Raw genomic sequence first — 204966 nt, 5'->3', positions numbered from 1 at the left:
TAGCCATCTGTTCGAAGATGGGTCCTTGAATTTTGTCAGGAATCAAACTTTTAAGCTCAATGGCCTACAGTTTGCAGAATCTGATTTATTCCATTTGTTAAAGTTCAGTTCATTCACCCTTCTCAATTAGAATTCATCTTTGCAATTTTCCATGATATTTCAAATGTCACTGATTATAATTTAGCAATTATATTTGCCAAATCTTTTAGTACTGCAGGTTGTATGTAATTCATCTGGACCTGGTGATTTGAACTTAATAAAAGAAGCTTACTTAACTCTATCAATTCCTTACTAGCTATTTTTGTTTTGTCCTAGGGTCATTTATTGGGGCAGGCAAATCGAAGCAAAATAAATATTGAACAATTCATGCCTCTATAATATGGATCATCTAATCCATTCCAAACACAGATTGTATTCTTTGATTCTTTTCTTTCTTCCAGTATAACTGAAACTCAAACAAAAACCCATATAGGCAACTGGTGGGTCTGTGAATAAGACCAAAGTCGGGATGACATGAATTCAAATCCAGTCTCAGACATTCTGCCTATCAAAATGAATCCATTGGATTCACTGGAGAAGAGGCAAACTATTCCAATGATTTTTGCCAAGAAAACTCCAAATGGTGAAGGATCAGACATGACTGAATAAAAACAAAAAACCAATCTTTTATTATATTTGATTTTGTTATCCTTACTGCCAATATTCTACAGGATTGTTCAATTTAAATTTTTTTAAGTTTATTTAGCATTTTATTTCCCCCAGATACACATAAAGCCAATTTTTAACATTCACTTTTAAAACTTTGAGTTCCAAATTCTCTCTTTCCTTCCTCTCCCACTTTATAACTGCCCCATAGAGAAAGCAAGACATTCAGTAATAGTCTATACATATATAATCTTGCAAAACATTTCTGTAACAGTCATGCTATGAAAGAAAATACAGACCCCCCCAAAAAAACCCTCAAGAAAAATAAAGTTTAAAAAAAAGTGTATTTCAATTTGTATTCAGAAACCATCTGTTCCAGGGATGGGAAGCATTTTTCATAAGTTTTTTGTACTGTCTTGGATCATTGTATTGTTGGGAATTGCTAAATCAGTTGATCAACTTACAATATTGTTACTTTGTACACAGTAGATTTCACTTTTCATAAGTTCAAGTAGGTTCAGATTTTTTTGAGAGTATCCTGATCAATATTTATTATAGCACAATATTATTCCAACATAATCACTTTGTTCAGTCATCCCCCGATTGATGGACATCCCCTCAATTTACAATTCTTTGTCACTAGAAAAGAGCTGTTATATTTTTGTACATATAGATCTTTTTCCTTTTTTTAAATCTCTTTTTGGCAACAGATCTGGTATCAGAATTGCTAGGTCAAAGGATATGCAAGCCAATTTTTTGGTAATTCAGTCTCCATACCGCTCCTTGTTTGTTCAAATTCATTAAATGCTTGTTAATTTGTTAGTGAATTCCTTGTATAACCATCAGTCTCTTTAAACAACATTCCTTTTTTTCCTCCTCTTCATAGGGCTTCTCCCTATGTTTTCAGAATTTTATTCCAAGGAACTTCTCATTCCCTCCTGGACTTAAGTCCCTTCATAAACTTTGAGGTCCTGGGATCTCCTCTACTTTTGAGTGAATTCTTTAATATTGGCCTTCCAAAATCTGAAGAGGGAGTCAATCTCTTCCACAGATGATTAACATTATTTTCATTCAAGCAACTAGTTCCTCACTTTTGATGAGAATCAGGTTGAGAATAGGATTCCGTCTCTCCCCAAGTTGGTTTCCCCATTTTTGGAGGATGAGATAATCAACACATTAAGTAAAAAATGGTCTGATGCTCTATTATTTGCAATCCCTGCTATAGCTAGTACCATATTTATAATCTCCTTCCTCTTTCTATTTGGTTGATGTAGCATACTCTGAAGACAAGGTCACTTCTTGTTACTTAGGGGGTGGGTGGGAACAGTAGAATGCAATAGTGGCCAGACCACAGGTCTTGAAGTTAGGAAGTCATGTGTTTTACTCTTGCCTCTGACACACATAGGCTTCAGGAATAGCCATACTTTCTAAGAATGAAAGTGATACAGAACAGTGACAGAGGCCAAGGGTGTGTTCTACAGTAATGAAATCCAGTCAAGACATCACCTTCTGACATCATTGACTTTCAAAAAAGAAGGATGAACAACAATGTGCAGGTCTAGAACTCCCTACCTCATTCTCCTTCAGAAAGGATATTCTTTTAGTATTCCAGTTATGTATCTCAACTCACCAAATTTCAGCAATACCTGTGAGATCAAATCTGCCTACTGGCATTCGACTCTTTAGTTTATCATGTCTAGGCAGGAAGCAAATTTTAATTACTACTGTTTGCTAAGCACTGCAGATACAAAGAAAAGCAAAGATGGCAGCAGTTAGTTGGTGCAAAGAATAGAATGCTAGATCTGAGATTAGGAAGACTGAGACTGAGACCCTGGACAATAACATCACCTCATTTTCCTCATTTTCCCCATTTTCCTCATCTATAAAATGAGTTGGAGAAGGAAATGGCAAACCATTTCAAAATCTTTGCCAAGAAAACCCAAAGGACTAAACAACATAAAAAGGTTCCATCTTCAACAAGAAGCTTGTTTTCTGGTTTCCCTCAATGCTAGAGCCTTCCCTCTGAAATTACTTACAAGGGGTAACATGATCAGGCCACTATTTGATAAAGATGTGATGCTTTAAGAATTTGCATGTCATTCAAGCAGAATGGAGGATGAACTGGAATGGGAAGGTTGCTATTCCAGGGTATATATTACCTTCTGCTCATCTAGAAAGACCTGAGAAATTTTAACTTGGTGGGACTAATTCTTGGAATTAAATTAAATTTTGAGATTTATCTACCTTTTTTCTTCAGATGCTGAAGTGGTTTCACTTTCCCTGGTTTAGGAAAGGGGAATTACTAGGTCCTGGGAGGAAGGGTTTTTTTTGTTTGTTTATGCTATGCCTTTCAAGTATAATATTCCTTTGTAAAAGCTAATCTGAATTTTTGGTTTTTTGTTGTTTGTTTTTCTGGGTTTTTTTTTTTCAAGGCAATAGGGTTAAGTGATTTTCCCAAGGGCACACAGCTAGGTAATTATTAAGTGTCTGAGCTCAGATTTGAACTCAGGTCCTCTGACTCCAGGGCCAGTGCTCTATCCACTATGCCACCTAGCTGCCCCAGTGTATCATTTTTTAAGGGAAGGGTAGAAGTAGTGAACTATAACTTCGTTCTTTTCCTAGTCTTGAAACAAGATCTAATCAGGGGTTAAGACCAGTTTTCTATTAAAGAGAAATTCCTTCCAGTAAGTTTACCCATTCAAGGATGAAGTGTTTTCTCCTTTACAGTGTTTTACTGGTACTTCTTGCAGTCCAATGTTTATTATGAAAGAGGTTTTTATTTGTCTTGAAATAAAATTTTATTTCTTTTATGAACAATGTATTTTTTGTTACCTTTGACCTCTATTCTCTCTAAAGTTTAGCAAATATATATATATATATATATATATATATATATATATATATATATATATATATTTCCCTTGATGCACTCTGTTCTCACTCCTCTTCGGCTTTTTTATACTTTTGTGCTATTATTTTCTTTTTTAGGTTTTTTTCAAGGCAATGTGGTTAAGTGACTTGCCCAAGGCCACACAGCTAGGCAATTATAAAGTGTCTGAGGCAGGATTTGAGTTCAGGTACTCCTGACTCCAGGGCCAGTGCTCTATCCACTGTGTCACCTAGCCACCCTTATTTTCTATTTTCTTAATTATTTCTAGCTATACCTTCTGGGAATTTCTGAACAGTGATTGTGTCTTTCACTAAATTGTAGTTAAATAATACTAATTTGTGTTGAAGACAGAAGAAAATTGAATAGAAAAACAGTAGAAAAGCTTTGTAATTAAACTACAGGCTCCTATTAGTTAATTTTCATTTTCCTTTCAATATCAGAATTTTATTAACAGATACAGGTGGTAAAATGTTTCTCACTTTTTGAAAAAAAAGTGTCTTTTTCCGCCATCTAATGTGAGAAAGTAGGCATTTCTCTGTTTTCGTCAGGCTTATCTAATTCAAGTGCTTTAGGCCCCAATAAGCCAATCAATAGAGCCCCATTTGGTGCTGTAATCAAGATTGCCAGAAATGCCATGGTCATCACGTTTTTTGCGTATCCTTCCGCTTCAGGTAAGTTCTTTGCTATTGATGTTTCTAAAGCAAGAGGTCCTAATACAGCCTATGTTGGGGGGGGGGAGGAGAAATTTGAAGCAATAAGAAAAAAAAGTTAAATAAATGATTTATATTTAAGAAAAAGCATAAGTAAATAATTTATATTTAGGAAAATTCATGAAACCTTTCCTGATTATCAAAATAACCAGAATTTAGCAAGATACCCTGTCCATAGTTGGGACATGATAAAGTTTTCATATGCATGACTGTTTTCAGTGTGTAAACATACCAGTTCATAAAATACTGGTTCATTATTCAAAGGGGATAAATAAATTAAAAAGTACTGAAATACTTAAGAAATAAGCATTCCATTCTGGACCCCCCTTTTATAAAGAATAGGAAGCATGATGTAAAAGAAAGAACCTTGAATTTTGAATTCAAACATCTGGATTCAAATCTTGACTTTACTTCTAAGTGAGAAGTATGTAACATAGTAGCCTTTCAGAGAAAAAGAAACCTAGGAACTTTCAGCATTTTTCTTTGGGGCATTTGGTGGAAGAATGAATGAGCAATGTACAGAGCTTTTGAGGTTATTTTTGTAGGGAAAAAAAGGGGGTATAGGGGCAGAATAATAGCATAACATCAGATCTTCAATATAGCCATAATTAACGTGTGCCTGGACCCTGATCTGCTAGGGGGATGCGGCCTTCCCTTTTTTAGACCAGATCTGTGACTGGTGTAAGGTATCAATGAAGATTGGCACCTGCTTTGCATCTGAGAGTCTAAGAGAATAGTTTAAGGGTTCTAAGTAACAAAGTGACTGGTTGTACCTTCCTAAAAGGGAATTGCTAAGGTATCAAAGAATCAGCTTGACAAAATTTCAGGTGGTAGGTAGAAGGACCTTTTCTGGGTAATGTGACACTATCATAGAGTATCACTTCCTGAAGGACAAGAGACTATTTCATTTTTTTTGTGTTTTTATCCCCTCCTGGAAGGGAACATGCCTTGTATGAGGGAGGTACTTAATATATGCTCAAATGTTCATTTCTGCCTCTTTACCTTTGCTATGCTATTCTCCCTCTTCATCCTTCTTCATCTAGCTAGGTTTTGACTATTCTTCAATTCCCATGACAAATTCTAGCTCCTTTATAAAAATTTCACTTATATTTCTAGTTCCTCCCCACCCATATATATGGTATTAATTGTAATTTTTGGTACTTGATTATATTCCACTTAGTATTTTATAAGGTATTATTTTAGATCTGTCTAACTCTCCATTCTTCCTGTTCTGCCTGGTCTTTCCTAAAAAACAATCTTTGAAGGGTAGGATCTTTATCATACTAATTTTATTTACCCAAGGGCACAGTTCAATAAATACTTAACATGAAGCATCTGAAATTTGTTTTCTGTTCCCTCTAGGCAATATTCCATTTCTTTGCATGGACAGAATTCTTTATCTAGAAGAACTTCCCCCTTCTGACCTTTACTTCTTGGAATCCCTAACTCAGATCGTACCAACTCCTAAACGGACTAGGTAGTGGTGCCACAAATTCGAACTCTTTGTATCTAACTTTGTATTTTGTATTGAATTGTACACTTCCTCCTCTCTCTCTCTCTAATCTTAACAAACTGAAAGGTCCCTGAGGATAAGAGTTATTTTATTTAATTTTTCTTTGTATCTTCAGTGCCTATCAACATCACCTAGGATGTGACAGTTTCTTAATGATGAATGAATGAATGAACCTTGACATTTCTGAAATTGATTTTTAAAATAGGTAAAAATTTAATTTTTTAACCTTTATAATACCACTGAAGTATAAAACCAAAAGAAACCAGAATGTAAATGCAAAGGTCTCAACCACTACAGACAGAAAACTAAAAGAAAACATCAAAGATTCTTGAAAGAATTAAATTCCTCTGGCATTTACACCCTGGTTAGATTATTAATGGATTCTGAGGCTTTAGAGATTTTATCAAATTGAGACTTTTTTTTCAGTCCTCTGTCTAAATTCCTAATAATATTAGTCTCCTGATAAATCACTGTCTTATTCAAAAGTTTTTTTAGCTTCATAAAACACTTTGCACATTCGAATTGAAACAGAGAACTGTGGGAAACAAGGATCAACAAATCTATTAAGTGAAACCAACCACTAAATATTCATTTGGTTAAGTTCTCTAGGTAATTTAAGTCTAGGGACTGGGTCAGTGATTTCAAGGTGAATAGGGAGCTCTCTCTAACCAACACAAGCTGGAAGATTCTCTTCAAGTTAGCCTCTTAGACCATGGAGAGCTTTAAGTGACTTTCCCTATGTCATAGGGCCATCATGTGTCAGAAGTTACACTTGAACCCAGATCTTTTCTGATTCCAAGGATGAATATCCCCTACACCAGGCTTCCTCAGTACACAAATACACACACACATATTTATATTTATATATATATACATATATATGTATATATATATATATCTGCACTGTACTGAGAATTCAAGACCTTCAATTAATCAACAGCCATTTATTAAGGTCCTACTATGTGCTAGACATTGGAGATACAAAGAAAGAAAACCATCTCTGTTCTTAAGGAATTTGAGGGTTTTTTCAAATTTGCTCCATTCTCTTCTTTCCCTTAAAAACAGCTCATTCTTAAAGAAACCTTTAAATTATGCCATAACAAACATATATTATATTATAAACAGTATAAGTATTATTGTTCTCATTTTACAGAAAAAAAAGGAGACTGGGTTCACACAGCTATTAAGTGTGTTTTTCTGAATTCAAGAAATATTGCTTCCCATTATATCACATGACTTTCAGACACCTGGAATAGCTTGAGATTTCCCTGGATAAACTACAGTTGTCAGATTATCAAGGAAGACTGAGAATGGCATTTTTATTTTCTGAATTCAATAGAATGAAAATCTTATTTATTTAGATTGATTTTGGGGTTGAAGCAGAGGTATTAATTATATCCAAGATACTCAATATTTTGGTTTTCAAGGAATCCAATAATTATCAATATTATTCATTATAATAATTTTAAAACTTTTTTCTCCATAACCCCATCTATTTGTATTTTTTGATTCAGCTATAAAACAATCTTAAATAATCTTAAAATAATCTTTTTAAGGGATCAATCAATGATATACTTTCTCTATGTAATTACAAAATGATCATCATTTACCTCAGTTAGTATAGAAATGACCACCCCCAAAATATGGTCACAGCAATCAAAAGCTGTAGCTGTTTCGATAGCTTTTTATTTGGTTTTAACAACTTTCTATTTACTGAACCCAAATTCCTGAAGACTATTCTCTCCTTTCACTGGTTAAATTCTAACAGTTTAAAAAAAAAAGAGAATAAACTATTTTTCATATCCTGCTTTCTGACTATAAGCTGTCTATACCAATTCTCTTTCTAATCTTCACTGCCATTTTCAATATATCTCTTCCACAGTGATGCAAGACTCATCTATTTAACTGCTTTTTCATGAGAGCTGGGATGAAAGGGGAAAGTTTATTCTTGGATATATTTGAAGATTCCATTTGTCTACATTATTCATTTCATCCATATTGAGGATAAAGATTTTACTAGACTTTACTAATAACTGGATTAAATCCCCCTAAACAATGAACCCATTTTAAGTTTAGTTGGTGCCATGCACACTGGCAAATTTTCTACCCTTTCTACCCTCTTCCTTTTTTTTGCACTTCTTTGCTTGACGCTAGGGCAGAATTATACAATTACTAGGTGTATGATCCTGGGTAAGTCACTTAACCCTTTTTGCCTTAGTTTTCTCATCTGTAAAATCAACTGGAGAAGGAAATGGGAAAGCACTCCAGTATCTTTGCCAAGAGAGCTCCAAATCAGGTTACAAAGAGTTGAACAAGACTAATGGACAAAACAACAAACTTAAAAAGCCTGAATTAATAATTCAAATGGACAACATATTAGCCAAGAAGAACTATTTGAGGATAATCACCAAGAACAGCAATTAACAACCTCAGTTTTGCATTGTTTCTTTTTCTGATCAGAACAGCTGTCTCTCAGACTTCTAGTAGAAATGCAAAATGACAAGCAATTAGTATCATTAATTGATCTTTCTCATCCTTACCTGAACGGTGGCTTTGGGCAACCATGCCACAGAAATGAAAACTTTTTCCTTAATTGTAAAACCAGCATAAGACAGCAAAAGGAATGTGACAAGAAGTCGAACTATCACTGACAACATCACTATACAAACACAGTAGCCTAGAACAAATTTTAAAAACTTGAGTTAATTCAAATTCAATATTGTGTAAATAATTCAAATTCAAATGTCAAATTGACATACTTGAGGATACCTAATTACCAAGAACAGCAATTTGCAAACTTAGTTTTGCATTTTTTAAAGTTTCAAAGCATTTTTCAAATGTATTATCACTTTGTCCTTTATTCTTTAATTTAAAAATAAATTCAAATATTACTGAATGTAAAACAAAACTTATTGTTGCTACCTCTGTTAAAAATGATGCAGTTGATGGGGTACAAAGTAACATCTAGCTATGGTGATAACACAAAAACTAGTAGAGGCAACATTTCTGTCATTCTATGTCAACAGACACTTATGCTTTCATATAAAGAAAGGTGTTAGTCTTGTCAATTGGAATTTTTAAATGAAATATGATCTGATTTTATGTTCCTAGATCAGTGAGACTGACTACTTCAGATGGTTTTGTTTACAACACATAAAAAGAAATGCGTGTGCTGAATAGAAGTGAATAAAGACAAGGGGGACAATGTTAAAAAAACTCAAAAGTATTATACTAGTCAATATTTTTAAAAACTTCTCCTCTATTATCTTACCAATAGTATTTGATTCCAGATTTCCAACAGATACCTCTGCTCCAACAAGGCCAAAAAGAAGAGGTTGAAAAATTTTCCATGTGCCTGCAACTATACTTTGCACTCTTACCTGTAAGAAAAGGAAAATAAATGGAATTCTAAGCCGCATTAATCATATTTTTTCTTCTTTTTTAATTTAAGGCAATGGGGTTAAGTGATTTGCCCAAGGTCACACAGCTAGGAAATTATTAAGTGTCTCAAGTCACATTTGAACTCAGCTCCTTATAAATATTTGACATCTCAATCTTGAAATAGTTCAGTTTGGGGAGAGCAAATCTTTTCTAAATCATTTGAATCAGAGTGATGATTTAGTAGACTTGTTTGTGTACTGCTCCACCTTTAGAAGAGAGGCAAGTGTAGTGGAGAATAAGAGCTAGTCTCAGAACCTAAAAGACTTAGGTTCAAGTCTTGTCCATGATACACCCTGGCTGAATGTTCCTAGCCATGTCTCTTAGCTTCATAACTGGCACAGTAGCTCTCTCAGATGAAGACACACAGAAAGGGCTAATCTGTTTTGGTAAAGAAGTTTCTTACTGGGACCTCCCCACATCAGCAAAATTAGGGGATTAGTCCCCATTCTAGTCTCCATCCCTCTACATTTGGAAACCAAAAAAGATGATTGAGAAAGCAAAAAAAAGACAAAAACCAATTACAAAGTGGTCATTCTTTTATGTAGTTCATCCTTGTGAACATGTCTATCAACATTGTTTTCTCTTCTCTTCTTGGGTCTCTGCTTCCACATCTTCAAAATGAGGAGGTTGGACTGATTGCTGAGATCTCTCATCCTCAAATTTCCTAACTGTCCGGTTGCTCAGTCTACTTACTTGCCATGATTTAATTCTTCCTTTCTACCTCAGCTACACATGCCATGCCCTTGATTTTGCCACTACCCACAAGTTGCATTTCCATGTTCAAGAGCTCTGAATTTCCTCCAACTGATCAAATTGCTTATCTTTCCTCCTCTCCCTATACTTCATTCCTCCTAAACTTAGTCTTCTTCCTCACTATGACTTCCAATTCTTTTTCCCTTCAATTCTATCCCAGACCATCATCTCTGCTTTGGTCACACTCTTCTCTTCTTCCAATACAAATTCTCTAGTGAACCAGTTCAACTCTACAGTATTTGCTGTTCTTGGTTCCTTTGTTCTCTTGTTGCTCATACTTGCCCAACTTCATCCCTATTATTCCCATTATCTGCCTCTTTCAATTCAACTTGTGAGCTGTTCAACTGAGCATGAAATCATGCTGGCTGGATCCACTACAATCTCAACTAGACTTCATCAAGGAAATCCTCCTCCTCCTCCTCCTCCTCCCTAAATGATCACTAATACCATTAATCATAGTAGTTGTCCCAAATCTTTTCTTAAGTCTTCCACATCACCTCTCAAATCAGGCTGCATAAAAAATAAAATTGAGAACACTTTCCTTTTTCCTGTCTCATCATCTCATATTCATCTATCATTTCCTATTATCTCCTTCTTGCTACAATTTGATGATGAGGCTGCCTTTCAGCTTTCCAAGGCAAATATATATATATATATATATATATATATATACACATATATATATATGTATGTATATATATACATATATGTGTATACATATATATGTGTGTGTGTGTACATATATATGTACCTTTAATCCTATATAATATAGCAGAATGCCTCTACCTGATTTGAAACTGAAAGGAACCTTTGAAACCATTAATTCTCATCTAAACTCCTTGAAAAAGTCAATACCTTTTCATTTCTGACTCTTTTTAAAACTCTGCAATTTGTCTTTTTAACTTTTAACATTCAACTGAAATTTAAATCTCCATAGCTAAATGATTTTTTTTAGGTTTTTTGCTAGGCAAATGGGGTTAAGTGGCTTGCCCAAGGCCACACAACTAATTATTAAGTGTCTGAGACCGGATTTGAACCCAGGTACTCCTGACTCCAGGGCCGGTGCTTTATCCACTGCGCCACCTAGCCGCCCCGAAATAATTTTTTTTTCAATCTATAAATCTAATGATCTCTTCTCTGTTCTTTCTTCCTGACTCCTGTACCATCTGATATTGTTGATCCCTTTTCTCCTCCTGTATTCTCCTCCTGGACTTTTCTTGACTGACCATTCCTTGGCAATTAATTTTTTGGATCTTTGTGTTACATACACTAACTAACAAAGACTACCCTCCCAAGACTCTGTCCTGGACCATATTCTCTTTTCTCTTTATACTCTGCTCATTTGGTTAGCTCATTAGCTCTCCTGAATCTCTACAGAAATGGTTCCCAGAACTAATTAGTCACCCCTAGTCCCTCTCCTAAATGCCATCCCACATCACCAACAGCCTATTGGATATTGTGAGCTGGAAGTCCTATGGAGTGCTCAAATTCAACATTTCCAAAATAGAACAATGAACCTCTTTGGTGTTCTTAACCTTTTTTGTGCCGCAAATCCTGTTGGCATTCTGATAAAGTCTATAAACTACTCAGAATAAAATTTTTAAATGTATAAATTATAAAAGAAAATAACTATATTGAAATCTGTCTATATCTGTCTATCTAGCTGTCTAAAGAAGGTCGTGTGTTCTTAAGAAATCCTGCTCTAAGATCAAATATGAAATCCTTTGACAATTTAAAGCATTTTTGCTACCTGGGTCTATCTTCCCTTTCTAATTTCAGTTCTATCATCTTCTACACAATATGATCCAATTAAACTAACTTACTAGTTATTCCTTGTGGGTTGACACTCCATGGAATCCCTGACTTTTTTAAGACTCAGATCAAACACCTAGGGATGATCTTTTCTGGTACCTCTAGCTGCCAATGCTATATCCTCTTGTTTTCTTCTCTAAAATGTGACACCCAGAAATGAACATAGCATTTATTTCAGGTATGGTCTGATCAGGGTAGGACATCCCTTACCTTATTGTAGGTACTATAATTGTAATGTTAGATTGGGCAGCTGGTTAGAGCAGTGGATAGTGTGTCAAGCCTGGAGACAGGAAGACTTATCTTCCTTAGTTCAAATCCCTCATGAACTGTGTGACCACGGAGGTGGGGAGGAAAGTCATTTAACCCTGTTTGCATCAATTTCCTCATCTGTAAGATAAGCTAGAGAAGAAAATAGCAAACCACTACCATAATAAATTTTGGACTGTAACATCATATTGGTATCTCATATTTAGGTTGCAATCCAATGAAGTCCCCATTTTTTTAAAATCCAAATTAAAACTTGTCTCCCTAAAACACAGGTCTAATAATGTCAATCGTTTACTCAATAAACTCCAATGATTCCTTATCACTTCTAGAAATATAAAACTTTCTTTCATTGTTTCCACCATTAGAATATGAGCTCTGAGTATAGGGACTGTTTTTGTCTTTCTAATTTTTGGTGATTAGCATATTGTAAATGCTTAAGAAATTTTTTTTCCTTTCTTTTCTTTTTTTTTTTTTGCAGAGCAGTGGGGTTAAGTGATTTGCCCAAGGTCATACAACTTGTCTAATAATTAAGTGTCTGAGTCCAAATTTGAATTCAGGTCCTCCTGACTCCAGGGTTGGTGCTCTATCCAGAGTCACCTAGCTGCCCTCCACTGCACACCAAGCTGCTCCTAAATGTTTCTTAACTTGAAATTTCACCTTACTGGATAACTGGCCTGTAATTTGAAGTTGCTGATATCTTCAAGAATCATGTTCTTTTCATATAGAGCAGGAGTGGGGAACCAAGGGTCATTTGGATTTTTATATCATTTGGGCCATGCAAAATTATCAACTTAAAAATTAGCCTGTTATATTTGGTTAAACATTTAATGAATTCCCCTAAAAAACTCCTAGATTTATTGAATTTCAAGTACCACTTGTAGTTGCCTTGGTAGCACCAGATCAATATAGAGGATGGATAAGCACACCTGTTCTTCATCTCAATCTCTACTTTTGAATCATTGTTTGCAAATTTTAAAAGCACACCATTTAGGATATTAAAGCTTAAAACTGCCTTATTTTAGGACATACCGCAAAGATATTAATAGAAAAGTCTGCCAGAATATATCCAGGTCAAAGCTTTTAAGCATTCTTAAGAAAGACAACTGAGACCTATCATTCAATGGGTTCATATTCAAATGTATTATCATCCAAGTCACAAGGAGCCCATGAGAGATTCAGTCAAATGCTTTGCTGAAATCCGACCATGTCACCAATGGAACTTCCTTGATCGATGATTTGAGTGACCATACCAAAAAAAAAAAAGTGTAGTGTAGAGTGAGAGCTGGTCCTTGGAACTAAGATTTGGAAACAAAAAAACTGAGAAAAAAAAAGCAAAATGAAACAAAAATAAGAATAGTCATCATTTTAGGTGTATTTTATCTTTGTGAAAAGTCTATCAACATTGTTTTTTCTTCACCTTATGAGTCTCTGCATCCACAAACTTAAAAATGACTTGGTTTTAAGTGAAGGTCTGTTGTTTTGTAGTGTTTATTTCATTTCTTCCAAAAGAAAAATCATCCCTTTATAGTGATATTCAAGATGAATATTTGATGAAAATTAACAAGATCATTAACCTATATAGATCTTCCTTTCTTAGTCTACCCTTTTTGATTTGAAAATTAGGATATTTGACTCCCAATTCTGCCTTTTCTTTTTTTGTACCTCTAATGACTCAGGGAACATCACTGATAGAAACTAGTACAATAATCACATCCATAATTTCTATCAGTAAAATTCACTAGGAACAACAAACCTTAACAGTCACTCTTGCCTTCCTGTCACAGAGAAGAACTGTCCTTTCCTCCCCAAATGTCTTTTAAGTCCAACACTATGCCCCACTCTGAGTCTTTCATTTACCAATATCTTGAGGAAGATGAGCTCAAAGGGGCTACTCAGCATGTCAGACCTAAAAAAGCCACAAGACCGAGATGTATGCTTGAGCTCTCCAAGTGCATTTTCACTGACTGTACATGCATATGAGAGACTGAGCTGCTGTTTTCAAACTTGACCACCTTCTCAGTTCCTCTACACCCATGCAGACAGGATTGGTTTGATTATTGTACATAAAATAAAATAATAAAAGACTGGGAGCAATCTTTATATAAGTTTCTTTTTGGGATACAAAGATTCCCCTAATAATTAATTCATAGTTCATTTGCAGTCTGTTGGTTCACCCTTTCATTGACATTCTAATAATATAAATGAACTATTTATTTATTTTTTGATGCTGATTAATTGATGGGGAAGCTAGGTGGTACAGTGGATAAGAGCATCACATCAGGAGGACCTGAATTCAAATTCAACCTCAGACACTTACTGTGTGACCTTGGGCAAGTCACTTAACCTTTCCTCACATCCAATGACATCTCCTGTCATCCTGATACATGTCTGATCCTTGGACGCAGATGATTCTGGAGGAGAAAGTGAAGTTGTTGACTTAGCACAGTATCCCCTCATTCAAATCCAATTCACTTGTCAGGGTATCACCTCCCTGATGCTATGATCTTCTTTGAGAAGGAAGAACAAATAATCTCGATCAATCCAGAAAAGCAGAAAAATCCACTATTCTGAGTTGAAGTCTGAAACCTCAATTCCTGTGGGGGGTGAGGTTCCCCCCCCCGAATTTTGGTCTTACAAGTAGAAGCTAGAATCTGTCATCTGACTGTACCTGTAAATGACCACTACTTCTTGCATTCATAAGCTTTCAGTGTCCTCCTAGCATTCAGAAAAATGAGCTGCTGTGAGATAAATCACAGTCTGGTCACCGGATGTCCCACAGTTAGACGCTAACTAGACATATTCAACTGCAGGTCTCCTGTAGGTCTCTTCTGGTATATTTGTTCAATAGCTTTGCTTTACCTCTACTATTTCATATACATTTTGGCAGTTTTAGACTCTTTCGATTATCTCCATAAATCTGATTCATGAGAAGTGTAGTGACCTGAGTTCTAACTCTAATAAACTTTTCATTTTTCTTTCTCTCTCCAGAATGACTATGATATGGCTAATTACTTAGGATCTAGGCTTCTGGAACACTCAGGTTTGAGGGCCTTCTCATTCATTCAACAAGCATTATTTAAGATAACTAATATATGCAAGGCATAATGAGAGACAAAAACGAAAAATTGAAATTTAAGAAGCTCGGATGCTATTGAAGGAAAAATAAATGCAAAATATATGCAATATAATTTGGGAGGAGGAGGCACTTGCAAAGGAGGAAAAGATCCTGAAGAATTTAGAAGTTGAGCTGTGCCTTGGATGGAGATGGGGATTACCTGAGGTGGAGGCAATGAAGAATAGAGTATATTCCAGGCACAGGGAGCAACCTCTACAAAATCACTAATTTGGTAGATAGTACATTGAATATGGGAAGCTAGAATCAAGAGACAGCTTCACTATAATATAAAATTCACAAAGGGGAATAATGTACAATAAATCTTGGGAAAACATATTGTGGAAGGTTTAAATGTCAAGAGGAGTTTGTATTTTATCCAAGAGTCAATAGGGAACCCCTGGAATCTCTTGAGCAGAAGAAGGAAATAGATCTAAGCTTTAGAAAAATCGAATTCATTAACTGTGTAGATGAGAGATTGATGGAGGCAGGGAAATAAGTTAGGAGGCTAGAGGTGAAAGTGATGACTGCTAGGGTAAGAGGGAAGAAAAATATAAGATATACTGTAGATAGGTAGAATCAAGAAGACCCGACAACTGATTTACAGACCATTTACAGGTTCAGTCATATGACAGAGACCAAAATTCTGGGGGAAACCTTACCCCTACCCCAGGAATTGAGGTTTCAGACTGCAACTCAGAATAGTTGATTTTTCTGCTATTCAGGACTGATCTTCTCAAAGAAGATCATGGTATCAGGGAGGTGATACCCTGACAAATAAGTGAATTGGATTTCAGTGAGGGAATACTGTGCTAAATCACCAACTTCACTTTCTCCTCCAGAGTCATCTGGGTCCAAGGATCAGAAATATTATCAGGATGATGGGAGATGGCATTGGATGTGAGACAATCAGGGTTAATTGACTTGTCCAAGGTCACACAGTAAGTGCCTGAGGTTTGATTTGAACTCAGGTCCTCCTGATGTGATGCTCTTATCCACTGTACCACCTAGCTTCCCCATCAATCAGTCACTGAAAGATAAATGATTGACACTGACACTAACTTGGGAACCAAGGTGATAGCAAGCATGATGCTATCCTCAACAGAATAGGGCAGTCTGGAAGAGGCGAGGGTTTTGGAACAAGGGTAATGCATCCTGTTTTGAACATGTTAAGTTTTAATGCCTATGGAACACAAATGACAAATTAAAGATGACCAGTGATTTATACAGAATAGTACTTTAGGAACAAAATTAGTTATGAATATGGACTTCTTTTCTTATAGACTTTCCTACTATTCCAACTTCTGTCCTAGATTAATAAGAACTACCTTTGAGTGAATCACCAGTCTATGGTGATTCTATTATTAAGAGCCCTTAGGAGAAATCAAACTTAAACCACATAAGTATTTGCCCTTCTTGCCAGCTCAATGATTTTCTTCTCAAAGAAAAAAAAAACTAAAAACCATTCTCAATGCCTTTACTTCCTCTCCCTATCTTCTAGGTAAACCCTTCAATTGGGTCTCCCTTAGATTTACCAGGTTATCAGAAAAGGGATATCTCACCAATTAGTCTCCTTTAGATACTTCCTTTAATACTTCTGTCAGTATCACTTTTCCCCTAAGTCAATCCATGATGGTTCTTAGCTGTCAAAATGTATCAATGTAAATAATAAATATCTAAAGAATTGGTTCTTGTGCAACTAGGTGGTACAGTGGGTACAGCACTGGCCCTGGAGTCAAGGCCTCAGACACTTAATAATTACCTAGCTGTGTGACCTTGGGCAAGTAACTTAACTCCATTGCCTCAAATAAGTAAACTTTAAATGAAATGAAATGAATGAATGAATAAATATAGATTTGGTTCTTGTCCCTTTTTGAAGAAGCAAAAGAGACAAGATACAGTGTATTCAACTGTGGCTGATCAGACCATTATGAGCTCAGAATGCTCTACTACAGGTTAGGAATAGTCCATGTGGACACCTGCGTGATTACTCTAAACTTACATTATCTCCTGTTTCCTTTGAGCTGCTTCAATTCTGCCTTGTTTATAGAATGTAGCATACTCCCTGATGATAACATGCCATGCTGGGCAATCCTGTACCAGTGTTTCCCATACTTCATAATTAATTCCAAAGTTCTTAAGAGACACCTTTATTGTCCTTGTATCACCTCTTCTGATCCCACTGTGAGCTCTTGCCCTGCATGAATTCTTCATAAAATGGTCTTTTTTGGCAAGCATTACATTTACTATTCAAACAATATGGCTTGCCCATCGTAATTTTATTTTCTGTAATAACATTTGAATGCCTGGCAGTTTAGCTCGAGAAAGGACTTCAGCAATTGATTTCTTATCCTGCCAGATGATCTTCAGAATCTTCCTAAGATAACTTAAATGGAAGTGATTCAATTTCCTTGTATGGCATTGGCAGACTATCCAGGTTTCTTAGGCATATAGCAATGAGCTCAGCACAACGGCTCTGTAGACCTTCTGTCTGGAAGTCAGTTTAATACCTCTTCTCTCCCACACTTTCTTTTAGGGCCTCCCAAACACTGAGCTAGCTCCAGCAATGCAAGTGTCAACCTCATTATCAATATGTACTTCCCTGGAAAGGACACTGCCAAAATAAATGAATTTGTCCATAGAACTCAAAACCTCTCCATTTGCTGTAATCAGTGGTTCCACTTATGGATGGTATGGTGCTGGCTGATGGAGCACCTGGGTTTTCTTGGTGTTGTTAGGCCAAAATTAGCACAAGCAGCAGAGAATTGATCCATACTTTGTAGAATCTCAGCTTCAGAGGCTGCATTAAGTCCACAATCATGTGCAAATAGAAGATCCTGCACCAACACTCCCTCCACTTTGGTCTTGTCTTGTAGCCTTTTCAAATTGTAGAATTTACCATAGCTGACCTTGATGCTGTGTTCATCCTCAGTGAAGGTATTTGATAATGTGGCTCAAACTATCTTGCTAAAAAGTAAGGACACAGTCTTGTTTCACTTCATTAGTAATCAGAAAAATCTCAAGAGCAATGTTCACTATCAGAACCTGGGCAAGCATGCCATCATGAGACTGACTGATGGACAATACTGATGAATTTCTCTGAGCAACCAAATTGTGATGTAATTTTCCATAAACTTTCATGACTGATGATACTAAAGGCCTTGGTCAGATCTACAAATTTTGTATTCAGTTCTGTTCCTGGCGTTTTTCTTGTAGTTGTCAGGCAGTAAACACCATGTCAACTATTTCTCAACATTTTATGAAGCCACACTGGCTCTCAGGGAGGTAACCATCTTCTCTGTGAAGGATCAGCCAATTAAGGAATACTTTGGCAATAATCTTACCAGTAATGAAGAGAGAAACACCCTTGTGATTGTCATAGCACAATCTATTCCCTTTATCTTTATTGAGATGGACAATGGAGGCATCCTTGAATTCCTGTGATAGCCAAGAGGTTGGCATGGAATATAACCTGGCAATTTTCAGTTAGTTTTTGAATGAACAAGGGAGGTGGGGGGCTAGTAAATCTGATGAAATAGAATCAGCACCAGGTGCTTTGCCACATCAAAGAGTCTAATGACATTTAAAACCTCTTATTCAGTTGGAACTTCAGCTTGGAACAAATTGATTTCAACTTGTAATTGTCAGTGGCTTCAACACTGATTGATAATCTGAACTCTACAGAAAGTGTTTAGCTCTTCTCTCTAGCATCATGTCACTATTTTTAATCACTGTGGCTCTCTCAGCACTGATTTTGAGATGTACAATATATGTCTTTGGCCCATAAATAAACCTTTAAGGAATCATAAAAGAATTTTGGATTGTTGCTATCTGCATAATACTGAACTTCATCTCTCTAAGCTTCACATGTTCTTTTCTATTGATGACATTAAATGGCCTTCCTCAAAGGCATGAACAATCCTGCTGGTAAATCCTGTGGAGTTCCCATTTTTCATTTAGCAACTTCTACATTTCCACATCATTTTCATCAAACCAGTCTTGATGTTTGCAAGTGTTCTGACCCAGATGAGCAAATGCAGAATTGTACATCAAATCTCTGAAAGCTGCCCATTCCTTTTCTGCTTTTCTGATTGACAACTGTGTGTTGGCTCAACTTTCCTTCAAGTTAGCAACAAAGTTCCCCCTCAGAAAACCACTCTAATTTCTCGACATTAATTCTTCTGGTAGTCATTTTCTTTGGGTCACCATTTTGGGTCACCTGGGTTGAATGTGAATATTTAGCTTGGAGATAGTCTGCAACCAGTCTTTGCACCACACATTGCTTTCATCACTCTCTTACATCCTGCCTGTCTCTTCTCCTTACAATAACAGATTATTAGACACAAATATTTGCTGCAAGGGTGCATCCAGGAAGTTTTATTGCATTTAGGTAAAGATGGAGTTTGTGATGAGGTCACGAGATGCACAAATCTTCAGTAGAAAATGGCCATTGTTGCTGCTGTTTCCAACTCCCAATGACCCCCTGATGTCTGGTAGTCTGAGCCTACTCTAGCATTAAAGTCACTCAGAATTATAAGCTTGTCCTCTAAGGGTCTCCAGGGCTTCATAAAATTTTTCTTTGGTTTTATTAGGGTTTGCCATGGTGGGAGCATAAGCACTGATGATGGTGGTATGGCATTTTATTGCAAGGGCAATCAAATTATCATGAAACTGTCGATCACTCCTTTTGATCAGCATACAAATTTTTTGACTATGTTAATCTACCCCAGCATCACAACACTCCCCTTCACAAAAGCCATTGCAGAAAAATGTGTATCCAGCTCCAGTTTCAGTAAGCTGACCTTCATTTACCAGCCTTGTTTCACTCAGGGCTGCTATTTGGATATGATACCTGCTTAGTTCTTTTGCAAGAAGAGCTGTTCATCTTTCAGGACTATTGATCTTGTGTTATCTATGAGTGTATACACATTCCATGAATTGATGATGAGTGGAATCTTCTTTGAAAAAATTTTTGTAAATTTTTTTTCTTTCGAACACAGGGTGGGATTCTTGCCTGACATGTTAATCAGGTCAGGGTGGGGTAAGTAGGCAAGTTTTAGGGCATTTTCCCAGTTCTTCCTCATATTGGTGAGCAGTGCAATTCTTAGAAGGGCTGCTTAAACACCCAAGGGCTGCTGAATCCCACTGTCATTGGCTTTATTCTCTCTTCCAAAGTCATCACAATCCAGTGGGCAAGATACAGTCAAGACAAGAGGTGATGGCTCTAGATGGCAGTGGATGACTTGGTGTCTTCAGTGTCTAATCAAGCTCTAAGTACTCCACATCACCTGCTTCAGCTGCTTTAATGGCCATTGGAACAAAGTGTTCCCATCCCCCCACTCCATCAGTGAAAGACTTCACATGCTTGGTGTAGACATCCCTCCAAACGCAAAATTTGAGACCTTTTTGAGGGTGTTTGAGAAGAAAGCTATGACAAATCTGGACAGCATACTAAAAAGCAGGACAAAGGTCTGTATTATAAAATCAATGGTCTTTCCAATGTATGACTGTGAGAGCTAGGTTATAAGGAAAGCTGAGTGCTGCAAAATTGATGCTTTTGATTTGTGAGAAGATAATTAAGAGATCCTTAAAACAAAAATCAGAAGGTAAAAAATACAAAGATGATAATATAAATCTTCAGTCTATGAAGAGAGAAGACTGTAAAATCCAACATCTTTCTAGGTAAACAACAAAGGAGAATTCCAGCAAGGATATAAAGGAAATATTTGTGTAAAAATATTTGTATTTTGTTTCAAATTGTTTTGCTTATCTTTTCCTTCTGAGATGCTTAGTGTCTAGGGGTTAAATTTTCTTCATTGAGAAGCTTTTGAAGGGAAAGCTTGTAGGTAGAAGAAAAGAAATGTAGTGATGATGGGGGGGAGATGTATGATCAAGGTGCCTAGGAGGAGTTTTGGAAACTTTGAGACTTCTCCCCACCACTGCCAAGACTGAATGTTGGGTATTTATACTACTTCTATACTTAGGTAGATGTTACTATTCCTTCTGATGTTTTACTTTCAGATTCAGAGTGACTTTCATTTTTCCAGACCCTGAAAAGAATACATTTTCCCAGGAGAGCAGAGTTCTTGAATCAAACCAAATCAAGTGGACATGATTTTCAGATCCTAAAGATTCATTTTTATTTCCTGACAAATTGCCCTCTTAATATAGAGGGACAGATTCCCCAGAATAAAAGGGACTGATGATGGAATGACAGGTAAAAGAATTTTTCTTTTCTTTGAATGTACCAGTATTCTTTATGGACTCCAGTGCAATAAAGACATATGAGGGAATCCCAATACCTAGAGCATCACCTGGATTCCTTCCTCCTAGAGCCCTGGATCAGATTTTTATATTAGATTGTCTGAGCATTACAAATATAAAATCAACAACACAAAATATTTAATAAATTTTTCACAACTGGTTTGTGTTTGTTTTCTTTTCCCAACTTCACATGATCTTAAAAGAAAACACTTGCACCATACTTTAGAATACCTGCATAAAAGCAGAAATAGAAATAATATTAGTCTTCTGAGTGGTGCCTTGACTTTCTTTGGGAAATATGAACTCCCTACTCAGTTTAAGCTTTTCATTCCCAGGAAAAAAGGAAGATAATTCAGTTTTAATGAATGGCAAATGACCTTACCTCAACACCAACAGATACAGAGTTATTGTAGACAATAGATACTCTAGAAAATGACTTTTGCTAAGTGTCAGTTCTCTGGTGTTGTGCTGCCACTATTATTCAGGGCCTCACAAATTTATACTACCAGTTTACATGTTCTCAGGCAGTTTTTCTTCCATTCAAAGTCCTCCCTGCCAGCAATTCAGATGCTAAATCCCTCATTTCAGGTGTCCCAGCAAAATTACCTCACATACTTAAGGGGGTACTACCCTGACCTATCTCTCCTTCACAGTGAAAGTAAAGAAAAAGCGGTCCACATCCTTGAGTCTAAATGCCCTCCTTAGTAGAGACATCAGTGCACTTTTGGTAGCTACTGGTATGTTCATAGTTCTATACAATTCTTTTAAATTTCCTGCACTTCTGTCCTGCACCTGATATGACCTGGGTAGAAACTATGAATGAACAAAAATGAAAACAATCATTCCTAAGTAAGTGTGACATTCCTCCTCTCAGTGAAATACTCTGTTGTCCCTGAAAATTTATACCAGTACACTTGAACACCTGCAGATATAAATCTTATGTGCCATAAGCATAAAAATTTGCTATTATCCTGAGCAAACATTCCAACATTCCAGGTGAAATTCAGGACAATTTTAAAATGAGATCCTGTAGCTTATGAACCCTTTTAATTCATTGCTATACTAGGTAAAACACATTCCAAGAAATCTTCTAAAATACAATCCTATTTATATTTCTGGGATTTCTGTCTAAAAGGATATCATTTATTTATGAGAAAATGTATTTTACATTAAGTCAGTCTTGAACTATTTAATATTTTGTGGGACAAAAGCTGATATGAGAACATTTCAAAAGGGCAGTCATTTAATCTTCTGCTTGCTTCTATGAACACTGTGAATTTTTAAAATTATTTTAAGATAAATAAAAGACATTGTTATGGTACACAATTGTACTGGAAGAATTAATATAGTACCTTAGTAATGTCCCTAAGTTAAATGATTGAAAGTTCTAGGGGTAAATAGAAACCAATATAACTTTATATGACATTTTAAAATGAATTAAATGTATTTCATTATATAGCCCATCACATCTACAATAATATTATCTGCAGTAAGCATGGTATAGTATGAAGTAGCATTTGACATTTTGGCTGCACTGGCTATCTAAGTCACATGCAGAAAATTTCACATGCAGACAAAGCAATATATATGCTTAATGAATATGAAAATACACATAAATCAGCAAACCCTTCCCCCCGACAAACTCAATCTGTAATGCATAGTTTATAAGAACATGCTGTACCAGTCTATACCTGCAATTACTGCATAAACAAATGCAAGGAAATAGCATTAAAAATGTACAAAACATGTGTAAAAGTTGACATGTGACTCAATATGTAGCAACTTATACATTTATATTCAAAGTAGAAATGATATACACAATAGTTGGTATCATCTGGCAGTTTGTGTGATCACATTAACTTCTGTAACATTAGTGTTAGTTTGTTCATTGGGTGGATGGTCTTAGACATTTTGTATTGTATTGCTAACTCTAAAATCATTAATCTGAATTTGTGGATGGTCTAAGCCAGTAGTTTATAACTTGGGATCCATGAACTTGGATAGAAGGAGACACTGACATATTTATTTTCACTAATCTCTGAATGACATTTAGTGTTTCTTCAAATTATTTAAAAATATTATACTGAGAAGCCCTATAGATTTGACCAAACTACCTGACCTAAACTAAGTCTAAGAACCTTTGCTCCAGATTGATCATCAGAATCTTCAAATCTCTAAATCAATATGCCCAAACTTGAGGTAGAAGATAACTCAAGCCAACTATGAACAATTTTGAATCTTTTTGTACCTGAGGAGGTCTATATAACTGAAGACCTATGCAAGAATGTAGCTGGTTTTTTGGTCTGATTCTACTGAGTCAAAGTTTTCTTTTCCAAAGCAGAGCTGATAGGTTATAGTGAAACAAACAAAACAAAAAACTCCAGCATGTTCCTTATCTGAATTATTTATTATCTAGCTCAAAAAGTCTCTCCTTCAACTGATAAGTGATCTCTTCCCTGTTTGGCAGAAAGTCCTTCATTTTTCCTCCCTCTGTCTCATAGGGAGTTTAGTTCAGAACATCACACCATCATTTATTTTTATTACATCTTTTTGAGTGGAAATCATAGCTATTTGATAAGCTTCTTTTAATTGACTGCTCTGCCAAGGGATGCATTGGTCATGAATCTTTACAACCTCTCTAATCTCTGAGATGACCAAAAAAAGTCAATAGATATGTGAAATTGTTAGCCAAGTATCATTGGAAATGGTATAAAGCTTGAGGCATCATTCTTGGAAGCATTATCTGCATGTACTGGAAATTTCATGTGTTGATTCTTTTAAAGATTTCTGCCTCAGGATTCCTGGTACATTCATCAATGTGTAATTGAAACATGTAGACTGTGAATCTCTTTAGAGATGGCAAACTGTATTTTTAGACTTCTAGATTCTGCCAAAGTCAAAATGTCCTTGAGTCATTAGCTCTTGCTGTTTCTGCTCAGGTATATATTATCTATCAAGCAATCCATACACAGAGTCTCCCACAACTCTACATGATTTCCAGATGGTGCTGTGTATATTGATATAGTCATTGTGCCAATATAATTTGGCTTTGGTTATTGCTATCTCCTTTGGGAGAGAAGAAGCTTTAAAAAAGAAATTTAAACTCAATTTAAAATAGGTAGGTAGGTAGTACATATAAATTGCATTGCCCCAAAAGGAAAGGGATCAGCTTTGAAAAGAAGCAAAGAGTGGCTAGAGACAAGGGTGCATCACACAAAAGAAGAGAGGTTTTTAAAATGACATATGTCAAATAGAACAGAGAAGCCCTTGCCATTCTCCAGTGACAGTATTAAAGAAGGCTACAGATATTTTGCATCTAGATGAAAGACTGGAGCCAAACCACTTCATGGGATTGAAATAAGACTTTAAGAAAAACACTGGGTAGTATGATGGAGAAGTGGAGAGCCATGACCCCAGTTGGTGCTTTCCATCAAGGACCTTTTTCACCCTGTACTACAGAGAGCATTTTAAAAAGAAAAAGAAAAAGTGTTATAGTGATTAATTTTCTAGGGTCCCCTCACTAAAATCTCACAAGAAATGTAACAAATCAGACATACTCTATGTTCCGTTAATACTCTGTGAGACTATTAGCACATAACAGGCCATTTCAAAGAGAAATCTTTATTTTCATAGTAAAAAAAACACACATGTGGCTCACTCATGCAATCATTGCAAAGAACAGGAAAAGAAACAAAACCCCCATGGGTGGTATCATAGTATAAACATATAACAGGATAAATAAAACCCTGTTTTCATAGATACTTTCTATTACTTTTATTGAATTCACAATGAAAAATAGCAGAAAAACAGAGAAATTATTTTCCATTTGACAAAATTATAAAGTTGTCACTGTTGTACTAGATTTTATGTATTAACTAGAGGTTTTTCACCACAAACAATAGACAAGCAGTCAAAAGATAGGAAGTTCTAAATAGAAGTACAAACAATAAGTAACTTGCAATTATTCAAATTCTCTAATAATCAGAAAAAACTAAATTAGGTATTTTAAGCTTACACTCACTAAATTGGTAAAAATAGATAAAAATAACCCCCCAAGTCAAAATGGATTAGAATATGGGGAAAAGGGAATATTACAATGGGAGGAGGGGAATGCTACAGATGGAAGGAATCTTTTTGGAAAGGAACATTATAGTAATTAGAATGACCATGTTATTTTTATAATCATCTCTGACCTACCCATTCTCCTTCTAGGACTACATTGGCAAAAATGGCAAAAACACCACTAACTGAAAAACAATCCAAGGGCACAGCAGCTACACAACAAATGTAAAGAAGCTTGAAATGATGGATGTAAAGTGATTCAGAATAAATAAAACATAATCAGATATATTGACAATAATAATGATGAAATCTGGAAAAAATACATGGAAAACAGATTTTCAAAGGAACAAGGGAGGAAACAGAAAATTTTAATTCTCTTTTAAAAAGCTATTTTGCATTTAAAAAAGGTCTCAATTAATGGAACTGAATTTAAATCTCTCCACTCTCATATATTTTTTATTTTTGTGTATTTTAACAATTGTTTTTGCTGATTACTAAGTTTAGAATATGTTTTAATGAGCAGAAAACAGTATTATTTGCAAATGACAATTGTGTGATATCATGGGATTAAATTGACTTTTCTCAATTAGCTGAGGACCCTAACCTTCCATTTGTAAAATTATTTCTATTTGAACCTTAATTCTAAGCAGCTGAATAACTAATATAGGGAAAACAGTCCATTTTTAAATTGAGAACTGTCTGACAATTCATTATATAAATAAAAAATAAAGTTGTTTATCATTTTTTTAGGTTTTTTTTTTTTGCAAGGCAAACAGGGTTAACTTGCTTGCCCAAGGCCACACAGCTAGGTAATTATTAAGTGTCTGAGACTGGATTTGAACCCAGGTACTCCTGACTCCAGGGTCGGTGCTTTATCCACTACACCACCTAGCTGCCCCATATTTATCATTTTTAAAGCAAAAATAGAGTTCACCTTGTCGTTGCTCCACCCCATGGCTGAAATAAAAGTCATCACTATTGTAGTCAGTCCTCCAGCTCCATGTAAACCAATTCGCCCGCTGCCTATGACAGCCACAATAGCTATGCCCAGAATGAGGAATGCTCTCTTCCAGTGACACGTAGACTAGGGTTAGAGACAAAGATATTCAAAGATTAATTTACATTAGACATTTAAGAAATTTTTGCATTATCTATGAAGTTTCACTATTCATAACACCCCCATCTCCAGTGACCATGTTAACATCTGAAAATTCTATCTTTTTTTTTTCACAAACATCTTTAAACCAGAGCTGCCACCTAGTAGCATAATTAACAGATTTCTAATATCTAACTCATTTCACCACCTTCGTACTAGATGAAATTTTTAGTGGGGGAGAGGAGAAGTAGCAGCACTTCCTATTCCAAAAAGCAGCCTCTTAAAATAATTAAGAATTAACTTCTTAGGCCAATATTTTAGAATATGCCTTTTCTCAAGAGAATGAGAGAATTTGGCTAGGCTAAACCAAGGAAGGAAAGTTTTAAATATAATTGTGCAGTCTATTCAAGCATTAAGCCAACCATTGCCAACAAAATAGGAAGGAAGAGGAGAAGGAACCGAGAATACCACTAGAATAAATGTCTCTCCCCAAGGAGGTTAATGGGGAGGACCTAAAGAGAAAAGGATTAGCATCCGCCATAATTCATTTCTTTACTTCTAGAAGTCAGAAGGAAGTAATGATTGTGAGCTAAATAGCCCATTCTTTTGTTTCTTATTCACAAAGCAAGAAGACAGAAACTTCAATTAAAATCAGTGATGAGTAAGGAAAACTTTATGTCTTCCCAAATTATAGATTTTATTAAATGCTTTAATACCACATTCATCATACACCTATTTACCTGATCAGAACTTGGAAAGAATCGAACAAAAATTCCCATAATAATTCCTGTCACCACACCAATTCCTGCTTCAAGTATACCCCAGAGGACACTCTTATATACAGGACCTGTAACAAACAGCAAAATATCAGGAGATATTTTGATAATATTTTATTTTTCCCTCAGTTACATATAAAAACAATTTTTAATATTCTTTTTTTAAGTTTGAGTTCTAAATTTTATCCCTCCCTCCTTGAGAGGGTAAGTAATCTGACATGGGTTTTATAGATAGATAGATAGATAGATAGATAGATAGACATATATCAAATTATATAAAAGATTTTCATATTAGTGATTTTATGTAAGAAGATATGGCAAAAAATTGAAAGGGAAAGAAAGGAAAAGGGAGGAGAAAAAATCATATACTTTAATTTGCATTCAGATGTTCTCTGGATGCAGCATTTTTCATCATGTGTTTTTGGGGACTATCTTGGATCATTGTATTGCAGAGACAGTTAAGCCATTCACAGTGTATGATCAATTCATTTAAGTATTTTCAGGTTTTTCTTCAATCATTTCTAGATTAATGGGTATCCTCTTAATTTCCAATTCTTAACCATAATGAAAAGAGTTACTATAAATCTTTTTGTACATGTGGGTCCTTTTCCCTTTTTGTTTTTATGACCTTTGAATAATAAAATTTGAATTTCAATTTTAACAAGATGAAGCATACTAATTATGTATTGCATTGTTGGACAGTTCTTGGAAGACACTTTCCTAGACAAACAATGATAGAGGAGGTGCTCCAGATTAACCACTTTATCACCTTATCTATAGCCATAAGACTTTCTTGTGGGGTTAAGTCAAATTTGTCATGTATACATCAAAACATCTAACATTATAAAATCATTGGGCATCTGATGAAAGTTTTTACAAAGTTTGAAAATAGACTGATTAATGTATAGCAAAAGATGATAGGTTAAATTTAAAATAACTGACCTTTCAAATGTTGTTTTTTATCAGTTATGAAATTTTTAAAGCTCAAATAATATCTTTAATAAAAAAAGCTCAAAACTGCAGTAAGACTTTTGGGACATATCTATTAAATATATCACTCCATTTGGTCTACTGAGTAATTACATATTTTTATTGTTGCTTCTGTCATTTTAATCATATCTGACTCTTTGTAACCCCATTTGAGGTTTTCTTGACAAAATACTGCCATTTTTTTCTCCAGATAATTTTACAGATGAGGAAACTGAGGCAGAGAGCATTTAAGTGACTTGCCTAGCATCAATCAGCTAGATTTGAGGCCAGATTTGAACTCAGGAAGATGAGTTCACTTTATCCACTGTTCCACACTAGCTGTATACTACATGTATACATTTGTAATTATCATTAAGTGCCTATTTCACAAAAAACTCCCTAGTTCTGATATCCTGGTCAGATTCATATACAGGTCTCAGAATTTGAAGTCCTGTGGTAGAAAAAAATAAGGGATTCTGGTCCTCTGGTGGAAGAAGACCCAGGAATACCAGACTTCCTTTAGTTAATGGGAAGACTGTTTTAGATGTCACATCTAGGGGCGGCTAGGTGGCACAGTGGATAAAGCACAAGCCCTGGAGTCAGGAGTACCTGGGTTCAAATCTGGTCTCAGACACTTAATGACCTAGCTGTGTGGCCTTGGGCAAGCCACTTTAACCCCATTTACCTTGCAAAAAAACTAAAAAAAATATAAAGTAGATATCACATCTATAGCACCTGAATCATGGGACTATATTGAAATCCAATGAGATTATGTGTGAAACTTTGCAAATTTTACAATACTTAATATTTAAATGCTAGTTATTATGATAAAAGCTGAGAAGCATAAATCCCCAGAACAGTCTGCCTCAGTCAGGTTCAGTGTAACAGGAAAAGGGATGGCTTGACCTAAAGACAGCCCATCTAGTCTCCCTTTCCCCCCCTCCCTTTAAACCTTTTGACCTCCCTTTTGGCCACCATGGTCAAAAACTTAGCCATACTAAACCCACTCAATCTCCAATGTGGTTAGGGAAATGGGAGGAGGGTAGGGTGGCTGGAGATAGAAAGAAGTAATGGCACAGGGGAAAAAAGACCAAAGAAAATAAAGATAATACATTCCATAAATGCTGATAATTTAGCATTTTATTTAGAAGTTCCTTCATCCCTCCTTCTGAAGTCAAGAAACAGGTACTGAAATAGCTCTACAAATAACGGATAGGTGGCACAGTGGATAGATCACCGGCCCTGGAGTTAGGAGAACCTGAGTTCAAATCCGGCCTCAGACACTTAATATGTGTGGCCTTGGGCAAGCCACTTAACCCCATTGCCTTGCAAAAACCTAAAAAACAAACAAACAAAAAAAACCACTAGAGATTTTAATCATTCCTTCTGATATCTGTCTCTCTGTAGTCGTTCATGCTTCTCTGAATCCTGGCATACCTTCATTCTCATAAAACAACGTATCTGTGTCAAATTCAAAGGAAATGTGACAGTTTCCTGGAATCATGGGCAAATTGTTATCTCAACATTCCCGGATCTCAAGGCAAAGCTGGGTTCAAGGGCGAAGAACAGGCTAGACCTTCCACCCTAGGGAGGCAAATCAGTTTGCTTGGGGCCTTGGGCATCAGAGCTCTTGCTCATGGGATTTCTCCTTTATATTATCAGTTTGATAAGTAAATTGTTCTTTTTCTTTCATTGTTTGAGAACTTCATCAAGATCCAAAAGGATGAGAGTTAGCTTGATCAAGGATAGTACCATGAAGCTAAACTTTGTGTAAAGTTCCTATAAAGTAGAAACAAAGGTGAGGTTGCCCATAAACCCTGTTTTTATTTTTTTTAAAAAACTCTATTACATCTCTTGGCCCTCATTTAGGATCTATTATTATTATTATTATTATTATTATTATCATTGTTTGTTTTGCAAGGCAATGGGGTTAAGTGGCTTGCCCAAGGCCACACAGCTAGGCAATTATTAAGTGTCTGAGGCCGGATTTGAACTCAGGTACTCCTGACTTCAGGGCTGGTGCTCTATCCACCCCACCACCTAGCCACCCCAGGATCTATTTTAAATTTACTTTTGTGATATTTAATTATTGGTTCTGGCTAAGGTAATTATGTTGCAGGGCTCACTGAAGCTCTTTGTGGTTTTGCTTTTCCTTTTATCTTTCTAAGCTGTACCTGACGGTATGGAAAGTTGAAGAGTCCAGTTATTGTTTCACTTAGATTCTAATCCTGTGGTGTTCAACATGCCAATTGGGTATGCACATACTTAAATGTGGTTAAAGGGCTGTTATTTTGATCATTGTTGAATTTGTGATTGAGATTTAACTAAAATTCATCATGGGTATGTAATTCTTTTTTTTAAATGGTGCATATTAGCATAGATCTCACAAAGTACTATTATTTGGGGGAGAATCTTTGGACTACTTTGATAAAGGTATTGAGGAGATTCTCATGTGGTATGTATGGAGGGAACAGTTTGGGTAATTGTTAGATATCATCTAAAGATGACCAAAAATATTGTATTCTGCTATTGGTCAATGCAGTGATACAGATCAGAATCCTTGATAAGACTGGATCCAGAGGGATGTTTGATAAATAAAGAATTATGAGGATAAGACGCTGGTTTTAAACCTTTCCTGAAGGGAAATAATGAAAATGAAAATAACATAATTGACAAGAAACCTATGAAAAAAATCTTGACTGAAAACAGAGATCGTCTTAATTTGAGGGAATGATGGCTCAGTGGTGCAGATTTAAGATTAAAAGGCACATTTATTTAAAATAGTTAATAAAACTGTTGTGAAAGCCTATTGTTAAAGACAGGGTTCATCAATGAGGCAAATCAGATCCATTTTGATGGGCAACCAATCAAATGGACACACCTGAACATCGGGAAAATGGAGGATGAAGATATAATTCATGAGATCCAGCAGCTAATAGGAAGCATTAACTAAAAAAAAGGAAGCTCAACTTTTCCCTAAATCATGATGAATTCATGAACCATGAAAAACCAATACATTCACAGTTAGAAAACTGTGATTTGGTTCATTTATATCCTGTCTATTGGATACAAATATTTTCTCTTCTTCCATTACCTTCCCTCAACTCTTTATTGTGCAAAAAGAAACTGGTGATTGGGCAAGGCATAGTGCATTTAAAAAATTATCTACCTGGCAGATGGTATTAATTTGATCAACATCAAATGGATATGGGGAAAGGAAAAAAGAATACTGATACTATATCTCTTTTCTCCATTACTATGATGGCTCATTCAACTTTTCTTCATATTCCAGTAAATTATTTTGTTCTCATTTTAAAAAACAATAAGAAAACCTCACATTTTGCTTGAGTGCAAAATGTTAATGGTTTTTTATTATTATAAAACCAAGGATGATTTTATAGTTTTTTTATGTAGGTGTTACACATAGGGAGAGATTCGCTGTGTTAGTAGAGATAAACTATAGTACTATAAAGAAATTAATGCTAGATGATTTTCCCTTCAAGTCAAACATTTTCAAAATAAATTTTTGTTTAAAGTAAAATTTAAAAAAGAATGGTGGAGTCTAGCTGAAAAAGCAGAATTGTTTTTTTTTTTTACTTCAAATATGTACAAAACAGTTATGTAACGCATCGAGTATCTCCTCCCAGGGCAGAGAATATGAAAACAAAGTTATCAAAATCATGTGCTTAGTTTTAAAAAAATGAAAATTGACTCAGATTTTATTCCCCCAGAGGGCACCCTTCTCTTGGGACAATAGTAGAAGATGAAGTGCTGTAGGGTATGAAAATTGATCTAATGAGATGGATAAGAAAGTAGCTGGTGCATTTCATTTTATGCTCATGAAGATACTTCACAATAATATTGCATGCTTCATTCAAGATGACTCTAATCAATACAAGGACAATTCTAAAGGATTCAAGATGAAAAATGTTATCCATGACTGAGGATAGAACTAAAGAACTTTGAATACAGATGGAAACATATTCTTTTATTTTTGTTTTTTATTTTGTTTGGGGTTTTTTTTGCTCAAATGTTCTACATCTTCACATGTGTAACTTATATAATAGTGTTTGTTTTCTTAATAGGTGGTGAAGGAGTTGGAGGGAAGGAAAGAATTAAGAACTCAATTTTTAAAAAAAATTTTTTTTAAATGAATGTTAAAATAAAGTATTTTTTTTTAAAAAAGAAGGAAATCTCAAAACTGGTAGAAAACATATGCTAGAAATCTAAGATGGTTTTGGCCACCAAACTCTTACTACATGCTTACACCTTCAAGCCTTTGGATCTTTATCAATCTCATCTATGAAAGGAAATAGAAAGCAGAGTAATATGGACTTAGTGGTGACAGACCATTACATCTTATCTTGTGAATATATCCAATGTGAAAATATTTATATATGATCCCCCTCTTTGGCAGAAGTTACAAATGAACATCCATCCATAAGGAGACCTTTATTCTGAGTGTTTTAATGACAAACTATCAAATATACTTGGGACAGAGAACCCTGAGAAGTCCCAAGTATATTTGATAGTTTGTAACCTCCACATGACTTTCTTGATACATGTATATATATACATATATATATATACATATATATATATACATATATATATGTATATATATGTATATATATACTACAACCAAGAATCACACCTCAGATTTTATATTATATCTTCTTATGATTCATATTTATCTTCTGATTTGTGCTTCAGTTTCAGAAGATACAGTGAATATGGTGACTCATAGCCATTATATCTAGTGGATAAAACTCGGGCTAATACAGTATATCTTTGTCCACAATTCTAAAGAGCTCACATAGAAACAAGTGATGTTAAAATTCACAAGTTCTCTATCAATAATTTCAACAAAGGAATAGCTATCTGCTAAGAAGTCCCAATGTTCAGGAAACACACAAGATACCAATCTGGTGGAAAACTATCCCATATCAAATGGTTGACAGACTAAATATCTACTAGTCTATAAACAGTCTTAAAAACTCTTGGTATTTCACAGATAATGCATTCACAAACATCTCTTGCTCACTGAAAGAACAATGGAGATTCAAATCATGTGTGATCAAGAAGTGTCCACCAAGACTGGCTTATTTTTAAAGAAATGAAGCATAGCAAAAGTGAAGAGTGACTCAGATTTCATTTCCACAGAGAGGACCTTTCTCCTGAAACAATGATGGAAGTTGCTACATCAGAAAGAGAAAATTTAGATAAGAGATTGTGTTGTGGTATTTGGCAAGAGAGTCAGGGAAATCAACTTGATTTATTTCAGCTTGAGAGGGTCTTCTACTGTGGTAGAGAGAATTTTTTGACGGTTGGGTTTGTTTTATTTCCCCTAACTCTATCAAGAGTAATTCCTAAGGGGAATAGAAGCTACCTCTGGTGCCAGAGAGCCCATAAGCTCAGGGATACAATTACACTGAAGGTGCAAAATTGAGAGCAGGTCAGCAGTGTCACAACTTTTTGGTCACTACCCGAATTAAACTTTAGAAGCTTAAGATCTAAGATCTAAACAGGGGAAGAACCATACACATAGTCACTATTGGAATTCATGAGTCAGTGATTCTCTGACCCATGTATTCCTTGATGTGTCATAAATCTTCTAAACATTTTGTATACATCAAATTTCTTTACTCCATGTGCCAATGCTATATGTAAATGTGTTAGGTTTCTGCATGTGACCTATAGGTATGCTTCTCTAAGTGATCTTGTGGCTTTTTTGTCTTATATGTTGGGGGGAGGGGGACTGAAATGTACTAAGATTTTACAAATATTATTTGATTCTAATAATCCTACAAGATAGATCTGTTGCCTCTATTTTATTGTTGAAGAAACTGAGGCAAACAGAGGAATAATTTGCCCAGAATCAATAGCTACTATCTGAGGTATAACTTGAACTTAGCTCTTTCCAACTCTCAGGCAAGCATTCTACCTACTGTGCTACCTAGCTGCCTTGCATGAGATTAGTGTATTTGGTTTATTGCATGCAATGTTATTAAATGTTACATGTGCTATTAATTTTATGGATCCAAAGAAAGGCATAAGACAGTCCCTGTTCTCCAGGAGCTCATGGTCTAATGGGGAAAACATAATGCAAATATGTGCAAACAAGATACAGTTAGTAAAAACTGGAGCTGGAGAGGGACTAAGATTAAGGAGGTTTCAGAAAGGCTTTTTGCAGAAGATAAATCTTTAGCTGAAACTCTTAACAGATACCAAACAAAGCTAAGAAGCAAAAAATCCATGAAGTAAAACTGAAAAAAAATCCCCATTTATTCTAGAATGTGTCCTGTGTTCAATATGGATTAAACTCAATATAGCTATACTCATAGCTCAGTGATGATGATGATGATGATGATGATGATGATGATGGTAGCTGATATTTACATAAGATGGATATTTAGAGAATTAATAACTAAATAGACCACTTTGTCAGGTGATTCTGATCCACACTGCTTAGGATGCTAGGTAAGACTCTGAGGCTGGCACTAAGACCAGAATAATTACAGAATAATTGTAGTTATTCACTGGTTGGGGAAATTTTCTCCATGGGAATCATAGGCCTGCACCAAATATATGTCTAATGTAACCCCTGCTAATTCCAGTAAAAGCTTACTCTAGATCAAGTAATAGTTTCACAATGCACTAAATTGCTTCTGTCTGTGAAAAAATGGAAAAGAATGAAAGCCTTTTTAAACTCTACATTGTAAGAAGGGGAGTCAGGGATATTATTAAGAAAAATAGGGGGCAGCTAGGTGGCATAGTGGATAAAGCCCCGGCCCTGGAATCAGGAGTACCTGGGTTCAAATCCGGTCTCAGACACTTAATAATTACCTAGCTGTGTGGCCTTGGGCAAGCCACTTTACCCTGTTTGCCTTGCAAAAAAAAAAAAAAACTTAAAAAAAAAGAAAAATAACAGAAAACTGAAGTTCAAAGTTATGGATTGCTTAGTTTACCTGAGGAGAATGTTATGCCTAAGAATGTATTGAAGCCAGTGATAGCTAGAATATCATCAAAACTGCTGGCAGCGATCATCAAAGTGGGAACCCCCTTTTTGACACCATATCCTTGTTCTTGCAGCATCAACACTGAGGGAACCACAACAGCCGGAGAAACAGCACCTAGGACAAAGCTGAAGTAGACACCTTCAACTCCAACAGAAGAATATTACATTTAAGGAAATCAATTGCTTTATAATTTTTAAAAAAATGTTACTAATTCACATTTTAAAATAATGCTTTTATGCTAAAATTAATGATGCCTTTATATTCCATTATACTGTGTCATCTATTTCTAGAAAAAAATATTTTGGTGGCTCAGAATTTATGATTTAAAAAAAGAATTTCAGACATAAGTTGATAATATTCTTCCTTCAAAATAATAAAAAAGTCAGAAATAGCATAATCCAGGAGATAGAAGGGCAACTTGGGGGTCAGAAAATACTGGGTTTTTAAGACACAACACTGACTAGCTGTCACTAACAACATGGTCCCATGGTTAGTCTTAATTAACAATACCATAGGCATGAAGTTGAGGGGCAAAGAAAACTTTGAAAGCCATAATTACATAGTTTAGTCAGATGGATGCAATTTACTCATCAGTAATTATATATGATGTTGCTGTTGTTTATTGTCTTTTGTTCTTGATGAAGACCATAACTCCAGGGAGTGTTGCCATGACTTGCAAGTGCAATGGATTTAAGTGAGGGGGGTCACTGTGCAAAGACACTAGCCTCACTTTCTACACCAGAGTTATCTGGGTCCAGTGGCCAGAAATAGTTAGGAGATGGCCCTGGATACAGTGGGAAACCTTGTCTTTTTAAAGCTAGGACTATCCAAGGCCACAGTTTGACCAAATGATATGCAATTTTTTGATGAATGGTCTAGGAATTACTTGGTAGTTAATAATTTTTTTTTAAAAATGTGACAAAATATAAAAACATGACAAGGAACTATATTTTAAAAGACTTTTGTGTATTATACATGGAATAACTTCATTTAATATAAATTTCTGACAGCTATATTATGGCTTAACTCAGAATAAAAGGAAATCACACCCATTGTAGCTAACATTACTTCTAAGAAAAAATGCACTTCAATGAATTATAAATGAATTTTGGGGAAGATTAAAGTTGTAAATGAGAGACTAATTAAATAGTTAATAACCACACCCCACCAAATACTTTGTATTTATTTCATCACTCTCTTTCACCCATTAAAATTTTATTCATATTTGAGGCCCAACTCAAATCTTATTTCTTTCATTCCAGAACTACTCCAGGGCACAGCTATACCACTATTAACTACTTTAACACCCAATTATTATAATATATGATTTAATAGGATTCTTTTTAGTCTTGGGGATTCCAGGTGGTACTCTGGTAAAGTTACAAATTCTTTGAGGTTCATTTACAAGACCATTCTGTAATAATAATAATTAATTATAATAGATTCTAGTTAGGTGATTGAGAAGTATCTAGAGACAAATGGAATTCCATTGGACAAACAGCATGGCATTTTTCATGATTCCTAGGTCCATTCAATACCTCCTCTGCATCCTTCAACCTAGGAAATCTAAAATTTATTTTGAGTTGATGGGAGAGATGCCGCAGAACATGAATCATTCAATACTTAGGCACCTGACTAGTCCCTTATGATCTAGAGGAGGTGTAGGTAATGGATTTTAGGTATAAAAAAACTATGTGATGAATCTGGTTTTAGACTGTCCTCCATTCATTTGGTTTTGGTTTGTATATGTCTAAACCTAGCACAATGTCTTGTCTATAATAGATGCTAACTGCAAGTTGTTTGAATGAATTGAATTTCTAAGATCTTCTGTGGTAAAAAAAAAAAAAGACAATAACAGGTAAAGGACATTACTGTAGTATAGTGCCTTATATATTTTTCAAACATATTTATAGGCAGCTTAACTATTCAGCATAATCGATATAACCACCATTTTAAACCCATGAGACTGGCCTTGCTTATTTTCCACAGAAAAAAATGAGAATAAATTACCCTAATAGAAATCCCCATTGCCAAGGAAATTTCAAAATTAAGTGAGAAAAAACAGCAGCTGCAGAAGCCTCGAAACAACATGGACCCATGGATAGTCTTAAACAAACTCCCTTTAATTTCTTCAGTGCCTGAAACATAAAACCATATACAGATGAGCTTTAAGTGACACAAAGAAAAACAATCAAAAACATCTCAATCTCATAATTTTTTTTAAATGTAGCCTTATAAAGGATTGGGAGGAAGAGTATTTTAACTATTCTTCTTTGGCTTATTCCCCTCAAAGATTTGACTATATACAGTTTTATATTTTAAAGAAATATTTATTTTATTCTTACTACCCAAGACAAGCAAAAGTGGTTAAAGAGTTATGCCAGTGTTCTAAATTTGCTGATGCATACACACACACACACACACACACATACACACACACACACACACACACACACACACACACCTCTCCATCTTTACACATAAATCTATAATTCTTTCACACTATCTTCATTTTTCTTTACCAGCCAATTTCCTTATAAAAATCTCTCTTTCTGCCTTACTTGTAGATTTATTTTTCTCACTGGCTTCTCACTCCTTTTGAATTTGACTTTAAATCTATGCTCTGATGCTAATTTTTTGTGTGACTATGCTCCTCACTTCACCTACTTGGGCTTCAAATTTCCTCATAGATAGAATTAAATCGTTGAATTAGATGACCTCTGAGGTTCTTTCCAGCTGTAAATCAATTATCCAATGTGCCCAGCACTCAATTAAAACAGCTCTAAAGCCAACGTGAGCTTTCTCTAGCCAAAGCCCAGTGATCTTATCTCAGTCCTCACCATCTAGACCTTTCTGCAGTATATGACAGGGTTGATTGATTACTCCTCTGCCCCTTCCTCTATGATTTTTAGTATGCTGCTCTTGGTTCTTATCTTTTCTGTAGGGATACTTCCTTTAACGTACAGTTGAATTGTTACCCTCTAAGGATCCCTGACTTGGTCCCCCCCTTCCCCACTTCAACTACTAATGACTTTTCCTCAAGATTACTTTGTATTCATTAAAAACAACATTGTTAAGTTGATCAACCATGACGTTTAAACTCCCCCCAGCAGTTCAGAGATCTAGGACAACTCTGGGACACCTGTTATGAACAAAGCCATTCACATCCAGAGGGGGTAAAAACTCCCACAGAATCTGAAAGAATACTATATTCACTTTTTAGAAACTTCTCTTATGTTTTTCCTTCCTATCCTATGATTTTTCCCCTTAGTTCTTTTCCAGTTGTCATACATAAAATAACTAATTTGTGAATGTGTTAAACACAAATGTACATGCACAACTTTTATCAGACTGTCACTGAGGGGAGGGAGGTAGGAAGAGAGGGTGATAGAAAAATATGTAACATAAATAAACAAGTGGATGAATGTTGAAAAATCGGAATTGGAAAAATAAAATAAAAATCAATTTAAAAATATTACTTTGTATTTTGGGTTTATATTTTCATGTGCAGGTTATTTTTCCCATTAAGATGTTGTTAGCTCACTGTTTTTCATCCTAATATTCCCAGGGCCTTCCAGAGTATCTGTTACATAAGCCCATGCTTACTGGGTTGGTTATTTGTTGACTGATAGACAAGCTCTGTTATTAGAGAGAGTGTTATTAGTTAGAAACTACATTGTAGCCTTCATTGTTGGTCCAACTTTATTATTTTAGTTGGAATATATTAGAAGGCGGAAGAAAAGTGATAGTTAAAAAATTTAGGCAATTTGAATGCTCATATGTTGATAGAATTATAGGCAAGAGAAACTTAAAGGTCATTGAGTCCTGGTTCTTTATTTTACATGAGTTACAAAGATACTAAATGACTTGTCCTGGGTTCAAAGCTAATTAAGATCAGAGGCAGGATTTGAATCTTTGCTGTTTTCAAATCCAAAGTCCTATTCAGTATACTGGGCTGTCTCTTATTCACTGAATGAATTACTTGTTATAGTTCACACATTTTTTACCTCTTCTACTTGATGCATTTTAGTACCTAGAGTAATACAGAACTAATAGAGTAAGTTTCACCTCCCAATCTTCCTAATAGAGCTCTCTATCTCCTCATATGATTATGGTTATTAAACAGAAAGCAAGATATAACAAGTCATATGAATTTAAATTCTGGACATCTTATAGACCATTTTCAAAATATGAGTTTTCTCATCCTCTGTGAACTGCAAAATATCAGCTACTCAGGGAAGAGAGACTCCTTGCTTTCATTGATATCACCTACTATAGAAAGGCTATTTGAGCTTCATTTCTATGGAAATAATAGAAAACAATCCCTAGGATATATAATCGTTATCATCATGAAGAAACAGTGATACCTGAGACTATCAAAAGCAATTCCTCTTCTCTTCATGCTATTAATGAGCTATAGTAAAAATAGAGGTTCCTGGTGTTTCACACTGGCTCTGTAATAACTATAATGTTAGAATTTCCTCTTTTTTTAAAAGGGAAACAGGACAATGGAGATACACAAGAACCATTAGAAGGATTTCTGATTGGAAGGAACCATAAGCAGCTCAGAGCTGCTAGATATACCAGTGATCCTTTGCAAGTGAATTCTAGTCGAATTTGGAGATACCTGTAGCTGCCCCAAATCACAGTCAACACAAGGGTAACCTTGGGCAGAAGTTGCAGGCCTTGCTTGGGACTTTATGGACATTTTGCTGTTTGACTTATTGTGTGAGATGTCTTCTTCCTTAAGGCTCTTTTGCCCCTCTGCTTTGAGTAGCTAAGATTCTCAGTTCCCTTGCAAATTATTTCTTGCAAGTTCTTCTCAGACAATAAACATTATTGTAATCTGGAAATTCTGTTTCATTTAGGGTCCCTCTTTTGGGCATGGGATCTTCTTTTAATACAGGTAAAGGAGGTGACAGTTCCATTGTATTCCTCAGTCAGGTTATATTGAGAGTATTGCAGCCAGTGTAGAGGGTCACCACTGCAAGAGAGATACTAACAACAAACTTCAACACAACCATGGGAGGCTGACTAGGATGTGGAGAAAACTCAAAACCAAGTCCTATTAAAACTGGTTGAAGACACTGAGATATAAGGGGCAGCTAGGTGGCACAGTGGATAGGACACCAGCCTGGGAGACAGGAGGACTTGAGTTCAAATGTGACCTAAATTACCCAGCTATGTGAGTTTAGCCCTATTGCCTTGCAAAAGCAAACCAAAAAAAGCATAGTTTATGTATATATCTTTCTCTCTCCCTCTAAATATATATCTTTAAATATGTCTATATATATTTCTCTCATATATATTTTTTCTTTCTATTATTTCTCTCTCCCCATGCTATGTATATCTAACAATAGATATACATTTATCAAGACATTTCTCTTTATATACAATTTTATGTATTTTATAGGCATATATGTGTATAGATACATAATATATATTTTTAAAATTAATGCTGTTAAAAAATAGAAGGGACTGATCAGTTCTCTAGAACTCATTATGTTCAAGAAAATATTAGTAAACCAGCCTCTAAATATTCACTAAATGTGCTTATCAGCTCTAAGGGAATATGGTTTTTTTTTAACAAAATTCTTTGATTTAGCTTTGATTCCAGATTCCTCTATATATAATTATGAAGCAATTTCTGTCTCTTTTACTTTTCTGTAATTCTCAAACTCAAATTCCAAGTTATGATATACCTGTGGATCAAGCCCAAGCCCAGCTCGTACTAAGATAATGGTAAGGGCTGTACTTCTTAAATAGGAAGACCAGGCACGATTGACATGAATATAATCACGGAGGCCTGGAGTGTTTCTGAGGACAAAACCAGCAAGCAACATTCCTGGGAACGACAAAAATAAAGTTTGTCTTTAAAATTTTTTCTAATAGAGTGTATAGGGATGTTTAATCTAAACAGAAGTTATATCTCATTATTTCATAAAGAGCCAGGTTGCCCTTTCAGGAACTAAAATTTTTAAATGAAGCTCTTTGCAAACCATGGACATTGATTATAATCATTATTACTTTTTCTAAGCAGCAATAAGGCATAGGGAATAGTGGATCCACCTAGGAGTTAGGAAGACCTGGGTTCACTCTTGTTTCTGATAAAGGAAGATGATAAGTAACAAAAAACTTGATAATGTGCAACAAGTTAGGGAGCTTCTTCACTTATAAATCTACAGGCTAAGACAAAAAGTTAAAATAGTTTATTGTTCCTAACAATGCATAGCTTTAGTAATGGGTTAAAATGAGGAATGAGAGGAGCAAGTCACAAATAATTGTTTTGGGAAAAGGAGCAGTGAAAGGCTAATAGGTGAATATGGTATGAAACTGGAGGAAAGATTCCTGCCAGTGGACACACATTTAATATAGTAGTAATATTATAGATTAGTGCTAGAAGGGAACTTGACAGGTCCATGAGACTTATGAAGTCAATGAGAAGTTAAATGAGTTGCTCAGGGTCCCAGAAAGTGTCTGAAATGTTTGACCTTAGGACCGCCCTGCTCCAAGTCTAGATTCCTATCTACAACAATAGGGGTAGAGATCAGCAAAGGGGTTGGTGTTCAGTTGCTCTTTGGTTAGGGTTGACCTAATGCTTCATGTGACTTTTTTATACCTGCATGTATAGTACTTAAAACAGAAGAAAAATTACCATAAATTCTATTGATTAAACATTTGAAATATTACAATAATATTAATAAGTAGAAATATATGAAGGGATTCCAAACAGCAATGAGAAAAAGGTTGTCCTAGAAATATATTAGCTGTGGGGGAGGAAGAGTGTGATTCTTCAGTTTTTGGCCATGCCACTAATAAATCCTGGTTCCTATCCCAAGTCAGCTTGACCATTCTTAATCTATAGGGAGAAAGAGAGTACAAATATTAGGAGAAATGCTTTCTAATTCCTGAAAGCACAAAGTCTTTATGACAAGTGACTTTATGAGTAGACATATAAATATGTATGAGAAATATATGTCATACCCTATTATTTTATGACACAAATGGCAGATCATTGTCATCTTGGTTTAGGAGTGGATGTAGGAGATGAAAAGAGACATCTATTCAGATGACCTTTACTAAAGGACCCTGACAAATTCTTCCAGGCAATGGGATTACTCTCCAAAGATGTGCATGGTTGTGCATGGTCTGTTCACAGAATAGAAACGCGTTTTTTGTAAGGTAAATAACCATACAGTTAGAAGGCTAAGAAGTTAAGTAGAGAAGGAGACAGGTCAGAAATGAAATGGTGAGCAGAGACAAAGTACAGAGATAAGGACACGGAGGATGAAAAAGTGTTCTGTAAAGTCATGGAGGAGAAAATGGACCTAGATTGTGTAGAAACTGGGCTGAGATTATGATTAAAACTACCAAGATGTAAAAAGACAAAGAGGTGAAGAACTTAAACAAGAACACAGGAAACAAGAATAGCAGAGAAATATCTCTGAAAGGACAGTCATAAAGAGGTGGAAGAAAGGTCTACAAAGAGACACAGAAAAGGCATACAAACAAATTCCTCAAATATACACATAATTAAATATATACATATATACACACAGAGAGAGATAGAGAAAAAGGATGGATAGATAGATAGATAGATAGATAGATAGATAGATAGATAGATAGATAGATAGATAGATAGGTATGGGTATCCTCTGGATATCATGTAGGCATCTCAAACTTAATATGCATAAAATAAAACTCATTATCTTTCTGAAACTTATACCTCTTCTAAACTTTGTTATGACTGTTAGGGGCACCCATATCCACTTGTCCCATATATACAATCATTAGAAAAATTTTTCTTTCTCTGTAATTTTTCTTTAACATTCCCTTCTATTTCACACCAACACCACTCTCATTCAGACCTTCATTACCTTTTAACTGGGATGCTACAATACCTTCTTTATTAATCTCCCTGATTTGGGCTTCTTTCTGCTCTAATCATTCTCCACTCACCTGTAGCAGTGATTTTTCCAAAGTATAAATCTGATCATGTTATGACCCCTACTCAATAACTCAGTAGCTGCCTAAGAGCAAATATTATTTCTCTTGTTTTGCCCTTTAAATATTTTCACCACCTAATTTTTTCATACTTTTCATATCTTTTTAAACATTACTCCCATTCACACAATATAGACATGCACAGTTAGACTGGCTTACTTGCTGTTCCTCACACATGAAGGGGCAGTTAGGTGATGACATGGGGCATAGAATGCCAGGTCTGAAGTCAGACTCACCTTCCTGAGTTCACATTTGGTCTCAGATACTTACTAGCAGTCTGATATTGGGCAAGTCACTTGGCACTGTTTGCACTAGAGAAGGAGATGGAAAATCATTCCAGTATGTGTGCCAAGAAAATTCCAAATGGAGTCAAATAAGGACACAACAAAACAAGAACAGCACGTGACATTCCATTTTCCATCTTAATACCTTCGCCTGAAATGCTCTCCTTCCTCAGCTTCACCTCTTAAGAATTCCTTTAAGATGTCTCAAATATCACTTTCTGCAGAAGCCATTTCCCACTCCTCCACCAGGCCCAACCTCTAATTACTAGTGCCTTCCCCACTAAAGTCAGTTAGTATAGTGCTTAGTATAAAGTAAGCTCTTAATAATTTTTTTATTGAAAGTATTATTGAAATAAATGTTATATCTCATTACCACCTATAAATAAGTGGTTGTTTAATTGCATTGAGTATGTCTATTAACACTGTTGAAGGATATAAAAAGAAGAAACAGGCTTTGGCAATGGTAAAATAACTCAACATCTGTTGAGTAATCAAATCTTCATTTGATTAAGAGTCTATGCATTTAGAATGAATTAGAAAGCATAATATGTATTACTTCTGATTATCTAACTTGCTCTAGAATTTGTATGGTCATCAGGTGGGAAACCATTGGTGGAGAATAAATTCTCAATGTGAGAATTCCTTTTTTTCAAGGTATAGGGCTAAAATCCCTGACTTAGTTGATAAGTTCTAGGAAATCTTCCTGAAGCATCAGAGTTTAAGTGAGTTGTTCAAGCGACACATAGATACTAGGTTTTCCTGAATTCAGGCCAGGATCTCATGGTCTCTGAATGGCAGGAATTCCTATGCAATCCTTAAATGTTTTCTTAATTAATGTGAGATTTAAATGAAACTAGATTATCTTGATTTCAATATATTTAGGAAAATACTTAAATATTGTGAACATTATCAAAAAGTGCTAAATTATTAAAACCATCTTTATGAAGCAGTACATAAAGGACAGACACTGTTATCCAGGAGTTAGATATAGAAACTACCTGTTCTTCAAGGCAAGGATAACTGAGAAATGGTATTTTTTTTTTTTTAGGTTTTTGCAACGCAAACGGGGTTAAGTGGCTTGCCCAAGGCCACATAGCCAGGCAATTATTAAGTGTCTGAGACCGGATTTGAACTCAGGTACTCCTGACTCCAGGGCCAGTGCTTTATCCACTACGCCACCTAGCTGCCGGAGAAATGGCATTTTACCAATTGTTTAACCTTTGTGTAAATTTTTGTGCTACTGGGAAGGAACTGAGAATGTGTGACTCTTGTCCTCAAATGTCAATAAGTCTGTTTTAGAAAGATCTGTGGTTGTACCACTCACTGGTCATTTTCTCTGTGTCTTATTCTGGGTTTCTTTCTTTTTTTTTTTTTTTAGCTTTTTGCAAGGCAATGGAGTTAAGTGGCTGGCCCAAGGCCACACAGCTAGGTAATTATTAAGTGTCTGAGACTGGATTTGAACTCAGGTACTCCTAACTCCAGGGCTGGTGCTCTATCCACTGCGCCACCTAACCACCCCACTGTGTCTTATTCCAATGTGTTTTGTCATTAGTAAAGACAATTGTCATTTTTCTTTCCTGCATTACTGGATTATACCACATCTGTAATATTTACTCCTAGGTTTTCCATTTTTTAAATGTTTTATTGATTTTTTTCTCTATTATAGCCAATCTTCTGTCTCTTAATCCTCTTTGTAACAAAGAAAAACAGTTAAGCATAGAAATACTACTATCTTCTCCCCATAGTAACCTGTTAATTTATGTTTTTTACTAGTAGTTTCCTTTTTTGTTAAAAGGAGATATAATTAATTAATTATATGGTTGAATTTTTTTCAGAGTCCAGATTCCTCTAAATGATTCATTTATATTTATAGTTTCATTTATATTATTGTAGTCACTTTTTTTTGTTCTTCTGGATTGACATTTCAATCTGTTCTTAGTTTATACAAGCATTCCTATGTTTTCATTCCCCCATCCACTGAGTAGTCAAGCAATATGATTGATACACAAACATTTTATCTTTCTTAAATTATAGTTTTGTTACATTGAAAAAAGATTCACTCAGAGGACAGAATTGAAACCAAGACCCAGGAGTTACAGGAAGGCATATTTCAACTTAATATCAGAATTAATTTTTTTTAGTGAAGGTCTCTTCTCCAAGATAATTTCTAAATTTCCTTACAATTATGAATCTGAAAATGTTCACATTTTAATAAACTTATTGGCTATAATAGGTCATTTCTGCCCACAAAGATAGTTGTGGAAATTCATAGTGTTGATCAATCAATCAATTGACAAGTAAGTATTCATTAAGCACTGACAATGTTCCAGGAACTGTGTTAAGGACTGAAAAAAAAAGAAAAAGCAAAAACAATGCCTCCTTTCAGAGAACTTGTAGGAAATTAAATTTCTAGGGGTAGCTAGGTAGCGCAGTGGATAAAGCACAGACCCCGGAGTCAGGAGCACCTGGGTTCAAATCCGATCTCAGACACTTAATAATTACCTTGCTGTGTGGCCTTGGGCAAGCCACTTCACTCCATTGCCTAGCAAAAAAAAAAAAAACCTAAAAAAAAGAAATTAAATTTCTAACAATAAAAATTATCAGAATGAAATGAGAGACTTTGGCAATGGCAAAATACTTCACTATGGGAAAAATGAGCAGCCACCAGAAGTTTTCAAGATTAGAATCTCTGACCTGATGTCACCCAGGGCTGGGTTATTATATAAAGGATTAAATCTTTAGGTAGATACTCTCTAAAGCTTCTTCTATTTCTAACAGTCTGTGATTACCATTAGTAAAAATCAAGAGGCTTTGATAAGTATAACAACTAGAGAGTCAGGAAGACTTGGGTTCAAGTTCTATTTCTGACACATACTGGTTATGTGACAATGAGTGAGGCAATTAAAACTCTCAGGCATCTAGGACCATCTCCAGTCTTCCTGCTCTATTTCTAGCCACTGGACCCAGATGACTCTAGAGAAAAAAAGGAGACTACCCAGCACCTCTCTTACTGAAATCTAATTCACTTGCATGTCATAACATTGCCTCCCTGATGTCATGATCCTTTTCGAGAATGAAAGAACAACAACAGACAAATAAGTTTCAGAGAAAGCTCAGATCTACCACTGGCAGAGGGTGTTTCTTCACTTTGGAGTTCTCTATAGCCATGATATCACAAGACTATTTCTTATTTCTATCCTTTGGTAAAAATCACTGGGGAATAATGGGAGGAAAGCATTTCAGAATGTTTATTAATTCTTTTTTGCCATTAATTCAAGATTGATTAATCCAACTTGTCTATATTATATCTATATATCTATGTCTATATCTATATCTATATCTATGTCTATATCTATATCTATATCTATATCTATATCTATATCTATATCTATATCTATATCTATATCTATATCTATATCTATATCTTTTGGGATTTTTTTCAAGGCAAATGGGGTTAAGTGGCTTGCCCAAGGCCACACAGCTAGGTAATTATTAAGTGTCTGAGACCGGATTTGAACCCAGGTACTCCTGATTCCAGGGCCGGTACTTTATCCATTACGCCACCTAGCCGCCCCTGTATATATCTTGAATCAGTTTTTTAATTTAAAAATATGGAAAAAATATTAACTTTTTTTCTGAAATAGGAAAAAATCTTCAGACTATATAAGGATTATCAGAAATTTTTAATTAAATTCAATCTTTTACAATTTGTTTCTGCAGTTTGGCATTAAAATCCCATGTTGTTTGAGATGAACAAAAGCTGTTAGCAAATTTTACCAAAAGAAGTCATTTTAATAGAATCTTAAGACATCAGAGGGAGCTTAGAGGTTATAGAGTTCAATCTCCTTCATGATGAACGAACTCCTTCTATAACAGCATTAAGCACTTAACAGACACTTAGGAAAGGATCAAATACTTAACAGAGAAGAAACCCTCAATGAGAAGGAACTTGCTTCCATTATTAGTAGACTTTGCTGCTACTAAAAGGTTTGTACTTATAATTAATTGAAATTTACCTTCTTGTAACCTCCCTCCATTTATCATAATTCCATCTCTGAAGTAACACAAAATAAATCTACTCTCTCTTAAACTTGACAACCATTTAAACACATGATATATATGTATCCAGATACATATCCTTAGGATAATTCCTAGGAGTTCTCTAAAACCTAGCCAATTTGGATGCTTTCCTAAAGACTCTTTTGCCAATAGTCTTCTTAAATGTTTGTTTACAGAGCTGAACATAGTAAATCAGAAGTGATTGAAAATCACTTTCCTTGATCTGCACAACTTTATTAATGAAATTTAAGATTTTGGAAATTTTTTTTTAGGTTTTTGCAAGGCAGTGGGGTTAAGTAGCTTGCCCAAAGCCACACAGCTAGGTAATTATTAAGTGTCTGAGGCTGATTTGAACTCAGGTACTTCCGACTCCAGGATCGGTGCTCTATCCACTACACCACCTAGCTGCCCCAGAAATTTTTTTTTTAGGATTTATTGTGAACTTTATGGTCAACTTAAAACCAAAGTCTTTTTCACATGAATTGTAGCTTAGATAAATCTACTTTAAACATGAACTTGAATAATAATTTTTTCCTTAAATTTCACCTGGTTTTGAACAGTTGGTTAACTATTCTGTCCCTCTTTGTTATCTAAAAATCACATATCTAAATGCCTTTATCCAAATCAACAATAAAAATGTTGAGCATGTCAAAAGGAGATTCCAGGGCTCACCATAAGTGACCTAACTCCAGATTGACATGATACATTAATAAACATTTTGGGGGATAGAATTGATCAGCCAGCTATCAGTCCATTTGACTCATACTTCATCATCTCCACAAGGCCATAATGAAGGACTTTTGTCAAATGTCTTCCTGAAATTGATACACTATGTCGACATCATTCTCATCTACCAGTCTAGACATTAAAAAAGTTAATGAGGTTAGTTTGACAAGCATTGTATTGTCTCTATGTAATTACCACTTTCTAATCTGAAGTGCCCACAAACCATTTAAATAATTCACACTAGACTTTTTTTCCTTCTCTCAGGGATCAACGTTAAAGCTTACTCATTTATATAGTGTCTGGGATCTATCTTTCCCCTTTTTTGAAAATCAGAACATTTGCCTGTCTCTAGGTTTTTGTCTTCTAGTATATTCTTCACGAATTATTCTTTGTGATTCAAAAATGATTTCCTAAACAAGATTTTGTGATCACATCTTTTTCTTTGCCAAAGGATATGATTTTATCCACACTTGAGACCTAGAACTAATTAAAAGCAGTTAGCTGGTGCTTTCTACTTACTATCTTCTCATCTCTTTAAAGACAATGTTTTCTATTCCAGATTAAACATTGCCCTTCAAGACAAAAACAAAAATTGGAATCAGATCATTGTACCCTTTTTGTTCTAATTACATTTCCCACATGATTTAAATTATCCTGACTTTTAGCCTGATACTATGAAAATTCTATGCCACTTTGTCCTGAGTTTTGAACCCTTCACACAATTTTCTGTAAGTTTATTTTCATAATTTCAGTTAAATGGAGAGCTTCCTATATGGCAACAGGGTTTCTTCTCAGTCTTTTAAAGATGATTTATGATTTGTTTCTATTTAGAATATCATATTTCAGAGACTAGTTTGGCCTTATATCTTTTTTTTTAGGTTTTTTGCAAGGCAAATGGGGTTAAGTGGCTTGTTCAAGGCCACACAGTTAGGTAATTATTAAGTGTCTGAGGTCAGATTTGAACTCAGGTATTCCTGACACCAGGGCCGGTGCTCTATCCACTGCACCACCTAGCCACCCCATGGCCTTATATCTTTTTTTTTAGGTTTTTTTTGCAAGGCAAATGGGGTTAAATGGCTTGCCCAAGGCCACACAGCTAGGTAATTATTAAGTGTCTGTCTGTATTTGAACCCAGGTACTCCTGACTCCAAGGCTGGTGCTTTATCCACTACGCCACCTAGCTGCCCCTGGCCTTATATCTTTTTAAAAAAAATTAACATCTGTTTTTCCCAAGTCTTTAGGAATGCAAATTTTGTGTAGCAACTAGTTAGTTGAGTTTATTGTTACCACAATACAAAACTCAGGTCAATTATCCTGTGGAAATGGGGTGTTAGTAGCTACTATGGACAACCTTGTAAAGCTCCCCACCTTGTTGGAGATGTCAGTATTTGACTTACAAAAGCAGAGAGAAGCAAAGTTCCCTTCTTGGTGTTTTTTGAAAGGCTACTGCAGAACCTTTTCTCCTCTAAGGGGGGCAAAGAAAGGATGAGCTTTATGATGTGAGACTTGATTTTGGAAGCAATGGGGCATTGCTTCTATCATAATGATAAAACAGTATTCTAGTATTCCTAGATGATTTTCCCTTTTGTATTTGTTCTGACCTTCTCTTGTGTCACAAGTCTACTCAGCGATAGGGTGTATTACTAAATGGTCCTTAAAATATGTGTTTCAGTAATATTTTTGGAAACATTCTCTCCTTCTCCTAAAGATATATCAAAATCAAAGATCATTCAAGTGTCACATTTATGAAGAATTACCTTTTGAATGAGACCTGTGATTTCACTGGCATAGAGAACTCTGAGGAAACTCCCTTCACCAACACATATCAAAATCTACAATGCATCTTATAATCTCAGGGGAGTTGCCAAGGTCACAGCACTTAAGTGTGACTTGCCAAAAGTCGGTGTAGTTACTCTGAGGCTTAGATCTCAATCAAATCCAACATACTTGCCTGTCTATGAATAATTAATTATAATAAATTCAATTATAATAACACTTCAAGATACGATTTTCTATGGATATTTATTATTGTGACATTGTACTTGCTAATTTGCATTGACTTTGTGATTATGCTTAATGCTTGGTGATCTGACCATTGCAGGGACTCAGTTTTTGTCATTCCCAATGCTTCAGTCAAATAATAGTATAAAACAGGGCATTATACTCTTGATTATGTTAGAAGACAGTTGTTATACATTAGGATTTCAGTACCCAACTGCTCTGATAAATTTTAGTTTCTGATATTGAAAACTTACTTGCTTTTCAGAAAAAATATTAGTTATCTCCCAGATCTTATCTGTTTTTATGAAGCTTATTTAAACAATTAAAGGCATAATTATTATAATAAGGAATAAGATACAAGAATAAAATAGAATAGTCTAGAAAAATGTTTAAGCAGAAGATATATGTAATATATGACATATAAATTGTTATTTACAAAGAGTCTTTGAAAAAGATGCATATATTTAAACTCACATTTTATACCATATATCTTACTGGATTCCAGTTAGGTGAACAATTTAAGAATAAAGAAACTTTTAAAAATAATAAGAAAATGGAATGTATTCATCTCAATTATGGAAAAATTATTTTTAACAAAAAAGATTCAACATACAAGGATTCTTAGGGGCAAAATGCATGTTCTTTAATTTAAAAAATGAATCTAACAAATATATGACTATATGTGATTAAAATACTTAGAAAGTTATCAGATTTGGAAAAGATATTTACACTAATACAATAAAAATTTCATGCAACCCTTCTTCCAAAGCCTATTGGCATAGGACTCTTTCCTCACTGGTGGAAATGAATGCCCTACCATATTTGAGTGGTGAGGTGGAGCTGACAAGATAGATCATCATCTTCATTCTTCTTTGGTCTTGTTAAAGCTTCAAGTCAGTGTAGATGATAAAAGAGAGGGAAGATCCTGGGAGAGAGTAGTCAGATGAAACTTTTGAGGAGGGACAGAGTGAAAGGGGAGAGAAAGAATAGAATAAATGGAGGGGGAGCAATAGGATGAAGGGAAATACCTTCATGGCAATGGCAACTGTGAGAAAAAATATTGAGGGGGGCAGAGCCATGATGGCAACAAGAGAGGAACATCTCTTAGGTGCTCTCTCTTAAAACTTATAAACTAAGGACTCTAACTAAATTTTTGAGAGACAGAACCCACAGAGGAACCCAGTGAGGCAGTTCTCCTACTCAAGGTAACCTGGAAAAGAGTAGAAAGGCTTTGCTCCCTGAGATTGGAGGGGCGGCCTGCCAGAGGGGTAGCCCACCAGAGCAAAAGAACTTCAGCCTCCTGGAGGCAGCCCCAGGGTGCTGGGAGCTATGGCTTACAGCAGTGAGTGCAGTTTACTGATTCACAGCCTGGGGAGCACCAAGTACAACTTGGGGGAACAGCAGGGGAACCTCTGCCAGAGCGAGCATGTGAAGCCCAGCCCTCAGGGCACAAAGCGAGCAGCATGGCCACAGCAACCCAGATCCAGGAACAGGAAGCAGAAGCCGGTGAGCAGGAGCCCCCAGGGCATGAGCCCATTGAACCTAGGGAGGGGAGTGAAGAGAGAGACTGCAGAGCTCTGTCCTCTGCCCCTGGAACAGGACTCTGGGGCTCTGAACACATTCAGATCCTGATCACAGTCTAGGTCCCCCCCAAAAGAACAGCAGGGATCCCCCAACTCAGCCCCATGGCAGAGGGGTGATCTTGTGGTCATTCACAGACCAGGAGGAAAGACAGAGCCTCACACACTGAGATCCTTGTGGGAGTGTTCCAAAAGCTCAGGAAGCACTCCAAAACCAGACTCAGGCTGGGAAAATGAGTAAGCAGAGAAAAGAGAGGAACACAATTGAGAAATACTTTGCCTGTGATCCCAAGAAGGATCAAAACACTCAGTCTGAAGATGAGGAAGCACAAGGTCCTGCATCTAAAGACTCCAGGAAAAACTGAAATTGGGCTCAGGCTATGACAGAGCTAAAAAAAGACTTTGAAAATCAAGTGAGGGAGATAGAAGAAAAACTGGGAAAAGAAATAAGAGAGATGCAGGAAAAACATGAAAATGAAGTCAGCAGCTTATTCAAGGAGATCCAAAAAAATGCTGAAGAAAATAGCATGCTAAAAACCAGCTTAGGTCAAATGGATAAAACAGTTCAAAAAGTTATTGAAGAGAAGAATGCTTTAAAAAGCAGAATAGGCCAGATGGAAAAAGAGATAAGAAGGCTTTCTGAGGAGAACAAATCCTTCAGACAAAGAACAAAACTCAGGGAGCTTGTTGATTTTATGAGAAATCAGGATTCAGTACTTCAAAACCAAAAGAATGAAAAAGTGGAAGAAAATGTGAAACATCTCATTGAAAAAAACAACTGATATGGAAAACAGATTTAGAAAAGATAATTTAAAAATTATTGGACTACCTGAAAGTCATGATCAGGAAAAGAGCCTTGACATCATTTTCAAAGAATTCCTACAGGAAAATTGCCCTGATATCCTAGAAGCAGAGGGCAAAATAGAAATGGAGAGAATCTACTGATTTCCCCAGAAAGAGATCCAAAAAAAAAAAAAAACAACCCCCAGGAATATTATAGCCAAGTTCCAGAACTCCCAAGTCAAAGAGAAAATATTACAAACAGCCAGAAGGACACAATTCAAATATCGTGGAGTTGCAGTCAGGATCACACAGGACTTAGCAGCAACTACATTAAAAGTTCGTAGGGCTTGGAATATAATATACTGGAAGGCAAAAGAGCTTAGAATGCAGCAAAGAATCAACTACCCATCCAAACTGAATGTCCTAGGGGTGGCTAGGTGGCACAGTGGATATAGCACTGCCCTTGGAGTCAGGAGTACCTGGGTTCAAATACAGTCTCAGACACTTAACAATTACTTAGCTGTGTGGCCTTGGGCAAGCCACTTAACCCCATTTGCCTTGCAAAAAAACCCCCCTAAAAACATAAACAAAAACAAAAAACTGAATGCCCTCTTCCAGGGAAAAAGATGGACTTTCAATGAACCAGGGGAGTTTCAAATGTTCCTGTTGGAATGGCCAGAGCTGAACACAAAGTTTGATCTTCAAATACAGGACTCAAGTGAAGCATAGAGACTGGAGGAGAAGGGTAAAATATGAGGGACTTAATGATGATGAACTGCATATATTACTGTATAGGAAAATGAGAGATAGTAGTCATACGAACCTTCTTAATTAACAGAGCAGGTAGAAGGAGCTTTTATAGATGAAGCACAGGAAAAAGCTGAATTTGAAGATAAAATGTGGTGTAAAATGGAGTCAATAGAAAAAAGGGAAATGTAAGGGGAGAAAGAAAAAGGAGGGGGAAGGGTGGGGGGAGGGATGCAAGACTGGGGGGAAAATAATATTTTTAATAAAAATAAATTAAAACTCTAAAAAGAAAAGAAAAAGGAGAGGGGGGGATAGGCCAAGATATTTCATATAATAAGATTTTTCTTTATTACAATGAGCTATTGCAATGATATGGAAGGGGGGAAGGCAAGGAGGAATGAGGGAATCTTCACTCTAATCAGAGGAGTCTAGGAGAGGAAAACAGCATATATACTCAATGGGGTATAGACATCTGGAGTAAGAAGGAGAGAGGGGGACATGGGGAAGGGGTGAGGATGTGAATGATAGAGGAAAAGTTGGACCATGGGGGGAGAGTGGTCAGATATAACACATTTTCTTTTCATACTTCTTGCAAGAGGCTAGGATTGGATGGCCTGTCTGGGACCATAAGGCTGGGTGGATGCTGGGCCTAAGGGGTGGTGTCGGGGCTCAGGGCCTCTTGGCCCCAGGGCCTGGGAGCTGTCTGCTGTGCCACTCAGCTACCCTACAGCAGAGTCAGAGTGAAAGGAGAGAGAAAATAGTACATGGTAGTGGAGAAGTATGAAAGAAGGGAGTTGTGATCAGCAATGGCAATGGTGGAAAAATATGGAAATAACTTTTGTGATGGACTTATAAAGAATGCGATCCACCTGCGACAGAGTTGGTGGTGTTGGAACACAGACTGAAGCAAATTTTTATTATTATTATTATTATTATTATTTGGGGGGGCAGGGCAAATGGGGTCGGGTGGCCTGCCTGGGGCTGCATAGCAGGGTGATCATTGGGTGTCTGAGGCTGGATTTGGACACGGGTTCTCCTGGCTCAGGGGCCATTGCTCTGTCCGCCACCTGGCTGCCCCTACTATTATTACTATTTTATTTTATTTTGGGTCTTTTTGTTTTGTTTTGTTTTTGCAGAGCAATGGGGTTGGGGTGGCTTGCATGGGGTCACACAGCAGGGTGATTGTTGGGTGTATGGGGCCGGATTTGGACTTGGATGTTCCTGGCTCCAGGGCTGGTGCTCCGTCCACTGTGCCACCTGGCCATAACTACAATTATTACTATTTTAATTTTTTTCTCTCCCCTTTACTTTATCACTCAATCGAGTCTATATTTTATTGTGGGAGGGGGGATTTTGTTTACTCTTAAACAAGAATATTTTATTATGTATAAAATATTATTTGTACAAAATGAGAATAAATAAATAAATGTATTTAAAAAAAAGAAAAAATATTGAAGAAATTTCTCTGATGGACTTATGATAAAGAATGCTATCCATCCCAAAGACAGAGCTGATGATGTATGAATACAGACTGAAGTATACTTTTTTCCTTCACTTTATTTTTCTTGAGGTTTCTCTTTCTATGTGGAGGAAGGTTATGTTTACTTTTACAAGATGAATATTCTATTAATGTTTTTCATGGATACATATTTTTAAACTACACCAAGTAACTTGCTTTCTCAGTAGGGGAAATGGGATGGGAGGAAGGGAGAGAAATGGAAGTAAATGTTGAAACTTGCTTTTGCATGTAGTTTTTCCATTTCATTTTAATAATAAAAAAACTTTAAGTAATTTTTGAGCTTGAGTTATTTCAAGCACTTCTGGCTTCCAGTTTCCAGAGAGAAGATGGATGAGATTAATCACACATCAGGTTGTTGACACTCTGGGAAAACATGAGAGGAGTAGGCAGTCTCCTTTTTATCTCTGTCAACTAGCCACAGAAAAGACTTTGGGGAGTTTCTTATTGGCTGAAACCCAGGATCCTCTTTCTTGGTGGAGTGGAATTACCTCATTCCTAGTGAAAGAGCTCCTTTGCTATGCATTATCTGGTATATAGTATATTCTCTTATGTAAATTTGCTCTGATTTCTGATTTGTTATGATTTGTATAAATGGGTTTCTTTACTACTAATTCTCCGAGATGTGTGTTCATTATGTAAATGGTATTAGGTGGGAAAGAGGTCAAGAGTTTGGGATCCTCTTCCCCCAATAATGACAAAGGAATCAAGAATTAGATTGAATTCAATCATATTCCTTAAACTAATAGGCTACTTCTAGCCTAATATCCCCTCTGTCTGAGAACAGCTGATTGCCCTTTGGTCCCAACCTCCTACTTTTTATCTTAGCAGGAAGAAAAGTCTCACTTGGAGGAGAGTGAGAGGAAAAGATTCAAGAGATGTCTACTCTGCCTCCCTCAGAGCCACACACCAGAATCCCTCTCTTTCACATAGGGCCATACTGTTTTTAAATTACATTTACAACTAAACTACATTTATTTATTTATTTGTTTGTTTAGGCTTTTTGCAAGGCAAATGGGGTTAAGTGGCTTGCCCAAGGCCACACAGCTAGGTAATTATTAAGTGTCTGAGACTGGATTTGAACCCAGGTACTCCTGACTCCAGGGTCGGTGCTTTATCCACTGTGCCACCTAGCCGCCCCCAACTAAACTACATTTAAAGGAGTTTAGGGGCAGCTAGGTAGTGAGGTAGATAGAGCACCAGCCCTGGAGTCAGGAGGACTTGAGTTCAAATTCAGCTTCAGACACTTAATACTTACTTAAGCTACGTTAGCTTTTGCAAGTCCCTTAACCCCCTTGCCTTGAAAAAGCCAAAAACAAAAATAGTTTTTAAAAATAGCAATGGTGATTCACTGAAATGGATAAATGGATAAATGATTAAATGGTCAAAGGATATAAACAGATAAATTTCAATAGAGGAAAACACAAATTGTTAATAATCACTTGAAGCAATGCCCTACTCGCAATAATTTTCAAAAAAAGACATAAACTAAAACAACTTTGAGTTATTATTCCATTCCATCAATTGGCAAAAACAATTAAGAGTAGCTGAACTATTTAACAGTAGGAATTAAAATTTGTACCATCTAACTGTGCATAGTAAAAACTTTAAAAATTATACCTTTTTAATACAATAATTTCATTGTTGTGGACAGCTAGGTCAGTAGATAGAGCACTGGCCCTGGAGTCAATTGAACTTGACTTCAAATCTGACCTTAGACACTTAATAATTACCTAGCTGTGTGACCTTGGGCAAATCAGTTAACCCCATTGCCTTGCAAAAAGCCAAAAAAAAAACAAAACCCCAAAACAAAATAAAATAATTTCATTGTTGGAAAAGTGTTATCAAAACCAATCTATTCAAATATTTTCATAATTGAATAAAATTGGAAGTAATTTAGATATTCTACATATGAGGGGAAGGATTAAATTGTGGCACAAGAATATAACAGAATTCTAGGATGTCAAAAAATTCAGAAATATGAAGAAACAAAGAAATCTGGAAAAAAATTGTGAAAAAATTAAAAGTAGAAAAAAACATACCAAAGAAAACTATATGTGGGTAAAAGACAAATGTTTTATATGTATATATATAAATATATATTACTTTAATATAAACATGTTAGCATATAAATATAAATTGATATATTAATATAGTATATATTTCTATGTGAACACTGAATACATGGCAGCTCCTCCTATAGCTCCTCCTTGAGGGCAAGGCCTATTCCATTTTTATTTCCTGAATATGGTGCCTGGCACAATAGATAGTTAATAAAAATACTTGTTGATCGATTGTTAAGTCAAATTGTTATAAAAATAAAGAATACTGATGGGGACTTAAAAGAATGACTGAAAAGTTATTATCTTTTAGGTATGGAAAGGAATTCATTTTTTCTAAATTTTATTTATTTAAGGCAATGTGGTTAAAAATGACTTGCCCAAGGTCACACAGCTAGGTAATTATTAAGTATCTGAGGTTGGATTTGGACTCAGGTCCCCTTGCCTCCAAGGCCAGTGTGCTTATCCACTGTGCCACCTAGCTGCCCCTATGGAAATGAATTTAAATGCAAATAGTTACTGTAACATATAAAAAAGTCTGGTGACATCATTTCTGGGTAATTAATGATTTTATTAATAATGCTTAACATATTAATAATAAAAGGATAATCATTTGGCTTTCTCTCTTAGATGAAAAGACCCTGCATGAAATCAATTCAATGCCTAGATGCTGTAAGAAGAATGGGTGTTCCTTTCTAGAACACATGACTGATCAATCAGTTTTGCTCAAAGAGAATTATCTATATTTATCTCATCCATCTGACAAAAGGGAGAAACCTTTTTTTTAAGACCTGCCTGAGTATTGATTCATTTAACTTAACCTTTTAAATAGATCTGAGTTCTCTCTCTCATTATCAGCCCTGCAATTCAAAAGGTTGCCTGTGTAATCTACAGGGACTGATTTGTGAATAAGGAAGTAGGAAAAGGGAAAAAAAATCTTGATCCTAATTCAATTATTGGTTATTAAACAGGAGAGGAATAATCCTTTCTCTCATTTCTATGCAAATTTATTTGGCTATATAAATATTAAATATTAAGTTCTTAGTAAAACTTTAAAATTTGTTATATTTAATATTTATTCTCATTTTGTACAAATGTTTTTATACATTAATAAAGTATTCTTGTTTAAGAGTAAACTAAATACCCCCCCCAAAAAATATTGACTTGCTTGAGCGATAAAGTAAAGGGGAGAGAAAAAAATTGAAATTAAAAAGAAAATAAATAATAGTAATAATTGTAGGTATGGCCAGGTGGCACAATGGATGGAGCACCAGCCCTGGAGCCAGGAGCACCTGAGCCCATATCTGGCCCTGTACACCCAACAATCACCCAGCTGTATGACATGCAAGCCACCCCAACCCCACTGCCCTGCAAAAACAAAAAAAAAGGAAAAAAAGACCCAAAATATAGTAAAATAGTAATAATAGTAGAGGTGGCTGGGTGGAGGACAGAGCATTGGCCCTTGAGCCAGGAGCACCCGGGTCCGAATCTGGCCTCAGACACTCAATGATCACCCTGCTATGTGGCACCAGGCAGGCCACCCAGTCCCATTTGCTTTGCACCCCCCCCCAAAATAATAATAGTAATGATAATAATAATAATAATAATAATAATAATAATAATGAAAAATGTGCTTCAGTCTTTGTTCTAACACCAACAACTCTGTCACGGGTGGATCACATTCTTTATGATAAGTCCATTGCAAAAGTTAAAAACTTTAAATTTTTTAGAAGAAAAAGATGTACATATTGACTTTGTATACAAAGGATTTAAGACAGTTAACATTACACTGAAATTTTCAAAAAATATTCAATTTTTTTTGCAGTGTGAATTAAAAAGAATACCTAAATACTGTTATACTTACCAAGAAGAGGAGGTAGTGGAGGCACAAAAGGGATTTTAATAAGTCTCAAAATTTGACCACCAAAAAGGGCAACATGGAAAATAACTAACATTCCAAATAGACTTCCATTAGGATAAACTTCTTTGCCTGTATAGGACCAGATTACAAGCCAAAACACCAACAGGATGACAGCTGAAATAAGGTAGGAAAATAGGTTTCAGAGATATATAATTCATACAAACAATTATCCTTATTCCCATAACTATATTCATGACTTATTCTGTGTCTAGTTATATATAACCCATAATGACCCTGCTTTACTTCTATGGAGGCAGCTATTTCCGCTTAAATGAGTACATGCTTTAATAAGTGTCCAAGGCTTTAACAAAAATGCTCATCCTTTTGCATTTTTTAAAATTTTTATATTTTTTCCAATTACACAGGAAAATAATTTTTAATGTTCATTTGTTAAAGTTTGGAGTTCCAAATTCTCTCTCCCTCTCCTTGAGAAGTCAAAGCAATTTGATTAAATTACAATCTGTGGTCATACAAAATATATTTCCATATTAGCCATGTTGTAAAAGGAAGAAAGGAAGGGAGGGAGAGAGGGAAGGAAGGAGGAAGGAAGGAAGGAAGGAAGGAAGGAAGGAAGGAAGGAAGGAAGGAAGGAAGGAAGGAAGGAAGGAAAGAAGGAAGGGAGGAAGGGAGGGAGGGAGGAAGGAAGGAAGGAAGGAAGAAGGAAGGAAGGAAGGAAGGAAGGAAGGAAGGAAGGAAGGAAGGAAGGAAGGAAGGAAGGAAGGAAGGAAGGAAGGAAAGATGGAAGGAAGGAAGGAAGGAAAGAAAGAAGGGGGAGGGAGGAAAAATGTATACTTTAATCTGCATTCAGATTCTGTCAGTTCTTTCTCTGGAGGTGTAAAGAATTGTTCATCACAAGTCCTTTGGGTTTGTCTTAGATCATTGTATTGTTGAGGATAAGTCATCCACAGTTGATCATTGTTACAATATTATTGTATTCTATACAATATTCTGACTCTACCCACTTCACTTTGCATTTGTTCATGTAAATCTCTCCAGGTTTTTCTGAAAGTGTCCTACTCATCATTTCTTATAGTATAATAGTATTCAATAACATTCATATATCACACTTTGTTCAGCTATTTCCCAGTTGATGGGTATCCCCTCTCAATTTCCAACTCTTTGCTACACCAAAAGAAGCTGCTATAAATATTTTTGTACATATGGGTCCTTTTCCTTTATGTTATTTTAATCTCTTTGGGATATAGACTTAATAGTGAATATTGCTGAGTTAAAGGATATGGTCCTTTGGGCATAGTTCTAAATTATTCTCCATAATGTTTGGATCAATTCACACCTCCAACAACAGTAATTAACTTTTTCACTTCCCCTCCATTATTTGTCATTTTTCTTTTTCTGTCATATTAGCTAATCTGAAAGATATGAAGTAGTACCTCAGAGTTGTTTTAATTTGCATTTCTCTAATCAGTAGTGAATTTGAGTATTTTTATATGACTATATATCACTTTGATTTCTTTGTCTGAAACTGTCTGTTCATATCCTCTGACCACTTATCAATTGGGCCATGACTTGCTTTCTTATAAATTTGACTCATATAATTGAAAAATGAGGCCTTAATCAGAAAAATCTTGTAAATCTCCCTTGCTCCTCCCCAATTTTTCTGTTTTCCTTCCAATCTTGGCTGACTTAGTTTTGTTTGTGCAAAAACTTTTAAATTTAATTTAATCAAAATTACTCATTTTACGTCCTGGATTGCTCTCTATTTCTTGTTTGGTTATAAATTATTTCCTTATTCATAAATTTGATAGTAAACTATTCCATGATTTTCTAATTTGCTTTTGGTATTATTGGGCAGATAGGATACACAGTGGATAGTATGCGGAAGTCTGGAAGACATCTTCCTGTATTCAAATCTGGCCTCAGACATTAGCTTCATGACCCTGAGCAAGTCACTTAACTCTGTTTGCCTTGGTTCCTCATCTGTAAAATAGCACTGCTAGATAAGAAAGTAGCAAATTACTTCAGTGTCTCTGTCAAGAAAAACTCAAATGGGGTCACAAATAGACATGACTGAACACAGCAAATCATACTTTATGTCCAAATCATATACCCATCTGATTTTATCTTGGTACAGTGTGAAATGTTGGTCTACATCTAATTTCTGCCAAACTGCTTTCCAGTTGCCCAGCAATTTTTGTCTAATAACAAATGTTTGTCCCAAACTTAGAACTGTATTTATCAAACATTAGATTACTATGATCATTTACCATAGTATATTATTATCTGCCTAAACTATTCCACTGATTCACTACTTTACTTTTTGACTAGTACATGATTTTCTTTGGCATTTAAAAAAACAAACATTTGGATATTGAATGCTCTTAAAAAGATGTTTTTCAAAAACTTTTGATGATATTATAATTGCTTAATAAATTTGGTGTTTTAACCAACCTCTCTGTCTGTAACAATTAGAGGACTATTATTTATGAGAGAATTCCCACCATTCTCAAATAGCTGTCCTAAATTGTCACAATACTATCTTTCTTCTGTATTTTTACTATAACTATCATTACTAAAAACCATGAGGGAGAAGAAAGCTTAAAAAGTTTCTTGGGCATATTCAACATCATTTTTTTCTGCCAAGTATTCACTTTATACTAAGATTGCATCAGAATTCAAAATAGCTTTAATGCTCCTTGAGTCTCTCATTGATGGGTTCATTTCTACGTTGAGTTCAAAAAAATTATAATAGATGATGAATTTTCACCTCTCTAAAATATCCCTCACATTTTTTCCAAGCCTAAGTCACTATTGAGTTTGGAAACTCTTAGAATCTAATTAAACCAAATCTATTTAATAGTTTGCAAAGGGTTCACATTAAAAATGCTTGTACAGCACCTAAAACTGTAAATAACTGCCTAGCTACATGACAAATACATGTGCATATTTGAAGCATTTTAAGTTTCAGCTATCCAGTTAAAAAGTAAACATCTTATATTGTAACTAGTTATTAATTTTCTTCAATTACTTAAGAAATTTAATATAAAAATTCCATTTCTGTAAGAGTTTGTAAAATTCTACTATTTTGTACTATATATTTGTGTGTGACTATTTTCACTTTATTCTTATTTTAAATAAACAACAGGAATAAGCTCAATGTAAGCCAAGTTTTGACTATATTTTTCTGTTCAAATAAGACAGTTCAATATCGAAATTATTTTTAAATATTATTATTAGATTATTTTAAGCATCTTCAAAACTAACTTCATTTAAAATTATTAATTAGATTTGAAAAGTAAAAAGATTTAATATGAAGTTTTCTGGATAATAGTAAAACTATATGGTCTTGATGGATTACTTATTTTGATTCTTATAGAGTATCAATCCATATCAAATATTTCTAATTATTTCATAATTAGAAGTTTACACTATTATATCTAGAATTTAATAGCTAGAATAAATTTTTATTTCATAATTATATAATATAAATCTTAATTGTAGCTTTTAAGGCAAAAATTGTCATTGTAGTTGTGGTAAGCACTTAATGAATCTATGTGAATAGAGAACAGGACCTACAGTCAAGAAGACTCATCTTCCTGAACTCAATTCTGACCTCAGATACTTAAAAACTGTGTAGTCATTTAACCCTATCTGCTTCCATTTTTTCATCCGTAAAATGAACCATAGAAGACAATGGCAATATAGAAGACAATGACAGATACTCCAATATCTGTCAAGAAAACCCCCACAAGGAGAGTCAGATGTCATTAGAATGATCAACAACAAAGGAATAAATCTAAAATGATGTTATTAGTAGTATTTTAAATTAGTCTGGGTGTTTACAATTTTTTTCTTGTTTTTAAAAGGTGTTCTTGGGAAAAAACCCCACTGGGAATCAATGACCTATAACCACAGATACAGAAGGATTCCATATCAGTCTATACTTCAGAGTATTCAGTATGTAAAGGTTTCTTGGGAAAACAATTTATATTGGATAAGTTTCTATAAGGATAAGAAAAAAATGTATCTAGAAAGGGAGATCAGAAAAGAATGAAGGAAGATAGAAGGAAAATAGTTCTTCTAAAGAAGGTATATTATAAAAGAAAAGGAAATATTTGGTTTAAACTATAAGTAAAACTCTGTTTTTCACTTCATGGAGAAAAAATAAGTGGTGGAACCTAAAGTTAATTTTACAAAAAATAGCTACTTTTGTTTTATCTTTTTTTAATTTTTAATTTTTTTTCATTAAAAGTTTTGTTACTGGGGCGGCTAAGTGGCACAGTGGATAGAGCACTGGCCCTGGAGTCAGGAGTATCTGAGTTCAAATCTGGCCTCAGACACTTAATAATTACCTAGCTGTATGGCCTTGGGCAAGCCACTTAACTCCATTGCCTTGCAAAAATTAAAAAAAAAGTTTTGTTACTCCTCATTGCAAATAAGAAAAAAAAAGCAAAATCCTCATAATTATACAAAAGCAAAATTAATTCCTGCTTTGGCCAGGTTCAAAAAATAGGTGTTTCGACTGTATCTTATGTCCAACACTCCTTTGTTAGGTGGCTTACATGTTTCACCATAGATCCTTTGGAATCATGGATTCATCAAATTGCATTTATCAGAGTTCTTAAGTCTTTCAGAGTTTATAATACTGTGGAATAAGTTGCTTTTTCCTTGACTGCACCAATCCTACAAGTCTTCTCAAATTTCTCTTAAATCATCCTTTTCATCAAACTCATAATTTATTCTCTATTACCCAACTAGTGGGCACACTCTTAGTTTCCAGTTCCTTGTCACCACAAAAAGAGATAATATAGTTTGTAAATTTTTTTCTTTGATCTCTTTGGGACTACAGTTCTTTGAGGAATGTAGGTGTTTGGTTTTCCCAAATGTAAGAGGACATTGTTGGTTTAAAATATATATATATATTCCATATCCAGCAAAACTGAACATCCTTTTTCAGGGGAAAAGATGGATTTTCAGTGAAATGTGACTTTCAAACTTTCCTATTGAAACAACCAGAGCTGAACAGAAAGTTTGATCTTCAAGTAGAGGACTCTGGTGAACCATAGAGGGGGTGGATGAAAAGGACTAACTATGAGGAACTTAATGGTGTTGAACTGCTTATATTCCTGCATGGGAAGAAGATACTGATAATTCATGTGAACTTTCTCATTTATAAGAGCTGTTATAAGGAGCATATATAGACAGGACATAGGAAGGAATGGAATATAATGGTATAATATAGTAAAAATATGGAGTCAATGTGTGATAAAGGGAAGTACTGGGGAGGAAGACAAAGGAGAGGAAGAAGGAGCTAAGATAACATAAGAATCAAGAAAAAGCTTTTTCAGTGGAGTGGAATGGAGGAAGGTGAGGGGGAATGAGTGAACCTTCATTCTCATTGGAAATGCCTCAGAGAGGAAATAACATGCACACTTAATAGGGTATAGAAATCTATCTTACCCTAGAGAAAAATGAGAAGAGAGGGATGGGATAAGGGGGAATGGGGGGAGGGAAGGGGGAATAGGTGATAGAAGAGAGGGAAGATCATGGGAGAGGGTACTCACACTTTTAGACAGGGCCAGTATGAAAGGAGAGAGAGAGAATAGAATAAATAGGAGTGGGAGGAATAGAGTGGAGAGAAATACAGCTATACTAGCTGTACATACTATATACTATAGCAACTGTGGGAAAAATATTAAAGCAACTTCTCTGGTGGACTTATGATAAAGAAGGCAACTCATCCTAGAGACAGAGCCATTGGAATCTGAACATATGCTGAAATATATTTTTTTCTCTCCCTCTTACTATTCTTGAGGTTTCTCATCTTCTTGGGGGGGGGGAGGGTGGTTTATGTTTACTCTTATAAAAAACTATTGTAATAATATAAAATAAATAAACCAAAGAAAATTGAATATATACATATATATATATATATATATATATATATACAAAATCTGAGGTCTGCCTAGGGCAGGTGTGCCTATGTACAGGTATGTGTGTGTAAGACAAAAGGGGAGACAAAGGAATTGACCCCAACCAATCACAGAACTGGGGGAGCTCTCCCTAATCAGACCTGCGATTAGATCAAGGCTACTCCAACTAGTCCTGGGTTGACTTAAGGTTCCTGACCTTAACAAATATGCTTGCCTAATGAGGTCCATACATATTACTATATACTCCCCCATGATGACTTAGGCTAATCATATCCATTAGATTGTAACCCTGACAATTCAGACCAATGGCTGGCTCAGAGGAGAAAGTCTTTCAAACTGTGTACAAGAGGTAGCTAGGTGGCACAGTGGATAGAGCACCAGCCCTGGAGTCAGGAGTACCTGAGTTCAAATCTGGCCTCAGACACTTAATAATTACCTAGCTGTGTGGCCTTGGGCAAGCCACTTAACCGCATTGCCTTCCAAAAATCTAAAAAAAAACCAAACAAAAAAACCATGTACAAAACAGGACCTTGTCACAATTCAAGGATTTTTTTCAGCTAGAAAAGTTACTTTTCTGTAGAAAAAATACTTTTCTGTAGAAAAGTAATAAAAGCCATTTTTCTCACTTCCAGACTAAGTTTTTATAATTATGAGTCATTTATAACAATCACTACAATAAGATGATTATATCATGGCAAATTCAAAGCCAATTCTTTTGTAACAAAAATTGCAGCTTTCATTCCAAAACATTAGCTTAAAAAAACTCATCATGTAATAATATAACTTCCTTTATATATGTCAGTCATAATCTGAATACAAGAAAATTAAAAATCCATTTACTTCAACAAAAACAGTGCCTGCTCTGAGCAAGGCCATATACTAGTTGCTGGTACAAAGTAATCCCTTTTCTCAAGGCACTGATAGTTCTATTATGTAGAGAGACAGCAATATAAAGTAGAGTGGACCAGGGAAGTTCCAGTACCACCTGACACAAAATTCTAGGATATGAGTCATTGCTAAAAAAAAATTTGAAGCATTCTCCAAAGCTGTTAAAATGTAAGGCCATTTTTGGAGGAAAATAATGAGATACAGGGAACTCCTAATGACTAGATGACTGGATCAATCATGTTACCTAGTAACTCTAGAGAAGTAAATTTTTCTCATTCTGGGGTTTACAACTTTCAGGAGGTCATACTTTGCCTTTTCTCTACAACAAAGGGTCAAGAGAGAAAATTCCTACACTCTTTTTCTCAACCTTTAGAGAAAGCATTGGAAACATCATTCATAGCTTGTGAGATATGTGCTCAAATATGACCTGGAGAGAAGGCTCAAGAACATTATTCCTGAACATTATTCCTGATAGGTCTATGTAGAAGAGAGAGAATTTTGGATTCTCTAGGTGGTAGAATCTAAAAATCTTGCTTTTTAGAAGAGAAAGTATATTTCCTAGCTGGCATCAGCTTTGAAAATTGCTCTATGGGTGACCCCAAATTCAAGAATTTTGTAGTTCAAAGATCTGGGCACAGAGATTTTGTGAGAGATTCCTAATTTCTCCTTGGAGAAAAGGAAAGAGAGGGTAGTTAGGTGGAGCAAGTCTGGCCCTGGAGTCTAGAGGTCCTGAGTTCAAATCTGCCCCCCCACATACACACACATGTCCCTGACCCTACCCAGATGCTTACCTGACCTACCCTGAGCAAGTCACTTAACTCTGATTGCCTTGGGAATAAAAGAAAAAAGAAAGTGAAGGATAGTCCTAGAGAGTCTGATGAGAAGGGGTGAATTTCAGCAAATACCAAAGCATATTTAACTGTAGGAGATGTCTACATCACTAGGAGGCATTGTAGGTCTTGAGGAGATGGTGTAGTACTCTGAGAAAGGAACTCATTGATATAATAGAGGCTTGCTCTGATAGCAGCCCAGTGAGATAGATTCCTTTTGTGGAGGTTGAATAAGAAATGCTGATGGTGGATTTGAGATTATTTTTTCATTGGCTTTTGAGAATCTTTAGCAATTTAAGTATCCTCTATGGGATGAAATATGAAATACAGGCTATTCTATACATACACACACACACACACACACACACACACACACACACACACATGCCAGTTACATTTGGGACACTCTAGACATGAGACAACTTTATTGTAGACATTCTTCTAGATCAATCTCTCTGAGGACAATGAACCAAAGAAAGATAAATTAAACTTCTCTGGTTCTGTTTTAAGTCTCAACTAAAATTCTACCTTCTACAGAAAGTCTCCCCAAACCTCTTTTCCTTGTGTTAATTATTTCCTATTTATCACACATATAGTTTGCCTTGATCTATTTGTTTTTATCTTGTCTTTTGACCTTTTTATCCCCAGAGTTTAACCTTGTAGGTTCTTACTGTTTCTAGAAGGAATTGAGATGAAGTCCCAAATGACATCCAGTGTGTGTGCAAGCTCAGAGTCCTTGGGGATAAGAGATCAGGGATAATCAAAACTAGAGTATTTTAAGAGAATGAGGGGACTTTCTATTCTTATTGAGACATACTGATTCTTTGTGATCCCATTTGATTTTTTCTTGGAAAAGATACTAGAGCAGTTTGCCATTTCCTTCTCCAGCTCATTTTACAGATGAGGAAACTAAGAGAAACAGGGTGAAATTACTTGTCCAGATTCCCCTAGTAAGTATCTGGGGCCAGATTTAAACTCAGGAAGATGAATCCAGACCCAGCATTCTATCCACTATGATGACACCTAGCTATTCCTATCATTGCACTAACATTTGGAAGGATCACAAAAGTTTCTGTATAGGTGTTATCTAACTTGTTTGGAATAGTCTGTTTAAAGTAAGAGAAGGCAGGACTTCCAGTTAAGATGGTAGTCCTGGTCTTGCCCAAATATTCCAGCAAAGATCTAAAGAAAGGGCCAGATCAAATCATGCTCAAGAAATTCAAAGAGAAACAACATTTTCCTCTAACCCAGGACTTGTATGCAAACAAATCAGAAATCTGTAGACATTGGGGGAGGGGTGTTTTTGGGAAACCAGGAGAACAAGAGAACAGGTGAAAAGCCTTCCAGAGGTCCACTTAGGAACACTCCATTAATCTCTGGAGCCTGCAATACTCTGATGTTCTTGGCTGGTCCAACTCCACAGGTCTTTCATCCTAATGAAAGCAGATTACCACTCCAGCTGACAATAGGGAGAGTGATGACCTCACCCCAGGGTATAGCCCACCATTGATTGAAGACAAAAGTATTTAACAGCTTCCATCATTCCCTCCAGGCCAAGGGAGAGGGCCACAATCAAGGTCACAGACACTCCAGAGAAGGCAACCAGCACCCCCTACTGGCCAGCTGGAGATATAGCACTCAGTGAATAAAGCCTCTAGGGATCCCAACACTAAACCTCTGTGAACCACTCTCCCTAACACAAGGTCTTAGTAAAATGAAGAAAGGACAGAAGAGAAAGGGGGGTCCACAGAAAAATTCCTAGAAGGAAAAGACCCTAACTCAGAGAGACCTAGAACCTCTGAGGGGGAAATGATCTGGTCTCCAGCACAGAAACACTTCCTTGAAGAAATCAGGAAAGAGTGTAAAAATCAATTGGAAAATTTGGGAGAGACAATTAAACACCTTGCAACAAGAAAACAAATTACTGGAAAATACAATTGGATAAATGCAAAAAAGAAAATAATTCTCTCAAAATCTCAATTGGTCAAATGGAAAGCTCTTTCAAAAATAGAATTGACCAATTGGAAAAGCAGTTGCAAAAGGTAGAAGAAAAAAATTCTTTTCTAAAAAGAAGAATGGAGTCTGTGGAAACTAATGACTTCATGAGACAGCAAGAGCCAGTTAAACAAAATCAAAAAATAGAAAAATTAGAAGAAAATGTAAAATACCTCATCAGCAAAACCATTGGCCTTGAGAATAGATCAAGAAGGGACAACCTGAGGATTATAGGTCTTCCTGAGAACACTGAAGAAAAAAAAAGCCTGGACTTAATATTACAGGATCTAGTCATGGAAAATTGCCCTGATATTATGGAACTAGAGGGCAAAATAGTTATTGAAAGAATACATTGACCCCTCCAGAAAGAGATCCTAAAATGAAAACACCAAGGAATGTTGTGGCCAAATTCCAGAACTATCAGATAAAAGAGAAAAGCAGCCAGAAAGAAACAATTTAAATACCAAGGAGTCATAGTAAAGATTACACAGCATGTGGCTGCATCAACATTAAGGGATCAAAGGGCCTGGAACAAGATATTCTGAAAACCAAGGGAGCTTGGAATGCAGCCAAGAATCCACTATCTGGCAAAGCTGAGCCCTCTCTTTCAGGGGAAAAAATAGGCATTTAATGAAATGGAAGATTCCAACAATTACTGATGAAAAAACCAGAGCTAAATAGAAAATTTGGACATCAAACAGAAGGTTCAAGAGACACATAAAAAAGGTTTTAAAAAAAGGGGAATAAGGGAAAAAACTGCCATCCAATAAGATGGAACTGGCTATATCCCAACATAAGAAAAAGATTCTCATAACTCTTGAGAACTGTAACTCTATCAAAGAGAATATACTTAGCCAGAAGTGATGGACACTCATGGCTTAGCCATGAAACTGCTACCCAATGGGATGAAACTGGCTATAACCCTACTTGGGAGAAAGACTCTAATAACTCTCAAGAATTGTAACTCTATTAGAGAGAATATACTTAGCTAGAAGTGATGGCTATTCAGGATTTCCTATAATTCAGATAGAATGATGTAAAAACACTTCTTCCTTAAAAAGGGGGACAGGAAGGAGACGGGAGGATGGAGGAAGTTGAATGGGGTAAATCTCACTACATTAAGAGGTACAAAAGACTCATTTTAATAGAGGGGAAGAAGGGGGGGAGATGAGAAACACCTGAATATTCCTCTAATCAGACTTGGCTTAAAGTTAACTTACACACACACACACACACAAACAAACACACTCAGTTGACTTAAAAAACATCTTACCTTTCAAATATTAAAAGGGGAAAGGGGAGGGGGATGGAGAGAGGGAGGGGGAGAAAAGGGGAACTAACAAAAGGAAGGGAAGGAAAAAGGTGAAAAAAGGGAAAGGGGAAAGAAAGAGGAGGGGCTGGATATAGGAGGGCAAACACACTGAAGGTGGAGCTATTCAGAAACAAAATACTGGGGAATATGGATAAAAGCAAAAAGGGAGAAATACAAAACAGAGGAAAGGTAGCATGGAGGGCAATAAAGAGTTAGTAATTATCACTTTGAATGTGAATGGGATGAATTATCCCTTAAAACATAAGCAAATAGCAGAATGCATTAAAAACCAGAATCCTACAATATGCTGCTTACAAGAAACTCATTTGAAGCAGAGAGATACATATAAAGGTAAAAGGTTGGAACAAAATATATTTTGCTTCAGCTGAAGTGAAAAAAAGTGGGGGGGAACAATCCTTATCTCAGACAAAACAGCTGCAAAAATACACAGCATTAAAACAGATAAGGAAGGAAACTATATCTTCCTAAAATGTACCATAGCCAATAAAGTAAGTTCAATACTAAATATGTATGTACCCAAAGGGATAGCATCCATATACTTAGAGGAGAAGCTGAAAGAACTACAGGAAGACATAGACAGCAAAACTCTACTAGTGGGAGATTTCAACCTCCCGCTCTTAGATTTAGATAAATTGAATCATAAAATAAACAAGAAGGAAGTTAAGGAGGTAAATAGATTGTTAGAAAACCTAGATATGATAGACTTATGGAGGAAAATGGATGGGGATAGAAAGGAATATACCTTTTTTTTTCCTTCAGTGCATGGCACTTACACAAAAACTGACCATGTACTAGGGCATAAAAACCTAATAATCAATTGCAGAAAGGCAGAAATAGTGAATACATCTTTCTCATATCATAATGCAATAAAAATCATATGCAATATTGGGCCAGGGAGATATAGAACCAAAACTAATTGGAAACTGAATAACCTCATTTTAAAGAATGAGTGGATCAAACAACAAATTATAGAAAGAATTAATTATTTTACCCTAGGTAAACTCAAAGCAGCTGTCAGGGAATGTATTCTACCTTTAAATGTTTGCATGAATAAATTAGAGAAAGAGGAAATCAATAAACTAAATATGCAACTAAAAAAATTAGAGAAAGAACAAATTAAAAACTCTCAATTAAATACCAAATTAGAAATTCTAAAAATTAAAGGAGAAATTAATGAAATTGAAAGCAAAAAAAATCTGTTGAATTAAAAAAATAAAACCAATTGGTTTTATGAAAAAACCAATAAAACAATAAAACTGATAAAACTGATAAACCTCTGGTCAATTTGATTTAAAAAAAGAAAGAAGAAAACCAAATTGCTAGTATCATAAATGAAAAAAGGTGAACTAACCACCAATGAGGAAGAAATTAAAATAATAATTTTGTAATTATTTGTAATTGTAATTGTAATAATTAAATTGTAACAATTAAAGTAATAATAATTATTTTGCCCAACTCTATGCCACTAAATTTAACAATCTAAGCAAAATTGACAAATAATTACAAAAATATAATTTGCCCAGGTTAAATGAAGAGGAGATTAAATACCTAAACAACCCTATCTCAGAAAAAGAAATTCAACAAACCATTATTGAACTCCCTAAGAAAAAACTCTCCAGGGCCTGAGGGATTCACAAGTGAATTCTACCAAACATTTAAGGAATAATTGGTTCCAATTATTTATAAGCTCTTTGGAAAAACAGGAGAAGAGAGAACTCTGCCTAACTCTTTCTATGGCACCAATATGGTGCTGTTACCTAAACCAGGAAGAGTTAAAACAGAGAAAGAAAATTATAGACCTATTTCCCTGATGAATATAGATGCAAATATCTTAAATAAAATCTTAGCAAAATGATTACAAGTTATCACTGGGATAATATATTATGCCCAAGTAAGATTTACTCCAGGAATGCAGGGTTGGTTCAATATTAGGAAAACTGTTAGTATAATTAATTATATTAAAACAAACCTATCAGAAATCACATGATTATATCAATAGATGCTGAAAAATCTTTTGACAAAATACAGCACCCATTCCTACTTAAAAACACTAGAGTGTTTAGGAGTAAATGGACTGCTCCTTAGAATAATAAGCAGTATCTATCTGAAGCCATCAACAAGCATTATATTCAATAGGGAGAGGCTAGAGGGCATTCCCAATAAGATCAGGGGTGACACAAGGATGTCCATTATCACCACTACTATTCAATATCGTATTAGAAATGTTGACTCCAGAAATAAGAGAAGAAAAAGGAATTTAAGGAATTAGAATTGGGAAGGAAGAGACAAAACTCTCACTCTTTGCAGATGACAAGATGGTATACCTAGAGAATCCCAAGAAATCATCCAAAAAGCTACTGGAAACAATTAGCAACTTTAGCAAACTTGCAGGATATAAAATAAACCCTCATAAGTCCTCAACTTTTCTATATATGACTAGGAAGATACAGCAGTAAGAACTAGAAAGAGAAATCCCATTCAAAGTAACTTCAGATAATATAAAATACCTGGGGGCCTATTTGCCAAGGCAGGCTCAGAAACTTTTTGAAAACAATTGAAAACAATTACAAAACAGTTATCACACAAATAAAATCAGATTTAAATAAATGGACAAAAATCAACTGTTTGTGGGTAGCTAATATAGCAAAAATGACAATTCTACCAAAACTAAACTACCTGTTTAGTGCCCTACCAATCAAAATTCCTTTACTTAAATAAATTCATATGGAGAAATAAAAAGTAAAGAATTTCCAGGAATTCAATGAAAAAAAAGTGCAAAAGAAGGTGGCTTAGCTCTACCAGATCAAAAATTATATTATAAAGCATCAGTCATCAAAACTGTCTGATATTAGTTAAGAAATAGAGTGGTGGACCAGTGGAGTAGACTAGTTGCAATAGCAGGAAATGATTATAGTAATCTGTTTGATAAAACCAAAGAGTAAAGCTATTGGGATAAAACCCTCTCTCTTCAATAAAAACTGCTGGAAACATTGGAACTTTGTATGGAAGAAACTTAGATTAGACCCACACCTTACACCCTATACCAGAATAAGATTCAAATGGATACAGGATTTAGACATAAAAAACGATATTATAAGCAAATTAGAAGATCAAGGAGTAGTTTACCTGTCAGATCTATGGAAGGGGGAGCAGTTTATGACTGAGGAAGAGATGGAGAACATCACCAAAAACAAACTGGATGATTTCTATTGTATTAAATTAAAAAGCTTTTTGCACAGATAAAACCACTGTAACCAAAATCAAAAGAAATGTAGTAAATTGGGAAACAATCTTTACAACTAATGATTCTGACAAAGGACTCATCTCTAAAAATATACAGAGAACTGAGTCATTTTAAAAAAAAAAGCCATTCCCCAATTGACAAATGGTCAAAGGATATGCAAAGGCAATTTACAGATGAGGAGATCAAAGCAAGCCATAGCTATATGAAAAATTGCTCTAAATCATTAATTATTAGAGAAATGCAAATCAAAGCTTCTCTGAGGTACCACCTCACACCTCTCAGACTGACTAATATGACCACAAAGGATAATGATCATTGTTGGAAGGGTTGTGGGAAATCTGGGACACTATTAAGTTGTTGGTGGAGCTGTGAACTCATCCAACCTTTCTAGAGAGGAATTTGGAATTATGCTCAAAAGGCAACAAAAATGTGCATATCCTTTTATCCAGCAATACCACTACTGGGTCTATACCCTGAAGAGATGATGAAAAAGAGTAAAAACATCACTTGTACAAAAATGTTCATAGCAGCCCTGTTTGTGGTGGCAAAGAATTGGAAATCAAGTAAATGTCATTCAATTGGGGAATGGTTTAATAAACTGGTATATGTATGACATGGAACACTATTGTTCTATTAGAGACCAGGAGGGATAGGAATTCAGCAAAGCCTGAAGGGATTTGCATGAACTGATGCTGAGTGAGATGAGAAAAACCAGAAAAACTTTGTACACCCTAACACCAACATGGGGGTGATGATCAACCTTGATGGATTTGCTCATTTCATCAGTGTAACAATCAGGGACAATTTGGGGCTGTCTATGATGGAGAATATCATCTGTATCCAGAGAAAGAACTGTGGAGTTTGAACAAAGACCAAGGACTATTACCTTTAATTTAGAAAAAAAAACTGATATCTTACTGTCTGATCTTGCTATCTCTTATACTTTACATTTCTTCCTTAAGGATATGATTTCTCTCTCATCACAATTTGGATCAATGTATACCATGGAAACAATGTAAAGACTATCAAATTGCCTTCTGTGGGGGGTGGGGGGAAGTAAGATTAGGGGGAAAACTCAAAATAAATAAAATCTTTTTAAAATATATTGTCTTATGTACTACATAATTTTGCTATCTCTAATATTTTATTTTCTCCTCAAGGATATGATTTTTCTCCCAACCAATTCAATTTAGATCAATGTATAGCATGGAAACAATGTGAAGATTACAAGATTACCAGATTACCAATGTGAAGATTACCAAACTGCCTTCTGTGGGGGATAGGGGAGGAAAGATTGTAAAATTCAAAATCTTACAGAAAAATGATGGGTAGAAACTACTGTTGTATGTAGTTCAAAAACAAATAAAATATTAATTTTTAAAAAGGAGTGAATTGGTCAGAGCTGTGTCACTGAAATATTAATTCAGTGAAGTACGTTTCAGAGAGGGGAGAGACTGACAGCAAGATTCTAAATGAGGGAGCTAATTCAGTAGTCCTGATAGGAGACCCTAAACATCTGAACTTGAATAGTGGTAGTGTATTAGAGATTGGGTGAGAAGAGAAGGAGTCAATAGATATTGTAGAAGTAATGAGATATTCTAATTCTATGATGATTTTAGATATAGTTGTTATTTTATGAACTGACACATACACACATGATTTGGTTTGCTGAACTGTGCAAACCAATAGTTGGAGATGGTGGAGGGGATGGTAAGAGGGAGAATGTTATTGGAAAGTAAGAGTGCAAGTGTAGCAAAGGGTATTGTTTATGGATTACAGGGAGATAAGAAAAGGCATCTCTAGCATTTCCTCTCCATCCTTCTCTTGGGGAAATTTTTGTTTCCTTGCAATGAGAAATAGGAGGTTAGGGCCAAAAGCTGGCCACCTACTCTCCTTAGAGAGAGGGGATACCAGGTCAAAATTATATCTCTCTGCTTCCTTAAATATTATTAATCTGGGGGGGGGGCGTTTTTATATTCAAGTTTAGCTTTTGATTGTTATTGGGGAAGAAGGACTTGAAACTATATTCAAGGCTTGACCTTCTTCCCATCAAATACCAGTTCTACAGTGCAATACAATATAGCAAATAAATCTATTTACCCAAGTTGATTTAAAAGAGATCAGAAATCAGAGAAAGTATATAGAGAAGAACATATTCCAAGCAATTAAAAAAATGAAAGAGCTCTCTTATTGGGGGTGAAGTAATATAGCTCAGCCAAGATAGAGAAACCCAGATCTGTAGCCTAACAAGCTAGGGAGAAGGACATGATGGAGAATACCAGTTTCTCTCATTTTGGCTTCTCACCAGTCTCTTTCCCTTCAGTGAACTGAGGATGACATCATGTATCTTTCTTCTCCAAGTTGGAGGCCAGAAGAGCCAGGATCTCTCTTCTCTCCTGCTCTCACCAATTCTTCTAGCCTCTTACATAAGCTTAGGATATTGAGTAATCCATCTTCTCCAATGAAGGAAGTCCTATACATTTGGCCCTTGAAGCCAAGGGCTACACAAGCAAAATAAATTTCCTCACCTGAATGGGGAAATTAAAATGGAAGAAAGAAAGAAAGTAAAAAGGAAGGGAGGGAGGAATGAAAAGAACAAAGAAATGAAGGAAAGAACTAGAATATAGGGTATGCTTATCAATTGGGAAATAGTTGAACAATTTGTGATATATGAATGAAACAGGGTATTACTGAACTGTAAGAAATAATGCAAGAAGAGATTTCAAAGAAACCTGGTTAGTGTGAACTGATGTAGCACAGGGAGAACTATAAAAAAAAACCCAACTCAGTAGAGGAAAACAGTTTTGAAACACTTAAAAACTGTATCCAATGCAAGGATCAGCCACATCTGTAGAGGACTTCTGAAGAAGCTTGTCACCCATCTCTTGACAGAAAGCTAAAGTGCAGAAAGATATACATTTTGGGGGCATGGCTATAGCTTTTATAAATTTATTTTGCTTGACTATGCCTATTTTATGTTTTTTTCTTTCTATTGTTTCTTTTTAATTTTTATTTATTTAAGACTATGGGGTTAAGAGTGACTCTCCCAGGATCACACAGCTAGGCAATTAATGTGTCTAAAACTGAATTTGAACTCGGGTCCTCCTGACTCCAGGGCTAGTACTCTATCCACTGCCCCAACTAGCTACCCCTACTATTGGTTTTTAAATTAGGGGTAGCAGTCAGTCAGCAATAGTGATTCTAAGAAAAAGAAAAAAAAAGGTCATAGAAATACACACACACACACACACAGAACACAGCACAGAATAGCAAGGAATGACAGAAGTTGACAGTGAGAAGTGAGGCAGAAGGAAACACAGAGAAGCAAGACAGTTCTAAGTTATATATAAATTAGATACTTATTAAAAAGTTGTACAAAATAGAGATTCATGGTTTTGTATACAGTGAATACTCTTTCTGTGTCCTGGTATAATATAAACAGATGCTGCTCTCTTTTTTGGTGTTTAAGTTTTTTTTTTTTATTTGGTGTTTAAGTTTTTTTAAAATTTAATATAGATGTCAAGAGTACATTCAAAAAGAAAATATTTCATAGAATCATAAAACTTAAAAGAGTTGGAAAAGACAGTAGTGGTTATCTAGTCTATACAATTTCTAAGAAAAATTAACATGAAAATGTCTAGGGAATATTAAAATATAAATCTATAACAGTTAAATGCTTCATTTCAATATTTTTTTCAAATAGCTAAAAAAATACTACTATCTCTACAGGTTGGGGAAATGTTCACAATAATGCCTTCATCAAGTGCCAATCATAATATAGGATCTGAATAATAATGAAGCAATGGCTTTGTGATGACTTTGTAAACTAAGCTATTTATGCTTTGGGTTCCTAATTTGTAGGACTATTGTGAGCAAAATTCTTTGTAACCTATAAAACACCATACAAAAGCGAGTTGTTAGTATTTTACTTAAAATTTCCCCATTTCCTTCTAATTTGATCTTACATACCATATGTTATTACTCTGTTGATGACCCCTGTGGGTGGGCACATTTGAAAAGACTTCGCTTTCTTTGATTCTTCCAAAAGAATGATTTCTTCCACTGTTTCATCAGCAAAGCCCTAAAGAAAATAACAAAATCTTATCTAAAGTATACTTTTGATAAATGTTTTCTGATCTGAGTCAATTACCAGATATTCTAAAAACATAAAAACTTTATTATTATCATTAAGAATGGGAATGAGGGGCAGTTAAGCAGTACAGTGGATAGAGGAGTGGGTTTGGAGTCAGGAGAACCTGGGTTCAAATCCAGCCTCAGACATTTAGCTAGGTAATTTGGGCAAAATCACTTAAATGCAATTGCTTCTCCCACAAAATAGGGACCATATAGAGACTAACATCCTATAGAGTTTTCATTGATAAAATTATAATATTAATATTTATGTTCATGTAGTGTATCAGTTTGCAAACAATGAATAAAGTGTCAGAGGAGTTACCACAGTGTTTTAGAGTTCAACTTGACTCACAAAATTATATAAACATAAATTGTATGACATTTGAATGTGTATTTAGATAAATATCATTATATATATATATATATATATATGTCTTTATAACATATATATGGTTGAAAATCCCCTCAAAAATTCATAACTAGACAAGGGTTAAAAGATTATGAAACTCATCACATTCAAATTAGATCAATGCATACCAGGGAAACAACATAAAGACTAACAGACTGCCTTCTGGGGGGGGGGGAAGGGAAGCAAGATTAGGAGGAGAAAATGTAAAATTCAAAATAAATAAAATCTTTCTAAAAAATATTATGAAAGATAAATCAGATAATTTCTACAATATAAAATCATTGCTTTGCACATAGTCAACCAATTTAAGTAAAATAAAGTTATAAATTAGGAAGAAAATCTTTTCATCAAACATCCAATAAAAATCTGATGTACAAATGTTATGGGAAATTAACACAAATTTATGACTAAACTTATCTTCAATAATAATGATAATAATGATAAAAATGATAAAAGTCAAAGAATATGAACATCTTTCAAATAGTAGAAAAAAATGATCAACCACCATTTTAAAAAATATGTTCCAAATCAATTAGAGAAATGTAACTAAAACACTGAGATCATCCCACACATACATACATACACAGACAGATCATATTGAAATAATGGTCAACAGTGGGGGAAATAATCGTTGGAAGGGTGGTGGAAAAGACAGACATGCTAATGAGAAAGTTGATTTAATAAGTGAGGACCTCTACTCAAATTCAATTAGTAACAATCAATCTGATATGATTCTGAACTCTGAATATTGGTGCCATAGATGTAAAATTCAGATGGTAAAGATCACTTGCTCAATCATAAGCTAGCTAGAGACTCTACCCTTGTTTTTCTTTCTCTTGACAACCAGGTCCCATATAGCAGAGGTTACTCAATTGCATGAAAGTCTCAATTTAGTTTTGTATCTGTGGACCAAGCAAGTGATTATCTTATGACCACCTAATCAGGATATATATGTGTATATAATATATTATATATATGTATATATATATATATATATATATATATATATATATATATATATATATATATATATATATATATATATAGCTTGTGCCATCTCCCCCTGGCTAATCTAACAGTATCCTGTCTTATGACTATCATAGAACCACTTAAGTCAGTGGAGATGCTCCAAGTTTCATCCTATCTATGATCCTTTCCTAACATATCATTTTTGACCCTCAAGAACAAGGTCTATCAATGAATGAGATTCTGTTTTTCCACCATGGTTCTTTTGTATATCTGGCTTATTGTTTTTAATACATTATAAAATTTAAAAAAAGCTCTGGAAATTATCTATCCAACAACTTCACTTTATGGATGAAGAAATGGATACTTTGAGAGGTAAAGTTATTTGCACAGGGTCATATAGTAGACAGCAGAGCAGGGATTTCACTCCAATTCGATAAAAATTTATCAAGTACCTCCATTATGCCAGGCATTGTCCAAGGTGTTACAGAGAGATAAAAATGAAACCAAACCTATTCTGAAGTTTTCATTTCACTTGTAAGAACTTAAATTCTAAAGGTCATTTTTAGGGGGCCTTGGAATCTCATTGTATGGCAGGTATGATTCTAGAAGACCTCAACAAATGGCAAACTATTTGAGTACAAACAAATATAGTTTCAGTTTCATTACCACGATAAGGTTGGGGGGGGGGGGTCATTATAGGGTTAGCCAACAAGTAATGAGGTTTTTGGACTTGTTTTACTTCCACCACAATGCTCATTCAACTCTAAGCCAATGGGGCTAGCCCTCTTTCACTTTTAGCTTAATCTATTTTTCACTTGTAATCATTTTGTTTTGCCCCCCCCCCTTTAGCAACTCTATATGCCCATAGTCAACCTCTGCTCATTCTCCCAAAACATTTCTCACACTTGAAGAAGCAAACACTGAGAAATCTGATTAGTGTCTAGGTTTTATATGGAATTTTCTTTAAAAAAATTATAAATGAACCTTCCGCCTAATTACTGAAATATTTTTGTAAAATATGATCAACTTTACCTCATTAACTTCTGTGTTGCTTTCCATTTTGGATTCCATGATGTCTTTGCTAGGAGGACTTAAAAGGAAAAGAAAAGGAAACTATTTTAAAAAATGGAACAAGAGCATATACTGAAGATCAAATCAAATGGGATGGCTTTGTCTTCAGACATTTTCTTTTTAATTACCAGAATAATGTTGGGTTTGGGGTCATAGGTCTAGGTTCAAATTCTGGATTTGTCCCCTTCTCCTTTTGTGATTTTAAACAAGTCATTTACCCTTTCCTGGATTTATTTTCCTCATCTAGGGAATGAAGAGGTTGAACTAGAGAAAATAAAAGGCCTCCTACTCTAAATTTTATAACTTTTAAGGTTTCTTCCTTTACATTGCAATAATGAGCAAACTGTTTTCATTTGTTTTTGCCTATCTGACCACTCCTCAGTTTCTTTTGCCAATTCTTTTTTATTTCTTTAAGATTTTATTTATTTGGGGGGCAGAGCCAAGATGGCGACAAAAGAGGATCGTCTCTTAGGTGCTCTCTTACAAAACTTCTAAACTAAGGACTCTAACTAAATTTTTGAGAGACAGAACCCATAGAGGGACCCAGTGAGGCAGTTCTCCTACTCAAGGTAACCTGGAAAAGGGCAGAAAAGCTCTGCTCCCTGGGGTCAGAGGGGCAGCCCACCAGAGGGGTGGCCTGCCAGAGCTAAAGAACTTCAGCCTCCCAGAGTCAGCCCCAGGGCACTGGGAGCTGGGGCTCACAGCAGCGGGGGAGTTTACTGATCTACAGCCCAGGGAGCACTGGGCAAAACTTGGGGGAACAGCGGGGGTCCTCTGCCAGAGTAAGCACATGAAGCCCAGCCCTCAGGGCACACAGAGAGCAGACTGGCCACTTCAGCCCAGATCCAGGAACAGAAGCAGGTGGAGCCAGTAAGCAGGAGCCCCCAGGGCATGAGACCATTGAACCTAGGGAGGGGAGTGAAGAACGAGACTGGGGCTCTGAACACATTCGGATCCTGATCGATGTCTAGGCCCCGCCCCACTGAACAGCAGGGCCCCCCCCACCTCAGCCCCCTGTCAGAGGGAGGCGCTTATGGTCATTCACAGACCAGGAGGGAGGACAGAGCCTCTCACACTGAGATACTTGTGGGAGTGTCCCAAAAGCTCCAGAAGCACCCCAAAAACAGGCTTAGGCTGGGAAAATGAGCAAGCAGAGAAACAAGAGGAACACCACTGAGAAATATTTTGCTTGTGATCCCAAGAAGGATCAAAATACTCAGTCTGAAGATGAGGAAGCACAAGCTCCTGCATCTAAAGACTCCAAGAAAAACTGAAATCGGGCTCAGGCTATGACAGAGCTCAAAAAAGACTTTGAAAATCAAATGTGGGAGTTAGAATAAAAACTGGGAAAAGAAAGGAGCAAGACATGCAGAAAAAACATGAAAATGAAGTCAGCAGCCTAGTCAAGGAAATCCAAAAAAATGCTGAAGAAAATAGCATGCTAAAAACCAGCTTAGGTCAAATGGATAAAACAGTTCAAAGAGTTATGGAGGAGAAGAATGCTTTAAAAAGCAAAATTGACCAGATGGAAAAAAAGATAAGAAAACTCTCTGAGGAGAACAAATCTTTCAGGCAAAGAATAGAATTCAGGGAGATTGATGAATTTACGAGAAACCAGGACTCAATACTTCAAAACCAAAAAAATGAAAAATTAGAAGAAAATGTGAAATATCTCATTGAAAAAACAATTGATATGGAAAAAAGATTTAGAAAAGATAATTTAAAAATTATTGGACTACCTGAAAGTCACGATCAGGAAAAAAAGCCTTGACATCATTTTCAAAGAATTACTACAGGAAAATTGCCCTGATATTCTAGAAGCAGAGGGCAAAATAGAAATGGAGAGAATCCACTGATCCCCCCAAGAAAGATATCCCAAAAAGCCAACCCCTGGGGGCAGCTAGGTGGCGTAGTGGATAAAGCACCGACCCTGGAGTCAGTAGTACCTGGGTTCAAATCCGGTCTCAGACACTTAATAATTACCTAGCTGTGTGGCCTTGGGCAAGCCACTAAACCCCATTTGCCTTGCCAAAAAACTTAAAAAAAAAACCCCAAGCCCTAGGAATATTATAGCCAAATTCCAGAACTCCCAAGTCAAAGAGAAAATATTACAAGCAGCCAGAAGGACACAGTTCAAATATCGTGGAGCTGCAATCAGGATCACACAGGACTTAGGAGCAACTACATTGGAAGCTCGTAGGGCTTGGAATATAATATACAGGAAGGAAAAAGAGCTTAGAATGCAACTGAGAATCAACTACCCAGCAAAAATGAATGTCCTCTTCCAGGGGAAAAAGATGGACTTTCAATGAACCAGGGGAATTTCAAATGTTCCTGTTGGAATGGCTGGAGCTGAACAAAAGGTTTGATCTTCAGGTGAAGCATAGAGAGTGGAGGAGAAGGGGAAAATATTAGGGACTTAATGATGATGAACTGCATAGAAAAATGACACTGATAATACTCATATGAACCTCTCAGTTAATAGAGCACATAGGAGGAGATTTTATAGATGAAGCACAGGAGAAAGCTGAATTTGAAGATAAAATATGGTGTAAAAATGGAGTCAATAGAAAAAAGAGAAATGTAAGAAGAGAAACAAAAAGGAGAGGGGGAAATAAGCCAAGATATTTCATATAATAAGATTTTTCTTTATTACAATGAGCTATTGCAATGATATGGAAGGGGGGAAGGCAAGGGGGAATGAGGGAATCTTCACTCTCATCAGAGGTGGCTAGGAGAGGAAACAGCATATATACTCAATGGGGTATAGACATCTGGAGTAAGAAGGAGAGGGAGGGACAGGAGGAAAGGGTGGGAGGTGAATGAAAGAGGAGAGGATGGACTATGGGGGGGAGAGTGGTCAGATGTAATACATTTTCTTTTTTACTTCTTGCAAGGGGCTGGGATGGGATGGCCTGTCCGGGACCGTAGGGCTGGGTGGATGCTGGGCCTAAGGGGTGGTATGGGGGCTCGGGGCCTCTTGGCCCCAGGACCAGGGATCTGTCTGCTGCACCACTCAGCTACCCTACAGCAGAGTCACAGTGAAAGGAGAGAGAAAATATAGTAGATGGTAGTGGAGAAATATGAAAGGAGGGAGTTGTGATCAGCAATGGCAACAGTGGAAAAATATGGAAGTAACTTTTGTGATGGACTTATAGAACGTGATCCACCCATGACAGAGTTGATGGTGTTGAAACACAGACTGAAGCACATTTTTATTATTATTATTTTTGGGGTGGGTGCAGGGCAAATGGGGCTGGGTGGCCTGCATGGGGCCACATAGTGGGGTGATCATTGGGAGTCTGAGGCTGGTTTTGGACCTGGGTGCTCCTGGCTCAAGGGCCAGTGCTCTGTCTGACACCCAGCCACCCCTACTATTATTACTATTTTATTTTATTTTGGATCTTTTTTCTTTTTTTGGTTTTTGCATGGCAGTGGGGTTGGGGTGGCTTGCATGTCACACAGCTGGGTGATTCTTGGGTGTATGGGGCCAAATGTGGGCTTGGGTGCTCCTGGCTCCAGGGCTGATGCTCCATCCACTGGCCATACCTACAATCATTACTATTATTTTTTTTTAATTTAAATTTAAATTTTTTCTCACCCCTTTACTTTATCGCTCAAGCAAGTCTATATTTTTTGGGGGAGGGGCTATTTTGTTTACTCTTAAACAAGAATATTTTATTAATGTATAAAAAACATTTGTACAAAGTGAGAAAAAATAAATATTAAACAAAGAAACAAAAAATAAAAAAATAAAAAAATAAAAAAATAATTTTATTTATTTTGAGCTTCTCTGAGGTACTACCTCACACCTCTCAGACTGGCCAATATGACCAGAAAGGATAATGATCATTGTTGGAAGGGTTGTGGGAAATCTGGGATACTATTACACTGTTGGTGAAGCTGTGAACTCATCCAACCTTTCTGGAGAGAAATTTGGAACTATGCCCAATGGGCAACAAAAATGTGCATACCCTTTTATCCAGCAATACACTACTGGATCTATACCCTGAAGAGATGATGAAAAAAAGTAAAAACATCACTTGTACAAAAATGTTCATAGCAGCCCTGTTTGTGGTGGCAAAGAATTGGAAATCAAGTAAATGTCCTTCAATTAGGGAATGGCTTAGCAAACTGTGGTATATGTATGTCATGGAATACTATTGTTCTATTAGAAACCAGGAGGGATGGGAATTCAGGGAAGCCTGGAGGGATTTGCATGAACTGATGCTGAGTGAGATGAGCAGAACCAGAAAAACACTGTAGACCCTAACAGCAACATGGGAGTGATGTTCGACCTTGATGGACTTGCTCATTCCATCAATGCAACAATCGGGAACAATTTTGGGCTGTCTGCAAAGGAGAGTGCTATCTGTATCCAGATAAAGAGCCATGGAGTTTGAACAAAGTTCAAGGACTATTCCCTTTAATTTAGGAAAAAACCAAAATCTTATTGTCTGATCTTGTTACTTCTTGTCTCTTCCTTAAGGATATGATTTCTCTCTCATCACACTCAATTTGGATCAATGTACAACATAGAAACAAAGTAAAGACTGATAAATTGCTTTCTGTGGGGAGGTGCGGGGAGGGAAGTAAGATTGGGGGAAAAATTGTAAAAACTCAAAATAAGTAAAATCTTTTTTAAAAAATGTCAATATTGGGGTGGCTAGGTGGCACAGTGGATAAAGCACCAGCCCTGGAGTCAGGAGTACCTGGGTTCAGATCTAGTCTCAGACACTTAATAATTACCTAGCTGTGTGGCCTTGGGCAAGTCACTTAACCCCACTTGCCTTGCAAAAAAAAATCAAAATCAAAATATTTTATTTATTTTGAGTTTTACAATTTTCCCCCTAATCTTCCTTCCCTCCCCCACAGAATAGTGTTCATAAAAGAGCAGATGCTTCTCAAATCTATATATTCAGCTCTTTTTTCCTAATATATTTCTATTTCATTAAATACTTCCCAATTAAATATAAAACTTTTGCCACTCAGTTTTTAAAATTTTGAGTTCAAAATTTTCTCCTTCCCACTTTTCCACACCTCTCAAGAAGGTAAGCAATATATCAATTATACATGCAGAGTCATGCAAAATATATTTACATATTGTCCATGTTTCAAAAGAAAATGCACATAAAAAATAAAAAAGTGTACTTCAATTTCTACTCAAAATTTGCACATCAGCTCTCTCTCTCTCTCTCTCTCTCTCTCTCTGGAAGTAGTCACCTCTAGTCTTAATGTTTGTTGATTGAAAGTAGTCACCTCTAATCTTAATGTTTGTTGATTGACTGAATCTCTCACCTGAATTCTCTCATTTCTATCTGTCTGTTAGACATTTTCTACCTGCTTATCCTAATAGTACACCACAAATTTAACATGTCCAAAAAATTTGGTTATTCACCATATATCCCAAAACTGAATTTGTTCTCTTTCCCCAATAAATTCAGTTTACAGCAAACCTGCTTCTCCCCCAATCTTTCTGACTTTTATTCCAGGTCATCCAAGGTCAAAACTAGAGATTCATCTTACTTTGATTTTTCTTTCTCTATCATTGAATCACCATATCTGGTTACTAAGTCCTGTTGATTCCATCTCTATCATATTTCTCACGCCTGTCCCTTTCTTTCCCCTGTATGGCCACCACCCCAGTTCAGAATGTCATCATCTTTTGATAAGACTGCTGTTATAGATTCCTATTTTGGTCTTATTACCTCTAGTCCCTTACCTCTCCAAACTGCATTTCCTTGTACAGCTATAAAAATAATGTTGCTAAGTTATGATACTAGTTTGAGATCACTCCTTAGTTCATGAATTTTTAATGGGAGATTCCATTTCTCTATTAACTCTTAAAAATATTGAAATGTTTATTTATTTTATATATTATATATATATATATATTAATAACCAATTGTTGAATTAAGATTAAAGGATTTTACACTTCCTCATCCTGAAATCAGCCATCATAGCAAAACTTAGGAAAAACTTAACCAACCAGACCAAGATAACTGTGTTTGGCTAGACAAGTTTGGGGTAGAAATGGATTCCCTCTTTGATATGTATATTGATGTTTCTTTGACCAAGATTTTGACCTAGTCAGTACCTCAAGACCCTTATTAGAATGAGTCCCTATCTCATTATACTATTTTCTCTTTAATTATTAACCAGTCAAAAGTTGATTACCACCCTCAGGAACATCCACTCTTCAAAAGAGATGGATCCACTGCCATGAGCAATCTTTGACACTGGAGAGTGCCACTGACTTGTTTTATTCAGCCAAACCATGCCCCATGATTCAATGAACTTTCTCAAATCTGTCTTCCAGAATCTTTATTTCCAAGGCTTGCTTTAGTGGCCCTCTTTTGTGTAGCCCTTCTGCTAAAATTATTCTCTCCATTATCAAATATTCTGAGATTTAGGGGTCTCTTCCTCCTCCCCCCATTAATCTGTACTTTGTGTTATTCTGATCTATGTGTAACATAATTCTTGGAAGGATGGGGTCATTTGTTTTTCTGTTGTTTTGTATCCCCAGCTTCTAGTACAAAGACTTGTACAGAGTAGTTAATAACCATTAGTTGAATTTTACTTTGAAGCTTTTTTGAACAAAACAAAAATTCAGTTATTGTATAGCATCTCACCTATTATATTACAGTTGACTGAATGCATCCGTTGTAGTAGAAAGAATTTCATAGGAGGAACTAAGATCCATCTGCATATATATAGAACCCATTGACAAGAGTTTCATTTCAGTGAACTGGGTAGGACATCAAAATTGTTACTCATTGTTATGCCAAGGCTTATGTTGTGTCATAGAAAGCTGTGTGGATAAAGAGGTGTAACCCTGTCTGGGGAAGCTATGGTAAGGTCAGTGCCAATAGTCAGCTTGCTTCAAGGTCAAGAAGAGGCACAAGTGAGAATTTAGTTTGGGTTCCCAATATGATGAACTGCCCAAGTACAAGGAAGCACAACACCCCCATGTCAAACAAGCAGAAACTAGGGATCACATTTAGAACTGGCAGGGACTTCTAAATCCAACACCCTCACTTAACATATAAGGAAAAAGAAGTTCACAGATACTGGTAGAAATTTAGGAACCAGGTAATCTGCAAGTATTACAGGGACAAGGGAGGATCAAAATAGACAACAGGGATCAGTAAAAATCCAGTGAAGGAAAAGGGACTACCAGGACTGTGATGAATAGACATTAACAGCAAATAAGGAGCTTAAGAAAAGAGTCAAAAGCTAACACCCCATTAGGAAGCAACTGTCAGTAATCCTGAAATTCTTCTTGTTCTGTCCCTTTTCCTTTTTGATGTTCAGGTTCCTGGCTAGCTTTTTGGCATTTGGGGCTCTCCTAAGCCTCTGATATTCTGTTAGCTCATTCATTTACCTGCCTGGCTTTGTTCCACCATTGGCCCTGACACTGTAGTTCATAGCTGGTTCCCCCTCCATATTTTACTGATAAAGTAGCAACAGGAAGGTCTGTCCTAGGACACTAGACCTTTCATCAGTTTGTATTGATGACTTTTTCCCTATTGAACAAACATCCCTTAGACTCAGAAAAGCACAGAATCTCTGATCTTTTAAAATCTCTGAAATAAAATATTGCTCCTGAAACATGGGGCCAAGAAGATAGGTCTTCTCAAAATTCTTCTGAATCACACAAGTGAAGAGTGCTTCAGAATGCTGTAGGCCTATAGGCCATTGGGCAGTTCTGCAAATGTTTCTCTAGAGTAGTGTTCACTAAACACTCTTGATCACAAACCTTACCAATAAAAAAATACCAGCATGCATTCTAACATGTAGCTTTTGTTGTTGCCCAGTCATATCAGTTATATCAGTCATATCTGTCTCTATGTGACCCCATTTGTGATTTTCTTGGCAAAGATACTAATGGTTTGCCATTTCCTTCTCCAATACATTTTACAGATGAGGAAACTGTGGCAATAGGGTTACTTGTTCAGGGTCACACTGCTAGCAAGTGTCCATGGCTATATTTATACTGAGGATTTTCTTCCAGATGTTAGGCCCAGTGCTCTATCCACTGTACCACTTGGCTGCCCTATAGATATATTTGAAAAAAATCTATTTATAAATATATAATAATATAATATTATAAATAATATATCTATAAATTTTGTGCATGTACTACTGTAACTGATAATTATGTTATAAAATATATCATATATAACATATAAAATATAATATATAAACTTAATTATAAAACTATAAATAAAATTTTTTAAAGATAATTAAAAAGCAAAGAAAGTAAAAGATGAAATATTGGATCCCAAAGTCATTCGGGTACCATTGGAGTTTGCTGCTGCTCATTTGATGAGTGATCTAGACTGATTTGAAGAATTGAGAAATGGGACAGAGGTTACTCACACATTCTATGTACTAATGACACCTAAAAAAAGCAGTGGAGGGAAATTTTTAAAAATGAAGAGGTTGGGACCAGATGTTGGGGAAGAAGGGCATTTTTTTTCACCAGGTCTGAAATTTTATTGTTAGACAGAATTCTTGGTGAGGAAACTCTCTGCTACTGCAGAATGGCAACTGCTTTGCATCTTGTAGTCTTAGGGAGCTGACTCATAAAGATTAAATGAGAGTGGTACATGGCTAGTCAAGGCTGCTTTTATTATTCACATCCCTAAAATGAGATCATAGGATTTAGCCTAGAAGGGACCATGAAAGTCATTTAGTGAAACTCTCTCATTTTATAGATGAAGACACTGAAGCCTAGAAAGGGGAAGTGGTTTGCCCAAAGCTACCAGATCCTCTTGGGCAGTTAGATGGCTCAGTGGATGGTGGAGTCTGGCATCAGAAAGACTCCTTTTCTTCCTCAGTTCAAATCTGGCCTCAAATACTTACTAGCTTTGAGACCATAGGCAAGTCACTTAACCCTGTTTTGTTTGTCTCATTTTCCTCAACTGTCAAATAAGTTGGAGGAAATGTCAAGTCACTCCAGTATTTTTGCCAAGAAAATCCCAAACAATGTCACAAAGAGTTGGTCACACCTGAAATAAATAGCAATCAGATTATCTGATTTTAAAATACAGTATTCTCTCAGCTACCCGATCTCATTATATATATATATATATACATATATATATGTATATATATATATATATGAAAAAGCATTCAATAAAATTACCATTTGAAAATGCTATAAAAGTTTTTTCTTTCAGTTCAGATGTTTCATTCATTTTTATCCTCAGGGTTCTTTTAACTAAATTGCTTTTGTCCTTTTCTTCATGATCTTCCTATGCTACCATATCATTTTTATGCTATCCACAATATTTAAATAGCAAAAATTTGTAGAGTTGAGATAAAGATAAAATGTGGAAGATATTTTTTTCATGAAACTAAAAATCAATTGAACATTAGGTAATTTACACTATCTTCATTTTGCTTTCTAATGAAGAAGTGGATTCTCCTGACAAAGGCCAACTTAAAAGGTCATACCATTGTTTGTATTTAAAGGCTATCTAATAAATGCAGTTTGACAATCTATTTTGTCTCAATCCCTAACCAACATTACTTTTAGATTACCGTGGTTACACAAATCTTCAATAATCCAATGAACTTCTGACTCCATATATTGACATTCCCTTCATCCAGTATAGCTTGCCTGTCCTATACAACACTTGTCCATGTCCAGAAAGTGTCCATAGGTAGACTATTAAGTGTGGTGGGCCTCATTTTCTCCTAAATGTGAGAATGTCCTTGGAGCATGTGCTAGAAGAATTAAACTCCATTTTACCAGCCCATCTTTTATTTCTATCATGTATTTTGTTAGTAACTTCCTTTACTCCTCCTCTCCTTCAGAATTGCTAACTTATCACATATTACAACATGATCACATTCATCTTGAAACTTCCTTTGCTTTTTCACCAGTTCTCAAATTTGTTTCTCTGGAGATTTTAATGTCCTATCAATCAGTCAAACAACAACATGCCTAAAAATATATGCATTTATTTTAGGGAGAAGCTTGGGGTTCATTATAAAACTTTTTAAGTTCTCCAAAACAATCCATTCCATTCTCTTTCTCCTGTTCAATTCTAGGTCTTATCTTTTTTGTACAATCTGCCCAAGATATGAATAGATAAACCTTGCAGATTGTCCATTCATCTTCATGCTATCATCTGACCATAGGCTTTCTTTATCTACTTGGCTTTTCCTAAATGGATATTAAAAGGCCAAACTCTGGAGAGCAGGGGTTCTTAATGTGAGATTCAGACTCTAGGTGGTCTGAGAAAATTATATCTTTATTTAACTGATTCATAATTGAAATTTAGTATTTTCTTCAATTATTTAAAAACATTATTCTTAAAAATGTTCATAGACTTCACCTGACCACCAATGTAGTCCATAACACACAAAGGAGTAAGGAGTCATGCTTCAAAATGTTTGTCAATTCATTTGTGTGGTTAAATAGTTACAGGGCTTCTTGCAATCAATCCAAAGTAGCAGCATTTTGAAGATTTTATCATCTTCAAAAAATCTGTCTTTCTATTATGCTAAATGTACAAGGTTATGTTATATCTTTCAAAGAAACTTCTAGAGTTTGACACATTTCATGGAAGTCATCTTACTGAAGGGGAGAGAGTCTCCAAAGGCAATATCTCTTTCACCCAATCAGATGCTTTTATCAGCTTGGCAGTATTCTGTATTTCTACATTTTTTGAAGCAATGGCAAAAATGTAATGTACAATGAAATATTGCTTATAAAACCCTCTTCCCTACTAATACCCTCAACATGAAGCCTTTGATGCTTATATAGTTTATTCTCACAAAAGCCTTTATAGATAGGAAAATAAAAGGTTTATATAAATGAGCTGGTATTTATTAGATCTCTCAGTTGACTTTTCTTAGAATAAGATGTGCAGCATTTTACACTTTCATAGCTTCCCTTCTTAAGATATATTGATAATCAAACAGTACCCACAAACTGCAGTAATTTCAGAATGGCTTTTCTGTCTACCCTTGGTTTCAACCAGTTTCCTTTCACATTTTTTTTTTCTTCAGGGCTATTTATACTTCCTCTATAAGCACATCCAAGCTACCAACTGTGGTAGCTCTACTGTTCTCCATGATGAAAAGAGTTTGTTATAAAAAAATCTTTACAGATCTTTTTCATCTTTCATCTTTTACTGACCTCGTTTCAATTTTAGCCTTAATGCCCTCAGGTGACTTTGCTTAGTTATAACTCTTGCCTAACTTTCAAATTTTTTATCCCCTTCATTGCAACTCACTAGTTTACAAGGTGGTAATAACTTCATTGGAAGATTATATTGGCCCTGTTAAATTTTACAAATTAATTGTTATTATATTCTAAACCCATTGGTGCTACTGCTGGCTGCCATCCTTTCTGCATGAGGTCAAGTATCTATTGACTATGATTTTTATATTTCTTTTAGTCTCTTAATAGTAACAGTGATAATTTGGTTAAAATTCTGTAAGAAATTATTATTATAAGCTTTGATGTCTTTCTTCTATCCATTTCCCGTTTTTTAACATTGCCCTTGGGGGTGGCTAGGTGGGTGCAGTGGATAGAGCATTGGCCCCAGAGTCAGGAATACCTGAGTTCAAATCCGGCCTCAGACACTTAATAATTACCTAGCTGGTGTGGCCTTGGGCAAGCCACTTAACCACATTTGCCCTGCAAAAACCTAAAAAAACCCCAAAACATTGCCCTCAATTTTTTCAGTCTGAAAAATACTTTCTACTTCTTGACATCTCTTAAGAATAACTCACCTTTTAAAGCAATCCATAGTCATATGAAAACTTGCTCTAAATCATTACTTATTAGAGAAATTCAAATTAAAGCATCTCTGAGGTACCACCTCACACCTTTCTTTTTTTTAAATTTATTTTTATTAAAGATATTATTTGAGTTTTACAATTTTCCCCCCCAATCTTGCTTCCCTCCCCCCCACCCCACCCCCACGGAAAGCACTCTGTCAGTCTTTACTTTGTTTCCATGTTGTACCTTGATCCAAATTGGGTGTGATGAGAGAGAAATCACATCCTTAAAGAGGCGAAGTCTAAGAGGTAACAAGATCAGACAATAAGGTATGGTTTTTTTTTTTCTAAATTAAAAGGAATAGTCCTTGAACTTTGTTCAAACTCTACAGCTCCTTATCTGGATACAGATGGCACTCTCCTTTGCAGATAACTCAAAATTGTTCCCGATTGTTGCACTGATGGAACGAGCAAGTTCTTCAAGGTTGAACATCACTCTCATGTTGCTGTTAGGGTGTACAGTGTTTTTCTGGTTCTGCTCATCTCACTCAGCATCAGTCCATGCAAATCCCTCCAGGCTACACCTCACACCTTTCAAATTGGCCAATATGACCAGAAAGGACAATGATCAATGTTGGAGGGGGATGTGGGAAATCTGGGACACTAATTGTTGGTGAAGCTGTGAACTAATCTAGCCTTTCTAGAGAGCAATTTGGAATTATGCCCAAAGGGCAATAAAAATGTGCATACCCTTTGATACAGCAATACTATTACTGACTAGGTCTATACCCTGAAGAGAACATGAAAAAGGGTTAAAACAGCACTTATACACAAATATTCATAGCAGCTCTGTTTGTGGTGGCAAAGAATTGGAAATCAAGGGAATGCCCTTCAATTAGGGAATGACTGAATAAATTGTGATACACACACCCTATTGTTCCATTAGAAACCAGAAGGGATGGGAATTCAGAGAAGCCTGGTAGGATTTACATGAATTGATGCTGAGTAAGATGAGGAGAACCAGAAGAACATGTACACTCTAACAGCAACACGGTGGTGATGATCAATCTTAATGGACTTGCTCATTTCATCAGTACAACAATCAGGGAAAATTTTAGGGTATCTGTGATGGAGAATACCATCTGTATCCAAAGAGGGAATTGTGGAATTTAAACAAAGACCAAAGAATATTACCTTTAATTTATCTTATTATGTAATTTTTCTTTCTCTTAGATTTTATTTTTTCCTCTGATTTTTCTCTCAACACATTCAATTTGGATCAATGTATAGCATGGAAACACTCTAAAGACTATCAGACTGCCTTCTGTGGGGGGAGGGAAGTGAGATTAGGGGGGAAAATGTAAAATTCAATAAAAATAACAATTAATAAAAAAGATTAACTTACCTTGAGAAGGACAGATGATTCTTTTATGAAAGCATCTAGATTGTAGGTCTCAAGGTCTCCTCTTAAGTCATGACTTCCCTTTATATGGCACTGGGGGGGGGGGTGATTCTCAAGACTTATACAAATCAGACTGGGAAAAATCACAGCCAATTTTCAGACCATCATGGTAATAGTAAGAACGATGGCAAACATGTATAGTGGAATAGTCTTTTCAGAGCACTCTGACAAACATCTTATTCATGGAATATAGAACATAGAATATAGAATATAGAATGCTCACTATGAACATTTATGTAGAGAATAAATGCCACCTGAAAATAATAGTAAGTGCTTTTAATTTTCTCTTCCTGTCCCACTCCCCCAAACAATACCTACCATTATGGGCCACAGCAACTTCATTTATCTGGTAGTGTCAATTGATCACAATCAGTGCAATAGATTATAGCAAATTCACCATCTAGTCAGAATAATTTTATAATGGTATCCTCTTTTATGGTGAGTAGACTTGATCAGAAGAATCTTTATTTGACTTTCAATGTCTTAGAAAACCAATAAATCCTTAAACCTCTTGAGGTGTATTTATAGAAATACCTTATGACTGAATACATTTTACACCTCACTTCTGCTCTCAAATCCTATCATCTCCCACATAGTCTCACCAACAAACCACTGCCTTGCCCAACCTGGGCAGGGCATTTCTCTCTTTTCTTTGAGCCTTTTCTATCTTGAACAATGGTCAGATCAACTCTGCCAATTGCTCCTGGATGGGGGGTATCAATCCACTCCCCTATGCCTCTTAATCAACCTTAAAAATTTCAGGATCAAAGTGTGCTAGTTGTCATTTCTATTTGTGTCTGATCTCCCTTATTAGAATATAAGCTCTTTGCATCTTGAAACTATTTCCAATGGGCTATAAAAGTGTTCATAACCTTTAATCTGGCAATACTAGTGGCCTATATCCCAAAGAAGTCATTCAAAAAAAAGAAAAGAACTCACATCTACAAAAATATTTATAGCAGCTTTTTTGTAGTGACAAAGAATTAGAAATTGTGGGAATACCCATCAATTAGGGAATGACTGAACAATATGATGGAATGTGATGGAATACTATTGTTCTGTAAGAAATTGTGAATGGGTGTATTTCAGAAAAACCTGAAAAGACTTATAAGAACATTGTACACACTACCAACAACATTGTGTGATGATCAACTATGCTAGACTTAGCTTCCCTCAGAAATTCAATACCAATTCTAAAAGCTTTCTTTGGTGCCATCCAAATTAAAAAATGCATTTGAATGCAGACAAAAGCATACCATTTTCACTTTTTAAAATTTGTTTTATATTTTTCTTTTTTCCTTTTGGTTATGATTCTTTTTTCATAGCATGACTAATATGGACATACGTTTGACAAGATTGTATATGGCAAAAAATATGGAATTCAAAATATTGCAAAAATGAATGTTGAGGGGTGGCTAGATGGCACAGTGGATAAAGCACCGGCCCTGGAGTTCAAATCTGGTCTCAGACACTTAATAATTACCTAGCTGTGTGGCCTTAGGCAGGCCACTTAACCCTGTTTGCCTTGCAAAAAAGAAAATGAATGTTGAAGGCTATCTTTACAAAATTGGAAAAAAGAAAGAAAGAAAGGGTGTAAGGTCTTTGAAATTAGGACCATTTTGTTTTATGAATTTTTATCTCCAAATATAGCATCTTGGTTGACATATTAAAATGCTTAAGAAATTCTTTTTCATTCATTTTTAAAACATGGTGTCATAAAAGTTTAAAGAGTAATAATACCTGATCATTTAAAATTATATCTGTGACATAAATAAAAGCTATTGTGCTGACTAAAATGTCTTCTATATCTGCCCAAGGTCCTGATTTAACATTTTCAACTGTCTACTGAATATTTCCATCCAAAATCTCAAATTCATCATTCAACTTGTCTTTAAAACTTCTTTTTTTCTGACTTATTAATTGCTCACATTAATAGAAATATAAAGATTTATAGAACTCTAACTAGGATAGAACCATGAGGGTAATGTCAGAAAAGTATCAAGATTGAGATTGATTGCCCCCATAGCACCAGATATGAATCAGGACCTTGGATGTAATGGGAAACTTTGACTTTTCAAAGCTAGGTCTTTCCCAGATCACAGTTCAATCACAGATCAATGCCCATTCATCTTCAAAGGTGACACTTTTTTAACTGACCCTCTCAAAAGAGATTGGATAATTGACGTGGCTTTCACCCCTCCCTCTCTTGGAATTATCCTCTGTGTAGATAACTTCTTTTCCTCCTCCAATCATCCTTTGAATCAACAATGTGCTCACCCACTTCCATCAGTAAGCCCAATCACAGGTGAAACAAATTCCCTGTTATGATTATAAAGGTTTGTAAAAGATTTTTCTCTGAGATAATGAAGCTCAAATAGGTAACTGGTGTCATTCCAAGTTCAGTGTTGTTTCCACTATTACTACACCTATTTCTTAGTCTTGTATTAACCAAAAAAATCAAGACTTCATGGGAAGTAATAATTTATTATAAGAAAAAAACACATGGTTGTAGGAATGCCTTATACCAAGAACAAAGGAAAATGCAATATAAGCATAGAGAAGTTGCAAGAGGTGAAAGGTGGGGGAAAGGGAGAAATTTCTTAGAATCATTTCTTAGTCATGAGAAAAGTGAAGCATGGCTGGGGCCCTTCCTGGGAACAAGTACTATGGTTTTGCTTATCTGGAAAGTCTCAGATACACAATTGGTTTATCAATCTGAGTTAGGCCAGCTAGAACAGACTTGCAGCTGACTCAGCTCCAAAGACACTGACAGTTCAGTAGAGTTAAGTTGCAAAAGATCACTATGTTAATCCAGGGATCTTTACATCTGGCAAAAGAGCAACTCAAAAAAAATAAGTTTAGGAGGCCCCTTCATATCTGCCAGTTGACCATTATTCACACAAATGCACATGTTTGAAATGATAAAAAAGAGAAGAACCCCAGGTTAACATCACCAATTGCCAAATCTCAGTGATTCTACATGGGAAATATCTGAAATATTATTCCTGTTCTCCATCTCTGCTACCACAACCCTAGTCTAACCCCTTGTTACTGTCCTTCTGACTTACTACAATAGCCTAATTCTTAGCACATATACTTTATGCTGCCATTGAGCCATGCCTTCACACTCAAGTCAAATGGCATTTATTAATCACATATTGTATTTCATATTCATACTGGATATATAAAGAGACATATAAGAGATATATAAAGAGGTTGCAAAAGGCAGTCTCTGCTCTCAATGAGCTCATGTCTAAAGGAGAAGAAAATATGCAAACAGCCATGTAAAAACATAAACACATAACAAATTGGAGATAATCCACAGGGGGAAGATACTGGTATTAAAAGAGATCAGGTAAAGTCACTTAAGGATATTTTAGCTGAGACCTGAAGTGTCAAGTTTGCCAAGAGATGAAGATAAGGAATAAGGAATTCCAGGCATGGGGGGACATCCAATATAAGTGTAAAGAGTGGGGAGATGGAGCATCTTGTATGAGTAATAATAAGGAGGGCAGTGTCATTGGACTGAAGTGTATATAGGAGATGGGGATGGGGCAGGGGTAGTGTGAGTTTAAGAAGATTGGAAATGTGGGACAGATTACAGAGGAAAGTAAAAGCAAAATACTGAATTTTGTCTTTATTCTAGTGGTAATAGGAAGTCAGTGGAATTTGTTGAATCTTTCCACATTATTACAAAATTTTCATTGAACAACAACAACCATCATTTCCTATTGCTTGCCATATCAAGTACAAAGATCTTAGTCTGGCATTCAAGGCTCTACACAATATGGTACCACCATTCTTTTCCAGACTTATTTCACATGGATCTCCCTCTATCCTATTCTATTCTTTAATTCTTTGGTTAGTGCTTTTGTTCTAGATGTTGACCTACTCTCCTTCTTTCTATTGGCCTGACTACCTATAGAAATTCTTCACTTTCTTCATTTCAGCTTTTGCCTCCTCTAAGAAGTCTGTTCCCTAGAGTCAGAAATGATCTTTCCAGGGGGCAGCTAGGTGGCGCAGTGGATAGAGCACTGGCCTTGGAGTCAGGAGTACCTGGGTTCAAATCTGGTCCCAAACACTTAATAATTACCTAGCTGTGTGGCCTTGAGCAAGCCATTTAACCCCATTGCCTTGCCAAAAAAAAAAATCTTAAAAAAAAAGAAATGATCTTTTCCTCCTTATACTTAAATATTTTTTCTATTAACTCTTTTCATTAGTAGTTTCTTTTTTCTTTTTTTACATGTGTTATTTTCCCTTATTATCCCCCCCAACTCCCTGAGGGCAATAGAAGTTATGCCTTATTTTTCTCCATATATTCCTTAGTATAGTGCTTTAGACACAATACACACTTAATAAATGCCTAAGTTAAATTGAAATGGATAGGATTCTAAATAAAGAGTTGAAAGGTAGTTTGGAGAACATCTAGTCTACCCTCTTCATTTTACAGATGAGGAACTGAGGTCTTAGGAGGTTAAATCCCTTGTCTAAGGATCTAAAGTAATAAATGACAATGTCAGTATTTGAACAGAGATCTGATTCCACATCAAGTGTCCTTTTCAGGGCTTGAAACCAAAGCATTGCTTCTCAAAGTTTAAGTTTACATCAAGCTTTCTTTAGCCCTTATCTATTATGGACTCAGTTTCTTCATATATAAAAATGAGATCTTTGTACTAGAAAACATCTAAAGTTCCTTCTAGCTCTGAATTCTATGGTTATATGTCTCTGTGACTCTAAAGCACCTGTTTTTTTTTATGAGAAATACTTGGAATGGATCATAATTTTAGAAAACTGGCATTTTTTTAAGTTGGTAACAAATTCTAGTAGATTTTGGTTGCAGGGAATAGGTAACAAAACATTTCTTCTCTCTCAGCAAAGAAGTGGAGAACTATAAGTATTAAAATATTATATCTACTTTCATCTTCAGTCACAACTGAGAGGCTAGTGAATCCAGCTCCCTCATTTTACAGATAAAGAAACTGAGGCACAAAGACTAAGTAACTTGCCCAAAGTTATATGGCTAGGAAGTATCTGAAGCAAAATTTAAACTGACTCCAAATCCAACACTCTAGCTACATACAAATATAAAGTGTCTTAGTCCCTTTTATGGCTTGTTTTTGCTGAACATTTTTTTTTAACCAAAGGGAAGGCTACATGGGAAGTATTAAAAAAAAACGACCACAGAGTCTGGGGCAGCTAGGTAGTGTAGTGGATAAAGCACAGGCCCTGAAGTCAGGAGAATCTGAGTTCAAATCCTGTCTCAGACATATAATAATTACCTAGCTGAGTGACCCACTGCCTTTCAAAAAAGCAAAAACAAAACCAACCACAGTATAAAAAAAAAAGGCATTGATAGAATAAAAAAATGTTGCTCAGATTGGATGCATGACAACAGGTAATGAGAAAGATGAAAAACTATTCAACTTTCATTTTGCTTCTGTCCTATGCAGAAAAGTAAATCATCTTTGAATTGGGAAAATTTTTTAAAAATGGTTCATAGATATGAAATTCAAGTTAAAAAAATGGTAAAAACTATCCTCAAAAGCCATTTTCAAGTTCAAGACATTCAGCCTAGACTAACCCACACCAAGGTACTTAAACTGTCATTCATCTCAGCTGAGCCACTGTCAGAGATATTTGACAAATCTTGGAAACAGAAGATTGGAGTTAGGCAAATGGCTTTCTGAAAAGGGAAGAAAGATACACCTTTAAACTAGAAGACAGTATATTTAGAGGGAAAAATTCTTGGGCATAATATTAAGGAGAGGGATTATGAACCTTTAAAAAGAGAGGCATCAATCACAAAGAACCACCATGGCATCATCAAGAAAAGGTTAGGCCAAGAGGTCAAGGTAACCACATTCTTTCTTGTTAACTATTCCACAAAGACCTAGATAACATAACAAACCAAATCCTGATCAAGAAATTCAAGAAAAAATTATAGTGATTTATTATTTCATTCCAGGTCTGCATAGAAAAACACACTGAGGTCTTCATGTCTTCAGACACTGGAAACAGGAGGATAGACAGAATTTTCCAACACAAGTTCTGAACTGAAACATGAGCCTGCACTAGGTCAAGTAGAAATCCATTCAGCACAAATGGACTTGAAACAGTGAAGGGAGCAGGGACGAGTGCTACCTAGGAGCTCTGTCCCCCTGACCTAGGGTTGGATGACAGACAGGAGGACACTTGGAAATTTTTAATTTGTTCTTTGTCTAGTTTTTCTAGTTGCAGTCCCAATTCATTAATCTGCTTTTTTCTCTGTTTTATGGATATCAAGCAAATTGAAATATAAATTTTTCCTGCACTTTGGCTGTATGTCATTCATTCTAGGAAATGGTGATAGATCTGAGGCTGGTACTAGATAAGCAGTAGGAACAAGATTAGTTTAGCTCTTACCCCTGGAGCAGAAAGGGGTCTCAGACCTGATTTCCAGTCCGAGTTCAAGCTCTTTAGAGGAATAACATAAACAGGAAGCTTGGATCAGGAAAGAGACCTACATTCTGTTGCTCTCATCCTGCGGAACTTTCCAGTTAATTAATGGCTTCTGGAGCCAGCAACAGAGCTCCAAATAATGGCAAACCCACAGCAGTATTGCCCAGACCCAAAATCAAGTCAGAAATTTGCAAAACTCAGATAAGGAGAGCAGGAATCAGACACAGAACTAGATCAGACCATCATGAATACTGAATACTTCCAGGTCCTGAGTCTAAGTGACCTCTTAGATCCTGAAAGAATAAAGCACTCAATACGCCAAAGAGCAAGACCCCAAAAGATACACAGTAGTATCTAACAAGGTTCAAATGTACAAGAGCCCAAATTTAGGAATTAAGAGTGAAAGTATGAGCAAAAAAAAAAAGTATCCCCTCACAAAGAGTTATCTTGATGACAAGGATGCCTATGACACAAATTGAGAAGAGATTGACTCTAGAGCATCTAAAGCAAATCTTCAAAGAAAAACTCAGCCTAGACATAAATTCAAATAGAATTCCTAGAAGTGAAGCCAGAGTTTAAGCCAGAGATAAGAGTGATGGAAGAAAGAACTGGAAAAGAAATAAAAGTAAAGAAGGAAAAACTTGAAAAGAGAAATATAATAATAATTGTCCATAGATTTTGAAGACAACCACACCAATCAAATTAATGTGGCACATTGTTTAATATAGTGGGAGGTATGTTAAGGAAAGACATCCTTCTAACATGCCTTTTCCTGAACCATTTTATCTCATGGTCTGACTTGATTTATTCTATGGTCAGAATGCTGCCTATATCTCCTGCCTTTTTATGGTTTTGTCTCCTATTATCAGTGAGACAGCTCAGCACTTATCAGCATAGCAAAAGAGGTATAAAATCTCATCCAAGCAGCAGGCTCCTTGAAAATTAGAATGAATGAGATACAGCCAAAGTGGTACTCAGGGGAAAATTTATATTTCAATTTGCTTGTAAAATAGAGAAAAAGCAGATTAATGAATTGGGACTGCAACTAGGAGAACTAGCATAAGAGCAACTTTAAAATTTCTAATTAAACAGCAAACTGGAAATCCTGAAAATCAAATGATAGATTAATAAAACTGAAAGGAAGAAAACTAGCAAACTAATAAATAAAACTAGAAATCGTTTTTTTGAAAAAAGCAATATATTCTCATGCATAGGCTGAGCTTATATAATAAAAGTGACAATATTACCTAAATTAATCTTATTCAGTGCCATACAAATCAAAATATCAAAAATTATTTTATAGAGCTAGAAAAAAATAAAATAAAAAATTCATCTGGAAGAACAAAAAGTCAAGAATATTAAGGGAACCAATCATGAAAACTATTTGATATTGGCTAAGAAACAGAGTGATAAATCAGTGCAATGTTAGGGACACAAAACACAGAGGAAAATGACTACAATAACCTACTTTTCCAATTTTTCCCCCAGCAGTTTTTGTTCTTATTTCAGAAGCTAGAGTCTTTGGATTTCTCAAACAGCAGGTTATTGTCATTTTCCTCTGTGTTTTGTGTCCCTAACCTAGTCCACTGATTTATCACTCTGTTTCTTAAACAATATCAAATAGTTTTTATGATTGCCACTTTATAATTTAGTTTTAGATCTCATTTGAGTAAACCACCTTCTTCTTCATTACTTTTTATTGGTCCCAAGCAAGAGATAGAGAACATTTTGAAATGCAAAATGGATAATTTTGATTGCATTAAATTAAGAAGGTTTTGTACGAATAAAAGCAAATAGAAGGAAAGCAGAAAACTGGGAAACAACTTTTACAGTGTTTCTGATAAAGATCTCATTTCTTAAATAGAGAACTGAACCAAATTTATAAGAATACAAATCATTCCCCAATTGATAAATGTGGTCAAAGGATATGAACAGTTAGTTTTTAGATGAAGAAACTAAAGCCAGCTATAGTCATATGAAAAAACGTTCTAAATCACTATTCATTAGAGAGATGCAAATCCAAACAACTCTAAGTTATCATTTCACACCTATCAGATTGGTTAATATGACAGAAAAGAAAAATTATCAATGTTGGAGGGAATATAGGGAAACTGCAACACTAATTCAGTGTTGGTGGAGTTGTGAACTGATTCAACCATTCTAGAGAACAATTTAGAACTTTGCCCAAAGGGCTATAAAACCGTACATACCCTTTAATACAGCAATACACCCTAGGTTTGTATCCAAAGAGTTCATTAAAAAGGGGGAAAAATTTATAAAAATATTTATATTTTTTGGTGGCAAAGAATTGGAAATTGAGAAGATGCTCATCAATTGGAGAACAGCAGAACAAATTGTGGCATATGAATGTAATGGAATATCATTGTTCTAGAAGAAATGATGAACAGACAGATTTCAGAAAAACCTGGGCTTATATTAAATGATATTGAATGAAGTGAGCAGAGCCAGGAGAATATCACATATAATTAACAGAAACACTGTGTAATGATCAACTATGACAGACTTACCTCTTCTCAGCAATGTAGTGACTAATATTCTAAAATATTAGTAATGGAAAATACCATTCACATCCAAAGAAAGAATTATGGAATCTGAATGCATATCAAAGCACACTAATTTGTTTTTTTTTTTTTACTTTTTCTTTTTCTTTGTTCTGATTCTTTTCTCACAACATGACTAATGTGGAAATATGTTTAACATGATTGTGCATTTATAACATATATTATATTCAGATTGCTTGCTGTTTTGGAGAAGAAAGAAGGGAGAGAGAGAAAAATCTGGAACTCAAAATTTTACAAAAATGAATGTTGGGGGGTGGCTAGGTGGCATAGTGGATAAAGCACTGGCCTTGGAGTCAGGAGTACCTGGGTTCAAATCTGGTCTCAGACACTTAATAATTACCTAGCTGTGTGGCCTTGGGCAAGCCACTTAACCCCATTTGCCTTGCAAAAAAACCCCTAAAAAAATGAATGTTGAAAACTTATCTTTATATGTAACTAGAAAAAAAATACTATTAAGATAAAAAAGAAAAAAACAATAAATTGATAAATCATTGGTTCCCTTAAAAAGGCAAACAAAACAGCAGTATCAAAATGAAAGGAATGAATTCACCACCAATGAAGAGGAAATTTAAAAAATTATTAGAAGCTCTTTTCTGAATTATATACCAAGAAATCTGACAATCTAAATGAATTGATGTGTGTGTGTGTATAAATTACCCAGATTAACAGAATAAAATGCTTAATCCAATCTTAAATAAGCCATCAAAGAATTTACTAAGGAAAAAAAAATCCCCAAGACCAGATGGATTCATAAGTGAATTCTACTAAACATTTAAAGAACAATTAATCTCAAAACTATAATATAAACTATTTAGAAAAATCAGTGAGGAAGAAGTCCTATCAAATTCCTTTTATGATACAATATGGCACTGATATTTAAATCAGGAAGAACCAAAACAGAGACAGAAAATTATAATTTCCCATATAACTATTGATGCAAAAATTTTAAATAAAATACTAGCAAAGAAGATTACAGCAATTCTAAGACTCAGTTAGGATTTATTCCAGGAAAGCAGGACTGGTTCAATAATAAGATTATATCATAATAGTATAAATAACAAAACCAACAAAAATCATGTTTACCTCAATACATACAGAAAAAGCCTTTGACAAAATGCAACATCCATTTCTGTTCAAAATAGTAGAGAGCATAGGAATAAATGGAGCTTACCTTAAAATAATAAATAATGTTTATCTAAAACATCAGCAAGCATTATCTATAATGGGGATAAACTAGAAGCCTTCCCAATATAATGAGAGGTGAAGCAAGGATTCACATTACCACCTCTATTATTCAATATTGTACTTGAAATGGGGCGGCTAGGTGGCATAGTGGATAAAGCACCGGCCTTGGAGTCAGGAGTACCTGAGTTCAAATCTGGTCTCAGACACTTAATAATTATCTAGCTGTGTGGCCTTGGGCAAGCCACTTAACCCCATTTGCCTCGCAAAAATCTAAAAAAATATATATTGTACTTGAAATATTAGCCCTAGCAATTACAGAAGAAAAAGAAATTGAAATAATTAGGATTAGGCATGTGTAAGCAAAGCTCTCACTCTTTACAGATGATATGATGTTTATACTTAGAGAATCGACTAAAAAACTACAAAGCAAAGTTGCTGCATGATACAAACCAAATCCACATATATCAGCAATATTCCTATTACGAACAAAGACCAACAGCAAAAGATAGACAAATTTCACTTAAAATAACTATAGACTATAAAAATACTTGGGAGTATTCCTGCCAAAGACACATTACAGGAATTACAATGAACACAACGAAAAAATACTTTTCACACTAATAAAGTCATCTAAACAATCAGAAAAATATCAATTGCTCATGGGCAAACTCATGACAAATGACAATAAGAATGACAATTCTACCTCTATTAATCTATTTATTTGGTGCCATACCAATCAAACTATCAAAAATTATTTTATAGAAAAATAACAAAATATATCTGGAGGAGCAAAAGTTCAGGATATCAATGAAGTCAAAGAAAAAAATACATAAAGGAAAAATGGTCTAGCCACACCAGATCTCAGACTGTATTATAAAGCAGTAATTATCAAAACAATCTGGTACTGGCTAAAAAATAGAGGGGTGGATAAGTAGGACAGATAAGGTACATATTATATTATAGTAAATGACCAAAGTATATGATAAACTCAAAAGTTCAAGCTTTTGGAACAAAAACTCATTATTTGACAAAAATAGCCAGGAAAACTTGGAAAAAGTATGACAGAAACTAAATATAAACCAATATCTCACACCATATACCAAGATAGGTCAAAATAGGTATATGATTTACACGTAATGGATGCTTCTATAAGCAAATTAGGGAATCATGAATAGTTTATTTGTCAGATAGATGAATAAAGGAAGAGCTTAGGGCCAAAGAAAACAGAGAGCATTGCAAGATGTAGAATATATAATTTTGATTTCTTAAAATTAAAAAGATTTTGCATACACAAAACCAATGCTACAAAAATTAAAAAGAAAACAGGAAATTGTAGATGAATTTTTATGCATTAAATATCTCTGATAAAGGCCTCATTTCTCAAATATATAGAGAACTGAGTCAAATTTGTAAAAATACAATGATTCTGGGGCAGCTAGGTGGCGCAGTGGATAGAACACCAGCCCTGGAGTCAAGTGCAGCCTGAGATATCTATTTCTGTACATAGCCAATATAGGATTTAATTTTGCTTGAATGTGCTATAAGGATTTTATTCCAGGGGCAGCTAGGTAGTGCAGTGGACAGAGCACCAGCCCTGGAGTAAGGAGTTCAAATGTGACCTCAAACACTTAATAATTGCCTGGCTGTGTGGCCTTGGGCAAGCCACTTAACCCCATTGCCTTCCAAAAACCTTAAAAAAAAAAGGATTTTATTTCCCTTTTTTTCTCATGAATCTAGGATGGGGGAGGTTGGAGGAAAGAGATTAAATTTTTATTCATTTAAAAATAATAAAATAGGGGCAGCTAGGTGGCATAGTGGATAAGGCACTGGCCCTGGAGTCAGGAGTACCTGGGTTCAAATCCCGTCTCAGACACTTAACAATTACCTAGCTGTGTGGTCTCGGGCAAGCCACTTAACCCCATTTGCCTTGTTCTTTTTAAAATTTTATTTTTTTTTTAAAAAGAACTAGTTACACCAGAATAAATTCACTTCCTTTTTAGATAGTTTTATACTAGTATATCAGAAGACTGATGCTTAAACTTTAGTATATTTGAAAAAACCCTCATGCTATTCTATCCTTGTGAATGAGAAGTAGAGATGTAGGTTACATAGTTAAGCAGATTGTGAATACATTAAAAGACCAGACCTAGAATAGTCATTCAATTTGGTAGGAGGATTTTGGTAAAATGCCCCAAGGTTCTTTCCTTGGCCAAGTTCTGTTCAACATTTTAATTGGTAATTTAGATAGAACATAGATGGAATTTTTACTAAAACATCAGTCACTGCAAATATGGGAGCAATAGCTAACAAATCGCATGATCAAGTTAAAATGGAATACAGATAATAGTTAACAAGTATAAATGAAAAGTGTTACCCTTAAGATTTTTTTAATCATTGGTACAAATACTCAGTGTGAGGCAAGGCTAGACAAACGTTTTTATGAAAAGGACTTAGGGACTTTTGTGTACTGTAGCTTCAATATAAATCAATAATGTGATTTGGCAGCCAACAAAGCTGTCATGATCACAGTGGGTGTTAAGAGAGATACCCTGGTCATACAACATCTGCAACATTATGTTCAGTTCTGAAGTCTACACTTTAGGAAGAACAATGACAAAATATATATAGTGTCCAAAGAAGGTGACCAGAATCATGAGGGGATGGGAATCTAGCTGGTTACTAAAAAAAAAGCTAGAGCTGCTCAACCCTAACGGGAGAAGACCCGGGGGGAAACTTGTTTTGGTTGACCCCAGTGAAAGTTACAGAGATGTCATTTTAAGTTCAATGTGAGGAAAAACTCTTTAAGGATCAGAGTTGTCTAAAATTCAAATGATCTGCCTCAGGAGATGAAGGATCTCCCTCCCTCACTACAGCATGCCAGCACACTGTCAGCAGAGCTATAAACTGATCCAACCATTCTAGAAAGCAATTTGAAATGTTTCTTTAAAAAAGTGACTAAGAGGCAGTATAGAGCACCGGTCCTGGAGTCAGGAGGGCCTGAGTTCAAATCTAATCTCAGACACTTAATAATTACCTAGCTGTGTGACTTGGGCAAGTCACTTAACCCCATTGCCTTAAATAAATAAAATTTAAAAATTTTTTTAAAGTGACTAAATGTCATACTCCTTGATGTAGAGATTCTACTTCTAGATAGACTTTAATGATAAGAAAGACCAAAAGAAAGATCCCAAGTACACCAAAATATTCATAGCAGCATTTGTGGTGGTAGCAAAAAAAAATCTGGAAAAAAGTAGATCCCTATTAGCTAAGGTATCATTAAACAAATTATAATGTACTAATCAAATGGAATATTATTATGCTGTAAGAAAAGAATACCAAAATGATACAGTGAATAGAACACTGGACTTTGAATCAGGAAGATTCATCTTAGAGAGTTCAAATCTATATTCAAAAACTTGCTGTGTGAGCTTTGGCATTTAACCCTATGTGCCTCAGTTTTCTTAACTGTACAATAAGTAAAACACACCAGGATCTTTCCCAAGAAAACCCCAAATAGTCTCATTTTGAGTCTGAAAAACACAATGCTGTAAGAAAGGATTGTCAAAATATTTTGGAGATACCTGTTTCTCAAACCTAAGACTTAGCAAGCAGACTATGCCTTAAGCTTGGCAAAAGAATAATTTTTTGCTCTCTAATGATCATACTCCCTGGAAAATTGCATTACTTTGATGACTACCAGGTGTTCGATAGGTATTTACAGCCCCTATTTTGGGGGGAACTGAGAGCCAATGTGCTGCAATAAAGCCCTTCTCCCACAATACTGCACTCCTATTCCTGTCATAGAACTTTGGTTCTATACCCCAAAGAGTAATCAAGACCCTCCAAGCATTGAGCCCATCAACTTAAGGACTGTTCCCACAGGACCCAGGAATACCATGAGGCATAAACCAGCCAACTGCAAATCATGACCTAAAAAAATGATAATGCCATGGTCCAGTCTACTTTTGATTTATGTATTTAAACTCTATCTTTCCTCGCTCCTTAGGAAGGGGATTTATAAAAGTCATTACCCTCACTCTTACATTAAAGCTCTGTTTGTAGTCTGATTCTCCTGTCTCTAGCTTGCTCTGTGAGGCTCTAGTCACCTATAGTTAAGAGGCTGGTTCTGGTTCAGGCATGACAATTATCATGACTTCTGAGAAGCATGGAAATATGTATGAACAGCTATCTAGTGGTAAAAGAAGAATCAGAAAAAGTATGTGCACAGTGACTCAAACAATGTAAATGGAAAGAAGATAGGAGAAAATGTAACATCCCTTGGCTCCTTATAAAGGTGGAAGACAAGAGTTGGGAAATGGGTCAATATGTTCTTCAAATTGCTTCTTTTCTCTTTTATTTTCTATATATTTATACTTATTAATCTTTATTAAAGAAATATATTTTTTATTTATTTTTACCAAAGAAAATGGATCTTTCAATAAGAGAAGGTGGAGGAATATTTTGGAAGTGAGGTTGATATTAAAAAAACAAAAATATCAATAAAAGTAGGATAAAATAAAGTAGTTGGATACTTAGATAATCTGTTGTCTCTTTTAGCTGTTTCAGTATTTATGACTACATAATTTCATCTTCCCACTAAACAGAAAATAAATAAAACCTGGGAAATTGTCATCTTAAAAACATCTCATGAATGGTAAATTTATCATGTTACATTAAAAAAACCCCAACAGCTCCATATCCTTCAGTTGTTGTGGGCAAGATGCTTTAATACTAAGCCTAGTACAGTTATCCCTTCCACATTGACCTATGAAATCTATATTAAATTTTTTGGCCCTCCCTTTGTACTAAGATGTCATCTAAATTTTTTATTTTTCTTTAAGTTTATAGTACCTTATTTTAAAATTTGGGCTAAATATTTGGCCATACACTGTCACCTGCCCCCAAAATCCCATTTAATTCCTTGTGCCAATATACTCCTCAATATATGGAAAGCACAATGAGGAAAATCAAAATGTGGAAGGGATGATCTTTTTTGCAGCGATAGTTACATTTTAACATGGTGGGATGGTGACATCTGTGACTTCTAAAAAGAAGTTTGATAAACTGCCATGGTTTTGTCACATATAAAGTCAACATGCTATTATCTATGCAGAATCTCAGCACTTAGATCGGAATTTTAATTAACTCCCTCATTTCCAAGTGAAAAAAATGAATCTTTTATGGGGTTAAGAGCATAGAAAGCAGAAGTAAAAGATGTGGTCCAGATGAAAGGAAAAGGTCCTAATCAATGCATGAGAATTAAGAGATAGTAAGCAAGGAGACAGATAGCTTCAGGATCTAAAGATAAAAAGAATGAATGTATAATAGAAATACCAGGTTTACCTGGAAAGATAAGCTCAATTTGAAAGATTGGCTTTGTTGATTAGGAGGTCATATTTGACTTCCAGAGAGCAGTTTCAGTCAAGTCACTGGGGATAAGACTTTGCCAGGTTTTGTCTGTTCTGGTTCCTTCACATATTTTCTACCTATCCTCTTCTCTTTACTCCCACCATTTGCCCAAAGTCTCAGCACTTCTTAATTGCAGTTTTTCAATAGCTTTCAAAATAGGCTTCTTATTCCAATCTAAGTCTTATTTCCCTCTAAAATTAATCCTCCATAGGGAAGCTAGGTGGCGCAGTGGATAGAGCACTGGCCCTGGAGTCAGGAGTACCTGAGTTCAAATCCAGCCTCAGGCACCTAGCTGTGTGGCCTTGGGCAAGCCACTTAACCCCATCGCCTTGCAAAAACCTAAAAAAAAAATTAATCTTCTACATAGCCATCAAATATTACTCCTCTGCTTAAGGTTCTTTAGTGATCCCCTAACATAAACTGTCCTGTTGGCATTTAAAGCCCCTTGCAATCTTGCTTCAGAGAATCTTTTCTGGATGATTACAAATCAGTCTCCATACACTCTCAGCCAAAATCTTTCATACCTCTACCTTTTCATACCTTGTCTCCAACATCTTCTGGCTCAAAGTCTTTGAAGGCTTGAATATGAAGGTACATAATAAATGGTTATCGATAGATTAAACTTAATTCTTGGACACCCAGTGTCCAGAGTGATCTGTTTGGGGTCTAAGGGTGACTAATACAGGACCTAAAAGAAACTGAAGCCAGGGACTGAAGCCTATCCATCATCTATCTATCTATCTATCTATCTATCTATCTATCTATCTATCTATCTATCTATCTAATCTATCATTTCTATGAGTTTTTTTAAAAATAACAAAATATAATAAGTATGTGTTGTTATAAATGGCTCAAGAATACTTAGTCCAGACTGATTAAAAAAAATTTTTTAGTTTTTGCAAGGCGATGGGGTTAAGTGGCTTGCCCAAGGCCACACGGCTAGGTAATTATTAAGTGTCTGAGGCCGGATTTGAATTCAGGTACTCCCACTCCAAGACCGGTGCTCTATCCACTTCACCACCTACCCACCCCTTATTAAGATATCTTAACAAAATGGCACCTCTCTCATGGTGGGAGAGGGGGACAGGGAAATCCCAACATACAAGCTCTTTTATACACTTTGAAAGACTTTGTTCCTGCCACTTCATGCCATCTATAGGCTGGGGTCACAAATCTAATTGATACATTGCTTCCTATATATTTCCCCACCGTGCTCATTATACTAACGTGCAACAGATAGATCTCTTTGAGCATGTGCAAAGGAGAAAGTCAAGACTAGGTTACTCTTGACCCTTGAGAACCGGTTTTGGGTTTGCCCTCTCTGGAATGGAATTAGGAGAACTATCTCAGTTTTGTGATTGACTGGGACCATTTCCCCTTTGTAATGGATTTCAAAGGGCTTCCCTCCATACCCTGTGAAGACCAACACCCTACATTCCTCACATGTGTTAACCTTCAGAATTTGTCTTAATAAAAGACAAGCATTAAATTCCAGAATTTTGGCCTTAAGAAGAAAATAAAACAGAATTAAGTTAAGGTAAACATTTATTAATATTTCTCTATGTTGATTACTCAGTTGAGCATGGGGGGAGAGGCATTGCTAGAGCACCAAACTTCCCAAATAGAATTTTGAACTAGGCTTTTAACATCATTTGGCTCTCAGAAGGCAGGATATGAAAAGCTGCTTTTCTATCAAAATAAGGGAGCAACTCCCAAATTGGGATGGGGTAGGAGCAACTCAGAATGGGGTCAAGGAACTGGATAGTGGACACTCCATTAAAAAGAATGTCTTATTTGGTTATTCTAAAGTCTGCTACAAAAGCAATGTGAATTGTCTCCCTTCAGGATATAGGCAAGTCAGCATCTTGTGATCCCTGATACACTGAGATTTGTTATTAGGGATCAACACTCTATGATGAAAAAATGAATTTTGACCTTTTTACATTCATATATGCATATGTTTGTATGTATATATACTTATTTTTCTGTACCTCTAAGAATAGAAGTGGTTAAAAAACCACCTTTCACACAGAAAACCCCCTGGTAATCACATCAAATTTACAATTGTAAAGGATCTTTAAGAAAGCTAGCCTTCCTGTCTTCCTAGAGCCCATCAAGATAAGACCCACCCCATGCTCACTGAGAGTCTTTTTGAATAATTGATAAACCCTCAAGGTCCCTGAGTAAGGAAGAATCTTTCCTGAAACTTAATGAAATTACTGCTAATGATCCTTCCACCCTTAAAAAACACAACTGGAGGGGTGGCTAGGTGGCACAATGGACAGAGCACCAGCCCTAGAGTTGGGAGTACCTGAGTTCAAATCCGGCCTCAGACACTTAATAATTACCTAGCTGTGTGGCCTTGGGCAAGTCATTTAACCCCATTACCTTGCAAAAAAAAAAGCACAACTGGAAACACATCACAGAACTCCTTTGATGGTCAACACAGAAAATCCCAGCTACTGAAAACCTGGTCTTCTGACTGTACCAATATATAAATATGGTCCTCTAAAAGCCTCTCTGAGACCATTTCTACTGAGTTCCCTTTCAGGCAGGTTTAAGTGAACAATAAACACAAGAACGTTACTCTGTTTTTTGTTAAAGCCAATATCTAGGTAATCTTTTCCCCTACCTTCCTAGGAGAAAAAAGCATCTGTCTCACCTACCTTTAGTCAAACAGAAACGTAGCCAGTGTTACTCCTAATCTTAGAGGCCGGTTTCCTTCCTTCTGATCCACAACTAGCCAGGGTTACTCTACTCTCTTCAAACCGCCCTTTGGAAAATTTGCTTGGTCCTTAAGTTATCTGTTTCATCCAGTACTTGTGTCTGTCAGAACGGTTGGGACTAGATTCAGGAAGACTCGGTTCAAATTCTTAAAAGCTGTCTTGTGTGACAGCTGGGTGAGTCATTGCTTCCTGCCTTAGTTTCCCCAACAGTAAAATGAGGATAACAATAATAATAATAATAAAAAATTGTATGCTCCTTCAGAGTAGGAACTGTCTTTTGACTCTTTTAATATTATTAATATTAATCTTTAATTCATTTAATTATTAATTAATAATTAATGTTTTAATAATTCCCTCCATCCCTCCCTTAGGACAGTGCTTAAAAATGTGGATGGCCCCCATTCCCAGGGTTTTTGTGAATGAGATAATATTTTTGGCGCTCCATAAATGCTTGTTTTCTACCTCCCTTCCCTATTTCTATGTGAAGGTCGGAGTAAGGGAGTGAGAAGGGGCAGATGGGGAAAGTAAGAAGGTGGAAGGGGGGCGGGAAGGTGAGGGTGAGCCTCCCAAAGAAGAGACCCAAGACTAGGGAAGAGGGAGGGGAAGAGGGAGAGGAGGGAGGCAGAGACAAGGAAACGGGGCCCCGGACCCAAGGAAAGAGGGGGCTCCCCATCTCTAGCTCTCTTAGACCTCCGGCCCCCTCAGCCGCAAAAACCGCCTTACTGCTGCACGCGCCGCTTTGCCTCTGGCTCACTGCGGGGGACCACCCCCTGCTTTCCCTGCCCCCCGCGCCCCATCCTCCTCCCACCATCCCTCCACCCCCCTATGCCCCCCATCCCATCCCTCTGGACCCCTCCACACTCTTGCCCCCACCCCTCCCCTTCCCCACCATCCTTCCATCATCAACCCTGCCTGCCTTGAGAAGATGGGGATGAGGGTTTCTACTCTCTACAAGAGAGCCTCATGGATTAAGGATCATCGTCGTGCTCGAAGTCATTTAGCAAAACCCCCTCATTATAGCGAGACTCAGTGTCCCCTCGAGTCCTTGAACACAGTGGTTGTTCATTTTCAGTTAGCCTTTGCTGTGTCTTCCTTTCTGTCCGTTAAAAAGATTCTACTTGAACTTCTGAGACAAGTATCCCTGCAGTCTCTAATTATAAAAAAGATCTTTAATCTTTAATTGGCACAATACTTGACAAACATATCTTATTCTTCCTGAAGGGGAGTAAGTACTATAATTAGTGTCATTTTACCGATGTGGAAATGAAGGCAGACGGCAAGTTAGGTGATTTGCTCAAAATCTCGCAGCCAAACTCTAGTTTTTCATTCCCCCCAAAGAAACATTTCTCTCCTCTCCTTTACATTAATTTTTTCCCAGTTAACGAGCAATTATTCTCTCCCTAGTTCCCTCTTCCTCCGTTGAAAACAAAATAAAAAAGAATTGAGTTACAATTTATTTATTTATTTCCCCATTGTTTTGGAATGGAAATGATAGAAAGACAGATTGGAAAGGAAATCTGTTTGAGGTTTCCATTCTGACAGAGAAAGACAACACATGGAAGAGAACCACATAGCTGGTGGGGAAAGAGGGAAGATACCTTTTGAGGGTATAAACAAAGTAAGAATGAAATTTGGCCAGTATTGTGGAAGTACAACCTAAGGAGAGAAGGCAACTAGTTCTGATGCTAAAGAGGATGTGAGGGAAAAAGCTTAGAGAGAGAGGTCTGTGGCCTGAACAAATTGACCCCTTGATTCTTGGCCCTACATTTCTTGAGGTTATGAGTTCCAAGGGTTGTTGAGAAGAGTTTTGCACATAAACTTGAGGGTTTTTTTTTTTCTGAGAATGAGGAATGGGAGGAGTAGCTTGGGCTGGGCAATATTTCTGATTCCTATCCCCAACTTGTATACTCGACACTCTGGGAAACTTACCCTTGAGTGGGATCTAGATCTCTCCTTTATTGAGCCATGTTGTCCCATTTTCAATGGAAAAGTTCCTCTTCTCTATATTATCTGATATATAATATATTTTTCTATTTATCCTTTCTCTGGTTTCTGTTATGCTATTAATTTTAATAAATGGATTGTTTTGCAAAAAAAATAAAGTGTGTAGGCTTTTCAGTAAAGAGAAGAATAGGGTGAAACTGATTGAAATTCTTTACTAATTTGGAGGATAGAAGTATGGGAGATTAGGCCAGGAATTTCACAGATTTTGATCATCTGGAGAAGGGTGGGGAATGTCATCCATTTTACTCAACCAGGTGTTATAATCCAGGAAACTCCTATCTGGAGTCAATCTGTGGATTCAAGGTAGGCCTCCTTTGCCTTAACTTAATCCTTCATTTAGAGGTAAAAAGAAAGTCTCAGAAAATTATATAGCCTCTATCAACTAAGGAGATGAGGTTGGGGAGGGGAGGGGAAGAAGCAATACCAATAAGTCAGTGCAGACTCAAAGATTCCAAGGCAGAATGATTCTATCTCAGCAGATATATTATTCACTTCCTTCCAAGGGTTTCTGCCCCGTTGTTCTTCCCTCCTTCCTTCCTTCCTTCCTTCCTTCCTTCCTTCCTTCCTTCCTTCCTTCCTTCCTTCCTTCCTTCCTTCTTCTTCTTCTTCTTCTTCTTCTTCTTCTTCTTCTTCTTCTTCTTCTCCTTCCTTCCTTCCTTCCTTCCTTCCTTCCTTCCTTCCTTCCTATCCTTCTTTATTTTTGTTTTGTTTTGTTTTGGTGAGAAGGGGAGAGATCCAGGGGCAGTATTTTTGAATATGTGAGGCAAAGCTAACTCCTTTGGCTTCTCTCTCCAGGTATTCTTAATCTTTTTTGTTTCATGAATCCCCTTTGGCAAATAGGAATTCATTTTCATGGATTCATTTTCATAATGATATTTTTAAATAATGGAAGGAAATGCTAGATTTCATTTAGAAGTTAGTGAATTTAAAGATGTCTTTTTTTCTCATCCAAATTCGTAGACCACCTTGAAATCTGTCCATCAACCCAGATTAAGAATTTTTTCTCTACTCTGTTATCTTCCAAGAAGTCTTCTATATACATCTTTAAAGATCAGAGAGTTACTTTTCTGAATCTATTTTAAATTGAACCCTTTGGGGCAAGAACATAGACTAAATCAATTCTAGGGCCCACAACACTTGGAAATCCTAGAATTTCTAACCAGATATACTTTTTGATCTTCATTCTGACCATATTCGTAGCATTTTCTGTCAGGTAGAACCTGCTAAGGCTTGTATTGGGGTCTGACAAAGCTTTTGAAGATGCTTTTTACATGACCACAAAGCTCCAGGATCAAGACTTATTTTTGTTACTTGAGTTTCAGTCTAGCTAAATTTGGAACGACTAATTATCAGTTCTTGTAGGCTGAAGAGAGGTATGTTTACACTCAGTGTAGGGAATACCCTCATTCACAAAATGACAGATGTTTGAAGTATTGAAGTAAATACTAAAGCCATCAGCATTTTCTGTTTATTATTCATTGATATCATTTCTATACCTATCTCCCGCAGTCTGAGTGATAAACACAATTTTAAGCATATTGAAATAAGACAAAAGAAAGAAAAATAAAGAGCAAAGAACATTCTGAACAATTCTAAAGCCAAAGGAAAATTCATCCTTATCCTCCCCTTAAAGACAATATTGCTAATGATGATCCATGAAAATTGGCTCACTCTTCATTCTGTCATTCAAAGGTCACTCCTTTGTCGACTTCAATAGGGGCTCATACTCTTTCATACTCTTTCATACTCTTCACAGTACTGTAAGAAATAGCTCTTTGTCTTTATAATAGTTGATATTTTGTCCATTTTCACTTACCAATGAAATTTTTTTTAACTATTATGATTAGGTCTCTGTTCCTCATTACAGTTCCATTGAGATCAAAGAGATCCTACTAGATCAAATGCACTATCAGGAAACTGAAAAGATAACAGCTTTAGAGTGACCAAATGAGGGGATAACAAGGTACAAAAATGACACAGGGATGAGGTCTATGTTAGATACTTTATAGATATTATCTTACTGGATCTCAACCTTGTGAGGGAGGTACTACTGTTATACCCATTTACAGATAAAGAAATTGAGACTGAGAAAAAAATAAGTGACTTGCCTAGGGTCACATATTGTAAAGAATTCATGTTCTCCTGACTCCAAGTCCCAAATTTTATGTGCAGCAACATCTAGCTGCTGGAGGTCCTTTCTAGTGACTCATAGAATTGTACTATACCTTTCCCACCTATGCTGTCCTCTAGAACTGCAATCAGACTTTGGGCACCAAAGTATGACATATTAAACTCACATTTTTATGGTGTTTTATGGTTTTCAAAGCACTTTCCTTCCAACAACCCTCTAAGCTAGGTAGTAAAAGTTATTATATACATTTTATTATTAGTAGTAGTAGTAATAATAATAATAATAATGTCAACTACCCTTTATATATATATATCACTTTTAAGGTTTGAAAAACACTTCATAAGTGGTATGTGATTTTATCCTCACAATAATCCCCGTTTTACTAGTGAATAAAAGTTGACACTTGTGTGAGTTGATGCTTGAGTGAGTTGACTTTTCCAAGTGACATCTATTCCATACAGGGTTTATTTATACATTAAATGTACTTTCCATGTTCTGGCCCTGATTTCAGGCATTCTATATTGATATCTATTGTGTTCAACTTCAAAACATTATAATTTGTTAGCTTTCCCCCCATATTCTAGGCTTCAGCCCTACCTGAAGTGTGACCTGACAACTCTGTTATGTCATGGCAAACAGAAGTTGTGAGGAGCTATTTTGGTAATGAGAGTGAGGAGGACTAGACAAGTTAGGTCTCACATATTGAAGGACATCTGAGTACAAATGTCCAAAAATTAGCTAAAGACACCAGGATGAAATAAGGGTGAGAGGCCATAAACATATGTGTAATTGGTAAGAAGCATGGAAAGAATGATATGAACTCAAATTGGCAAAAATTAAAAATTTATTTTAAAAGAAAACAAAAGAACTGACCCAAGTTATCGGTTCTATTGTACCTGTAACTTATGTCATTACATAATATAATGGGTGGGAGTTTTGTGAAAGGCAGATTTCAACTTGATGTAAGAAAGAAAAACTTTTTTTAACCAGTAGAGGGATAGAGAAAAGACATGTGCTACCCCCTTCTTTGGAGGGTCTCAAGAGAAGTCTTCATGACCATGGATGGGACATGGTAGTGGACATTCCTACACAGACTGAACTAGATGGGTCTGTCATCCCTTTCCAGCTCTTAAGATTCTGCTATTCAGCACCCATCCTGATAGAAAAATTCTGATGAACAATAAGTGATAGTTTTAAAAACAATTACTCCCAGTGTTCTCTCCTTTCACCTCTACATTTGTATACGTGATTCTCTTCCCTCTCCAACTTTGATTTGACTCTGTTCAGCTTTCTGCAGCAGTCTGGGACCAAGAAGACCAATGAGCAGACTTCCAACTGGAGCTGTGATCAGAATCGCCAAGAAAGCAACAGTTAGCACATCCATCCCATACATTTCCAGCTGTTCATCTCCATGTTTTCTTGCGGTGTCCAAAGCCACAGATCCTATGGCAGCCTGAGAGGTCAAGAGGATGGTATATAACATAATGAATGTGGGGAAAAAGAAAAAGGAAATCATCAGTACTAGTTTTCTTTCTGGAACCAAGTGGTCTCTTGGTATCATGATACTTTATTAGCATCTTTTGTTTGAGTTTTGGGGGCTTAATATGAGAGGGAAAGTATAACATAGGGGATAGGGCTAGAATTAGAATTAGAACATTAAATTCAAATCCTCTCTTTGGTATAATCTGTGTAAATTTGAATAAGTTCCCATATCTTTAGACCTCAGTTTCTTTATATGTAAAATGAAGAAGTTAAACTAGAGGACCTCAGAGTCCCTTCCAACTCTAGACTCTCCAAGCTTCACCTTCTTCTTCTGTAAAATATATATGACCTTTTGTACCTACCATTAAATTGTGAGCTCAAGGACAGAGACTGTCTTCTGCCATTCTGTATATCCCCAGGTTTTATCCTGGTACTTAATAGGCACCTAATAATAGGCACCTAATGTCTGCCTGGGGGCAGACAGCATTTAACCTATAAAGTTGTTGTGAAACTCAAATGAAAATGCAAGTAACCTGTCCAGTTAGGTGGGATATTTAAGTGCAAATGTCCAGAAGGCAGCTTTAAATTCATAGCATAACAGGACTGTTATTCATATAATTAGCAATAACAGAAAGGCAAATCCAATCACATAGAACCCAAGGAACACAAAAGCAAAATATTTATTTTTTCAAAAGAATATTTAGTGTAATTATATATAACTTTTGTTCCATCAATAGACAAGACAGCAATGCAAAACAAGAATAGTAAATTATTTCTTTCCCTTTTATAGTTTGTAATAAATGATAGCTTATGATTTTATAATTCTAAACTGCAGACAATCTTTACCAAATGTATAAACATGATTTGTTTTTAGCATTTGACCATCTGAATCATAAATTTTGATGATTCTTATCAGGATGATTTTATAATTTAATATTAATGTAATATCCTTGAATGCAGAAGTATATTTTCTTCTCACATTTTCTGCTATAATTCTTATATAATTCAGTTGTATATAAACTCTTGTCAGACTTCATGATTCAATTATTTAATCAACAAGCATTTATTAAGTATACTATATGCCAGATTCTCTCTCTATATATATATATAGAAGGTGAAAGAGATACAAAGATCAAAATGAGACAGTCTCTGCCTTCATTGAGCTTATATTCTACTGGGAATTTCAACTCATTCTAACCTAAGGACTGAGCTGAAAGACTTTGAATAGTACTTCTTTTCTTTTATTCTTGATTTTGGATCTTTCTAAAGGAAAGAGTCTTTACTATTCTGGGTGATTTAAAGGAAGTAGAAGTGTCATTTTTATTATTAATAGTTCAGCCTATTCATGAGCAACTGACATTTTATCAATTGCTTAAATCTGTTTTTTTTTTCATGTGAAAAGTGTCTTGTAATTGTATTCAAATAGTTTCTGGTTTGTCTTGGCACATAGACTCCCAAGTGTTTTATATTATCTAAAGTTACTTGAAATGGAATTTCTCTTTCCATCTCTTGCTGCTGAGTTTTGTTGGCAATATAAAGAAATGTCATTGATTTATGTGGGTTTATTTTACATTCTGAAACTGTGCTAAAATTGTTCATTGCTTCAAGCAGTTTTTAAGTTGATTTTCAAGGATTCTCTAAATATATTGTCATTTCATCCGCAAAGAATGATTTTTGTTTCCTCTTTGCCTAATCTATTTCCTTCAATTTCCCCTTCTTCTCCTCTTGCTAAAGCTAACATTTCTAATACAATATTGAATAATAATGGTGATAATGGGCATCCTTCGTTCACCCCTATCTTACTGGGAATAGCTTATTCCCTTTGCATATAATGCTTGTTGATGATATTAGGTAAATACTGCTTATTATTTTAAGGAACATTCCATTTAATCCTATGCTTTCTAATGTTTTTTAATAGGAATGGATACTATATTTTGTCAAAAGTCTTTTCTGCATCTATTAAAATAATCATTTTATATTTCCACTTATATTGAGTGTTTTCCTAATACTGAACCAACCCTGCTTATCTTATTATAGTATATTATCCTAGTGATAACATTGTAATCTCTTTGCTAATGTTTTATTTAAAATTTTTGTATCAATATTCATTAGAGAAATTGGTCTATAATTTTCTTTCTCTGTTTTAACTCTTCCTGGTTTAGGTATTGGTATCATTGATATCATTAAAAAGAATTGGCAGAACTCCTATTTTTTCAAATAGTTTATATAGAAAGGAGGTCCTTCCTTAAAAGAGGGAGAGATTTGTTCCGCTATTTCAGATTCTGTGACCCCATTGGCAAAGATACTAGAGTGGTGTGCCATTGCCATGCTCATTTTTGAGGCAAACAGAATTAAGTGACTTGTCAGATTCGCATAGCTAATAATTGTCCAAAGCCAGATTTGAACTCAGAAACATAGTCCAGGTCAGACACTCTATACACTGTACTACCTAGTTGCCCTAGAGAAAGATACCCTAGGTGATAAGTGAAGGAAACTTCTACTCTTAGAAATTTAGCCCTTAATATATGCCTTCTTTCTTATTCTATATTGTTTATCCCTTAATATATTCCTTCTTTCTTATTCTATATTCTTAAACTTGTTTGGTTCGTGGATGCTTTGACAATCTATGAGGCCTATGGATCTCTTCTCAGAATAATGTTTTTAAATACCCAAAACTAAATACATAAAGTTAATATGATAATCAAAAATCTTTTTTGTAAAGTTCATAGTGACAATGTGGGAATGAATGTTATTTCTAGTGAAGTGATGGAAATCTTTGTCAAAAAAAATTAAAACAAACAATTAACTTTCATGTTAAAAATGAAATTTTAAGCAGCTCTACTTGAAATAAAAATTTTCATTAATTGAATGTTTTTAAATGTTTTATAATATGCTTCTTGTAGTAATAAGCAAAATATTGTTTATTTTTTCTAAATTTTAATATGGACTCATTCAATATTTCAAAGGCTACATCACAAATTACAAAGTATTTGTTCATCCTAGGCATCCTTACCTGTACTGTGGCTTTAGGAAGCCAGGCAAAAGAAATAAAAATTTTTTCCTTAATGTTAAAACCAGCGAAAGATACCATCAAGAATGTGGTAACAATCCTTATCAATAGAGCAATGCCCAAGGTGACCACACATAGCCCTATAATATGAACAAAGTAATTAATTAGCAATTGTAAGTCAGAGAGAACTTGGAAAGAACTTAACTTTCATGGTAACTGATGGAATTAAAGAAAAAATATTTAGAGATGAAATGAAACAGTTTAAAAACAAAATTAATTTGTAAGAAATAGTTTAAAATAATTTCTCCCCATATAAAAAACCTTTAGTTGTTATTAATTAATATAAATGTTTGAATTTTTACTTTCCTTACATTTTGCATCAAAGACTACATTTTCATGTATTGATAATCATAATTAAAGAACTGGATATTAAAATAAAAAAGATGAACTTTTTTCAGAAAAGTGTAGTCAGAATCCTAATTTGTATTTGTGTGACCATTAATTATTCTTCTATTCTTGGTAACAGATAAAGCATTAAAATCTAGGATAAGAATAATGTTTCCATCTTTTTGATCTTATGGATTCCTAGGCAATATGAGAACAAAAACATGAATAGAAATAAATATTAATAAAAATATATTGCCCTTCATCTTTGAAGATGACCATCTTGGTCCATTGTTAATACACTATGTACAATGAATCATTTTTCCAGTAGTGGTGATAAACTGCATTGAGTCAGCTATAAATATAGTCTTCCTGTTTCCTTTGTTGCCAAAAACTACATTTTCAGTTAGACAGATAGGCAGAGGGTACAATTCATACCATAGAACAGATCTATTTAGAGTTGTTCTTAGGATATGACAAACTGAGATGACTGAACCAGGCCCAAACTATTTTGAAGACAAAGTCAGTGAAATAGTAAGAGTAAGGAAAAAATGGGACCCATAGCAATTATCACTAAAAATGATCCTAAGGCCACCATAGACAATTACTACTAGTCTACTTTATGATGATCATTATAAGCACATAAATCCTCTCCTACTTCTTCCAAATATAATCAGTTATGTTTGTTCAGGTCCTACTTTTTCCATTGTTTTCATAATAACAAGAAAGAAGTTCCCTCCCTAAACTTGTCCCAATGATTGTATCATTGACTCTGATACCTAGCACTCCTCAGAGATGGCACTGCTTCTTTCTCTGTGCCAGAGATCTAGACCATGTGACCAATTAGTTTTAAATCTTAACTAAAGCAAGGTTATCCTTATCTCTAAAATAAGAGAGTAGGACTAGACCTATTGATGTCTAAATTCTTTTTCATCCTATAATTTCTTGATTCTACATTGATAAGGCTAGCTACCTTTAAAATTCATGTCCTTGGTAACAAGGAGGATAGGGCCAACAATTGTTGATGACCAATATAAATAAATGGCCACCAATGGAAAAACCAATCAAACTTGTGTGGTCTATTATTTGGTAGTGTCAGATAGATCGATCGATACATAGATAGATAGATAGATAGATATAGATATGTTGGCCTCATTATCACCATGTTCAGATTGTATGAATAAAACAAGCTTGCTATATTTGTTCCTTTATTGTACCACAAAGCTGACTTGTTTGCTCCAAGGCTATGTAATTTAAGTTCATATTCCAGCAGTTTTACCAAGCTGGCAAGACTACAAGTAATTTTTTTTTTTTAGGTTTTTGCAAGGCAAACTGGGTTAAGTGGCTTGCCTAAGGCCACACAGCTAGGTAATTATTAAGTGTCTGAGACAGAATTTGAACCCAGGTACTCCTGACTCCAGGGCCAGTGCTTTATCCACTACACCACCTAGCCACCCCTTAAGACTACAAGCATTGATCCAGGTACAGGTTCTATGTTTGCAACAAGAGAGTCAAACTAATGAATGTCGGTCCTTTTCTTCAGATTGAGCCTTTTCTTCAGACTGATTGATTTGAAGGGTTATGAATTTTTTAGCCACAGAAACACTTGAAGACCATAATCAAAGAGGGGCTAATACCCAAATTAAAGGAATCATATATCTTAAACAATGAAGTGAAACGATCTTTGTTACAAAATTTTATCAATATATACTACGGTAAGAGGGAGTTGACCCATCTTGTCATTTCATTGGAGCCTAATTAGTGTAAATAACAAACCCCCTATAGTGATCACATGGATTCAAATCTGCACTATTTGAAGTTATGATTATGTAAGATAGAGTCATTAGTTCTAGACCATTGAAAATATGCAAGGACTCCCAGGTGAGGAAACTCCCTCTGCTAATTCAGAGCTACCTAGAACACTGAGAGTTTATCTGGCTATAGACATCTATCTAAGTATATATCAAAAGCAGACCTTAACTTGGGTCTTCTTGCTGTTGAAGCTGACTCTACGTATTATGCTGCCTTGTCTCTCCCATTATCTCTCCCATTATCTACAAAGCAAAATATTTACACAAACTACTAGTATTCTAGATACTTACCAACAGTTTCTGGTCTAAGGGATGTAATAGATACTTCTGCTCCAATTAATCCAAAAAGAAGAGGTTGAAAAATATCCCATGAAATTGCGATGATCTTTTCAACATGTGTCTACATAGAAAATAAAATTTATGGAAGTATAGAAAAATTAATTTGAACTCTTACTAGTTTGAAATATGAATTAATGTGAAAGAAATGCAGCATAGCATATTGTACATAGACTGCTGGCCTTAGAGTCAGGGAAAAACTGGATTCAAAGCCTACCTTTTACATATACTAGCTGAATAAATCTGGACAAGTCACTTAACTTTTCCTATGTTCACATAAGTGTTTAAAAACTGTGAGTCTTAGATGAGTTGTGTTTATCATAGTCAGAGGACATACCCACCCCGATGAAATCATATTGATTGTAAAATACTGATGTAACAAAGAAGAAAAGCTTTTCTAGACAAATGATCAGTAGAGGTAAAACTGCATGAGAATAATTTAACCTACTTAGTGGTAAATTATTTTAAGAACTTTAACATATTGATTTTCAAATAAAGGTTTACAAAAAAAGGTTAGTATCTCCATATGAAAGTAGGCTGGTAATATTCAACAAATAAACATTTATTGAAGCTTGATAAAAGACAAAGACTAGAGTCACATTGATTGGAAAGTCTTTAGTAAGATTTTACCTTGGTTCAGTTCTGTTCAACATTTTTTTCAATGAATTGGCATGTCAAATTTGGGGGATAATAGATATCACATGATCGTAGATTTAGAGCTGGCATGGACCTCAGAGGTGATTCCCTCATTTTACAGAAGAGGAAACTAAGACCTAGAAAGAATTTTTGGTTTCTAGTCCTAGCTTTTCTAATAATAAATAGAATCTTAGATTTGGCTATCCTAAGCCTAACAATAGCAGACCAAGAAACTTTGGTGAAGTTTCTGGGTCTAAGCAACTAGAGTAAAACATTTATTAACAGAGACCGAAATTGCTAATATCTGATTGAAACTGTAAATGAAGCACAAAACAAAACATGGCCAAAAATCGTCAAGAAAATCCATTGTCCAACAAAAATCTAGGAGCAAGCATACTGCATCCAATAAATGAAGTTTTTTCTTTTAAATTAAGCAAAAAATTCCTGGGTGTCTCTTAAAAAACAGAATTATTGTTAAAGCACATCAACATTTAATCCTGGCTAATAAATACAAAGGATTTACTCCTTCATAAAGCATTTCACTAGTCTCTCCCTCTACTCCCCATAAAATCATAATTAATAAAATAAATCACATTGGTAAGTTTTATGTCTCGGTATATATTGTTATTTGTCTTGGATATCTGGAAAGCTATTTTTATGGTTTTTTGTTGTTTTTAAAAGGCTAAGATCTTTTTGCCTTTCATTACTGTGGAAAACATATATCCCAATCTCCAAGAGAGCATAGTATTTGGAGCTGGAAGGGGTCTGGGAGAGCATCTTGTCTAATAGTGACTTCCCCATGTCTACGTAATAACAAGCAGTAGAGCCAGAATTAAAACCCCACTCCATTAACTCCAAATGCAGTGTTCTTTCCATCACATCAGGTTATCTCCTTTTTTTGCCTCATCAAAATAGCCTGTAATTCTGCATCTGATCAAGGAGGGAAAAAAAGTTCTGAAGAAATACAGATAAAAGACTAGCCAAAAAACTTGAGTCATTTTTAGAGATAGTCAGGTGTTTTAAAATGTTAATGGAGCACAAAAATTTGTAGTTTAAAACAAAATTCCAGTTGAACTCTGATCTCACAAAATCAACAATCAGGTGAAAAAGTATTGCTATATAGCTAGGTCATGGCATAATACCACAACCTCTGAAGACTTAAAATTTGCAACATTATAAAGAAAAAGAATTTTAGAAGACTTTAGAACTTTGATCATTGTAGTAATAAACCACAATTCAGCAAGCACACTCACCTCCTGCCAGATTTAAACCCAACTCCTGCCCCGAAAGGTGATGGGCTTAAAATAAAAGATGGAATATATCTTTTTTGTTCAAGTTCAATATGGGAATTTGTTTGCTTGACTATATTATGAGTTTTCATTTTCATTTTCTTTTTAATTGTTCAATGGTGAGGAGGGGGGTGAGTTGGAGGAAGAGAAAACAATATGCTTTTTAATTAAAAAACAAATTTAAATGAAACAAAAAATTAAGGTTGTAAGTCACTCAACAGGTCACAGGTGGGTTAGAGGAGGCTGCACCCTACTTTGAATGAAAAATTTGTACAGCAGAATAGCTAAAAGAGAGAAATGTATGATGAGAAGGTGAGTGGCCACTATGGTAAGAGTAAGAATGAAAGATAAACCAAGAGAGAGAATGTATACTCCACTGATTTTTATGCAGTATCAAGAGATATAGGAGGTTGGGTAGAGGATTTATGGAAGAATATAGACTAGAGTCATGGAAGATATAAAAATAGAGATGAATGAGGATTTGCCCTGATAGTGAAAGGACCCACATCAGTGAAGCCACAGGTCCACAGGAACATCCAAGTAAGTAGTCAAATGACTATTCAAAGATCATCTTAAAATTTTAACACTAATACCTACTGTATTTTTCTCTGTGTGCTCCTTTGAGAACAGAAAGCAATGCGATTCTTTTAGACAAGTTAACAAATATTTATGAGAGCAACAACACATCTAGTAAGACAATGTGGCAGAAAAGAGAATGATGGACTCATAGACAATGGAACTTCTGGGTTCATCTCTTGTAGCCAACCCTTAGGAACAGTCCCTCTCAGACCTGTCTTAGAAGAGACAGGTCGGTATCCTGACCTCAGAAATAGCACTACCCCTCAACCCACTGGCCATCATCATCAAGGGAAATAACCTTTATGGAAATTCAAGTTAGCAACTGCTTCTGCAAGTTATCTTCTGCATAAGCTATAGCCCCAGACCTCTCAGCAGCCATGGCTGTCAGAAAAGAAAGGTTTCCTTCCAAGGACCTTTGGCCCAAGGACTTTGAACATTGGTTCAATGTCAAAAACAGATATGGTTTTATCAATAATATTAAAGAGGTATTACATCTGCTTGTTTCTGCACCCTGAGGACTCAAGAGTCTTTCCATCTAACTTGTAGCTGAAATTTCTTATATGTGTTGTCTCATCCATTAGAATGGGAACTCTAGGGGTAGCTAGATAGCTAGATAGAGTACTAGCCCTGGAGTCATGAGGACCTGAGTTCAAATATGACCTCAGACATTTGACACTTAATGGCTGTGTGACCTTGGGCAAATCACTAACCCCAATTGCCTCACAAGATGAATGGGAGTTCCTCAAGAGTAGAGACTGTCCAGTTTTTCTATTTATATGATGCAGTGTTTAGCCTAGTGCTTTGCACATTCCAAAGTGCTTAATATATACTCTCCCCTTTATATATTGTCTCATTTAACCTTTACAACAACTCTGTGAAGAAGGCACTAATAATTTTCCCAGTTTACAGAAGGGAAAATTGACGCTCAGAGAGGTTGACTTGTCCAGGATCACATTGCTTAAAAAAAATATATGAAGCTGACTGATCCTGGCTAAGTTCCCGAGTGGTAGAACTCTGGACCCAGAGTCAAGAATAAATGATCTCAAATTCATACTTAGAGACTGACCAGTTGTATGACCCTGGACAAGTCACTTAACCTCTATCTGCTTCAGTTTTTTCATGTGCAAAATGAGGCTAATTATGTGACATAATTCCTAGGATTGATGAGACTCAAACTTGTTAAATGTTTTGCAAACCTTAGTATTATATACATATTATTGCTGTCATTATTGTTATCCCACATTATTCTCACTAAGTTTAGTGTTCCACTGCTTTTGGGGTGCCTCTTTCTACTACTGCTATCAATGAGTCAGCCAATAAACTAAATTAAATATCTATTCTGTCAGGAATTATACTAAATACTAAAGAGATAAAGAAAGGCAAAAAACAGCCTTTATTTTCAAGGAGTTCACACTCAAAGGAGGAAACAACATGAAAGCAACTATATAAAAACAAGATACCTTCAGGATAAATTGGATACTGTTGACACAAGGAAGGCACTAGCATAGGGAAAATCAAGAAAGACTTCTTGTAAAAAGCATGATTTAAAAAAACAACAACAATAAAAAGCGAGATTTTAGTTGGAACTTGGAACCAGGGAAGCCAGAAGGCAAAGATGAGAAGGGAGAACATTCTAAATTTAGGAGCTGGCCAATGAAAATGCTGTCACAGGATTGTTGTGAGGATAAAATTTAATTATATAAGCACAGTACTTTACAAACTTTAGTGAGTCACTAAATAAATATCAATTATTGATCCTAGGTCTTCCTATCTCACCCAGGCTAGAACTATGGCAACCACTCATGGGGTTGACACTACAAAGATCATCAAGAGAACTTTGTCCTACTGGTTTGCTCCTTCTGAGGTAGACTGGTGGCCCCAATCTGGTAGGATTCTGGAAACTTCCAACCATAATGAGCAGGCACCAATTGACTTAGCTCACTGTAGCAAAGAATTTCTCAAGTAAAGCAATAACCTCAGCCTTCCAGATTGCAAGAATTGCAGGCTTAGATCAACATACCCATACTACATTATTATTTATAAGATGTTACAAAATTCTAATAGTTTCCTTACTGAGTACCATCTCTTTATTAAACTAGACAGAATCTGGTCCTGTCAAACACAATCTGCAAAAAGAAATGTACTAAATGAAAAAAATGCAATCAGGAGATATTTCTTTTGTAACATAGAAAGCTTGAAAATAAAATTCACCTTTTCACTAGACCATCCAATGCCAGCAAAAAAAGCCATAACCAGAGTACACAATCCTCCTGATCCTGGAAAACCAAAAAACATGCTGCCGAAGATAGCAAATACAGCCAGACCCAAAAGGAGATAAGCTCTCTTCCACTTCAGTTTTCTCTGAAAGCAAAAACATAGAAATAGGAGAAAACTTGATTCAGTTTTTCCTCAAGATAAATTTTCTATATTGATTGCTTATGCTAAAGTAATAGGATTTCTGACTTAACTCTCTTACTACCATTTACTTAAGAAGAGTACAACACATAGTTGCTAGAATCTGCAAAATCAAGTTTGTCAATGCCATCTTGAATTAATCAGCTAGTTTCCTGTTTTAACTGAAATATATTTTCCCCTTCTGTTACTTATCCTTTGTTCTACAAATCAATATTTTTTATTTGCTCTTTAAAATTCCATTGTACCCATCTTGCATTTTGTAATAAAACCAAAATATAGTTTAAAACTGATGATCAAGGATGACTGTTTTTCTGTTTATTTTGGGTTTGGTTCAGTAATGGCTGTACTCTATGAGTAATAAACTATGGTTTTCACCTATCTCCACATCATTGATTAAGAAACTGGTCACAGTACCTAATCAACAAATTTTCACACAGTTTTTGTCACAGTAGCTTTCAAATTTTTTTTCCTACATATGCCAAACAGATTATCTGATATTTTCTTCTTCTTCCTTCCCAAAGAGACAACTCTCTATGGAGAAATTCTCTGTCCTTGCTCCTATTATTATTTTTTATTAATTTGTCGATGCAACATTTTATATGAAAGTAAAATCTTCTTTTCCTTGAAACCCCCCTTTCCTTCTTTTGGTTCTTTCCCAGTTTGTGAGTTTCTATAGAGTTTATTTTCTTTTTAATACATTTTGTGGATCTCACTGCATCTTCTTAGACTTAATGGGCTTACATTTTCTCAGTGGACAGAAGTCAAATTAATTTAATTTTTCCCTATTTTAAAAATGACAGATTTCTTTAAAAGGAAACAGAATTATACCATTTCTTAGTTTTATAACATCAGATAAATTTGGTAAGTTAAGGAATTGCCTTGAATCTATTCTAAACTCACCAGATAGCAAAATATTGTAAACCTCTTAGAATAATGTTTGTTCTCATAGATGTCAACTTTGAGTCAGGGGATCAATTCTATATAATTGCATCTATCTTTACAAAGTAAAGACTTAAAAGAAGTTAGCCTATGAAATTTTGACTACATGAATCATTTGGTTATTCTTTTAAAAAAAACTAGTCATAGATCTTTTGGAATTAAAAATGCAGGATCACAAAGAACACATTATATAACCCATTCCCTCCCTCTCTAATTTTGTAAGAAATATTTCATGGATATTTCTAAAAATGAACTTTGTTCATGTCTGAATGCAATTTCCCAACAAATACAAAACTTCCTTGGTACCTGATCTCTACTTGGGAAGTATTGAAGAAAAAATCCAAGAAGAGATCCAGCTGCCATGCCAGCTATCATTTCTAGCAATCCACTGAGAACATTATAAATTGTAGAACCTGTGAAAGTAAAGAAAGGAGATAACATTTCAAACAAAATCTTGATTCATATTTTTTTCTTCTATAATCATTATTCTTTATTTTAAAAGTCATTTAAAAAACTAGAAGAAAAATATAATAGATAGTAATAACATAATAAATCCTCATCTTTGGAGAGGAAAGACATTTTTATCAAATAAGAAATTAATGGAGAAAAACATCAGTGAATTTGATTATACAAAGGTAAAATAATTTTGCTCCAATCACCCTCAAATAAATCTAAAATGAAAAAATAAATTGGGAAAATATATACAGTAATCATTTCCAAGTGTTAATATCTGTAGTACAGAAGGAAATGAATTATATCTGTGAAACTGAAATTCACATACTCCAATGGAGTGACTGATGAAAAGACAAATATAATGAAGATTTGGTCACAACTGAACAACAATAACACCAACAGAAAGATGCTCAAATTCCCTGATAATATAAGAAATATAAATCAAATTTAAATCAAAACAACATTAAGATTTTACAAAATACTCAAGGCAAAAACAAAACTAAGGACAAAAACCCCCAAATAGTTCTAAATTTGATAGTGTCAAAGCTGTGGGGGAAAAAAGGCTCTCCCAGTTCCTAGTGTAGTGCTCCACTTAATAATGGAAATACTTACTAATTTTTTAACTAAATTTAACTCAGTTGGTTCAATACATATTTGGTTGGATTGTAGGCAAACATTTTGGAAAGCAATATGACATTTTGAAATAAAGATCAAAAAACCATCTCTTTTGAAAAAATGTAATTTTTTATTCATATAATTAAAAAGAAAAATAATCATATCCAAAAAAATCATAGCTGCTTTTTTTTCAATAGGAAAAATAGAGATTATGTAACTGACAACTGGAGTATATTATTGAAATGGCATTATGAAAAAATCTGAGGAAGTAGGAAAAGATTTATACAAAGTGATGCAGAATGAAATCATACCATTTTTGCCATATACTTTAACTACAGTTGTGTGTTGGGGGGGTAGTATGGCGGGGGGGGGGAAGGTGAAAAAACAAGAAAAAAAGACAAAACCAACCATGGGAGTGAAACTTTAGAAAGACCTAGAAGAGAACAAAGAATTAAAAAATGTATTTGAATTGCTTTAGTTGTTCATTGTTCATTAATTTAATTTGTATCTTATTAAAACTTTTTTGCAATTATAAATGCTACAAGTTTTGTGTGCATATTTATATATAATGTGTGTATAAGAATATATATATATATATATTTATATTTACTCATTTTTGTTGATGGTTAAGTTTGTAATTGAAAAATAAAATAGAACAAGGTTCAAATTAAACTTCTAATGCTACTGCCTGAGTGACCTTGGGCAAATCATTTTCCTTTCTTGGGTCTCAGTTTCTTCATCTGTAAAATGAGGGGTTTGGATAAAATGACCTTTGAGGTTCTTTCCATATCTATGAGATATGTATTAAATAGCTAATAACTATGCATAACCTGTTTGCATAATCTTTTCATTAAAATTTTAAATGTCTAGCAAGGTGATATATTTCATAAAGGAAATACACTTAAAAGAGAATTCAAAAATCATAAATAGGCCAACCATAAAATATATAACTTGGATCATTTTTTTTCACTGTATAAACTTATATATGGATTGAATAAGCAAACTAAGTGTCCACTTGAGTTTTCAAATGCCTATTTAAAGGTTGGATTTTAAATATTTGACCTAAAAAGCTATACTAGGAATTTAGCAAAAGAAAGAACATATGCTCTACCTTGGAAAACAATAGATTTTGTTAAACTAAGGCAGTACAGGATAACAGAAAGAGAAATGAAAAGGAAGTCAGAAGAACTGAGTTCTAAGACTTTAGCAAAAGAAACAACACAGGTTTTACAAATAATAATTTTAGTAAACAATACATTTTGCTAACATTTGTTTAAAAAAATTAAGCAGTACAGTTTAGCCCAAAGAAACATAAACAGGAAGTCAAGAGGCCTGTGTTCTGGTCTTCTGTAGGTGTTGGGAGAAGGCTACATGACTCTGAGGGCATTACCGAACTTCTCTAAGATCTCATATTCCTTCTTTATGAGATGATTGATTTTGATTATCACTAAGTTCCTTTTCTAAATCTATTATTATATAACTAGGTTTAGAGAAGACTGAATTCTTTCAAGAAATGTGGAGAGTCCAGAGACTAGCTGCATTGACTTTTGTGAATCATAGTCTCATAAGACAACACAGTTTGCCTAGCTTGGATGGGAAGAACTGCATGGGGAAGGAGAAACTGAGGAAAATTTGATTTCAGATTCACTAGGAAGAAAGGCAGTTGTATCAGGGAAAGGCAAGTTATTAGGTGGTAGTTAGAAGGACAGAAAGAGAAGAGAGAGGAGGAGAAAGACATAGGTGACCTGCATTCTCTCCCATTCAAACTCTTAGAGAATTGAATATAACTGGCATAGAGTGGGAAGAAATCTTTAAAATGTATTTGACAGATCAAGAAAATGAAGCAAACAAGGTTAAGTGACTTGCCCAGCATCACGACTAGGAATGAACTTTCCTTATCCCTTACTGTCTGCTGTCAGTGTCTTTTAAATTGCTCATAGTTTCTGGTTTTCACAGTAACTTAAAAGAGGAATTGTCCTTGATATAAAAACATAACCACTCCAAATTTGTTTATGAATAAAATTTTCTTAATTATGAACAGGGGAATTGTAAGAGAAAGAGCCAATAAATGATTAAAAACAGACAGAGAATAGATGTTTTCTTGGATTGCTGGGACAGTAAGGAAAGGATTCATCTTTCACTCAACTGAGGGCTGGAGTTATTTGAAAGATATCCTAAGCAGTGGGAGGGGGTTGATTTCTTGTAAGTAATTCACATAAATTCCTAAATAGCAGTATTTAAACCACTGTAACCCCTTAGTTACTGAATAAACAAACAAGTGGTGTAAGCTGATTGATGCTTTTCTCCCAAAATAGTAGCCTCAGGAAAATGCATTCCCCTGTGTCCATTTCTTTAGAAGAATCTATTAATAGGGAGGGAAAGAATGGAAGCTTTGACTACTGGAACTCACTGCCCCAAAACTAAGGTAAAACTTAGGCAAGGGTATAAATGAATATATTCCAAAGGTGGGGAGAGAGAAGAAATAGAGAACGGTTCTAGTCAACCTTACCAGACAGCACCACCTGCTGGTTACATTTATATACTTTTTCTAAGCTTTACTATGACTTTTTTAAAATTCAATTTTATTTTTTATTTGTCCATTTCAAATTCTCTATCTTTCTCCACTCTCTCTTCCACCCAGTCTAACATGATTTTACTTTATATTAGTTTCAAAATTTGGTCATCTTTATCAAGATCATGTCCTTCGAATAAAATCCCAAGATTTTTACTTATTTATTTACTTTATTCTTTTAGGAGAGAATATCTATAACACAGATATACCTGTTTCTTGGTATGAAATAAAATCATAAAAATATTACTTCTCATTCATGAAATTATGAAAATTTAGTAATATATTTAGCTTAAAGTACAAAAAAAACTTATTCTGATTCCTTATTGTGATGAGGTGACCCTGTGTTAAGACTATGCCAGTGAATGTGTGTTAAGTCCTTCTAAGTTGGAAAGACTTTGATCATGAGCCAGGGATTGACTATATAATTTCTTCTCTAAAGATAGAGAAACTCCTCAGTTGGTCAGTCAATCAATAAACATTTATTTATTAGGTACCAACTATGTGCAAGCTATTGTACTAACTGAAAGTAACACAAAGAAAAGCAAAAAAAGAAACAGACCAATCAATTCCAAGATTGCTCTTAGTTCACAGCCTAATAGGAGATAGATCATGCAAGTAAATATGAATAAATGGGATACAGAAATAATTAAATAGGAGAAGGCACTGGTATTATTATATCATTATTATATCAGGAAAGGCTTCTTGTGGAAGGTGAATTTTAACTGGAACTTGACAGAAGCTAAGGAAGTCAGGGGACAGAGATGAGGAAGGAGTTTGAGGCACAGGGACAACTAATGAAAATGCCCAGAACTGGGAGATAAGTGTTTTACACAAGGAATGGTAAATTAACTACAGTATGATGAATGTTTTGATCACAGTAATTCTCAAAGACTGATTTCATAATTTCATCAATATAGGAAGCTTGTAAAGAGAAATTTCCTCTATGAATGCTAATTGGCACCTTCTCTGCAATTTATAATCTTAGATAGCTGCCTAATGCTCAAGGTCACACAGCCAATATGTAGTAGTGAAGAAAATTATACTTATGGCTCTTTTTTGTTATTGTTCTTTTTTCTTCTTTTCTATCTATTAAGAAAAAAAAATGAATTGATTTTATTTAACTAAAAAAGAAAACAATTCACTGGTCTATTTTAAAATAGATATTACTAACTTATGGTGATCATAATATGAATTAATATGTATGACTTGTTTTATATATATGTATATATCTATTTAATATTTATATATATATATGTATATACATAAATAATAGACAACCTGTCATAATAAACAGAGTCAACCTTAAAGCTTCAAGTTCTGCCCTGACTCCTACTGGTTGTGTGATCCTGGGCAAGTCACAGTCTCTCAATCTCTAGATAACTCTATAAGACTAAATGGTAGAGAAGATGCCAACCTAAGGTTTAGAATTTGGTAAGGTTTAGAATTCTCACCAATGAAGTCATAGGCTCAGTAATTCCTATGCCAAACTTAGAATAAAATAAATATAAATAAGAAAGAGGCATGGAATAATGGATAGAGGGTTTGTTCTTAGATTCCAGAAAAACCTGTGTTCCTGCCCTGCCCCTGATATATACTAGCTGTGTGACCACGGGCAGATCATGGGATTTCTCAGTTCCACAGGCACTCAGAAGAGACGCTGATCTTGCTCAATAATGGGAATTTCCACAAAAGAAACCCCTCCACATGATGAAATCAAAGGCCACAGGGATAAGGAAGTAAGGCTTGTCCATTAGTCATTTATAAAGCTATAAACAAAGTCCAAAACAGGTCAATAATGCAAAATATAAGATCAAAGACTGAGAATTATTGAACTCTGAAAGCTCAGATAATATGATTCACTTATCTCATTGGAATGTAAAACCACTTCTGAGGTAGAGGGCATAGCAGTAACTACACCTTCTAATCACATTCAGTGAGTCAAAGGGCTAAACTGATTCCTAATTATTAAATTATTTTTAAAAACCCCTATGAAATGGTGTAATTTGATAGGTTTTCTAAACATTTGAGTAGTCTGGTATTTTACTTTTATAACCAAGTAGTAATTCTAACAAAAGTTAAATCAATCAGTAATTGTTTTTCTTGATAATATTTTCCCCTTTACAATGCCTCAAACAAGGCCTCAAACTCATTTTAGTTCTTTGTTTTAAGACTGTCTTACAAATAATACAATCGAAGGGCTCTCAATAATTTTTTAGTGATATGGTCTAGCCCAGTTAATGTAGGCCAAACCAGCATTCCTCACTGCTCATTTTATATGAGCTGTTACTTACTAAGGAAGTAACTACTATCACAATTAATTTGAGGGAAGTCTTTCAATTTCAGAGAGAAAAATGGGCAGGATGATTTATGGTCCATTCAGCAACATAATTTGGAAGCTGATGATTAAGTCAAATCAAAGATAAAAGAAACAATGAACAATTGAATCATTCTTGTAACAATTTTTCTATCTTTCAAGAGCCAAAGAATACAATGAGTTATTACGCATTTACCTGTGGAGAAAGCCATGCCTAAACATGTATTGAAGCCAGTGATAGCTAGAATATCATCAAAACTACCAGCAGCCATAAGTAGAGTTGGGACACCTTTTTCAATACCATATCCACCTCCTTGCAAAATGAGCATCGAGGGCACCACAACAGCTGGGGAGACAGCACCTAGAACAAAACTAAACAGGTGGAATTGCAAGTGTTCATTAATTTTTTTTTATGGGCTTGAATGGAAAAGACAAAATTACCTTGTCTCTAAGAATCAAAATAATGACCATTTCAGTAATCTAAAGAAAAAATCCCTCATGTGAATTAAAAAAAAACTATCATAAGACCACATATTTTATTACTGTTAACGGTAATAAGAAAGAAAATAAGAATAGCTATCATTTACACAATACTTTGCCAGGTTTGCAAAACTCATTCCATATGTTAACACATTTGATCCTCAAAACAACCCTGGGAGGTAAGTCCTAGTATATTCCTGTTATAAGGAGGAAACTTAAATAGATCTTAAATGACTTTTGCTCAGGGTCACACATCTTAATACCTGGTTGACATTTAATAATAACTGAGGTGAGATTTGAACTCAGGTCTTCATAGGAAAGCTTTAACACTATTCCCAGTCCCTCATCCAGAAGAAAGCATATAAAATGAGGCAGTAATGAAAATTAATAGCTTAAGTAAGAAGAAAAGAAATGATAAAATCATAAAATCACAGTAGTCAGAGACAAAGACTACATTATTCTTTTGGTTTTATTTTTGTGGTGAGATTTGGCTTATCTTTCCCCACGTCTATAGATTACATTAATGTGAGAATTTATCCATGCAATCCTTCTCATCTTGTCTGATTCATATACAAATCCTTCCATAAATCTTTCAAAGAAGATTCATCTAGGTTGGAATGTAAGGTGAGATTAAAACAGAAGTTCTTAAGGGATCTCTGATTTTTTAAAAAATCAATTTTGACAATCAGCTGTCAATATAATTGGTTCTCTTTGCATTTTATTTTATTTTGTGAATTTAAAAGCATCACTTAGGAGGTTCAAAAGCTTTATCAAACTGTTGAAGGAGTCCATGCCATAAGAAAAGTTAAACATCCCTGGACTAAAACATCAATTGACTCCAATGCCCCAAACAGTTTGAATTAATAACTTCTACAATTTAGGCAAGGGGTACTGTAGATTTTACATTATAAATCAGAAATTGACTCACTTTAAATTCTCCATATTTAGGCAGGTCTTACCTCTCCAGACTATAATTTTCACTGTTTTAGAGGCAGTTAAATGGCACAGTGGAAGGGCACTGGGCCTGTTATCAGGAAAATTTGTTTTTAAATCTAGTTTCAGATTGTTTGACTCTGGGCAAGTCACTTAACCTCTGTTTGTCTCTGTTTCCTCATCTGTAAAACATGGATAATAGTAACTTTGTAGTATCATACAAAATATTTTTAAAGTTCATGGTAGATAGTAAGCAATATAAAAGTTAGATTAATAATAATAATAATAATATAAAAGTCTAGGCAATGTACATTTGATTCAAAGGGAACAAACACTACAAAATCTTAAATAGCTACAGATTTAAATACCAGTTATTATTAAGTTGTAAATATCCCATTTTCACAGGACAAAGAAAAATAAATTACCCTAAGATAAATCCCCATTGCCAAGGTAAATTCATTAAGAAGTGGGCAAGAACAGCAGATGAACATGCCTCCACGAGGCAGGGGCCCATAGATAATCGTAGGCACACAGCCTTCAGCTTTCTCAGTGCCTGAAATAGAAAAAGATACATTTAAATACAACTCTTTAATGATGTACAGGCAAAGTTAGCTTAAGGGTTGTTTTGTTTTGGGGTTGGGGGGAGGGGAATTTACTATCACATTTTTATATCAAATTTTTATTTGAGAATTTGAGAAGGTCTGGCGGTGTGGAGGGAACTCTGACTAAGTAATTTGGATTAACTTTATTTTTTAAATGAGTGATGTTTAAAAAATTTGAAAGTTTCTGGGTAGTTTAATCATTTTATTAATAATGCTAGCATATTAGCAATAAAAGGAATTGCTATTTGACTATCTCTCTTGGACCAAAACCAACTCATGTCAGTGGGTTCACAGTTTAAGTATTCTTTGAAGAGTGGGTATTCCTCTTATTGGTTAACATTTAAAGAGAGAATGAATATTATAATGAGAGGTGAGCTTATTGCATTGAAGGTCTTGAGGCAGATGATAATGAACAACTAATTCTTGGTAAAAGAGACTTATTAGTTTCCATACCACCTATTTGACAAATGGGAGAATACACATTTTCCCAGATCTGTTTGAGTAAATACAATGAACAGAAATCCACCCATTCACCTAAACTTGGAATTTCTTTACTATTTTTAATTAGATCTTTAGCCTCCCTGGCTGGGTAATTCTTTGCCCAAGATTTCCCACACAGTTGATTTCTTTTGGTTATGTTTTTGTAAGGCAGTGGCATTAAGAGACTTGCCCAAGGTCAAACAGTTGATAATTATCAAGTGTCTGAGTTCATATTTGAATCCAGATCCTCCCGACTCCAGGGCTGGTGCTTTAGCCACTATGCCACCTAGTTGCCCTACTGTTGATTTTTTTATGGGAAGTTGAAAAAGGGAAAAACCCTGATCCCAATTTAATAATTAATCATTCATTTCTCTCAAGTGTAGGGATACAGATAGATCTTGGGGTATTTTCTTTATCTCCATAGGGAACAGGAATTTTCTAGGAGCATCACAGTTGACTGAACTCAACAATTAATTGATGTGGCCAAGAGAACATGACAGAACTGCCCTCTGACAATATTAAAACATCATGGGGGGGGGGGGGACAAAGGAAGCACTCCCTAGTTATCATTAATAGGGAAAACTTTGCTAAAATAGGGTCCCGAAATATTCCCTTTCAAAGAGAAGTCCCATCTACCTCACAAGATACTGTTATTTCATTCTTACTTAGGGAACAAAAATCATATTCAATTATTAGGCATTGTGTTTCTCAACCCTACCTTTGAATCAAGTCCAAGCCCAGCACGAACCAAAATAATAGAAAGGGCTATGCTTCTCAGAGATGCAGACCACGTGTGTTTAATCTGGATTTTGTCACTGATGACAGGAATATTCCTAAGGAGAAATCCAGCAAGTAGCATCCCTTGAAAAAAAATAAAAGTATTTTTAGATGAACTAGTTTTCTAATAAAATTGAGGATGCTTTTAATTATTAAAAGCATTTGAAGATTTAAATCATGCCCAACAATCATTTTTTCATGTTTGATTCATCACCTAACACATGTTGAGCTTTTAACAAATATTAAATACTTTTTAATAAAAAGTATTACAATCCAGTTTGTGGCATTAATATGAGAAAAAAAAACTTGCTGAATTTCCATTTATGAAATCATTGAATTTCAGAATTGGAAATAACCTCATTTGTGATCATTCCAGTTCATTCCATTTTTGCATAGCTTCAATTATTACAAAGTGTTTCCTTATAGGATTAAAGCTCTAGAGAGCTTTAAGGGACCATAGATACTATCTTGTCATAGGACCATGGATTCTAGCCTGTAAAGGACCTTTGAGATATTTCCCATGTGAAATATTTTTCCTTTAATGCAGATCAGCAACTCTATAACTTATTTATAGTCTTAGAGAGTTGTCTGAGCAATGAGAGGCAAATGACTTATTCATGATTATACAACTAGAATTTGTCAGAGAATAAATTTGAGCCCAAGTCTTTCTGATTCCAAGTTCAGAACTCTAATCAACTACTTTGCAGTACATCAATAGTCGTAATGCCTTGAATTCGCCCAGTCTGTTTTTTTCTCCAGACTTGAATTGCATACTCTCTTAGTCTGAATCACTTCCAAGAGGTCCTGACCGTAATGGCACTTTGGGATGTCCAATTTCCTTTCCTTTTTCATCAAGCTATTAAACATAATGCCTAATCTTGGTCTATGAAGAAGAAATAGTGTTATCCCCATTACATATAATGCTCACTCTGGGTTTTAGATAGATGCCATTGACCATTGCAAGGAATGGTAAATTATTCCTTTGGGTTTTTTCCCAACAGAAATGGAGCTGAATACTGTCAAAAGCTTTTTCTGCAACTGTTGATATGATCATGTAGTTTTAATTATTCTAGTTTTAAACAGATCCTTACAGTTCAAGTGTTGACTTAGAAAACCACAAATTACCATTATCTTTGTTGTACAGTCTCTTTATTTTATTAAATATTTCCCAATTTGAGGGCAGCTAGGTGGCGCTAGATGGCTAGAGCACACCATCCCTGGAGTCAGGAGACTGAATTCAAGTACAGCCTCCAAGTACAGCCTCAGACACTTAATACTTACTAGCTGTGTGACCTTGGGGAAGTCACTTAACCCCATTGCCGCACAAAATCCATAAATAAATAAATATTTCCCAATTACATTTTAATCTGGCTCAGACCTCATTTAGGAGTGTTGTCGAATATGTGTCAAACCCTTCTGATTTAAAAATACAAGATTAAGTAAACTGTAACATATTGACTTTAATGGCATGCACAGAAGAGGTAGGAAAAGGAGCATTGTCCATAACTTGGCCAGATAAGGAATTTTTGTTGGCCCCATCTACTCAATGACATCCTCTAATAAGTTTTTTCTTACCTGAGAATCATTATTAAAATAGTACATAACTTGTTATATATAACAACAGTAAGGACCCAATATATGAGAGGCATTCTTTAGTCTAAACTATCAAATCTTTAAAATTATATATATATAATATAAATATAAATATAAATATATATATATATATATTTATTAAAATAAAGGAAAATGTTGCACTTACCAAGAAGAGGAGGTAGTGGAGGCAATGTAGGTAGCTTGACAAATCCCAGAAGTTTACCCCCAATCATAGCACAAAAAAACAGGGTTAATATACCAAATATGTTTCCACCAGGAAGACATTCATTGCCAGTAACTGACCAAACTACTGCCCATACAAGAATCAGCATGGTAACTGTAATAAATCAGGAAAATAAATATGTGTGACATCCTATCAAAGCAATCTCACCATAAAATATGGATTTCTTCCATGATATAGCTTGGAAGATAACTTTTTAAAACCCATCAGAAAATTTGGCCCAGATTTTCCAGATTTATAAAGGTTGAGTATGTACAAAAAAGTTTGTTTCTTTTATGAACCATTCTGGTATTTTTTCATAAATATTGATGGTAAAGAAGGATTTTAACAATAGAGGATAAGGAGGGTAAATGTTTCAAGAATGTGGAAACATTTATGGAAATACCTGCAGATGGAAGAGGACAGGATAAACTTGAGGAATGACTAGCAACATATCACTTTTTTTTAATAACTGGCTTTTTTCCCAAGTGGAATTCAATTTCTTTTAGAAATTGAACAAATCAGGGCCTGAAAATTGTGACTCCACCATTGTCTTTAGTGGACTTTATGCTTTCATTATAACACATGACTGTATTGATCACAAATAAATTCTTACATAGCTCAGAAAAAAGAATTTTTGACAGGAGACATGTGTACAATTATAAAAAGAAACATTAAAAAGTATTTCTTGGGCAGCTAGGTAGTGCAGTGGATAGAGCACCAGACCTGGAATCAGGAGGACCTGAGTTCAAATCCTGCCTCAGACACTTAATAATTACCTAGTTATGTGACCTTGGGCAGGTCATTTAAGCCCATTGCTCTGTGAAAAAAAAAGTATTCCTTATCATGCCAACTCTCTTTAACACTAATTGTGGCTTCTGATCGAAAATCTACAAGTCTATGTAAATGTACATGTAAGATGTAGTATATTTTTAAATGATCTAAAGAATATTTGCTTTTAATTTTAAGGTTACATCTACTGATCCCTTGTACTCTTATTTTTTTCAAGTGTATATGAAACAGAAAAAATTTAAATGGCCCTTAGTACTGGGGTTGCTAAGTGGCAGAGTGAATGAGAACTGGGCTTGGAGTCAGAAAGACTTCCTGAGTTCAAATCCAACCTCAGACACTTATAAACTGTGTGACCCTAGGCAAAGTATTTAACCCTCAGTTTCTATATATGCAAAATGGAGTAGAAAAAGTATTGGCAAACCACTCCAATATCTTTGCCAAGAAAATCCCAAATGGGATCACAAAGAGTTTGACACATCCCAAAAACTAGTGAACCATCACAATTATGTAGTCCCCTTCCACTTAAGAAAAAACAGTAACAGAAAGAACACATAAATGGAAGCTAGCAGAGGGCACAAAAACAAGAGGAAACAAAGCCATGTGGGTTTTAAACTGTCTATAAACAATAACAGTTACTGTTACTATAAATTTTACTATTATTAGACACATTGAATCAAATCTATCTTGATAATCCCCTATAAATGAAACTAAAACAGAAGTAGATGAAGCTGAAGGGAAGGATGGAATATAAGATTTCCCTTGAAGAGTCAAACAAAAGAGTTGCTAGAGTTGGTTTTACTATGTGTCTAAAGACAACAATAAATGTTGCTTCATGGGATGCAGTCATCTCACATTTTGCTGCTCATGAAATATAATTCAAACAGGAGGAAAGGAACAATCTTTTTTCTCTGAGAAATCTAAAAATTTTTTTAATAATCTCAAGTATTTGTAAAAAGATTCCCAGTTCAAATAATTGCAGCTTATATGCCAGCTGTTACTGCAGAAGAGGATAAGGTGAGGAAATTCTATCATTTGGTAAGCTACTCCAATTTAAATAACATATATTTTGATACTTAGTATTCAAAAGCGGTCATAGAAAATGAAAGTGAAAAATACATTGAAAAATACTATTCAGGAATAAGAAAAAGAGAAGCTAAAGGCTTGCAAACTAAATAGAAACCCTCATACTTATATACAATTAATGTTTTCTTTAAGAAAATATTTGGAAGGGGCAGCTAGGTGGCACAGTGAATAGAGCACCATAGAGCACCAGCCCAGGAGACATGAAGACCTGAGTTCAAATGTGACCTCAACTCTGGCCTTAATAATTGCCTTGCTGTGTGACATTCCTCAAGTCACTTAACTCCATTGCCTTGCAAAAAGTCAATAAAAATAAATTTTTTAAAAAAGGAAAATATTAGGAAGATACCAGATATGATTAAACATTCAGCATGAGAAATAAAACATTCCATTTTTAACAAATAGAAAACTACTGGTTATGAATGTAAGTCATTCCTGAATCAGTTACCTATGTGGAGTTGTTAGAGAAAAGAAAATTTAATACAAAACTGGAAGAATGAATAAAAATAACAATAAACATAGGACATATGATCCAAACCACCCCCGATATGCATGACCAATTGTTAAAAAGCTGTTGAGACTGAAAAATGACAAAGGGATAAAATGGATATTGTCAGAGATTATAGCTTTCCAAACTTTAAGAATCAATAACTATAAAAAGGAAGCCAAAAGAACCTAGAAACCACTTTAGCCAGCAAACACAGAGTCTCTTTGCCAAACACAGATATGGCAGCCCAGGGCATCATTGGTTTAGAATACAAACTCAATTATAAAACTTCACGGAGAAAGATGGTTAAAGATTCTGTGTAGTATCACCTCCTAAAACAGAAAAAAAAAGCATAGCTAGGATGCATACATGTTATCCTTGCTATTAGAGAAAAGGATTGAGCTTGGGAACTCTGAGCTTGAGTAAACTAAAATGATATGGCAAGCACAATAAGCCTAGCACCAATATGGTGAACTCCCAGAATTGAGGGCCACCAGAGCAAACTGGCCCTTCAGGTTCAAAGTTCCCATGCCAATTATCCCCCAGGTGGAAGGAATGGAAGGAGGAGGAAGAGGGAGTTTGTTGACAGACCCACCTAGGCAAAGTCATCTCCTATGCATATGTGCTCATTAAATACATTTTTATTATTATTAAATATATTTTGCATTTTCTTTCTTTTGCATCTCTACATACCATTTGTTATTATTCGATCAAGTATGCCTCTTGGAGGACAGGCAAATATTTGCCTCAGTTTCTCCCTTCTCAAGGATTCTGGTGTTGGTTCTGGTGATGGCTCACTACTTTTCAGTAGGGCACTTTCTTCTATTGTCTCATTTCCATCTATACCTTTGAGATCCATGGCAGTGCTCTCCTAAGGGCAAAACAATTACAAGTATGTGAAAATGTATGCACACAATTCTTTTTTTAAAAAAATTATTTTATTTTTTCCAATTACATGTAAAGATAATTTGCAACATTCATTTTTTACAAGATTTTGTGTTCCACATTTTTCTTCCTCCCTCCTTTTGCTCTGCTCTCCCCAAGGAGGGGAAGCAAAGTGATCTGATATAGGTTATATATGGACAACACATTATTCTCTTTGATACAGGATAAAAGTTATTGGATCAGAAAATAAAATTTACTAGACTTGGAATCAATGAAAACTCTGTGTTGCAAGGGGGAAATGGCTAGCAGAATCAGGAAACTTTATGAAGAGTTAATACTCTGGTATCTGGAAAAGGTGCAATGTTGGAAGTATTACACATCATGCCAAAATTTCTATAGAAAAGAAAGAATTCTGAGCCATGATGAGGTTATAGATATTAACAAGTTTCACAGATCTAAATGATGGAGGAAACAAAAGAAAACAACAAAAGTTTATTTTTAAAAATTCAAGTCACTTTTGAGATCCTACAAAAATTATAAAAGGTCTATGAAAAATGCCACAGCATTGATTGCTTTCATTGCTAAATCAGCTATAAAAATGCCACAGCAATGATTGCTTTCATTGATAAATCAGCTATAAAAATGTATCCACTAAAGAAGGACTGTACTGAAATAATTAGGACCAACATTATCTTTCATCTGGCTTTGCCTCTGTGTGGGACAAATGCCACTTAAATAAATTTCAGAGATGTCTCAAGGTATGAAGAGAAAGCTTTATTTGTTTCTCAAGGAACGGGCCACAGTCAATTACAGAGATTGAGGCAAAAGCAAAAGGCCCAAGAATCACATTTATCCTAACTCGATTCCAGACCCCCACTGTTAATGAGGAATGTGGTTTTACAATCTAGACCAGCAAGCTAATCTAGGGAAAAGAGCATAAAATTCAAACTGAAACCAGATTATCTCTTCAACCCCAGGGATTGAATGGTCATCCGGACTTCAACAAATAAATTGGGGTCAGTTGACTCTTCACCAATATCCCAGAGGAGGGGCACATAGTTAACTATTCTCCAATCTATAATATTCTACTGAAGAAATCTCAGACTTTATCCCACTCACCTCTATCATCCCACACTCAAATTAAGAGTCAGGAATGGTTAAATTGAAGGAGTTTACATGACTGCTCAGAACTAGATTTAGAGGTTGGAAGAAAGTTAGTATTGTTATCATGGAGGCAAAAAAAAAACCTATTCCTGAAAGAACCAAAAAATTGCTCATTTTATTTTAGATTTGTGTATTTTATTTTTTAAAATAAATTTTCTTTGCTTGTTTTTGTTTTTTAATTCACCTTCATTTCTCATAGATCTCTCTTCCTTTCCCAAACCAGATTCTTATAAACAAAAATGAAAAGGAGGAAGAAAGAGGCACAGCAGGGCGTCTAAGTGGCACAGTGGATAAAGTGCCCGGCCTTGTAGTCAGGAGTACCTGGGTTCAAATCCGGTCTCAGACACTTAATAATTATCTAGCTGTGTGGCCTTGGGCAAGCCACTTAACCCCATTTGCCTTACAAAAACCTAAAAAAAAATTACCTAGCTGTGTGACCTTGGGCAAGCCACTTAATCCCATTGCCTTGCAAAAAAAAAAAAGAAAGAGATACAGCAATACTAAGCAACACAATGAAAAAAAAATCTGACATACATGCATTGTTTCCACATTCATGATCCCTCTACAAAGAAAGGAGGTGTTTTCTCATATCACTTCTTTGGGGTCAATTTTGATAATTATAATTTCATAGTATTCAGTTTTGATTGGTTATTGTTTTTTCCCCATTTACCCTGTTGTTAATTTCTTTGGTCTGCTTACTTCACTTTGCATCCATTCCTATGCTTTTCTGTACCCATCATATTACTTCTCTTGATATAGCAATATTCTATTAATTAAACTTATTAACAATTAAATTATTCTATTAATTTACTACGGTTTGTTTAGCTACTCCAGAATGGATGAATATCAGAGCTCTGTCTATTCCTTTGTTCCTATGCTGCTATGGGGGTGGCCAGGTGGTGCAGTGGATAGAGTACCAGCCCTGGAGTCAGGAGTACCTGAGTTCAAATTTGACCTCAGACACTTAATAATTAGCTAGCTGTGTGGCCTTGGGCAAGCCACTAAACCCCATTTCTTTGCAAAAAAAAATGCTGCTATAAATATTATGATATACATGGGAACTTTTTTCTCCACACCAAACTCTTTTTTTTTTAAGATTTTATTTATTTTGAGTTTTACAATTTTTCCCCTAATCTTACTCCCTCCTCCCACCCCCCACAGAAGGCAATTGTTTCTGTGGTATACATTGATCCAAATTGAATGTGATGAGAGAGAAATCATATCCTTAAGGAAGAAACATAAGTATAAGAGATAGTAAGATCAGACAATAAGATATCAGTTTTTTTTCCCCTAAATTAAAGTTAATAGTCCTTGGTCTTTGTTCACACTCCACAGTTCTTTATCTGGATACAGATGGTATTCTCCTTTGCAGACAGCCCCAAATTGTCCCTGACTGTTGCACGTTGAAACGAGGGAGTCCATCAAGGTTGATCATCACCCCCATGTTGCTGTTAGGGTGTACTGTCCACACTAAGCTCTTGGAGCACATATCCTAGCCATGTGGTGATTGTTCAGTCACTGCCTTGGCATAATTGTAAATAGTACTGAACAAATTCACAACTCTACCAACAGCACTTCTATATCTCTCTCTTTCCAGGACCCCTTTGTCACTGACCAGAATATGACTTTATAAAACACACAGAAAATTTACCTCTTTAATTAAAAAAAAAATTTACCTCTGTTTTATTGGCTGTGGAAGGAGTAGAATTTACTTCTGGTTCATTACTCTGAATTGCATTATCTTCATTTCCCATGGTTTGCAAACTAAGAAAAAATAGAATGAGGGAGGGAGAAAACAATTTTAAATAGAGATAAGATAACATTTAAAAATGAAAATCCTATTCCTTTCTTTATTTTTTTAGATTTTTCAAGGCAATGGGGTTAAGTGGCTTGCCCAAGGCCACACGGCTAGGTGTCTGAGGTGGTATTTGAACCCAGGTACTCCTGACTCCAAGGCTGGTGCTCTATCCACTGCACCACCTAGCCGCCCCTTATTCTTTTCTTTATTAAAAAAAATTCTTTTTTCTTCCTAGTATTTCTCATTTAACAACTTGTAGTCAACATTAGTTATCTATCACATCTATAAATCACTTTCAGTTAAAGTTTGTTTTTTGTTTTTTCCTTTGTTCTGTTCTGGGGGATACTTGATGTAATAGTCTCAGTTTTTAGTTATATTGATACATATTGTTTTGGTACAAGACGTATCCCAATACCCAAACAACCCCTCTACAAAGTAGGCAATTCCACCCAAATAGTTAAGTAGAAGCCCTCAAAAGGAGGATTGTAACTAGTACATTCCACTTTCTACTTTTATAGGTAATTACTTGTCAGTAGAAAAGACATCTGCTTGAATTTTGATGATGTATTTGTCTATTACCTTTGACCAGATTTATTGTCTCTTATTCACTTTATTCACAATATTATAATCATTGTATATGGGCAGCCAGAGGGCAAAGTGGACAGAGCACCAGGCCTGGAATCAGGAAGACTTCCTGCATTTAAATCTAGACTCAGACATTTAGCTGTGTAACCCTGGGCAAACCACTTCAACCCTGTTTGCCTCAGTTTCCTCAACTGAGAAAGAAATGGCAAACCTCTCCAGTATTTTTGCCAAAAATGCCCTCGATGGGGTCATGAAGAATTGGACATGACTAAATCAACTGAACAACAATCATTGTGCAATACTATTCTTTTACCTCTGCTTTCTTCATTCTACCTTATCCCATTCTATTCATCCCAGGTTGAATTATATTTGCCATCTCTCCCAATATAGCAATATTCAATTGCATTCATATATCCCAGTTTATTCCCTGATCTTTAGACATTTATTTTATTTACTTAAAGCTTTTTAAAAATCAAACATAACACAGCAATGTATATTTCTGTATACATAGACATTTTCTTGACAATCCCTTACTTGAGTTATACTTTCTTAACAAAATATTGTGAGTAATTTAGTATTTTTTTGCATAATTCCAAATTCTTCCTAGAATCAACTTCATTATTTTACAGATGAGAAAATAGATTTTCAGAGAGATTAACATCCGAGGTCATTTAGGTAAATGACTCAATACCCTGGATTCAAAGTCAGGCTATCTAAAGCCAAATAAATCTATTGCTCTTTTCATATCATACTGCCTTCTTTCTAAAACTAAAACCATTAATCCTTTTTTGTGATTGATCTTCTTCATTATTTTCTGTACCACCAAGATTTTGTCCAACCTTTTATTTTTTTTCTTGACAAAGCCCCTGTTGCCTGAATTCAAATCTTGACATTTTACTTTTACTGAAGCTGCCTGAAGGATTTAGATCAAATGTGCTATCTTCTTTAAATTGCCAACCTAAGCTTGCAACTTTCTAACATAGCCTAGTTTAGACCTTCTCAATGAGTAATCTGAAGTGTAAGTTACTAGAGAAATGACTGTGGTCTTCATCAAATTTGGAAGAAACAATAATAATAGTTCACTGGACACTGTTGGACAACTAAGCAATATACCACCAGATCTGAAGTCAGGAAGTTCAAATCTGGCCTCAAACACTTCCTACTTGTGTGACCCCGGGAAAGTCACTTAATCTAGTTTACCTCAGTTTCCTCATCTATAGAATGAACTAGAAAAGGAAATGGCAAACCACTTCAGTATTTTTACCAAGAAAATCCCCAAGTGGGGCACAAAGAGTTTAACACAACCAAAATGACAACGAAGATATCAACAAGGACACTGTACAGTTTACAAAATGTTTTTTTCACAACAACCTTGTTAGGATTGCGTGGAGGCTAAGAAAGGATTAATTTGTTGTTTCTGACCAGTACCACATTTCTAACCTTCACAACAGCAGGATATTTCAAGGATATACAGATATCCTTGAGTGTGTGAATGAATTGGATCTGATTCCAAGAGTTTGAGTTCTGGTCCAAGGTAGGTGGACGGATGTCAGAAATCCCAGCTATTACTGGTAGATGTCCCTACTAAAAGAGACTTGAATCTCAAAGGGTCTCTCTTCTCTTCTTTGGGTTTCCTTCCTTGAATATTTGCAAACCATATTAGTAATCTTTCCCTGCAATGAGTCCGTCTTCAGATCTTTGATGAGTTCTTGAGGTAAAGATCTCAATCAGAACAAGCTGCTAAAATTTTTCAAATCAAAGGATGATATTCTGATAGTATAAATTAACCTAGGGAGAGGAGAAATTAGAGGTCCTGGCTTAGCTGAGAAGAATATCAAAAGGAAGTTTTAGGTAAGATGTAGGGACTGTAGGACATCGGGGTAACTAACTGAAATGCTTCACCCCACAGACACCCTTTAGCTGTGTGATTATTGGCAAATCACAATGTAAGGTTTCCTCACTATAAAATTGATTCAATACAAGGAAAATACTTTACATGCCTTTAAAAAAAATGAGTTATTTTCAGTATAAATTGTCAATCAACCTCAATGAGAAGTTGAAATATTCAAACACTAACCCCGCCATGCATGAGTCTTCTCACTTTCTTTCTCTTACTACAATAGTAGTAGGAGTGACTTGCCAAAAATCACACAGGTTGTAAAAAGGCAGATTCGAACTCCCATCTTCTTCTCCCATTTGAGTTTTTCCATCTATTTTTCATTCTCTTCCCTTACTATTGTAGTATCAGGGGAACCACTCTATTGACATTGTCATATCCCCAAATCGGTGATTAATTAAACATCTTTCTTTTTTGGTCTCCAGAAATGAAAAGAAAGACTTGCCTCTTTCTGTAAACTCTGGTTTCATTCCCATCTCAAGAAAGGAACCCTCCCTAGGCTGAAACATATACTCAATTCAAAGAAACTTCACAATCTTTTAAGGTGAATTCTATCAATGACTAAATTCCCTAATTGACCATTACCTTATCTGAAAGTGTTTGACAGTACCAAATTCAAACAATGCCTATTCTGCTTTGTAAAGGAAAAAGGGCCATCCTATTGAAACTTGGTTGGATATAAATCTATCTTACCCAATAAAGGAAGTAGGAAAGGAAGGAGATAAAGAGATGTGGCAGGGTGAGGAAAGATAAAAGGGAGGGCAGATTAAGTGAGACCAGCACTTCAGAAGCAAAACAGACTTTTGAGGAAGGCCAGGATTTTTTGAAAATGGAGAAGGATAAGCAGAAGAAAATAGGATGGAGTGAAATACACTGTAATCATAACTGTGAATGTGAAAGGAGATGAGCTCACCTATAAAATGCAAGTAGATACAATTGATTAGAAATCAGAAGCCATCAATATGGTATTTACCAGAGACAGATTTAAAAAGATACATACAGTTAAAATAAAGGACTGGAGCAGATTCTATCTTGCTTCAGCTGAAGTAAAAAAAAAGTCAAGGATGGCAATATGATCTCAGAAAAAAGCAAAAGCAAAAATTGGCCTAAATAAAAGAGATAATTAGGGAAACTACATTTTGCTAAAGGGTATCTAATCCATAAGGAAATAATATTAGAAAAATTTACAGCAAGTTTCTTTGATAAAAACCTCATTTTTCAAATATATAGGGAACTAAGTCTAATTTATAAAAATATGAGGAAGAGATAGTTTTCAGGAGAAATCAAAACTATGTGCAGTCATATAAAACTGCTCTAAGTCACTATTAATTAGAGAAATGAAAATTAAAACAAACCTGAAGTACAGTACCATTTCACATATATCTGAAATGGCAAACAGAAGAGGATGAGGAAAAATGAAGTTGTGACCTGATCCAACCATCCTGGAGAACACTTTGGAAATTGGACCCAAAGAGCTATAAAACTGTGCATACCCTTTGTCCTAACAATACTACTGCTAGGTCTGTACCCCAAAGAGATCAAAGGAAAAGGGAAAGGATTTATATGCACAAAAAATATTTGTAGTAGCTCTTTTTGTGGTGGCAAAGAATTGGAGACAGTGAATATTTATCAACTGGGGAATAGCTGAACAAGTAGTGGCATATGACTATGATGGTGCACTACTGTCCTATAAACAATGATGATGAGGGTGGTTTGAGAAAAAAACAAAACAAAACATGAAAAGACCTATATGAAATGATGCAAAGTGAAATGAGAAGAATTGGGAGATCATTGTATACAGGAACAGTAATGATGCAATGGTAATCAACTGAAAGACTTGGCTACTCTGATCAATTCAATGACCTAAGAAAATTCCAAGGGACTCAAGATGAAAAAAATGCTATCCCCGCTCCAGAAAGAGAATTGATGAACTCTGAGTGCCACTCCCCTTAGTATGGCTAATATGGAAATATCTTTTGTATGATTTCACATGTATAATTAATTGATAGTAAGTTTGTCTTTTCAGTGGGTGAGTGAAGAGTAGAAAGGAAGGAATTTAGAATTCAAAATTTTAAAATGTTTAAAATATTTTTTTAAGAAAGAAGATATCAAAACTCCTCCCTTTTCTAGCTTCCCTATTACTGTTGAAGATTCCACCATTCTTTCATTCATTCAGTCTCTGAAACTTAAGTGTTATATGACTCCAAATTATCTCTATCACAATATATCCAATCTATTGCCAAGGTCTGATGATTTCACTTTTGCAAAATTTCTCTCCTCTAAAACCTTGGTGCAGGCCCTCATGAGCACCACTTGGACCATTGCAGTAACCTCATTGGTCTTTCTGCCTCTAGTCTCTCCCCATTCCAGTCACACATGAGCTGCCAAGTTGGTCTTCCTAAAACACCGGTTAGTCCACGTGACTGTCCTATTTGATAAAATCCAGTGGTTCCCTATTAAATATTTAGTATAAATATAAAATCCTCTATCATTTAAAGTACTAGATAACCTGTCCTCCTCCTTTTTCCAGTTTTCTTATATCTTAATCCTCTGTAAGAACTTTGGGATCTTCAAACAGTGACCTTTTTGCTATTCTTTGGACAAGATTCTCTCCCAATGCTAAATGTTTGGGGGCGGGGGGGGGGGGGGGGGGGGGTTGTTTGTTCATTTTTTGCAGTCAATGGGATTAAGTGATTTGCCCAAGGTCAAACAACTAGCTGGTAATTAAGTGTCTGAGGCTGGATTTGAACTCAGGTTCTCTAGCTGTCCCCAATGTTACTTATTTTCATGGTTGTTTCTTATTCCTGAAAAAAATCCCTCTGCATGGCTTCCTTCAAATCCCAGCTAAAAGTCCTGCCTTCTTCAAGAAGTCTTTTCTGATTCCCCTCAATTCTAGCAAGATTATTCCCAAGTTACCTTACATATATATAGCTTACCTGTACATACTTGTTAACATTTTGTTCCCTCAAATAGAATGTAAGCTCCTCAAGGGCCAGAATTCCCTTAGACCTTTATTTGTGTCCCCCAGGCTTAGCACAGTGCCAGATGCCTAGGAGGCTTTGATAAACTTTTGCAGACTTGACTGCATACACTGCTTGGGCCTACCCTTGTTGTTGTTGTTGTTGTTGTTGTTTGCCCTTTGTTCTCAAAGAAGACCATAATGTCAGAAAGGTGACACCATGCCATGTAGGTGAATTGGATTTGAGTGAGGAGGGCACTGTGCTAAGGCACCAGTCTCACATTCCTCACTAGAAATAGCCTTGGATGTGATGCAATCAGGGTTAAGTGACTTGCCCAAGGTCATATTAGTCTGGACTCTACTGCATAGCACAATGCACTGTCATTTCTTCATTCACTTACTAAATATTTGACGTTGATGAGTGAAATGAGCAGAACCAGGAGAACACTGTACACATTACAGCAACATTGTGAGATGATCAACGTGAGAGGCAATCCTCCGTCATACAGTGATCAAGGAAAATCTAAAAGACTTGTGAAGGAAATTGCCATCCACATCCATAGAAAACACTATGGAGTTTGAATATAGACCAAAGCAAAGTATTTTCACTTTTTAAAACTTATTTATTGTTTTTTCTTTCTTTCTCATGAGTTATTCCCCTTTAGTTCTTTTCTCCCCCCCTCCCCTTTAATTCTGATACTCCTTTCATATCATGGATAAAATGGAAATAAGAGGGCAGCTAGGTGGTATAGTGGATAGAGCAGTGGCCTTGGATTCAGGAAGATGGGAGCTCGAATCTGCCTTCTTACTAGCTGTGTGATTTTTGGCAGGTCACTTAGCCCTGATTGGCCTGCATCCAGGGCTGAATCGAGTTACCCTGATTCATATCTAGCCACTGGATCCAGATGACTCTGGAGGAGAAAGTGAGGCTGGTGACTTAGCATAGCATCCCCCTCCCTCAAAATCCAATTCACATGCTTGTCATGACATCACCTTCCTGATGACATGATCATCTTCAAAAATGAAAGCCAACCATTATTATTATTATTATTATATGAAAATATGTTAAACATGATTGTACATGCACAACCTATTACTACGTCTGTCATGGGGAGGGGGAAGGGAAAGGAACAGAGTGACAGAAAATGTGGAACTCAAAGGCTAACAAAAAGATGAATGTTGAAGACTATCTTTGCATGTAATTGGAAAAAACTAAAATACAATAACATTCAAAAATAAATAAATACTTGTTGATTAATTATTGATCGCAGAGTCTGAAGCTCTCCGGGATTCCTACCCCTCTCCCCAAGGCCTCCTCCCAGCATCCTACCCCCACCAGGCCTGTGGGGACCAAATCTTCCTTCAAGACATCCTCTCTGCAACCCTTCAGAATAATTAAAAACAAAACAATGTGCACACCACCCACTGGGTTGCGTCCAAGGAGAACAGCCCTGTTTCCCATTTCCTCTCTCAGTTGCTTTCCTCCAAGCCTAAAACATCAGTGGCAGAGTCCAAACCACAGGTTGCTTTCCAGAGCACAGCCTAGTGCCTTAGATGTTTAAGAAAACAAAAAGAATAATACTCACATTGTTGTCTCCCAGACACGCATCATTAAACCCATCCTTAAATGGTCACTTTGGAAACAAGGAGAAAAGAAGACTTTTCTTTTAAACGGCAGAGAAGGGCAGAGACTGGCTAGCACCAGCGCTCCTTCTCCTTGCCCAGACAATGGCTGGCATCCACGCGGCTGCTTCCATCCTGGCCAGTCATCGCCCTTTTTTTCTCGGGCAGCTAAAAGGGGGCAGTCGCTAGGCGACCACGACGGGAATCCCCGGGAAGGGCCGCCTCACCAGTCCTCCCTGCCCGCTGATCTGGGTGGCCCGAGGGGAGGTGTTATTAGTTCCTCCAGACTGCTGGGTCACCAACCTTGCCCACCTGCATGAAGACAGGATCGGGCCCCGAGGCAGTGACTGGCAGGAGCGCCTGGGCGGGTAGTAACCCTAATACCCCCGCCTGATCGGCTGCTGGGGTCCCAACGGGGGGGGGTGTGGCTTGAAGGGGGGATGACCCCGCCCCCAACCTCAGTATCCCTAACACCGGGGGTGGTACCCTGGCGGTGAAGAGCAGGCTAGAGGGAGGAGGAGCCTGGGGGTGCTGGGGAGGAGGCTGGGGGAGTCCCCCACTCTGCCCGGGGACTGCTCCTCCCGCCTCGGAAAGAATGACTCTGGATGACCCTGGAGGGCAAGCTTCCTTTCCCTGGGACCCCACTCTGGGGGAGGGGGTGGCTAGCTCCTAGGAGCATCCCTCTGTGCCGCCCCCCACCCCGCGTCCTGGTCTACAAGCAGGATGATGCTTTTTGGAAAAGAAGCTTTTAGGGGAGCCCCAGACAGCGTGGAGGAGTGCGCAGAGGCAGGGGAAGATAGTTCCCATCACCCTCCTGCTGCAAGCCATGGGCCTCAGTTTCCTCATCTGTAAAATGGATCCTATCCATGATCCAGAGCCTCACAAACCAGGTTTCTCTAATTGGGGTGGTGGTATGAGTGGGGCCCAGAACTCAGAATGCTTTACTTGCAGTGGTAGGATTTTTCAGTGAGGACCCCCAAATTCACTCCTGGTTGAAGAATACCAAATCTTCTGGCCCTTTGGAGGCATCCAGTTCTCTTCACCACTTCTCACACTGATTTTAATCGGCTAACTTGAACTGTCCATCTTGTCAAGAGTCTGAGGCTTCACAATCTTTTTGTCTTCATTCAATCTCCCATTTCCTTGGTCCCTTCAAAAATATATGAGCTCAGGGGCAGTTTGATGGAGCAGTGGATAGAGTATTTGCCCTGGAGTCAGAAGGACCTGAGTTCAGATTCGACTCAGACTCTTAATACTTGTTATGTGACCTTGGGCAAGTCACTTAACCCTACTGCCTTGCAACCCCCCCAAAAAAAATACATGAGCCCTTCCATCTCCTCCAAGTCCATCCAAGTATTTATTTTGAGCATGTACCTTGCATTTTCTTAATTGTTTATAGGTTGCTCCTTCTAGGCAAAGACTTATTTTTGTCTGGACAGCCCTAAAAGTATGGATAGCTAGATGGTGTAGTGGATAGAGCAGGAGCCTTGGAGTCAGGAGGACAGGAGTTTGAATCCTACTTCAGACTTGCCACTTACTAACTGTGTCACCTTGGGCAAGTCACTTAATCTTTATTGCCTCTCCTCCAAGTCATCGGGAGTTATCCTGATTCACATCTGCCCACTGGACCCAGATGATTCTGGAGGAGAAAGTGATACTGCTGACTTAGCACAGCTCCCCCTCACTCAAATCTAAGTCATGTTCTTGACATGGCATCACCTCCCTGATGTCATAGTCTTCTCTGAGAACCAAGAAGAGACAGTATTATCATCAAGGCACACTATGCATAGGTTCTTAATCAATCAACAAACTGATCAAGTGACCCTAGATGAGTAATTTTACCTCCCAATGCCTAGTCAGCTCTTGGAAAATATAATGGTTAGATAGATCCTCTCTCCTTTGGGCAGAGAATTTCTTATTTAGTGCTCCCTCCACAGATCACAGGTGTGGTTACAATCAACACCAACACAAAAATCTTTGAAGATTAAAAAAAAAAATCCAAATCTACATGTGAAGTTAGACTGAAGGATCAGAGTCTTCTTAATGATTCTGGTTGTTTTGTTTTGAAATACAGTAGATTAGACCTAATGAAATTTTGGTCATTTTGCCGGCCCGCACCAAATAGTGGTTAGAGAGCTAGCTGGCTTTAGTCTGAAGCCAGAAAAAAAGCAGATTCAAGTTCTACTTCTGACATGACATCTTAACAATAATTACATAACTTTTTTAATGTCTTCTTTTTTATTTAAAAAAAATTTTGAGCAATAGGGGTTAAGTGACTTGCCTAGGATTAAATAGCTAGTGTCAAATGTCGGAGGCAAATTTGAACTCAAGTCCTCCTTATTCCCGGATCCATGTTCTATTCACCGTGTCAACTAGAGGCCCCTCTTTTTCTGTTTTTTAAAAATATAATCATCTAAGATCTACCCTCCCCATTAAAGGAGAACACAAGTAAAAGAAAACACATCCCACAGATCAAACCAAATTTCCACATTGACCATGTCCAAAAATCTACATTCTGAGTTCTTTCAATATCTCTTTCAGGAAGTAAATAGCATATTTCATCTTTAGTTCTTTGGAATCCTAGTCAGTCATTATGAGTATTTTTAGATTTTTAATATAACTCCTCTACCAGATGTTTATGGCAGATGGTGTTATAATGGCCTTATTTTAAAATCTTTTTAATAGAACCCCAAAAGTAGGGAGAGGAAGTCTAAGAAATATGAAAAGAAAAAGCCTAAAGTTTCCAATTATTTTCATTTTGATACCCACGTCCATATCCCTGGCACCTCTACACTACTATAGGTAGTAGTGTACTACAGGTGGTATTGAACATTTGACTATAGACTGAGAATTTCTGAAATGAAAATAAATATTACAGCTTAATCTCTTCACAATTCTTTCTGATATAATAGGAACATGACTAGGGAAATGGGCTTGGTTTTCACAAAGACTAGTTCTAATTGCTTTTCTTCCCAAATTAAACATTCTTACCTGTTTTCCTCACTCTCTTAGTGGAATCTGTGTGTGGTCTGGCCTTAAGAGTATCTTTTTTTTTCCTTCAGTAGTTTTCCATAAAAGTTTTACACCTCCCAAATCCTCATATAAAAAAAAAAAGAAAGGAACCTGAAACACTTGCTCCTCCGTTGCCTTTGCTGCATCTAAGTAGAGTGGAGCTATTTCCCCTCCCAAGTTCTTTTTATCATAAATCCTACAAAAGTTTCTTGATGCCAACTTCCTCCTGCCCCTCCCTATGCTGTGGTATATTTTTCTTTTTTTTCCCCCCAGTCACAAGTTTTTTGTTGTAATATCCCTAGGATTGTTCCGTGTGACTGGAAAGACATTATAATTTTGCTGGATTATGCTGCATGGGGGGATATGTAATGGGAACTTTTAGTAGTAGAGATGGTGTTTATTGCGCATTTCAGAAGTTGCCTTCATCCAAATTTTTTTTAAAAAAAATACTATGCATGGAATACAAAGGGTTCATATGTTTGTTACTTGGAGCCTTTTATGTATTTGTGACAAACCAGCAGCATTTTAACCCATATTTTATCTTTACACCTCTTTACTAATACTTACTAGTTGTGTGACCCCTGGACAAATTATTTGTCCTCTCTGAAGAGTCACATTTTGCCTCTCTGAGAAAAATTACAGTTCCAGGGGTGGCTAGGTGGCGTAGTGGATAAAGCACCGGCCTTGGAGTCAGGAGTACCTGGGTTCAAATCTGATCTAAGACGCTTAATAATTACCTAGCTGTGTGGCCTTGGGCAAGCCACTTAACCCCATCTGCCTTGCAAAAAAAAAAACCGAAAAAAGAAAAATTACAGTTCCTATTTAGAACTATAGGATCTCAAGGTCATTGAGGTTATTAATCTGAGTCAAACCACAGGATTTAAGAATTGGAAGGCATCTGAGATATCCAGCCCTTTCATTTTAAAGATGCAGAAAGTGAGGTTAATAAGTGCAAAGGCAAAACATAAGATCACACATCTAGGACTGGAAGAAGCATCTGGTTCAACCCTCTCATTTGGCAGATGGGGAAACTGAGGCCAGGGCAGTTAAGTGATTTGCTCAGAAACACACAGGTAGAATGTGTCAGAGGCAAATTTTGATCCCAGGTCCACTGAGTAAAGAACCAGTAATCTTTCCTAATTTATTACTTTTTCTACTACATAATAGTAATAGCACAATGTCTCTGATTATCTCATTTGATCCCTACCTTGTAAGGTAGATAATTTTATCTGTCTCCTCTTCTCCACTTTACAAGAAGCTTAGGTTCAGGGGGATTAATTGCCTTGACCAGGGTTACCCAGCTAATTAAGTGGACATCCATTATTTTTTACTACTGGTGGTTCAGTGGATGGAGTATTGGAGTCAGTCAATCAATCAATCAATCAACATTAAATGCTTACCGTGTTTATTATATTTAATATATAATATACATTTGCTATAATTTACCATTATTAGTAGGAACTGTGCTAAGCACTAGGGATACAAAAAGAGGCAAAAATCAGTCTCTATCTTCAAGGGACTTAGAATCTAATGGGAGAAGACCTGAAGTTATATCCTACCCCATATACTTACTAGCTAAGTGACCTTGAACAAGTCATAACCTCAGCCTGCCTCAGTTTCCTCATCTGTAAAATGGGAATGCTATTAATAGCACTTTCCAGAATTTCTATGAGGATAAAATTGGATGATTGCAAACCTTAAAGGGACATATAGCTATCATCATTATTATCCCACTCTGCCAAAGGTTTACCTAGAACATAACTGAATATTTAGTTCAACTCCCTTGTTTTGTAAATGAAAAACTGAGGTGCAGAGTGCTTTATGTAAATTGTTATAACTAATAAGTAGCATGGCAAGATTAACTATTTGAACTTTAAAGCCAGTATACTTTCCCAGGATTCCATCTTTTTTCTAAAATACCTTCAGAGACATTGTGGTACCATACCTGCCCTGCCCTTGCTCTGGGGGTTGGACAGAGTCGTGAAGGGTGATAGGTAGAAATGTGTGGTAGTGATATAATGATATTTAATGTATGACTTGAGTTTAAAGTATGACTTGGAATCTAGAGAGAGAACCAACCCTAAGGGAGGGCATGAGCCAAGATTCAATTTGTCATTAAACATTTATTGAGCACCCATTAAGTACAACCCACAGTGAGCAACTAAGGGACCAGAAAGTAGAGATGAAAGCTAGCCCTGAGAAGATGAATTTAGAGGAAAATTCAAGAAAAGATTTCCTTTGCTTCTATATAAAGGCTGCTCTCACCCATGGTCTACTGAAGAGCTGGAAATTAGAAGATGCTTGAAAATGCACTTGGAGGTGATTTGAAAAGAAAAGGAATAGGACAGGAAAGGAAGATCAACGTAGGTGGAGACCTGGGCAGAGATTAGCATGGAGATTCCAGGAGAATTACCTGATAGCCTAGATAGGGCTATCCCAGGGTTGTATGGCCTCTACAAAGGAGAAGACCCAGATGGCAGGCTTGGGCCCATAGGCTGGGAGTAACAACTCCAGTCTGAAAGCCTTTATTAAGTATTTACTATGACAGATACTTTGGAATCGTGCCAAGGAAAGGTAAAAAATACAGTCCTAGTCCTTAACAACTATAATGGAGGTGACAACATGCATACTTTGTACATGTAAGATACATATATAATACATATATAATAAAATGGGAGATGACCCTTTTATTTTTAATGTTATTTTATTTTTTCCAATTACGTGTCAAAATAGTTTTCAACATTTATATTTTTTTGTAAGATTTTGAGTTGCACATTTTTCTACCACCTTCCTCATAACATCAAGCAATCTGATATAGGTTATATAAGCACAATCATGTTCAACATATTTCTATATTAATCATGTTAAAAAAAGAAGAATCAGAACTACAGGGGGAAAAAACCCACAAGAAGTAAAAAAAAAAACATGGAACAAGTTTTTAAAAGTGAAAATATCATGCTTTGGCCTGCATTTGACCTTCACAGTTTTATCTGGATGTGGATGGCATTTTCCATCACAAATTTTTTTAGAATTATCCTTGTTCACCGAAGCTGAGAAAAGCTAAGTCTATCATAATGGATCTTCACACATTGTTTCTGTTCGTGTGTACATTGTTTTCCTGGTTCTGTTCACTTCACTCAGCATCAAGTCTTTCTAGGCTTTTCTGAAGTCCAAAATGGGAGATGATCTTAAGGGAAAGTCACTTGAGTAAGGACTGGGGGCAGGGAGACTGGAAAGGATCTCCCATTAAAGGGAGTGCAAGTTGCTAGTGAATGTACTTCAGGCAAACCTAAACAAACATATGTGTGTTTGTGTGTGTGTGTGTGTGTGTGTGTGTGTGTGTTCATAAGTGTTTGTATATGTGCTATCTAGGTATATAGAAGAAGCTCATAGTTCTTCAAGAGGAGTATTAGCCACCCCATAGAATTCAAAAGGATATTAGATGTATCTGTCACCCCTTCAAATATCTTTACTCTAGACTCTAAAAGTTCAATTTTAGAAGTCCATAAAGAAAGGCATTTTCCTGATTGTTCTTGGGAGAGAATATACTTTAGCTTATACTCACTATCTTAGTCCCCTCCAACCAAATGTTGGCTACACAAAAGTCCATCACAAATACTGAATATTGAGTAAACCCATTTAGTAAAAAAAAAAAACCCAAACACAATTAGAAATCAGATATTCTTATTGCTTTCATTGTTATTTGTTTTTATGGTATTATTTTTATTGTATAAATTGTTCACATTTTAATTTGTTTTGACTTATTTCATTCTTTATCAGTTTAAAGTCTAAAATTGTTCATTTTTATTACATGGATGTAATAGTATAAATTATCCTCCTGTTTCTGCTCACTTCACTGTGTATCAATTCTTACAAGTCTGAAATCATATATAATATAGAGCTGTCTTTCAGGATATTGCCCAAGAGTGTTACATTATTGAGAGGGCAAGAATTGAACTTTCCCAAGTCACTGATCTGAAAGATTCTGCTGTAATTTGGTTATGGGAAAGGAACTCTACCAAACTGAATCTTTAACAGTTGGAATTTCACCACTTGATCAGACAGCTAACTTAAAATAGGAATGGGCTAGTTGACCCATTATTAGAGGAGAGAAAAGTGAGATACTGGCAAAAGACAACCAAAGACCTAATTCCTGCTATAGGGCCAGTTAAAACTAAGGACATCACTATTAAATTTGTAACTTCTCCCACTATTGTTTTAATCCCACCTATTTGTTGGTTTGGGGTTTTTGGTAGTAAAGTTTTCTCTAAAAGTTTTTGGTATAAGGCCCTTCACTTAAAAGAAGAATGTTATATTGTTTTCATAGAGAAAGCAAAGGAGAAGGGAAATGAATCTAGGTTTAGGTAGAAGATGATTAATCCTACCTCCATGACATCCCTTTTATTAGTCCCTTTCACTTCCCTCACAAAGCCTTACCTTCATTCAGGCACTCACCTAGACTTTATAAGAACCTTCTAATTAGTTGTTTTTTAGACCTGTCTTTAGTCTTCCTTCAAGCTAATCCATCCTCCGTGAAAGTGCACTGATATTACTAAAATGCAGTACTAATCAATCATATACTGTGCTATACCATTCAGCTAAATAAAAATCCTCAGTGATTCCTTGATATCTCTAAGATAAAATTCAAATTTCTCAAACACTGTGCAATCTGGCTTTCACCTGCCTTTCCAGTTGTGTTTTTTTTTTTCATATTACTACCTTGCTGTACTTTCTGATCTAGTTAAACTGTCTTGCAAGCTCTTCCTGGTGCATGACTATCCAATCTCATCTTTGTGTCTTTGCCCTATTGGCTCCCTATGTCTTGACAGACATTCTGTCCTTACCTCCATCTCTCAGAATCTCTAGACTCCTTCAATCTTGGTGTGCTTGAGTGCTACTTGTATGAAGTCTTTTCTTAACCCCTCCATATTTACCATAAAGCATCCTCTCTTCCTTGAAATTTATATTATTTTCACATGTATTTTGTGTCTATATCTGTTAAATAAAGTAATGATATAGCCTTCTTCTACTCTTTTTCTAATCTTAATTAAATCAGTTGTTTTATGTTCAGTCCTAACTTGCTTCTTGGCCTGCACAGAACTTTCTCAGGAGGCAAGTACAATCATCTAGTACTTTCATCTCTTTGAAAACTTGCCATATTTTGCCATGGTCCGCACCTTCAAGTGCTATAGTGTAGACAATGAAGGAAAAGTAGATGTTTTTCTGAAACTCCCTTGCTTTCTCCATGATCCAGAGAAAGTTGGCCATTTGGTCTCTAGTTCCTCTGCCTCTTCAAAAACTAGTCTGCTCTTCTGTCTATTCTTGGTTCACATATTGCTGAAACTGATCCTGCAGAATCTTAATCATAACCTAGCTGAAATGTGAAATGAGCTCTATTGTACTGATATTTTGAACATTGCTTGGCATTGTCATTCCTTAAGATTGGGACATAAATTGATCTTTTCCAATCCACTGGCCACTGCTGAGTTTTCCAAATCTGGTGGCAAATAGAGTACAGCATTTTAAAACATCATCTTTTTGGGGTTTTAAATAACTGAGTTGAAATTCCCTCATCTACAATAGCCTCATTGTTAGCAATGCTTCAGAGATTCACTTGATTTTATTCTCCAAGATGTCTGGCTCTAGATTAGTAGCCATTGTGTCTATCCGTGATGTTTAGATCTTTCTTGTATAGTTCTTTTGTTTAGTTTTGCCACCACTTCTTAATCTCTTCTTCATCTATAAATTCTTACTTTTTTTTGTCCTTTGTCAAGACCACTTTTACATGAAAATTTCCTTTGATAACTCTCATTTTTCTTGAAAAGATCTTTCCCATTTTTTTCTTTGCATTGTTCATTTAAAAAAAACCTTATCTCTCCTTTCTATTCTATGAAATTGTGTGTTCATTTGCATATATCTTTTTTCTTTCTCTTTTACAATTAGCTTTCCTTATTTTCTCAGTTATTTATAAAGCCTCCTCATCAAGACAAATTAAAAACTCAAGAGACAGAGTTTTGGTGGTAATTAAAGTAATCAATTTATTAATTAGGCTAGTTAATAATAAATTGATGATCATTGATTTTTCTTGAGAACCAGAGACACCTAATGGAGATATTGAATGACTCTGGAAAAGGAGGTACCCTGACAGGTGAAAATCAGCACTAACTGATGAATAATTAATGAGGGTGTGGACATATTAATGAGGAGATGGGCTAAAATTCTTCAGTTTCTCCTACTGAGAATGTAGCTTGATCATGAGACTCAGCCACCCCCAGTGCTCTGGACAGAGAAATCCATTGTTTATCCAGACTACTCTGGTTGGTTTTTTTTCTCCTTCGTAAACTGGGTTACCCTAAACTCCAGTAGAGGGGTACAATGATATGGGCTTATTTCCTAAGGGCTAGAATTCACCTTGATTAGATTCTGTTTACATTCTAAACAAAAGTGAAGTCTCCTAGTTGGTGGGATTCCCCCCAACCCAATATGGAGAAGCATGTACCCAGAGGATTTGTGCAATCTCACCTATCAGTCATGGTCTTCAGACATAGATTGACCTAGTGAAGCTGTTCCCTGAATGAGGAAATAAAGAAAAAAAACCCTTAATTAATTATTAATATAAAAGAAATTGAGGGGATGCTCATTAATTGGCAAATGACTAAACAAGTTGTGGGATTTTTTTTTGCAAGGTAATGTGGTTAAGTGGCTTGCCCAAAGCCACACAGCTAGGTAATTATTAAGTGTCTGAGGCAGGATTTGAACTCAGGTATTCCTGACTCCAGGGCCAGTGCTTTATCCACTGCACCACCTAGCTGCCCCAAATTGTGGGATATTAATGTAATGGAATACTATTGTGCTTATTAGTAGTTGGATTTCAGAAAATCTGGAAAGACTTACATGAACTGATGCAAAATGAACCAGGAGAATATTTTACATAGTAACAGTAACATTGTTCAAGGGGAAATTATGATTGACTTAACTCTTCTCAGAAATTCAATGATCCATGACAGTTCCAAAAGATTTATGATGAAAAATGCTATCCACATCCTGAGAAATAACTGATGGTGTCTGAATGCAGATTGAAGTATATTTTCACTTTGTTTTTTTCTTAGTTTTTCCTTTTGCTCTCTTTCTTCTTCTATAACATGATTAATATGGAAATGTTTTACATGACTGTACATATATAACCTATATCAAATTGCTTATCTTTTTAGAGAGGAGAAAATTTGGAGTTCAAAATTTTCTTTAAAAAATGTTAAAAATCATCTTTATATGTAATTGGAAAGAGCTAAAATACCATTTTAAAGGATCTCAATAAAAAATCTCTCTTCCATAAAAATTGTTGGGAAAATTGGAAGTTAGTATTAGTTAGATTAGACCAACACCTCACATGCAATACCAAGATAAGATCCAAATGGATACAGGATTTAAACATAAAAAAACAATTTTATAAGCAACTAGAAGGAGTAGTTTACCTGTCAGATCTATGGAAAGGGAAACAGCTTATGACCAAGGAAGAGATAGAGAACATCATTCAGATAATTTTGACTACATTAAATTAAAAAGCTTTTTCACAGACAAAACCACTGTAACCAAGATCAGAAGAAATGTAGTAAATTGGGAAATAATTTTTGCAACTAGTATTTCTGACAAAGGACTCATTGCTAAAATATACAGAGAACTGAGTCAAATTTTCAAAAAAAACAAGCCATTACCCAATTGACAGATGGTCAAAGGATATGCAAATGCAATTTACAGCTGAGGAAATCAAAGCAATCCATAGTCACATGAGAAATTGCTCCAAATCATTATTTATTAGAGAAATGCAAATTAAAGGTGCCACTTCACACCTCTCAGACTGCCCAATATGACCAAAAAGGACAATGATCAATGTTGGAGGGGTTTGTGGGAAATCTGGGACACTAATGCATTGTTGGTGGAGCTGTGAACTCATCTAACCTTTCTGGAGAACAATTTGGGATTATGCCAAAGGGCAACAAAAATGTGCATACCCTTTGACCCAGCAATACCATGACTGGGTCTATACCCTGAAGAGATGATGAAAAAAGGTAAAAACATCACTTATACAAAAATATTTATAGCAGCCCTGTTTGTGGTGGCAAAAAATTGGAAATTATGTTAATGTCCTTTAATTGGGGAATGGCTTAATAAACTGTGGTATATGTATGTGATGGAACACTATTGTTCTATTAGAAACCAGGAAGGATGGGAATTCAGGGAAGCCTGGAGGGATTTGCATGAACTGATGCTAAGTGAGATCAGCAGAACCAGAAAATCATTGTACACCCTAATAGCAACATGGGAGCGATGATCAACCCTGATGGACTTGCTCATCCCTTCAGTGCAACAACCAGGGACAATTTTGGCTTATCTGTAATGGAAAATACTATCTGTATCCAGAGAAAGAATTGTGGAGTTTGAACAAAGACCAGACTATTATCATCAAATTAGAAAAAAAAAAGCATTATATTATTATGTAATTTTACCATCACATACTTTATTTTTCTTCCTCAAGGATATATATATGTGTGTGTGTGTGTGTGTGTGTGTGTGTGTGTGTGTGTGTGTGTGTGTGTATGAGTGTTAATTGATTGAAAAAGATTGGAAAATGATTTTAACAATTATGGCATATAAATGAGGGGAAAACATATTTTATATTTTTTCTTTTTTTTAAATTTCTTTGGGATCCAGACCTGGTAGCACTATTGCTGCTTAAAGGGTATCCTCAATTTTCTGCATAGTTCCAAATTGTTCTTCAGAATGATTGGATCAGCTCACAACTCCCCCAACAGTGCATCAAATGTCCCAATTCTTCCACATCTCTTCCAACATTTGTCATTTTCATTTTCTGTCATATTAGCTAATCTGATGGATGTGAAGTGGTACCTCAAAATTGTTTTAACTTGTTTTCCTCCAATCAATAATTATTTAGGACATTTTTTTCACCTAACTATAGATAGCTCTGATTTCTTCATCTAAAAACTGCCTTTGACAATTGGGAAATTTCCCCCCATAACTAGTGTTATTTTTTGAAATAGTGTTTTTATAAATATTACATCATTTGATTCTCACAACAACTCTGGGAGGTAGGAGCTAGTATTATCCCCATTTTACAATTGAGAAAACTGAGGCAAACAATCTGAGCTCACATTTGAGCTCCAGACTTCCTGACTCCAGACCCAACTATCTATTTGAGCATTTTACATTTCTCTTTGTGTTCAAGCATTCCCTTGCATCTTACAGATTTTTTTTGTTGTTTAAGTTTAAAAGTTTGAAGTTTAAAAAAATAACATCTTTATCCTCAGTGCCAATTAAGCTCAGACCACTGCTTAATTTAAAGTGCACGTGCACTTTGACTGTGTTGTCTAGTAGAAAAATTGAATTTGATCAGAAGATCTGAGTAATCTAAGACAGTCACTAAACTCTGTGGGCTTCAGTTATTGTGTATTCAGAGGGTTAGACAAGGACCTGTCTAATTCCTAGGTCTATGATTCTCTAAGGGAAATTGTTATTCTAGAGATGTGGCTTCATACTCCCATTTCTTATAAGAGAAAAAGGAAAGGGAAATGAAGGGAAAAATATTTATATAGAAACTTCTTTGCACTAGTTACTATATCAAGCTTGTTTTACAAATATTATGTTATTTGATACAACCCTGCGATGTTTGTATTATTATTAGCCCCATTTTACAGTTGGAGGAGCTGAGACATACAGAGGTTAAATGGCTTGCTCAGGGTCAAACAGCTAATAAGTGTCAGGTCTTCCTGACTCCAGGTCTAACACTATCTACTCTGCCATCATTTACAAAAGTTTACAAAAGTTTGCTGGTATTTAGTATCAAAGACAAGTATCAGAGTTAGGAATAGAATGGAAATGCCTTTCTAGTATATAGATTCATAACCACTCCCATTTTGGTCTAGCAATTTTGGGCTGCTTTTAAGTGAATTTTTAAAAAAAAATGACACATAAAATTGAACAGAGCATAATTTTATTCTGAGTATCTAAAAGGTTCAAAAGGACATTTCAGATGAACCTTTCAGAACAGTATAATAGATTAAATATCTTCTAACTGAATCAATACTAATTATCACATTGATTATATTCATATTAGGAACAAAAAATTACTAATTAAAATCAACATTCAGCAACAAAATTTAAATGTCTGCTTTTTTAAAGTACAAAGAACTACATAAATTTGTTAGGTGTTTACAATTCACAACAAAGTTCAATGTAACTTGGAAGGGGCTTCTTTTTCCACTGTTACAATTCAGAAATCACAAGCTCCAGCCTCCATCAATGATGATATCATTACCAGTCATGTAGGCAGACTGCAATGACAGAAATAGGGGAAAAAAAGAATTAAACAGATTTGTTACCTGGTATTTTTCCTCTCTTTCCTTTCTCTCTCTCTCTCTCTCTCTCTCTCTCTCTCTCTCTCTCTCTCTCACACACACGCACACACACACACACACACACACACACACACACGCGCGCACACACACACACACACACACACACACACACACACACACACAATCACAAATACACATTTAAAATTACTCAACACTTTCATCAATTAAAACCCAAGAGTTATCAATATCTCAGCAAGTGACTTTGTGAATCAGTCCAATGTTGCTAAGATTTCATGTTTGGGTGAACCTTGATCTTTTTTACTTCACTACAACTTTCCCTAAAAATTTCCTACAAGATTAAGATAAAATGTTTTATTTTCATCATGAAACCCAAGCTACCTCACACCTAGCTAATAGCAAACTTTTGAACCTATATAGTTTTGTACAATAATTAGGAATTCCTAAATTCTGCTAATTCTCAGAGACAGTTCATATTTAGTTTGGTTCATGCACTTTGCCCAATAAATTAGGGGGGGGGGTAAGAAGTTGTGTAAAAAAGGTGCAGTTCTACTATGGGAATGATGTAAAGACTAACGAACTGCCTTCTGTGGGGGGGGGGTGGAGGGAGGGAATCAAGATTGGGGGAAAATTATAAAACTCAAAATAAATAAAACCTTCCTAAAATTAAAAAAATTTTTTTTAAAGGTGCAGCTTTAGATTTGTGAATAAAGAAATTCTGAAATGTGAAATGACCAGGGATGATTAGCAGTGGTATAAGGACTTTGAGGATTAGGCAGGTATCCTTGGTTGCCATGGAAAAATCCAGTATTAAAGAGGAAATAAGATTTCTTGGTATTGATACCATAGCAACAGCATTATACTTCTCATTAGTTGGAATGCTCTTTTTGCCAAAAGCAGAGAATACATTAACTTCCTGACTTTTCTTGGTAATACTTCCATCCTTTAAGATTCAACAAAAGGAAATTGTTTTCTGGGTCTACACAAACAAAATAGTCACTAGTATAGAAATGATAGGAACTTTTGGGGGAAGTGACCATTTCCTCCTCAAGTTTATGACAGAGAAGTAGAAGAGAGGTAGAGTTTGTCACATACCTTAGATATTGGGAGAGAAGATTTCAGTGGGGTCAAAGAATAGATAGACAAGATTCCATGAATTATAATTCTATAGGGAAAGTCAGGGAAATTCTCAAGAAAGAAATTCTGAAGATGCAAAGAAAAACAATTTTGATGAGATGATTTTAGAGAAGATGGACAGAAGCAGGCTGGAAAGCATAATTACATGGATTTGGAATGGTTAAATGATCAGACTTGTACATAGATAAATATATATATATATATATATACACATATGTATGTATGTCTCTGTGTGTATGATATTCTATGAATACATTTACATTTACACTTAACTTGCTTTCCTTATTAGTTTGTACTTATTGAAGAGTTTGCTAAGAAATGGTAAAACATTCCATTTATATCCTAATTATCATAAATTCTGAATTAATGAGAGCCAGCCTCAAAGCCAGCAAGACAACTCTTACACAACCTAGTTTTATGACTCTAGGGTAAATCACTTAACATCTCTCTGTGTGAGGCAACTCTCTAAAATTAGAAGTTACAGAGAAAGTGCTTAATTGCATTGGTAGAGAGAGTTTCCTCATCTAGAAGTTTCCTATAACAATGAAATCACAGGTCTATGTCCTATCCCTATATAAATAGGCTCTTAAGCTTAAAATAATATATGTATAATTTCTTTAAGACACACATATATCAAAGGGACATAAATGAAATGTGAACAAGCTAGGTTCTTTTTCTCTCTCCCTTCCTTCAAAGTCCAACTATATTGTAGATGTAATCAACTGCTGAACAATTTTCAAAATATTCTTTTGGATCTATCTTAAAAGGAAGTCAGACATACTAAGAACATTCAGCTTTCCATTCTTCATGGGGCTCTCACTGTCCTTTCTAGTAACAAATGATATAGTAGTCATCAATTTTTATAATGGAGAAGTGACCTTATGCTAAAGCCCTCCTCTGATGCCTCCCTATGGCATGGAGGTGACCCTAAAAGCTCAAAGCAGAATGTAAATCCTGGAGGGTCCTACCCATCCAGAAAGTTTTTAAAGTTAGGTTTGGTGATAGACTTGTCTGAGACCTGCCTAATTAATACACCAAGACTGTCTATAGGATGATAAATTTTTGAGTCCTTACAACTTACTACTTTTTACTTTAGTCAAAAAGGAATAGTGATTTATATCAATTCCATTGAAGTTACAACTCACTGAAGGACTGAAGAGGTAGAGGAAAATTCCAAAGTGTGCCAATGATAGTTTTTCCTAAGGAATCTGTCTGATAACTACCTTTTATATCTTAAATCTTGGAAAAAATGTAAGGATCACAAAGATCATATAATTTGCTCTGAAAAAGACTTTAGAGGCTCCCTAATTCTAACAGTTTCATTTTGTAGATAACAAAATTGAGTCCTGGAGAGGTCAATAACTTGACTAGCATCACATACTAAATTTCAGAATGGTGAATGTGAACCCAAATTCTCTGCCTTCAGAGTCAACACTCTTTTTATACCAAATAATCTCTTCTTTTTCTCTTTAATCAGTTTTAGGCCTCTCTGATAATCAAATGGTAATTCCCTACCATAAGGTGATAATTCTACAATAACACCTTCCCCTTGAAGCCTTCTTTCCTTTTTCCACATTCAGCTCCCTGACCACTGACTTAGCATGTTGCTAATGATGTTGTGTGCTTTGATTGTATCAATAAACGATATAAACAAAGAGTGAAAGAACCTTTAAGAGTCTTATAAGATTTTTTTTCTTCTTCCTAGTTCCCTAATTTGAAAAATGAATACAATTTATTAAGGAAAAAATAGACAATAAGCAGTCAATGTACAGTGGAAGAAAAAGACTAAGCATTTCCATATATGATGACACACTGGTTGGAATTCATGAAAACTGAATGGTGGAATTTTCCTAAACAAACCACTCCCTACACTCTCTCCCAGCCCCCCCCCCCTCCCCAAACTATAAATCTTATGAGTCAAAAATCCCCTGGGCATAATTAAAATGGTTTTCTCAAACTAGATAAGCCAGGAAGCCCTCATTATACCAAAAGCTAATTGGTAGGGCTTACTTAATTGTGTAATTTTTGTTATTTGTCATGGAGGCAGTGGTGTGGTGGGTTAGAGCTTTGGAGACAGGAGTCAGCAAGATCTGAGTTCAACTGATGCTGAGAGGTGAGCAGAATATTGTCCATATTAGCAGCAATATTGTGAGATAATCAATTATGATGGATGCAACCAAGGACAATTCTGAGAGACCTATTAAGAAAAATTCTATCCATATCCAGAGGAAAAACTATGGATTCTGAATGTAGAGTTTTAAAAACTTATTTTGCATTTTTTCTTTCTTTTTTCATGGTTCCCCCCTGCGAGTTCTAATTTTTCTTTCACAAAATGATCCATATGGAAATAAGTTTAAACAGATAGAACATGTACAACCTATACCAGATTGTTTGCTGCCCTGGGGAGAGGGAAGGAAGGGTGATAGAAAAATGTGGAACTCAAAAGTTTGAAAAATAATGAATGTTGAAAACTATGTTTGCATGTAATTGGAAAAAATAAATAAAAGAGAAAAAAAAAATCTATGTTCAAGTCCTGCCTTTGATATATACTAACCATGTGATTCTGGACACAAGTTGCTTAAATTTTCTGGTTCTCACAGTTTCCTCCCCTTCAAAATGAATGAGTTTATACCTGATGGCCTTTAATATCCTCTCCAGCTCTAAATCTAAAAATACCATAGGATGACCATTTAATTGCTTTCAACCCTTAATTTCACTTTGTGAAAAGTGAAGTATGGTAAAGAAGAGGTAAAGGTCTGAATCAAAACAGTTCACCCACTTTTTCTTGAACAAATTATATTATGATTTGACCCTTTGGGGTTATCACAGCACCGTGGAGTTTGTAAGATCCCTAAAAATATCGTTTTTGATGTAAGATGAGGGGGAAGCACTCACTTCATCAGAGGCCAAGTACACACACAATAGCGCTACTTCTTCTGCAGTTGCTAGTCTTCCCATCTTCTGTCTCTTCATGAAATCATCCATTGCCTGTGAACACAGATCATTTGCAGGAATGATCAACAACACAAGCCAGAACATGGAAATGGAACTTTGTGTCATGTCAAAGTCAAAGCAAAAGGAACCTATCTACAGGCTCCTGGAAGTGATTAATGATTCATGATACAGAAAAGCATCCTTAACCCTTGGCTCCATTAGAACTTTTTAATCCAAGCCACTAACCTGGATTACTCAACTACTGCTAATAAGGGCAGTAGAGATTCAGGAAAAGGCTAGGCTTTTGCCAAAAAGTATAAAACAAAAACTATTAAGAAAAGCATAATTACCTTTTTGGGGTCTGGGCTAGCCTGGATTCTGTCATGCAAGGAAGGCGTATCGACAGTTCCTAAAAAAAAAAGGTGAAAGATTTAGCCGAGCCCTCAATTAGGACACTGACAACACTATTGGCAAGTATAACTTCAATATCATTATTTTATCCACTTAAAGTTCTATTGGTGATGATTATGTTGTACATTTTTAAAAACATTTTTAATGGGTTTGTGGCCATTTATTAACACTCTTACAATATTATTCCTTTCCAGAAAAACATTGAAACACCAGAGGCAATTTTCATAGGTGATGATAATGATGTTTTGTCCTTTATTCTTGAAGAAGACCATGACATTAGGGACATCAGGACAAGCAAGGGAATTGGATTTGAGTGAGGAAGGGCTCCTCTGGAGCCAACTGGGTCCAGAGGCCAGATATGAATTAGGAGGACTAGAGGTGACCCTGAATGTGAGATGAAGTATCTGAGGCTGGATTAGAACTCCTGTCCTCCTTACTCCAAGGCCAGTGCTCTATCTACTGCACCATTTATCCATTTATCTAAGTGAAGACCAAGGAAAACTGGATTTTGATTTCCTCAACTATAAAATAATAGATCAGATATAATGCTCAGGAAGGTCCCTTCTATCTCTATGTGCATGATCCTCTGGGCTCTCTTTGAAGGATTGTTACCATAAAGTACAAAAATTATGACCAGTGTATTTTTTTTTAACTGAGCAACTTCTAATCATTTGCTAGAGAAGGATCTTTTGTCTCATAGATTCATTTGACATCCAAATTCACAGACCCCTAAAAATTGAGCTTTTGGTAGTCCTTGTATTCCAGATTACAAATTCCCTTATTCTTCTTTTCTTAGATAGCACTACCCCCTCTTTTGGAGAGATCCTAAAGAGAGGGAGTATGGTCAAGTGGAAAGAGAGAGCTGAACAGAGATCAGGTTCCATTTCCCCCAAGGGCTGAACATTGGAGGTAAGACTCCAGAAAAGAAGCTGTATGTGGTAAATAAGGAACAGAGGATCTGAGGGATAAAAGTATTTATTTCAGTAATAGTTAGGAACTTTACTTTTTACGAAAAGTCTTTTGCTTTGACAGGAAGTAGAATGTCCTCCAATGGACTTTAAGTGGCTGCAGCACAGACAACTCCCCTCAGATGGACTTCTTTGAGTTTCAAGGTTTCATTCAGCTCCTAGATCAACTTATAGTGGTGGTTACCTTGGATCTGGAAGGTGAGATATTCTTCACCCATTAACTTCTTTTTAGATTGGGGGGGGGTGCTACTAGAGATTTTGGGAAATGTACACATTGCTTTCAGAGGATGGCTGTGGGCTGGGACCTCTCCTCTTATGGAAATTTTCCTGTTCATCACAAAAGTCTCTTTCTGGTTAGGCATTTGATGTTCAAGGTGCTGTCCCCTGGATTATGATGAAGATTGAGTAACAGTTCATACCCCTACATGCAGAGCTCCAGCTCTAAATCAATGATCCTGTCATCCTCTAGGCAGAAATCTTTGACTCTTTCCCAGACAGTGTATGAAAAATCCATTTGCCCACATCTCTCTATTACCTCTGCAAAAATAGCATAAGAGATATTAGGGATCCTGCTGGGGATGGAGATCAAAAATGTCCATTCTCAGCAAACAATGAGCCATGGAACAGGGCATCCAACCTGGAAGGTACTGAGGAGTCTATGGGGACCTTATGGGAGCTTGCCTAGGATATATTTTAAATTGAGTCAGTCTAGAATTTTGGGTCAACCCAAGATTATTTAGCTTAGCATTGTAAGAATCCACAGAATATTTTTCATTTTCTTGATTTTTTCCTGATAAACCATAACTTGACATTAATGAAACCTTTATAATCTAGATTAGTTGCTTAAATGATGTGATGAAATTTTGCTGGTTATTTATGAAATGACATTCAGAAATTCAGAAATTCTTAACTTTGGTATGCATGGATTTCAAGGGAATCCAAAAAAATGACATCTTTATTTTCCCTAACCTCCAACTGAAATTTAGCATTCCTTTCAATTATAATTTTAAAAATCCATTATTCTGAAAGGTGGTCCATAAGTTCAACCAGACTGACAGAGGAGTCCATGACAAAAGAAAATTTAAGAAACCTTGCACGAATTCTTTCTGTATCCTAGGACATAATTCATTTAGCCTGGTGATGGGAATTCACTGGGGTAGCTGAATGATTTCTTACAATTTTCCCCACTCACTTTCAATTCCAATTCCTTATTAACCATTTTTGTTCTTTCTAGTTTAAAGATAATTTTCCTTGGCAAAAAAAAAAAAAGCAAATCAAATTCTCTTCTTTGTCCTATAGCAGCATCCCATTTGCTTGGAAGCATATTTCTATCCTTTTAAAATATTCTTTTTCCCCAATGTAACTAAAACTTCCTTTTTTCTCTTCACATTCCTAACTTAGTTCATTCTAAACTTCAATATAGTTAACATCATTCTTATAGGATCATGCTCTACTTGTAGACATCCTCTCCTCCTCTTTCTTAGAAAGTTTTAAACATGTATTTTAAAAAAAAGATAAGTTAACATGATTTCCCTGACTGTTTAGGCCAGGGGTTCTTAACTCTGTTTTAAAACCTATTTTAAAAAAATATTTGACAATATTTAAATGTAATTGTTTTCCTTTGTAATCTTATATATTTTATTTTGCACATTTAAAAACATGATTCTGAAAAGGGTTCATAGAATTCAACAAATTACCAAAGTAGTCTGTGACACACAAAAAAGTGAAGAACTCCAGATTTCCCTCATTACAATGCTCTCCTTTTCTCATAAGAATTCTTTTTTTTGGAGGAGTTTCCAAACCTTTTTAGGTTGATTTTCTCTAGAGATAGAATATAATTAGTTGTAAACGATTTGATACTTGTGGATCATGGCAATCATAGGAATTAAACATTAAGAGCATATTCATTACATTGCTCCTTTCCTATGATTCCAATAGTCCTTCCTCTATTAGACTGCAAGACCCCCGAATTCCTTTCCAAACTCTTAAGTTTCTAGAAATTATTCCACTTCTACAAATCTAAGAACTAATTTCTTACCCAAGATTTCATAATCGTTAGAAATTCTTATCCAAGAGAGAGTTTTTATCCCAATAGTTGGACTCTTTGGCTTTATCAAACAGCAGATTACTATAATCATCTCCTACTTTTGCACCTAGTCTATTCCACTGGTCCACCACTATTTCTTAGCCAATACCAAACAGTTTTGATGACTGATGCTTTATAATATAATTTTAGATCAGGTGGGGCTAAGCCCCCTTCTTTTGTACTTTTTTGCATTAAGTTCCTGGAAATTCTTGACTTTTTATTTCTCCATATGAATTTACTTACAATTTTTTCTAACTCATTAAAGTAATTTTTTGGGATTTTGATTGGTAGGGCACTAAACAGATAGTTTAGTTTTGGTAGAACTGTCATTTTTATTATATTAGTACTACCTATCCATGAGCAGTTGATATTTGCCCAGTTATTTAAATCTGATTTAATTTGTGTGAGAAGTGTTTTATAATTGTTTTCAAAAAGTTTCTGAGTCTGTCTTGGCATATAGACTCCCAGGTATTTTATGTTGTCTGAGGTTACTTTGAATGGGATTTCTCTTTCTAGCTCTTCCTGCTGTATCTTGGTAGACATACATAGAAAAGTTGAGGATTTGTGAGGGTTTATTTTATAGCCTGCAACTTTGCTAAAATTGCTAATTGTTTCCAGTAGTTTTTTGGATGATTTCTTGGGATTCTCTAGCTATACTATCATGTCATTTGCAAAGAGTTAGAGTTTTGTCTCTTCCTTCCCAATTCTAATTCCTTCAATTTCTTTTTCTTCTCTAATTGCTGAAGCCACATTAGAAATTCTTTATAGTTTTTTTTTTGGTATTATGGCTACTAAATGGGGAGTAATCATCTAGTTAAACAAGTCTTGGGAGATTCTAATATACGTTGGATACATGGAAGGGAAAGCTAGCAAACTCTTTTGTTGGTGTCAGGTTAATCTACAGCTGTCTCCGTGTGTCTCAGCTGGGTCATGATCTCTTTCTACTCTAGCCCTTAGTTGGTGATCATTCTCCTGCCAACATCTTTGGATCAGATCCATATCGGCATTCCTTTGAGGACAAGTAGCTGCTGACTCCTGAAAGAGTCCAGCTTTCTCCTCCCCTGGAAGAGAGACTTATATAATACATCTAAATGACCAGTTCAAATTCTGCCTCACAAACGCTTTTTTTATTTGCATGACCTTGAGTATGTTTTAGTCTTTTTTTTTAGGTTTTTTTGCAAGGCAAACGGGGTTAAGTGGCTTGCCCAAGGCCACACAGCTAGGTAATTATTAAGTGTCTGAGACCAGATTTGAACCCGGGTACTCCTGACTCCAGGGCTGGTACTTTATCCACTATGTCACCTAGACGCCCCATATTTTAGTCTTCTAATAAACCCAGGATAGTAAGTGGTCACTCATTCCAGAAGTAATAATAAACAGTTCACATTTATATAATATCTTAAAGATCATAAAATTCACAGAAACTTTGATTTAGGGAGTGCAAATATTCTTGAAACTGAGATTTAAGGAGGTTTAATATTTTATCCACAGCCAAATGGCTGGTCAGCTGTCAGAGCAGGATAAAGACTTACCTAGGAATGTGCTGGTAAATATTTAAAATTTACTGGGAGGGTGAGGGAGAAATGTGTGCATGATGTACTTTTCAGTTTAATTATTATCATTTTCTCTATTATTTTCTTAAATCTTCACAACCAACAAAATAATAAACCAAACCCTGATTTGTTGCATTTGTTGATTTCTTTAAGTGTACAAACTCACACTAACACGTACTATAAAAATCACATTCTCCAAACATCATTTCCCTGTATAATGAGCACCTACAAATAGTTGGACGCTTATAGATACTTGAAACATGATGAATAAAAGCTCCTCTTCTCACTTCAAACATCACAGCAATCAATCTGACTTTTCCTTTAAGGAAAATAATTTGCCTAAATTTTCATTTCCGTCTACCTTAACCAATAAATGACCAAAGCTGGGTGAGATCTGCTGCGGTTTAAAATAAATTGAACACTATATAATAAGACACTCCTATCCCTCCTGGAAGCACCACCAGTTGAATATCCAATTTGGTGTAATTTAGCCCCATGGGTCAGTTTTCTTTAGATAAGGATAACTGCAAGAAGCAGGAATTCATAAAAGATAGATTTAGAACTAGAAGGCATGTTAGAAGTCATGAGTCTAAATCTTCTTGTAATACTTTATATTAATCATTAGCTGAGTTTAAACCTAGGGGCAATATGGGTCCCCTCTGAGGCTTTAGGGAGTTTATTCTAAATTAAAAGTTATGAATTCAACTACAATATCCCTGAAGCCCAAAGAATTTTGATCTTTACACAGAGATTAGGCTCCCTGTTTTAATCTATATTTCTATCTCTCTCTAGTTAATCCACTGGTCTCTTTGTGACTGAGACAAAATTCAGGCCACTGAAAATATTAGCGTAATGAAAGAGATTATATTTGATTGTCTGTGGCTAGATAATCACACTAGCAGAAGATGGGGAAAGAGCAGACTTTTAGTCCTTGATTAAGGGGCAACAGCCTTTATTCTAAGAGGCTAAGAGGACTGTTGGTCCTCTTCAATATCTCCCTTCTCTGCCCTGACCTTCCTTCTCCTTGGGCTACTTTTTCCTCCCTCACTCAGCTTTGTATGACTTCTTTTCTTCCCCTTAGCTTCTGGAATTTTGGAATCTATAACAATCATAGCATGATGCTTAAAGGTTTTCAAAGCATTATACATGTATAATGCTGTAACAATGTACATTGTACATTCGATTCCTAGAATAGCCTGATGGGATGGGTGTTCGTATTATGAAGAAGAAATTGAGTGTTAAATGACTTGTCAAAAGTCACACATTTAATAAGTGTCTGAGGAAGGATTTGAATTTAGGTCTTCCAGATTCCAGTTCTATCCACTGTACAACCTACTTGGCTCCAGCTTCTGAGACAGACCTTTGTAAAATATAAAATAAAGTTGCATTCAACTTTATATCTTATGTATATCTTATTATATCATATTATACTGGTCCTCTAATGGAAAACATTGCTAAGACTATATTCAAAGCCTTTCCTGTTGGGGAAGAACCTACCAGGGTTCTCTTCAATCTAAATTCCATAAGCAGTGTCCCAAAATGCAATGGTTTTGATAAACTCAAGGATGTGCACAAATCATATTCCCCCTCGGTCTAGATTGATTAATTCAAGAATTCTTATCTAAAAAAAATAATTAATATTAAGTAGAGTGGGAAAATTCATGGAGCTTCACCTTTACAGTCTTATTTTATTTTCAAAGTATTTTATTAACAACTTTTATCTTTATTCACCAATTATTGCTATCTTCTCCTTGCACTTTTTCTCAGGAGAAAGATAAATAACCAAAAACATATAATACAATGACCTTTTCTAACAATGTATATAATCTTAGTTTATGCAATTTTTGCCATGTGGGATAAGGAATGTTTTCATTATAATTTCTTCTACTTTTATAGATGAATTAACTATAGCAAAGTGAAGTCAAATAGTCATTCAACTAAGATATAGTAGAATTAGAATCTGTCTTTGAATTTCATATTTAGCATTTCTCTACTGCACAGGAATCTTCTTGAAAGGTATTTACTACATTAATGAACACTCCCCCACCCCATAAAAGATTGTACTGTTGCAAAAAAAAGTGCTTGATACCTTAAAACATTAAATAAATGTGAACTGACATATTGAGTTAAAAATGCCTTTGGGACTTTGAGATTTAGAAGTCCAACTTATCACAGATAATGTAGGACTTGAATTATATAGAGAAATTAGGGTTAGAAGTATATAGATGGGGGCAGCTAGGTGGGGTAGTGGATAAAGCACCAGCCTTGGAGTCAGGAGTACCTGGGTTCAAATCCAGCCTCAGACACTTAATAATGACCTAGCTGTGTGGCCTTGGGCAAGCCACTTAACCCCGTTTGCCTTGCAAAAACCTTAAAAAAAAAGAAGTATATAGATGGGAAGACATCTGATGAAGATAATAATGGAACAGATTAGAAAGGAGACAGCATCGAATGAGAAAAGGGTTGATCCCAGCCATGGGAGAGATGGTTGATGAGACTGAAGTCAGACCTGAGGTAAACCAGGAGAGAACAGTTTACAGATGCCAAGGATGACAACTATCCAAGGAAAAGGTGTAGTATACAGTGTCAAAAACTCCAAGGTATATGAACACAGAAAAGACCAGCAGATTTAGCAATGGAAAGATCATTGAGGGGCGTCTAGATGATGCAGTGGATAGAACACGAGCCCTGGAGTCAGGAGTACCTGAGTTCAAATTTGATCTCAGACACTTAGTAATTACCTAGCTGTGTGGTCTTGGGCAAGCCACTTGACCCCATGGCCTTGCAAAAACTAAAAAAAAAAGATCATTGACAATGTGTGAGGGAGCAGATTCAATAGTATTTCAAGTAAGAAGTCATTTTGCAACAGGATGGTGGTGAGCAGTGGAGGCAATAAGAGTGGAAGAAAGGAGAGAACTCAAGAAATTGATTTAGAAGAAAGTAGGAAGTTTCTGGATGGTTGGGGAGACCCTGAACATATTTATAGATAGTAAGGGATGAAGTAGTATCTGGGAATAAATTAAAGATGACAGAGAAGTCAGAATGGAAAGTTCAGGGTTATGGGAATATTCATATTGATAAGATCATGGAAAATCTATTAAAAATTCAATTTCATACATTTTGATTCCTTTTCACCTTAAAAACCACTATTTTTCATCTATGGATGAACTGCCTTAGGCCACTATGGCTCCTGGAGCATCAGTTACAGACCTGATAGCAAAGGAAAGATGCTCATTATTTTGTTTCCAGGTTCCAACTCCTCTGTGCTGTACCTTCTGTAGACTAGGGCTCTCTGCCCATGCACATTCTTTGTGTGGCATAGCTGTCAAGATGTCCTTTTCAAATGATTGCATATATATTCCTGAATTTTAATTTATTACTCCCTCACTCAATGTTCCAGTTGAATGATTATTCCTTCTAATAACCTTACTTAAGGGACTAAATCCCTTTTTCATCTTTGAAAACAAGCTCCTTCTTTTGATTATTAGAAAAACAAAATTTCAGAACAGCATATATCTTAAAATAAGGCCATGTAGATTTCTTTATAGGCTGTAGCATAAGCCAAGACTCCAAGTTTGCAATGTTCTAACCCATCGCTCACCTGGACAAACACAGTTGCATCTGATACCCTGGTGTATGAAATCAGCAGCCACAGATTTTGTCAGTCCAATCACAGCTGCTTTGGATGTACTGTATACGCATCTGTTGACAACTCCTGAAGGCAAAGGCAAAGACCAATATAAGGAAAACCAAGGGAAAAAATGCTATTTATTAGAAAGAGGACACACAAAACTGCTCCATCTTTTATAGTCTTTCCTGCTTTTCCTCTGCAACTTAATTGTTGACAGGGACTGGAGGGCAATTAATGGATCAGTAGATAATGGGACTGAGAAACAATTTGACCAATAATGTGCCTATTGATTAGAGTCAACAGTCCCATCGAGTAGGTTTTTTTAGGTTTGGTTTTTTTTTTGCAAGGCCATGGGGTTAAGTGGCTTGCCCAAGGTCACACAACTAGGTAATTATTAAGTGTCTGAGGCTGGATTTGAACTCAGATCCTCCTGACTCCAGGGCCGGTGCTCTATTCACTGTGCCACCTAGCCACCCTCATTAAGTAGGATTAAAGGTAGACTAGGTATACCTAGGGTGGACAGATAGACAGACACAATGAAGGTCAGTTTTTGAATATTTCATGGTGTACTATAAATGAGCAATGAGGAGATGTATGATCTAAGCAGTCTACACCACTTTATGGACAAGAAGAAATAGTGTAAAGGATGTCAAAGTAGTGTATGTACAAAAGAAGACCATGGGGGGGGGGGGGTGGAAGCAAAGATTAATCCATGGGTAGCCAGCAAATTCCACTGATATCCTCTGTTCCTCTCAAAGAAGAGCAAATGTATGGAAAAACATGAACTGTAGTCACCAGGAAAAAGTAGGCTTTGATCCCCATCAGTGGAGAAAATATTCATTGATGAGATCAGATCCGACTGATATGAATAGAAAAATGGATGCAATAAATGGAAAGTCAGGAATTTAAGGTCAGTACATCTGGACTCCTGATGATAGTGAATGTAACTTGCCCACCTGGGTGAAAATTTTAGATCAATCATTTTGACAGTTGTTCAACCAGGAGCAAGTTACATAAACTCAATTTCTTCATCTTCAAAATGGGGGCAGTGTCCTGAACTAGAATGACAAATGATATTCAGAAAGTCTTTCAATGAGCATACCTGGCAGTCTAGGGGAAGGGGAAATAGAAGAAGGAAATAGCATTTATATAGTCCTACAGTGTGCGTGCACTGAGCTGTTTACTTTTTGCAAATATTATCTCAGGTACTTTTTAACAAATATTACCTCATTTGATCCTCACACTTCAAGGTAGGTACCTTTATTATTTCCATTTTATAGGTGAGGAAACTGAGGCAAACAGAGTTAGGAGACTTCCCCAGACTGACATCTTTAGTAAATATCTAAGCCCAGATTTAAATTCAGGTTCTTCTTGACTCCAAGCCCATTGCTCTATCCTCTACATCATCAGCTGTCTCAAATGAAGTATACAGTACATATTAAATCAGGCCAACAGTGGGAAAGAGCTTGGAGAGAAGTGATGTCACAAAGTCGAGTTGAGTTATTCATCCACTGAGAGACAGAATGGAAGATATTTGTGGAATGAACATCTAAGAGGGACATTTTGTGCTGCTCATATGATTTGAAGGTTCTGTGTTTTGGGCCAAGTGGGTGTCATTCCATTCTCATGGATGTGAACAAGTAGTTATAGGGCTCACTACACCATCCCTTATTTATGGGTTTCCCTGGACCACAGGGTAGGATGCTCTTGCCAGTGTTGAAGCATGGAGCTTGTTTCCTAGTCATATTTTAACAATATCATTGCATTGACCAATTCTTGTAAAAGTCACCAACATTGTTCATGGTCTGGGATTGCATAAACTTTGACATCTTTACAATTCATAAGAAGGGCAGGCAAATATCAGATTCAGACTGGTCATGGACATATTTTATATGTTTATACTTAGAGAATATGGATAATATACCAGTTAGATTTGAGAACATGTAAAATCTTCAAAAGACAATCTTAAAGAATTATACACAATTTTGAAATTTCCTAGTCCATTAGATTATCCGGATCATTAATTATCTTCCTTCTTTATTCACAAATTTACTGTTCTTTCAGATATACCTCAATCAAAAAGTGAGCAAGATAAGAGCAAAAAAGTATTTTGTAGGGGCAGCTAGGTGGAGTAGTGGATAGAGCACCAGTCCTGGAGTCAGGAGGACATGAGTTCAAATCTAGCCTCAGAAGCTTAATAAATACCTAGCTGTGTGACCTTAGACAAGTATCTTAACCCCACTGCCTTGCCCAGAAAAAGTATTTTGTAAACTGTTTACAGCTGCAGTAAGAGTTCAACTATTTTGGGAGGGAAAATCCTATTATGAATAATAAAGAGGTTTCTGGATAATAAATCAGTCATTTATCACCTTGTTAGATATAGAGGCTACAAAGACAAAAACCTGGATTTACATCAGAACCATATGCTTCCTTGAAAATTGACAACAGATTTACCTTTGATGCTGGAAGCCACAGAGGACATGTTGATAATGGTGCCAGATTTCTGGGCAAGCATCTGTCAAAATAAGATAAATATAATTTGATGAGATTAAAAATGCCCTAGCTACAAAAGGTACATTTTATAAGGACACATTTTATCATCTAATTATCAGTCAACAATGGACAGCAATTTTATAGCTTCTTACCTGAGAAACCTATGGGAAAGGAATGGCATGTATATGAAAATTATTGTTAGCCAGCTTGCCAGTGGGATTACTGATATGATATGCAAAGAGATCAGAAAAATAGAAAATGCATTTTTAAAATAACAAAAGTTTGAATGGAAATGTTTATTAATCACTTACTGTATGGCAAAGAATTAAACTAACAGGAATAAAAAGAAAAAAATGAAAACATCTTTGCTTCTAGGGTTTGGATACATTCATTTCAACTTAGCACAACATTTAGTAAGGACCAACTATGTGTAAAATACTACACCACGAATTGGGGTTACAAAAAAAAAAGGAAACTATCTCAGTCCTTAAGGAGGCTTTATTTTAATTAGGAGTGTAGGAGGGGGAATTTACAAAATGTACATAGATAAGGGAAATACATTGGAATTTGAGAACATGAACACTGATAATTGAAAACATTAGCAAAAGCTTCCTAGAAGAGATTTATATATTCTTGAAAAAAAATACTAAAAAATAAAGATGAGGGGCAGCTATGTGGCGTAGTGGATAAAGCACCGGCCCCGGAGTCAGGAGTGCCTGGGTTCAAATTCGGTCTCAGACACTTGGTGATTGCCTAGCTGTGTAGCCTTGGGCAAGCCACTTAACCCCATTTGCCTTGCAAAAAACTAAAAAAAAATAAATAAATAAAATAAAGATGAAAGAGGGAATACATTCTAGGAAGAGGAAATGGCTTACATAAATACATGGGAATTAGGGATAGAGTTGAGTTCTGGGATAGTCAGTGGTCTATCTTGCTGGAAGATGAGACAAAACTATTGTACTTTGCAGTTGAAATCATTGCAAATTTCAGTAGATTGTTGGCATCAGAATCCAAACTATAAGACGTTGGAAAGTTTATAGGTGGTGAGTAGGAGAGGGCAGCAAGTGTATAAAACATTTTTAAGAAATTCATAATGGAGTATATAGGATATTGGCTTAAAAACACAGCAGAGCTATGTGGAGGATTTTGTATGTGTGCTATAGGGAAGATCATAGCATTTTGATAGACAGTGGGGAAAGAACTAGTAGATAAGGAGAGTTAAATATTAGAGAGAGAAGAAATGATAAGATGCAAACACTAAGATGAGATGGGAGGGAATGGGGTCAAGATCACAGAAAGAGGGGCTTGGCAAAGTGAGTCACCCTGGTGGTTTCTGGCCTTGGCTATCACTTCAATATGCTGCTAATTACAGGACTGGAAAAGTGGCAGATGGAGACTTACTTTAGGAAGAAATGCCTTAATCATCAAATACATGCTTCGGACATTTAGATCCATAGTAAAGTCCCAGTCTTTCTCTTCACAATCCAGGATAGTTCCATGATGAACAAATCTAGAAGAGTAATTACAAAATGGACTCATTCTTTTTTTTCCCCATTACACAAACAAAATAACTAATTGCCATAGCCATTTTTTTATACCTTGGCAGAACTCCTTGTGAACTCTGACCTCGAAACAAGGTAGGGATGGGCAGGATCCCTTCCAGGGTCTTAGGATTCCTTGATTCTTTTTTTTTTTAGGTTTTTGCAAGGCAAATGGGGTTAAGTGGCTTGCCCAAGGCCACACAGCTAGGTAATTATTAAGTGTCTGAGACCATATTTGAACCCAGGTACTCCTGACTCCAAGGCCACTACGCCACCTAGCCGCCCCTGATTCCCTGATTCTTAGCCAGGGTTCCCAAACAGTTACTACTAGCTGGCACAGTGGATAAAGCCCTGAACTTGGAATGAGAAAGATCTAAGTTCAAGTTCCACCTCAGACACTAACCATGACACTGAACATTTAATGACTTCACATCTTTCAATCTCAATTTCCTTATCTGTAAAATCAGATTACTAATAGCCACTACTTTACAGAGTTGCTGTGAGCATCAAATTAGATACATAAATCTACAGTAGTACATAAATGTCAATTATTATCATTATATATCTATGTATACCATTTATACAGACATACATAAATCTATGTACTATCATGAGTAATTTATAAAATAGGTTGTATGGCATGTACATTAATCAATATAAGGCATGGATGTTAATCAGTAAACACATAGTTATATTATGCTAGGTGATGGAGATAATCCCTGCCCTGAAGTTATATTTATTCTTTTCATATATACCTTTCAGTGAAGACAAGGAATTTATAAGGTAATACAGTATAATTTGGTGAGGTTGATCAGGAAAGGTATCTCTAAGAGTTGTGATTTGATGTGAATGAAGAAGGCAGCTAGCAATTTATTCTAAGAGAAGGTGAGGAAGGAGGACATTTTATAGACAGGGGAACTAGCAAGAATATTGAGTGTGTGAAAGGGAATAATGGGTAAGAAGCCTGAAAAAGGCTAGACCCAGTTTGGGAGGGACTTTAATTGACAAGTAAAGGATTTTGTATTTGAATCAAGAGTTAAAAGAGGATCAATGAACATTTTTGATTAAGGGAGTGGATTAGGGGAATAGTCAAACCTATTCCTAAAGAATATCACTTTTACAGTTGTAAAAATTGTGGGGAGAGAGATTTGAGATGGAAAATATTGAGCAGGAAATTCTGTTTAATCCTGAGCAGTGAATTCTTGTTCTAGCTCTCCTACCTACTAGATCAAATCATTTCAGGTTTCTGAGACTCAACTACATTAGCTATAAAATGGAGAGCTAGATTAGAAGATCTCTAAGGCATTTCCAGGTCTACTATTCTGAGATTAAAATAAATAACCTATACCATTTTTTACTTTTTTGTTGTTTTTTAAGTAAATTATTATATTCTCATGCAATATAATGAGCATCTTAATTCATCCTTAAGTCATAACCTAAGCTTAACTAAATGATTATAAAAATGAAGACTTAAATGAAAGCATACATTTATGATGTTAGTCCATACTATAAGTCACTTAGTGTTTACTGAACATACATATACCCAAAGGGAGAGCCTCAGTCTATGCAAATTTGAATGCTATATACCTGAGAACTAGGGGGACACAGAAGTATAACACAGTCAAGAAACTTTCAGTCTAAGAGATAAGGAGAGGACACAAGAAATATCAAATATCCAAAATCCCAATTATACCTCTCTCTCTATACATACATATAGATACAGGTGCAAATCTTTGTATATTTATGTATATGTAAATACAGGGTGTTCTAGAAGTTTTAGTAACATTTTAAGCTCTTAAATATATAGTAGCTATCAGATTATTAAATTACATATGTATACATACATACGATTAAAAGCTAAATTGCATGAAATAAATTCTAAATGTTGTAGGAGGTATTTGGAAGCTGTTGTTGAGGCTTATAAAAAGCTAGGATGTGGACTGATCTCACCAACTGGAGATATGTAAGATAATATCCCTCTAAACTAGCTTTTAATCCTGGGGGTTGACAAGCAGACATGTTTGAGAAATGGGAAAACAAGACAGTCAAGTGCCTCATTGTGGCAGAACAACTTGGGGCTGAGTAGTTAGTTATTCCTCCTTGTAACTCCGTATTTGTATTCCCTTGTGTTATGGGTATCAAAGGGAAAAGCTTGTCCATTGAGCTGGGATACCCATTGCTTAAAATTTTAAATCCAGTGTATGACCAAGGTGAAACAGTGACCTTGTATCAATAGATCTTTAAAAACTATATTGTTGACAGAAATCTTCTAAATCACTGTATCACAGTCTTCTAAATTCATTATTCTCTTGGGTCTCCTGTGTCAAAAGGTCTGGGACTAGCTGTTGGCAAGCAAGATTCTTGCTTAAAGAACTCTGCTACATTAAGATTACAGGTAATAAAAATCTAGACAAATATAGATTTTCCTTTGCTTTAGGTATTAATGACTTACTTGTGAATCTTTGTTAAAATGTAAATACTCTGGGGGTGGCTAGATGGCGCAGTGGATAGAGCACCCACCCTGGAGTCAGGAGTACCTGAGTTCAAATTCCACTTCAGACACTTAATAATTACCTAGCTTTGTGGCCCTAGGCAAGCCGCTTAACCCCATTTGCCTTGCAAAAAACCTAAAAAAAAAAATGTAAATACTCTGAAATGCCCAAATCCAGCCAGGATCTTAACCATATTTCCATATTGGATATGTCTACCATGGCTAAAGCAGGACAATGCTCTTTGTCTTACTCCATTTTCCTCTCCCCTCTATTCTCCTTTGACCTTTCCTTCTCTCTCTTTTAATGGTGCCCTTTTGTATTTATACATGTTATTTCTGGAAATAACTTCCTATCCCAGTCCCTCCCCCCAATCAGGAAAACAAACTTTTCATTATATAGAAAATGATGAAAAATTATTTTAATATAGAAAATTTTCAGGAATTTGGGGAAAATCAAAGAAGACCAAATTACCCAGCAACATTAAAAAGAACATCAAGTCTGTCAATTTCCTTGGAGAACTTCTCAATTTGTTCCTTTTTTGTCACATCAAGGACTCGAGTTTGGATGCCTACGCAACAAAAAAATGAGAATACAAAACAAATATATAAAGAAAAAAAGAGAAGAGAATTCAGGGGGGAAAAACACCTTTAGGGTATACGGGCAGGTACTGGTCATGACTTGGATGATGGTCTAACAAAGGAAACTGAGAAGAAACAGTCAGACAACCAGGGGGAGAACCAAGAGAAAGCAGGGTTATGAAAGCTATAGAAGAGAGGGTGGTTAATAGTGTCAAATAATGAAGAGGTCAAGAAGAATGAAAATAGAAAAGACCATTAGATTAGGCAATTAAGAGACTTTGTAGCGAGCACTTTCAGTTGAGTAATTAGTTCAGAAACCAGAATGTTGAAAGTTAAGAAGAGAGTGAGAGAAGGGGAATTATAGAAGGCACTTAGGAGAGGGAAATGGGGAGATTGACTCTAAATTGCATGGAAATGAAAAACCAACCCTCTTTAAAAATGCATTTGTACTATATTCAAAAAGATTTAGATTTGATTTTTAGGGGATAGGGAAGAATAGAAAGATTAGTAGGTGAAGGGATAAAAAGTATCTGTTCCAGAAAGTCTTGTTTTTCTTTGAGTTATTTCAGCAAAATCTCTTATAATTAATTTAGAATGAAAGTTTTGCAGTCATGTACTCTGCCCACCTAGGGGCAGTTAGATGACACAGTGGATAGAGCACTGGGTCTGGAGTCAGGAAGATCTGAGTTCAAATATGGCCTTAGACACCAGTTTTATGACCCTGGGCAAATCATTTAACCCCATTTGCCTCAGTTTCCTTATCTGTCAAATGAGACAGAGAAGGAAATGGCAAATCACTCAAGTATCTTTGCCATGAAAATCTCAAAATGGAGACATAAGAATCAGTCAGATATAACCCAAACAACTAAACAATAATATGTTGTCTGAACATTACTCCTTAATGAATGACCTCATCAGTTCTATTCTCTTTTGGAGTCAATTCCTCTTATCTTTCAAGGAGTTATTCAAGAAGTCATTGGTACTTGGGAATATGGAACTATGTGAACAGATATGATGGTGCAGAGATGGTTCTGTGGATTGTAGGTTATTGCTAAAAATGGCATATAGTTCTCCCACTGTTGTTAGTTTAACTAGGGTCTTTAAAAAAAAAGTCCTAATCTGGTCCTAGGAACACTTGATATTTTTGTGGACTGAAGATATAGGGACTTGTAAGGAATTGTAAACTACTTTGTGAAAAGGGTGAAGCAGAGGAAATAGCTTTTCGGCACAGCTGAGGTAGGTGGTTGTTATTCAGTTGTTCAGTCAAGTCCAATTCTTTGTGACCCCATAGATACCATAGGCAAAGATACCAAAGTGGTTTGCCATTTCCTTCTCCAGTGGATCATCTTTGGTTAGAACTTTGCACAATGACCTGTTGGTCTTGGGTAACCCTATGTGGCACAGCTCATAATTTTACTGAGGAGGGGAGCAGTAACAAATGGCTTCAGAACCAGCTTGCAGTTCAAGGTTTTCCAGAAGTTTATAAAATAGAATGTCAATTCTCTGAGGAATAAACTTTGCTGTTGCTGTTGTTGTTAATACCCTTTGAGCCCCAGAAGCAGAGTAGAGAGTTGGGTTCAAAAACCATGAAGAGGGGAGTAGGGGGAGGGAAGTAAAATTAGGAGAAAAACTGTAAAACAAAATAAATAAAATCTTTTTACAAAAACCATGAAGATCTGGGTTTAAGACCTACCAAAATCACTTAATCTTAATTAATCACTTAATCAAATCATTTACACTCTAGTTCTGAACAGTTTTCTCAGCTTTTTTCAGAGAAGCTGCCAGCCTGCAATGGTAGGGGAGTTTCTCACCTGGAATCACATCATAAATCCAGTCTTTATCCCCTCTTTAGTGCCTAGAATGATGTCTTGTAAATAGTAGTGGTAGGCAGTCAGTCAACAAACAGCTGTTAAGCATCTACTATTTGCCTAGCACTTTACCAAGTGCTGTAAAAGCACTTAATAAATTCTTATTGGATTGGGTGCAAAACTTTGAAAACAAGTACCCTAAAAGAACCTTTTAGTTATTCCATAGCTGAATGGCTTGATTAAAGGATATTTATATTTAAAAGCCAAGGTTATTTATTTAATTAGCAAGTGAATCTGTTGCATAGTCATTGTTTGTTCTAGGATTGATGTTTTAAAAAAATATCTATGACTTGACAAAAGAATATGGGGAATGGAGGCAAATAGAGCAATAGAGCAAAACAAAACTGAAAACTTACATCCAAACCTTTTGCTCAATAGTGTTTTGGATAAAGCACCAGACTAGGAATCAGTAGATACATAATTTTGAGTCATGGTTCTGCCAAATTGGTCTCAAACAAGACATTGAATTTCCTTAAACTCCATTTTCCTCATCTGAAAATGGAGCTAATGGTGCTTAGATGATGTGCCCACAGATTATTCAGTGATCAAGCTAAAACAGGACTTGAAAATGAGCTGTGAAATATGGGTTAGAATGATTATTATTGAATATGAGGGACAGAGTGTCCACTGCTAATCCTAAAATGACTAGAAATGATAGTAACTGTATACTATTTGAATTAGTCACAAATATGTATTCATCTAGCTAGGGAACACAGTGACAGCTCAATGGTACAAGAGATGAAGCATCAGATCTTAGGTCTGAAGATCTGAGTTTAAATCTGACCTTAGACAGTAAGGCTCTGAGTGACCCTGAAAAGTCCCTTGACCTCTGCATATCTCAGTTTTCTCCTCTGTAAAAATAGGAATAGTAATACTTTTCTTCAAGGTTCAAAAGAGGTAATACTTGTATAATATTGAGGCAAACAGGAGTAAATCTTAAATAAATTCTAGCTTTAAAAAAGTGACTAAAGGTTTTTGTTTTCAGTGCTTCTACAAGGTCAAAATGGCAATGTCTTATGAAAAAATAAATTGTTTGGGGAAAATCTTGCTACAAAAACCATTACAAAAAAAAAATCCACCTTATTCCATAACAAAGATTTCAAATCCTTGATCTACTGATCGTTTATTAGAATAATATCCAGGGGGCGGCTAGGTGATGCAGTGGATAGAGCACTGGCCTTGGAGTCAGGAGTACCTGAGTTCAAATCTAGCCTCAGACACTTACTAATTACCTAGCTTTGTGGCCTTGGGCAAGCCACTTAACCCCATTTGCCTTGAAAAACCTAAAAAAAAAAGAATAATATTCAAAACAATAAATCCAAGCACAGATAAAGAATTTAGAAATCCTTCTAAATTTGTTATACTATACTATACCATACTATGCCATATTACTAAGTTTGTTATACTATAGTGAGATATGTAGAAATGAGAACAAAAAATGAAATTTGAAAATCTTATCATGAGTTGATAAAGTTGTTATTATTCAGTTGTTTCAATCATGTCTGACTCTTTGTGACCCCATTTAGAATTTTCTTGGCAAAGAGTGGTTTACCATTTCCTTTTCCAGGATATTTTTACAGATGACAAAACTGGGTAAACAGGATCACACAGTAGCGTCAAAGACCATATTTGAACTCAGGAAGATGAGTCTTTCTGACCCCAGGAGGGAAACTCTATCCAGTGTACCATCTAGCTATCAATTCATATCCAAATACACAGAAATAGTCGAACTGCAGAATGAATTCTAGAGTCAGAGGATGTGGATTCAGTTTAAACCTCTACCAGTTATAAGTGACTTTGGGCTTAATTTCCCTGGGTCTCAGTTTCCTCATCTGTAAAATAAAAGGATTGTATGGCCTCTGAAATTATTTTTTTAACACTACTATGACTTTTTAGTCTTCAAAAAAAACCTTGGAGAATTTTAAAACCCTCACTCATGATGACCAGTGCTGGGTAGTACTCACCTGTATGTTCATTTAGCTCTTGAAGTTTGGCTTCATTGATATCTGTTGCTATTACTTTGGCCCCTTCTTTGGCAAAGGCCTAGACACAATACACAAATAATTTCCTTTATGAATGGACATGGTGGTACTTCACTGTACTTCATTTTCAATTTCTCTAAGCTATTAGAGTGTTGCCCTGATCCCCAGACCTCTGCTAACTTGTTTTGTGTTTTAATCGTGAATCTAACAAACAATTTTTTATTAATTTGACATTATTACAAATAACAAGCACTTGTAGCTTAGACAGATACAGAGAGACAAAGAACTTGACACACAGTAGATTCTCAATAAATGTCTTGATTTACTGATTGAAACAAAGAGAGAAGAGGAAATGAGAGTGATGTCAAAGCCTGCCATGCCCTTGAACATGTCTCTCTATCCCAATCTCAGTTAACATTAATAGGAATCTTCAATAAGAAAAAGATCATAATATTAAAATATAATTTGGAGTTTACAAAGCCACTTAATCTATGAGAACTCCTGTATTCAAGTCAATAAATACTTATTATTATATTTCTCCCAAGATTATTCTTCATACCTCAAGACAGAAAGAGTCTGCGATATATATAAAAAATTTAAGAAACATAGTTTCTGGGTAGTTAATTATTTTATTAATCATGTTAACAATAATTAATAAAAGGATTAGTGACACTCTTGAATGCCTTAAGACCCCCTTCATGGAAACCACTCTATGCTTATATGGCCTTGGAAGATTGGGTGTTCCTGAGGGTGGCAATCATCTCTGATTGGTTTGTAATTATTGGGAAGAATGAGTATTATGATGAGAGGTGACCCTATTCTAATGAGGGGTTGGGGGATATGACTGATCACTCTCTCCCAAATCATCCTCAGACTCAGACAATCTAGACAAAGGATGTACCTCTACTCAGACCTAGCAGAGTAGCAAAATAGACTGGAAATCATCTTAGATCAAATTCTGTTTTAAGTAGGGTCTGGTAGATATTGAAGATCTAGGAAGGGAAAAAAAATCTTTTAAAAATTACTTAATAATCATTTCTCTTCAGTGACCAATGTCACGTTATTTTATGAATAAGAAAACAGGTCACTTCAGGTGGTGGGGAAGCAACAATCTTAATGAAATGAGTTATCTGATTCTCAACTGAACTTAGCTTTTGTTTTTGTATCTTTTCAAAAAAAAAGATTGCAGATGACTATAGGATGAAAAAAATTTCCTTTTCAGTTGAGCTAAGAAGAAAAAGTTATATTAATAATGCTGCCACATGTGCAATGGAATATTCTTATGTGATAAGCAGCTTGTTATCTTCTCCAGTTAACAAATATGGATAATGGACTTTGGCTTTTTCCATAAGGGTTTACTCTCTGTTATCAAAACCTTTTGAAATCATTGATAGCCCAAGTAATTTCTTTCTGAGCAGGTGTTTACATTTCAAGCAACAAGGGGACAAATACATGGAATGATCTCTTTAGAGTTCAGAAGAATGTTTATACACATCATTTCTATTCCTTCATCATTTTTCTAGGTGCATATGATCATGGATATATCTAAGAACCATTGTGGTAAAGTCAATAGTGGGCAAAAGACTTAAGTTTAAATTCTGCCTTGAACACATAGTAGCTAAGCCCTTAATCTCTTAGAGAGTTCTAAGACTGTAAATTACATATAAATTGTTTGGCTGCATCAGTGAAGGGAATTTTCAAACCTAGAGTTTTCCATAATGAAAAAAATCACAATGTGTGATCTGTGGTATATATAGGGTAAAGATAATGTAAATTAAAATGCAATTATATGCCTTATTTTCTCATCACTCTCTAGTTCCTTCAACTAGAACCATAATTTGAAATGGTGGAAGACACCAAGGGTGTTAGCACAGCTTGACTAGGGATGTGGGAGAATGATTAGGGAAAGGAGAGAGAACATATGTCCTTTGTTTTCAAAGACCATATCATCAGAGAGGTGAATTAGAGGGCTCTATGCTAAATCACTGGCCTTACTTTCTCATCTAGACCATCAGGGTTCAGTGGCCAGACCATCTGGAGATGGTCTTGGATCAAGACAAGCAGAGTTAAGTGATTTGCCTAAGGAGATCCAGCTAGTAAGAGTCAAGTGTCTGATGTCACATTTGAACTCAAGTCCTCCTGACTTCAGGGCTTGGGCTCTATTCACTGCACCATCTAGCTGCTCTAGTGCTACCCCAGAAGATGGTAAAATCAGCATCTGCAGTCATGCCAAGGAGATGAGATAAAAACATGTAACACTTCCCCACCCCCACCTGGTAAAATTGGTGCTGTTTGGACTATCCAAAGGGTTTGGGAAGATAGTGGTAAGATCATGCCAAAGACTGATAATTATTATTGTACTTCCTCATTCTTCCCCTCCCTTTGGCATCCTGGGATAAATCCCCAATCATCTCTGGCTAATTTAATTAGCCATTTATCTTCAAAATGACTCAAAATATTTTATTCTCATTTTAAACAGAGAAACTCAAAGTAAAAATAAAAATCAATTTGATAAATATGTCAGAACATATCTCCACATCTACAAGAGAAATTATTAATAACCAATGATTTGGGAAAATCTAGAGTTCCCCCTTTTTCTATAGTCCTCATTTCTTTTTTTTTTAGGGTTTTTTTTTTTAGGTTTTTGTAGCTTGCCCAAGGCCACACAGCTAGGTAATTAAGTGTCTGAGACCAGATTTGAACCCAGGTACTCCTGACTCCAGGGCCGGTGCTTTATCCACTATGCCACCTAGCTGTCCCTAATATAGTCCTCATTTCAAGTTCAGTCTTTTGAAGGACATTACTGAAAATGATATTAAATGAAAAAAACTCTTCTCAGTCAAAGTCAGACCCCACCCAACCCCTGAGAACTTTAATCCCATTTTGTTACATTCAGGTTTAGGTGGGGATAAATTCTTTAATTAGATTGCCCAAGGTGGGAGGGATAATTGCTACCCTTTGGAACACCCACTTTTTCTGGGGCATATAAGCAATATTAGACATAGTCATTTTATTTTTTTTATCTTGCTTAACTCTTTAAGGAAAAGGAATGTTAAAAATAAGATATGGGGATATACAGGGACATGTCTGTGATATAAGAAACAAAAGGCATCAATAAAGTTAAAGCCTTCAGAAGATAAGAGTCTTTGGCATTAGAGAATTATCACTGACCTTTTTACTAAAATGCTAGTATTGTTATTAAAATGTCTAATTACTCAGAAATTATGTCTCTTTAGAGTCCACAGAATTATTAGCTTAAGCTAATATTAGCTTAGGAGAAGCAGGTGGTAAAGAATGGAAGAATTAATTTGAAAACATATAAGTAGCATATTATAGGTAGTAGCTCAATTTATATTTGAGGAAAAAGAAGAGAGGCTGAATGATTTATTCATAATCATATCACAATCCTAAATCAAAATCACAGTGGAACACAAAAAAAAATTATGGCAGGCAAAAAATATTATAGGGGCTATTAGTTTCCTAAGAACAATTTCAATCATTTTAATGAATAATATGGTGATAGTAGACTGACATTCAAGGGAATAAATGATATTCTGCTGACCATCTGTGACTTATTTGTACAATGAAGTTTCATGAGTATGAGAGGTATGGCTAGAACTTTTTATTCATTTTATTACGCAATCTTAGTTGGGGCAATTTTATTAAAGAGGGGTATGGTTATGCCTCTAATAAGAGTTGTTTGGATGATTGAGATTTATTCCACAGGGCATAATATCAACGTAATGAAACCAATAAAAACCAAAAACATGGGAAGACTTTTATGAGATGATGCAGAATAAAGCAAGCAGAAGTATAAAAACAGTATACATACATAGCATAAACAAAAACATTCTTAAAGGACAGTGGTCCAACCAAATAGCTGGTGATGAAACCAACCTCCCTCCTCCTAGTTAGGAAATGGGATGTACGGGTGTAAAATATTAGGCATGGTCATTTTATTTTTTGATCTTGCTTAATTCTTTAAGGAAAGGGAATGTTAAAATAGATAGGGGGATATACAAGGACATGTCTGTGATATAAGAAACAAAAGACATCAATAAAATTAAAGCAACTAAGGGACACAATGCATAGTATTGAACTCAGAGTCGGGAAGACCTGAGTTCTAATCCAATCTCAGATATAGGTGCAACTCTAGATGAGTCACTTAACTTCTGTCTGCCTCAGTTTCCTCATCTGAAAATCCAATTAAGTTAACATTTATTAAGTGTCTACTACCAGATATCATACCAGTTGCTAGGGATATAAAAAGAAGCAACACAATCCTTGCCTTCAAGGAGATTACAAGCTAATGGGGGGAAACCACATGCAAACAAATATATACAAAGCAGGCTATATGTAGAATAACCAGGAAATAATTAAAAAGAAAGCAATGAAATTAAGAGGGGGTAAGGGAAAGCTTCCTGTAGAAGGGGGAATTTTGTCATCTGTCCTTTGTTCTCGAAGATAGCCATGACAAGGAGGTGATGCCATGACGTGCATGTGAATTAGATTTGAGTGAGGGGGACTGTGCTAAGTCTCATAAATAAAGAATGTCTCTCCTCTGGAGACATCTGAGTCCAGTAGCCAGATATGACTGGAGATGACCCTGGATGGGAGGCAGAGTTAAGTGACTTGTCCAAGGTCACATAGCTAATGTCAGTGGTCTGAGGGAGAGCATTCTGGGTCTAGGAGATAGCCAGAGAAAATATGGAAATCAGGAGATAATCATGGATAATCATGGAACAGGCAGGAGACTGTAAAATGGTGATAATAATGATATCTACCTGCCAGGATTTATTAGAAGGATAAAATGAAATATTTATAAAGTGCTTTATGAACTTTAAAGTGATAACAAATGCTAGCTATCATCATTATTAAAAAGTTTAAAAATTTTTTAAAATTTACTATAGCAGTTGCCCAACCAATTCCTTGAGCGGCAGCAGTTAGAACGATGACCTTTCCATCCAGTCGACCCATGGTGTAGTCTGCAGGACAACCTAGAGACATATAGACACATATGAATATAAGGGCAGCTCAGTATATACACACTTGAGTAGATGGTTATATCCAAAGTTGATCTTCCAGAGTCCTTCTGGAAGAATTTAGACTCTGCTCCCAGTATGGATGAAACCTCTAGGCATTTCCACCAAAATACTTCCCCACCCACCCTGCAGTGAGAAGTGAGAGGAAAAAAGGAAGGAAATAAGCAGTGCCTACTCTGTGGTTGGCACTGTGCCTCTGATAAGCATAGCTTTACAAATATTAGTTCATTTGATCCTCACAACCAGGGGACGTAGGTTTTTTAAATTAATATTCCATTTTACAGATGAGGAAAGTGAGTCAAATAGAGGCAAACTGAACTTGCCCAGGATCACATGGTTAGGAAGTATCCAAGATTGGATTTGAACTCAGGCTTCCTGACTCCAGGTCTGGTGCTCTATCTTCTGCACTTCCTAGACATTTCTATGTGCAGATCAAGTCCAAACTCTGAAGCAAGAACCCTATCACATTTGTAGCACAGAAAAATAATCCAAAGATGTGTACAATACCCTTTGAGCTACCTTTTCCAAAGAATTGTCCATCAACTGCTTCCCTCATAACCCCAAAGTAAAAATAGTCAAAGGACTCCCTTCTCTTAACCTTGATTTTTAAGTTTTTCTCCCAAAGTTCTTTCAGTGGCAACAGTATAAAGGTCAGTGTTCCTTCCAAGAGGAATAGCTTGACTGTCCCAGATTTTATGGGGCAGTTCCAGGATGGAAGGGTGGTATAGATGGAAGATAACAGGTTTCAAAAGGTGCAACCTTTGGGAGTGAAAGTCTTTGCCTAGGAGACCTTGGGAGGAATGAGGGAGGTGCCTAAAGCAGAGCATTTGAGTTGAACTTTAATGGATGAGTAGGATTGTAAGGTTGGGGATGGTGCAGTAAAGATGAAAACAAACACTAGGTAACAGATTAGGTGGAAGCACTAGTTTGGGGAGAAAATGCTGTTTGGTTTGGAGAACACAAAGTTTGAGGTACTAGGAAACCTGTAGGTAGGGATAGAAACCTGGAGTTTAAAAGAGAGATAGGTAGGTGATGGGACTGGCTTCAGGAAGACCTGAGTTCAAATCTGAGCTCAGACACTTATTAGTCTGACTCTATTGCCTCATCTGTAAAATGAGCTGGAGAAGGAAATGGCAAACCACTCCAGTATCTTTGACAAGAAAACCTCAAATGAGGCCATAAAGAATCAAACTCTGCAAAGAACTAAGCAACAAGTAAGCAGCTGGAAGATGGCTAATGAAGGGGCAAGAGAAGGGCTGTGGCTAGAGCAAAGTCTTTGGTAGCAACACAGCACTATTTAAAGCAGTAAATTTTATAGTTTATATTCTCCTTTCCCAGCATGGAGATGCCTGTGGTCAACATAGAAGGTCTTAGAGGAGGTGGGAGAGGTGGAGATGTGGAGATGACAGGTACAGAATTTAGGATTACTTGATTCATTTTTATTTGTTTTTAGGAAGTAATGGGATTAAATGACTTGCCTAAATATCACAGAGCTAATAAGAACTCAGGTGGGATTGCTCTATCCATAACTTTAGTTAATTAAAAAAAAAGTTTTTCTTAGGAGATAGATGGGGGGGTGTGGAAGAGAATGGTTAATGATGACAAGAAATTGTAGGAATATAAGAATGGAAGTTTGAGTCCCTTAGGGGCAGCTAGCTGGCGCAGCGGATAGAGCACCGGTCCTGGAGTCAGGAGTACCTAAATTCAAATCTGACCCCAGACACTTACTAATTACTTAGCTGTGTGACCTTGGGCAAGCCGCTTAACCCCATTTGCCTTGCAAAAGCCTAAAACAAAACAAAAACAAATTAACTTGAACCAAGAGTCCATTAGGCTTCCCAATGAAGAAGGGTGCCAGACCATCTGGACATATGGGTTGCAGCCGGAGGCTTGAATTGAGCAGAAAAGGTTTAATTTCCTTACTTGCTTGGGGAATGAGACAGGAAATCAATCCATTGGTGGTACCCCCCTTAGCAGTAAAGTCTCAGTTGAAGTTATGTTACAGGGAAGGTTGTTGTAGAATGGTTGAAATCTGCTCCATTGGTGCAAGAGAAAAATCAGTTATTTTGCTCAGGCCTAGAGCCCTAGAGATTTAATGCAGCATTATAATGCCCATTCAACTTGAAAACAGGTAAAAAGTAAAGCAAACTTACCTCTTAATCCTTTAATTACTTTCTCCCACAAATTGCCACTTAAAATTATATGAAAGCAAAGTATATTGGAAAGGCAAATAAGTTGCACTCAGCTAGGACTCAACTTATGGTTTTAAACCTTTGGCCCGGAGGAAAAAAAAAGCATGATTCCATAATGCATTTTGGGATTTGTAGTTTTGCTCTTGTGTTTTGCTTTCTTTTTCCTTAAAATGGAGTCCTGATATTCTAATAATTGTTTGAGTGCTGCCATCTAGTGTAGTTCAGAATGGGCATAGATATCATTAACTGAGTGAAAGGCAAAAGCAGGACAAAGATGATCTATATAAATTAGTTCATAGATATCAAATCTTTTATCCTCACTTTTGGATTAAAAGCTTTTTATATAATCATATCTGTCTTTTTTGTGCTAATAATTTTTTCCAGAAGTTCATTGGATAGGAATTATGAAGTGGTAACTTGTCTCTTTACCAAAGCCAACTTTTCAACATACACACTTGATTCCATCTCTTCGATTTTTTTAGAACATTAAACTCCATTATCATCCTTTCTATCTAACTTTCTATCTAACTTTTGCTCTCTATTGATTCCTCCTGTGTGACCCAAGAATATGTCCAAGTCGCTCTAACCTTACAAAACCATCACTAGATCCTCTCCACCTTCACTGTTTCTCTCCTCACCTTCTTCACTAAAATCCTTGAAAAAGGCACATTTGGAGCAATTTAGCTTCTGGTCGCATCATTCCACTAAAACTTCCTTCTGAAAAATTAGCAATGATCTTTTAATGACCTAGTTTGTTAACTTTTCCTCAATCCTCATTCATCTTGGCTTCTTTACCATTTGGCACTGTTGGTTGTTAGTCTTCTTTCTTGAGTATTTGATCTCTATAGATTTTCTTAACACTGCTATCTTGCAGTTCTCCTCCTATTTCACAGTCTCCTTAACTGAATCATCATCACTGCATTGATCATTGACTCCTATTTTTTCTCTCTACCTCTACCTCTACCTCTACTTCTATCTCTACCTCTATCTCTCTCTCTCTATATATATATCTATATCTAATCTATATCTATTTCTATATCTATAGGTTTCCCTGATTCAAGTCTTTCTCCATTCCAAGACATTCTCCATATATAGAAGCTGTCAAAATAATTATCATTATCTATCTATTCAATAAACTCCAGTGACTTTTCATCACCTTTCAATTAAATGTAAATCTTTGTTTGGCATTAAAAGGTCTTTACAAACCTGTTGCTCCTTCCTATCATTCCATTTTCTTATACATTATTTCCCTTCACAAAGTCATACTAGTCTACTTGAAATCACTCATGCACTATACTCCATCTTCCATCATCTGCACAGATTTAAAAAATAGATTTATACATTTTAAACTTAATTACAAAATGAGAAGATGTGTTGTACACAGCAGAGAATGAGAAGATTCCATATAAAATATAAATGTCTGTTCATTATCTGGAGGTGGGATAGTATCTTCCTTCATGGGTCCAAATCTTTCTATGTTTTTCTAAATTAACCAGCTCACTATTTCTTACATCATAGTAGTATTCCATCATAATCATTTACCACAATTTGTTTAGAAATTCCCCAATTGAGAATATCTATCATTTTAGTCAGTTTGATATATGGTAACATGTTATTTCAAAGTTGTTTCAATTTGCTTTCTCTAATAAAGAATTTAAAGCATTTTTCAAATGATTATATGTAGTTTTAATTTTTTTCATCAAAAACTGCCTGTTCATTTCCTTTGTCCATTTATCAATTGGGATATGACTTGTATTTTTATAAATTTGACAAAGTTCTTTATATATATTTGAGATTTGAGATTTTTATCTGAGGACTAACTATTAAAAAATTGTCTATGAAAGGTTTTCCCCCAGTTTTCTGTTTTCCTCCTAATCTTGGCTACATTAGTTATATTAATATAAGAATCTTTTCATTTATTATAATCAAGATTTACCATTTTACATCTGAAAAATGCTCTCTCTCTCTCTCTCTCTCTCTGTTATTTATAAATTGTGTTCCTAGTCATGAGTCTGATAGGTCCAATGTTCCAGGTTTTTGTAATTTTCTTTTGATTTCTCCCTGTATATCCAGGACATGTACCTATTTTGACCTTATCTTGGTAATACATGATTTAATATACTGATCTATGCCAATTCATGTCAGACTCCTTTCCAGCTTTCCCACAATTTATCAAATAATGAATTTTTATCCCCGCCAAACTTAAATCTTTATACCTGTCAAACAAGTTTCTATAGATTCAGTTCTTTACTACTACTGTATGTTGTCTGTTTACTCTGTTCCACTCATGCCTTTTTATTTCTTAGCCAAAACCAGATAGTTTTTATATTTACTGCTTTATACCATAGTTTAAAGTCTACTACTGCTTTTTTCATTACTTTCTTTTTCTTGATCTTTTATTTTTCCAAATGCATTATACTATTTTTTCTAACTCAGTAAAATAACTTTTTAATTATTTAATTGGAATGGCATTTAATAGATTTGACAGGTAAAATTGTCATTTTTTTATATTGACTTTGCTTACCCATAAACAATGATTATTTCTCCCATTATTTAAATCGAGCTTTGTTAGTATAAAGAGTATTTTATATTTATGTTCGCATAGTACCTGTGTCTATTTTGTATACTGTCTTGTTATTTCAAATGGTCTAAAACAATAATGAATAATATTGGTGGCATGTAGGATTTACGTATTCTTTTAATTATGTTGACTTTTATTTCTTCTGGCTAATCTTCATATCAATATTTTTGCATTTAAATCTGATATTATTTCTTTTTATTTTTTTAATATTATTTAGTTTTTTTTCCAAGGCAAATGGGGTTAAGTGGCTTGCCCAAGGCCACACAGCTAGGTCAATATTAAGTGTCTGAGATGGGATTTGAATCCAGGTACTCCTGACTCCAGGGCTGGTGCTTTATCCACTGTGCCACCTAGCCGCCCCTAAATCTGATATTATTTCTTTGATAACTTCTATTTCTTTGGAGAAGAATATATTCCATCATATATTCAATTTTTCTATTTCTGCTTTTCATGTTTTTTAATTGTGCATTAAGAAATCTAATATCTAATCTCTATTCTTCTATTATGATTTTTTCCCTATTTTGAACCTATTTGAAATTTTTTTTTCTCCATTATCTCTGTGAAGTTCTCGGGATTCTTTGTGACAGGGAATGGACTGCTGAGTAGGGGAGGGGGAATATATTTGGAAATGAAGGAATGACAGAAACAATGTCTACTTTGTAGAACATAGTTATTTTTCCTTAAAAGGTATTAAAACCATTCTCAAGACTTAATTAGTTCTGAGGTTCTGGGGCTCAGGTCGCTCAGTTAGTTTTCTGGTGGCCTAAGGACGAAAAGTCAGCTGAAGAGATGTCAAAACTGCTGCATGCAATGAAACAATTGACTAAAACTGCTCATATTTTTTTCTATCAAAGGGCTTTGTGGGGTTTTTAGAACTTCTTTTATCTTTCTCTTTCATTTTTGAGACTCTTCAGTAATAATGGCTTGAATGAGGTCATTCAGTGTCAAATAATAATATCACAGGTCTCAATAAATTTGTGACAATGGAATCAAAATCCTACAGAAGTCTTTAGAAGATGTCTAACTTGGGTTGATGTTCACACCTTATTGAGATATTAGTGATTCAGGCTTGACAAACACTTTGCAAACCTGCCATTTGTCAGTTAAGAACTTTAGGCCATTTTCTTCAAATTATCCCAAACTTTCTTTCTTTTTAAATTTTATTTTATTTTTCCAATTACAAGCAAATGTAGTTTTCAACATTCCAACATTTGCAAGTTTTTGAGTTCCATATTTTTCTGCCACCCTCCTTCCTTCCCCCTTAGCATGGTAGCAAACAATCTGATAAACATTGTACCTGTGCAATTGTGTTTAACCTATTTCCATATTGATGATGTTTATCCTTCAATTTGAAGACCATGATATTAGGGAGATGCGGCCATGACAAGCACATGAATTTGATTTGAGTGAGGGGATGCTGTGTTAAGTCACAGGTGTCACTTTCTCCTCCAGAGCCATCTGGTCCAGTGGCCAGATATGAATCAGGATGACTAGAGATAGCCCTGAATGTGAGGCAAACAGAGATAAGTGACTTGCCCAAGGTCACACAGCTAGTGTCAAGTTGTCTGAGCTGGATTAGAACTCTTATCCTCCTGACTCTTAGATCAGTGTTCTATCCACTGCTCCACCTAGTATTTCCACATTAGTCCTATTGTGAAAGGGGAATTAGAACTAAGGGAGAAAAAAACATGAATAAGGAAGAAAAAACATAAAAGAAGTTTTGAAAAGTGAACATAGCATATGCTTTGCTCTGCATTCAAACAACATGTTTTTTCTCTAGATATGGATGGCATTTTCCATAATGGGTCTCTTGGGATTGTCCTTCATCACTGAACAGCTTCATCTATCATAGGGTAGATCCAAAACTTTCATCAGACTTTTTCCAAAGACCATGATGTCATCTAGACATGCCCACACTTGCAGATACTTCATATCTCCAACTACTTTCTCCAATAGTTTTCAGAAAATAGAAAATAACTCCCAACACGCCTTGTTTGGGCCATGAACTCCAAACTAACAAAACTCAGCTCTGTGGATGACAGCAGTCTTCTCCCTCTCTTCCTCCAAAAAAGAAATCCAGTAGTACCCAATTGTGTAAGTCCAGGATTGAGAATCCTTGTCTGGTACCAGTTTATTATTTGCAGTATTTTGTTAGTATCTTAAAAAGAATGGCAATGGTTTCGATTAGAGGTGACACTTTCGTGATTCATGGTAAGATATCAGGACCAGAGTGTTCACTGTCCTGCTGATCCCAGCAACTTCCTTGGAAAACTTTTATTATTTTTTAAGCCAGTCTTTCAGAGGTTACAAAGTTATTTCCTTCAAATATATCTCATAAAATGAATAAAACACAATGACCACTTCTGTTCTACTCTCCAGAACAACAGGAAATCCATATTCTGAGTTTTCTCCCTTTTTATGTTGTCCTATGAATCTCAAAAGGAACTGTGAGACTTATCAGGGTAACTTTGCTTCCTTGGGCCATCTCCACTTCCTGAAGCTAGTCAAGGAGTCTGTGTATGGTCATTTTTTTTTTTTCACAGTCATAATAAAAAGTAGTTTTTCTTTTTTGGTTCTCTCCTGATGGTAGTGTTTCTCTATCAGGCTGGTATGATCTCCATTCTCTCCTCCCTTGACTTCTTTTTTAGGTTTTTGCAAGGCAAATGGGGTTAAGTGGCTTGCCCAAGGCCACACAGCTAGGTAACTATTAAATGTCTGAGACCGGATTTGAACCCAGGTACTCCTGACTCCAGGGCCAGTGCTTTATCCACTGCGCCACCTAGCCACCACCTAGCTGCCCCCTCCCTTGACTTTCAGCGGGGACAATTTTACCTATTGCCCTCACTTGCGTCAGATTTTCTGTTTTCTTTGCTTTTGTAACTGCAGTAATTCCCCTGCATAGTTTCCATAGATGATAAATAAGAAGAGTATCTGGGATTGAGTATTTGCAAGAGTTCTCCCACTAGTTTCAGCCCTCACCAGGGCATATGCAGCACTAAATCAGCATTCTCACCAAGGATAGAAACCATCCATGTGTGCTGTATCACAGAATACCTGTTGATGACTGTGTATGTGTCCAGCCCTCCCTACCTTCTCTTTGGAACTCTAAGACCATTTCACTAAGTTCCTAAAGGGAGAGTGGACACCAGAGGAAGAGGAGGGGATGGATCCCTCCTGGGACTTCTTCCCAGCAGGCCAAGGGATGCTCTTGTCTGGCTTTCCTCTGTCTTTTTAGGCTTCAGTGAAAAGAAGCCAGAGTTCAGGTCTGATTTTGATTCTTTTTTCCATTTTCTTTTCTTTTTCTTCTTTGTTTCAAGGGTAGGTCAGTTGGTCAGGTGGCATTTGGAAATGTGGGCAAATGAAGGTTAAAAATGGAAGAAAGAAAGAAAGAAAGAAAGAAAGAGAAAGAAAAGAAGAGAGAAAGAAAAGAAGAGAGAGAGAAAGAAAGACAGAGAGAGAGAAAGGGAGGGAGGGAAGAAAGAAAGAAAGAAAGAAAGAAAGAGAAAGAAAAGAAGAGAGAAAGAAAAGAAGAGAGAGGGAGGGGAGAGAGAGAGAAAGAAAGAGAAAGAGAGACAGAGGGAGGGGGGAGAGAGAGAGAGACAGAGAAAGGAAGGAAGGAAGGAAGGAAGGAAGAAAGAAAGAAAGAAAGAAGAAAGAAAGAAGAAAGAAAAAGAAAGAAAGAGAGAGAGAAAGGAAGGGAGAAAGGGAGGGGGAAGAAAGAGAGAGACAGAGAGAAAGTGAGGAAGGGAGAAAGGGAGGGAGGGAGAAAGGGAGGGAGGGAGAAAGGGAGGGGGAGAGAGAGAGAGAGAGAAGAGAGAAGAAAAGGAGAAAGAAAAAAGAGAGAGAAGGAAAGAGAGAAAGAAAGAAGGAAAGAAAGAAAAAAGAAAGAGAGAGAGAGAAAGAGAGAAAGGAAGGAAGGAAGGAAGAAAGAAGAAAGAAAAAGAGAGAGAAAGGAAGGGAGAAAGGGAGGGGGAGAGAGAGAAAGAAAGAGAAAGAGAGACAGAGGGAGGGAGTGGGAGAGAGAGAGAGAGAGAGAGAGAGAGAGAGAGAGAGAGAGAGAGAGAGAGAAAGGAAGGAAGGAAGGAAGGAAGGAAGGAAGAAAGAAAGAAAGAAAGAAAGAAAGAAAGAAAAAGAGAGAGAAAGGAAGGGAGAAAGGGAGGGGGAGAGAGAGAGAAAGAAAGAGAGAGACAGAGAGAGAGAGAGAGAGAGAGAGAGAAAGGAAGGAAGGAAGGAAGGAAGAAGAAAGAAAGAAAGAAAGAAAGAAGAAAGAAAAAGAAAGAAAGAGAGAGAAAGGAAGGGAGAAAGGGAGGGGGAGAGAAAGAAAGAGAAAGAGAGACAGAGAGAGGGAGGGAGAGAGAGAAAGAAAGGAAGGAAGGAAGGAAGGAAGGAAGGAAGGAAGGAAGAAAGAAGAAAGAAAAAGAGAGAGAAAGGAAGGGAGAAAGAGAGACAGAGGGAGGGAGTGGGAGTGGGAGAGAGAGAGAGAGAGAGAGAGAGAGAGAGAGAGAGAGAGAGAAAGGAAGGAAGGAAGAAAGAAAGAAAGAAAGAAAAAGAGAGAGAAAGGAAGGGAGAAAGGGAGGGGGAGAGAGAGAGAAAGAAAGAGAAAGAGAGACAGAGAGAGGGAGGGAGAGAGAGAGAAAGGAAGGAAGGAAGAAAGAAAGAAAGGAAGAAAGAAAGAAAGAAAGACAGCATCAATCAAATCAATCTCTTTGAAAACAAGTTCCTATCCCCTCCAAACTCAGGGAGTTAAAAAGGGCCAGGAAGCGCCCGCGGGACTCGGGTAACCCCGGAGCCTCGAACTCCCGGATGACCAGTGGGAACTTGACCCAAGATTGCCGAAGGAACCGCTGGGCTAAGCCGGCCCGAGAGCCGGACTCCGGCTCTGCGCCTAAGTAGCTGCAGAGCACTGACGTCATGCGGCAAAGAGCGGCTGGGGCGGGGTTTCTTACTCTGAAAAAAGCCAGAAAGTCCTGTGTACACAGAATCTACTACGGGCGGGGGGACACACAGACACACAGACACAGACACACACACAGACACACACACACAGAACTTGTGTGATTAAAGAGAATATTGCTCACGGAGGGGTCCACAGAAAAACCGGGCCAGGTTCCGGCCTCTTGGTAGGGAGGACATCCGTCTCTCCAAAATAGAGCTCCCAAGCTCCCGGCGTTGTGCTTGCTTCCCCCAACCAGAAGTCAATGTAATCACACAGCAAAGAAAGTTATAAGAGGGAATTTCTTCTCTAAGAAAAACTAGACTTGGAGTCAGGGTCAATTCTATCCTGCCTTCACTGTTTGCCCTACGTATCAACTATGGAAAGGCTGGTTGGGAGGGTCCCATAGAATGAGGGAGAGTATTTTGCAACTGGTCAGCTAAGCAGGAGAGCTCTGGTCCCCCAGTCCGGCAGACCACCAGGCCATCCTCACTCACTGGC

General features: G+C 35.8%; 3 protein-coding genes across 11 annotated transcripts; all 3 read right to left on the bottom strand.

Moving 5' to 3' along the window:
- Positions 1-3947: 3947 nt before the first annotated feature.
- On the bottom strand, positions 3948-112430 carry LOC141517600 (sodium/hydrogen exchanger 9B1-like). Of its 7 annotated transcripts, none has more exons than XM_074228782.1 (14): positions 112235-112430; positions 111259-111418; positions 92922-93051; positions 79736-79793; positions 77161-77272; positions 58954-59124; positions 41032-41174; positions 37340-37467; positions 35279-35454; positions 27306-27412; positions 26404-26553; positions 9030-9138; positions 8299-8435; positions 3948-4255 (listed from the first exon to the last, which is right to left on the bottom strand). In XM_074228782.1, the coding sequence occupies exons 4-14, from the start codon at positions 79772-79774 to the stop codon at positions 4046-4048; spliced, it is 1482 nt and encodes a 493-aa protein (XP_074084883.1). In that variant the 5' UTR covers positions 79775-79793; positions 92922-93051; positions 111259-111418; positions 112235-112430; the 3' UTR covers positions 3948-4045. The 7 variants fall into 7 exon arrangements, with proteins under 7 accessions (XP_074084883.1, XP_074084884.1, XP_074084888.1 ...); XM_074228783.1 differs by lacking the exon at positions 112235-112430 and adding an exon at positions 112042-112097; XM_074228787.1 differs by lacking the exon at positions 92922-93051.
- Positions 112431-116289: 3859 nt separating this feature from the next.
- Positions 116290-155790, bottom strand: LOC141517598 (sodium/hydrogen exchanger 9B2-like). Of its 2 annotated transcripts, none has more exons than XM_074228777.1 (12): positions 155635-155790; positions 145458-145545; positions 142426-142603; positions 139320-139490; positions 137502-137644; positions 136127-136254; positions 134485-134660; positions 128641-128747; positions 127192-127341; positions 122432-122540; positions 119949-120085; positions 116290-116906 (listed from the first exon to the last, which is right to left on the bottom strand). In XM_074228777.1, exons 2-12 carry the CDS (start codon positions 145533-145535, stop codon positions 116685-116687), a joined length of 1599 nt encoding a protein of 532 aa, XP_074084878.1. In that variant the 5' UTR covers positions 145536-145545; positions 155635-155790; the 3' UTR covers positions 116290-116684. The 2 variants fall into 2 exon arrangements, with proteins under 2 accessions (XP_074084878.1, XP_074084877.1); XM_074228776.1 differs by lacking the exon at positions 155635-155790 and adding an exon at positions 152607-153044.
- A 9935-nt stretch (positions 155791-165725) lies between these two features.
- BDH2 (3-hydroxybutyrate dehydrogenase 2) lies at positions 165726-197035 on the bottom strand. 2 transcript variants are annotated; one of them, XM_074228773.1, is made up of 10 exons: positions 196913-197035; positions 194623-194714; positions 189700-189778; positions 185761-185857; positions 182658-182766; positions 181218-181278; positions 178734-178847; positions 170465-170523; positions 170076-170168; positions 167082-167246 (listed from the first exon to the last, which is right to left on the bottom strand). In XM_074228773.1, exons 2-10 carry the CDS (start codon positions 194692-194694, stop codon positions 167097-167099), a joined length of 834 nt encoding a protein of 277 aa, XP_074084874.1. In that variant the 5' UTR covers positions 194695-194714; positions 196913-197035; the 3' UTR covers positions 167082-167096. The 2 variants fall into 2 exon arrangements, with proteins under 2 accessions (XP_074084875.1, XP_074084874.1); XM_074228774.1 differs by lacking the exons at positions 167082-167246; positions 196913-197035 and adding an exon at positions 165726-166001 and having other exon boundaries at positions 194623-194724.
- Between the last annotated feature and the right edge of the window lie 7931 nt (positions 197036-204966).

The sequence above is a fragment of the Macrotis lagotis genome, chromosome 3 (genome assembly GCF_037893015.1).
Source record: "Macrotis lagotis isolate mMagLag1 chromosome 3, bilby.v1.9.chrom.fasta, whole genome shotgun sequence".
Lineage (NCBI taxonomy): Eukaryota > Metazoa > Chordata > Mammalia > Peramelemorphia > Peramelidae > Macrotis > Macrotis lagotis.
This window is presented reverse-complemented; position numbering and strand designations above follow the sequence as displayed.

What these genes read in the sequence shown, in the direction of transcription:
- LOC141517598 (XM_074228776.1), bottom strand. Translation starts at nt 152,641, where the DNA reads ATGGGTTTAATGATGCGTGTCTGGGAGACAACAAT. An exon ending in CGTGTCTGGGAGACAACAAT is followed by an intron (nt 145,546 to 152,606) that starts GTGAGTATTATT and finishes ATTTTTTCTTAG; the next exon opens with TTTGCAAACCATGGGAAATG. An exon ending in CCTTAGACCAGAAACTGTTG is followed by an intron (nt 120,086 to 122,431) that starts GTAAGTATCTAG and finishes TTCATATTATAG; the next exon opens with GGCTATGTGTGGTCACCTTG.
- LOC141517600 (XM_074228782.1), bottom strand. Translation starts at nt 79,774, where the DNA reads ATGGAATCCAAAATGGAAAGCAACACAGAAGTTAATGAG. An exon ending in TGGGGTGGAGCAACGACAAG is followed by an intron (nt 9,139 to 26,403) that starts GTGAACTCTATT and finishes CTTTTCTTACAG; the next exon opens with GTAAGAGTGCAAAGTATAGT. An exon ending in TCTGGAATCAAATACTATTG is followed by an intron (nt 8,436 to 9,029) that starts GTAAGATAATAG and finishes AATTTGTTCTAG; the next exon opens with GCTACTGTGTTTGTATAGTG.
- BDH2 (XM_074228773.1), bottom strand. Translation starts at nt 194,694, where the DNA reads ATGGGTCGACTGGATGGAAAGGTCATCGTTCTAACTGCTGCCGCTCAA. An exon ending in GTTCTTTTTAATGTTGCTGG is followed by an intron (nt 182,767 to 185,760) that starts GTAATTTGGTCT and finishes TTACTCTTCTAG; the next exon opens with ATTTGTTCATCATGGAACTA. An exon ending in TGTACTTGGCCTCTGATGAA is followed by an intron (nt 167,247 to 170,075) that starts GTGAGTGCTTCC and finishes TTGCATCTTCAG; the next exon opens with AATTTCTTTCTTGAGAATTT.